Here is a 288,358-nt window from a genome sequence, read left to right as displayed (position 1 = left end):
TCCTGACTACACAGAATCAGCAGGATAGCTGGAAGAGTAAAAGAAACGTTTGCCTTGTGTGTGGTAAGCATGCAAAGTACAGCAGGGGCAAGAGAATAGACTGACAGCCTGTGAGCGCGTCACAGAACGTGGCAGTAAACCACATGGACTCATCGCTGCATTTCTATTTCTATTCTTCCTCACCCAAAAAATGTATTAATAACTCAATAGATTTCTTGACCCAGAGAAGAGACAAGATTTCACAAAATCTTACACAAAAGTAAGAAATTACTTTCTTCAGGAAATTACTTCCTGTCCAGTTAGCGCTGTGACAAGAGCACGATCAGTCTGTACCAGGTAACTGTGTGCTGTGGGGTGACGGAAGCCTGCCCTGAGCACAGCTTACTTACCTGGATTTCCCCTTCAGTGAATTCACACAAGTGAGGCTCTGTATCAGGAGAATTTCTGCCGCTGAGCTCAGTGCTTCAACTTTCTCTCCCTGCCCAGGACAAGTGCCTGTCTCCCACTCACTACTCTCAGGCCAGTTTTCCAGAACCAGGCCTTTTGCCATGTTTTCTCATTCCTGTGTACGGGATGCCATGACAATGTCTATAGTCCAGGCAGAGGCTACGCTTCCCCATCAGATGGCAGACCTTATCCAACAAACCATTTTCCCCACTCAGTTCAAGTTGGTCTCCTTAGTGGGGCACATACTCCCACTCCTATGACTTTTTCCTTCACTTGGAGTGTCAATCCTCCCTCCTGGTCTATACAGCCTTCAGATTCTTCCCATTTAAAGCCTTTCCTAATGATGTCAGCTCCCTCACTGTCCCTCCTGAGCATAATACTTTAGGCTTCATCAGAAAATTAAATGCTTGATTGCATTAAATCTTGTATTACCCTCCAGTAATTTCTGGTGTGCATGTCCAAATGGGACCTCTGTAACAGCAAGATTTGAGCCTTTTATGGTGGGGGTCCACCTAACTTACCATTCAAACTGAGAGTGAAAAGAGGGTATTAATAATTCTTCTGGGATTTCAGACAGAAACAGAGTGTGTTCCGGGCAAACCAGGAGTAATGGTCACCCTGTATCATGTGTCTTTGTCGCAGTCCCTAGCATAGAACTCAGGTAGTTGATAATTACCTCTTGATTTGAGTTGCTGTACTGTTCTCCAAAGGACAAATAGAACTTTATCTGTAGATCTTTGGAGTCAATTTTTTTGTTTGTTTGCACAAGGATTGCTGTCAGTTTTATAGAGCTGAAACACGGAAAGTAAGAGGGAGATGGAATTCCTTCCAAAAGGAAGGAATTATAAAGAGCATTGCATATTAAAGAGTTTAACTTTGTTCAGCATGTGGTGGAGTATCACCAATAGCTTTGAAGTAGTGTGGTGATTTGGGCAGCTTGTATCTGAATGTGTGTTTTTGAAGTGGTAAAGCACAAACCTGAAATGTCTGAAGATAAATTCAAGGAGACATTAGTCAATTGCTACAATAGTCTAATAACTGATGAGGGCTTGAACTTGGTCAGTGGCAATGGGAGATGACAGAGATTTCATAGATTTTTAGACTTACTGCATGGGTGTTGAAAGAGGATCAAGATGGCTAGGTTTCTGGACTTACCAGGAAAGTCAATGGATATATTCAGAATGACAACGTTTGCCTCACAGAATAACAAGCAGAATTCAGAGGAACTAGACATCTCTACTGCTCCTCCACGTGTGTCTGCTTAGCAAGCTCATTTTTGCCAGTTCCTAGTATTTGGGGGCAGGGCTAGAGATTCCTAACCCTGGTCCAAAAAAACTAGGAGCAGGAATGTGCATCTAGTATCAGGTATCTCCTAACCACTATCCACTGACAGATACCGTTCTTCTCGGGTGGGAGAAGTATATTCTCATTTCATGGTTCAGGCTCACATCATGGCTAGCTTTGCTTATCTAAGCTACGCAGAAATCTCCCTCTTTCATACCTACGCATCGTTAAGACTATCGCAGAATCATTAATGTGCTTTGTAGTGTTAAGTGGGTATTCTTTTCTAATGTCCTTAAAAGAAAGAAAGTACACACAATAGAATCCTTCTGTATGCATAGTGCCTATTTTACTGCGTGGCCATGAATGAATACATAAATGCACGCTCAGTCCCACAAAGAGCAACTAACATAGATGTCTATGCTGACTGATGCCAGTACAACTTGCCAAGGTCTCCCAGTGAGAAATAGTATCCAAAATTCAACCTGAATTTAGTTGAAATATTCAGCTTTTGGTATAATTTTGGGTCACCTGACTTCACATTTTAGAATCTTCCAGTGTTTGTAAAGCTACTTCTATAGAAGTTTTCCATATCAAATTATCATTTTAATTAGTAATTTTAAAATGAACATTGGTGTATATTCCAAGTATCATTTTGCACAGTTGCGTATTGACCTCAATTTTCTCTTCCCTCCTAAGAAAAAGGGACAACATAGATATGCCTGAGCATTTGTGAGGGAAGTCATGTACTCCTCATAATATTAGTCCTAAAGTCACTTGATCCTATTGAAATCTATGACTCCTACTTTTCCCGACCGTGGCCTCAAGACAAACACCCCTCAGCAGAAAGAGCAACCACTACATTTCAAGAGGACCCCGGCGCTGGTTCAGCAAAAGGAAAGAATTAGCTTGCCAATTTCTCCTAAGTGGAAACTATTTTTCCAATATGACTGGAGTTAATCATGTCCCTTGTCACTGGACATATTATATATTTACATATAATATATTTTATATATTACATACATTGTATATATGTACATTATACATTACCAATATATAACATCATTTTAGGAATTCTAGAAATCCTTCTGCCCAAAAACAGTGTCCCCATTCACTGCTCAGTAATGCCTGCAACGGTATGAAGTTTCTTACAACGTAAGTAAGGACAGTATTTTAAATGTGTATGAGTCTATAAAGATGATTTCCAAGAAATGCATAGCAATATAGATTTTTATATAATACTCTTTCTGGAAAGTGCACTTTGGCAAAGAGGAAAAGGGAATGGCTTTTTTTACCTAAAGAGTACTCATGCTTCAATACTCAGTACTAAGTCTAGATTCTATGTAAAGCATTCTCCTGAAAATCTGTCATTCAAATGTCCACTCTCATCATATACTTTTTGCTGCTATTGTGTGTTTATTCTTCTCTCCCCTGTAATAATATTAACTTTGAGTATTTGATGGAACATTATAATTCTTTGTATTCTCCAGAGCCCTGGATCCGTGTCTTATAGACCTAGTTAGTGCCCCATAATAAATATTCACATTAACAGAACTTTAACTGTCTGTCCAGCGGGATGCCAGTTCCATGGTCTCATTTATTTATTGCTATCAGTAACGATCTCATGAAATAGGACTATTTTTACTTTCACTTTGAGGTTCAGATGCTGAGGCTGAGGGCAGGTAAGGAACTTGTTCAGGTCACACAGCCAGCAAATGGCACAGCCAGAATCAAGCCCAGGCATTCTGACTCCAAAGTCCATGCTCATAAGTACCACACTCTCCTGCCTTTGGGAGCATTTGTGAAACCAGTGGAAGGAACACAAAAGAATGGGGTACTTACAGTCACAGAGTGTGGAAGGACAACTAATGGTGATGGAAACCAGGCCATCTCACACCAAATTTCTGATAAAAGCAGGCCCGAAGCTTTCACTCCACCCTGTGAGGTCCTCTTTCTCATTTAGGATGATGGCAGGAAGGCCATCACATGCATGTGTTGTAGAAAAAGAAATCTTGAGACAATACTTGCAAATGAGCACCTCCTCAAAGAAGAGAGAAAAATTAGTCCAGGCAGTATTTTTGGATGTGGACATATTGAAGAAATATTCATTCATCGAAATTACCTTTTTCCATTTTCCAACCATGCCACATACATTTTCTCACTCAAGCATCTGATGCCCTACCCACCCATCTGCAGACACAGAATCTGGAATACGGTGAAAACTGAGTAAATGAAACAAACCCCCAGTGACTCTGCAGGAACAGAAGAGGGAATGAGGGGGAGCTGCCTCTGGAAAGCCCACTGGATTGCTGCCAATGGATAATTTGCTAGCATTTCATAGAGGCCAAATATCAAGGAAGCATTCCTTATTGGGGGGCCCAGCTGCTTTTACCTGGATTCCAGGTAAAGGGATCCTGACTCCACAAGTTTGGTGCTGGCTGCTGAGATCAACATAAAAATGCAAGGAGTTAAGTAGTATCAATATTAGGTAACCTGATCCTGGAAGAAAGGGCATCCCCAATAAAACTCAGTTTAGTTTGAGAAACTGAAAAATCTAATGAAAAGTCCTTCCACCTCCATCCCTTTCCTGCTTCTTAATTCCTCTTTCACTTCCAAACACACAAAATATGACCTCCATTCCACCACGTTCCTTGTCTAAGCTTTCCTGGTAAAGAACAACCGCTGTGTTTAAATCCCTATTGTTTTGTTCCTTTTTATAGTCTGTTTGAAACAAATGATGGCAAGTTATATAATCGGTTTCCCTCCCCAAACATAACAAACAAAAGTCTGGGTGTTTTCCCAGCAGTTTCATGCTTTCTTTTTCCTCTTCTCCTTATTGTGCATTCATGTTTTATATTATTGAGAGGAAAATTATTCAGGAGAAGAAAAGCTTATTTTATTTAATAGTACCCTAAAGAGCCAGTTTCTGGTTTCTGCCTCCAGAATAATGATCAAATCTGAACCATGGCCTAAATCTAGTCAGACCAAAACAAAGCCACAGGGGTGAGCAACTCATCAGAAAGGGAGGTGTTATTGCCCAGAATGAATATTTGTTTGGAGAGCAGCAACACACACGAAAAAAACTACAGATAAGAAGACAGAAATGTATTAAACTGATGCAGGTGAATAATCATTTTTAAATTTAGCTAAAAGACGAAAAATAACTATAATAAGGTATGAACTTCACCAGGGAAGGTTGACATAGTCAAAGAGTAGATTTGGGGATTAGAATATCGGAAATGATATATCAGATTCTCTATACTAGTGATAACATTTTATAGGTCCAACACTGGAGCTACTCCTGGTGCCACTCTAGAGGGGAGGTAGAGCTCACTTGGTTTAGTTCCACCCTTGACTGACAGTACCGGCCTGAGAACAGGAACTTCTTCTGCTTTATTGCCACTGGATGCCCCCAAGGGAAAGGTAACTTAGGCAGCGACAGAACGAAAACTCAAATGCAGGCATTCTGACTCCAGGGCTCACCAGCTTGCTAAACTCTTAGTGTTTCCATTTCCTCAAATGTTAAATGAAAATGGTAATGATAATCCATCAGCTTCCTAAATAGACTATTATGAGGATTAAATTACTTCAAATGCAAAGAGCACTTAGAATGGTGCCAGACACATTTATGTACTCAATGAATATCAACTGCTAGTCTCTTCCCAGGACCAAGTTATCACAAAAATATGCTTTATTTGCAATCAAGGTACTCAGTCTCAGAGTCCCAGAGAGCTCTGCTGGGTCCAGGATAATTCTATTTCCTGAAAGACTTAAAACAAATGTAGGGCAAAAATTCTGTTTTGCAAATTTCCACCACAAAGCCCAAATCTACTTTTCCAATGTGAGGAATGACCACAGTAAGCAATAGACAATGTAATCCTCTAGTCCAGGACTGTTTTTGTAATTCTCACTAAAGAGCCCAGCTCTTGAAATGTGAGTCAATTAAGTAATTTCAAATTTGAACAATCCACAGATATACTCTGTTCCTTAACAACAGAAGAAGAGAGTTGGGGAGCTATTAGCTTCTGCAGGACAACATACTCCTTTTCATGGCCAGCAATGGCTTTATCATTCACACACCATCCAAACAAGAAATCACGGATTGGAGTCTTCAGTTCCTCACTCTCCCTCACTTCCCACATTTAACAGATAATACTTCTCTGGCTAATGCTGCTGCTATTCAGGCCTTTAGTATCCATTTCCTGAACATCTGACTAGTCTTCCTGGGGGAAAGAATCTCTATTCTCCAATCCAACCTCTTGAGTAACTGCACTTAATGTGTTTATTGCAAAAATGGCCACAATACTTCGCACTTCCTCCCATCAAGGGATGGAGTCTGTTTCTCCACTGTTGGATAGTTGTGTGAATCTGGGATATCCCAGTGAATTGCTCTGACCAGCAGAGAGCAGTGGAAGTGATACTGCGTGAGTTCCAAGCCTAGGCTTCAAGGAGTTTTGCAACTCTTATTGCTCTTAAAGTCCTGTGCCTACCATGTGAAGAACCCCAGGCCAGCCTGCTGCACAATGAAGGATACCCAGCCCAGTCACCCCGACACCCTGGCTGGGAGCCAGTCACCCTAGATGCTTCAGCTGCCACTCAGTCTACCAGCTGGCTGCACAATTAGGGGAGAACCCAGCAGGATTACCTCAACTGGCCCAGACAGGAAGAATCAGCCAGCGGACCCACAGCATAGAAAATTCAATAGTGGTTGTTTTGAGGCACTAGCTTTTGAGGTAATTTGCTATGAGGCAAGAGAGTACAGATAGAGATTCCATTTAATGCTTTAAAATTTGCAGATAATAATATCAATTAACATAGAAGTAACATTCATTAAGGAGAAATCATAAAGATTACAAAGATAAATAGAAACCATTATAAATAGGAGATTTTAATTTCCCCTTCTCAGTCCATGAAAGCCAAGTGGGGAAAAAAATAAGGATATAAAATATCTAAATAGCATAATTATCAGGTAGACTTGATTAACACATAGTGAACTCTCCATCTTAAAAATAGAGAATACACCTTGTTTCAAATGCAATAAAAGTAGAAACTCAATACAAAATAAAGTAATGTAAGGTTTTTCTGCTTGGAAATTTTAAAACATAGTCATAATTTCTAGAAAGCAATAATAATGAAAACACTACAAATCAAGTCTATAAATTCATCTAAAACATTGTTTAGAAGAAATTTTTGGCATCAAAAATTTGTGCCAGTGAAAAATAAATTAAAAATCTGACTCAAAAGTTCAGAAAAAGAATATCAAAATAAACAACAGAAAGCAAAAGGAAGAAATTAATAAAAATAAAGGGATTTACTCTAAGAAAACATAAAAATGACTTAAAATAATTAATCTTTTAAATATCAATAAAATAAATAAACCACTAACAAAGATAATCAGGAAAAAAGAGATGAACTGAAAATATTTTTAAATGAAATTATTACAAAGAGCTAAACCATAAAACCATTGAAAACAGAAGAAATTAAATGACTCATAAGAAGCTGCTTTACTCAACACTAGGCAAACAAATTTGGAAACTTGAATGAAATGAGTAATTTTCTAGGAAAGCATAATTTCTTCACAACTTAAGGAAAACCTAAGTAGAGTAATGTCTGTAGAACAAATAAATTTAAGAGCTATCTTCCAAACCTCCCAAATAGAGCGTCAGGCTCAAATGGTTTCCCAGGGGAATTCTAACAACTCATTAAGACCAAATAATTCTAATGACGTACAACTGTTCCAGAGCATTAAAAAGGAAGAAAATTTCAGGTTTTTTTCAATGAAGTAAATATAACATTGGTATCAAAACCTGGAAGACACTTAAAAAGACCAATCTTCCTTGTGACTGTAGTAAAATTACCTATGTAATATATTACCAACACAGTACATTTAAAAGAATGATAAACCAAGAGGCTAATTCCAATAATGCAAGAATGATCCTGAATTACAGAATCTGTTAATATAATTCACCTCTTAATATAATTCATCATTATACATAATATATCTGGGGAGAAAAAAATATCACCTCCTTAGGTGCTAAAAAGACAAAATTCAAAACTATTCAAAACTGATTTTTAATAATTAATAGCATAAGTATAGATGAGAATATATTCTTTGCCTAAACCTAGCATTATGCTTAACTGAAGCATTCCCACTAAAGACATGAGCAAGAGAAAAACAATCAGTATGTCTATTTTTTAACATTATACTTGAATTTGCAGCCAATGCAATTAGATATAAGAACAAAATTTAGAGATACAGAATTTGAAAAAGAGAAGATAAACTTACTTTTCTCAAATGATATTAGTATATACCTTAAAACACACAGAAATTAAATTTTAAAAATTATTACAAACAATAAAGAAACTGATTAAAGTCACAGGGTAAAAACTTAGTATACGGGAATCAGTGGTTTTCACATATGCAAAAGCCAGCCAATTGAATTATATAATGGGGGAAAAGACCACATTCACATTAGCAACAAAATATATAAAAGTACTTAATATAAATTTAACAAGACACAACATTGTAAAATGACTGTAACTCAATAAAAAAAAGCTTAAAAATAAATAAATAAATAAATTTAACAAGAAATTTATTAGGCCTATAGAATAAAACTAATGCACCTCCAAGGGGCACAAATAGGCGTCTCGAATCAGAACACTCAAAATCATAATGTTGTCAATTATTCTTAATTTATAAGCATAACACAACTGCAAGTAAAATATTAATAGTTTTTAATAGAAAATCAGGTTCCAAAGTATATGGGAAAATACATGTAAGAATAGACAAGAAATCATTGAAAGAGAAGAGCAATGAGTGGGTGGATTAGCCTCAAAATATATTCAACATAATACCTCAATAATTTAAATAGTGTGATAGTAGTATATAAATTGACAAAAAAAATAGAATAGTAGGTTCAAAATGGTCAAAAAAATTATGTAATTTTCATATATGATAAAGGTGTTATCTCAGTGGTAAAAAGGCTATTCAATAAGTGATCTCAAATCAGTTTCCAAGAAAAAAATCCTAAGAGATGGAAAAATTAAATGTAGACTATGAAATGCTAAAAGTAGCAGAAGAAAACATAGGATTGTTTTATAACAGTGGAGTGCAAAAGGCCTTTCTAAGAATGACTTAAAAGCCAGAAATCATAAAAGCAACGCTGATTAGTGATCATTCCAATCCTTAGTTTACAGTTTTGTGACCTCCGCTCCTCCAGATATCTTATTAACACCCTAACTTAGCCACTCACTCCATGGATACATCTCTACCTGTAACTTCCAATAGTTGTAGCCTCTCCAAAATCTCAATTTCGAGAACCTACTATCTGACCAGCAGTATCTCTACTACCCTTATCCCAACAATCCTTTGAACTCACCAGGTCCTACAAACTATTGATTCTACTATCTCTTCATTGATCCTTACCTCCCTAATATCTTCACTGTCCTCATTAACCAGCTTAAAATCTAGAATCAGTCATTATAATTGCTGCTTTATATAAACCCTCAATTTCCTTGACCTCTTTCTCATCATCATACTTAAAAAACAAAAAACACTTGTTAACTCTAGCTGTCTACCTATTCCAAGCTTGCGTCCGGGAAACTGAACCTGGCTCAGAAAATGATACAATCGTGCCATTGTTCTTATTTTAAGTCATGGTCACTAACCTCCAGTGTGAGGGACACAAGGTGAACTACTAATTCTTAGTTGATAATTTCAATATTAAGCCATGCTACATTTCTTTTCATGATGTGATATCTTTGTAAAGCAGATTTTCATAAGTTTCAACACTTGCTATAATAAAAAGCAAGTATCGCTGTAAAACCAACATGGAACAGAAAACAAGTTGTAGCAGTCTCTAATCTGATTCAAAAGTTTGAGAATTTGTGTGTGCAGATAGTGCACACATCCTGTTCATAATTGTGATTAAGAATTCTATTCTTTTTCTGTCTTCTTTTTTCTATCAATGTGCTTTAAAAAAATTCTACTAAGTTGTTAGGACATAAATACTTATCAAGGTCTTTGGCCATAACTACTTAATAAATGAAATTTTCAGGTCTTGCTTTTGGCCTAGAAGTATGATGCAAAAATTACACAGAGGATACAGTAGCCTTAAGTTAAGAGAAAAAAATTGGTGTGATTAGAAAACTGAAAAATATCAGTAAGCCTGAAGCATGGTAAGCGTCGGGGAACATGATCAAGAAACACTCCAGGGAGGCAGAAAAGGCTCAGGTCCTGCAAAACATCATAGGCTATACTGAGAAACTTAACTTTATAGTAAGAGCAATGAAAAATCTTTGAAGTTATTTGAAACAGATGAGTAATTAGATTTGCTTTACAATTTTACATGATAAAGCTGCTCCATGGGGAATGGGTTGGTAAAGGAGGAGACACGAGGAACCTGGCAGGCAGAGAGAGAAGTGCTTGGAGACCAGGAGCATTTTGTAGGTAAAATTAACAAGAATTGGTGATGGATTGAATGCAAGGATTAAAGGAGATAGAAGCATCAAAGATGGCTTTGAAATGTCTGGCTTGAACAACGAGGTGCCTGTACCTGAAATGAAGATAGAAAGGAACTATTGGAGGAGAATATTGAAACTTAGGTTTAGACATTTTAAACTTAAGATATCTACAAAGCAAGCAACAAATGACAGTAGGCTGATGTTTGGATTTGAACATGACATCAATATCCCTTTCCCTAAAAATGGCCTGATTATTCATTCCTCATTTTACTAAGATCTTAACTGCAGACACTCAATACCCTTAGCATATACAATCTCATCCAAACTCAACTCAAATGTATCCTGCCAAGGCAGGCAGCACATTAGGGTCTCCATCTGTCAGTGTGCACAAAATTTAGTTCTACTATCATAAAACCAGTATTCAGGTGCTTAGATGGAAGCAAAGACAACCATGTGCTTTTTGGTCTCCTGACTTCCTTGAAAACAAACTTGCTTCGCTTGGCTGTTGGCAGCCTTCCTAGCCTCTTCCAATTGCTTCTCCCTTAGGGTTTTGCACTGTCCTTTTTACAATAGCCAGTGTTGCAGATCGTATAGCAAACTAAGCAAACCACCATAATAGGAAGACCATTCCCTGACTTTGAATTGTACTGTAGCCTGGGTCCTTCTACTATACTGGTACAACTTACCAAATCAAACTTGGATCTCAGCAGCTTATTCTGAAGTTGTACCCTCCTCTATTGTCACTATATTTCATACTACCTACCACTTTATGGGTCCCAGTTTTCTCTGCTTTCACTTGTCATCCCACACATGGGTTTCCAGAATGCCTCAGCCAAGCCTGTTTTGTTGATCAGACTCTCCGTGTCTTTGTACCAGATTTATCCTCTTCCTCCCTGGAAGAGTTAAGCTCTGCACTAGAACTGAATATTTGCTACAAGTTGCCTTTAGTTATTTTGTGGTGTTTCTCTTGCTGTAGTAGTATGCATGCATATTTATGGATTTTTCCCTTTACCCTAGATCTTTCAGTAATTTGGTCTCTACTGACTGAATCAAACTTCCACATTTAGCCATTTGCATTGATTTATATGTATACACACCAGATTCTATTTGTATAAGCAAATAAAGCCAAGACATGTTTTAATATTAGAATTACTGAAGAATTTTCCTGTAATTGTGATAGCAACCATAAGATTATATCACAAATTATTAATCCATTCTCTTAATAATGGACATTTGGGTTAGTTCAAGTGTGGGTTATTATGAATAAGTATTTTTTAATCACATTTCTTGCTTCAGCCCTATATTCCCTAATTTAGAGTCAATTGAAATGGAAGGTTTTTAAACCTCTTCTAGTCCGTGGTCTCATGGCACTAAGGCAAGTGTTCTTCAAATGGAAAAAACTCTGTCAATATTTGTTAAATTAAGTCATTAGACATATTGAAGAAAAGGCTTACAAGCCCAAGTCTTTTAAATTAATGTAAGTATCTCTTCCATGGTAGGTCTTCAGTCCCTAAATTGATCTGTTTTTCCAGTTTTCTATTTGAGCTCTATACAGAACACACAATCAATTTAAAAAGAATGGCATAATTCAGCTGGGACATACTTGACAAAAAATTAACTCTAGGCAGACAGAACTCAAAGAGTCACTATTTATAGTGAAAATTAGCCAGCCATTCTTCTAAATTCTGATATGTTAAGGTAATAAAGTGTGTTCAGAGACAATATAACTAAAAGTCTTTTTTTTTAATCTCATCTTCTAGTTCTGCCTTAAAAGAAAGAAAACTGTCAAGTGTTGATGTTTGTTCTCAGACTTAGTAATGTTATGATTTCATGTATTTTTATTGTTCGTTTGCTGGAATAAAGAGAGGAAATTTTTATTCCCTGGGATGAAATGCTTTCTGTTGGAACAGAATTATTTTTCTTATTCAAATCTTTTAATACTTTATGAGATTTAAAAGCAATAAAATATCTGCACCTGCATTTTTGTGGGACTAAAAAATATAAGTGAAACTAAAGTGTTCATAGGGATCAAATGGGAAAAATCCATTTGACACCATTAGCTTTGGGGTCCCAAGAGAGCACATGAAACACGTATTTCCCTACCTGAAAGCATAACCAGAACCTGTCCATACGGTACCGAACATGTGGAATATGGACAACCCCATCAATCAGCCACCTGACAATCCACACGATGCCAAATATCTGGGTATTTGGACATGTCCAGATAAGTGAGTGAATTTTTCACCTTTCTTCTGAATTTTTTGGCAACATATGCACATAGCCAAGTGTGGCACTTTTGATCATGTTGTTACTTTCAGTCATGCGTTTCCCAAATGTCTTAAGAGTCCTAGCCCTTCAATTTCCAAAGAAAACCTGTTTAGAGCACCATTTTTTACGATTCATTTTGATGAAGAACTTATATTGAACACTTATAATGGCAAAACTTTGGCCCATTACATGAATCGGTATGTTTATTCAATAGATTTTAGAAAGCAGAGCAGTAATGGTCTACTTTCCAGCGGAAAATATATCTATATTGAGATAATCTGCGCTAAGCTTCCCATGTGCCCCATTTTTAACTCATCTTGTTACTGTGCCTCCTGTGATCCCTCCCTCACTGTCTGAGAGGTTTCTCCAGGAGCAACAGTGATGGGGAGAAGAAAAATGACAAAGTCTGACACCCAGAGGCCAAAATGGAATAAAGCTTTGGCAACAACCTGAGACACGGAAGGAAAATAAATGACAGCAACGTGCTGGCAGGAGATGCTCTTTAGGGGCTGTTGGGGAGGATGGAGATACCCTCCCTCAGTACAAGGACAGCATGGAAGTCATGTTGGGAAGCCCTTGGGAATCTAGATCAATTTTAAAGAAGGAAGAAGAGACTAGCATCTGTGACTAGAAATTTAAATGGCTACTCTAATTTTCTTCCTTTTCTTTTCCCTCCTTCTCCCCCTCCTTTTCTTCCTCTTTCTGTTTTCTCTCCCTTCTTCCCTCCCTTCCTCACTTTCTCTGTATATTCACATCCCCAAACTTAAAAATGCAATCCACAATTCCACAAACAGAACCTTTTTGTGCAACACTATGCCTGTTTCTAACCACCACTCCATCTCTTCTTTCTTCCCGGCTAAGTGTCTCCGAACTCTCAGGCTCCTATAAGCATTCCAGTGTCTATCCACCAGCCACTGCTTTGCTCCCTACAGGCCAGCTCTGTACCTGTTATTCAGTGTTAGATCTTCCATTAGGCTAATGACTCTTAGGGAGTAACCCTGGGAGTGGCCCTAGCAGCGTATTCATACTGACATAAGTTTTGGTAAAATTTGCAACATGGCATGAAGTTGCAGGACCAGAGGTTGTACTGCACTGTGGCACTGACACCAGAATACGTTGATATGCGGGAGAATCAAGATTTGGAAGGCACAGAGCCAGAAGCTGGCTAGTCTGTGGAAATTTACAAATGGAAGATAGAGTCAATTCTCACTGATACTTAGAATGGATGTTCTCTTTTGTCGGAAAGTTCTTGATGACTATAAGAAATACAATAAAATACACTATATATCTTTTTCCTTTTTAATGGAGGTCATAATGAATGAAGTTAATCAGAATTCCCATCTGTAGGGCACGCATCTGTAGCAGACAAATAGTCGATGTGTCTGTGTTTAAATTAATATGATTTATCTATCCCAAATTATTAGGCAGGATCTTAGCATATCTGATACATCTTTTCCTGATAAAAGACTAGATATTCCACTCAAAGCTATGAATATAATTGCCACCAGTGCAGAGAAATTGATTTAAAAACTTCCAATGACAAAACTCCTACACATGTTCATAGGGAGGTCATCCAATGGTAGCATTAGAGCAATTTATTCACAATTGTGTGACTCGATAAGATGTAGTGACAATTTAAATGCATTAAAGTCTCCTGAGCTTCCTTAATTTCAGATTAATTTTGTACATTTTTCAGAATCATTGATAATATGAAAAACCAAATACTTTTTGAAGTATACCAGTAGAAAGCCAAACATGTAAGCTGAAATAAAGAAAACAAGCAGAAACTTCCAAGTGTCTTTAAAGTTTGAGATAATTACAATATTTAAAATATGTAATTAGTTGTTTCTTTTCTTATTCTAAATAAATATCCCCTTTGTTCCTAATTTTGTATTTATAATTTTATATTCTTTTTCTTAGAGAAGGTCCCCCAAATCATATTAGTGTCACCTCTGTGCAAACTGTTCCCTACAACTCAAGAACTAATACTTTGAAATGTACCAATATCTTATTAAATTCAAATGAACCAACTCAATTCATCAAACTATCTTTCAATACACACTATTAAACAACCTCTTAAGTAGTGAATGAACATCGTACTTCTTCCTCATTTAGACCCTGGCTATCCCAGCATGGTCAGATCAAACCAGGACACTCATTGTACCCTAATGACACAGTGTGTATGTGTTACTGTGTTGTTGGGCCAACCGCTGTAAACACTGTCCTCGTTTTGCGTGTGTCCTTTGTAATGGCTTCTCAAAATTAGACTGAGTGCTGTGGTTTTGAAATGATTTGGGCACGGTCATTTACTCCTAACATAAAGCACATGAATATTTCAGTGTTATGAAATAATTTAATCTGGATTATGGATTCAATTGCCAAGATATAATCATTCATTTAAATTCACTATCTCAGTAGACAGTTTGCAATGAGTTAATAGAATTCTTTAGGAAAAATAGGAGCATAAGACATCACTATTGTGTTTATCATCTCCACTTAAAACTGTAGGGGTGTTCTCAGCTACATGTTTTCGAGGTAACAATAGCAGTTCATTTAGGGACAGTAAACAGTTAATTTTTTTTAAATAAAAATGGATGTTGTCATTTGAAGAAGAAATTATCATAATTCAAATAAGTAGTACACTACTTCCAAGGACTACAAAGGCTTTACAGATAGTCTAGTGGTAATCATTATAACATGTTTGGAAAAACAAATATTAAAAGACTGATAACTTAAGATACTTGTTTCTGATTACTGAGTTATAGTTTAGCCCAGCAGCTAAAACACTACTCAGTATCAAAGTGAATCTGAGTACTTGTGGTCATTCTCTAAACATTTTTGTAAATTACCAAGTAGCCATAAATTTCCCCTGAGTCTACTCTGGAAAAGAGACAAAATAGAAATCTCTATACAATTCCTTAAATATTCTTTGTTTAAAAAAAAAAGGTGTGTAACATATATTTACATATCTCCCTGTTTATATCAAGCAGAATATTATAACCACTTCCTTAATTATTAAATCTGTTGAAATCGATGTTTATTCTGCATTAACAAATTGGATAATGTGATAAATCGCTTGAAACAATATGACAAAATTCTAAATTGTATATTTATTTCTCTCTATACAAAGAAAGAAAGGATTTAAAAGGAAAACTGGAATTATACAAGACTGAATGGCTGAATTTTAGTTCAAAATTCAAAATGCTATGGCCTTAAATTTTGTGGTTGAATAGATGTCTCTTATAAAGCATTCTATATCTATGTAGCAATATTCCAAGCAACTGCACAGAGTTACAAGGACATTCATTGCTCCCAATATTAGAAATGGGATATTTGCACAGGTAATTAAAATGGATTGCAGACTCATCGAAGGCTGTTTTGAAATGGTCTGCGGAAAGGGCACAGTGTTCTGTCACTTACTTAGAAATTATTCCCTCAGACACTTGCCAGTTGACTTTTTTTTTTTTTTTTTGAGGCAATTCAAGAGCCAGAAAGGGGTCTTGAATGTAATTTTAAGACATAAAGAAGAATTACAGCATAAATTTACAATGAACAAACTGTCCTGGGCCCCAAAATTGTGCTATTTGTAGTTTGAACACAGAAGCAGGGGGGTAGCCATCTGGCAGAGGCCACCCTTCTCCAGTACAAAAAGTGATTAACTCTCCTGGAGTTGGCTAAAGGAAACCATAATTATTTTCCAATGGAAAAAAGCCACAAATTTCCTTTCACTCTCCTTACAGACCGCTTTCTTACCCCAAGTTACATATTTTCAACTTCATCACACATCAGAACGTTAAGTCAAACCCCCTTCCTAAGCATATTAAAATTCTTTCCAACCCCTGAACCTGTGGTACAAACAAGACTGCTATTTCAGTATCGTGATTATTTTATAATTGCCTCATGGTTTTCCTATCAGTTGTTTTTCAGTGTTGATGTGCACAGTTGAGAACAAATACACTAGTAATTATAACTCTCTCCAAGAAACAGCTAAGGCTCTGTTTCCTGTTTATATCTATTAACATTTCCACAAAACATTTTAAGTGTTTCTCTTCTATCTCTGATGAAGTGTCAGCACCATCCAAAGAAGACATTTAGAAACAAAGGGGCCAAAGTGAGTTTTTCTAGTGTGGGTCATAACCCAGTTTTCTCAATCCAGATCTTCGTTTCATTTGCCCTAAGATGTACTGCTCTGCTTCTCTGTATATGTACAATGGATACTAAGCTGTAGGGAAATCCAAAAATTGATTAAAAAAACTAACTTATGTTTCTGGCAGAGAAATTTTCTTAATTCAATGAAACCTCACTAAAACAATTTACTAGCATACAGGCTTTTTAGGGATAAGGGAAACAGCTTTACAAAAAATTCCAAAATTGACTCTTTATCAGCCAGCCCCTCCTACTCTCTCCCGGTGACAGAATTATGATGCACTTTGAGGGTTTCTTTGCATTTGCAATGCCAAAAATTGTCATTGTACTAACTAGGGAATTAGAGCATTGAAATCTATAAAAGTGTCTGTCACTGGGATGAAACAGTGAAGTCACTGGTAAAACACTAATGAGACAAGTTTAAGGATTAATCTTGGGAAAGAGATCACCTTGCTTTCTGAAGAATGTGACAGAGTAATTTCAGCACCTGTTTTTGAGAAATGCTTCGGAAGATATTTAGAGTGTGGAGAAATTTGAATTTATCTTTCCTATATATGACCCCTAAGTATAGCCCCTGTTACCCTTTATTTAGCTCATTGGAAAGAACACCATCCTTGTGAAAGCATAGAGCAGCACCAGGGCCCTCTTGCCAATGTTAAGAATCACATCACATATGTTATGGTATTTTTTGCTTGGCTATTTGTCCACTGAGCTATGAATGTTTCAGGCTATAGAACAGTGTTCGCACAGCTATAGTAATTGGCATAGCCAAATACATAGTTATCCAATAAGAAATGTGTAAAAGTGATAACTTGGAATATCTTCAAAATGTTAAGAAAATTTTGCACTGAGAAAAGAGTGAAGAATATGAGACAATTTTATATATCACTCAGAGCCTGGACTCAGGTTCATTGTGCAATGAATAAATACTCAGGGAAAACACTGATCATCATTATTTATATGCTAAGAGAATTACTGTTATTTATGCAAATCTTTTACTAAATCAGATTCTTAGAGTCACATCTTTTCATATATATTAACAATTCTGATATCAGGATGCACATTATTACTGATGGCATACTCGGTGGTATGTTTTCTAGCTTAGTTGTACCTAAAACAATGGGTTGTCTTATGGTCAGCAGAGGCCTAGTTTTGATGATGACACACCTGTTTCATTTTTAAAATGCTTTCATGCTGTTCTGTAAAAGTTGTACTTTGAATTTAAATACCATAGACTCACTTTTTTTTTAAACATTTTTTATTGATTTATAATCATTTTACAATGTTGTGTCAAATTCCAGTGTTCACTTTTTTTAATGGAGGGATTTATATAGGGTTATTTATCAATTTTCATTTAAGTGATTAAAAATACATGTACCAATATTATCTTTTCTTTTTCAAAAAGGACATTCTAAAAGCAAAAACATAGGAAGATCTTAATCTCAGAATTAAGGTAAATCTTTTACTTTTAGTAAAGTTAGCTATATAAAAAACTCACATTGTCCTTGTTTTTCCCCCTTTTACCATGTGGATTTGTATCAATCTATGATCTGGAATTTTGGAATCACTCTTCTAGGATATTGTTGCACACTCATTCACAGCCCACTCCTGTAGATGAGGAAGATTCAGAGCAAAAACATGGCAATTATGCTATCTAGAGAATGTGGAGACATTTCCAGAACCCTTTTCCTTGATTTCAAAAATTAAAAAAAAAAATTCTATCCTAGCTTCTTTATATTTATTTTATTTTTTTAAACAATTTTTGTTGAGTTACAGTCATTTTACAATGTTGTGTCAAATTCTAGTGTAGAGCACAATTTTTCAGTTATACGTGAACATACATATATTCATTGTCACTTTTTTTTTTCCCACTGTATCCTAGCTTCTTTTTATAAGGCAGAAGTGTTTGATTCAATCTGAATGGTATCTGAACTTCAGTCACATCACAGAGCACTGGCTGAGCACTGGCCTTTGGTCACGATCACTTCCATATCTGATCTCTCTATTCAAATGTATCCTGGGCTGGCAGGGAATGAGTTTGGTAACATTATCCTGTGGATCTTTACCGTCTCTAATGTCTACCATCTAAACTTAGCTTGCTTCTGGCTTTAAATCTTCACACTTTGGCTCATTCTTCTCAACCTGACCCCTGTCTTCCACAGTCAGTGGAAGCCAAACCCAAGTTATGCACACTTCTGGTCCAGTGAGTCTACTTCCATCTCTGATTCACTCACCCCCATCTTTCTTTTTCACTACTCTGACCTCCCCCAGGTAAGCACATTTGGAAAGTGTTTAGATGCATTTCTGTAGTTTATGCTTTGGCAAACCTTTTCCCTGGTCCAACTCTTATTTCTTAAAAAACAAGTTTAACCATAGGCCCAAATACCAAGTAAATATTTGTTAAATAACAGGACAAAAAACAGAATTAGCTGGTTAGCCCCAGTAATTCTTACTCACATACTATACCTAATAAATATCTTGATTCATGGGTTTGGCTATAGAAGGAATTTTCTCTTAAATCTTTAGAATACTTTCTCATGGATGTGTTTTCTTTATGTGAGTAGATAGTAAGACAGCAGTGACTGTCTACATGAGGATAACCGTAATATTTTTTATCTAACTCCTCAAATAACATCCTGGTAAGTCTGTGGAGGTAAAATTGTTTCTAGATATGTGGGACTTCCTCAACTTTTAGAAAATAATCAGACTCTATTCACCTATTGTAATGCTCTCATTTTACAGACGGGAAACTGAGAACTAAAGAGAGAAAGTGATTTGTCACAAAATATATTGAAGAGAGGAAAAAGTGGCCAATCTGGAACTAAAACATCTCTTGACTTCAATTTAGCTGGCTAGAGGAAAGTAAATACAATCTACAAACATAATTTGAAATTACCTCGACCCCCAGTGGAAAACTTAAACTATAAAGCTTCTAGAAGCAAACAAAACAAAGCAAAAATCTTTGTCACCATAGGTTAGGCAAAGATTAGTTAACACTGAACATTTTTTTAATTGCTAATTTGAACTTCATAAAAAGTTTCCACTCATCAAAAAATGTAATTAAAAATATGAAAGGCAAGCCACACATTGAAGAAAATACTTACAAACATATACCTGACAAAGAAATTAATCTAGACTGTATAAAGAATGCCTATAAATAAATAAATAGCAGACAAATTTAATTGTTAAAAGGAGCAAAGCATATGAAAAACCACTGCACATAAGATACTCAAGTGGCAAATAAGTATATTAAAAGCTACTAACAATCATTAGTCATCAGGGAAATGCCAAGTAAAACCATAATGAAGTACCATTTCTTACCTGCTAGATGGCTAAAATAAGTAAGACTAACAAAACAAAATGTCAGTGAGGATATGGAGTAAATAGAACACTCATTCACTCTGTTGGTGAGATTGTAAATTGATACAACACTTTGCAAAAGTATTAGCAGTTTCATTTTAAATACCAAGAGAAATGAAAATATGTGTCCACAAGAAAGACTTGTACTGGAATATAACATAGCAGTTCTTTTCAAGCTGGTTAAAACTTGTCCAAATGTCCATCAATAGGAAAACAGATTAGCAAATTGTGACATATTCACTTAATAAAATACCCTTTAGCAATAAAAAAAAAATAATAATGAACTACTGATACACAGAACAACTTGGGAAAACCTCAAAATTATTGTGTGGAGCAAAATAAGCCAGCCATAAGAGAAGACATACTGTATATCCACTAATGCAACATCCAAAAATAGGCAAAATAATGTGATAGTGACAAAGCAGAACAATAGTTGCTTATGAGAGATAATGACTGATTGGAAAATTTCTAGTACGAGGGACTGATTTTATACATTGGATTAGTGGTTACATTTATCAAAACTCATTGAACTGTAGTTTCAGGATCTGTGCGCTTCACTGATGTCTTACTGTTACTGTGTTACTGTCGATTTATCCTTTTATGTCTGTTAATATTTATCTTAAATACTTAGGTGCTCCTAAGTTGGGTGCATATATGTTTATAATTGCTCTATCTTCTTCCTAGCTTGATCCCTTGATCATTAAGTAGTGTCCATCTTTATCTCTGACAACAGTCTTTATTTTAAAGTCTATTTTGTCTGATATAAGCATTGCTACTCAGGCGTTCTTTTAATTCATTTGCATAGAAGACCTTTTTCCATCCCCTTCCTTTGGGTAGTTTTTAGCCACAATTTCTTCAAATACATTTTTGATCTCTTTCTCTCTCTCTTCTGCTTCTGGGACCCCTATAATGCAAATGTTGGTACACTTAATGTTATTCTAAGTTCCCTTAAACTGTTCTCATTTCTTATTTATTTTTATTTTTGTGGTTCTGATTGAATGATTTCCATTATTCTGTCTTTCAGATCACTTATGTGTTTTTCTGTATCATTCCTTCTAGTGTGTCTTTCATTTCAGTTGTATTTTTCAGTTCTGATTGGTTCTTTTTTTATATTTTCTAGTCCTTGTTAAAATTCTCACTGTGTTCATCTATTCTTTTCCCTATCTCAGTATTCTTATTACGAACGCTTTGAATTGTTTATCTTGTAAATTATTTCTGCTTCATTATTTTTTCAGAGGTTTTCTCTTGCTCTTCCAATTGAGACAAATTCCTGTCTTTTCTTTTTGCATAACTTTCTCTATCTTTATAAAGTTAGGTGAAACGGCTACCTATTGTGGTCTTAAATGGGTGTCCTTGTGTGGGAACGTCCCTATACAGTCTGCCTGCGCCCAGTGGCTTTGGTGGGAGCTAAATTTGACATGAACACAAGTCAGTTTTTCTCAGTCAAGCTTTGTTGACAGCTGTCACCTTCATAGGAGGTGAGGATGGAAATGGAGGGGTTATTGCTGGAGCCAGATATGAACCAGGGCTTGCCTTCTGCTCTGTGGCAGTCACTGCTCTGTCAGGGACAGAGGCAAGTCCCAAGCTGCTAGAGCAGATGTCCTGAGAATCAGCTCTGAGCTGGCTTCATCCCCTTTAAGTGTGTACTCTCCCCACTCCTTGACCAGCATCCTTGCCACAGAAGAACAGTGCTGGAACCAGATGGACTGCTATGGGAGCAGGGAGCAGGCTGTGGTGTTGCTGTGTGAGTCAGCAATCAAGACTGCTTCTCATGCACATTGGCACCTGTGTACGTGCCAGTAATGGCTGCCCCTGCACTGCTTAGGAGCCACTTCAGGTCTGAGCCTGCTTTTTCCCTCAAAGCTGGGGTCTGCGCTGAACCTCTGCCACACTTGCTCTGGGCTGGAGCTGCGCTGCAGAGCAGGTGGGTCCTGTATGTGCTCTTGGCATGTGCTGGGGCTGTGGTCGTCTGGCCACGGACAGACATGGGGTTGCTTCTAATGTGCTGCCTCTGCAAGCACCAGTAATGGCTGCTCCCAGCCTGCTCAGGTGCTGCTTTGGTCTGAGCTGTCTCTTTGTCTCACTATCGAGCTCCCACATGGGGCTGGAGCATTCACTTGGCTCAGACTGGGACACACACTGAAGCAAACAGAGGAAACCAACAAGCCACTTGTGCAGTTTTCAATCTTCCCTCTCCACCCTGCTTCAGAAGCAAGCAAGCAAGCATGCATGTGCTCCTCATGAGCAGAGTCCAAGTTTCCCACAGCCCTCCTGTTGGTCCCAGAGGCCCTCCAATCAGCCAAGGGGACTAGTCTTCCCTGTGTTGGAGCCCAGGTCTGGGGCACCCAATATGTGACTTGAACCACTCGCTCTCCAGGGAGGATCTCTACCCGTGTAATCTCCCTTTTCCTCTGAGTCCTCTCCCAGGGACACAAGTCCTGACCTGACTGCTTCCCGTCCCTTCTCGCCTGATTCTGTGTGGGTCTTTCTTAGAGCCTTGGTTGTACAGGAGTCTTCCTGCCAGTCTCCAGTTAGTTTTTAGTGAGAATTCTTCCACACATAGATGTATTTTTGATGAAGATTTCACTCTGACCTTTAAAGCAGGTGCTTTAATGTCAATTTCAGGAGGTTTTATGTTACAAGCTAAACTGTTTCTAAGAGAAGAGTCCTCTGAATAGTTTCTCTCAAAGGATGCTTTGTGGTCTGTACAAGTAGATACTTCATGTTCTCTGGCCTGGTCTCCAACACCCATCACAGATAATTCAGCATTTTTGTATTACAAATTCCAGATCCCAGGACATTTCTAGCAGCCAAAAAGTGCATCACAATAGGGGAAAAAAATGGATTTATTTTTCCATTGTTTTATTATTTCTCTGTTGATCATGTTACCCTAGGAAATTCTGGTGAGGGCTTTTTCCATGCTATTTCCATGTTAAAGCATAAAGAAAAAGGAATTACTTTTTTGAAAGTGTCCAAGACATTGGTGTTGCAATCATCTCTCATAATCAACAATTTGGATCACAGTCTTCCAGTAGTAACTGAGCTGTCCAGGGTGGGGACAGCAGGAGGCTTATTTCCATCATTAAAGGCGGGTGGAGGGGGGTTGCATTTTGTTGGACAGATATATTTGAAATTTGAGGTTTTCTTGAATCTAAAGACCAGCAAGTTTCCTCTAAGGGGCAACTGGTTGAAAATCTCTTTTAAAACTAACCCTAATACTTCTGTTTCACACAACGTGAATGAATGCGGCACTCCTCATATTTAGGTGCCACGCTGAGAAGACTGACAGCTCAGGACTCTCTCTGATTCAGAATAGTATCTGATCTAATGTCTTCTTAAAATGTAATCTGTAGTGACTGCAAAGTGTCTTAATCTACTGAATAATGTTCAATTTCCAGGGGTTATATCAAATGGCATATTTCCTTAGATACTTTTTTTCAGTCAATTTAGAGAAAGTGAAAATAAAAAGATAAATTCTCTAATAACTGGAATGATAGAGAAAATTTTGCTAGTGTTTTTTAAATGGTGTATAAATTAGCATGTGTGTATAGGATCAGTACCTAAAAGAAGTTATAACTGGTTTAAAGGACAGCTGGTTATGTATAGATGAGAATGTGGACTACTCCACTACAGCAATGATAGTATGTATTTTTAGGAGGCTAGTAGTGTCTCTGGCTATAATAACACTAGGACATTGTTTTGCTAATGGACTGCTAAAAAGGACCCAAGCTAAATATGTTAATTCTTACATAGACTTACACAATTTGCAAAAGAAACAAAGCAAACAGTCTCGCCTGTTTTTACTTACTGGTCTTGGTCCAGGAAAGGTTACAGGAGAAGCAACAATTAACCTGATGGTGAATATTTCAATCATCTATTCTAGATTACTTTATTTCCTTCTTTCAGATTCTACAAACAGGATAAAACATAATTCTGACATCTGGCCTGGGAATTGAGGATAGGATTTGATTATGGATGCCATACCAACTCTATGATTCTATGATTCATTGCAGCTTAATGTAGATCCCCAAAAGACTTACTTGTTGACTAAGGCATTGAACTTGACACTCCCAAAACACACAAAGAAAAACAAAGGAAATTTTGTTATGACACGGAAGAGAAATTTGCCAAAGTCAGTTTTCTGGAAACCTGGAGTCCCAGAATCAAACTATTCTAATTATTGCCTGCCTAGAAATAGCAAGTTATGCTTTCTAAAAAGAGTGAGCAATAGAAGATTTTTTTTTTAAATAGAGGATATGGAATATATATTTATCTTTTAAGGATGTTCTCAAAGATTTCCAATCCTTAGCACTAGTTTAATTTGCAGTCTAATTTAAGTATTTTCCTACTTCGAGTCCTAAAGAAGAAATGCTATTCATCTAAAATAGATTGTTTAGCACTTTTACTTTCAAAACACTTTATACAAAACCATAGCCCAATGTATGTTTTGTTTCTTGTTCTTTTTTCCCTTAAATTAGGGCTGAGTTTTTCTCACATTGTGTAGAGCTGGAAAGTTTACAAATCTTTAATTGAAATAAATGTGACCAAAATTCAAGTCTGAAGTTATTTAGTTGTATAATCATCATTCTGTAATTCTTCTGTTTAATTCTTACCCAATCAACTGAGCACAGCTATTGGTATTGGCTCTCTAAGAACTTCTGGACTTGTAATACCCTAGAACTCAAAGAGAAGTTTAAAGAGAAGTTTAATGAAAACCCCAGGGTTTTCATGTAGACTTCATCCTTAATATCAAGAAATCGTCTGGTAATTTTATGCAAGGACTGGGCTATGCTAAATGTCACACATTCTCTCTATGCTTAATGTATCTTCACTTAAAGGGGAAAATAGCCTTGTGTCAGCAGAGAGAGGAAGGATATTACTAGATGTGTAAGGGTATTAGGTAAAAATCCCTGGCTATAAATTCAAGAATGCAAGAAGCATAAATTTCTTTCTTTTTTTGTAATTAAATTTTCTTTCTTTTTTAAGGTCCCTTTACCAAGACAGAGGAAATTTAATCTTGATCAATTCAATGTCCAGTCCCCTAATGAACCCTTAAATATATGGACTTTAATCTCTCCATTGAAATACAAAAGGGTTCGACTCACTCTTAAAGGGCTCTTGTAGGTCACGTGCTCTAATAGTGTTATAGATAACCTCAGAACACTTGCTGGTGCCGAGGGCAGGGCTTTCTCCATAGACACTGCCACAGGGACTACATGGAAATGTAAAATTATCTAAAGTCACTTGACTTTTAACCTTCATTAAAATTGACTGTTTCTCACCTTGGACGTCAACAACAGTTAAGGTGAAATCAGACTTCTTCAAAACAATAGAAGCCAAAACACAAAGGAATAAATAATTTAAATCAATGAAAGAAAATCATTGGCATTCTAGAATCACATAATCAGCTGGAATGTCATTAAAGAGTAGGGGCAATATAAACATATTTTCCCAGAGACAGAAGATGGAAGTATTAACTACTCATTTATTCAGTAATCTAATTAAAGAAGAAGAAAGTCAAACCCACGAGAAAGAGGATAATGCAAAGAGAAATGACCAGGCAAAGAAATTGATAAAAATATTGGCAAGCATGTGGGTAATCCTAAAAAACTGATCAAGCAGAATTGCAATATCAACATTAATGGAAGTGTATAAAATTAGTAAACAGGTGTATAAAAGTGAAATAAGACTAAAATGCAGGGCATGAAAAACACAGGGAAGTAAAACAGGAAAGATGATCAATGTTAAAACATCTGAAGTCTTTTTTTTTTTTTAATTTGTGTAGACAGAAGAGACATTAACTTTGCTAATTCAACTATGTTTTTAAAATTTTAAGGGTAAGCTGAAAATTAACAAAAACTGAATATATAACTTCCAAAACAGAAGAGGGGCATGAAATTTTTAAAAATTTAATCAATCCAGATAAAGCCATAAAAGGACAAGGGAAAAGAAACAGAAAAAGCAGGATAAAGAGAAAGTATAGAATAAGATGATAGAAATTCAAAGAAATCAAAATCTCTACATGTAATTTAGACCTCTATCTTTTAACCTATAAATTCACTTTTTATTGTGATTAATGATAGATTGAGTGGGAAAGAGACAGTAATAGGATATTTGAAACATGCCTAAACATGAAAACAAGGAAAGATTAAAAAGAAAAGATGGAAAAAATGCTTAGCATGCACAAGGTCCTGGGTTCAATTCCCAGCACCTCATCTAAAAATAAATAAATAAATCTAATTACCTACCCATCTACCCCCAAAAATCCTAAATAAGATACTCTTCAAAACTTATGGGGTGCAGTTAAATGTCACTTTATAGCTTTAAATATTTCAAAATGTTAAGAAAAAAGTTAATGAACTAATTCAATTCAAGAAATTAGGAAAAAATCAGAACTGAACCAGATAAAGTTGGAGAGAAGAGTGCAAATTATTTTCTTTAAAGAAACAATGTACTAATAATATCACTACATCCATAAGTTGATCCTTTGAAAAGATAACTAAAAAGGAAAAACCTCTAACTATTGGCTTAGGGCAAAAAAAAAAAAAAATGAAATGGCATTAATGAATGAAAAAAAATGGATTTAAAGGTCTAGGATCCAAAATAAATTTGAAGAAATACAATGTTGCAAGGATTTGCCCTATCAGATACCAAGACCTATTACAAAATGCAGTAATTATGATACTGTAGTATTGGCTCAGAGCTAGAAAATGGGCCAATGAAACAGAATAGAAAGCACATGAATAGACATACACACATAGGAAAACCTGACGTATTCCAGAGATACCATGGAAAACCAGTGGGTAAAGGATGAAATATGAAATGGTGCTAAAATAATTGTTCTTCCACAGGATATAAGAAATGAACTTACAACTTTCCTTGTTTATGCAGATAGACAAACACAGCAAACAAAAGATTTCAAGTGGATTAAAGACCCATTTATGAAAAAGAAGCACTAAACATTTTGGAAGAAACTATTTTATGCCATTTTTTGTAGAGAATATCTTAGATCAGAAAAAAGGAAGAATCCACAAATGAAAAGACTGATAAATTTGATGACATTAAAATGTAAGATTACTGAACAAAAAATTATATATACAAAGCCATAATCAAAAGGTAAAAATAAGCTACATGTTTAAATAGCATTTTATTGACATACAGTATACATATGTAGAAAAAAAGTACGTATCAGAAATGATAAACAAGAAAATTCATCCTGGGAAGAAAAGATGTAAATAAAACTGGGAAGCCACATACAGGAGACTCAAGTATATTTGTAATGGTTTATTTTTCTTTAAAAAATTTTAAAACACAAAAATAAATAATAAATTAATAAGAATTTAAAACAAATTACAAAGTGAGTTCTAATTAAAACCAGTCAACTTAGCATGAAAAACATATAATTCACAACTAAGTAAATAAAAACACTGGACCCCTAGCTTCATTATGATTGATGGCTGTAAAGCTTTAATAAGCAAATCACTTAAAACTTTTTTAAAAAAATTCTTTCTTAAATCTGGACAATGTTGTACACTTTGATGGTACAGTAAGGGAAGATAAATAATAATTTGGATTTTAAAGTATAATTTGAACTGAAAAACATAAACTTATACTTGGATATTTCATGACTTCTTCTACTGTTAACTTGTTCACCCCTATGTTCTTGGCCATTATTGTGTCAGTGTCCAGTTTTTCCTCCATTTCAACCATATCCACCTTGTATTCTAACCTGGTTATTAGCAGAAAATCACCTCTCTTTCTGTTGTCACACCAATTATTCCCAGCCTGGGCAGACTCATCTTTTCCTGTGTTATGAGGGATATTTAAATAATCTTACTTTTTGTGAAATGGCTGAGTCCTGATTTAATCATAGTCTAACATGTAGGTTCTTTTAGTGCAAGAAACAGCAACCGATCCTGGCTGGATCCTGGAGACTAGGGGCCAGGAGAAAGACAGTTATTGGAATGACTCTTGGAATCAAAGGAAGAGAAAATTTAAAAAGGGGAACTTTCAAGGATTTCTGCGTCAAGCCATTGGCTTTCTCCCAAGAACTCTACCATTTAAAAAACTCAATTCCAAATACCTTCAGTCTTCTAGTCTCTCTTTTCCAATTCTTTAATTCCAGATACAGACTCTGATTGGTCCAGCTTGGGTCAAATATATACTATTTGTTTAACTGGTTGTGTGGACAGAGACATGTATTACAGACAAGAGCATTGGGGGTCTACCACTGAGTAGTAATGCCAGTTTCCAGAAAGCAGTCATTAGGGGTAAGAAGGCAACACCAGAAGCAGTTTCCTATGAACAGTCTGTGCCCTCGCATGAGTCAGATGCAGAGAGGGTGTCGGCCTGCTTTTCATTAACAGCTTAAAGAGTTTCACCCTGGAATCAGCACAATGGGATGCATTTTGAAAATATTTCCAAATATTTCTCCTATTCTTGACACCCTGGGGATGACTGGAACTCATTAATATTTATGTGCTCATATTAAGCCACAAGTTTAAGTATTTTCTCCCACTGGTCTCATAATACACTTGTTACTTTTAGGGTCTAGGAACATTTGACGATTACTTTAAAAGATTACAACACACTTTTAACCTTCCAGCCTAATTGGAGAAAATATGCAGTGAAATCAAAGAATTGATTTATGATATGTAGGGGAAGCAAAGTAGAAATGTTTCTAAAGGCCTCTTTTTGAGACTCAACATAGAAATCATAGCAACCAAATTTAACGTTTATATGCCACTGAAGATTTTTACTCTTCAGTTTGAAAGCTAATGAGTTTGCTTACTTTTCTAGAGTCCCAGAATTCTTCTGCTTTCATGCAACCTGCTTTAATTGTATGGTTTAAAATCCAGATGTGTTCCAGGAATTTTTACAACCATGCAAATTATACTCTTTATAATTCAAGTTCCTCATTTGAATTGGATGGAGTAAGAAGCAAAGACGGGCACAGACCATGTTGAAATGATTTCAGCCCTTTCATCACTCAGTATATTGACTCTGAATTGCCACTGAAAATACACTCCTGTGTTTTCTAATGGGTTGTTCCTTAGTTCTCTTGGGAAATAGCAGGGTCAGCTCTTGAGTATTAGTCTACCTGTGTCAAGATTCGTATTTGTAATATTTCACACATCACTCCTCTCTCCTGCTTCAACTTGTAAGCTCCTTAGGACTACAGATTATGTATTTTCCTTACTTAGTATCTCTCAGTCTTGGATTCCATACTGTATCATACCATAACACTTTGAAGGAAGAGATTTCCAAGAAATAATTTCTAATAAGTGGTGTTCCTATTTATTTTATTTCCAAGGAATTTTGACTCATATTACTTTCATGTCAGAAGAATAGGAGTTGTGTCTTATAAAAAAAAAATTGACTGCCATTTAAATTGTTTTAAAAACATCTGATTTTAGGAGAGGTTACTAATGGTTGAGAAGAAATGTAAAAGTAGAAAAAAAAAGTCTTCATTGTCTGCCAACAGCAGAATGGAAGTTTGGATATATTATAGAAAAGGTAAAAACTTGGAATATCCATGTTTAAGCTCAAACCCATTGGAAGATGAATGCTTCACAATTGTGTGAAGTCACCTTCTACTCTCTGTGTGAAGCTATCTAAGCATCGCTGGTGAAGTTAGCCATACCTTTGAAGAAATGTCATGAGATGACCAAAATTCCTTGTGGAATTAGAGATGATGAGAGCAATTGGTAAGATTCTGGTTATCACTGGGAAGGTATATGGGGAGGGCACTGTATAAGACCTGATTCCATCCATGAGCAAAGTTATCTTGAAAAGTTTTGGCCATTTTACCCATGTGCTTTAGATAAAGACCAAGGAGAATGAGAATTTGTGCCACATTTCATACCTAGACCCATTTCAAGTGCCATCTTTTCTGATATTGATCTTACTGTGTAATAACAGGACATAGTACAGTATTTCCTGTACCATACACTTGGGCACTTGATTACATTCAATTAATCTTAAAAAGGAAGAAGAAAGTTGGAGGACACACACTTCCTAATTTCAAAAATTACCAAAAAGCTACAGTGATCAAAAGAGTGTGGCACTGGCATAAGGATAGAGAAGCAGACCATTGGATAAGAACTGAGAGTCCAGAAATAAACCCATACATCTATGGCCAAGAACATTCAATGGGAAAAAAAAGTAGTCTCTTCAAGAAATGGTGCTGGAACAACTGGGCTTCCACATGCAAAAGAATGAAGTTGGCCTCCCCACCTCAGAACATAAATGAAAATTAACTGAAAATGAATTGATGACCTAAATATAAGAAATTTTTAAAAACCTTAAAATATTGGCATAAGTCTTAATAACCTTGGATTGGTAACAAATTCTTAGATATGGCACCAAAAGCACAAGCAACAAAAGAAAAATAAATTAGGACTTCATCAAATTAAAAATGTTGATGCATCCAAGGATATTACCAAGAAAGTGAAAAGACAACCAATAGAATGAGAGAAAACACGTGCAAATCATGTACTGATAAGAGGCTAGTATCCAGAATATACAAGGAACTCATAACTCTTATAAAAGATAAGCAAACCAGTTAAAATTGGGCAGGTCCCTAATCCCTGTTCTCTTCTCCATCACTATAGGTTTGTCTATTGAGAATGTCATATAAATGGAATGTAATCTTTTGAGATTGGCTTCTCTCCTTCTGAATGCCTTTGAGATCCAGCCAAGTTGTTGCATGTATCAGTAGATTATTCCTTTTGATTGCTGAGAATTATTCCATTTTATGAGTATTCCACAATTTATCATTCACTTGTTGAAAGAAACTTGGGTTATTTCTATTTAGGAGTAATAATAAAGAAAGCTGCTATGAGCATTTATATACAGGTTTTTACGTGAACACAAGTTTTTGTTTCTCTAAAGTAAATATCTAGAAGTGGAATTTTTGAGTCACGTGGGTAAGTACACGTTTAACTTCATAAGAAACTGTCAAAGAAGTTCTGAGTGGCTATACCATTTTGCATTCCCATGAGCAATTTATGAGACTTCCAGTTGTTCTGCATTGCCACACTTGGTGTGTTTAATTTTAGCCATTACAATAATGGTGTGTAGCAGTATTTCACTATGGTTTTATTTTAATTTCTCTAGTGGTTAGTGGTATAAAGCAACTATAATTTGGCTATTTTACTATCTGTATATCCTCCTTGATAAAATGCCTATTCAAGTCTTTTCTCCATTTTTGAATTGGAATGGTTTGTTTCTTATTGTTGAGTTTTGAGAGTTCTTTATATAGACTGGATTTAAGTCTTTTGTTGGATATGTGTTCATAAATATTTTTTACTGGTCTGTACCTTGTCTTTTCCTCCTTTTAGCAGTGTCATTCACAGAGCAAAAGCTTTTACTTTAGACGATGTTCAATTTATTGTTTTTCTTTTATGATCATGCTTTTGGTGTCATGTCTAAGATTTCTTTGCTTAATCCCAGGACATGAAGATTTTTTTCCTGTTTTTTTCTGAAAAGCTGTATAATTTTGTTTTTATTTACATATGTAAACTGTTTTGAATTAGCTTTTCAAAGGGCATGAGATTTAGGCTGAGTTTTTCTTTAATAAAGATTTCTAATTGTTGCTACACTATTTGTTGAAAACACTATCATGTCTCTGCTGACTTGCTTTGCAACTTTGCCAAAAATCAATTGGCCATATGTCTGTGGTTCTATTTTTGGATTCTCTATTCTGTTACATTGACCCATGTGCTTATCCCTTTGCCAATGCTGTCTTGAATACTTTAGCTTTATAGTAAGTCTTAAAATTGGGTAATATGATCTCCCCAATTTTGTTATTCTTTTTCAAAATGTTTTTGGCTGTTCTAGTCTCTTTGCTTTTCCATACAAATTGTAGAAAAGTTTATTTTTATCTATGAAAAGTCCTTCCAGGGTTTTGATTCAAGTTGCATTAAATCTATTGATCAAGTTGAGACAATTAACATCTTTACTACACTAAGTTTTTAAATTCATGGAAACAATCTCTCTCCATTTATTTTGGTCACATTTCTTTTATCAGCAATTTGTCATTTCCAATATACAGATCCAGTACTTATTTTAGTAGATTTACACCTAAATATTTCAAAGCTTTTGTAAATTGTAGTTTTAAATTTTTGGTTTGTAATTATTTATTGCTCTTATATAAAAATAGGATTGATATTTGAGTATTTATCTTATATTTTGTAACCTTGATAAACTCATTTGTAAGTTTTAGGAGTTTTTATTTACTCCTTTGGGATTTTCTATGTAGACAATCATGTCATCTCTGAATAGGAGGAGTGTTATTTTTTCATAGCCAATCAGTATACATTTCCTTTTTATTTTTTCCTTCTTACATTCATATAAACTTATGGTACAATATTAAATAGGAGTTATTGCCTTGTTCCTAATCTTGGGGAAGAAGTGTTGTCTTTCACCATTAAATGTGACATAGCTCATTAGTTTTTTTGGAGATGCCCTTCATCAGGCTGAAGAATTTCCTTTCTAAGTATGCTGAGAGTTTTGTCATGAATGGGTATTGAATTTTGTCAAATTTTTTTTCTGCATCATTTCATTTAATGATGTGGTGTTTCTTCTTTACACTGTTAGTATATTGCTTTACATTGATTGATTTTCAAATATCGAGTAGGCTTTGTAGTCACAGATTAAACCCGCTTGGTAATAGTATATGATTCTTTTCATATATTGCTAGATTTGGTTTTATTCAGATAATAACCTTTTATTCAGGAGTTTTCATCTGTATTAATGAGGGATGTTGGTCTGTGGTTTTGTTGACATTCTTGGTTTCACTTTATCTGGTTTTTGTATCAGAGTTATGCTGTCCTCAGGGAATGAGATGGGAATTGCTCCTTTCTCTTTTCTAGTTAGAGAAGTTTCTTTGACATTTCTTACAAAGCCAATTTAGTGCTGCTGAACTCTTTTAGCGTTGCTTGTCGTAAAAATCTCTCTCTCCTTCAATTCTGAAAGGTAGTCTTGCCAGGTAGAATGTTCTTGGTTGTAGGTCTGTCCCTTTCATAATTTTGACTATATTGTGCCACTCCTGTAAAGTGTCTACTGAGAAGTCAGTTGATTGTCTTATGGGAGTTCCCTTATACATAATTAGTTGCTTTTTTCTTGCTGCTTTTAAGTTTCTCTCTTTAGCTTTAACTTTTGCTATTTTAATTATAATGTCTCTGTTTGGACTTCTTTGGGTTCATCTTGTTTGAACTCTCTGTGCTTCCTATACCAGGTTAGGAAAGTTTTCAGCCATTATGCCTTGAAAGAAGTTCTCTGTCTTTTCTCTCTCTCTTATTCTGTGACTTGTGTAATGTGAATGTCAGTACGCTTACTGTTGTCCCAGAAGTCTCAAACTATCCTCATTTTTAAAATTTTTTTTCTTTTTTTTAATTAAGTTTATTTCTCTGTTTTGTTTGGGGGGAGGTACTTACGTTTTTTTTGTTTTGTTTTGTTTTTTTTACTTTTTAGAGGAGCTACTAGGGATTGAACCCAGGACCTCTTGCTTGCTAAGCATGTGCTCTACTACTTTGAGCTATACCTTCCCCCTCTAAAAATCTTTTTTCTTATTTCTATTCAGCTTGGGTGATTATCATTACTCTGTCTTCCAGATCACCAATCCATACCTCTATATCATCTAATCCTCTGATGATTCTTTCTAGTGCATTTTTTATTTCAGTTATTGTATTCCTCAGCTCTGTTTGATTGTTCTTAATATTTTCTAACTCTTTGTTGAAATCCTTGTTGTATTCATCCATTCTCCCAAATTCAGTGATTGTCTTTGTAATCATTACCTTGAACTCTTTATTGGATAGATTGCTTATCTCTACTTGGTTTAGTTCTTTTTTGAGGTTAAGTCTTGTACCTTCACTTGAAACATATTATTCTGCCTGCTTATTTTGCCCAAGTCTCTGTGTTTATTTCTATGTGTTAGTTAGGTCCATTATGTTTCCCAGTCTTGGAGAAGTGGCCTTACATAGGAGGTGTCCTCTGGGGCCCAGCAACAGGCTCCCCTCTGTAATGCTCTAGAGGTGTCCCCTGTATGGGCTGTGCGTGCCTTCTGTAGTGTCAGGGCTGACCATGGGTACACTGGTAGGTGGGGCTGGCCCCAGCCCCACTGGCTGTGAGGCCATACCTCATGCAATGGCTGTGACAACATGGATGGCCCTTGAGGCCATTATGCTAAGTGAAATAAGACAGACAGAGAAAGAAAAATACTGTGTGGTATCACTTATATGTGGAATGTTAAAAAAAAAAAAAAAAGATAAAACTCATAGAAACAGAGATTAGAAAAGTGGTTTCCAGGGGCTAGGGGTGTAGGGAAAGATTGGTATAAGGGTATAACCTTCCAGGTATGAGATGAATAAGGTCTGAGTATCTCATGTAAAACATGGTGACTATAGTTGACAACACTGTATTGTGTGTATTGCATAATTGAAATTTGCTAAGAGAGTAAAACTTAAATGTTCTTCTCCCCCACCAAAAAAAAAGAAAAAGATAAATATATGGGTTTGTTTGTTGGCCTTTTTTGTTTGTTTTATTATTGGATTTTTTAGATGTTAATTAGTCCTAAAATTTCCATTTGGTTGTTTTTTATGTCTTGCATTACTTTGCTGTGAATTTATATCTTTCATTTCATTTCTAGGATCTTTATCCTTACTTATCTGAGCATTTTCATAATATCTGCTTTAAAGTCTTTGTCAGATAATTCCAACATCTTTGTTATCTCAACCTATGCATCTGTTGATTATATTTTCCTATGTGAATTAAGATTTTCCCAGTTCTTCATCCACCAAGTAGTTTGGTTTGTATCCTAGACATTTTGAATGATACATTAGGACCCTATGGGATAATACTGAAAGTTTTATTTAGGCAGGCAGTTGACCAATTGGGTTCAGTCCACCAATTGGATTCAGATATTCAGCTGTGGCTCCAGGATCAGTTCAGTTTCCAAAGCCTTTCCAAAGCAGTGCTATTCTGATCTCTCCTGCATGTGTGTTTGCCATTGACTAGACTGGGATTTGGGTAGTGGTCTATCCCATGGTCCAGTTCTCAAAGTCTATGTATGCTGTTTTAGATCTGGGCTAGCACAACTCAAGGGTGAGCCCAGGAAATTCATAAATGACTTAAAGGGTCCCTTTCTCAATGATGTCCTTCTCTGCAATCTTCCTAGTACTTTGCTGTTCCCTAATGCTCCCCTTCTCTGGTCCTCTGGCCAGAAAACTGGGGCTTTATTTATACTGCTCTGCTGTATACTTCCCGTGACTGCACCTGCTTTGGGGCCAAATGGTGGGAGAATAGAAAGAGGGAAAAAATGCAACAAGGGTTTGTCCTACCCTCTGGAATTACCACTTCTCCAGTCTCTAATCAGGGAGGAAGAGTCCTGCCCTCGGAGCTTTAGATTTCTGTTTGTCTCTTGTTGCTGCTTAATTATAGTAGCTAATCATATCTGCTTCTAATTTTGGCTCCTACACAAGCTTCAAAATTCTTATTGCCCATCAGAATTGCCTGTGAGACCTTTTTTTTAGCTTATATTTCCTAAATTCCTGTGCTGAAGGTTAAGTAAGTCTAGGATGAAGTCCAGAAATCTTCATATTTACAAGGACCCCAGATGACTCTGATGCAAGTAGCCTGAGACCAGACATTGACCTTGAAGCTCTACAAGGGATCTTTCTCATTTCACCTGGGAAGAGCATCACAGGAATTAGGGACCAAATTTCTAGCCAAAAAGAAAAGGGTGCATTTGCTTAGTGCCTTGCTGTATATCCCTCATGATCCTACTGGAGATACCCATGGCACATTAGAAGGATTCAAGTATTTGGGGTCCAGGTTGGCCCTCTTGTTAATGATACCACTAACAAGAAAGTCCTGAAATCAATGCAAGGCAGAGAACTAAGAGAATGATGCCACATTCTACCCTTTCACCCACTTCCACCAGGAGACACCCTGAGAGAATTCCACAGCATTCAGTGGAGAGGGCATAACAAACCACCATCAAAATGTAAAATGACATTGTCCAGATGTAAAGAAGAATTCTTTTTAAGTTTATCTTCCAAGAAATGAAAGAGACAAAAACAAGAAATAACAAGGGTTGACAAGGAGGTGGAAAAAATAAGGAACCCTAGTGCACTGCTGGTGAATGTAAATGGGTGCAGCCACTATGGAAACAGTAGGAAGGTTCCCCAAAAACTAGAACTAGAACTACCATATGATCCAGCAATTCTACTTCTGGGTATTTATATAAAGAAATGAAAACACAAATTTGAAAAGATACATGCACCCCAATGTTCCTAGCAGCATTATTTACAATAGCCAAGATATGGAAGCACCCTAAGTCCATCAGCAGATAATGGATAGAGAATATGTGGTACGTGTGTGTGTGTGTGTGTGTGTATACATATACACAATGGAATATGGAATACAATAGAATATTACTCAGCCATTAAAAAAGAATGAAATTTTGCCATTTGCAACTAAATGGGTAGACCTGGAGGATATTATGCTTAGTGAAATAGGTCAGATAGAGAAAGACAAATAATATGTGTTTTCACTTATATGTGGAATCTAAAAAATAAAACAAATAAATGAATATAATAAAACAAAAACAGACTCACAGATACAAAGAACAAAATAGTGGTTACCAGAGGGGAGACAGAAAGGGTGATGGGCCAGATGTGGGTATGGGATTAAGAGGTACAAACTACTAGGTATAAAATAAATAAGATACAAGGATGTAATGTACAGCACAGGGAATATAGCCAACATTTTATAACTTTATATGGAACATAATCTATAAAAATACCAAATCACTATGTTGTACACCTGAAACTAACATACTATTGTAAGTTAATTATATTTCAATTAAAAAAAAGAGAAAGAAGTAGGTGTATTCTCTCCCTCCTCCTCTTATTTTGAAACATTACAGGCCTGTGAGTGATTTGGGTTGCTTAGAAGTGTAGAAGATTTCAAAAAATCAAAGATACGTAGCAGGCTGTGTCTGAGTGGAGGTGTAATTTGGATTCCGAGTATTTTAGTTTGGGGAACTCCATTTAATTCTGGAAAGTTGACAGAGTTGAGAAGGCTTAAGTCTTCAGGAGAAATGAGAATCTTTCGGGTGTACAATCAGATCTGATTTTAAGAAGAGAGATAAAGAGATAAGTACTTTTCTTGTTGTCTAGACCAGTTTGCCAGTAGAATAAAGGAGCAGGGAATGAGGACAGAAGTTTTTCCCGGGGATAAAGCCTGCCTCGGTCAAGGTATAACCAGTGTAGTTGCTCTAGAAAGCTGTTTCTCTCTGAGAGCCACAATTTCTCTCTGACTGATGGAACATATACACTTTTCTTTGATATTTTCTATTGTTAAAGCCTAAAAATGTGACACAAGGGGAACTGATACAGAATTTTTTTCACTTATGACAGCTGCAATGAAACATTACATCAGCAGACAAAATTTAATTATGATAAATTTTCTAAGTATAGGCAGTTAAGATATACCTGGTGGGCCTGATTTACAGCCATTATTCTAAGCCAAACTTCTCATGAGTTAACTGTACACAGCTACCAACAGGTACTTTATGAAGGCCCCACTATAGCTTTGAAATATCAATTATCTCATGTGAGTTAATTTCTGCAACTTCACTGGTACCAGTTTGAACAATTATTAGTCAAAAGTCACGGTTCACTATGGGAATCAATGGTAGAGCTAAAGGATGAAGCAGTATTGAATTATTATGCAGAGTTCTCCACCGTTTATAAGCTTCGCCAAGTAGAAAAACAATTAGGAGACAGACAACACATTCTATCTCCCATCTGCTGGTTTCAAAGTAGGAGTAATAGTTGTAAAATTTATTAAGCCATCTTAAAGTTGTCCCTGGCATAGAAGCTCTTTAAATGAGACTGCTGCTGTAAGTATGATTTTCCATGGTTTCCCGCAGTAAGAAGTGAAGGGAGCTGTTCATTTAAGGTGGAGCTGTTTCAGACCAGATTTTCTTGGTATCACAGAGTGTTATGTTAATGTCAGTCCTGTTAGAAGTGCATGTGTGTTTATAGGGCCCACTCCAAAGTAAAGTCTCAAGCACAGAAAATAAACAGTGTTGTTGAGTCACTGTTTATTTCTCATGACTAACCCAGAATTCATTAAATGGCACTGACCATCCTAAACTTTAATTTGAGCCACAAATATTCTCCATGTATTGCCATGTTGCGGAGCAGACGTGTGCTCCACACATTTTTACCCCATCTGCCTTTCAGCATCTAAGAACTGCAGCTCAGCAGTGATTAGAAACAGGATTGAAACAAAGACAGGGTCAGGTGAGTGTCTTGGAAGATCCCAGGCATGTGGGTCTGGCTGAGCAGTTAGCTTTTGTTTATGCCAAGGGCTTTATATTCCTACATTAAAGTGGCTTAAAAGCCTATGCAAGCAACTGACATTTATTGATTCCAATATATTTTTGGCTCCTTGGGAAATGTCCCACGTGGAAACTTTCACAATTCGGAGTTTCTCCTCAGATATCTATCCTTTGCCAGAACACACCATCTTGTACCCCAGCAGCTCAGCTCCCCTTAATATTCTCAATGGCATATTTGTGACTGGCCTCCAGTGCTGAAATACTGAAATTCTACTCCTTTGGGTAGATTTCACCCTTAAGAAGCTCAGTCATGTTTTAGTCCCTCAACCTCTCCCTTGCTTAATGTCAGGATTTACTAAAAGTCTGCAACTCTGTTACGTCGATAATGGTATAGCAATTTTGAAAATAATGTGAGTGACTATTTACTTAAAAGGCATATTATTTGTAAATCCGAAAAAAATGAAGTCCACCATTGCAATAGCAATCTTTGATAATGCAAGTATAGAGACGTGAAGAGGACACTAGCAAATCATAAAGGAGGGCCCCTAGGCCATCATGGGCAACAGTAAACTTTAATTTGATTCAGTTTAACAAACACTCTACACCCTCAGTATCTCAAGAATATCTTAAAAGGATGAGGGAGGAGGATGGGGAAGAGAGATAACTCTGATATAGGTTCAGAAGTCATTGAGGGAAGAACAAGTTCTCCCTGGAGATCAGTTGACAATACCAATATGCATGGACTTCAGAGGAATAGAGAGCTTTGAGAAGCACTGGAGTCAGTGGTGAAGAATGGAATCTTTGAGATTCCTTTAAAAAACTAAAAATAGAGTTACTATATGATTCAGCAATCCCTCTCTGGCATATATCTAGAGAAAGTTCTAATTCAAAAAAATACATGCCACCCCAGTGTTCATAGCAGCACTGTTTACAATAGCCAAGACATGGAAGCAACTTAAATGTCTACTGACAGATGATTGGATAAAGAAGTTGGGGTGGATAGATACAATGGAAGACTACTCAGCCATAAAAAAGAATGAAATAATGCCATTTGCAGTAACATGGATGGACTTAGAAATTATACTAAGTGAAGTAAGTCAGACAGAGAAAGACAAATATCATATGATAGCACTTATATGTTGAATCTTAAAAAAAATGATACAAATGAACTGTTTAAAAAACAGGAAGAGACAGACATAGAAAACAAACTTATGGTTACCTTTAAAGGGAAAAAGGGGGAGGGATAAATTAGGAGTTTGGAATTAGCAGGTAAAAACTACTAAATACAAAATAGAAGAACAAGGTCCTACTGTATAGCACAGGGCACTATATTCAATATCTTGTAATAATCTGTAATGAAAAAAATATATATGTATGTATAACTTATTCACTATGCTGTACATCAGAGATGAATACATTGCAAATCAACTCTACTTCAATAAGAAAATACTAATAAAAATTTCAAAAATGAAATCTCTGAAGTCAGACAGATTAGTTAGAGTCTTGCCTCAAATCTCTTAGGTGAGTGACTCCACCTCACTACGTACCAGTACGTTCACTTGTAAAAATAGGAATGACAATAATAACTTATACCTTGGAGAGGTTTTTTTCATGATTAAATATGTTAATTCATATAAACAGCCTGGCACATGGTCATTATCTAGACAATGATGGCTCCTTGCTATTGTTATTAGAGTGATGCCATCAATAAGCCTAAGAGAATTTCTTTTTAGTTAACGCACAGTGTAAATAATTCTCACTTAACAATCAAATGAGAGTATGTACATATCACTAAATGTATCTCCTAGTGCATGGTAAGCACTCAAGAAATGACCATTATCATTTGCAGCAACACAGATGGACCTAGAGAACATCACACTAAGTGAAGTAAGTCAGACAGAGAAAGACAAATATTACATTATATTGCTTATACATGGGATCCAAAAAAGAAATATAAATGCATCTGTATACAAAACAGAAACAGACTCACAGACTTAGAAAACAAACTTATATCTACCAAAGAGGAAAAGGGTAAGTTAGGAATATGGGATTAACAGATAGAAACTACTATACATAAAACAGATAAGCAACAGGGATTTAATGTAACACAGGGAATTACATTTAATATTTTAATAGCCTATAATATATAATAATCTGAATATATAAATATGAAACTGAATCTCTTTGCTCTACACTTGAGATTAATACAACATTGTAAATCAGTTATACTTCAATTTAAAAAAAAGAAATGGCCCTTATTATACATGTATTAATCAGAAATTAATGTCTCACAATCTCCTTATTATCATAGAGATTTCTTACATTCTGAGTAATTTGTGCTGTACAAACCCAAAACACTATCCTATTTTTTTAATGGTTCATTGTAAATGTAAAGATTGGTCATTGCAAATTTTTAGGAAAGAGACTAAAAACTAAAGCCTTCCAGATACCACAGCTCTTAAAATTTTGTACACAGCACCCAACTAGACCAGGTATTGAGTTTTAAATCTCAACTGAATCTAAACAAAAAAGCAGCTCCTTCAAGTTTCCCATTCAAACATAGGCAGTACAGTCAGCAGATTTCAGTCCTCCTGGCAAATCATTCTATCAAGTGGTCTCTAAAAGTTACTGAAGCATACACAACAGAGAGCTGCAACGTGAGAAACGCGCCCAAATGTCTTACCCAAATACTCCTGACCATCATCCGTACACTCTGCCTGGAAGTTCTGGTGAAATTCAGTAGATGTGCTTCATCAGCAAAAGCAACAATGTAATCATGTAAAACTTATAAATATTTGGCAGCCTTGTTTAGAAGGAAAATTCCACCATCTGGGTCCATTTGCAATTCTATCCCTCTCCTGTGTAGAATGGTAGACTAAGACAGTCACCCAAATAAAACATGTAAACATGCCCTGTGCTTTTCTCTAACGGGATGGGAAATTAAATTTTTAAACCGCTTTGTAAGGCCCTCTTCTTTTAAATGTTCTTTTAAATTTAATTTAAAATTCTTTTAAATTTTATTCAAATGAAACAATAAAATGTAGTCAATACTATCACAAAAATGGTAGGATGAAAAATTCAATACTAATAAAACATAAATAATTAAGATGAGTCATCTGTATCATTAAAAAAACACCTGAATGTAATCAAACTTAAAATATTCAAATGTTTTTAAAAAATAAAACACATCCACTAATGACTCTTTCTTCCATGATTTCAAGGTATAAACTTAACTTACATTTTAATACATTCTTTGGCCATTACAGTCAAATATGTATTTGTAATGAAATAGGTCTATTACTGTTATTATAGAGGTTTCTCTATTCATATTAGTTTCTATTAATTTCTACATATCTGTTAACTCTTTTCCATTAACTTTTCTTTTTACCAATTTATTTCTAGTTAATTTCAAAATTGTGAGCAAAGAAAGGTTTTTTTTTTTTATTATGAAACCCAAATTTTAATCTGCCTTTTTCAGCCTTAGTAGGTTTTTTTCTCAGTTGAAGTGTAGTCAGTTACAATGTGTCAATCTCTGTTGAACAGCATAATGTCGCAGTCATACATATACATACATGTATTTGCTTTCATATTCTTTTTCTGGGGAAGAGAAAGAGTGCAATTAACCTGAACACTGAGCCTGAGAAGCTGAGGACCTATGAGAAGATACACTGGAGGCGCAACTCCTAGAAGATTCTGTCCAAATGGGTTGATTACCTCACATCACATAAGGCACAGATTCACCAATTTTGGATTTTACCAAAATTTGCTATGGAAAGAGCCGGATTATAGAAGAATGGGGTGGTGGTGGGGATGGACAAGAAGGGAAAAATAGGCTTCAGAAACTATCCAATAGTGTGACCACCACTTGCTGGTTCTGCTCTCCTCACTACACCTCTCAGAAGCTAAAGAGTTATTTCGCACTTAAAAGTATTCATAAATACACGTGTCTTGTTGGCTGACATTTGCCCCCATTTCATTGCACTTACGTGTTAACAGAGAGGTTTATAGTAGTTTCTAAACTAGAGCTTATGGTGATATTTAATAATCTGCCTTTTGTTGACAGGAATTTGCATTTTTAACCAAACATGTATTTTATTTCCCAGATCAGTATGAGACACTTCAGTAGTCAAAATACATGGAATTTTTTTTTGTTTCTGCCTCCATATTTTTTTCTTTCCTTGGTATCAATAAAAAGACATAAAATAGTCCTTATCATCTTTCTAGGCTGTTCAGGATATTTTAATCGAGGGTAGCTTGCATAGTTTATGCACATTAAACAAAAATTGGGGGCCAAGCTTTTTCATCATCTAAAATTCCCTAAGGGCTTTTATTCACATCTTATGTCCATCATTCCTTATCCAAAGTTACTCAGCTCACAGCAAAAAAAGAGAAAAGCAATGTGGCAAGATTTCAAAGCCAGTGGTGGAGGAAGTGGAGAGCAGGGATTAAAAATAGGTGTTTTTCTCTTTTTTTGTCTTTAGCCAGAAATTTTCAGGTTTTCTTCTGTGTTTTTGGTTAGTCTTTTTATGAGAAAGGAACAATTATCTAAATCATTTAAATTATATAACCTCAACTAGGAAATCTAAAGATGGTTTATGTGCTATAATTCTCGAGGTTATTAAGAGTACTACCTTACATGATGCGATTCTAAGACATTCTGAATATATTAAATTTTCTTCCTGTAAATTTAAAGTTCCTTTTAATACCTTAATATTTTTTGGTATGATAAAACTAACACACAGAGACTGAGTGCAAAATGCATTCTGTATTAGTAAGAATGATGGCATTGGCAACAAATGGACGACAAAATATCCACATCTTAACCCGGTCGCTTTTTCTTGCTTTAATAAGCTCAGCATGGGTGTTCCTGATTCAGCAGCAAATTTCTTCCAGGCCTTGTAGTTCCTTCTGTCTTTTGACTCTGCCATCCTCGGAGCTTGACATCTGTGTCTGTTCCAATGGGAGGAGAAATTACACGGGAAGGATCAGGGATGATTTGTAAGGGCCAGTTCTCTTTATGGCACAAATCAGTTGGATTTGGTAATATCTAATTCCTACCTGCAGAAGAAGTTCTGTGGTTAAAAAAAAAAAAAAATCCCTAAATCCCTTTCACTTCTGTGATTCTAGGTCTCTTGGAAGCTGATAGGTTAACATTTAGCTAATTAGCCTCCCTGTCACTTGTCTTGCTAGTCTTGTCATTCAGCTCTGCTTTAGAATAGATCCACATCCATATAATGTTGTTCTTTTGTACACTGTTTTGTGTAATTTCAAGACACAAAGCCAATATTCAAATTTTACCTACAAATAAGATGTGCATAGTTGTATTTACTGCAAAACATAGCATGGACTTCATTCAAGACTTAAAGACATAAATTAGGACCAGTATACGATAGTAATTAAGCATGACATTTTGCTGGCAACAGAGATCATCTCCATCCAGGGTTGCTTGGTGCTTTTTTAATAAGGTAATATTAAATTTTTGTAGTGAAACTTGAAACCAAATGAAACTTTCTTGATGTGGGGTTTATTTCTAGAGGTTTGGGTTTGTCTATAAACTCCAAATCCATGTGTGGTTCATAGAAAATGTTGGTAAGACTCAATCAACTTTTAGAAAACCTGGATAGAATTTCAAGCAATTAGAAACAAGAGAATGAATGTGCTTTGTTTACTTTAGACCAAATTCTGTGGGTTTTGAATTTAGAATTGAACAATTGGGGTCTAAGTTCCTTTCACAGGGAAAAACATGACTTCCTAGTGGAATGACTTGAAGAAAACAACTTTTACTTTGGAAAAATATAAAAATTGTTCATGAATGGGCTCTGGAACAAAACATAGTGGTTGAAAAGAGGTCGCCTGAGAGGAATTTAAAGAAATTGTGTAATACAGTATGTTAACGCTGGTTGTTATTCCTCCTACTGAAGTGAATTCCCAGAAGCTGTAAGAGGTGTCAACGCACATAATCTTAGGCAAGAAATGTTAACGTTAAGTCATATACTAGTGGACAAAATTCAACAAGTTGCTTTTAAAATAAACAACAGAATGTTTTTAAAAAGCAAACTACTATTATCAGTGCATTTTCTGAATTCAGCGAATTGTGGCCCAAATAAGAAGTTCCTGGGAGGTTAATAAATGAAATCATTATTCTCATCATTTCAGAGGCAGGAAATCTGCAATTTGGTGTTAAGCATTGGATTCATGTGTGCTATGTGATGATAATATGAGTCTTAGAACCTTACTGCTCAGACACCACCTACAACCAAGACCAGGGTTGATTCTCAAGGTTGAAGAAAACTTGTTATATTTGTGAGCTTATGCTTTTCATTTTGGACTTTTATAGATTTTTATTGGGAAACTTCATGGAAGCAGTGAATCTGCCAGAGATATAGCTTTAAAAAATATATGGTAAATTGGAAAACTAAGAGAAAAAATAACTTCTTCCAATTATGTGGAGAGAGTGTGGAAAAGAGGTAGGAATCATGAATGTCTGAGGATGTAGTTAAAGGGGTCATTAAGCCCCAGACCTGGGGAAGATGAAGAGAGAGACTTAAAAAAGCAAAGACTTCTGTCAAGGTTTATACACAGTTTTGGATTCTCTTTTGCAAGAAAAACACATTTTTAAATTACGGATGGAAATAGTTGTAAAAATTCAAAAACAGACTATTAAATCTAAAATTTTTGAAATCAGTTCTACTCCTCAAAAGACAGCCAGATTCTTCCCTCCCAAGGGAAAAAATGAGATTGCTAGAGATAAGTTTTGGACTAACCAGGGCTGCAATTTGAGTGGGATACATTTGGAACAAGCCCAGTCAATTTTAAAGCCAATGCAATCTGGTCTTCAAATAAACCTAGACTGGTTGAAGGTTGGGATAAAAGCCATCAGAAACCTGCGAACAGGTGAAATTTATCAAAGCAAGCTAATTTGAATTGATTTTTAAGATTTCCCCTGAACCAATTTTGGAGGGACCAACATAAGTGTTGAATTGTTGTTCTGGATTTGAATTTGTTTAAATAAGTCTGTATGCAAACACCTAAGGAAACAAAGTGTCATGTTTTGTGAAACTTTGCTTAATTTGAAAGCTATATCCTGCTTTCAAAAGACCCAGAGTTAACCCAGGTTTATAAATAGCACTGGAAAATGTTACATTTTGTAAGCTGATTGATTTGTAAGCAAACTGAGGAAGAAGCTTATTTTTTGGTTTTTTGGTTTTGTTTTTTAGTTTAAATGTAATTCAGATTCCATGAATTCAGATTTTAATTCAATATTGGGGGTGAACAGCTTAGAACTGCTGGAAAGAAGAGATTCCAGAGAGTAATTGAAATAAAAGGTAAACAGAATTAATAATCCAAAAATCCTCCACTTGGTTCATTCAAACTCCCAAGCAGACACATACACAGAAGGAAAAAGAAATTCTAAACAGCAAATATTTGTTACAATTTTATCTAGATTATTGATGACACAAAAACTCCAATCTGCCGTTTTCTCCTCATTAATTATTCTTCTCAATGAACTATTTTAAGGTCCCAATCATTTACTTAGTACAATCATCTGAACCAGCACTGATAAAGAGAACTCAGAAAGTAGTATTCAACTATAGAAAAAAGGATGACAGACTCAGGACTAATTCAAAGCATATTACTCAACTTTTTTTTATTCTTAGGCATAATCAGGAAACTCCAGATAAACTGTAAACTCACCGAAGTCCAGTGACAGTATTTTCTATACTCTTTTTAAAGTACTCAAGGTGTTAGCTAGAGAGTAGGTCCTATTAGGGTTTCATGCTTTTAGAACATACTAAGTTCTATCCACTGAAATGATCTAGAAAAAATATATATTATCCCAATAGCAATAACCAACCCTCACATCAATTTCCCATTAACTGGAGTCAAGGTTCTTTGAAAAAAAAAAAAAAGCTGATTCCAAATCTGGGGCAGGAAATGTAAAACATGTACTTGAAGCACTTTATCACACCAGAAATCAAGGAAGCTGTCAAATTATGTCATGAACACAAGAACTCAGAAGCCAACTTGAATGGGCTTATAGTGGCCAAAGACAGAATAATATGAGCAACAGTAAGATAATATGGGCAATGGGTTGAAACATATGTAATATGTTTAAATACCTGCAGAATATTACCCCCAAATCCCTCACTGGTCACTCTTGGAGAATACTAGGCAACGAATCCACCATTTTGAAAAATGTAGAAAAGGACCAAGCTTTTAGTCCTTAATGTACACCCCAGCATGGTAGCCAATATTAGAGGACATGAAGGAGAAAGCACAGGATGGAGCTCTCAAAAATAAGCAAGCTATTGATGTAACATATAGAAAATAAAGTAAAAATTTCAAGTCCTCTCCTTCACGTACCCCTTCACAATTCCAAATTGCCTCTCCAGATTCAACCACCATTAAGAGCTTTAGTATTAAATCTTTCCATGTGTGCTTACGTATTACTGTACATGTATGGAATCACACATGGTAATAGACACAAATTAATCTCCAGTTTGCTCTTGATATGATTGTTTCGCTTACTCTCTTAGTAGCTACATAGTATTATGGATGTACCATAATTTATTTATTAGTTTTCTTATTGATAAACAAAATAGCCTCCAGTTTTTTTGTTCCAGACTCTGCTACCATACACATTCTTATTCACATGTCTCTGTATTCATATGCAATTGTTTTAATAAAATGAAGTCTTGAAAGTCAAATTATTGGGTCAGATGTTATATGCAACTTTTACAGCTTTATTGGGGTGTAATTAATATAAATGAACAATTGAAAATTTTTGACATATGAATCCACTTATGAAGTCATCACCACCCACACACACATGAAAAAATAGCCATCACCCCCATGTGATGTTTTCTCAAGCCCCTTCTAATCTTTCTCTCTCATACCTTCCCCAATCCCCAAGCAATCGCTATCTCCTTTCTGTCATTTGTCAAAGAAAATTGCACTGGACTGAGTTAAACAAGCTAGAAAGACTTTATTCAAGACTATTGCAATAGAGGTAAAGACTATCTCGATAGGGAAGAACTCAACTTCGCTGAAACAGAAGCCAGGAGAGTTTTAAAGCCCTGGAGTGAGTGAGTGGAAAAGTACTAGAGGAAGATGGAGGAAGTCTGGTTAATGGGATTAGGTCATCTGTGTTGGTTAATTGGTGCTTATCGAAGTTAGGCTCCTACCCTCCTATAAAGACTGGCTGGGAGATAAAAGCTCTGTCTTTCTTTCTTTTTCAACTTTTTTTTTAACTAAAGTATAGTCAGTTACAGTGTCAATTTCTGGTGTACAGCATAATGTCCCAGTCATACATATACATACACATATTTGCTTTCATATTCTTTATATAACAAGATATTGTATATACTTCACTGTGCTATACAGAAGAAATTTGGGTTTTATCTATTTTTATATATAGTAGTTAATCTTTGCAAACCTCAAACTCCCAAATTTATCCCTTCCCACCCACTTTCCTCCAGGAACCACAAGATTGTTTACTATGTCTGTGAGGCTGTTTCTGTTTTGTAGATAAGTTCATTAGTGTCTTCTTTTTTCTTTTTTTTAGATTCCACATTTAAATGATATAATATGGTATTTTTGTTTCTCTAGCTGGCTTACTTCACTTAGAATAATGATCTCCAGGTACATCCATGTTGCTGCAAATGGCATTATTTTATCATTTTAATGGCTGAGTAGTATTCCATTGTATAAATATACCACAACTTCTTTATGCAGTCATCTGTCAATGGACATTGAGGTTGCTTCCATGTCTTGGCTATTATATATAGTGCTGCTTTGAACACTGGGTGAATGTATCTTTTCAAATTAGAGTTCCCTCTGGATATATGCCCAGGAGTGGGATTCCTGGATCATATGGTAAGTTTATTTTCAGTTTTTTGAGGAATCTCCATACTGTTTTCCAAGCCCTGTCTTTCTTGATGATTACATTTCCAAAGAGATGGAAATTTGGTATTATTTAATTATATATTTTTCCTGCCTCATCCTCACTTTCTTCTCTTTCTGGGACTCCTATAACACATATATTAGACCAGTTGATATTATCCATGGGTTCCTGAAGTTCTGTTCCTTTATCTTTCCTTTATCATCTCCCATCTGCTGTGAAGCCTATCCAATGAATTTTTCACCTCGGTTACAATACTTTTCTATTTTAGATTTTCCATTTGGTTCTTTTTTTTTGGTTTTGATTTCTCTGCTGTGATTCCTTATCTGTTGACTCAATCAGACTACCTTTTCTTTTAATTCTCTTAACATACATTGTCCTTTACTTGCTTTAAAATCCTTGGTAAATCCAACATTTGAGTCCTATCACATTCTATTTCTGTTTACTATTACTTTTTTGTCTGACTATAGGCCCTATTTCCCTGCTTTTTGCATGTTTGATATAATTATTTTACTGTGCACTGGACATTGTTAGTGATGCATTATAGTGTCTGGATTCTGTTACCTTTCCTCTAAAGGACATTCTTATTCTAGAAGGCAGTTCATTTACTGGCTATATCCTTTATACTGGGTAGGTTTGGTTTTATGCTTTGTTATAGAGGACATGTGGAAACCAAAGATCTCTCCTAGGCACCTCTAACTTGGCAGGACCCAACCTCCAAAATCTGTGTCCCCTGCAGATCTTGTCCAGGCTTAGTTTTAGGCTATGTTGGGGTGAGTATAGAGCAATGATCTTTGACTGGAGATGCTTTTCTCCCCAGGTGACATTTGGCAATATCTGAAGACACTTTTGGTTGTCACAACAGGGGAGCAAAGGGGAGTTACTGGCATTTAGTGGGTAGAGGTCAGGGATGCCAATAACATCCTACAGCACAAGAAACAGCGCTACATAGCAAGAATGATCTGACCCACAGTATCAATAATGCCAAGATTGAAAGCCCCTGGTCTAACTTAGGACTTGCACCAGGGCCTGGTTCTGCCAGGGGAGGGGTGGGTTTGGTGAAGTAGGTGCTCAGGAGGCCCTCCACTCTGCCTGGAATGGACCTCCAATGACATTCATCACTACTTAATGTCAAACATTTCTGGCAAGTTCCTCTATGGTGAGCTTACTACGGTCATGCTCTAAGAAGCTCTCTCTTGAAGGGAAGATTTGTAACATCACATCTCAAGGAAATGAGTGGAGAAATGAGAAGAATTTATGGCCATTTTTACAACATAGCCACCCTTGCTTTTAGTGCTAGTAATTTCTAGTTCATGTAATTTTCTTAATGCAAACCTTTCCTTTCTTTTGAGTATTAAACTTAATAAATATAGAACCTCTGAAAGTATATCATATTACATTTTTAGTATGATATGTATCTGATGATGTGTATGTGTGACTTTGTTGAATATCAGATTCTTAAATTCAAAAGATAGCTTAATCTGATGATACAAAAAGTTATACGTACTGGCCATATGCCTGAAAAATTACCTGACCCTTTGAATTACATTTCATTAACATCTTTACATTTTCACACATAATCTTGGTTTCTCCTAGTAAGGGAGCTTAATGACAGCACATTGTAATTAAGTAGCCAATATATAAATAGAGAGTAAAGGCTTAAGATAAAAAAAATTCTAACCTTCTCAAAGGAGTTTTATGACAAGGTACTGTGGATGAGATACGCCACCTGACTTGAATCAGAGAGTATATTAGGGTGGGGTGGGGTGGGGTGTAAGGTATAGCTAAGTGGTAGAGCACTTGCTTATTAGCACAAGGTCCTGGGTTCAATCCCCAGTACGTCCTCTATAAATAAACGAACAAACAAGCAAACAAACTGAATTATATCCCCCACCACCACCAAAAAAAAGAAAGAAAGAAAAGAAAGCGTATATTAAGGCCCATCATAAGCATGAGTTGTCTCAAACTCCAAGTGGTGGTGTTGGCCTGTACCTCACAGCCTGCCCCACCCAGCTGCCTCCTGACCCACATGTCAGTGTTCCTCCTTGGACAAAATCTTAGGCTCAACTCAGGCACAAGTAATACAGAGTATTGTTTTCATCGATGCACTGCGTTTCTAACCCAGAAAGTGAGTTCTCCTTCTCTCTCCCTCTCTTCATTTTCATAATGTAAGTACATAATTAAAATAAAACTATTTTGCCTACTCTAGAAATTACACCTCTTGACTCAGTTTGGAATCTACTACTCTACCTAGTAAAACATGGGAGTTCTGGAAAATTAGAAAATCAAGATATTCTGGCATGACTAAGTAGAGAATAACAATATAAGTGGGCCAAATATTTGGCATAAAAAATATGAAGGTGATGTCTAAATACTACTTTATTCATTGTATTGATTTGACTTTTCTGTCCTTACCATGGTGCTTTTCTCTTGTATGTGCACCTGACTTTCCATGGTATTCAAACTTGTTGCCTTTTGTTTGCAAACTCAGGGGAAATGAGGTCAATTTGGTTCTTACTTAACTGGCTTTGTTCAATGTAAAACAAAAGTAGTATTCAATTTCTATTTGATGATTAGAATCATGGCTAAGTTCACCAAGGCTAGAAATATGGTTGGGAATTTGAATATTCATAATCCATGACTCAATAAAGGGAAGAGAATCAGCTCTATCAAAAATATACATAAGTATCATAAAAAGAATAATATTTGAAGCCCAATAAACATGGAACAAAAATATTTACAAAAAAAAAGTGTTTATCATTTTCATGCTGTATACCCTGTTAGGTGGCAGCCTGAGAAAGAACTCCTTTAACGATCAGAATCAGTATGCTCTTCTTTAAGCTACGATTCATTTTAACCATAAAATTATATGTATTTCAGTAAATCATAAGTCAGTAATTTTTACATTATAAGGAAAATATGATACCCTAGAGCTAAGTATTTTGAATATATAACTTCTTATTTTACTCCAATTACGACATTATGCTGTGATGTTAAATGAAAAAAATACATCTGATTTCTCAAACAAGATTACAAAATTAGTACTTTCAGGGCACATATTTATTTTCCAATTAATTTTATTGATCTTACAGGCAGAATAGTATCTTTATCTCTCTATGACATTCAACAACACCAAAATAGCTATAACTCCGGTGTCAAAATCAATAATTACTAAAACTCGAGCAAGCAATTTGTTACTATCTGCGATTAGGAAAATTGGATCCAAAAGGCATAGAATAGCGATAACAGTAAAATAGTATTTGTGATAAGACATAAATAGCCAACATAAATGTAGTACCTCAGGCATTTTTCTAACTGTGATATTTATACAAACTTTGGAAACTGAGGAGTACACTTGACAGTCCACCAATGATCGTGAAAAAGAAAATACAAAAGAAGTACCTCTCTTGCTAACAGTGTATTATGTTCAGCTCTTTAGCTTGACATTGTGTGGTACAGTTATCCCTTCCAAGCATTAGAAATCAATACTACATGTGCCTCAAGCTCTTTTACGGATGAACGATCTGATGAAGATGCCCTCATTTCAGAAACTAAGGTCATCAATGTTTATCTTCACTTGAAACATTGCAGAAGGCTTGCTGAACCTACAGAAAGCCCCATCTCAGACTACTGGATGAACAGCGACATCTTGTGGTCATTAAACCCCTAAACAAACATCTCAAAAGTACAAGCTCACGGGCACCCATGAAATAAGTGAAATTGCCAGCATGCATCACCTTTAATATGGACAGAAGCTTATTTCCAATGAAACTGTATCTGAAAATCACAAACACTTATAGTAAATTTTCTCTTAATTCAGTAATAATATAAATTTGAGGAAAATCCAGCACTGGTCTTCAAACCTTTATTCTTAATCAACAACACTTACATAGGTAAATATCCTTTGTAGATTTTTATAAAAATCCAATTTTGATTTCTTCGTGTCTGAGTTCTTGATTATAACAGGGTGATAGAAGGAACTCTGAAACACTCTGAATAATCAGTTTTGTGGCTCTTTTATGAATACATGGATTGGAATGTCCCAGCAACAAATTCAGACACTGTATACCATACAACAATGCACTGGGGTGCCAAACGAAGACAGTGTAAAAGCTGCCAGTCTGCTAATTATTGTTGGATTGAGTTTACACTGGAAATGTTATTAAATTTTTATAAACAAGGAATATCCAGTTCATCGAGATTTTCTAAAACAACTGATTTGTGAATTATAGAATTATTTTACCATCAAAAAAAATCATCGTTTAGCAGGTATGACTGTTCCCTATTCACGAAAAGGTTGGGCCATTCTTTGGCCATTTTGCAGAGCCCATCAGAGGCACTCCAAGCAAGCATTTGCTGTTCACTGGAACCTTAGCTCATCGTTCCCTATACTTACTTCCCGTCAGAGACCTAAAACTGCTCCCAAGACTTTTCCAGCCAACTCCACAGAAACCCTACCCTCCTGTCACCAGGAGAGATTCTTCCTGAACACAAACTGTATCATGCAGTGTCATGGTTGTTCACGGAACACACTGGCTGTCGGCTCCAGATGGACAGGGGCAGCCCCCCGGAGTGCTCAAAGGTGAATGAACATAGGTGGACATCACTATCTGCCGACTTCCTTCATCTCCCCTAAACTCACTGCCAAGGACTAAGACTAGGCTTTCTCTTCCCCTGTAACCCTGTAAGGTTTTGCGGATGACAGTAAACAGATACGAGGCCTAGACAACAGTCTTGTGTTAATACACCAGCCTCCCCAAATGCAAATAAGCCTATTTAATACTCCCAGGTCATCAAAACACCCACTGCCCAGCCATGTGCCACACTAGTGATGACCTCAGACATTCACCTAAAGACCACTCATGTGCACAGAAGGGCTGCAGCGGCCAAGACCCCCCGTGACTGTCCACGACAGTCCACAGGAGTGGTATCTCACAGGACCTTCAAACTGGGGCACCATGAGAAAAAGAAAGGAACTGCTTTAATATCACATAAGACTTTCATGTAAATACACTGTCAGACATGATCCAGTGTGCATCTCATGCCCAAGTACATAAGCAGTTAATCTTATTAAATTATTGACTGTGATTTCCATGCATCTAATATTAACACTAAGGTCAATAACCTTGACATTAGTGTTAATAATAATAACCATAACATTAATACTAAGTACAAAGCCCGGGGTTTTCTCTAGCCCACTCCCCATAGTAACTCCCTAGTTCTCTTTCCCAAAGGTCCTCAGTTACAGGAGAATGCGAGGGCTGTGGCCACTAGCAGTCAAAGGTGATGTTTACTAAGGGGACAGGCAGCCACAAGTGGTACTGGTGGCACCTGGAGGCTGCATTCTATTGCCCATCATTATAAAGACTTAATTCTCCCTTTGGTCCCCTGCCTTTGTCCCTCTGCCCCACCTTATTTCTGCCTGGAGCTAACAGTGGAAGTACGAAGCACCGCGGTGCCTTGCTGCTGTCAGGACCCCGTGTTGTGTAACAGAGATGAATTCTGAATGCCAGGAGACAATACTGCTAACTACTCAACACTCAACACATCCAGGTAGTCTCAGATGAAGGGTTCTGGGCAATCACAGGTTATTATTATGGTCTGCTCATAATAATAACCTTCTCCCAAAAAAGAAGCCAGAACTTGAACTGGCATTTTGAGTTAAAGTTCTGTTCTCCTCTACCTGTCAGCATTCACACGTATCTTGACCTCATCCATGTGTTAAGGATGAATTAGTTCAGGTTTGCAGATGAGTAATCTCAAAGTTAGTTCAGGCTTGCAAATAAGTAATCTCAAAGTTACCAGCCCACAAAAACATCTTCATGCCCTCCTCTCCACACATAAAGTAGCCAAAGAGTAAAGTAAGTTATGCTTTTTACTAGTTGCCCAGGGTCATTCTTCACCGGGCCTGGCAGAGTGGAGAAGTGTCTAGCTGAATGGTTGGATGAGTTGCCACCCTTAGTTCCCCACAAGCCTAGAAGTAATTTGGTCTGGGTCTAAGTGCTAACATCATGCTGCCAAGTCTCTTTCTGAAAAGCATAAATGCAAAATATCCCATTCCTGCAAGCAAACCAACCACAAGGGTGGTGCCAAGAACCTTGGGGGCCCTCTTCTTGGCCACCCGGAACGCAGTTGGCAGCACCGCGGAGATTAATATATTGTTGACATGTCCTAAAACCTTGTTAAATGTTTTTCTCTTCAAGACACGCTCGTAGTAGGTTTCCAAGTTCGGTCGCTTTCCATTTCCCCAGTTTCTCCTCGCAAACCCCAGGAACTTCAGTCGATGCAGCGTGACAGCCAGCGAGACATCCGCCAAGGTGAAGGAATCTCCGCAGAGCCACGGCTGGCGGCCCTCTTCTAATCAGAGATAGGGACATGGAGGGTTAGGAGCAAGCGCCGTACACACCCTAGTTGGCATCTTTTGTCTCAGTCTTGAGGGCAAGTGTGAGTGTAGCAAGAGACAAAGGCCGCGCTACATTTTCTTGGCAATCACACTCAGTGAGTAGTTTTATGCTTTAAAAAAAACAAAAAAACAAAAAAAACAAAAAAAAAAAAACCCTTGCAAGTGTATCCCAGGCTAAGGGAGACTTGCTTGACATCTGTCGGTACCTGAGCCCCTAGGTGCAGCTGGGGCACTTGACCACTTGAGCTCAAGGCATCTATCATTTCAAGGAGTTGGGAGCCTCCAAGCCAAAGGAGTTAACAGATATTTCCTTCTGGGTTCAGAAAACGGCAGGTGTGCTGTAGGAAAATCCCTAAAGCTGGGCCTGCAGTGTCACTCAGTGGTTGCTGCTTTTAGTTACTTCTTTAAAACGGAAGAGAGTCCCTATGGTGAAGCAAGTTTCAAGGGACATGGTCAACTTTGCTGCCAGTGAGAAGAGTGCGAATGGTCCGTGTGTGTGCAGCTGGGCAGTGGCTTCACCATGAGGCCAGGTTCACGGGCACGATGGTGGGTGCTCAGCAGTGAGCCTGTGCAGACCCAGCTGGCTCCCACTGTGCACTGCACTGCGGACTGGACGTTCTCTCCCTGCCTAAGGGAAAAACTAGACGGAGTGTTCAAGAAATTACTCAGGTTATTCAACCAAACTAACTACTGTAATTAAAACCTGTGGAACAGGCTGGGTAGGAATCGCTCAACCATAACTTAAATTGTGCAGAAAAATCCTTCACGAGTCACATTTTACACAGATGCAGATGGAGTTACAATTAGGCACCTGGATTTTGCTGAATTCAAGGTTATTGTGGCTATCATAATTTAAACTGCCCATGAGTACTAACAATTAAAAGCAGATTACAGAATGTTTTCGGTGAAATTGAAGAGAATTCCCATAAATACTCCTGGTGTCCAGGAGAAGAGAAAGAGAATACAAATGAGAACCTACCTGGAGTTTCTTCATTTCTCCTCTGCAGCTCAGTTTCAACCTGATCCAAGACTTTCTCCAATTCATCAAGAATCTTCTTCAAATACTTGACATTGTCATGGTCAAGGAGCTTTGACTAATCAACAAAAATAACTAAGTAAGTTACTCATGCCTGTAAAAACAATCGATGTAAAGGAAAGCAGATATAAGGTCTTACAGAGTTGGAGCCTGTTTATTCCAGGCAATGAGAAGAAACAGAATTACTTTGCGAAAGCAGAAGCAAAGCAGAGGGGAAATGCTGTGGCTGTGGAAACATCCCAGGGGCCAGACCCACTGCTCACGGCAACTCAGTGGGACCGGATGACCAGAGAGGGCAGAGTGTGAGGGGCACGGAGAGACTCCTGTCACACCCAGATCAGGAATGGGCTTTCAGCAGCCTTCAGTGAGTGAGTGAATAACTGAAGGGTCAGGAATGAGACAGAAATCTGAATGCAGTGTTAAAGGACAAGAAGAAAGTAAGGACCGTGGGTGTGCAGATGTTTCTTTTGAGAAGCTCATTTAGCTAACGCAAGATAAAGGGAGATGGGGCATAGAGGGGCGGTGGAGTGTTGACGTTTGCTACATTTTTAATGTGGGAGAAACTTACACGTGTTGTTGGAACACCAGGAAAGAATCAGCAGAAAGAAAAGGCTGACTTTAGCTGATAAGGCAAAGCCTTGCTCTTCAGAAGGCAGACAAAATAGATAAACTCTATATGGATTCAAGACTTGAATGTAAAACCTGAAACCATAAAACTCCTAAAAGAAAGCATAGGTGGGAAGCTCGCTGACATTAGTCTTGGCGATGATTTTTTAAATCTTAAACCAAAAGCAAAAGTAACAAAAGCAAAAATACGCAGGAGGGACGACATTAAACTAATAAGCTTCTTTACAGCAAAGGAAACCATCAACAAAATGAAAAGGCAACCTACTAAGTGGGAGAAAATATTTGCAAATCATACACCTGATAAGAGCCTAATAGCTAAAATATATAAAGAATTCACACAACTCAATAGCAAAACAAACAATACAATTAAAATATGAGCAGAAGTTCTGAACAGACGTTTTTCCAAAGAAGACATACAACGGCCAACAGGTACGTGAAAGGATGCTCAGTGCTGTCAATCACCAGGAAAAAGAAAATTAAAACCACAATAAGGTATGTTGCCCCTGTTAGAATGGCTCTTATCAGAAAGATAAGAAATCACAAGTGTTGACAAGGATGTGGAGAAAAGGGCACCCTTGTGTTCTGTTGGTGGGAATGTAAACTGGTGTAGCCACTAGGCAAAACAGTATGGAGGGTCCTCAGAAAACTAAAAATAGAACTGCCATACAATCCAGCAATTCTACTTCTGGGTGTTTATCCAGAGAAAACAAAAACACAAATTCAAAAAGATACCTGCATTCCCATGTTCACTGGGGCATTATTCATGACAGCCAAGACATGGAAACAGCTTGTGTCCATTAACAGATGAATCAATCAAGAAATTGTGATGTATATATAGAGAGAGTGGAATATTATTAAACTACAAAAAAAAAGAGTGAAATTTTGCCTTTTGTGACAACATGAATAGACCTTGAGGGCATTATGCTAAGTGAAATGTCAGACAGAGAAAGACAAATACTGTATAATCTCTCTTACACATGGAATCCAAAAACAAATGCCCAAAAAAGCTCATAGGTGCAGAGAATGGACTGGTGGCTACCAGAGGCAGGAGGTGAGGAAGTGGAGAAATGGATGAAGATGGTCAAAAGGTAAAAAGGAAAAAAATTGAGAAGAGCCAAGAGAGTATATATCAAAAAAGCAAACTAACCAATTACCTTACTGGTATAAAACAAAAGTCACAGACAGAGGTCTAGCTGCCTTAAAGGGGCAAAATACCTGAAATGACAGGTTCCTAGAATATTTTATTAACTTGCTTTTACATTTTATAACTTTCCTTGACAACAAGCCTGAGCGATACCTGCTTTTTAAACAACAGTCATTTGGCCTGAATAGCAAATCTAATAAAGAAAAATTCTTTCTAAAAGCAGAGCATAAGCCAAAGGTCACATGAGTACTGGTGACTTGCAATATTTAATAGAAGATGTTCTAAGAAACAGTGATACTTTACAAAAAGTAGTGCATTTAATACAAACAGCAGATGTCAGTGGAGGATAGCCCAGTTTACTTACTTTAAGTCGCTTCTGCTTTGCAATGTACGCTTCTTGTAAATCTGGGTTTTCTTCAGCAAGTTTTTTCAGTTCCGACTCTGTGTTACCGATTTGGCCTGATAATAAAATCATTTTGGAATTAGAAAATTATTTCCTCCCTTCCACACAAGAAACAAGGAGAAGCAGGGAAACTGGATGGTGAGAGTCTGAGCCCTGCAGGCCACACCCTGGGTCTGCCTCAGACTTGCCCTCTCTGTGCCTTAGTGTCCTCAGTTTTTTTTTTTTTTTAACTTTTTTATTGATTTATAATCATTTTAAAATGCTGTGTCAAATTCTAGTGTAGAGCACGATTTTTCAGTTATACGTGAACATGTATATATTCACTGTCACATTATTGTCTCTGTGAGCTCAGTTTTAAAATGCAGCCATCAGAGTATCTGCCGCACAGGCGGAGGATGAAATGGGAAGCATTTAGGGCAAAGCCCAGCCCAGCGCATCGGAAATGCTCAGCGCAGAGCAGTCATTCTACCTTCCAGTACCTTTCATGCTTTCTGTAATGAACTTTTACGTGAAGGGGAGGGAAAAGCCTTATTTAAAGAAATATTTACTCTAGGTGATAGAAGTATAGTCACAATACTTGTGTCAAGTCATATAATGAGTATGGATGGGGAGAAGGTGGAGGAGCAAGAGGAAGGTGAGAAGCTGGAAGAGCAGGGAGGAAAGCGGAGAGGAGAGGAGCAGCGACGGGAAGGAGGAGGCGAGGGGAGGGGAGCGGAGTATCAGAAATGAGGTAAACAGCCTAAGTCAGAGAACCACACAGGTGAGGCTTGGTGTGACGGAAAGGACGCACTTTGTGGGATTAGGAGACTTGGGTGTGAGTGTTCTGGTCAAACAGCCACAGGGTCTGACCACAGGTACCTCCCTTCCTTCCCAGCCTCCTGGGCCACAGTGCACACTGCCTCCGGCTCCTCATCCCTTGCACTGACCCTTCTCTGTCCACGGGACAGGAGGACAGGACAGCTGGAGATCACAACTCAACCTTAGTGAATCTCTAGTCACTGAGTTTAGAGGTGGAGTAACGGTGAGACAGCCTGTAGTCCCGCTCCCTCACACAATGAAATAAAAATTAAGGACCAGAAATGTGAACCTAGTTGTCCATGACTCCCAGAAGACCCCAGCTTTCCTAACTCCTAGTCCATCTGTCCATGAGAACATGTTACGTTCTTTACTTTTCTACAGGCCACTCTTCTGAGCTTTATCTAAGCTTGGCCTTCAAGGCCAAGAGCTGGAAAAATCAGGTCCTGTAGACAACAGATGTCCAGGTGAACAGCTGAAACACACATTAGTCTGACTGGTGCATGGATCAATGTATAACGTGCCTGTCCATGAAGCAAACTCAACAACCCTGTCCCAAGTCTTCATGAGATGTGCTAGATCTCAAAAATAAATTAAAAGAAGCTCTAGACAGCATTCTAGGTCTTTAAGATCTTTACATACTGCGAATCCTTGTTGTTGCATAAGCTGGGATCATGGAGTCCACAGTTAGCTCAGGATGTAGGATGCAGCCGTGTGTGTAGGCATCCATTGGCAAGGAGTCAAGTAGTTCTCGATAATGTTGTACCCGTGGGTAATACATGCTTCCTTTATCAGGCATTAACCTGGGTGTTTTTTCTAAAACACACACACAAACATTAGAGAAAAAAGTTACCAATGAGATAGTATATCCAAAGGTGAAAAAACAAAAACCCTAACCTCATCACTAACACTTTCAATATTATACGAAGGCATGTAAAGGATGCTCTCTCCCCAGCCCAGATTCTGAAAGTTTGAAGTGGACTGATGTACTAGACCAGATGCCAAACCACGATCACACTTTTCCACTCTGCAAATCACTACTCAGCCTCAAGGTTGTTACTTATGCCAACTCCTCTGTGGAACCCTCCCCAAACTCCTACAACTACTGACATCTGACCAGGTCAAGGGTGCCTTCTTCTTCTGTACATACAAAATACTCTGTACATACTTCATTATAGCCCTTATCACTTTAATTAGCTATTTGTATCTTTTTGCCCCACGAACCTCTTCGGGGCAAGGAAACTATGATCCAGGGTCTAGCATAGTGTCTCATACACGTTAGGCCCTTGGTAAACGTTGGTTAAGTGAATGAACACTCATTATGAGAAGTTGAGCAGGGACCTCTCCTTCCTAGGTTCCAATTAATGCCAAGAGTGAGCCTGAATGTGCACTGACCGTCTTCATGGAATTCACCAGGAATTCCTAACATTCTATCTGTGGAAAGTGAGTTCTGCATAATCCTCATTTGCTGGTTAAACTCTAGACTATAGACTTGTTAAGGGCAGGGGCCATGTACTGTTCTTTGTGAATCCTAAGTGCCTGATACAATGTTTGGCTCATCGTAGGTGTTTGGTAAATTCCAATTAATGAGTGAATTAATGAATATAGTCTCAAAGTGCTAGTTATTAGAGAATATTTGAGCTCTGCAGTAGTGAATGAGGACATTGAGACATTCTTCCAAGATCCCACAGCTAATTAGAGGCAGAACAAGGACCAAAGTCATTAAGTCCTAATGCAGTGCTCTGTTTCATTACATCACCCTAACATCTTCAAAGGGTTCATATTTTGAGACCATCCAAGAAGAATAAAGATGAACTAGGTGATCCAAAGGTTCCTACAAAATCAGTTCCCACTTCTGACTCCCAAACTGCCCCTGAGAAATGCCAACGAACTTGCTGATCCAACAGGTGAAAAGAACAGCCTTAACTTGATTCATTTATGTGTGCTTATTAATTTATTCATTCAGCTTGGGTTATTTATTTAATTTGGAATCCTTTTAAGCATCCCACACTCACTCATAAGCATTGACAATTCAAAGCTGGTTGCAGAGAATTTCAGGCAAAATCTCCTAATGCCAGACCAACAAGCTTTTTAAGCCAATGGGCTATTTTTGACTCTCTAATTAAAAAGATGGATTACTCCTCAAACCAGAGGGCAAATATCTAATTCCCTGCTGGGGAGTCCAATTCTGAGACCTGCATTAGAATAACCAAGAATGAAATGTCAGCTACACACTGTTCATCAACAGTGGGTCTGCCCAAGTACAGCACACCTCCTTGCTGAACTTCCAGGATCTCAGAATATTACCAGGTTCCTAACCAATGCATGCTAGGCATTTCCATGAGGATAACAGACTGGAGGCATTCTAAGGTCCCAGATATTCTAAAGAATTCTTAACCTTTGGTGTGACACTGGCCTCTTCTCAGTATAATGTCCTTAAATGTGTAAAACACAAGACATAAGTTTGCAAAGGAAAATTTATTATATTAAAAATATGTTATCAAAGTAATTTTAAACTATAAAATACTAAGATGGGTGCCTTTTATTAATACATTAACAATATCTAGAAGCAGATGTAATAGCGAGCATAAGTTCAAAGTAGTGATGGCCATAAGTGATATTTTAAGATATCTGCAATACCTTGGTATGCTGTGAACACATCACCATCACATGAACACATGAGCAAAGTCACAGGCACTGCTGAGATGGTGGTGGATTATGGCTACATTCAAAATGAAAGGAAATGATAGATTTCTATTGGAAATGAGTGAAAATAAGGATGTAATTTTTCCCCTCTAAGATATCAAATCTCCTGAACTCTATTCACAGACCACGATGGGCAACAGTTCTGAAAGTATAGTCTGAGAATCCCAGGGCTTCTCAAAGACACACTCAGGGAGTCCACAAGCCAAAGCTACTTTTATACTCATCCCAAGATGTTAATTGCTTTTTCACCCTCATTCTCTCGAGTGTCCGCTGGTATTTTCCGGAGGCTACACGACACATGATCACTCCATCACTCTGACAGTTAATGGAATGGGGGCTTGACTATTCTTCTGTTTTCAACTTTTCTCAGTTTTAATTTCTCATTTGATAAATATTGATAGGTAGCCCACATAAACAAAAGCTCTCAAATGTCCTCATTAATTTTTAAGAGAAAGGGGCCCTGAAACCAAAAAGTTTAAGAACTGCTGCTCTGGAGGTCCAAGAACCACAGGTTAACAACCATCAATGATACAGCATTTTAAAATGCTTCCCAAGTGGTTAAATTTATGGCTACTGGCTCAGGCTGCTTTCTGGTGCCAGGCCTGGGGCTTGCCTTCAGAAGACCACACCACTTCCTTCCTGGAAAAGTAAATGAGAGTGGGAAAAACAACGTCTAATTGCTTCCTGGGGAAGGTGCATCTGGCCAAGTCTGAATCCAAATGTTTAAATGCATGAAAAGGATCTTCTTCTACTCAAGGCATCATTAGTATATAACTGTCTCCTAAAACACTTTGTCAGACACAGCTTAATGTACCCACTGAACCCATGTTCTTTTCCAAGCTGACTCTCCCCCTTCAAGGACACCCTGTCCAGGGTCACACATCCAAGTGCTGCCAGCATCCTCCTGACAGCAGCGCACAACACTGTCCACTGCCTCTAGAGAGAGAGCTTTTCAAAAGACAATTGGGAATTTCCTTTGAATTATACAGAAAATCTTCCCTCTCATGCTTATCTTATTTTCTAATCCTTCCATAAAGCATTTTTGTTATGATACTGAAGAAGGAAAACCTTTTCTCGGTGTTCTACCTCAGTCAGGGGTGGGAAAGCACTAGGAGGCTTACGGGGGCAGGACAAGGAATCAGAGGACTTTTAAGAAGCAGGCAGTGAGAGGCGTTCCCAGCACTGGGGAGCAGGGTTACAGGAGTGGAAGCCAGGACTAGTGACTAAGCTGGAAGAATAAACAAGAATAAATGAATACATTGGCATAAGACCTGATTTCATTGAGGAACTGAGTAGAGACAAAGGCAGGTCATGTGTTGAACCTAAACTGAGGCAGCAAATTAGAAACAGACATAAAGCAGAAAAATATGATAAAGAACATCCAGAGAAAACGAAAGAAAAAAATTTTTTTTAATCAGAAAGAAACAATAAAAGCATTCTGCAACCATTTAATGAGGACAAGTAGTTCCATATAGTCTCAAATCCCTGTATTGCTGGGTAGAATAACAGTGGCCCTGAGCCATCAAAAAAAAAAAAAAAAATCACATTCCATGTCCCCAAGAGCAAAAAATGAAAAGATGATAATTTTATAATTTTCCTAAATTAACTGCTTACACTCCCCAGTGATGGCAGATAAAGGAGACATTATTATGCCTGTTTTCAAGAAAGACTCCCCATAGTTCTATTTGAGTAATTTTCAGGTCTCCCTTATTAGCTCAATGATAACAGATTAGACTTCAGTCCTATCTCTAGCCCTTTGCCGATTTTTTATTTTACTTAGATCACTCAGTGATGACGTTGGAATAGAAGATAATATGTAGCATGAAGCTGAACAAAATTGTACCTTTCAACTAGTCATACACCAGGCTATTACAATATAATAATAATGATAAGCAATTAAGTTACCTAAAGCAAAAGATATGGTTACAAACTGACTACAATTCAAGGTTGTCATAACTTTAGAACTAGAAAGAACATATCTAAATGCAGATGAGAAAAAACACATGGTGTCAAATTATATGTTTAGCATATGCATCCAGAATTTTCTGAGACAGCAAATTTATAGCATTATATTCAATAAATTTTATACCTTAGATGTTTAACTACTTTTTATTGAATCGGTACTATATTTAAGACTTTTACAGAAACATTTATAATTGGGGGGCAAAAACTCCTTTATCAGACAGTTTGTTTCAATTATTGTATACACATCCTGTATAATCAGGACTTCTGCATTTTAACACCCCCTCCTTCCACTAAAATTTAACAAATCACAGAAAGTTTTTTTGAAAGTTACTTTTTAAAACCACTTTTATTGGCACAATCATGAGTCTTAAAGACTCATTTTCTTTTCCTTACCATATACCATATTTTCTCTGCACTCAAGTTACAATCTTTGTGCTAATCTGCAATTTCAGTAGATGTACTAAAAAGCAGGTAATGTTATTCAACTATATATGAAAGCCTTTTATTAATAGACACAAAATTGATTATTCTACGACCTTAACAATAATCAGAAATTCCTTCCATAAATAACTGTATGTATTTTAATATAACAGTAATTTTAGAATTAATGTTCTTTTTAAAATCTGAGTTGATTTTCTATATATATATTGATAAAATTGTATCTATAAAATAACTTTATATTTCCTAATCAGACTTACATATGTTACATTAATATACCAGATAACCTGGATTACTTCCAAACAACATTCTATTTCCTAAGAATACTTAAAATGATATATATAGATATAAGACATGGGACATGAGCTTCAGAGAACTGTTACAGAATGTTTTAAATTACCGAAGTTCAACATTCACCATATGACATCCTTGATTCTAGGTCATCACTGAGTTATTTGGCAGTAATAAATAGTATGTATTCTAGTATTTTATAGTTATTTCATGCTCATTTTTTTTATTATCTAGCAGCCAAATTAAAGTTCACTAAAAGAGACTGTGATATCCCAAAAGCATAAGGATGTAAATATGTAAATCCTGATCAAATAGAAAGTTTGAGAAAGAAGAACAGGTCAGCAAGCATCATTTTTAGTACAATCCCTAATCAATAGGCTAATAAAGGATAGCAAATAACAGCAAAGGAGATGCCAGTTGACTGCACTCTGGTCTTTAGATGAATGGATACACTTAAAGCCTCTTATTATAACCATGGGCCACTATACACCTCATAAATCCATTCATTTATTATCATTCTAATTTGTCAACTTTCCTGAAAGTTCCATGCATTATTGGACAAAATGCTGCATGTTCCAAACATTTCAAATGTAGCAGGTCACAGTTTGTCATGTTCTAGATAGAACCTATACTTTTGAAGCAACTTGAGATCACACTCATTTTTTATTTCATTATTGGCTTTTGTTGGTAACTTACTAACAAGCCAGGTCTCCCATCCTTCATTAATGCAAAAGTCATATACTACTTTTAGCTTTGTTAAATTTAATCGTGTTTTTTTTTCCATTTTATTGCTCCATGAGAAGCATTTCATAAGCTAGTCATCACTTTATCTATCACAGCTTGACATCCACAAGTGTAATAGTATTTCTACTGTCTTTATTCAAATCATTTATAGAATTGTTAGGCTCAAGTCAGAAAATAGAAGCCTAAAGGGATGCTAGTAGAGATCCCTGTCCAGGCAGACATCTATTTCAATAACTCATTCATCTTAATCATTCGGAAGTATTTATTAACTCCTGTTAGAGAACATTCACACATGAGGCATTGGGAATACAGTTGGTAATGAGACAGATACTGTCTCTAACCTCACTGTGCTTACTGTGGTCTACAATTGAAATAATTAAAGTGTCATAAAATTATCATTGGATAAGTAAATGAGAGTCCATGGCTAAACAAGCAAACTGGCATAAGAAATTAATTCATGAATATTCTTCAACATGTTGTTTATTCATTGGAAAATGTGCATTACTCTCATCTAGCCACATTTGCTCCTTCATTCCACAGGAGTATTATATGAAATAATCTCAAATGCTCTCATTAAACCAAGATACACAATATCTAGAACCCTGCCCAGCACATAATGCTCATTTTTTAAGTGTTACAGACATTCTCCAGTAATGTAAAATTTAGGCCAGTTCCTTTTAATTGAGATACTCAAAATATTTTTTTTTAATTTTTAACAATCCATTCTACAACTCTGCCACACTTATGAAAGACAGTATTTTATAAATGCTTAAAGTTTAAGCAAATACTTAATGCACAGTAATTTGTAGTAGTGATTCTCAAACTTTAGTGCATATATGATTTGCTTGGGAATCTTGTTAAAATGCAGATTCTGATTCAAGAGATCTGCAGGAGAGTTTAGGAGCCTGTAGTTCTGACAAGCTCCTAATGCTGCTGATCACTAGAATACAGATTAAGTAAGAAAGTAGAATTCACCTTTCCCCTTCTCTGACAATTGGGATAACATTTGTCGATTTCTTGTCTGGCTCTTTTCCTAATCTCCATGAGTTCTTAATGATAAATATAAATTATCATAATAATAATTTTGATAATGCTCACATTTGAGGGAAACTTTGGAGACTAGACTAACCTTCATTTATATAATTGTTTTCTTGCTGTCTTCATATCTACTATGGGTTTTAGTTCTCTTAATCTCTTAACTCTTTCTGACTGAATGATTACTCTCCTTGGGAAACAGGAAGAGTGAAATAAGAGTTGACTGAACTTGCTTTATCTCTGCAACTGATAAAATGCTATCACCTAGTCCAAGAAGACAAACAAAAAAGTCGTTACCAAGGATGTGCAACAGTTTCAGACTTAGAGCTCAGATTCTTGATTATTTACTTATTCTATTGGTACAACTAGAATTAAAGTCCTTAGTTTCCCTATTTTAATCTTAACGTTTAGCCCACAGTGCCTTCTCCTCTGATTCAATAAATAGTAATAAGAACTTAGTATTTGCCTTGAACACAACTCAGAATGCATTTCAGTCTTGTGTAGTATATAGTCAAAGCAAAAGAAGCTTAAAGAAAAATGTAATAAAGCCTAATATTCACTAACATTATTATTATGATTGTTACATTGTAAAGTAACATTTTATGTTATTGAACAACTTGGAGGAGAAACAAAGCAAGGAAGAGGAGGAGGAGGAGAATGGTGGTAGCAGTAGTAGTTCAAGAGATGCTAACAAAACATTTAAATATGATTTCCCACTTACTGTATCTTTTTAAAGTTTTGATTACTTAAAGTAGAATTCTTATGCAATTACTTTGTCTTATTCACAGTATTATAATCACTTCTCCCAAGAAATACAAATTATTATTTAACAGATTTGTCCATTTCCAAAAAGCTCAAGATTGAGAAAAATTGTCTTAAGTCAATTAGCCACCATTTTCTGTACAGTCCCCAGAATTTAGACTTATCAGGAATTGCAAGTAATGACAGATGTAAAAGCAGTTCATTAAACTCTTTGGTTTAGATTGATGGCCACCTCCAGTAAGAATCCTAGGGAACTAAACACTTGGATTAAGAACAAGGGTAGCCCACTGCTGATCCAGTTCCCTAGTGTAAACCACCACCACCCCCATCCCACTATTTAGGTCTTATACCTATTTTCCTTCTAAGTCTCAGACTTTTCTGGGAGGGAACCTCATAATTTCCTTTCTCAGCTTCCAATAACTGGGGGTCACATTCTGGCTTTATCCTGCTCAGTTAACATCAACATAACTGGTGGCAGATGAAGAGTAACTGGATCTCGTACAGCCTCTTTTTCAGAGCAGCACTTAGCTGAAAGCTAGGAGTCTCTGTTCTGCTCTCAATTCTGCCAGTGATCAGCTGTGTAATCTTGGGCAAATATTGAAGCTGCAGCTCATCTCAAAGCCTTGTTGTTAGGAAGAAGTGAGACAAGGTATAAGCAGCAATGACTGTGGGAGACAGTCAATGTTACATGAAGGTTTCGATTTGAAAGGCTTGCATTCCAGCCCCATTCTGCCATAAAACTGCAACATTTACCTTAGGCAACCCCTCTGTTTCTCTTTCCTCATGTACAAAATGGGAATAACTCGTCTACCATGCTATCTCAGGTGGGATTTTTTGAAGGTGGACTAAAACAGATTATAAAATACCTGACATAAAACAGGCTGTCAATAAATAGTTATTACTTAAAAGCATTGTACAAATTTAAGCCCTGTAATTCCTCACAAAGGATATAAAATTCAAACAATACAGAAGTAACCAAGGGCAAAGATCTCTGAGTGTACCAACATTCTAATCTCCCTTGCCTAGAATTTATTCCTCTTTTTCCCTCCTACTGTTTTTTAAGGTGGAACCATTTGATAGACTAGATGAAACTGATCTTCACATTATACCTTTAGAATCAACATTATGAATTTGACTTCAAGGCTAATAGATCACCCCCACAAGCCATACACCTGCAGGGTTTATTGCAAGTGAATTTAAAAGGGAGTTTCCAACATTAAAATTGGTAGTTTACATTAAATCTTTTAAATAGAGTTATACTGGCTTATACAAAATTTACGCAATTTTTTCCATTTTATATTTGTGTGCTTATGGAAATGGAAAAGGTTTTTGGCACTAAACCATCATCATGAAACCAAAAAGAAGGAAGGAAGGAAGGGAGGAAAAAGGAAGGAAGGGAAGGAGGGAAGGAAGGTGGGGGAGGAAATACATATATTTGTGTTGAAAGTAAATCCAAGAAATCACAAATAGCCTTAACATTACCATCCAGGAAAGTCTGTTCAAGATAATCAATGATCTGAGTGGCCTCACAAATAATGTTTTCCCCGTGGATAAGGACAGGCACTTCTCCAGTTGAGTTCAAACGCATAAACCAAGGCTCATTGTGCTCACTCAGGGGCAGACTTACATCATGTTCCTCGCACTTCAATGCCTTTTCAGCAATTACCAAGCGCACCTGGAAGAGTTCACACTGGTTACCACAACATGTGCAGGCTTTTAATTGAATGGCATCCCTGGATACCACTAAGCAGTTTTTTTGGTGCTACCCTGAGTTATTAATATTTTCAACATTCTTTTTAATTATTCCTATACCTGGTATTGACAAGTGAAACGTATTCTAGGATCTTGCTTTTATATGTTAGAAAAGATAATAAAATAAGTAATGAAAATGATTCTGGCTATATTCATTCCACAGTCATCCTCTCCATCACTACTACTTTCTTTGTGTCCTAAACCTTATTTATGTGCCTTCTCCTGACAAGGCCTTGAAACAGATACGCCAGGCCTGTGGAAGAGAGCGAATGCGACCCAGAGCAAAAGAAGGAACTGTAGATTATGCGGCTGCAGGAAGGCGCTTCCCTCCCTGCCTCCCTCTTCCAAGGCCCCGAGACAAGGCCTCCAGCCCAAATACCGAAAGTGATGGGGAGTTTTGTCGCATTTCATGAGTGGCAGTGCCTGACTCATCCCTTGCCAGCTCAGCCTGGTTCTCCTTTCTCCTGCACAAGGCGCATCCTTGCCCCACAAGGGAGCGCCCCCCGGGCTTAGGGCGTGGAGGCCGGTTTCTAGGTGCTCTGGCTTACCCGGGCGACACCCAGAGGGAGCTGTCCCGGTGCTGAAACCTGATCTGCGCCGCCTGCCGGGCCGAGGCCTTTACCTTTTGAGAGCTGAAGGAATGCGTCCAGTGGTACAGAATGAGCTTAACCTCTGCGTCCGACTTGCCTTCCGCCATCAAAGGCGTGCCCCCTTTCTGCTCGTCCTGCCTCCGAGCCATTTCGGGCTGCGTGAGCGCGGGAGGGCCTCGATTGTCCGCCCTTTACTTCCCCCACCCACACTGCCCTGCAGAGTATCCTTAGCTTTCCCGCGATGCCACCCGGAGCTGGGAAAGTTCGCGCGGACGAATGGAACACTGGGAAATGTAGTTTCGCGGGGGAGAAAGCGCCGGGGCCGAGTCTGCAAAGACGCGGGGGCGTCTGCGTTCCAGAAAGCCTCTGGGGTACGCAAGTCCCCTGGAAGGTGCAAGTGGACGTTTGTTAGGGAAAACAATCTAAAATATGAGTCCCTGATTATTAAAGTGAATAATGAATAATGCTGATTGCAAATTACTCATCGGTTTTGCAGGTAGAGGTTGCTTAGGTACAAAAGCATCACTTTCCCAGGATATTTAGAGCCTGTGCCTTTGGCGAAAGGGAAAGTCCGGTTGATAGACAAACAGGTTAAGGATTTAAGAGTTTTCATTAGAAGATGCTACTATGGCGTCATGTAATAATAATAGTAGTAGTAGTAGTAGTAATTATTATTATTAATAATTAATAATAATAAATCTCATTAACAATGCTGAGTTAAAATAGCCTAGGTTTGTTTTTTTTTTTTATTGAAGTACTGTCAATTTCTGGTGTACAGCACAACGTCCCAGTCATGCATATACATACATATATTCATTTTCATATTTTTTTCATTAAAGGTTATTACAAGATACTGAACATAGTTCCCTGTGCTATACAGCAGAAACTTTTTAAATCTATTTTTACCTATAGTGGCTAACATTTATAAATCTCAAACTCCTTTTCCCGAGTAACCATAAGAGTGTTTACTAAGTCTGCAAGTCTGTTTCTGTTTTGCAGATGAGGTCATAGTGTCCTTTTTTTTTTAGATTCTACATATGAGTGATATCATATGGTATTTTTCTTTCTCTTTCTGACTTACTTCATTTGGAATGATGATCTCTAGGTCCATCCATGTTGTTGCAAACAGCATTATTTTATTCTTTTTTATGGCTGAGTAGTATTCCATTGTATAAATATACCACAGCTTCTTTATGCAGTCGTCTGTCGATGGATATTTGGGTTGTTTACATGTCTTGGCTATTGCATATAGTGCTGCTATGAACATTGGGGTGCATGTATCTTTTTGAATTAGCATTCCCTCTGAATATATACCCAGAAATGGGATTGCTGGATCATAATATAAGTCTATTTTTAATCTTTTGAGGAATCTCCATACTGTTTTCCATAATGACTGCACCAAACTACATTCCCACCAGCAGTGCAGGAGGGTTCCCTTTTCTCCACAGCCCCTCCAGCATTTATTGTCCATGGACTTTTGAATGATGGCCATTCTGACTGGTGTGAGGTGATACCTCATTATAGTTTTGATTTGCACTTCTCTGATAATTAGTAATATTGAACATTTTTTCATGTGCCTACTGGCCACTCGTATGTCTTCATTAGAGAATTGCTTATTTAGGTCTTCTGCCCATTTTTGGATTGGGTTGTTTTTTTTGTTGTTGTTATTAAGTTGTATAAGTTGTTCATATATTCTGGAAATTAAGCCTTTGTCAGTCGCATCATTTGCAAATACTTTCTTCCATTCCATAGGCTGTCATTTCATTTTGCTTATGGTTTCTTTTGCTGTGCAAATGCTTATGAGTTTAATTAGGCCTCATTTGTTTATTTTTTGCTCTTATTTCTATTGCCTGGGTAGACTGCCCTAGGAGAACATTGCTAAGATTTGTGTCAGAGAATGTTTTGCCTATGTTTTCTTCTAGGAGATATATCATGTCTTGTCTTATATTTAAGTCTTCAAGCCACTTTGACTTTATTTTTGTGTATGGTGTAAGGGAGTGTTCTAACTTCATTGATTTACATGCTGCTATCCAGTTTTCCCAACACCATTTGCTGAAGAGATTCTCTTTTCTCCACTGTATATTCTTACTTCCTTTGTTGAAGATTAATTGACCATAGGTCTGTGAGTATATTTCTGGGCTCTCTATTCTGTTCCATTGAACCATATGTCTGTTTTTATGCCAATACCATGCTGTTTTGATTACCGTGGCTCTGTAGTATTGTCTGAAATCTGAGAGGGTTATGCCTCCAGCTTCATTCTTTTTCTTCAATATTGCTTTGGCAATTCTGGGTCTTTAGTGATTCCATATAAATTTTAGGATTGTTTGTTCTAGTTCTGTGAAAAGTGCCCTGAGTAATTTGATAGGGATTGAATTAAATCTGTAAATTGCCTTGGGCAGTATAGCCATAAAATAGCTTAGTTGTTAAACACAGAATTTTTAGAGCAGAACTACCTGGGTTCATTTCCTGGTTTTTCAATTTTCCCAATTTTTGAGGTGGAGATAATTCTATTTCCTTCCTAAGGTTTTTTTGTGAGAAATAAGTAACTAAATACAGTATTAAACACTCAAAACAACCTAAAATGTTCTAGACACTAAATATTATGTACAAGTTCAGTTGCCTTACAAACATTCTTTTTATAACCATAGTCAAGATCATAATTTTATGCTAATCTAGTTATTATTGTACACCTCTCAAACTTAGCATAAATAGTAAATAAATAAAATTTCTCTTTCAGGAAATATGTATTAATATGACCATGAAATGACTGCTTGTATAATTCATTCAGCAAATATTTATTGAGTACCTACCATGTTCCAAGCATTGTACTGGGCCCCACCAATATGAAGATGTATAAGACCTGATACCTGGCACCCAAGATATGTCTGGTGGCAGAGACAACAAAATAAGTAGGCAACCAAGTGGAGATGAGAACTGTCAATCTTAGGGTGAACACAGGTACTCAGAGAAAAGAGAGGCAGGTACCCAACTCAGGTCAAAATGTGCCCCCCGGAAGAAACAAAATCTCATGAGGTCCTTCCTGCCCTTTATAACACTTCGTTTGTTGTTCTCTATGATTCTTTTATAATTTTTCAGGATTTTTATATCTTTTTATACCCTTCAATGAATTCAAATGCTACAGCAAAAGTGATCCTTACCAAATTTGTTTTTTATCAATTCACTCTTCAGAGAAATAAAGGAAAAAGCAAAATTTTGACATCAGACAGAGTGGGGTTTAGATTCTAGCTCCACCCTTAACCTGACCTCTCTTGAACCTTCACTTCATTGTGTGCAAAATATGGGTGTATAAGAATATATGACTGCACAGGAATTCAATGAGAGGCTGTGCACAAGGCACTTAGCACAGTGCCTGTGCAATAGCAGTTGATGAAAGCATGCGTGGAAAAGCCCCTCTGTGATGTTAAGAGGACGTCATATGACTCTTGCTTGTCTCTCTTTGGGCCTTAAAATGTTTACTACTGCTGTATAATCCTCCTCTCCCATTCCTCTTCAGAAGATTCATTTTTAATTCTCCAACTTCAGACTCTAATGTATACTGTCGGTTCCCCTTCCTTAATGTGCCCAAGTCCCCTCAATATCTGAATAAACAACATTCTTGTTAAGTCCTTTGTCACTTGCAGCTGAAAGAGTCCTGACATTAAAGCCCCAGTCTGTCAAACACTGAGCACTTTCTCTGTCACATATTCCCAGCAGCAAAGCCACATGTTAATCAGTGGATTGACTGATTACCGTGTTGGTGTTAAATATTAAGTATTGAATATGTCCTTGGAAGTGTAAGTGTATATAGAGCTTCTGAAAGGAAATTTATCAGTCCACATCAATAACCTTGAAAGCGGGTGTAACTTCCAACAGTTCCTCTATTTGCAATTTAACCAAGGAAATAACTGGAGCAAATTCTGGTCCTAAAAATCTATTTCCCCCTTCTTTGATGATGGTAGAAATTCTAGCTAAGCACATGACTGCTGAGAAGAAAAACTGCATTTCCCAGGCTCCACTGCAGATAAACGTGGCATGTGACTAGTTTCTAACAAATGGGATATAATAGACATGCCAAAGGGCCAGTTCTGGGAATCCTCCTAAAGGAGATGGTTGGTCCTGTGCCTCTTCTTCATCCCATCCCTCCCTCCTGCTACCAGGAGAGTGAATACTGGCTGGAACCATGAAGAATGGGGCCATACCCTATGGATGGCGAGCCCTGAGCTGACCTTGAGAATCTTAGGGCATTGGGAAGCAGAATGACCACGTGAACCTGTCTGCAAACCTCCAAACGGGAGAGATAAAGCATCTTGTTTAAGACACTGTTATTTGGTCCTTTTTCTGGGTGCTATTGTCTTAACCTACCCTCACTACTACATCAACCTTGTGAAATATAAGTGGCTTTTATTTCTTTGTGCATCGATATACTGTAATTTTTCTATACTAAATATGTGCTACTTTTACTTCTTAAAGACTTGAATATTACAAGAATGTCATTAAACAGATGAGGTAAGGAAGCATGATGGTTTGATTTGGTTTGGTTTCGAAATCACGATAGGGGTAGAAAAAGAACTGTTCCATCTACTTCCATTGATCCATAATCTCTGTTATTTTCCATCCTCATAAAAGCCACTCTGAGGTAATATAAAAACCTTATTGTCTATTCACATCATTATTCAGAGCTTCTACTAAACTGTGTGTGTGTGTTCTGCAGCTATGAGTTTTTGTACATCATTACATTAGATTGTGGGCTCCAGGCAAACAGGAGCCAGATCCAGGTTAATGTACTTCTTCAATATGCATTTGTTGAGCTCTACCTGTCCTGGGAACAGTGCCAGATTTAGAAGATATGAAGTTAAAAGTCACAGTCACTGGGACTCAAGTGTGGAGAGAGAAAAATGAAACTTCAACACAGTGCCGTAATTGCTCTGATATCTGAGAGATTATGATGGGAATATAGAGAAAGGCACCTAATATAGACAGGTTTTCCAGAAGAGGTGATGCTCTTTATTCCAACTGGTACCACTAATGCAATTACCAGTCTTCCCAGTGCTGTGCTTTCACCTGTTCATACCGCCTCGACAGAGCTGATTGTTTAATTTTCAGGAATTTGGCAAGCTGGATGTTCAACACAGCCAGTATTAAAGATTAAATAAGATTAAATTGTATTTAAGTAAATTATTTTTAAAATAAAGCTAGCAAATACTCAAAACAGCCTTTCAAATTATTTTGCTGTGTTTATCATTATCTATAATATACTCTAGAGTTTATTTTTTTATGTCTATTATGTTTGGGTGATGGAAATCATAATAGGGGTGGGCTGTGTGCCTCTCTTTTAACTCCCTGTTCAGCCACATCATATTAGTAGCTTAAAACTGGCCGTGGTAGGAGTATTTACACTACAGAAATCTGTAAGTGCTATCTGCCATGTGTTTGGGGTTTTTTTCCTGGAGAGTTGGTTGTTAAATATTTACCAGCACACCACGAATGCATGTATTTTATTTAGTATTTAATAGATGGTTTTGATGACAATGATGATCAGGAGAACTGTGGGTCAATTTGTGAATGAGTATGTTTGTATGTTCATCTGCTTTGGGCACCTTTTCTTGTCCCACCCAGCTTTAGTTCTGCTTCCTTCTCCATTTCTCAGACCCCACTATCCTTATTTCCTTTTCAGCCTCTACATTCTTTTTAGGAAGAAAATAAATGTGCACACATTTGTCTGCCCACCGTTAAACACCGAGCACTTTCTCTAGCACATCTCCCCAGCAACAAAACCATGAACCAGTAAACACTGAAAGAACTGATCATTGCATTGGTGTTTAACATTAATAATACCTTATAAACAAAAGGAATAGTGTGGAATTTTGGTGTATGAAAATCACAGACCACTTTCTTACACTCTCATCTCATCCTCATGATAGCCTGTAAGGTAGCTACCATCCATAATACCTGAGCAATTGGTCCAAAGTCCCAGAGCTGGTCAGCAAAAGAGCTATAACTCCAACACGACTTTTCTAACTCTTGGTCGAGTATTATTTTCTACAACACTACACTAGTTTTAAACCAAAAACAGAAAGTTGTGGACTTTCAAGCTTTATACAGACTGGGGTACACTTTAGGAAAAATATAGCCACCCTCTTGAAAAGCAGTCCACATGGATATGTATACTTCTATCAGAACACAAACTACCGTAACAAACTACTGTTTATATGTCTTTCTTGTGAATTAGACTCTGAGCCTCTTAAGGTCGAAGACCTAATACTGTTCATTTTAGTATCCCCGAGAATCCAAAATAGTGCTTGGTACGTAAAAGATGCTCCAAAACTGCTTATTAATAATGGAGAAAAAAGGGTAGATAACCGCCACCAACAGCAGCGACAACAAAAAGTGACAGAAAAACAACAATAATAACAAATTATAGCCTATTTCATCTACTGCTCTAGAAATTCAATGTGTAAAGGCAATTTCATTTGACAAATTAAATACTTACAAATCTGGACTGTGTATCATGGCTTAGTAAATTGATTATTTTTATCTTAATTTTTTTGAAATTCTTTATTCATTTGAATATTTGTGAGTGAATGAAGTTAAAATGGATCTGATTGATGCTAAAATAATAGATCAGCCTGGATCAGTTTACCTACAGTTATGATAAAAATCTACCAGATATGCTGGATACACAGGTATATCCAGTTTGGGAAAATACCTTGAGCTAAACAATTATAATTTGTGCACTTTTCTTTATGTCTTATGCTTCAGTCAACTTTTAATTTATCATATAGAACTTTTATAGCTGAATGATGTATATATTTATAAAAATTATCATTGTCTAAAGTTCTATTACTGATATTACCTATTTTGATGAGTAATGGGTAATTCATATATATATGTACATATATATAATATTTTTTAATGTATGTCAGCTAACCCAGAGATCTTGAAAACTTTTGACAAATTGAAATACTCGGCTTTTGTTTTTTTAAGTACTTTTACAAATGACCACAAGAGGTCCCTATTTTTTTAAGAATAAGAAATCCCCTGCGATTTTTTTTTTCCTTTGACAAATTAGAAAACAGAAATGGTAATGTGCTCCAGAGAATGTATTTAACTAATTAAGCTATCTGGTTAAAAAATCAAATTTTCCAAAATTAGGGGAAAAAATCTTTTATGCATATGTAAAAAAAAATAGAATCTGCTAATAACAGCAACATTAATACTAAGCACCAAGAAGCTGTCTTGCCTGCTTTACCTGACCCAGGCCAGTTATCTGACCCATGTGAATTGCATAAGATTTGTAACTGGTATACACATAAGAGAAAAGGGTGGGGGAAGGTCCTTATTTAGAAATCATTTTTGAGAATTTTTATCTCAAATGTTAAAAATTCCTGTTCTCTAATATTCTCAGACATCTACAAAACTAATTATCTAATTAATGAGATGAAAGATGGCTCCTCAAATACATTGATTTGATGAAGTAATTTCCATGGTTCCAACTGCTTTACCAGCGCTCTGATCATCTTGACTCCTATATTTATCACCACGGTTCTCGAAGTGTAATCCCCTAACAGACCATCATCACCTGGGAACTTGTTTAAAATGCACAGTTTACTTAATCAGGAACTCTAAGGTGGAACCCAGCAATGATGTTTTTAAAAACCCTCCAGGTTTTTCCGAAGCACATTAAGTCTGAGAACAACCAATTTAGTGTATAACTAATGAGCCATCTCAATTCCCAGTCCCCAGTCCGCCCCATCTGTAAAATTTGTAGAGCAGAACAGTGCATGAAAGTCAAAGGCTAACTCATGGTATCTGGAAGAAAAGGCTACATAACTTGGAACCACTTCCACAAAACAGCCTGGTAAAAACCCCCTGGTGCCAAGCCACCAGTCAGAGTTTACAGGCTCAGGACACCAAAACTCCTTCACTTCCCCCTCAAAAAATGTAGATTACCCACGGCGGGCTTCTAGGCAAAAGCCTCAACAACCTTAGAATAATAGCCCAGATTTGCTTTTGAAATTCTAAAATCTTTCTTCTGGTCTTTCTTGCATCCCAGAGCAAAGAGTCATGTTTAATACTAAATGCAATTTATTAATTCAGGAGGCTCTTGCTGTGAGGTTATTGTATACTTACATATCAAATTATTAAATTATTATATTTGGTTAATTTCCTAGTTTCTCAAAGGATCACTACTAATGTTAACAGTACACTGAATTCTTTATTTTTTTGGTAGAGAATTCACTTTGAGCCGTATTTCTGGTGCAAAGGATTTGACATATCTGTCCATCCTCTCTCACCCGTCTCTATTTTGATGAATGGTACAGATTTTAGAATAAATACATGAATATGGACCAGTATTCAATTAAAACAAAGATTCATTTGCACTACGTGGTTGCTAATATTTTTTGAAGGGTTTACTGTGCACCAGGAACTATTTTGAAGACTTTGTAAGTGAATTGTATTTAACACTTGCAAAATCCCTAAGTCAGGAAGAAATATCATCTCTGTTTTATAGGTGAGGATACTGAAGCACAGAAAGGTCAGGAAATTTCCCAAACTCACACTATTAGTAACTGTCGAAACTAGGACTTAACCCCACAGGTTCATTTCGGGACTTCACACTGTACTCACTGGAGTAGTTCATTAAAAGAACACTTTGGTGATTACATTAATGTGCAAATATCACTTATAATATGAGAGTAAGAGAAATCAAAGAAGAAAGAAAAGGAGTCACTTCCCAGCCCTACTTGTATTTGAATAGTATCACTAACATTTCTTTCCTTAACGGTACAATAATAAAAAGATCTACTTATAAATGTTTGCAACTATGAAACCCCTAGGATATTTATATATGAAAAAAGCACCCAGGATATTTATTGCTTATGTCTGAAATTGAAGCTTTTTATTAGTTAACATTTCCTAAGGTTAATATAGTCTTACTAATTTACAATGTACATATGTACCTACCATTCAGCCTTTATCGTAACCACAGAATTGCCATCCTCTCAGCAGAAGATACCTTTTTCTTCCTTTTTCCCAGTAGATGACTCAAGTAGTCTTCCAGGACACCATCTTTTATCACTTTTGTTTTAGTTTTAAAGGACTCTTTCCAGGGGTTTAAGATCATTTGGCATTTATCCTGGTAATTCAAATTAGAATATTTAGTAATATATTGGAATTTATTTTTCCAATGTCCTTGCTTTTGCATTCTTTTAGTCACTAAATAATAAGCAGAGAAGTTAATTTATGCCTGCATTGTCCCTGGCCACATGAGAAAAATGGCATTAAAACTCAGAGGCATAAGCTTTAACAAAAGAAAATGTTAATGTTGCAAGGATTGCTCTAAGTAAGAGTTTGCTTTGTGAATGTATAAATAGGACAAGATAAGGTTCTGGGCAGCAGCGGATCCCAAGCACCAAATAGTCATCTATGTTCCTTTGGCACCAACTTCAACACACTGGCATAGTCTTTTTTCTTAACCACCCAACGTCAGCAGGGACATTGAGAGAACAAACATAAGAGCTAGGGCTATAAAAACTACTTCATTTATCTTGCTGGTCTTAGTACTATTCTGAAGAAGCATAAGATAATAATGACATGGAAACACAGTGCTGAATTTTACACTGAGGTCTCAAAGCCTAAAGCATTTCTTACATGCTGTACTGTCCAAATGAAAGCAATATCGTAATGCATGGAGGAAAGATTCATTTAAATCCTAAGTACGTAACCGAAAACAGATGAAAGCATGGAATTGAATCTGTGCCTGTTAAAGCCATGTGAGGGAGACAGGTGACATGTGGCCACAGTGAACCTGTTTCCAGTGACTCCCTCCGTGACATTGGGGACTGATCAGAGAGACCAAGTGAACCACAAAGATCCAGAGAGAAGGAGCTGGGCTTTGTAAGAAATGATCCTTTTAGAGCAGGGAGGTTTAACAGAAAAAGAAAAACTGGTCAAATTCAGGTGATGCTTTGGTTTTCAAAACACACGGGAAAAATCAGGCACATCTATTAACCGAACATGTTTTCAGCCTAAAAAACTACTGCTGTATGCAAGTTATGAAAATGCAAAAGCCCAGCTTTGCCAGTTGAATGGCAAAAGAATGTAAAGATTGGAGAAATCACAACCCCACCCAGAGACACAGCCATACATTATAGGAAATTGAAATATATGTGAAAAGGGGCACAGTTAGATGAAGCACCAGGAGTCATGGTCTGCAAAGGGAGACGTCAGGAATTCTGAAGAAGCCGCTTCCTCCAAGACCTCCCAGAGTAAAGGTGCTGATTCTGTGCAATGAGGTAGCTGAAATCCGATGGGTCCACTTTAAATAACTGGTGACCAACGAGAGCCCTTTTTTTCACCTTCCTCATTACGCATGTGCCTTGATGGCCGTGGCAGCTGCAGACAGCAGCAAGTTCTCAGGCAGACATGCAGGGAAGTTCTGGGCTCAGCTCTCATGAGCCCCGAGCCAGCTGTCCGGAAAGCCGATTTAGAACGGACTCCCCGTGGCCAGAAGGGTGCCGAGTCCCCGCTAGCTCTGCGGTGGGGTCTCTGCCCCCTTTCTCTGTGTGCTGAGTCACAGCTCCAAAATCCAGCCTCTCCATCCATATCAGCTCTGATGCATGCTTCCTCCAAACCCCCGAGCCAGCCCCATGTAGCCAGGAGGCCTGTTGGGTGCTGCAAATGTGATCCTCTCTGTCGTTTCGGTCTCAGCAGAAGAGCAACATGACCATATTTATTGCTGTTGCTATTCTGGGGGCTGGATGACGTTTCTTCTCCCCTTGTGGCTGAGCACTGCCCGTTCATCTTTCACCACTCCCTCCAAGTCTGCAAGACTGAAACCGATGATACAAATAGATGCCATCAGGAGGAAAGTTAAAATGAGAAGTTCTGAAGTATTCCCAAATCTATCTGCTGTATGGCATGAGAAGCTATAAATTCTGCAGCCCTACATTTTCTGGGTACTGGGTGGCATTCCACTATTCTCACCCACTGCTATTGGTGGTGACTTTGCTAAGGAAAGAAAACATGGGGAAAGGGTGGCGGGACAATCTGGCTGATAAACACGGCTTGGAAATTTGGCAAATATTGAGTTTTCCACTGTTGAGTGTTGGGCATGTCCAAATGTTACCAGGACACTTGAAGCTTTTCACTTGCCTCAGACTCTCCTTACTGAGACACTCCTCTTCAGTGACGCGAAAGGGACTAACTGACAAGCTCAGAAACTCCTATTAAGGATACAATGGTGCAGGGCACAGGTGACCCGGCTCCTAGAAAGTAACTATATACAGACTTTCTAAATGAAGAACTTAGATACATATAAATAACTAATTACCGCATGCAGGTCACGACGCACTGAATGAGAGTGGTTCTGACTTTACCACTGACCCCTATTCATTACCAATTGGTCAAATCCTCCACCTTGGCTTATCACTCCTCCGCGTTCGGGCTCACCTGGCTGATCGTCTGCACTTGGCAATAGTTGTGTTTCTAGCTTTGCTAAAATGACTCTTCAGATGTCCTGGAACCTGCTGCAGATCCTCTTTGTAACATACAAGACAGCAGGACATTTTAGGGGAGGCGGTGGGTTACAGAGGTGGCGTGCATGGGCCCTGAGCCAGCTGCCTGAGTTTGAATACTGAGAGCCAGTGAACCTCATTCAGCCTCCATTTCTTCTGTGAAATTAGGATGATAATGGTAACTTCTTCATAGACCTGTTGTGAGAATTCAGTGGAAAAAAATATGTGTAAAGACAGACAAACTAAGAGGCTGAGAACAGGAGCCTTGTTGTCATTTTAGAGCAGGGGAATTAGCCTGTTTCCTTTGGATCAGCTGTAGTTCATCTTCAAGCTGTCTGTTCATTCTCAAAATGACAATATGCAATTGTGTTCCAGATTCGGAGCTTTCTGGCTGCCTGCCTGGGAAATACCTTTCCAATATCCAGGGTAGTATTTAAAGTGCACTATCCACTGGCAGCTCGGCTAATTTTCACCTGAAATGTCCGTAAACCAAAGAAGTATTTCAGTAAAAGCACTTACAACAAGGTCTGGTTCTTCGTGTTAAGACAGTGATATATAAAAAAATACATATCACATATATGGCTTTTTGCCTTGATTTTGTTTTCATCTTTCTTCTCTCTTTTTATTCACGTGTTTCTGCACATTCCACCTCAGATGTATAAAAATGGAACTGTTTTATTTCTCTAGGACCACAATTAACAGCTCTAGAGACCCATTTCCATTGATGATGGAAAAACTCTTAATTTTGTCCCTCTCAGGATAACTCAGCTACACTAATCGAATACAAATCTCTTTAGGGAAATAGTCACTCTTCTCCCTCCCTCTGGGGGTGGCAGGGAGGGTGGGGAATGGATCTGATTTTCTGGTGGCTTCAGTTCACCTGACCTCAAGAGAGGGGCACCCGGTTTGAAAACAACCCCCTGGTCCTCATTGGCCTCCCTGCAGTGTCTTGTCCAGCTGAATCTTTGAAGCTTGACCTCTGGCTTTGCTGCATGTGCTGAAGGGTTCCTGCCTGGCCAGTCCCTCCAGCACTGTCAGGCACAGGCAGGGGGTGGCCATCCACCCCCATCCCAGTAATGCTGACTCAATCTTTGCTCTAACTTATCCTTTGAAATTCATGCACATCTTCCATCCAGTCCCTGTCTTGGTGACATCCAGCCAAAGCCTTAACTCTCACCACACCACAGAAACCCACAAGCAGCCAACCTGCTCATGATTCTCATCAATATCAACTTAGGGGAACTTATCTCTGGTTTCCTCCATATTTCAACCCCCCAAGTGCCTGAGAACTAGGAGACCTGTTGCAGCTAGTGTTCCCCAGGAAACAGACTTTGAGATTTGCCTATAAAAGGTTTATTGGCAAATGCTCTCCTGAACAACGCTTGTAAAGAAGTGAGGGCAGCTGGGTTGAGGAGAGAGAAGTTAGAACAGCCAGGCAGTTGCAGAGAAGCTGACTGGGCAGGGTGGGTTTGGGGGTGCATTTTAGAGTTGTTCCAGTTGAGGCACTTTTATATTCCCTAGAAAGGACCCATCACTGGACATGTGCTGCCCCAGGACTTCACACAACCTTGGGCTAGGAGGCCTTCCTTGGCTCAAGGCAGTACTTGGAGAAGGACTCAGCCGCAAGGCATCAGCTGGCAGCACTCACAGCAGCCAGGACAAGTTCCTGGTCCAGGAGGGGGATCCAGGCAGTGCTTCAGGTCCACTGCCCAGCCATCTCAGGCTGTCTGCCTCAGTCCCCACCCCATCCCCTCTGTCCTAACATGGCTGTCCTGTGTTGGTTCCAACTATTGGATGAGGCACTGCCACCCCTCTCCCCAGATGCCCAGGAGGGAAGTAGACTGTGCAACCCTTCCGCCCTCAGATTCTCTGTATACCTAGGAATACGTCGGGGAATTTTTGTTCCCACTCATCCTCTCCCAGACCTCTTCAGACTGCTAGTATAATTTCCTATATCCTCTCGAATCCATCTTCCACAGTAAGACCCCTGTGTCCAAGTCTCCAGCTGATGCTTTTCGGGAAACCCACAAATCATTTCTTTCTCTTAGCAAAAACTGAATCTTACAAATATTGGCCTTCGCATCTCATATATCTTTTCTTCTAAAGTTAAAACTTGTTTTTGAGCCAAAAGTCTCAAGTTTAGTCGTTTGTACCTTGCCCACCCCTCTCCCTGAAGTAATGGACTTTATTGATGGATGGAAGACTTGTGACACCTTGGAACAGTAAAACTTAACTTTATATACAAATCAACCTGATCAACTTAACAATTGTAGACTGCGCCATTTTCTACCTTATCAGAAAATACACGTTTCTTTTACTGGCTACTCTTTGCATTTAATAAATTAAACAAACTGTTGAGAGCTCTCAGTTTGATAGAGCCACCACTCAAATTTCTTTGAGAGCTGCTCTCCATACGCCTGAGAGTGAGGCTCACATTTCCCAGGGCTCTTAATATTTTCTTCCCAGACTCCAATGGATAGGTTTGCGCACCTGACTTGGGAGGCTAGTGCTGTAAGCCTTTTTCAGCCAACTGGCCAGGAAAGCAGGGACATCTCAGTCGCCTCTTTCTAATCTTGTCTGTCCTGAGTACCCCAAGTAGGAACCACAGGGACTTGTGACCACACCCAAGTTGGTCTCTCCTTACACTCAAATCTTACTGCTCTCTCTTGACCCTACCGAACCTTGGATTCCAGCAATCCCTTTTTAGAATGTTGGAAGGAACAATTTATCCTGTCTCCATGGCTCTGTGTGAGAAGGAACATTTCCCTTTTTTCCTCTAGGAAGTCTCTGGGAATAATCCACTCTCCGCATTTAGAACTGTTTCCCAAACAAAAGTCCTCACACCTAAGGGAGTTCACCCATGTACTCTAAGAGGTCTGGTAATTTTCTCTGGATTTTTCATCTCTGCAGACTGTTGCTTGGTTTCAGTGGCTCATCTTGTGTTTCTGTTTAGGCAGACTTTGCCACTGAGTCTTTCTACTTTCATTGTTTCTGACTAATGAGAAGAGAGGCAGACCGAATATGTAAATGATGTACGTTCACCAAGCAACAGCCCAGTGATACGCTCACACACTTCTTTGTACTCCACACAGAGAAAGACTTCCTATGAAATCCCTCAGAGGCGTCCTCAACAGCATGAAGCAGGACGCATGTGCCGAATTGGGAGAAGCTGTGCCTCTGTGGACAGTGTAGTGCTGTAACTTTAAAAAATTCAGGCAGTGGTTTTTATTTCATCATCTGTCACATTAAATGCAGCTTGTTAATTTCAAAATTACTTGTTTCCAATTATTAAAGTTTTGGGTTTTATATTGTAAATAAACTACAAGCATGCAGAGGTATGCCTTACCTTAGGGCTTATGTATATAGGTACATATATATATATACAACAGTTGTATACTTAAAGAGAAATGAAATTATTGAAACCACCATGGGCAAGAGGTCTGAATAAATTTTTGTTTTCCTTCAAATACTATTTGTGCATTTCTCTAGTTTGAAAAACACTGTTTTGTAGTAGGGGGGTGGGGTTGCATCTTGCTTCAGGGTATGTATTCGAATCAGGAAGGACGGGCTGGTCTTTAACACCTTTTTCATAGTTTCTTTCCAGTGCTACCCTTCTTCCTCTTTTCCTTTCTCTGCCCGACCCCCAGCTATGGGGGAAGTGATTGGACAGTCAGCCTTTCTTACTGAGCTCTTAGAATAAGATCACAACCAGGCCCTGGTGCCTGCCTCTCTCCCTGCCGATCAGCTCTTACCAAAATCCTCCTCCTTGTTCAATGAATCCAAGCACAGTGTCCTGTTTACAGTTACTTCTATGTGCCAAGCTCTTTCTACCTCAGAGTTGTTCCCTCTTCTCCAGCTGATATCCTACTTACAGTCCAGACCAGCTACTACTCATCCTTCAGAACTTAGCTTAAATTTTTCTGGAAATAATTCTAAAATTTGTACGGAACCGTGAAAGACTCCAAATTGCCAAAGCAATCCTGAGAAAAAAGAGCAAACCTAGACGTCTCACTCTCCCTGACTTCAGACTATATGCCAAAGCTACAGTAATTAAAACAGCATGGCACTGGCACAAAAACAGACACATAGATCAATGCACGAGAATAGAGAGCCAGAGAGAAACCCACACACCTATGGTCAATTATTCTATGACAAAGGAGGCAAGAATATACAATGGAGAAAAGACAGTCTCAAATAAGTGGCACTGTGAAAACTGGACAGCTGCATGTAGAAGAATGAGATTAGAACATTTCCTCACACCATTTACAAAAATAAACTCAAAATGGGTTAAATACCTAAATGTAAGACCTGCAACCATAAAACTTCTAGAAGAGAACAAAGTGGGCAGAAGACTTGAAGAGACCTTTTTCCAAAGAAGACATGCAGATGGCTAAGAGGCACGTGAAAAGATGCTCAACATGGCTAACCACTAGAGAAATGCAAATCAAAACCACAATAAGAAGCCACCTCACACCTGTCAGAATTGCTATTAACAAAAAGACCACAAATAAATTCTGCTGACCAAAGAGAACCCTCCTATACTGTTGATGGGAATGTAAATTGGTGCAGCCACTATGGAAAACAGTATGGAGGTTTCTCAAAAAACTAAAAGTAGAACTACCATGTGACCCAGCAATTCTACTCCTAGGTATATATCCAAAGAAAATGAGAACATTAATTCTAAAAGATATATGCACCCTAGTGTTCATAGCAGCATTATTTAGAATAGCAAAGACATGGAAGCAAGAAACCTAAGTGTCCGTCAACAGATGAAAGGATAAAGCGTCTTACACACACACACACACACACACACAAACACACACACACACACACACTGGAATCTTACTCAGCCATAAAAAAGAGTGGAATTCTGCCATTTGCAACAATATGGATGGACCTAGAGCTTATTATGCTTAGTATAAAATAAGTCAAACAGAGATACTATATGTTATCACTTATATGTGGAACCTAAAAAAATAAAACGAATTAAAATAACAAAACACAAACAGACTCACAGATATAGAGAACAAACTAGTGGTTACCAGTGCGGAGAGGGAATAGGGGAGGGGCAAGATAGGGGAATGAGATTAAGAGATACAAATTACTATGTATAAAATAGATAAGCAACAAGGATATATTGTACAGCACAGGGAAATATAGCCATTGTTTTGTAATAATGTTGAATGATGTATAATCTATAAAAATATTGAATCACTATGTTATATACCTGAAACTAATATAATATTGAAAATCAACTACAGTTTAATTTTTTAAAATGTCACATTGTTGGAGAAGCTTCTGAGCAATATCTGCTGTAGTGATGGATGGATGGATGGATGGATGGATGGGGAGGTCTTTCCTGACCTTGCAATCTAAATGAAAATGTCCATTGACATTCTTTATTAATAGCACTAATTTTTCTTCTATAGCACAGCAAATTGCAATTACATATTGATGTAATATCTACCCCCCACAATAGACTATACATTCCTTGAGGGCAGGCCATTCATGACTTCATACTCACTATAGGACATTCCAGTTAGAAGACACTCATTGTATATATGTTCAGTAAAAGGACAAAAGGAAATGCTGAAGACTACATTCATGTCACTGAGATAGCTATAAAGAGGGAAAAGACCTTTCCTAACATTTTAAAGTCTTTTCATTAATGGATTACATTAACCTGGTACATTCTAAAGGAATGATACATTTCAGGAAAAGTAATGTGGCCTTTGAGATGAAAGAGAATCATGAAATGAAAATGCACTTGCATATAGTTTCCTCAGACACTAATCAAAGACAAAATATGTCATTATCAATATGAAAGTGACTCTAAAGTCTACAGATTTTTAAGCAAAATTTAGTTACTTCTTGGACAGAATAGCTCTTAACAAATGTATGATTCAGCAGTCAATGAACCATTTGCTCATAAAGATAGAAAAGAAAGATGTATTTTTTTCATTTATCTGACATTATTTTTTAAAATCTGAAAGAGAGAGCCCCAGGATTTCTTGGACACAATCTCCTGCTGTGTGTTCAACTCTAAGCCCCTCTTATCTCAACACTGCTCTAAATGCCCAGGAGTGATGGACAGGAAAACCAGCTGATCCAGGTGCCCCTAATCAGGAGCAAGGGGCAGGCCAGTGTGCCCAGCTACCACGGTGCTCGACTAGTCCAGGATCATGCAAAACCTGCCAGCAGGATCAAGGCTACAATTCAAAACTACTGGAAACCTCAGGAGCTGGGGCTAGGGGTACCTTGCTGCATAGTGACCCCAGTCTCTTCCCGGCTTAGTCCAGGCCCTATGCTCTGCCACTTCTCCAAGATGAGTGAGGGAGACAGACCTCTCAAGGCTAGTATTCCCTGAAGACAGCACAGCTCCCTGAGTCCACACTCCAGAGACAATGGGCAGGGAATGGAGATTTTACAAGTCTGCCAAGTGATCTGGTCTAGAGTTATCAGACTTTTGTTAAGTTCTGGGTTTCCAGTCCACCTCATGAATGGCTTCTGTTATTGCATTTTATTTTTTATTATTCTTATGTCTATTATGCATATTATTCTTTTATGGAAGTTTTCACTGTCTGTTGCGCATTTATCCTAAGGTAGCATGCCCTTACATGGTACTTTTGAATTTTGCCTTTTAAATGATGAGGAGGATTTTTTTTATAATCATCAAAGCACTTTGAGAGAGAATTTATGCAAGAAAGATGGACTAACATTAGGATCACTAGTATCAGGAACCTTTGGATTTATTTCGTCAGTTTATGGCATCTAATGGAGCCCACACGAGGGGATGACACTACAGTAATGTTTCCCTGAAGACCCAGAACGTTTATTAAAAACACAGATTTCTGAGCCCCAACTCAAACTCACTGAATCAGAATTCACCAAGGAAGAGACCTGGGCATGCGTATATTTAACATGTCCCCTGGTGATTGTCAACAGGGGAGTTTTGGCAATTGCCCTACAGAGATGATTTTTCATCAGCAATGCATTAGGATCACTGGGAAAGCTCTCAGAAGGTATGCGATGGGGCTTCTGTCAGAGATTTTGCCAGGGGAGGGTGGAGGCTGGACCAACATCTTTTGGAAATGCTCGCCAAGGGATTGCTACCTGCACTTGGATGGAGTATCTATACTAAAGGAATATTTAATGTGGACTGAGGTGTTGAAATGAGGCATAATTTAGCCTAGGCTGTAACATTCAAGGAGGAAGTGGTGATGCATACTTCTTTCTAAAAGTTGCAAAACTTTGAGACCAGCAAACTCAGCAGGACTGGCACAACAGTACACAGCTGGAAGCTTCTAAATGTCCGCTCCGTCACACTCAGGCAGACAGTCTATGTATTATTCAATCAGTTGAGTCAGAAATCACTCATGCCATCTGGATTACCCAAGCAGTCTTTTTCCATTTGGGAGACTAAGTTTGAGGGTCCCTAAGTTTACCAGGTCCACTCACCGCTTTACACATGTTACTATATCATATGCCAACTGGCAGCTCTATTCCATCACATAGAAAGGATTGATCTTTTAAGTAATGATATGCAAAGATGCTGAAGATTTAATTATTAATAGGTAGCACAATTTCAATGTGCAAAATAAAAACAAATCAAAATGTTCTTTAGTGAGCATTACCACCCCAACCCTCTTTACTTTCCTTTGTATCTTTACAGGTTTTTAATGTACATACAAGTACAGAAACATTCAGCATATTACATACACTATTCTATACATTGCTTTTTTCCCACCTAATAGATCTTGGGGATCAGTACACAGAGAGCTTCTTCCTTCTTTCTTAAGGACCACAAAATCTGATTTTCAATTCAATTTTATTAAGTCTCAAAGCAGACTTTTATCTCTCTTTGACCATGGCCCCATGGCTGTGTCAGTTCAGGGCCTCCAACAAGCAGATGTCAGGACAGAATTAGACATACAAGAGATTTACTGGGATGAACACATGTGAGGGATAAAGGCCAAAGGAAGCAGGAGTAGGTGGGCAGAGCTTTTGGTTCACAATGAAGGTCTGAAACCTGTGAAAGGAAGGAGGGAAGGAAGGAGGACTGGGAAATTTATACTGCAGTGTAACCCTAAGAAAGTTGCAGCCAGGTCACTGGGGAGAATTTGAGCCTGTCACAGGAAGCCTGTGTTGAGAATGGATGGTCCAGCTCTAACAGCCCCATGGTGCTCAGCCATTGGCGGGAGACAGTCTAGGGAGAGTGAGACCTCAACACAAACCACCCTGCCAGCATCCAAAGCCTGAGGCTCTTGGCCAGTCTGCCTGCTTGCAGCAAGCTCTCCTGCAGGAATTGCTGAGCCATGCATAGCCCCGGCCGACACAGTCTCCCCTTACATTACAAAGATCGTCTTCACACATGCTCGGGGAGCAGCTCCCAGGGGTCTCTCTTCTTGAGGGAAAGCTTAGAAAAGGAAAATTCATGGGACAAATAGGATCTGTCTCTGCAGTTGGTTTGGGGGCTAACAATGGTTCTCACCTCTCTCTCTGTCCATTCTAAGTTCCCTTCACCCTGAGCTAGCATAGTAGCAGCTTCTGGTGGTTCACCTAGTGGTGTGACCCAAACTTTCCTTCGTGGAGGGTCTGAATCCTTGGTCAGTCAGGCCGTTCTCAGACCGGTGTTGCTGCACACGTGAATTTGTTGCTGCCAGGGTTTCAGTGGAGTACCAGGAAGCACCTGGGTTCTGTACATATTCCTGTCTGTCCCTGCTGTCTAAAAGCCTGTTTCTGCTCATCTGGGTCAATTGTCCCTGCAGGAACCTGAAGATTCCCATAGGGAAGCTGGGGAAGGGGTACTGGTGCATCACTAGGGGACATGGGGCCCTGGGGAACCTGCTCTTCCAGCTGACTTCTGTCCTCTGGTTCTGCTCAGCTTGGTCCAGCTTTACTTCTTAGAATAGACTGCTTCTGGGTCTGTCTGACTTGGTTTGGGCAGGTTCAACAGGACCCGGCTCATCACGGGAAATTCTAAAGTAACGGTCATTTGGTGTCCCACAGTCAAGCATTCCTTTTCTGCCAAGGTCAAGTAACTTACCAGGAACTGTTTCCCAAAAGATCTGTAATTCTCTTCTGCAGACGCTATGGCCTTCTTCAGCTCCTGGTAGATCTGCACTGGGATTCTTCCCCTGGGGCTTGCCGTAACCTTCATTCTATGTATCTTTTCTCACCAATGACACCAAATACCAACACCAAAGGATCTGTCCGATCATGTGGCCCAAGAGGCAGGGCTGCTTGCACCACAGCCTGGGCCGCTGCAAAACTCTTTCTTGCTCTGAACCTTCTAAAAGCTAGCAGCCTTCCTTCCATGTCACTCAGCACATAGGCTGGAGCAGTTTCCAAGTGTGGTATGTGTTGCTTCCAAAACCCAAGATGCCTACCAGGTGCTCTGATTTTTTTTTCTTCTTTTTCTTTTCTCACTTTGATATCAGAGGCCACAGGATGCAGTGATTTGTTTTTTATTCCAGGGTGGAGGGGTGGTGCAGGGGATGTCCTGGGCAGGGCACGACCTTGATGTGAACACCCCAACACATATGAAGTAGCGGCAGCTGGAGGCTGTCTGTCCAGCACCCTCCTCACTGCAGGTTCCCTGGGGGAATTCCGAGCAGAGCACTTCCCCGGCCATGCCATGGAGTGTTCCTCCTTCTCAGTAAGCTTTAAAAAGTGCTTGCATGTGAAAGTAATAAGTGAAATGCAAGAGATGACAAACATTCTAGAGCATGTGTAAGGAAAGGAAGAGGAATGTAAGCTTTATTTTCAATGCAATCAGTATCTGAAGAATCCAACAAGGCCCCTGAGGTGTGCATGTTGAGGTGACATGTGGTGTGGGACTGCAGCACTTGGCAAGGACACAACATTCCCCAGTGTCACTCAGAGGGGAACCTTTTCTGTTACTGGTCATTGTTTCAGTCCCATTCCAGAGCTCTTGGAACTGTTCATTCCCCAATTATAATTTACATGTTTTTCTTGCCTAATCATTGATCTCTTTTTCTCTACTTCAGCGATCAGCCATTCAGCAACCACTCACTCTTTAATTGTGCTTTCAGCAACACTGGCCACCTCTTTTTATTCAGCCTCTTTAGGAAAGGGTTATCCCATGAATTTTCACAACTTTTACCATCTTAATAACAACAGTCTCAGGTGTGTTTTTATAGTCCCTTGCCACCCTCAATTTGTGCTCCTTCAAATTCTGAGTTGCCTTTCAGCCATGTCTTCAGAATAAAGTGTATGATTTTCATCATAGCATGAGAGAGATGGATTCATCCTTCTTGTCTCCTCCAATTCCAGGGACCTGTTCTTTTCCAGAAGGTCTCCTCTGCTCTCCCAGTCACAGGCATGGACTCCCCCTGGCTCCTTCCCTCTTGTGCAGTATCTCAACGTGAGAAGATCATCGCTTTAGAGAGATCTGGAAGGACAGATGCCTGTTCCACTTTATCGATGAAGTTACACAGTGTGCCCACGATTCCTGGGAATCACTTCAACCACAGCAGCCCACGAACCGTCCTGCCCTCTGAACCCTCATCGCACTCGGTGCTTGTTTGCTACTTGTAGTCATCTTCCTTGCACTTTTATTATTTTTAAGTTTTTATCTCCTACCTCCTAGATATGTTTTATACCCTTAAAAGCAAGGTCTGAGCTTTATTTCTGTCTCCAAACCTAACCCAGTAATCATGTATATATATATAAGTACATATATATACATGTACACACACATACATATATATTTTATGGTTTGCTTTGGGTATGAGGTCTTCAACGCACAGACCTAGTACCTAAAGCAATTCACTCTGTGTCTTACTACCTCTTTTAAATCTCCCTTTTATATGGCATTCCCTTTTTCATTGTTAGAACTTTCCTGAAACCCCTTGTGAGCCTCATCATTGGACACATAAGCTGTCTAAGACTAGCAGACCTCTGCCCATTAAGAGGAGGAGGCAGAGAGCCACAAGGGGCGAGTCATGAGAAGAAATCAAACAAATCAAACTGCACCTGAGACTTAAATAAGGCTCAGCTGGTGTTCGTACATCAGAATTAGACTATTTCTCAATCAGACTCTCAGCCCCTAGGGCAGGATTGTCTAGTTGTATACAATAAGCCAACAAGTATCCAGTAATTAGCACAAAATGTGGACACCATGAAGCCAATGTTTTGGGAACAAAAGGATAGCCTAAATCGAGGAGCCTAGAAAGGTATAAGAAGGAAAATACATAAGAAATGAGACAGCTGGAGCGGTGGGAGAGGAAGAGGGAGAGGAGAGGCGAGAGGCGCAGGTTTTACAGAAGCTGAGGGAGGTGTAAGTGTTCACAAGTATCAAATTCGCAGCTGCCACTCCCAGCAGGATAGGAACTGAAGAGATGCCATTGTATCTGTCAACCAGGAGGTCCCTAGTAGCCAAACAACTTCACTAGACTGGTGAGGACAGAACCCAAACCGAGTGGTATGAGAATGAGAGGTGGTGGGGGAAGATGTGAACGTAACACACTCTTTCTGGGGGCTCTGCAGCTCCAAGAACAGACAGAAGACTTGAGGTGAAAGCAGGACCCAGAAATGAGGACTGCTTTCACACAGAGGACACATGAGCAGATCTGTTGGGTGGAAGAAAAGAAATCAAAACATATTCAAGAGAGGGAACTGGCTCAGAACTTGGAGAGGAAAAAAGACATCTTTTCCTTTGGGATGAGGTGGTAGGGAGAGGAAGAACGTGGGAACAAATGGGAAGTTCTGGAGAGAAGAGAGAAGCGGTGTTCTCCTGGGGTAGCTCCTTTCCTCCACAAGGGAGAAGACAAGTAGGAAAGAACTGGGGCTGAGAGGGACTCGGGGACAGTCATAGGCTTCTGGAAGCTGCCTGGAAAGAGATCTGCTGGGCAGTGTGGAGGGATTAGCTTGCGGGTTTCCACCCATGATTTGCAATGGCAACTGGTAAATGTGATTATCTCCAAAAGTAGCTTCTTAGGAGCAGGGGATGAGAAATTGTGGCTTAGGACGGGGGACTGGGCAAGCAGATGAACAAGGAGGTCAGTATGGAAAGGACCATGTGGTGCAGAGGATGCATTAGACCAGGGAAGGGCCAGGAGGACATGAGTGGCATCAAAGGAGTGAAGACTTTGATGAGTTGACGGCTTGTCCAGTGAATGGGAAAGACTAGCAAGTGTTGTCAAAAAGTGAGACTGAAAAGTTCCAGTTTTCAGAGTTGGCCTACATATGGGTCAAAGTAAGAGCCAGGACTTTAAGAAAAGGCAATGGCCTGTGAGGCCAGGATGAACTGCCTGGGACAACAGCAGATGACAGTGGGTGGGGAAAAAGAAGATAAGCCATTAGTCCTGGATGAACAAGGGCAGTAACCTAGAGAAGATGCATTTCCTGAAATACACAGCACAGAGCAAGTTTCTGGGTTCCTAAAGAGTGGGCCACTGATGGCCTGAAGCATTCAAGTCTCAAAAGGAGGGGCTACCAAAAAAACGGCTGTCAGAGTTGAAACTCAATGATTAAGGGGGCCCCTCCACGCTCGGATTCAACATCCACCGATTCAACCAACCGCAGATCGAAAATAGTTGGGAAAAAAACAATTCCAAAAAGTTTCAAAAAGCAAAGCTTGACATTGCCACATGTTGGCAACTATTTACACAGCATTTGCATTGTGTTAGTTATTATGAGTAATCTAGATAGGATTTAAAGAGTATGGGAGGAGGTACGTAGGTTACGTGCAAATACGATGCCATTTTATATAAGGCACTTGAACATCCGTGGATTTGGGTATTGGAAGAGGCGGTCCTGGAACCAATCTTCTACAGATAACAAGGTCAACTGTATTTATTTATTTGTCAACTGAGTTATTTTTAGTTCTTGCTCTGCATTACCAGCTGCCTACTGAACACCTTCTCTGGGACATATTTCTGTATCACCTTTTCCTATAAGAATCTATCCTCCCAACCTCTATAATTTCTTCTTCTTCTTCTTCTGTTTCTTTAGTTCCAGACAGTGGCATCACCATCATCTGTGTGCAGCTATTCTAAAAAATAATAAAAGTCATCCTCTTGCTCCCCATCCAGCCTGCTTCCTTCCCCCATTTGAAAGGTCTCGCCTTCACTCTCATAAAGAGTGGTAATGAGGAGAGTCAGGCAGCCTTGGTTTAAATCCCAGTTCAACCATTTCCACCTTAAATGATCTTGGGCACATAAATGTCTTAAATCTTATTTTCTCCTTCTGTAAAATGGATACAGTACCAGTACTAATCACATGTGTTATTACAAGATCTGAATGAATTAATGCATGTAGAGAACTTAGCACACAACCTGGCATACCGTAATTTCCTTCAAAGTTTTGAAGGCCATTAGTTCTGTAATTCACTTCCTCTTCTGACTTTATGTTGTCTGCAAGGCTTCTGACCATATTTCTTAACTTTTGCATTTAATGAGGATAAATTTCTTAAATTATGAATGCTTTATTACAAATGTGCTAGTAAAACTTGTTTTGACTTAAATAGTCAATCAAGTAATTTTAACTCTATTTGCTCTCTTACACACTTTGAATCAATAAACACACTTTAGACAATAAACACCCCCAGATTAGATTTTTGTCATTTGTAGATATTTTTATTAAAAACCCTCAATAACTAATTCTTTTTTTTAACTTTATTGAGTTATAGTCATTTTACAATGTTGTGTCAAATTCCAGTGTAGAGCACAATTTTTCAGTTATACATGAACATACATATATTCATTGTCACATTTTTTTTTCGCTATGAGTTACCACAAGATCTTGTATATATTTCCCTGTGCTATACAGTATAATCTTGTTTATCTATTCTACATATGCCTGTCAGTTTCTACAAATTTTGAATTCCCAGTCTATCCCTTCCTACCCTCCTCCCCCTTGGCAACCACAAGTTTGTATTCTATGTCTGAGTCTGTTTCTGTCTCCATAACTAATTCTAACATGTAAATAAAAGTGAAATCATCAGTAATTTTTTAAACACACCTTCATTAAAGAAAAAAAGATAAAATTCTAAGCTAAATAGCCTCTCCAGCATGTTGTTACCAGACATTCATGCTCAAATGGCTTATCTTTTGTTACAGATTTTTTCAGAATGCAAATCTATAAGTGCCTGGTTTTGAACGTGGAGGAAAACCAAGTGCTTGCATGGCTGTTGGCCCCTGGGCTTTAATGGCCTCCTCAACCCCACCTGTCAAACCAACATTCACATTCTCTTCTTACTAATCCCTTCTTAAAGCTTAATTCAACTCCCCCTTATCCAGGGCAAATGTTCAGAGTAAGAGGGAAAATAAGGACATTACTAACCCCAACTAGTGAACTGCAGCATTATTCCACTGCCTCCCACCTCCTGTGCCATCATTCTCAGCACCTCGTACTCTTCCGAGTTCTCCTGCCCTGTCTTCTCCAAGCTTACCGTTAAACCTGAACGCTTACGTCAATAAACACATCAGTGACTGGGGAAACATTCCACAATGATGACAGCAGGTAAATGGAAGCATGGCTTGTATGGTTACTTTGCCAAAACTTGCTCAGTGAACTACCAAAAATTCAATACTAACTTCCATCCTTGAAGAAAGTCAGTGGCAGAGTCGGGTTAGGATGGGTGAGCTGCAATTTCATAGTAGGTGGTGGTGGATCATTTCTTTCACTGAAGGGTCCTTCCAAGAAAGACAGCTACTAGGGATAGAAAGAGGAAAAGATTAAGAGATAAACTACCATTATCTTTTATCCTCCCCAAATCTCCATATTCTACTCAGATGTGTGCGCACCTCCACCCTTGGTCCATCTATCACAGACAGACTACACATCCATTACAGACACCGGAAACTTGCTCTGTGCTGTGCATTTCAGAAAATCTATCATTTGCCTAATTAGAAAAAGTAAAAAGCTTTAAATGTTTCCACTATGCTTGCAAACAAAAGCTTAGCCCTTAAATGTTCTTATCTATGGATCCTAACCCATAGGGGTGGGTCAAAAAAAAAAAAAAAACAGCAAAGAAAACAGAGGTTATTCTGTAAAGAAAGCTAGTTCAAAATGAGAAAAAAATGTTAGCCTGAGCAACCACACTTTCTCGTATCAAACAGAACCCTAAATTAGATGGAAATGTGTCTAGCTACACTAGCTCCTGATCTTGCTGTATCTCGTACCAGAAAAATGGAATTATGGTTCAGCGGCAAAATCCTGGGCCCTCATTTTCCCAGTGGCCTAAATCAATCCCCAGTCCAGGACAAGATGCTGAGCAAGGTGTGTAATTATTTCAGGCCACTAGGGTAAGCACTATTCCTGGCCACTCTGCGGGCAGCGCCATGGATGAGGGTTTCTAATTCTCTTTGGTGATTTGGTTCTGTGTAAACTGAGATTTTTCTTTCAGTATTTCAGCCAGATAAGCAGAGCCAATCAAGAGCCAATGAAAGTCAGTTTCAGTTCTTTTTCTGTGCAGTTTAGTCTACTTTTTGCCTGCTGCCTTCCCTGATACCTGTCCACATATATTTTCTCTGATTTTCCAAACCCAGTGAGAGACCCTTTGGCAGCCTCTGGTGCACACTCTCAGCCAAAAGCCTCTTAGCCTAAGGAATGCAGTGAGTACCTTGCAAAGCAGTGTCCTTAAGAGGCCAACCTAAGACCCCTGGCTATGAACCACAGAGAAGGGTCTCCCATGGGTATTTTAAGGGCGAAATTGAGACTGATGCCTGCTTTCACCAGAGGCAATACTGACTTTTCAACTTGCCTGTTAACAAATCTCTAATGGTGGGCTTTCTACTGCACTCCCAGTGTACTCAGTTGTTACTTAATATAGAAAGTGAAAGGTAAATCTTGTTATTCCCATTTGGAAGATGGTGAAAAAGAGGTTCAAACATTTAAAAGAGTTATCTAAAGTGAATTCAGCAAAGCAGTGTGGTAGCTGGAAAGCAGATCAGCTGACACCTGTCGCCGGTTTTGTAGGTCACGGACTCTGTAAGTTTAGAGCAGTGTTTTACTTACCATGTTCCTCCTTGAAAGCGTCTATTTACTTTCTTAAACTGTGGATGCCAGTGGAGAGGTACCAGGTGTACATTCCAGACACTTACACAATATACACAGACGGAGCCGTCTGCCTGTTGGGTACACAGCTCTGGGCTGAAGAATTTCTAGGGTTGTTAGAACAAATGAGGCATTGGAGGGAGCAAGCTCTGATGTAAAAGCAATATCCTATATTCCTGCAAACGTAGATTAAAAACATCCTCTTCATTATCACAAACAAAAAACTACCCAATTTATCCTGTGCTTTTTTTCAAACTGCATTTCTCTCCCCTGTATCTTCACTAAATAAATGCAAACACATGTGCTTCGAAATGGGTAGGTGTAAAAGAACATTCTGCACAATTCTATCTAGGCTGCCGCAGATTTATATCACATGCATACATATATCTGGGGGACATGAATTCACGATGACAGCTGATCATGGCAAACCCAACGGTACACAAGTTGGAATGCCGGGAAAAAAATGCAACCGCAAACACGCAAATGAGTTTTTCCTCCACACACACACGTGGCCACACTTACAAGACGCTTCACCACAGTGATAAACCCCAAACACAAACACCGGAGCCTCCGCCGCCCGCGAGCTGCCCCCACACGTGCAGCCGCGCCTTCACGTCCAGGCGGGGCCTCGCGCGCGTCCCTGGGCGCACTCGCTCTCCCACCCGCCTCCCGCTGCGCGAACACTCGCGCGCCGGCCGCTCCCGCGCCCGCCTGCCGCCCGCCGCCCGCCGCCCGCCGCAGAAGCGGCGGCTCCCGAGGAGGGGGGCAGGGCCCGGTGGGGCGGGAGCGCCGCGGGGCCGGGCCTCGGCGCCTGGGGAGGGGACGAGGGGCGGGCGCGGGGCGGCGCCCAGCTCACGTGGGCGGGCGGGAGCAGCTGAAGGTCCGCTCCGGAGCCTGGGCTGTCCTCTCGCGCGCGGCGCTGGCCGGGGCGGCGGCGGCGAAGGAGGAGGAGGAGGAGGAGGAGGAGGAGGAGGAGGAGGAGGAGGAGGAGGAGGAGGAGGAGGAGGAGGAGGAGGAGGAGGAGGAAGGCGGCGGCGGCGGCGGCGGCGGCGGCGGCGGCGGCGGCGGTGGCGGCGGCGGCAGCGGCGGCGGCGAAAGAAGAGGGGAGGACGGGGGCGGCGTCGGACTGGAGCCGAGCGGCGGCGCGAGCTGCCCGGGGCGCTGTCGTGAGCTCGCCCGCCGGGCCCCCACCCCCGAGCTACACCCTGCCGTGCCCAGCTTTGCCCGCGTCCGTGCCCCCGCGGGGAGCGCGCCGGGGCTGCCCCCCGAATGACGGGCGGAAGGTTCGACTTCGACGATGGCGGCACCTACTGCGGCGGCTGGGAGGAGGGCAAGGCGCACGGGCATGGCATCTGCACGGGGCCCAAGGGCCAGGGCGAGTACTCGGGCTCCTGGTCGCACGGCTTCGAGGTGGTCGGAGGCTACACCTGGCCCAGCGGCAACACCTACCAGGGCTACTGGGCGCAGGGCAAGCGGCACGGGCTGGGGGTGGAGACGAAGGGCAAGTGGATGTACCGGGGGGAGTGGTCACATGGTTTCAAGGGGCGCTACGGGGTCCGGCAGAGCCTGTGCACCCCTGCTCGCTACGAGGGTACCTGGAGTAACGGGCTGCAGGACGGGTACGGCGTGGAGACCTACGGGGACGGAGGTGAGCGGCGTCGCAGGCGGCTCGGCTGCTCCGCGAGCTGGTGCTGTGGGCTTTGCCCAGATTGCGGGGAAGCGGGGAGGACGCGAGGCGCACGTGTCCGGAAACCCGCCAAAACACCTGGGGAAGCCTCCCACCCACCTCCCGCGCCCGCCCTCCCCCGGACGATGCGCTGGGCCGCGACTGGGGCGCGAGGGTTTGATCTGACCCGGTTCTCGGAGAGGGCGGTGTGTCTACACCCGAGGGAACCAGGCGTGACTATACCTGGCCGGCGCCAGCGCCGCACTGCCACCGGGAGGGTTGGGCTGGAGAGAGGGCGCTGTCACTTGAGCCTGTCACATTACGTTCCTGATCCCTCCCTCTCCAGGTCGGGTTTGCAATCGCCACTCCCGTGGAGTTAGAGCGAGCGCCCTGGGCTTGTGAGGCTGGCGGTCGCTGCCTACCGCTCCCCGGATTGGTTTCACGTGGAGTCGTATTTCGCCTCTGGTCCTCTAGTAGCCTAAAGATAGAAGCCAGAACCCTATAACTAGGATGTTGGAGAATTGTTACTTACTTGAGGTGCTTTTTGGAAACATCCTAGTTAGAGGCGTGGAGAGGCCACCTGATGCAGGTGGGGTTCAGAGAATGTGGGGGTTTCTTACTATTTTTCATTAGATTTCTTAATGTATTGGTTTTCTATCCAAAGAAGGTAGCCATGGTTGATCTGGAAGTCTTTGGACTAATTATTAGGAAACATTTTAGAAGTGAACAATGAAGTTTGCTTTTTAAAAAATACAATTGAAAGCTATATTCTTATAGTTGCTAAGTTAACAGCTACTTTACTCCTGAGAATGGCGCTACGGATTCACTGGTTTGCTCTAAGGTGTATGACCTAAACATTGTGCTGTCTGCGAGCAAAATTCACCTTATTTTAATATTTAACAATATTTGCAAAAGAAACTGTGTATATGATAGGGCAGAGTTCCCCTTCTTTTTCAATCGGGAGAAGTATATATTACTGAAACAGGTGTCAAAACCTGATGAATTTCCGTGTGTAATAAACTGAGAAGGATGAATGGCTAATGCTTTGGCAAAATACATTTTCTGATAAGAAAGATAATCATAGTTAATTGAAAAGGGTTGTAGGAAGCAATGTCACATTTCAGAATTAATGCATCTCAGAGTTGGAGGATATTAAAGGGATCCAATTAAAAGTTTCGGCAGCCCACTGCAACCCTGTCAGGCCATTGCTTATGTAAAAGCCTGTACACTTCACTTACTCAGAACACTTGGGCCATGTTTCAAATGCAAAACAGCAGAATGGTAGGATTTGCTAAAAAGACATCTTTTCGTCTTACAGTATAAATAAAGGATATGGTTCTCATGGATTAAAAGGGGGGAACAAAACTTTAATACTTGTATATAGGCTGTAGGAGTTTCAAGTTCCACAGTCGTTAATTAGGGCCCTTAAATGTTCTGAACGGGCATAGAGTGCCTGGGATGACAGCCCTATAAACATGTTAGCCTGTGATTGGATTTTATGGAGGCCCCAGGTCTACAGTATAATTAATTCCATGCTCAAAAGTGGAATCAAAATTTATTTTTCAAATGTGTGCATTATTTTATAAACTTTTAAGCAGGCCATTGGGTAGTTCTTTGACTTCAGTATTTGGAAGGCTAAAAATAAATTAGTCTTCTTTCCACTTCTTACTACTCATTAAACAAAATCTCTTGGTTTAGAGTATTCATTATATCTAGCAATCAAAAAATATATATAGCACAGTAAAGGGCGTCTATGTGTTGTAGAAGCTCCACTAAGTGTCCAGGATGACTTTATGGATATTCTGCCTTATGCTTTAAAAGTAACTTTTAAAAGAATTTTTTTAAAAACCTCAAAATTTGGCATCACCATAGGACTGTGGTTTTCTTTTTCTACCAAAATAAACAAACAAAAAAACCCTAATATGCTACCAACTAGGAAGGGAAAAAAAAAAAAAAAAAACTCTTAAAAATCACTTTTGAATTCCTGCTGTTATTTTCTGCTTTCCTTCATATGTCAATCAGTTAATTAGAAAGTCCTTAATCATAAAATGGGCATCTCAGTGGAAGTATATTGCTATAACTTATTTCATACAAAGATTTCGGCCAAGATAAGAAATATCACTTCCCCTATTTTTCCTTTTTGCCTCTGCACCCCCACATGTCCATCCCTATCCACCTTCTGTCGGACTTAAGGAACATCTGATTCGATGTATTTTGTGGTGATATTAGAGACTAGAGGAGAAAAAAAGTCGTAATATTCATTGAGAAGTATCACTTGGTTTATTTTATTAGGGATTTGTACATGAAGTGTTGCTGAAATAGAAACCCCCGAATATTAAGAATACATTAGTACTGAACTCAGGAAACCCAGATTTTGTGCAAATTCTGATGGGTGCTGTAGTCCCTTTTTTCACCTGTCATGAAACTATTGAAAATATCTAGGAAGACACATTGTTTTGTTAACTATCTGAAGACCTGCATTCATAGCATGTAGATATGTTTGACATAATGAAGTCTAAATTTGACTAGAATTCTTTCTGAACTGGATGCCTTCTGCTACAAGATTGTGTAGTGAAAATGGCTGTATCTAGAAAATCAGCTCCCAAATGAAAAATCACGGCACATAACTTAAGATCTGTAAACATAGTGTTTAAACTTGTGAACTAGGCATCCATATTTCAGGCATTGAGAGGAACTAATAAGAACTTTACTTGAGCAGCAGGGAGAAGGTGGAACCCACCTGCTTCATAAAGAAATAGAGGCCCTTTTTTCTAGGTTCATTGACTACACTAAACTTATTTTAAATTTCAGATGAACTACTAACACTTTGTAAATTGGTTTCTAGCAATTCTCTGGAGGAATTCTTCTATAGACTGTTCCTTAACAAAATAGAATGGGAATTTAGCCAATGCCATTGTTCTGCCTTCGTTACTCAACAGTTAAACAACAACTTAAACTTTCTAATTATTGCTGTTGCCTTAAACCACTTAGATTTTCAAGCAATACATCTTTGGAAGTTCTAAATACTCGTCTTACTTTTGGAGATAGCAGTTTAAGGAAACTAGCTGTTGATTTCCCCTCAGTGTTAAACAGTTCCTAAGACAGGATGGTTGTGTTTTAAATGTGTAAATACTTACTGATATCAAACAGTATGCTTGGGAATTGTTCTAGCAAAATTAATTTGTCATTATGTAGAAACGCTAGAAGGATATGATTACAGCATTCCTTGTTTCTATCAACAAACAAAATATTTAAAAATAAGGTGGTTTGTTTTAGTGCACATTAGTCGGTTTGTATAACTTTGAGACTTATATTTTTATCTGTCCAGGCAAAGGGAAAGTCAGTTGCAATTTCCTAATAATTCAGTTTCCTTCCCTGTTAAAATGGTGGTTTTTGGAGATGGCTAATATTCAGCAGAATGCTTCTTGATCTGAAATGTTTTATTTGACCATCTTATCCTTTTGGGTTTATCCTTTTCAGAAAGCCATGACCCACCCACTTCCTCAGAAGTTCATAAATGTCAGGTTAAGATGTTAAAAGCTACCCAGAATCTGACATTCACAATACCAGACCTACTTAGTATTTTGTTGGTTCCCTGCTACTGTCTATTTATATACCGTAAATATATCAGGATGAATAGAAAGAGATGGTAGTCTTGAAACTAGTCTAAACTTTTGATTTTGGACCCATTATGGTTTTTAACTTTTAAGTGAATGAAATAATCAGTCGTTAATTCAGTGATAGACATAAACCATGAGCAAAATTGCTCAGTATTTTAAAAAATTAATGTATGCCATGCAATGGAAATCTTTTCGTGGTAATATAAAATGAAATGTGACTGCAGGGTAGCTCTATATAATCAGAAACTGAAAGAAGTCAAGACAGATTGTAATCATGATTTATTTTCTATGATATTGTGAGTTAAGAATAATAGAGAAGTAATTACATCTTAAAATTTCCACATAGCTTCTTTAGGGGAATATTTTAATTTAAAATTTTGCCTTTCATCAAAAGGAAGTGGATTTGATTTAAAAAGAAAATCTAAATTCCCTAATCTTAACCTTCAGTTCCCCCTAAGATTATTTAGAAAGCTGCTCCAGGTTTTTTTTCTTAAACATTTTGCTAATTTATTGAGTAGAAAAGCTTACTGAAAACAAATGCTTTAGATTAGAGATGATTAGAGATTATCCTATCCCTGACAAGACATAATATTCGTTGAAAAAGTGATCAGGTGTCAACAAAGTTTTAACGGATACTGTCAAACACACCTTTGCTCTGAAATGAATTCCATAATGTTTAGAGTGGAAGTTTTCCTTTGGCTCTATCTCAGTTTTCCTGAAAGTAAATAAGACACACTTCTTAGCCACCACAGCTGTTTACTATAAAGTCATCAAACACCTACAGACCACAGGACACACAGACAGGAGTCTGGAAATGTGTTCTCTTGTGAGGTTGTGCCTGCCTTCAGGGTGCTTTTAGTTCATAATTCCCAGTGCAGTGGCAGAAGCTATGGAAACCATGAAGAGAATGGCCAGGATGCAGAAATTTAGCAAGTGATATGGGGCAGATCTTGACCTTTTCATTTGAAGTACAAAATGTTAAAGCAGATTGCCCATTTTTTTTTCATAATGGTTCACTATATTCAGAATATATATTCAGCTTAATCCCTCTTAGCTCAAAAAGTTTCACCCAAATCTAAATAATAATCTTAAATATTAAACAGTTTTTCCTGCCTTAAAAGAAGATGGTGAACGTGGTAGAAAGAAAGTGGAAGATAATTTGTTTGCCAACCCATGTCGCAAGTATTCAGAGCGCTAATAATTTTAAGTCTTTGAGCTTCTTAGAATGTTGTAGTTCCAGACTTAGTCTTTGGTTTTTCAGCCGAATTGGTAAAATTAAAATGCAATTCACAAATAGAACTCATTTCATCCTGTGGCACTGCCTTCCCCTAGAGGGGTTTTTGATAGGTGCATTTCATTAAAGAAGTCATTTTCTAATGATCACTCTCTCTGTACTAGAAAGTCAGTCGTATCAGTTTTTAAGTGAAAATTGCCAGACTATTGGTAAAGCCTATCTAGTTCCATAAAAGGCAGAGACAGGACATTTCAGGGTGGGAATTCACAAATGGATGGAAAGCATCCCTTAGAGTGGGCTAGGAAATGTGTGGGGTTGGACCCTGGGGTGCCGCCCGGCCTGCGCCCCCTGCGTTCCCGGACTCACGCTGTGCTCTCTTGCGGTCTCTCGAAGGTACCTACCAGGGGCAGTGGGCCGGCGGCATGCGGCACGGCTACGGCGTGCGCCAGAGCGTGCCCTACGGCATGGCCACGGTGATCCGCTCGCCGCTGCGCACGTCGCTGGCCTCGCTGCGCAGCGAGCAGAGCAACGGCAGCGTGCTCCACGACGCCGCGGCCGCCGCCGACAGCCCGGCCGGCACCCGCGGCGGCTTCGTGCTCAACTTCCACGCCGACGCCGAGCTGGTGGGCAAGAAGAAGGGCGGCCTCTTCCGCCGGGGCTCCCTCCTGGGGAGCATGAAGTTGCGCAAGTCCGAATCCAAGTCTTCCATCTCCAGCAAGCGCAGCTCGGTCCGCAGCGACGCAGCCATGAGCAGAATTAGTTCCAGCGACGCCAACTCCACCATCAGCTTCGGCGACGTCGACTGCGACTTTTGCCCCGTGGAAGACCACGTGGACGCCACCACCACGGAGACCTACATGGGCGAGTGGAAGAACGACAAGCGCACCGGCTTCGGCATCAGCGAGCGCTCCAATGGCATGAAGTACGAAGGCGAGTGGGCAAATAACAAGAGGCACGGATACGGCTGCACCGTGTTTCCCGACGGCTCCAAGGAAGAGGGAAAATACAAAAATAATATTCTGGTCCGTGGAATAAGGAAGCAGCTTATACCAATAAGAAATACAAAAACTAGGGAGAAGGTGGACAGAGCGATTGAAGGCGCGCAACGGGCAGCCGCCATGGCCAGAACCAAAGTGGAAATAGCCAATTCAAGGTATGTAAATACAGGCTGGGTGGCGGTTCTGCCCGGGTCCGTCGGAACGGTGGAATATCGGATGTTTATCGGTCCTTTGGTGACGTCATCCAAATAGGTTTTACAATTTACGGAATCGAAGGTGGAAAACGATTAAGACCACTAGAATGAGTCAGAAACATACCTGTAGCCTTCTGAAACTGTCCATCATCAAAAAATGTTGAAGGCACACTGAGGTCTCATTCCTCTTATAAATTACTTCCCTAATACGAAACGTGATGTTGTTCACCCAGACCCTGTGTACATTTTGCAGAGTCCAGAAAGTTACCTTCTTTTTAAAAGTACCTCTGAAAAACTGCCCCAGAAAGCATGGTGCTTTGTGTGCGGGGAAAAAAAATAGCCTATCCACAGGGAAACCTACCTAGTGTGGATGAGACCCTTTATTCTAATGCTAAAGTTAGAGATATTCACAAACTCCTGCTAGAAAATTATCCTAATTTATAAAATTCACAATCTGTTTGGTGATGCCTTATAGGTAAAGTTGGTTTTAAGTCAAGATCTAGATATGGCAGAAGTGGTAAGGTTCACGGCAGAATCTACCATGCATTCTTTAAACAATGGAGCTCATCTACATGGGAAAGGCAGAGGGTCCTAGGCTCAGGAGAACCCTCCCCACTACATTCTGTGCAGGAAAGATTAGATGACTGGTGTATTAAAAGGAAAGTGGTGGGGAGAACCTGCCACGGACAGATGGGACTGTCAGGGTGCCAAGGTTGAAAGAGAAGGGCTGGAGTGAGTAGGAGAAAGCAGTGAATAATAGATTGAGAAGTGGGGTGTATGTGGGCCCAGAGGACTACAGGCCTGAAGTTTTACCACTGTAGCTGGGTTCCAGCATCTAGCCAGGGGACCAGTGAAATCTGCTAGGAATAGAATTTTACTAGGGGTAGTTGTCATATGAGAGACAAAAAAGAAAAAGGGATGGTTGTACATGGAAGATTTTATTCTTAGGCTTTATTTATTTTTTTCAATTTTTTAATATGAAATACGTATTATTTATTTTATTTAAGCAGGTACTAACTGGCCCCAGTTTTGTGTGATTTGAGGCATATGTTTAGCATAGAATATTAAAAATCCTTTTCCTGTTTCAGTAATGTCCCATTGAAATATTTTTGAATATTTCAAAATACTTTTCAAACCACAAAGATGAGCGTGTCTTCAGGTTTTTATCCTTAGCATTGAATTACTGAGCCCTTCCTTGTCTTTGGTGGAACCATGTGAAATTTCTGCTCTTTGAACTTTTTTGAGGTACAAAAAAATGGCGATTGCATGTGGTTCAACTTAATACTTACAGGTTTCTGAAATTTCTTTTTTAAAAACTGCCCCTATTTTATGCCTGCTGTTTACTTCTGAGTGTCTGAAACACTAATTGGAAAATGGAAGCAGTCTTGGTTTTCACATTATTTTTGGACACAGAAGTCTTCAGGATTTCCATCCCTATCCCAAACTAACCCTGTTTTAAAGTTAATGTTTTTGTTAATTGGCACAAACTTTCAAGAAGGGTCTCCCCTCTCTTCTCTACTGAGCACCTTTTATTTTAAGTCATGATGTTCTCTGATCACCAAGAGTTGCAACTGCTTGCTTTTCACTCTACTTGTAGATAGGATCTGTGGCACGTCCAGTCTTGCCAGCGTCCTGGCCCTCAGTGAACTTTTAGAGCTAATGAGCTACTTTTCCTTAGGCCCCTAGCCTCTAACTTGAAATGCACTCTTGAATACTTCCGCTTTATTTTCACCTGGTGATATACTAGAGGTAATTCATTCTTGGCAGATGGAAAATAAGCCTATGTGTGGGACATTCTAGCAAATGACTTTCTTCCTCTTGCTTTAATTATTGACTTTTATGATTACTTTGAATTGGACGAACTCCATGATGAAAGGGAAGTGCTTGTGATGCCAAGATCTCTGATTATACTAGCATTGTAAAGCTCTTCTCCCAGTCCTAGCCACCTCCTCTCTGTCAAAATCCTTTTGGGGTAGTGTTAGGTAGTTTGGCACTACTCTGTTATAAGAGTTTATAATCAACAAATATTTAACTTAGAGGCTTGTTATTTTTAGCTTGTTAGCTACCTCATAAAGATTTCTCATAGCTATTTGAAAAATGTCCGGTTCGTTATGCTAAATAAAAGAAGCCAGCCATAGGGCAAATACTGCAGGATTCCACGTATAGGAGATATTTATATCTATCAAACTCCTAGAAACAGAAAGTAACATAGTGTTTGCCAGGGGCTGGAGGGAGCGAGAAATTGTAAGTTGCTGTTCAACAGGTATAAAGTTTCTGTTAAGCAAGATGAGTAAGTTGTAGAGATCTGCTCACTGACATTGTGCCTGTAGTTACCAGGGCTGTACTGTGCACTTAACAGGGTAGATCTCACATTGTGTTCATAGCACAATAAAAAAAAAAAATACTGTTTAGATGACACAGTAGGCAAAAAAATGTTTCAGTTCTCAATTCTCCTTATATATTTTACTTCCACTTCATTGGTCTCTTTCCAGATTTCCCTGCTTCAGTGACTTCAGATAGTTTTGCAACTAGTTTCTGTAGACAGTAGCTGAAGGATGGACTTACAACAGCTCTGAGTTTAGAGTTCAACATGCTTTTTAAAACTTTTAAAAAATAAAGAGAAAAAAAGATGCTAGTAAGGTTTTGGAGATTGGTGTCTGAGGGTGCGGGGAGCTTCTGGCTCTATCAGTATCTTAAAGCATGGCTCTTATAATGCCTATCTGCTCCATCCTCCCTGGCCCCTCTAGTGGTTGTTATTAATGTTTTGGTTTTTAAAAGTATCAGAAGTTTGAGAACATAAAATGACACTCTTCCCCACCTCCTGCCCCTGTAATGGCAGAATAAGAACTAAAGAGTAAGACTCCTGGCAGTGGCCACTGTTGAAATCACCCTTAGCAACAAAGGGAGTTAATAGTTATTGACCATTTCAGTTCACTTCCCTGATAATGTGCATTATTGTTCTATCACTATTTGTGATGCTACAGAGATTTTTGTTTCTAAAGTCCCAGGGGAATGGGTCTGCTTTTACTTTATCTTGAAGCAAAGCTTCAAGTTAGCTTTGAGGGAAAATATTGTATTCTCCAATAATGGCGCCTCAGGAAAATCAGGTAACAGGGAACCAACCATCTTCAGCCCAAGGATTGAGGAAAGCATGTTAGATCTGTGGATTTTTCCTTTGCTTCTTTGAACACGGAGTGTGGTGTATCTTACCAGTAAACACAGGAGGCTTATTTCTGAAAGCTTATTATGGGGCCCTGCTTAATTCTTACAGATCAAGGAAGATGAGGATGTTATAACAGTAGGTAGATGGTAGAAATAACACAGCAGACTCGGTAGATACTGCCAGTTTACTAGCCAGTCAGTACATAATGAGTTAAAACTTTAAGGGAAGTTAATAATTTGCCAACCCATAAAGCTTTTCTTTAGGTGTCTGTCCTAATTCCAGAAGTACCACGTTTATAAGATTTAACAAAACATATGGTTCCCCTCTTGTCTTAGTCCTGAGGGTGAAAATCATCCCATGGAATTGAGAAAGTGTCTCAACCTTGTTTTTTAAGAATTGTTCAAGAGAAAAAGGGGCGCAGCTCTGAACATTTCAAGATCCTCATTTTCAGAAGCAGGGGCTTAGGCTCTGCCCAGGGTCACCCCGCTGTCCCTGTTGTTTTAGGGGCTTTTCTCACTTGGTCACTTTTTACTTCATTAACTCTTGTCTCCCATAATTCCTTGAGAGAGATGTTTAACTGTTCCTTGAGAAAACTATTTTAGGGAAGAATTTTAAGGTGAGGCATTTGGTTGAGACAGCAAATAAGTGGCCCTCAGAGAACCATACTTCCATAGATACAAATGGACAATTCAGGTAGGAGTGCAGGCAAAGGAAGAGCTTTGTCAAATCTGGGCCTCAGAGGAAGTGGTTGTCATGCTAAAGGATGGAAGAGGTCTGGGGAAAAGGACAGGAGACCTCTGGCTGAAAGCAGTTGTGAGCACCTGGGGCATTTGCTTTTGCCGGTTTTGTTGTATCAGACAGATTAGAAGAAAGCAAGCTGGGAAGGGAAGATGGCATGGAGGTGGGTGGTGATCACTGCTGCCTGACTCTGTGGCCAGCCTCGCTGCAGCCAGGAGGGTGCTTGGCTGGGCGGGCTCCTGGTACCACTGCGAAGGGTCAGTGATGGGATGGGACGGGCCAGCCAGTGGTGTTGGGCTGCTGTCTCCCAGGCTCTCCCCAGCCCTCAGTGCTGCCTCAGGTGGTAACAGCAGCCCCTGGACAGGGCGTGTCAGGAGGGAGCCCCATGCTGTCCCCGACCCAGCCCCGCTTTGCTGTACTTGTCACAGGGATAGCCAGACCGGGTGGGGGAGCAGCCTGGTAGCCTGGGGAGGACCTCAGGGTCAAGGGATCTGGTGAGCTTGCTATGTCCGTTTGCACAACTAGAGAGTGGAGGCCATGTTTGCCAGTTTGGGACTTACATATTGAAAGTGACATCATTTTTTTAAAAATCGTACAGGAAAAATCTATTTCCCAGACTTTTCTTTCAAAAGGATATATTACAGTTTCATACCACACTCCCTCTTTCTTCCGTGTCCAGCATGACTCAGCCAGGACAGCTTTCCTTTGGGAAAGTCTTTGTTCTTCCCTCCCCCGCAGGCGGCTGCCCCCTCTGGTTTAGGCATAACGTCTCTTCTTCACAGAGGGCTTCCCTGACCTCACCGCCTCCTGCCCCACTGCCACCCCCTCAGCGCAGACGCCCCCATTAGTGTACGTTGTCGTTGTCTTGCAGTGTATTTGTTTAACATCTTCAACCTGTTCGGAGCACCAGGCCCTGATGGCAGCTGTGCTCACTTTTGTGTTCCCAGCAGCTCGTTTAGATCAGGGCACTTTCTTAAGAGCTCTAGTAAATATTTGATGAATGAGTGAATTAAATCCTCACTACTTTGGGTATGAACACTGCCAGTGCTTCTAATTCTGTTTGGCCGGACCTTTTTAAACCACAGTTCTCAGGCAGGAAACATAGCTCTCGCAATTCATCATCCTGTAATCCGGCCAATAGTCAAGGAAGTACAGAAAATGCCAGAGGATGGGTTACAGGTACCCTTTCCCCTGATTAAGTCAGCATCATTAAAGTGTCAGAACTTAAAGCACAGCCAGGGAAGAAGAGCTTCTGGTTAAGGCGAACTGTTAATTCCGTTCTTCAGAGGCCTGAGCTGGTCCAGTGGTACGTGTGAGTGCTCCCAGATGTGGAATCTCCAGGAAGTCACTTTTACTGACTGTGATAACATTGGCTCCTCCTTTATATTTGACATCACCAAAATCTGTAATAAGGCATAACATAAGAGCTTACTATCTTTTAAAAAAAAAATCTAAGTTTGCTCAACAGTCAGCTGTCTATTTCCTTTTGAAAGTTTTTCTTGTCCAGCCTTTTTTTTGGGGGGGAGGGGGTCATTTTCCTTTGGTTCAAATAATATTCAGTAGAACAGTTCCTCACAAGATTGATTGACTTGATTCACACTTCACTTATTAGTGATCAAAGCCCAAAGTCAACCGTGAGTGAGGGCACATGGTGGATCCCAACTAAACCTATTACCACCAGTTTTAGGAAGAAGCTCATTCTCTGCCAAGGAATTGTGGAGGGCAGGGAATTTGAGATTCTTAAATTCTCCTGGACAAAAGGGTTCTCTTTCTCTTTTGAAAGTCAATATCATTATAGTTTATATTCTATCTGTATTTCTTTAATGTTAGTGGCCGTATCATATCTTTAAAAACAATTTTAGGTTACCTTTTCCATGAATTTTTATTTTGTTCTACTGGGGTTCTGGTTAATTTTCAACTATTAGTTTGGTATAAGTGATTTTTCACAGGAGGGTGACTTCCTTGTAATGTCTTGTAAGTCATTTTCATGAAAAGGCTGTTATATAAGAAATGTTGGGGGAAATCACCTAAAATGTGGGAATTTACGGCTGAGAAGAGCATTAGTTATACGCTTTCATTTTGCCCTCTGTGTTCTCCACATCTGCCTTTGCTGCCTGTCACCGGCCCTTCTATGAACAGATTCCAGAGGCTCAGTGCAAATACTGTGGCCCTGAGGTGCAGAAAATTTACTATGAATGGAGACTGATATTTGCTTTTTTCTTCATAGGAAGGTTGTTTTAGGGGTTGGAGAGAGTGGTTGTCATGAGACTTTAAAATGTAAATCACCATGTAGAGTTAATGTTTTAGAAAATATGTCCATCTTACAAGTACTGTGCCCAAGATGCCAGACAGGGATGGAGGTACAGATGGAGGGAGGAAGGGAAGGCAGGCAGGCTTGGGAAGCAGAAATGGGGTAAACAAAGGGAAAGGAGTTAAGTCCACCGAGCTTGACCACCTGTGTGCCGACATGGTTGTGTGTCCAGGCCTCAGCCTCAGTCTGTATGGAGTCATTGTACTGTCAGCGGGCAGTTACGGAGCAAGGAAGTGGCACCTGTGTTGACATTAAGCTTGGCTGGGGTGTGATCTTGGGGACAATATAAGATAGTAAAACTTCATATTGTTTGGATATATTAGTGCAGGTCACCACTATCCTTTACGTATGCTACAGTTTTTGTATTGCACACAACAGTTCTAAATGCACATCCCTCCTCTTTACCAAAGGATGCCCATTTCCCGTGGGGGAAAGTGAGACACCTGTTTCCTCATGTTCTTCTCCAGGATGATGAAAGAAAGACTCGCTTCTTCATATCATGAGGCCCAGGACTTCTTAATGGGCCGAGCAATCACTGAGAATCCTGTGGGTGTGTGGAGGGAGCAGCTAACACCACAGAGATGACCTAGGTGTCAGCTCTGTCCTGCCCACAAGCATGGGGCATGGCTTGGGTAGAAGGTGGCTCCCGAGGCTAGACCAGGGAGCCCTCATCACACTCTGCTGTTCCGTCCCCTCCTGGTTGAACAGGTCATTAGACACAACATGGGAACACGTTGTATATTGACAACCTTGTAAAAGGTTCTTAGGCTGTATCGTTTCTAAAGATCTTCCTGTAAAAAAATTCTTCCCCCAGCCTTCCCAAGAAACCAGGAGGCATGGAGGTGAGCCTGTGTTTTAATGATTAACCGGTAGGTCCAAGCCATGCAGATTTAATGAACCCCAAGTCTTAGGCCGGAGTCATGGAAGGGCCACACGGTTACCCAGACTCTTGGGCCGCTGAGAACATTCCTCTGTAACCTTGCGTCGTGGAGGCCTGGCTCTCCGCTTTGAACAACGAGGGCAAGGAGAAGGTGCGTGCGGGACAAGGGGGTTCATTAAGTCCTGCAGAGACCCATGTGGTGGACACTAGCCGCAAAGACTGGAGGGAAGGAACAACCCAGGGTGACGATGAGCTAGGTTTTGGGGATGCACGTTGGCCTTGCTCTTCCCTGTAGAAGTCTGAGTTGGCTTTAGACAGTGCGGCTTTCAGCAGATTCCATCTCATTTAGCTGTGGCCTTTTCCTCATTCTGTGGATATGCGGAGTTAAGGCAGCCGTTATGCATTTTTCAGTATAGCTGCATTGTAACGAAAACCACCCTCCCTGTCATGTTTTCCGGGAAACCAAAGCTGTGGTTGCACTGGAGTTCCCTCCCCTGTGCCACGTGTGAACCTTCGCCCTGCCCCGAGGAAGCTGCTTCTGGGCAGGTGGCCGAGCGCTGTGTGCTTGCTGGGGAGCGGGGAGGCGCCCCAGTGCAGCTGCCCGGCTGCCCCGGCACCCCGCTCGCAACTTTCCATTATGGATTAAGCTGACTCTGCCAATCTCACTTTACTCAAGACACCGAACTGGACGCTCGCAAGACTGGTGCCTTGCAAATCTTTGAGATGCTTTTCTTATTATAGATGAAATATGAACATTGTGTTTAGGAACAGGATCCAACAAATGCCAAAGGTATTTATGTAAGTCACTCAGCTTGCGTACAACAGCCTGTCAAGAATAAAACCAAATGAGCGTTTAATAATTCTGCCCTTCTGTTTCAGTGGGTGTTCCACATTTATTTGTATAATATGCTCGATTCAGAATAAGCTGCTTTATCAGAAATTTAATTAATGTGGAAGGAATCAAGATTGCCTCCAAAGTGGTGCAGCTCTTGGAAGTCAGATTGTCTTAGGATTTCCCTGAGCACCAGCAGAAACTGATTCAAGCCAAGTAAAATACAATTAATTCACCTTCCAGCTTTTTTTTCTTTTTACAATAATCAGTTATGCCCGCGATTAACAAATAACTTTTAGTATTTAGTTTTTAAAAACTTCTAAATGATTTTTTAAATTTTTGCTGATTTTTACAATATCAAGTCAAATTTTTCATCTAAATTGCTTAATCCAGATGCCCCTGTCTGATTTTTTTATATTGGTGTAGGAGCTTTTTTGAATTAATACTTCAAGATTTCATAATTTACTTCCATCTGTTAAGGGAAAAGTTTGAAATTCACATGAGGGAGCCTTTAGTCAAAACACATTGAGGAGATACCCCACAGAAGCTAGAACTCACGATTCAAGAGCGAGGATGGCGAGGTGTCCCGGAATGGGGCTTCACCCCCCCTCTACCAGCCCTAGGCACTTGTTCCCACCCACTCTCGCTCATCCTGGGATTTGCAAGTCCATTGAGCTGTGAACTGACAGGTTTCCTTGCTAAGATGCCAGTGCCCCAAAGAGTGGTACCTTTAACCCTTATTCGTCATCAGTTAACACTCTGGCCTGGATTCTCAGAAAAAAACACTTGGTTACCAGCCCAATTTAATAAGATTTGATTCTTACATCTGTGAAATGTTAATTTTAATCACTCTTTGTAATGTTAGTTAATTGCATACTATGAAAATGTAAAATTATGATTGGGACCCAATTCTTTCCATCAGCATCTGGTTGGGGCAGATAAAAAAGCAGTGACCTATCGGATGAGTGGCACCTTGCTGTGAGCTTACGTACCGCATAGGAGATGTTTAGTCATATTCTGGGGCTGGAGGAGAGATTCTGCAGGCGGTATCCAGCTGGGATCCAAAGGATGTGTAGATGTTTTCCAGAAGAAGGTGGAGAAGGGTGCAAAAAACAATGGCCCATGTGTATTTGGGGCACTGCAGAATGTTTGGGTTGGTTGGAAAAGAGAGTGCTAGGCAGGGGTTGTTGAGAGATGAGGTGGAGAAGCAGGCAGGGGCTCACAGACCAAAACGGGGAATTTGGACATTTTCCTGCAGACAGGGAAGAGCTATTGAGAGTTTTAGGCATGATACTTATATGATTAAATTTTAGAAAGATCACTCTATTTGCAGGTGGTATAAAGAATGGCAAGTGGAAGGGGCAGGCCACAGGACTGGAGACAGATTAGTAGGAATTGGCTAACCTGTAATCTAGGTAAGAGCCCATGGACTGAGCTGAGCTGCGGCAGGGGACGTGGGAAGCAGTAAGTGTAGGGGTGAGAGCCCCCAGCTAGACTCCGTAGGACCTGATGGATGGTTGATGGTGCTGTGAACCTGGGAAGGGAAGCGTCAGAGTGACTCGAGTTTCTGGCTTGGCCAACCGGATGGATGCGGGCCTGTTTATCCAGACAGGGACAGGGGAGGAAGATACAGGTTTAGAGAGGAAGGTGAGTTTGGACTTCTGACTTGTTGAATTTTGAGATACTGGCCTAAAAGACAAAAGGGACCATAGGCCTGGAAATCAGAAAGATTTGTACCATATGTCAAGAGGGGTTAGACACAGACTCCGAGGAGCAGAGACATTGATGAGGCATGCCACAAAAGAGGAATTATATGTACGTGATACTGGACGCAGCTGTTTTTTAATGACAAACAAAGCAATTCTCACCTTAAGTGCCTGGGAATCTGTTGCCTTATGAAAATGTATCAGAATGTCTGCTCTCGAAATTGTGAAAATATGCTAAGGTTTGTGGGACCTACCCTGGTGAGTAGGCTCAGTCAGCCCGTTTTCTTTCTTGGCAACACACTGGAACAAAATATCACTCTCACAAATTATTGTGCTAAAGAAACGTCATTTGGCAAACATTTACCTAGTGCCAACTCTGTCCAAACATGGCACTAGGCCCCGGGAGTACAGAGATGCATAAGAAACGAAACCTGTCGTTAAGATCAGATGGGCTGCAGGTCCTGTGCAACAGGACCAGTGCGGTGAGTGGGGCGGGGCTGTTGCCGATGATTTCCTGTGCTCTTTGCACAGGCAGCTCCCTCTGCCTGGAACGCCCTCCTTCCCGGGCCCCTTTCCTTTGCCTGATACGGTTAGTCTTTTGTGATCACTCCCAAGATCCATAGCAGGCCCAGACTAAATTAAGAAAACTTAAATAAAATGTCTCGTTAAATATGTAATTTTACCCCTGACAATAGGAATGCTAACAATAAAATGTCAAGTGCATAAGAATTTCATAATGCTGAAGGGAAGATGACTATGCTTTCATTAAAAAAAATTTTTTTAATACTTAAATAATTTGAATTTAAATTGTTTTCTAATTCTAATTAAAATTTCTGCATAGAGTCTGTAAGATAGGATTTTTGTTGGTAGCGGGAATCTCAGCACCATTTGGGAACAGAGACAGCAAAGTTGGCTGTTTGGCTATTGTTTAATTTTTTGGCGCTGTTTGCAGATATGGAAGCAGGGTGGACCCTGCTAAAGGTTTCCCTCATGTTGATTATGCATTAGTGCAAGCGCCCTTCTTTCATCCTGAGGATAGAATTGGGGCGCTACCTTTGGATCCAATGCAAACAGAGCTGACACGTCTTGAAGGGTTACCGGTGCCTGAACGTGTGCTGTGAACTTGTCATCTGCCGTGCAAGGTGAATTGCAACCATCAGGGCTCAAGTGTTTAACCTCCACTAGATTCTGAGGTTTGGGGTAGGACTTTTTTCCTTTAACCTGCATACACAGGCTCCTTTAGGAAGATCTGTCTGGGAGCAGGATTACTGAGTCATATGCTGCATTTTGCCACTGATTCATTTAACAGACATTATTCATTCAGCAGCCACAAGTCTTGCACAAGAGACAAACATAAACAGATAATCTCAGTTTAATATCATAAATTCTGAGTAGACACGCAAGAGAAGGAGAAACACCAAATGCAGGTGAGCTGTGGAGAGTGAGTCGAGATTAGGCAGGAGACAAACAGTGGCAGGGAGGTTCCAGATGAAAGGGACATCCTGAAGAAGACAGGGTGGGGTAAAAGTGCCCGGGTGGTTTCCTACAGGTGGTCATATGGAAGAGCAGTGCTCCTCCAGGTGTGCCCATCTGCCCCCACAGCAGATCGCAAGGGATGCTGAACAATTCCTGGTCCTCCACCCAATGTTGAACTGACACATCTTTGTTAATTCAAAGGCCTGGAAGTCTGCACTTTGCAAACTTCCCAGGTTACTCTCAGGCTCACTAAAGTTTAGTACATTGAGATATAATAGGACACAGATTGTGAAGGCTTGGGGGCTGGATTTCCTACTGTTGGCCTTGGGGGTCTTTGAAGGAATTTGAGCAAGGAACCTTCTACCTTTGGGATGGATTTGAATGGGGCCAAGACTGGCCGCCAGGTCTTTGGGGATGACAAAGACCCAGTCTAGGGCCAGAGTAGGAAAGAAACAGAGGATAAACCTAGCAGGAATTGATGGGCTGGACATGGTAGGTGAGGAACCAAAAATCTAAGATGTTTGTGTGTCTGATGTTCTGATGCCCCTCGGTAAGGTTAGCAGCAAGGTTCGTTCATTCCCGGAATATGGGTGACTTATTTCAAACTTACTAAAGTCAGTCTCTCTTTCTTATCAATAAAATGGGAGCAAGGAAGTGGGAAACTGGACACAGATGGTCACAGAAAGCCCCAATCTGGGTCTCTGCTGTCATGTGAATTCACTTCCTTTGCCTGTTTTTGAGTCTTGCCTTCACATAAGTGGACCAACGATGTTTCTTGTGGAAATTACCCCGTGAAGAAACGTCACTGACGTTTTGTTTTTCCAACTCCAGACTTGTCCTCAATCAGAAGGTGGTGGGCCGGGAGGGAGAACATCCTACCAGTGTTCACTGTTAGGAACGTCTCACCAGGATCGAAGCTGCCTTGAAGCTCCCTGCGCATTCCAGAAGCACAGGTCGCACACTGGTCATGCTTGATCATCTTAGACGCACTGTGAGATGCTTGTGCACTTAGCACAGCGCTCGACCTATAGGGAAGAGAAGAGGCGTGAGTCTGGCCCTCCTCCAGCTTCGGGTTGGTGGGTGGTAACATGTACTCATAGGAAGTAGTTAAATAAAGCACAGAGTAACTCATCCAGCCCAGTGTTAGCACTCATTCTATACAGGCTTTGAAGTAGTTTAAAATGTCTAAATGGTCAGTCTTACAGGTATTAAAAAGGAGTAAATTGATTCTTCAAAAGCAGTTACAAGGACTTTTTACTTGGCCACACATATCCTACTAATGTGTTGGGTTTTTTTTTTTTTTTAATGTTACTGTATAAGCTTGACAGTGAAAATATTTTTCAAAATTGTTGTTCCTCTTACTCCTCATTAGATCAGAATGACTTTCAACTCATTGTTGGAATGATTAAAATATGATTATACCATGAGCAGAAACTGATGTTTATTTTCATAAATGAAAAGAGAAGAAAGTTTTCCTTTTTTTCCTTGCTTTGGAATCTTCAGTAATGTGTTAATTTTGTGGTATTGAGGTTCAGTTACTAAACTTCACCGTTTAAAAGTTTTCTTCAAATTACAGTTGCTATATTTGTAATCTTTACTGAGCTCCTCTGTATTTGGCGCCCAGTATTAAGACCTTAAAGATATTTCAAGAGAAGCAGAAGGCGTAAGCCAACAAAGGAAAGAAAATAAAATGTCTGAAGCGTCCCCCCTCATAAACAGTGACTGTGTAAACGTGTATGCATATGAATGCTGGCCCTAAAGAAATGCCCAGTAATGAAAAAAAGGAGAAAATTAGATGGCATGAATAAAGAGGGGTTCTTGGTGTAACTGGCGTGTCTGGTGCCAGGTGGAAGGGTTCTGGGGTGATTTCATAAAGAATTAGAGCCTTGAGCCACATTTTAAATGGAAGCAAAAGCATGAATTGTCCCAGAGGCAAACGGAGATTTTGCCAGGTGGGGGAAGAGTAGTGTATCTGATGACTCACAGCCCAAAGAGGAAATAAAAATGCTTAATGGCAGTAAGGGTCACTAGTGACCTTTACCTGTGGGCAGTGCTGTCCTTGTGGTTTGCTGGAGTAGATCTTGCTTTTAGTTTCACATCCTTATTAATCATCGGATGTTCTGTATGGATGTTCCCTAATGACTCCATTGCCAACAAAACCTGAAAACAAGGCTCTTTCATGGGCAGACGCCTCCCTTTCAGTCTCGTCCTACCGCCAGGACACATGATCCAGAAAGACAGTAAATTTGAGGGGGACAGTCATGGTGCTGCTCTGAAATTCCTGAAAATTAATGCCGTTGGTCTGTAGGAAAGAATAAAAACAATAGGAAAGAGGGAGGCTAGAGACGCTGGTTAGACCCCCTGCTGTCAGACTCAGATTCCAGAGCTTCATCCCCTTTGAGAAATCCTACAAATGTGTGTACAAAAATATACTCGCACCCCTTCTGGATTTTGCACCCCGCTCTGGTATGTATGAATCTAAGACTCAGTGTTTTGCTTCGCAGTGGTTTGGAGCACAGCTGCATCATGGTGTGGGAAGAGGACAGTTAGATAATGGGTGCCGACTATTAAAGGGTCTTAAAAGTACTAATCAGGTGTGAGGCAACAGCACACAAGTGGAAACTGTTTCAGAGTTCTGAGGAGTTACTGGCATGAGCAAAACAACATCTGAGGAGAATGTTTGTAGCTGCCATTCACAAGGTGGATTGCAAGCAGCAGAAGTTGGGACAGAACCATCAGGTCGTGAATAAATCATTCCAGGCATGAAGAATTAGATCCTCAAAATTTGTGGAGGAGAACTCATCTTGTGTACAAGTGGTTGTGCACAAGGAAGTTAAAGCTCTAAGGGTCTGAGCATAGTTAGCTAAGAGCACAAGCGGACCGTGAAGGATGATGGAGATACTTTGGGGAGGAGCTTTCAAATCATGGACATTAGAGGAGGAACAAAACAAAGCCGATGAGATTCCTGTAAGAAGGGCACTTTGAAGCCTTGTGCATTTAAGAGCCTCCAGAGGAAATGTAAACATCAAAATCAAAGATTTGCATTGCCATTTATAATAAAGAGTTGTTAGAAAAAAGACTAGAGAGGGCTGGGATAGAGAAATTTCTGAGTCAGAGACAGCCACATGTAGGAAGAAGCAGGGAATTATTTTATACAAAGATACGATAAACTAAGACAAGGTGCTGAACAAGGTTTGATTGTGGTTATAGCTGACATCTCTATTTGCACAATTCCACTGTCTAAAATCAAATTAGCAAATCCTTTTTATTTATTTATTTATTACTCTACTAAGAGAATAGTCATCACAGTATCTGGGTGATGAGCCATAGTCATAGCTTTCATGACCTCTTCATGCCGCCTGGCATCTTTGACTGAGTCCATGTAAAAGAATGAAATTAGCATCCATGACTTTCTTTGTCTAAGTTGCTTAGAAAAGGAATCTTTCACTTTTTATTCATGATCATGTGTACAGAATGAAGAGAATAAGCCCATGACTGTCATGAAGATATGTCCCACTTACTAGTTAAAGAGAGTGGAAATGTCACAGTGGCTCCTTTCAGGCCCCCAAATTCATCGTCCCAGGGGGGCCTCTGGAAGAACATGAGTAGGCATCTTACCCACGTGGAGTAGGTAGGACACAGAACAGTGAGTGAGTTAGCTGTCCCGGGAGGAGCACTTGGGTTCACATTAGGATCAGAACCTAAGGTTTTTGATTCTGGGGGTCTGCTTTGAGTTTATGGTGTTCCATGATACCATCTACATCCTTTCCTTCTCTGGTCCCTACTCTGACTCGTTGCAGGTTTGTTTTGTTTGATCTCCTCTCTGACTTGTAGTAGAGAATCCGTCTGCTCTCCAAGAGCGAGCGTGTCCGAGAGCAACGTCCAAGCTTCCTGCACATCCTTCACAGTGGCAAGTCCCTGCTTGAAAGGGCCTTCTGCTCAGCGGGGTCTGACCAACCACTTGAGAAGTGACCCTTCCTGATAGAACACCAGCAGGTGTGCGGGTGCTTGAGGTACAGGGGTCTCTTGAACAGTCTGATTTTTCCATTAAGAAGAAACTGGTTACTGGTTCTCTTCCGTCATCAGGTTTTCTTACTGCTCTTAAACAGGAAAGTGTGAAAAGAATAAATATTTTTAACTAAATGATAAGTACTTCTTAGGTGAATCAAAGTATAAAGTTGTTTATATCATCAACTCTTCAGGTATAAGTAAATCGTGGATCACGTTGAATCACGCATGATCAGTTTGTCTCTATGAGGACTCTGAATTAGCCAGAGATGTGAAAGTTTAAGCTTTCAAGCCATGGAGGTTAAGAAGGGATCTCTTTGTAGGATAAAAATAAAATTTTTAGGCAAATTGATATATTTACAATCCCTACACTAAGTAGGTGTAAAGACCTTTAGGAACTTGAGATAGTCTGTGCGGAACTGAATTTTCTCATGACATTTTTGGGATTTTTTTCTCTGAATTTTTCTGTTCCTCCTGTCTCCTATCCATTGTATCTCTAATGAGTATACAGTTTTGCTCACTTAAATTCTAAATAATCTTTAGAAGTCTGAGTTAATAAACACTGAACTAATGAGCTCGAAAGCCACACAGGACTACTGAAAGTTTTTTCTACTAATTAAGCACCAATCTAAAGCTAGCTAAACTTATTTACAGAACAGAAAGGGACTGACAGACATGGAAAACAAACTTACGGTTACCAAAGGGGAAAGGAGCAGGGAGGAATAAATTGGGAGTTTGGGATTAGCAGATACAAACTACTATGTATAAAATAGATAAACAGCAAGGTCCTACCATATAGCACAGGGAATTATATTCAGTAATTTGTAATAACCTATAATGAAAAAGAATATGTATGTAACTGAATCGCTATGCTGTATACCAGAAACTAACAAAACATTGTAAATTAGCTAAAACTTCAGTTGAAAAAAGAAAAAAGCTAGCTAGAGCCATTTTCAATAAGAATTCTGAGTGTTGTTCCAGAATAAAATGTTTACTTATACTACACACCTGGAAAGAAAATGACCATCATGAGTAAGTCCTTTTTGGACTTCAGTGGCCTACTTCATACTTACTAATATATACTATATAACAAATTCTATTTTTATACCTTGCATGGAACCTAGCACAGGTGCCAAGACATTGTAGGCACTTGAAATACTTGATTTTGATTGATTTGTCATCTTTGGGTTGGTGTTCTTCCTTGAAGGTTTAGAATCCGCAGTACAAGGCTAAGAGCTAGTCAGATTTCTGACAGTTCCTAAATCAGCTAACGACTACGTGTATTACATGTATTTTTTTAAATCCCTGTACTGAGATTACTGCATAAAAGTAGTTCCATTTAATGGAAATGACCGTTTGTTACTAAGAGTCCTTCATGGTCAGTGACACTGATTTCCTGGGACCCAGCTGAATGAACTGACACAGCCAACAGCTGTCGAATGTGCCCATGGTGGGTGTTTTGAAAAGATCTTGTTCTCAGAGAGCTCATGGGCTGGGGCAGGAGCTTGAGAAAACCTGCAGGTGGTCATGCTGTGACAGTACGTGTAAGAGCCCGACAGAGGGTCCTCGGACCCTGGGAGGGAACCCAGAGAGACTTCAAGGGGCAGCTCTTGAGAAGACTGGCTGGAGTCTCCAGGAATAGAAAGGGGGAGAAAGGCTTTCTAAGCAGAGGGAACAGCATGGGCGAAGGCGTGGAGAATTAAGAGCTCTCGTTTCTTCCCTGAAAAAACACTGTCATCACTTATATCATGTGGTTCCAGGGCGCAGTGGGGCAGTCCAGGCTGTTCGTGGCTAAGGACACACACTGCAGCCCCAGTCCAGTGCTGTGTCCCGGGTGAGTGGCTTGACCTGTCCACGCCTCGGGCTCCTTCAGCTGCATGTCGGGAATGTCCTAGTGCCTCACTGGGTTGTTGGGAGGGTTTGACGAGGTAATTGGAAAGTGAATGAGAACTGTTTCATGTTAGAGTCAGTGTTGTAATCATTTTGACCATCTCCCGAAAACGTGCTCTGTGTAAAGCAAGGAGAGTTGGTTCCCTCAGAGAAATCAAAGTGAGAACGATATGGCTCCATCCTCCCGGAAATTTGTAACCGAGTGACAGAGATGGCTGTGTAAACAACCAGCAGTGCAGCCGGAAATTAACTAGGAGCTACGTGGAGGCTGAGGCAGTGTGTGGGAGCGTCACCAGCAGGGAGGTTAGGGGCAGGGAGGGGTGTCGAGCTCAGTGGTAGAGTCCATGCTTAGCATGCACGAGGTCCTGGGTTCAATCCCCAGTACCTCCATTAAATAATTTTTTTAAAAAGTCTCCTTTTAAAGAGGTTTGTTCCAACAAAGAAGACAAATTCTTGGGAGAAGAGAGGTTGGTGTAGAATTTTTGACCACTGCTTATTTTGGCTTACTTGGGCTCAGTCGTGTGTGAATCAGGGCAGGTCAGTCCAGGCCCACTCTTGGTCCGATTTCCTTTCCTGTGGCCGACTTCACCTTGGCTCCTCTCCCGTCCACCTGGACGGCGTTCAGATGCTCCCCTTAGAACCGAAGCGGGAGAGTTGCATAAGGCAGGTTTCTGTGATCAGCCTGAAAGGGGTACAGAAAGAGCCAGGGCCGAGGACTTGATCTTCCAAGGGGAGAAGCCGGGTTACAGGTGAGCCCCAGGCCCTGGGCTCTCGCGCCCATTCATGGAATCCTCATCCCAGCCCTTCAGCTGCACCTGTTCTGTTGTTCTTGTTCTGGTGGCTCCACTGACTCCCACATTCGAAGGAGATCTGTCAGATTTGCAGGTTGCCGCCCCCAGTGCTCCCCCAGTCAGACCAGAGTGAGGCCTACATTGTGGGAAGCCTGATCTGAGAAGGCAGAGGGGTAGGTGCAGCCCTGCCTGTGGTGGGGGACCTCTCTGTTCTCTGCAAGAGTCCCGGTGTCTCTCGGGGGCTGCCATCACCGGTGGGGGTAGGTGTCTCCTGGCCCCCCAGTGTCTTCCAGCAAATTCTATTTCTGGCAGAAATATCTTGTGGCTGGTGGCGTGAGCCTGGCTCTGTCCCACAGTTAGAGCTCAGAGAAAGTGCTGTCTCCTCTTTTTGGTCAGTCTGGTTCTGGAAAGAGAGGCTTGTGAGTCAACTAATTCAATTCTCCTTGGTGGAAAGTCCAAGAAGAGGTGAATGTGAGCTGGCCACATCGCAGAGAATTTCAGAAGGCAAGAAAGGGGGAAGCACTTCCCATAAATCTTTAACACGACATCCTGAGTTTTTATTGTTCTGAAATTGTTCTGTCATGTGGAACAGTAGGTAAGAGCCCAGACATCAGAGCCAAAGCAACTGCAGGTCTTGGCTTTTTTGCTTTTCAGCTGAGTGGCCTCAAGCAAATACTTTACCTCTCAGCCTCAGTTCCCTCATCTGTGAAATGGGTGTGATGACCAGTAGTGCCTCCTCACAGGAATGGAACAGGTGCTCCCAGGAGCTGCTGTGCGTTAAGCTCTGGGAACAGTGCCCGGCCCCAGCAGGCCCTGTGCAGGAGTGAGTTCTTACCCTTTTTTCTTTTTTTTTTTTTTTTTCTAGTGGAGGTGCTGGGGATTGAACCCAGGACCTTGTGCATGCTAAGCATGTGCTCTACCACTGAGCTACGACTCTTTATGGGCTCATAGAGAGGTTTTTGGTAGAGTTGTTCTCTTGCTGCCCTGTGGGGCATATCTGAGGATATGATGCCTTTGAGGCACTATCCAAGGTCTTAGTGAAGTTCAGGTAGTAGGCATATTCAGTTATTGGGTTTATGGAAGCTCATTGGCAGTCCTAGGTCTCTGAGAAAGAGGACTGTGGAGATGTTCACCCAAATTCTAGCACAGGATGAGTGATTTTCTCCTCATACATCAGTACAAAGAACTGTGGAGAGAAACGCCAGCCTGTGGGGAATGTGGCCAGGCCTCTGCGTGAGGCGCCTGGAGGCCGCCCCAGGGTGTGTGCAAACTGTGGCTGTAAAAACAGATTTTTGTGAGGCAGGTTTCTTTTTTGAGACTCAGACCAGCCTGATTCCCCATTGTGTTTTGTCTGCTGTGGAAGTTTAAACAGCTTTGAGCTGAACACCTGTGTCTTTGTCCTGGGCTTGCCTTGCTAAGCAGGATTCGATTGGACTTCTCTGTTCAATGCAGTTGCCCACCTACGTGCCTGCATTTCTGCATTCCTGCCTCGTGCTGTCCCAGTCACCTGCTTCAGAAGAAACAGCGAGGCTTGAAAGGATGAGAAAGTAACATTACAGTTAGATAGAAAATTCTCCCTATATGACTTACCTGTTTAATCAGGGGGAAAAAAGAATATGAAAACGTCTATCCTAAGATTATTAAGACATCTTCATCAAATCCTTTCCTAAGTGTGTCTGCTTAGTCTTTAGGGAAACGACCAAAACCAGCTTTCTCCCTGTATAAAGTTGGGTAGATTTGCCATTTGCAAAATGACATCAGAAGAAAAGTAGGGAGAAGTCAGTACAGACCCATGTGCCACTCGTACTGTGACAATTGGTGGAAGACCTCTTTGTCTCAGAGAAGACTGCTGATGCTTCCACGAGTAAGGGGCTCAGAAGTGAACATGAGATAATCCCGGCGCTGAGGCCGCTGATGCTGCAGGAGGTGGAGCAGAACAGATCCCTGCGCTGCAGGGCGGAGGGGGAGGGCCCTGTTAGAGTCTGTTGCTTTCAGAATCTTTTCAGCTCTGTATAAAGTTTGAAAGAGCGGAGGGATTTACCCTTCTGGGATCATCAGGAAGGGCCTGATGGGGAGGGGGTTAGAGTTGGGTCTTGAACCTTGAGAAGGATTTGGGCAGTAGAAATGGGAGTGGGCAAGGTGTCCTAAGCAGAGCACAGAGCAAGAGAAAAGGGCACAGAAGCAGACGTGGCACGATGATGAACATCCTGGAACATACCCAGTGCCTGGTGTGCTATTGAAGGTTTGTGATTGTTGTGCATTTTTCAGTTAAATACCTTTGAGGTTATATCCTTTTAAAAAAAAAATCAAAGCTTTAATTACCTTATAAATCTGCTAGGTTGTCTGATTGTTCTTGTAAGCAGAGGTGTGTGAGCATCTTTCTCTAAAGAGGACCGTGCTGTGCCTGGCGCCATGTTTATGCTGGAGTCAGACACCCATTGCCATGACTGCAGTGATGTTAGTCCCTGATGGTCACTTATTTCCTTTCAATCCTGGAAAGAAATGAAAATCAGATTTAACTGAACTGTTGCACCATCTTCTCAAATACGGTTTCTATAGAAAATGTATGTCCCCTTTATTGCCGGTGTCTTCATTTAGTGGGCCCTGTGGTCTTAGTGTAGGTGGATTTCTTTGGGTTGGTTTGTTGGTATCTTTCAGAGTTTCAGCAGCCTCCTTTCCGGGAGCTCATCCACTCCCGCCACATATGAGTGAGTCAGTGTTTGCCAAGCAGCAGACTTTTAGGTAACATCCTCATTCCATGTACAAAAGAAGTGCATAGTTTGAAAGTCAGTTTTAAGGCCGAGCCAGCTGTACACAGTTAAAATATTTACTAGCTCTTCATCAGAAATGTGGGAACAAAAGACTATTGAAATAACCAAGACGTCTTTCCTTTCATGACCTGATTATTTAGTATTGGCTGCAAATGGCACACATTCACCTGTGTTGAGAAATTGTCCACGAGCTTAACTTTCCTTCTGCTTCACCTTCCCCAGAAAGCATCTCCTTGGGTGCTCATGGGCCCCTTACCTCTCTTGCCTTCTGCCTCTTGCTTTTTTCTTGCCATCTGCTCAGATCTGCCTTCCCCTCTCCCCCGCTTTTTCTGCTTTCCCACTAAAAGACTTACCATCCACTGCCTTTCTGGATTAGCCCGTTTTTACCCTAAAGTCCTTTGTCGATCTAGTTCATCTGGTGGATGCTAACTGAGCGCCTGTTCCATGCCAGCCTTATGCACAACTGAGAAATGGGTCTTCCAAAGCAGCCCTCACCCTCTGGGTGAGACAAACAAGTAAACAGCTGATTACAGGGCAGAAGTGCGGGTGCAGCTGAAATTCTGCCCAGAAGGTCGCAGGAGGCTTAGCGACCCACAAAGGAGGCGGGGGGCGGGGGGTAATGAAACCTGTTCTTAGCGAAGCTCCCCCCCCAGCCCAAGCTGCCTTCTCCAGCTCCTTCTGTCTGCCTCTCTCCTCCCTTGGCCTTGGGTCCAGACCTCTGTTTCAGAACTTAATAGGCTGTAAGGATGTACTTGTTTCTTTAAGTAAGTCCAGCCAGTTCTTCTTAATAATTGCACACCTCACAGTGCATAGCAGTTAGAACACATCCAATGAACTGTGACTTCTCTGGACTTGATTTTTTTCATGTGTAATCTGAGAACAGTGACTTAGAATTCTTACCATGGTTTTCTGGCTTAAAAGAAATTGGTGATTGTCAGTTAAGTACATATTTGGATGGACATTCTGACTTTATTTTCTGATTACACAGACATGGTTTAGAAGTGAATTTATTAAAAATTTTAAAATGTGAATTTCTTCAGTAGGATTAATTTCTGAGGATGAAAAATAAAAGAAAATATAGGTTTTATTTTGGATGGGTTTATTTTTTAATGGTTTTGAATGCAAAGGTTTGTTACTGATGCCAAACAGTGGACTTGGATGAAATGTATTAGAGGGAAATCTTACTCCGCTGGGTGGAATTTTGTCCTTCTTCAAAAGTCTATGCTTTTCATTTAAAAAAAGAGAAACTGGACAAATTGTTGAATTGTATATGTGTACTAATGCAGTGTATTGACCTTTTCGAAAATCATTTTGAAGTGATTTCAAGGAGTCTGAGAAAGATAAGGATTTGGTTTGTTTCTAAATTTGGTAGCCCGTTGTTTTTAAAGATTTTGACTCTTGGGTCCTCAGGACTCATCCTGGTCAAAGAAACTTTTTTTCTTTGATGTTACAGGAAACAAACACAATTTTTAACTCACGTTGAAATATTCTTATTAGACCATTTCTTACATCTGCAAGAGCCACCAAAACGTAACTGAGTTTCTCCTCCATCAGCATGTGTTATCAGCGCTTAGAAACTGTAAATTCAGAATAGCTCCCTGTCAGCCCGGGGCTCTGCCTCTGATTGTCAGTGCAGGTGGTATTTGAGTCTTCAGAAGCCTTCCTTGATTGCTTTTCCCATTTCATTTTCATTACGAAGCTTTCCTGGAAAACAATTTTTGTTTTCTTGGCTTAATTCAGTTTAGCTAATATTTATCGCTTACTATTTGGCCAGGGCCCGGAAGGCTCGTTAGGAAGACCCGATACACACACAATGTAATTAACCATCCATGTAAGAAAAACTGTGCCAAGTAAAATTCTTAAAGCTAGATGTTTTATCCCTCCTTTCGTGAGATTCCAGTGCCATAGAAAAGTTAGGACAAATAAGTAGGCATCGGGCCAACTACATGAGTTTGAGAGAGTTACAGATGTAACTTAAGTAACCACAGGTGGGTTGGGGAGACAAAAGCACCAGTTAAGAAATAGATTGCAAACGGTATTTTGAAGGAAGAGAGGAGAGCATTGGGAAGGCCTGGGCATGCTTAAGATGAGAGTCAAAAGAAGCCAGCATTCACGGTGACAGAGGAAGTTTGGTCAAAGGGACCCACTGACCGTGGGTGTAAAACATTGCTTTCCAAGGACTTGTTAACAGGATGTGTTTTAAATAGATCAGGGTCTTGCTGTACGCTTATAATTGGTGATTGTAAATTTTTTAAATTTTCTTTATTTTTTGAATACATGATACATGTTCATGGTTCAAACTCTTAAAGTTAGAAAATTGTATTGACTGAGTGATGTCTCCCTCTCACTCCTGGCTCCAGCTAATCAGCTCCTCTGCCTGGAGACAGCCAGTGTGATTCGTACATTATAAATTTTCTCTGATACTTATACATGTAGATATGCGTTTAATTCTCTTTGATGCAGATGGCTACATACCACAAGTTCATAACTGCTTTCCCAGACCTTTTGGGTCCAGATTTGTTTTAGAAATTAGCATTGATTGGATTTTAGAAAAGCAATCTGGTGCATATAGCATAAACTACATAATACCTCCAGGGGGTCTGAGCAACACTGAGTAAGAAAAGAAATTAATTCTCCAGGGAAACTGAATGTTCACACCAAGTAGGATAAATAAGAACCATAAATAGCTTCCTGTCAGTTGCATTCAGGTGTTACTATCAGATAAGTTTTGGTACTAAACTTAACAAAAGGAAAATTATGAGTTTTAAAGGTTTTTAGGTCTTGGAATTGACAATAATTGTAAGTGGGATCCACGCTATTCTGTCAGTTCCCTGTGCTTTTTAAAAATTAACAGTATGTATTGAAATTCATTCCATATTAGTACAGAAAGAGCTCCCTCATCCTATAAGCAATGAAAAGTACTCATAAGCTAGACTTCTTGCAGAAAATAATTTAAATACTTAACAGTGGTTTCTGTACATATACATAAGGGTGTGTGTATATAGATATACAAGATTCATATATATTGATATGGTAAGAGCAGAATCGGGTCTAGATCAAATTGACATCTAATCTAAGGCTTTTTACAATACTATGCCTGTAAAATTTAAAATCTAATATAGTTAAAAATAGAAATAATACTGGTTTATGAAAAAACACGCAGTTTGGCCAAGCAGAGTAACAGATGGCACTAGAAAAAACTAAGCAGTTTAGCCAATAGAGTATTAATGTACAGCAGTGTAACTTGTTCAGTGTTGGGGGAGGTGTGGGGAGCCTTAAGAATTAGAATTTAACTTTCAGTGCTCTTTATGGGAGTTCTTTGCCAAGTAAACATGGTCAGGTGTATTTGTAACATCATTACCATTTTTCTTTGTAGAAGGTGGCTACTGGGAAAGGCAAGAGGCTGTTTTAAATAATGGAGACACTTTTTGTATTTGGTGTGTCAGCACCAATGCCTGAGGGGAGAGGCTGGTGGCAGCATGCGCAGTTGTCACCGTGCACCGGTGCTCGGGCAGAGAAGTCTGACTAAATAAGGCAATGCCCAAGTGAACCTTATCAGCGTCCGCCCGGAATGCGGACGGACGAGCGGCTGATACACGCTGCCCGTCCGCTCTCCGCGATTCCTTCCCGTCTTGGCAGATGTGCACGGATCACAGACATCAGAAGTTCCTCCCGACTGCTCTCAGACTTGCTGCACCTGCGTTTTATTTCCTATAAAGCTGAGTGGAAGACGTTAAGTCTCTAGAGAGGAGAAAAGAGAGTTCAGTGTGCTGTTCCAGAAATGTGTTATGCATGTAAGCATACTTATTTTTAGTGATGTGTCAGTGGAGAGTTTGTTTAGGAGTTCATTCACCACTCTTGGCTCCCGAAGGCTTTTTCCCCCACCACCCCTGCGCCTCCCCAGCCGGCCTGAGGCTAGGAGACAGGTGGACTCCCCGGGGCTGGGGCCCCAGGGAAGAAGAGGTGCGGTCACTGCCAACCTTGGATTCAATGGGCACAGGTGGAGGGGAGAGAAGGGAGCTTTTCATCATGTCCAGTCACGAGCTCACATCTCTTTTCATTTCCTTGGTCTCTGTGTTCTGTGGTGTTTAGACTCTGCCAGTCTGTGTATTTATAAAAAGAAAGTGGAGCAGTTTTTATATGAATCAATCCAAGGGTTCAGGTCTGATGCCAACAAATGCCATTTTCAGTTTACGTTCGTAGTCAAGCCTACAGTCTGATCCAGGCTTGGTTGTACAGGGGGCGGGGTGGATGACTGCACATGTGCACATTAGAGGCCCCCAAAACTGGTGGTGGAGTTTATACCACTATGAAATAGGACTGCAAGGTTAAATGAGCATGGAGACAAAGCCCTGAGCTGGGTTCATGACTCTTGCCCATCCTCTGACTTCTTCTCTGCCCTCCCTCCTTCCCCCACCTGCCCTCCCTCCCTCTCCCCCTCTCACCTTTTCTAACCGCTTAGTGTGGAAGGTTGAAGTAGCTGCATTCCTCAGGGCCTGGCCTGTATGTGCAAGGCCCGCTCTCCTCTTTGCCTCTTCCCCTTTCTGTTTTCCCAGGCCTAGCCCCTTCCCGCTAGAAGCACTCAGTAATAGATGTTTATTATATGTCACTGATTCTGTATAAATGAAGTGTCATTTTCTTTCTCTTTTTAGTTTATATGCATGGCACCAAGTTGCACAGCTCATTTTTTTTAAAATTTTTTTGGGGGAGGGGAGCAGGAGGTAATTAAGTTTATTTATTTACTGGAGGTACTGGGGATTAAACCCAGGACCTCGTGCATGCTAAGCATGCGCTCTACCACTGAGCTACACCCTCCCCCCACAGCTCATTTTCTTTTATTTAGAATTATACTTAATAGATTGGTAACAGTTCTATGTAATTTTTTTAGTTGTGTGTACATTGTTTGCCCCTCAGGGCAGCGTGTGAAGACTTATCCAGGCTACTGTATGTGCCCCTGGTCTGTTGGCTTTCAGGGGTGCACAGTATTCCAAGGGGTGCATGCCCCCCATTTTACTTACCATTCTCTTAGTGATGGACACTTAGGTTGCCTATAACACCCCACATCACCCGTGGCACTGTAATCAACATTGTGTTCAACTGTCTTTTAAAAACCAAGATGCAGTTCAGTTAAGTGCCCTTAGTAAATGCTTGTGGTACCTGTTTAAATTCCAATGTTGTATACGTTCTAAAGTTTTTCATTCCAGATGGTTTCCTACAGTTTAGAATACTGTCGGTACCCACCACAGCATGAATACTCTTGGTGTCTGCATCCTCTTGGCACAAAAAAAGTGAGACTTTCTGATAGAGAGTGAAGTACAGTCTGTGGCTGGCTGGGCAGGTGGCCTCTGGGTCTTCTGTTTTAGAATCAGATATTCACACATCTTCCCCAATAATAGCTTGGGTCTTTGACTGACGAAACTTGGAGGAAGGTTCTAGACTAGTAAGAGGGGCCCGATCTTATTTACTCTGTAATCTGAGGTCGTGCCATGTGGGAAGAGCACGTGCTTTGGAGTCAGGCAAAGTCTCTACTCCACCTTGAGCAAGTTATTTACCCTCTCTTAGCCTTGGTTTCTTCATCAGGAAAAACGGGGTTAATTATGGAGACCTCCCCAGCAGGAACGCACAAGAATTAAGTGATCTGATGTATGAGAAGGAGCTTGTGTGATGCCTGACAGAGTGAGCCTTCTGTGAGGGAGAACTGGGGACACCAGGAAAGTGTCCTCACCTCTGCTTGGGTTAGACAGCTTCGCAGACATGTTTCTGAGGGTTCCTGAGAGCCTGGTCATTTCTGTGTAGCCTCTTCTGTCTTCCAGGCCGTTGTCGTGTCAGAGATGGCTACTGCCCCTGGACACTCCTGGTAGGCTGAGGCCGCCAGGGGCAGCATCAGGGGTTGTAAGAAAAGGGCAGGGTGTAGGAGGGAGAAATCTGACTGTGTTTAAGATTTATCCCATGACCGAAGATCATCGAAGTATGAATGTGAGGGGATAATTGTGGGCTGTGTTAAGTCAGGGTTGGGGTGGCTCCCGCTGACCACACGGGACAGAAGAAAGCGGATCTTGGCTGGACACTTGGATTCTGGCGACCAGAAGAACGCTGAGCATCCTATGCAAAGTCTCTTGAAAATAGAATGTTCTTATTAAACTTCAGTTAGAAACTTGTCCATAGACAATTGTATCCAAAGAAGAATGGGGTTATTTCAGTGTGTTGGAGACTAAGGCTGGGTCTGTTGGCCTGAAATAATTGGGTAAACACATCTGTCCACTTAGTATTTTCGACTCTCTTAACCAGATTGGCTCACTGAGGGATCAGTAGGGTTTTGCTCCTACTATATTAAGGCAAGACTTAACTGCCCACGTGGCCACTGGTAACATTCTGCTCTGGGGAGGACGGCGGTAGGCAGAGTGGGTTTAGGGTTGCTACTTCGTTTGCAGTTTTAGTTTTATCTGTAGCCCACAGATTTGGTAAGAATCTTCATGTGAATGATCAACTTAGTGAAAGTTCATTTTATCAGGATTATGTGTGACTTAAATACAAAAACCAGTGTAACAAGCAAATAGTTACCACAAGTTCGCAGATTTCCCCCCACAACATTTTAATTATTTGCAGCATAATGTGGAGGAAAGAGCACAGGCTTTTTCATAAAACATACTCAGGGCCACTTCTGATTCTGCTGCGTACTTTGGACTGGCCACCACCTATCAGAGTATGAGTCCTTGTACGTAACAGAATAATAACCTTGAAGGGTTGTAGGGAGCACAATACAGCACAATAATTTTGTTTGTAGAGTGTTTCACCGAACTCCTGGAATATAGATGTTCAGTAGTTGCAGGGTGGTGCTGTACGTTTTTTATTTTTATTAGAATGTATTTGTGTGTGTCTATACTCACACTACAGTAGTATATAAATATTAAGATTTTAACTTTCATGTTCCTCTTAGGGACTTAAGGCAGTTCGTCCATGTTAAATGTAACCCTGGAACGTTTACTGCTTTGTCGCCCTTTGTGTGTTGCACCCACGGAGTAGTCCAGGCATCGCTGTATTTCTCCCCCTCGCTTCCCTGTCCACCCGCCTCTGTCGGGGCTGTTGCTTCCCTCCCTCTCCTTCCTCCCATACATTTCATCATTAATAGGGAAGTGAGTGCCATAGTAGTATGATTCATGAAAAAAATATATCTATATCGAGAACATCATCTGACATTCTGCTTTGCTGAAGAGTAGCCCAGTTCTCTGCAATCAGATTTAAAGCAGCCATCCAACAGGCCGCGCTCTGCCGGTCCCAGGAGGACAGCACGCCCCCCGAGTTTCACCGCCTTATGGCTGGTGACGTGATCCCTTTTGCCCAAGTCGTTAGGACTGTTAGAACTTTGCATCCTGTATGGCTCTGTTCTTGTGCCTCCCACCATGCTGTCACCATGAGTGCTGGCAGTGGGGAGGCTGGGGTCATATAATGCAGACACCACCACTGTGGACATGAGTGTGTGTGCACTTGAGCATAGATGTGCACATAAGTGTGTGCACAGGAGCGTGGGTGTGCACAGGAGTGTGTGCACAGGAGCGTGGGTGTGCACAGGAGTGTGGGTGTGCACATGAGGGTGTGCACAGGAGCGTGGGTGTGCATGCAGGTGTGGGCGTGGTGTAACCTTAACAGCTCTGGGCCTGAGCTTCCTGATCTGCATAAATTAGTTAGAAATAAATGATCTCTGAGGTCTTTCTTAGTTTCCAGATTTTGTGAAGTATGTTGATATAATGATTAATAACTCCAGGGCTAATTAGGAGATTACAGGGCATTTGAAGACTGCGGCTTGTGTTAGAGGTTCACTTATAAAAATAATCAGCCGTGAATCCTTGAGGGTGTTCGGGCTTTATATAAGCTCATGTGTGAACGTTTGTTGCTAGACTTTTTGATCTATTTGTTGCAAAAGACATACAACTTCATTTTTTACTGCCCACAGATGAAGGGATTGCTGTGTGCAGACCACTACTCAGGGTTATCATTCAAGTTATAGGAAAGTTTGTTAGAAGGTGTTTTCACCTCTCTTGCTTGAACCTGATACCTCTAACTTTATTTACCAAAGGAAAAAATTCATCAGGTTCAATAGGAAGACTATTATCACTCTAAAATAATTAAAAATTAATCAAGAGAGGCCTGGGTTTTACTTACACATAATAAGCGGATTTCCCTTGCAGTGGAAGTGCCGCTACCACAGTTACTGAATGTTCGAGTTGAAGGGAACTTTAGGACCCGTTACTTTCCCGGGGTCTTCAGGTTAGCGTTTCAGACCTGGAGGTCTCAGGTTTTAGGACAGACAAGAGGCAGGAGAAAGCAGAGGAGGTGGAGAGAGGTCTGATTTGATAGGAGTGGGGGTAGGTATGCTCAGTTTTGTTAGAAGAGTGGATCAGAATTCTCCTCCTAATCCATTGTAAGGATGAGGAAGCCAGACTGCCCCTGGGAGGTGGGAGGCCTCCGGGTACCAGCAGTGAGGAATCAGCAGTAGAAGCCACAGCCCTGAAACCCTGGGCAGGGCTTCTCCTCGACCGGGGCCCAGACCCCTGGGGAGGGACGGGACCGGCTGCAGCCCGTGTTGGGAGCACAGAGGGACAGGCCTGTCACCGTGCTTCTAGAGGACTGAGCGCGTTTGGCTGCTACTGAGGATGTGGGAACCACTGGAGTCTTCAGTATCACCTTCCATTGTCCTTCCTGGTTTACCTCTCAACGATTTGCAGACCTTAGGCCTAGTGTCAGGTAAAAACATATTGTTGACATAATTTTAGAACAGCTCTCAAAGAAGCCAGATCCAGGTGGGGCAAGTTGGACCAGGTAGATCTACGGCCCAGAGCACACCCCATACCAGCTCTGTGTTCCTCCAGGAAAAGTTGGCCTTTGTGACCCGAGACAAGGAACGTCCTCTGGCTGGCCAGGTACCAGGTCAGAAATAGAGATGCCATATTCTCCGTGTCTACCTGCTGGTCTTTCCGGAGTAGAAGGAGAGGCCTTTGTGGGCTGTGGTAGCTTCTAATTGGTCGTCACACCATGTGTGTGTCTCCAAACCTTCACATCCCATTTCAGCTCCCCCAACAAACATGCTGACCACCAATTCCATGCCTCCAAGACTTTGAAGTAAGCTGCTCAGGGTTGCACAGCCTACAAGTGCTGGGACCAGGACACAAATATAGGTCTTCTGAGTGGAACCCCCAGCAACTCTCTGCTGCCCCTGCATCACCTGGGTAGCGACACTCAACTGTCATCTCCCACAAAGGTCAGGAGGTGCAAGAGTTTGGCGCAATATGATGCCCAGTGCTTTGTCTGGTCACTGTTACCTGGTTGCCTTTCTTGAAGGTACAGAAATCGTGTCCGTATGGCTGCCTTTTGTGTAGAAGAGGAGAAAACCGGAACTTACATTCCTGTTATATCCTTAAAGAAATTCTGGAAAAAAATCTTTTTAAAAACCAGCAACACTGGTTAGCTGTGCTGGGTTAGTACCAGGGTGAGTGAGAGACAAGGGAAGAGGGAGACGTTCCTTGCTTTTTTTTTTATATTTTATTGAACCATTTGAATAGATTGCTTATTTAGAAACAATATATTTTTAAATTATTCAGTTAATTAAATGGATAGATATTATCTGTAGTGATGCTGGGTATTCTGTGCGCAGCTTTGTCTGCATTATCTGCTCTTAGGGCTTTCCATGTATCACCTGTAACCCTCATAATAACTCTGCAAGGCAGGTTCCACCGCTGGTCTGGATTTACATGTGAAGAAACCGAGGTGTCACGAGGCTCGGTAACTTGCCCTGGGTTACAGGCTGGCGCGCAGCGAGAGCTAGTTCACGTCCAGGCGCTCTGATTCTAGAACTCATGCTGGTAACCGCTATAGGAAGGGATTAGACAAACAGCAAGAAGCTCAACTTTGAGTGTGTTCCAGTGTGATGTCAGAGATATTTTTAGTTTGGCACTTTCGAAGTCTGTGAATCCTGAATAATGTGTCTACGTTTATAGAGCACGTCCAGGGAGACCAGGCAGTTTCCATTATGCCAGCCTAATCCAAGGATTACATTTATGCTGTGGTTGTAACAATACGTTGTAGATTGAAGTATCAGGTTTTCAGAGCCAACAAATGTCACAAATGCTGGGACACCTAAGGACATGTCGAGGGCAGTGGTAGGGAGGGAACAGTCTGAGCCCCCAGATGGCTGGAGACAGCAGAGACCAAGATGGGTGGCAAGGTGGCCTCAGGGGGGCCCGCCCGGCAGAGGGCTTCCCGTGCCACCACCACAGGCATGAAGCGTCCACTTTACAGGGTTTGGTGTGTGTCACTGAAACCCCAGTGAAAGACAGCAACACCTCCATGTCTTACCAAGGTCTAAGGGAGATGTTGCAACCCGATTAAAAAAAAAAATCCATTATCTTGGAGTAAAATCATGGGGAAAGCTAGGGCAGCTGAAAATCACATGACTTGATAGTGTCGATTATACTTTTATTTAAACCAAGAATTGTTTATCCCTAAAACGTTACTGTATACAAGAATCAACTCATGCAAAAGAGAAACGTATGTGTTAACATAAGTCATATCTGGAAGAGAACGTTCATTTTTCGGTAATGCAGATGACGAGGAACACCAGGAATTCCCGGAGAGAATGAACTGAAAGCCCGCCAGAGGAGCAGCCCACAGCCTGGCGAGGACCTGGGGGCGGGTGTGCGTGCACAGTTCTTGCCGTCAGTTCACATCAGCTCCCACCACTCACTAGCTGGTGACTCAGTCTGGATGATGGAGGTGCTGCATGTCATGTTCTTGGAACAGATCATGCAGGTTGAACCTGACATGTAAAAAATCACTTAGTAAATGTTAAGAGCAATTATCATCATCATTATCATCAGTACTTGCTAGCTTAACTGAGGAAGTAAGTATATCCCAGATGTTTATATTGCCCAGTGGTGATGCTCTGTAGACTGAGTCATTGAATCGACTAGGAGGAGCCTGCACCCCTCCTTTGTATGTTGTCCTGTCAAGCCATGGAATGACCAGAGGCAGGGGCTGACCTCTAGGCCACAGAGGGCAGAGTTCACAGGTCACCTCCCTGCTCACCCCTTCCCAGCCTCAGTGTTTCAGCTTGTTGCTCAGGCTGTGTGAAGCATGCCCAGGGCCTGTCAGCTCTGGGATGGACTGTCCCATGCAGTCACCCCTCTTTATCCCCCAAAACCCAGATGTTGGGCCTCTGCCCCTTTACCTCCAGCTTGTACCACCTGTGGTTTTACTTGTCTGTTTAATGTTAGTTCCTCTCCCAGGCTCCTTAAGAAATGTGATATAGTTTTCCTTCACTTCTTTACTCTGTCATTCCTAGAAATAATGACACTTAAGCCCTTGGGTTTTTTGTAATCTCGGAGTGTGGGTGATTTATATGTGTGTTTTAGTTGGTAATAATCACACAGAAGCACATGATATAATGTTGAACTAATAATCAGCAAGTTATTAAAAATAGGTCTTCAAAACAGCTGATAATCAAATTTTTTTAAGGCCAGAATTGGTCTCTCCTGCCTTGATTCTGACCTAAGAAGATGCATCTCATAAGGACCCTTCTGTCCCTCTGTTCTCAGAGCAGGGGGTGCAGAAGAGCCCCTTCATCTCCTTGCTATGTGAGGACAGTCCTGAGGACTGTGAGAGCAGTCGCATTAAAGGATTTGAAGTTCCTTTAGGGACGCTGTGCTCTGGTTATCTGTTGTGATGTAGCCAAAATTATACTCCATTGGCAGCATTTCCACGGCAGGTTCTTGACTTGTAAATGCATGATTTAGTCCAAATGGTTGTGCGTAGTTTTTGTGGAAAAGTCCCTCACATTTTTTTCATCGCCATGTTGTCTTTAAGAATGAGCGTGGACAGTATTTTAGGAAAAGAAAAACTGAGAAGATCATAGGTGATTTTCCTGCCTAAAAGAATACCAGGGAGCCTGGGGGAATTGTATTTGGGAAAGAAAATGGCATTTTATCTGTTGAAATTTGGAATTAGCTCTCCAAAAGTTTAGAGCACTAAGGATAAAATGGGATTTATTTTGAGTTGTGTTTTCAAGATAGTCAGAGCATAATAATGATATTCAGTAACACTTGTGTGCCTTCTAGTAAAAACAGGCATCTCTGTTTTGATCCATTTTCTTCGTCTCCGTTTCACTACTGTGTAGATAATCTTGAAAGCTTGTAGCCTTGACTACACGTAACCAAATAGTCTGCTACAGCCCCTCCTTTGTTAGGGACGTTTTAAAATGGTTTCATATTAATTCACGAGTCCGTGCGGGTGAACACCTTTTCTAAGATGGTTTTCTTGCTCGTTGCAGAAAACAAAAGCCCAGTCTGTTATTTGCTCCCTGCTTGGGTGGTCAGGTTTATTCACCAGAAAATCAAGTAGAATCCTGGCCGACCACAGGTAAAGTCTAATGGCCCAAGTAGTCAAAGTAAATATCTCAAAAGTAAATAGGCAGAAATCCTGGTGTCTGTGCTTCAGCTCCCTAGACCGGCTAGACGAAGAGGATCATGTAACTGGTCTGGGTTTTAATTCCACTGCCAGCAAAACGAGCGCGTCCTTACCAGCATTTGTGTATTAGGGTCTCAAGGCAAAAGTCCTGGACTTGTACAATTATTTTCTTAAAAGTCAACTGTCTTTAGAGTCTTCATAGTAGATTCTGGCTTTCGGCTAGCTTTGAACTGTTAGCGTTCACAAGACCTCAGCAGCAGTTCTCCAGAAAGGTGGTCTTTACATTCCATTTAGCTCTGAGTGATTTTAGGGGGCATTTCCGGCCTGTTCTTATTCTCTGAAGCAGTAGCGTGACCCCAGCAAGCACGTGTAGTTCTGTCTGGCACAGGAGTGTGTAAACGGATGGTGGTGCACAGGGGTGGAGCCAGTCGGGAAGGACAGATTAGATCTGGGTGTTTCTGCGAATGTCCTCTTCTCAAAGCTCAGAAACTGGACAGAGCTGGCCCTTTATGGGCATGCAGTTTCTCGTAAGGCTCTCTTAGGAGATGCATCCTGCTTTACGAAAATTCCTATCTGCAGATCAGCCCTTGAGAAAAGATTCTGTGAATATCCCAGTCGCACACAGCCTGGAGCTAGAGGCGGCTTTCCTTTTCCTTTCATTATTGTTCCTGTGTCTCCATTAGAATTTTCGGTGACTGCTCCTTGGGTCCCTGCCCTGGCTCATCCCTCCCAGAAGCCCACCCCCACCCACCTTCTGGGTGGCAAACACCTGGGGAGCCGGGAGTGGGAGCTAAGCCAGTGTGTGTGATGTAGAAACCCAGGCAGCTTGTTCAGAGCCAAAGCACAGTTGGATTATGTCGAAAAGGGAAAAGGTGCCACATGAATTTGCCGTGTTTCTTCACAGGGCAGGCCAATTTAAATATAGCCTACTACCACAGCTTGTCCAGAATTAAAATAGCCCAGAACAAGTGGCAAATGGCGGGGAGCAGGGCTCACTGCCAACAGATGGCTAAGGGATGGGAAAATGGGCTTTTGAGATGGATTGTCCCGGCTCAGATAGCAGCGGCAGGTAGGACACCCTGGGATCCTGCTTCATAACTTAGATTTCAGGCCAACGTGAATGCCCAGAGTGCAAAAGAGAAGACTGGTTTAAAACGCACAGCCGCTTAGAAGGTGACTTCAGATGCGCTCGATTAATATTTTAAAATTAAAGTCCAGTCACTGAGTTACACTTCTGTGACTTCTCATCGGAAGGACAATAGCATTGCCATTAGGTTTTCCAGGCACAGGAGACATTTTTAACCCGTGAATTGAATTACATAATATCCCTGTAGTAAAGCCATATTTGAGCCTGGTGCCACACCTAATGAAATTATAATTTAAAATACGAGCGGCCCTGACTTACCTAATTGCCAGTGCAGTGATCAATATCAGTGCAAGAGTTTCAGCTAATATTTCAGTTAAATTATTCATTCCTGAAATCTTTTTATTTGATTGATTTTTGGTTTTTCGTAATTCTGTCATGTTCCCTTGGATTCAACAAAACTAAAAAACATTTTATTCTAGGCTAGTAAGTATAGTTATGTATTTGCCCCAAACTAGAACACCAACAAAAAAAAACCTTTGGACACTCATAACAGTGGTTAATGTTTGTTGGTGCAGATAAATATTTCAGTCACATATAATTACACATACTAAAATGTGTGGATATTATATATTTATGTATTCCCTCCAAATTCACTGTTATATTAGACCTACAAACAAACATTTAATATTACTTTAGAAAATTTGAATACAATGTGAGGGATTCATCATCTTATAGCGTTTAAATTTCAGACTCTGAGACCCAGAGTCGATCAGCTGTTTTGTAGAATTATGCCGGCACCACGAAAAAGATATTTTAACAATTAAATTGCAAGACGTTATTTATCATATTAAAATATGTCACTTCTGGTGACTTTAATTGCAGTGTTTCAGAGCTCAGGGTATGACAGAGGCCTCTCTTAGACCAGCATGGGAACCTTTTTCATTTCACTTCGCCGTGCAGGCTCACGATTCTGAGCTGCTGTCCCTGCAACATCTCAGAAGCACGTTGCAGAGAAGTTCCGTATTTACAGTTAACTCTTGCCAACAGTGATCCTCTGCCAGAGAGAAATTCAAGGGGAAAGAAGCTTTAATTTCACCACCAGAATTGCAGAGGGGTCAGAGCAGAATGGTGATGTGGGCAAGACAAATAATAGTCAGTAGGGGAAGAAAAATGAGCATGGCATTTAGAATTAAGGAGGATTATGTGTCCTGCCCAAAGTAGTAAACAATTTGAAAGCATTTCTAGATATTTGTGAATCACTCCGCACGTTGAGGTTTGGTTGGAGGCAGCAGACATTAGTTGATCATGAAATGAGGATTTGGACAGCAATGAAAGGGGATGGGCCAGGGGAGGTTATTTTAGAACAAACTCAAGTGGTCTGAAACCTGGAGACGTGTCAGTAGAAAGACAAGGGACAGATAGCAGGATGTGAGTAATGTTTGTAAACGCTCCTTGCAGCAGAGTTGTGCCTTGTCTTGCTTGGAAAGAGGCTTAAGTCTCCTTAACGCTGAGGAACAGATGTCATCTTCCAGGGCGTTCCAGTTCCTCCTTGGGAGGAGCCTGATCTGCAGGAGTCCCCACGTCCTCCCAGAGGAATGGTGGCCTCTTCAGGCTAGGCTCGTTCTGGATGCGATGACTGGCTGTCACAGGCCTCTCCTTTCCTGGATGCCCCTGCCGACTTCAGGGTGGCTGGTCCACCCACAGGGACTCCCCATGAAGCTTATGAGAGGGCTGTCTGTGCCCCACCTCATGCATGCAGAGCAGGGGAAGAGTGTGAAGTTTCATACTCCAGTGTGTCCACCGCAGCGTTATTTGGGTCCAGAATTATGCATACATTTCCCAGGTGTCCACCAGAACCTGCCAGAGCCTCTCATGGCTCCGGGATTCTCTACCCTAAGCGCAAGTGGATTTTTCACATTCTTCTTTCCAAGTAGCCTTACGGTGAGGGCACGTCCTTTTGGTCACCAAGCCTATTGTCATTCCAGTGGATATTATGATTCTATTGAAAGGGAAAAAAGACCTATTTCCAGTACTCCTCCCACTGTCTAAAAACTTAGCATGTTCAGGCAGGCTAACTCGGAAAGTACAGCCCAGGCTGCGAGGTCAACCCGGAGGCCTGCAGAGCAGCTGTGAGGGGCCAGCCAGCACCAGGTGAGGCCCTGGGCCTTTATGCCGACAGCGGACAGCTCTCAGCCAGGGGGCAGTGGGCTTTGGGGTTTGGCAGGTAACTCTTCCCACTTCTCCAGAGTTGAGTCTGATGCCCGGTGACACAGTGACGGTCAGCAGACTTTGAATTCTTGGATCTCAAAGGCAATCCCTCCCTGAGTGCCCATCACAACCTAAAAATTTCCACCTTGTTCCTGGGATGTGCGGCACGCCCTCTGTGGCTGGAATGCTTCTTGACATTCCTTGGACTCAGTCTGAATCTCAGATGGGTGAGGGTAGTTCCGTCCGGGTCAGTGCATCTGTCACTGAGGAATGGAGTCCGGGAAGGCCTACCCCGCGTTCCCCAGGGGCTGGTGCGGGAGTCCATCCATCACACAACAGCAGTGGCATCCCAGGCCCCGAGTCAGTTAATCCCACCAAGAAGAAAAAGCTTAAAAGCTCATCAAAGTGTGTCTAGAGTAGTCACCCAGGCTGGCAGCAGCCTCCCGGTCAAGAATATCCTGAGTATTGTAAGTCCCACAAGGATGCAGTATTGAAGCAGATCGTTGCCCACCTATCAGGACTGAGAGGAGACAAACGTATTATTATTTAAGCCAGAATTTAACATGAGTCTTTGACTTATTTCATCTCTCATGAAAGAGGGGCACACATTTTCATCTCAGCCTACGTGTATTCATCTTGAAACTGCCTTTGCTCACTCCCCACCCCAGACTGTACCAAGTGTTACTTTTATTCAAAGGTACTAAACAGAAAGCCAGTCATCTGTTTCTGCCTCTGTTTTTCTCAGTGTCCTTGGGCAAGCTATTGTTGTATCCATTGAGGACTGGAATGAAAAATTTCTGTTCTCAAGCTTAACATAGCAAATGCGTAAAACAGGTAAAATCACAACAAATTTTTTAAGATCCTCATGAGGAAAAAAGAAAACTTTTTAAGAATTCAGGAAGAACTGGATAATCTTCTGATATTTCCTTTTAAACTTGGAGGCGTTAATTACTAATTTGGTGATTTGGGGACGGCAACTATGAGCTAGATGAATCTGCAGTATTTTTAACACCACCTAAAATGTTCCTAGTAAAGAATAACCTTGATAAAAATCACATCTTTCCCATAGTCTTTAGTGAGATGTTTTCTAAGCTGGATTTCATTTGAAAGTCAGCCAAAACTGGTTTAAAAAATACATAGGGAAAGAGCTCAAAATTTGCATTTTTTCAGTGGAAATTGAAAGTCTATTAATATTAAAGATAATTGAATAGAAAAATAAGGAAGGCAACAGTCTCAAAGAGAAAGCATGAATATAGGAGGATAGGACTGTGGGTATGAAAGAATATTTATAGCAGAAAGAAAAATTTAACTAGAAAAATAATAAAGAAAAATAACTAGAAGATGAAATAAATAACAGCATGTTTGCTAAAACAAAATCTAGAAGACAGTGGTACAGAAATCTCTTTCCACAGCACAGCCATCTAGCTTTGCCCTAAAGCTTAGGAGACCTGGGCTTTGCCTGTTTGCACCACTGAATTGCTGTGTGACTTGGAATATGTTCATTGGTCTCTCTGAGTCTTAAATCCCTACAGAAGGGAGACTACATATTTGACCACAGAGGACAGACCCTGTGGTCTCTCAGAGGCCCTTCCAGTTCTAATTGTGGCTTTGAATCTGTCTGGTAAAGCAGAACTTTTCAGGAGCTACTTCCTCAGAACCAGAAGGTTAACGTAAATCAGAGAAAATCCTTTGTGCTGTTGTAGCAAAAGACTAAAGATTTAAAGTAAAAATAGTCAGGGACTTCTTAATTGAACTCTTGAATGACTCCTTGTCATGGACCAGGTGTGAAGCAGTTGGGAAAACGGAGTTACAGGAAACGTGAAGCGAGTGAGTGAAGCTGGTCTGCTGGGAGAATGACTGTTTCCCTCCTGTTCTGGCATTTCTTGCGAAGCAGTCCTGTTGAAAACTCCCCCACTCCACAAGCTCCGCTGACTGTAACAGAGCTTAAGACACAGAATGGTTTTGCAGGGCCAGTCCCCAGCAAGATCTCGTTCGTACTGTTCAGTATCAAATGCCCAGTAGAGGAATGGACGCCTTCATTGTTCACTGTCGTGGCAGGTCTGGATCACTAGATTTGGGATTTGTAGAGAGCCTCTTTAGGTAATACACAAAAATTCACAAAGTGGATCTTTTACTACCCAAGAGACTGTGTTTCAACTGTGAGTTCAAGAAGGAGTTCTGAATAGTTTACACCACTTTAAGGGCATGAATAACGTTTGCTTCGTTTTTTAATGTCCGAGCGTTTATGAAATGGAATCGCTTCAGCACCACCGAGCGCACATCCAGTGGGCACTTGCCGCCGTCAGCGAAGGCAGGCCTGCCTGTGTCCCAGGCCCTGGGCCACTTTGTCACTCAGCTGGACCCTGCTAGCTGCCACTTGTGTCTCGACCATTAGATTGTCTTCAGTTGCTCTAACTCTTACTCATACTTGAATCTATACCCACAGTGGCCACTGGCAAAGGACAAGAAGCGTAACCACATTAGTGTGGAAATAAAAACAGCATTGACATGACAGATCTCATGACTACCCAGAGGGTCTTCCCAGATCCTGAAGGTTGCAAAGTGTTTTTAGGATACACCCAGATGGTTCTATTACAGCACGAGAAAGAAATGTAGTCATGATTAGATGTGGTTTCATTTTATAGAATATGCATCCATTTTAAAATAATCTGTCTGGGAACCAGAACTAAAGATACATCTTTTAGTACACCCTTTAGTAGTAAGCCACGTTTAATCAGAATAAGGCAGTTTCTATGAAATTTGCTGTAGGAAAGACAAACGCCTTATTCCAGTTAAAAAGCACATGAAACTCATAATAGTCTGCATTTATATGACTTTACAGTTATCAGATTGCCTCCACATTGTTCCCTGGGTCCTGACCTTTTTGTATTTCATCCGGTCCAATGCCCACCACTGGCTGTGTGCCCTCCCTCCCTCCCCAAAGCTCTGTGATGGGTACATCTCCATCCTTCTTGGCTGAGTCTCTATCCTGCTTCAAGGCCCCCTTCTTTCTTCTCTACTTCTCCCAGAAAAGAGATCCCTGCCAGATGAAGATGCAGAATCATGCTGACCTAAAATCAGGTTCTCCCGGTCCAGTCCTGTTCAGCAATTCCAGTTTTCCTTTCTTCCATTCCTTAGAGCTTTTGTACAGTGCTGATTCCAAATCTTCACCTCTTTAAGCCCCTAGATTTTCCCTGCCAGCCCTAAATCTCAGCAGAAGACTAATATTGGCCATTTATCAACTAAATACCCTCTTTACATTAGTACTAAGTACTTCGTATTCAGTTCTGATCCAGAACATCTCCACAAGGTAATGTCACCCCCATTTTACATGTAAAGAAACTGAAGCTAAAGTGACAGCCAGGATGTTTAAACCCAGGTCTGTCTGGTTCCAGAGCTCACAGAACTGCCTGTCTCTTTCAAGCTGAGGAGCCTTCAAATTGAAAACATTGGAGCAGCCCGGCACTGGTTCTCAGGTTTTTTCCCGTTTCCTTTATTTTGCTTTATCTAGAATATGGCACCTTCTCAAAGCTTCTTCCTTCTCTTCTGTTCTCTGAGCATCTTTCTTCCCACCTTCCAAAAGGATCAGCTCTCACTGATACAAGTAAAACATCTTTTCCCTTGGCGCAGCTGATCCCTCTGGTTACTGTCCAAATTTCCTCCTTCCTTTCTGGGTCACAAGTCACCAGCATGTGGCCCACACCTGCTTCCTCTACTTCCTGTGCTCCTTCCTCACCGACCCCTTTCGGTCTGGCTTCCACAGTGGCCTTCTTGTTGATTCTTATCAAATTCAGCCGCCTCCCCTCAACCCTCACCCTCGTCCCTTTCTCAGATGCTAACTGAGCTTGTTCCTTCTCACTGACCAAAACTCAGCCAATCAGTACAGCTGCCCCAGAGAAGCGATACATTCAGCTCCGACCCACCTGACTCCTAAGAGGCGCGTGGAAGTCATCCAAGAACAAGAACTTTGAGCAGTTCTGTTGCAAGTTCACCTTCCACCTGCACGCGCCTGCCTCTCGCTTTACTGCCTTCCTTCTGCAGGTCCCTGGGACGTTTTTGTCTCCATCCTTAGTTCTTTGCTTTTTCAACTCACGTACTTGATGGGTTCATCCACCTTCTGTGAACTCATCATCTGTGATCAAGTTGCCCCTGTTCCTGATGTGGACCTTGACCCTGACCTACACTGCAGCCCTATAAGTCCAACTAGAAACGCCCGTGTCATGTAAAATCCTACTTTCCTAAGACTGAACTTGTCATCACTTTCAAACCGTCTCCCTTCCCACCTGCACAGTCTCCCTCTGTAGAAAAGTCATTCATCTGGATACCATGTTGGAAACCTTGCGGTTATCTTTTATGTTTCTCTCCTTCTTTCCTATGTACTTATCCCACCACTAGTATCTGTCAAGGACAGTCTCTGTGCTAGGCTGCAGGTTAAGGGCTGGCAGAACAGATTTGGAAGCTGCCCTCAGGTTTCAAAGTCCTGACACTTCTCCCTTAAAATGTCCCTCAGGCGGTCCTTTTCTTACCGCCTTTCCCCTCCTCAGACTTGGCTTGCCCTGGCTGGGGTTAGTGAAGCAGCTTCTCCTCTCAGAGCCCAACCTGTGGTTTTCTCCTCACTTCCTCTGGACACGAGATGTTCTAGAATTACTTGTTCATGGGTGATTTTTTTTTAGAAGTTTAATTGAGTTTAATTAATTAATTAAGTTTAATTAATTTACCATCCTAACCATCTTTAGCATACAGTCCAGTAGTGTTAAGTGATTTCACATTGCTCTGCAGCCAGTCTCCAGAATTTTCTTATCTTGCAGAACTAAAACTCTATACCCATCGAATAACAGCTCCCCATTCTCCCTCCTCCCAGCCGCTGGTAACCACCCCTCTGCTTTCTGACTCTATGAATATGACTGTTCTATAGGACCCGCCTATGAATGGAGTTATAGGAAACTTGTCCTTCTGTGACAGGCTTGTTTCACTTGGCATAAGGTCCTCCAAGTTCATCCATGATGTAGCATGTGTCAGAATTTCCTCCCTTGTTAGGGTTGAATAATATTCCATGTATGTATGTGCCACATTTTCTTTTTCCATTCATTCACTGATGGACACTTGGGTGGTTTCTACCTTCTGGCTATTGCGAATGATGCTGCTGTGAACATGGGTGTACAGGTATCTCTTGAGATTCTGTTTCAATTTTTTGGTTACATACCCTAGAGTTGAATTGGTGGATCATGTGGTAATTCTGTTTTTAATTTTGGAGGGAACAACCATACTGTTTTCTACAGCAGCTGCACCATTTTGCATTCCCACCAACAGTGCACAAGGTTTGTAATTTTTCCACATCCTTGTCAACGCTTGTGCTTTTCTGGGTTTTGTTTTGTTTTGTTTAATAGTAGCCATCCTAATGAGTGTGAGGTAGCATCTCATTGTGATTTTTTTTTTTTTTTTGAGTGAAGGTAGATTTATTCAGAGAGATACATTGAAAAGCAAGAGAAAGGCCACTAAGTGTGGGGGTTGGGTGCTCAGATTAAAACTAGGTACACACTCCATAGACAGAGTGCAGGCCGTCCGTCTCCGAAGAGGGAGAGAAAGAGGTGGCTGATCTCATTGTGATTTTGATTTGTATTTCCCTTACGATGAGTGATGTTGAACACTTTTTCATGTGCTTATTGGCCATTTGTATATCTTCTTTGCAGAACTGTCTATTCAAGTCCTTTTCCCATTTTTTCAGTTCTTATTTTTGTTCTTATTGAGTTGTAAGAGTTCTTTATATATTCTGGATACCATTATCAGATACATGATCAGCAAATAATTTCTCCCATTCAGTGAGTTGCAGGTGATATTTCAAAGTAAAGTTTTGATCGTACTTAGTGGTCATGTTTTTGAACTGTAGAAGAGCCCTCATTAAAAAGGCCTTTTCTCTAAAAATTATTTCAAGAATAAGACATCCCTTAAATTTGTTTTTTATGTCAGATTGTTCTCAATGCATAAATTACATAAGAAGGTAAATTTTAGATAAATTTTATAAAATTCAGAATAAAGTAGAAGGTAGCCAATGATTTAGTGTACTCCTGCCAAGGATTAGAAGTGTGCTTTTGACCTGGCCTGTCCAGAGAACACAGCCTTTAAGCTTATTAAGTTTGACCAAATATTAGGGAATAAAGCCTGTAAAGTACTTGAGAACAAGGACTTATTTTCCAAGCTTGAAAATGTTCTGGATGTAGGGGAAAAAAAATTCTATAAAAGATGCTCAGTCATCTCTGCTGTCCCCAGGATGTCACATACGTCCCTAAGCATCACACACTGTCAAGGGGCTAACGTTCAGAAAACTCAGTGTAACAAGAGCTTATTGTTGCGGCCTTTTTTTTTTCCCCCAATATCCTGCCAGTTTCCAAACAGGCTTTACAGGGCATCATAAGTCACATACATAATAGCATTCCTGACACCAGGGAACGTTAAAGCCATGTCGTTAGAGGATCAGCACACACATAGATGGAGGGTAATTTACTTGTTTTCCGGGTAGCTGTGACATAGAGACAGCAGACAATGCAGGTCTCATTGTATGATGCAAGGAAGCACACCAGTGTGTCATCCGAGGCCAAATTTTTCCTGGCACTAAACTTTTCAGAGGAACGTATCACCTAGATCTTCAATGGACAGCACTTCATAAAAGGGAAGGAAACATTCTTTGTACGAGTCCTGGTTCCTCCTACCTCCCCTCTGATAAAAAGCCAAGGGTATGCTAGGAATTATGAGTCCAAGAAGGCATCTCTAAGACAGCTAAAGTGACAGGGTTAGCCTTCTGATCTCAGGGACGGGGTCACCTGTGACTAGACTGGCCTCAGCCTGGTCTCTGGCCACCTGTACTTTCAGACTGTGTATCATCCTACCTCGGCAAAGCCTGGGCCCTTGAACGAGCACATACCGAAGTTTCATGGGGATACCATACCCCTTAGTTTACACTTTATATCTGGATAACTTGCTCATGCTTTTCGGAAAGGAAGCAAAGAACTGCTCTGGCAAAAAAAGACAACTGTTTGCTGATGATGTAACTTGTTTTAGCCAGGACCTAAGAATGCAGTCTCAAAGTTACTATTCCAAGTTCTGTCTTTTAAACAACAAAAGCAGCAACTTAGGAAGGAAATTAACATTCAAGAACTAATCAATGTAAAGCTTGGACCCATAAGAAGCAGTCTTCCCAAACCAAATCACTGCCCGTTGCAGATTAAAATCTTTGTCAGCTATGGCAGTGAACAGACGTATAAAAGATGGAAAGTTAGAAGCTGGGAGAGACATCTCAGGGGCCCACACGTACCTAAGCAGGAGGGGTATATATGCTGAGCCTTGTCGAGTTGGTCTTACCAGAGAACCAAATCAGTATTGAAAGACCCGGTTTCTTACAGGTACAGTGACTTGGAAATCATGCCTTTGCTTCTTGGCTGAGACCTGGGGAGCTACCTGGTTCTTGTTCCTGCCAAGAATAGTGTTCACTTAACAGACTGATTTCTTCTCCAAAAGGGCTACAACTGTATGCACGAGATAAGTGGGTTTTGCATAGCTAGGTCTCTCATAAGTGAATAGTGTCATCGTCCAAAAGGGAGGCTAACAGGTCTTTTTTGCATTTTCTTACACGTTGCCATAACGCAGGGAAGTTTTGGTTATTGTCAGGCAATTTCAAGAGAACCGAAAGGGAAATAGAATGGTCATCTTGTGAGGATAAAAGCAGGGAGGTCAGTTCTGTTGCAGTAACCCCGTGAGAGGTGACGAGGTGTGACCAGGGCAGGCGCGGTGATGAGAACGGGACGTGTTTGGGTTGCAGGTGTATTTTGAAGGTGGTGTCAGCTGCCTTTGCTGCCCATGGATGTGGCGTGTGAAAGAGAGGGGAGGGATTAAGGATGACTTAAAGTGTTTCGGCTTCAGCAGCTGGAAGCAGGGGGTTGCCATTGACAGAGATTTGGATTCTTATGGACAATTGCTCTTACTTTTAAATGTTGCTTTTTTTTTTTTTTTTTGCATACTTGGATGTCAAAGTAAATCACATGTCCAACTCCTGAACCAATTAGGTGATAGCCTCTACCATCCAATTTTCAGAGTCACATCAGTAAACTGACTGACTTGATATATAACAAATTTTGAGACATCAGAATTAGCATGTTTCTTGAAGCAGTTTATCGTTGGGAAGAAAATCTCTAAAAAGTAGAAATAGAAAATTATAAATATTGTAAACAGTCTTACCTTTAGCAAAGTTTCTGTCCACTCTAGAGTAAAATCTTTATCAGCTATGTGAGTGAGTAAGTGTATAAAAGAAGTTAGAAGTTGGGACAGATATCTAAGGGGCCAGCATGTACCTTAGTAGTATATGCTGGGCATGTTCAGTGTGGACTGTTCATATGCTTTTTTGGTAAAAGCATTATTATGTTTAAGAAAAATTGAGAAAGCCAGATTGTTACATTCTGAGTAAGGTGATTTGAGAGTTCATGAAACACTATTTTTAGTCGCTAAGGAAAACAAAAATCTCAGATTCTCATCAAACTACTGATTGGAAAAAGATGTCGTAATTAAGTTCTTAAGTACAGGTGATGCTTTACATTCAGAAATTCCACATTGTTTCGACTCCTCATGAGTGATCTTTGCAGGGCTTCTTTGCCAGAGGGCGTCGCTGGCTGCTGGGTGAGCTCTGCCAGCTGCCTGGGTCTCTCTGCGTCTCTTCACCCACGTGTAGTAACTCTTTCGAGTCAAAACTTGGGTTTATTTGTAAAAAAAAAAAAAAAAAAAAAGACCCTAAAAGAAAGTGAACAGCTGGTGCCTAACTGAAAGATGTTTTTCATTAGTTTTTTTCTACATTTTGTGGGAGAAAGTATAGGTGATAATAATGGCATTTGGAGATTCATGAGGGTCTGAAGATTATGGAAGTCAGCAGTCTTCTGAATAAATGAAAGGCTTCTCAGGCGCGCATGCTCCTTGCACGGATGTAGGTCCTCCATGTGACCAGCCACCGCAGCGGGGCATCCACTCTTAGTTGTTTCCGCCAATCTCCCGAGAACGCCTAGCCCGAGCCCCCATCCGCCCAACCCATGAACAGTGTCATGTCTTACCAGTTGGCTGATGAAAGGGGTCGTGTGTTGCTCTAGAACCGAGCCTGGGATTTGAACACACAAATAACAAAATCTGGGTCAAGCCCAGATTTTTCCCTGGGCAAAATCGAGATGTGTCAGTGGCTGGGCTGCACAGAGCTTGTGACAGCAAACTCAGATGGGTCCTCTTCTACTCCCTGTTGTCAGGACCAGGGCTCCTGAGCAGACACCTGGCTTCAGGTTTGAATGTGGTTTGGACTCATCTTGCCCGCCGTGCAGGAGCATCAACACAGGGAAGGGATCTAGACAGAAAGCTGCCCCCCTTATATGGTCTTACAGGAAGGAGCAAGTGAAAAAGCAAAGAGTTAAGGCTTCACTGATGCTGTGCTTCCAAAATACATTTGCAGAAAGGTCAAGCTGTCTTTGGTCTCCAGTTGAGCATGCTGTAAAAGTGGTGGAAATCCTACTACCGTTTTATTTGACTCTGGGGTGGTGGGTTCTGATGGTGTCAGAATAAATGGTATTTTGAGTTTTGTAAATTTATCATTGAAGGGCTAGCAGATCTTATTAGAAGGCAAGATAACTGTTCTCTTGTGGCTTCATTAATTATGGTACCCCTACATAATTAGGCTCTAGCTAAGAATAGCAGGTAAAATGGAAAACAGTTCTGGGAAAAAGAGTTGAGATTCTGAGAAACTGAAAGAACATATCGGAGGGCATCCATTGAGTTGCAGGTACAACACGTGGGACTAGAGCACCATCAGTGATGGCCCCCTGCGGGGGGTTGGGGGGGCTTGCTACAGCTGAGTCTTTAGGAATATGTTCTTACCCTCTTGATTTTGTCTCCATACCCTATAGACAGAGATCATCTAAAACATCCTCCATGATTCAGAAACAACAAATTTGATTATTGGAATTTGATTCATTTATTGTTAATTAATAGACTTTTTAGTGCAGTTTTAAGTTTATGGTAAATTGAGCAGAAAGTACAGAGTCTCAGTACACCTCTTCCCCCGCCCCCACGCGCAGTTTCCCCCGTTACTAACATCTGCATCAGTGGGTACATTTGGTACAACTGGTGAACCAGCGTGGATACAGTGGTGTTAACTGAAGTCCATACTTTACATTAGGGTTCACTCTTTGCATTGTAAAGTTCAGTGGGTTTTGACAAATGTATGATGCCACGTATCCCCCCATTGAAGGACTGTACAGAATAGTTTCGCTTCCCTAAGCATTCCCGGTGACCTGCCTGTTCGTCCCTCACCACTTTCACCCCAAACCCTCGGCAATCACTGGTCGTCTCTCTCTAGTTTTGTCAATCTGTTCATTTTTAAGTAACTACACAGCTGTTGACTAAGGAAGTTATCACTCATTCCTTTATTTATAAAGTAGGTCCTCAACAAATATTATGTGCCAGGCAGTGTCCTTTGCCTTGGGAATACAGTAGAGGATAAGAAGTTAAAAATCCCAAGAATAAAAAAAAAAAAACTCCATGACATTCACATTCCAGTACATTAAGCCGCCAGGCTCAGCTGGGTCCTCAGTAGGAGTGAAGTGGGCCCCAGAGAGCACAGGATGAGAGGAGGTAGCTGGAGAATGTAATTTGAGAATGGAGCCTCCTACCAGTTAGCTGTGGTCTCAGGCCAGACCCCATCCTCCCCATTTTTCCTTCGTGCAGTCTGGTCCCAGGAATCCCATCTGCTGGCCGCCTCTAGGTGCCACCTGGGTTTTCTCTCCTGAGTCCAGCTGCGGTGTAATGCCATTTTGCACCTTTTCGTCTCCTGCTGACTCTGAAATTTATGCCAGCACCTCTTAAGACTTTTCTTAAGCTTTTACTACTAGTTATCTGTAGCCCTGCCTAGTGGTACAAAAAGAAAATAAAAAGTTCACAGAATTACAAGAAATACGTGCCCAAGATCATCATCTAAATACTAACTGGACAAGATCTTTGGAAGTGGATGACCCAGGGTCTTACTCTCCAATCCCCTCTCCTTGGGCAGACAGACATCGGTTCCCCTGTCTTCCCATGAGAAGCCCCATTCTTAACCCTGCCGCTTTCTCCCTGGCCTTGGTCCCCTAGAAAGGTAGGTGGTTTCAGTGAGTGAGGAGGGGTCAGGGAGAAGAGAACCATTTCCTCCTCTCCAGCCTTGCCCCCTTTTTGTTTCCCAACAGAAACGTGCTTACAGAGCAACTCCGTAGATTCCTTGGAACCCTCTTCTGCACATTCTCCAAGCAGACCCAGTGGTCTGCCCCTGCAGGCTGGGGAGAGCCCACCGCGGGCATCTCGTCCCAGCGACACATTCTGCAGTGTCACGCTGGTAGTTTGAATTGGCCTTGACGGGACTGTATATACACCATGGAAACCAGTCAGTGCTACAGATCAGTTTTACTGTTTCCCCCAGACAGCTACTTTACCAGCACACCAGGGCAGAGCTTTCTTATTCAAATTCTTGTACTGACTCCACCATAGGAATTAAACCCATGAACTCTGTATTAATTCACAGGCTCTAATTCTACTCTCCATGGTTGTGGTAGGCAAGGGGGAATGCCAACCAAAGTAAACAGGGAATTTGATCCGAAGTTTTGAACACCAAGCTTTGCAGTAAGCCGCACCGAACTTACTTTCACTTTCATGAACCTGGAGAGAACGGTTGAGTCAATTCACAGGTGGTTTCATCTGTGTGATTATCACTGATGTCTCACAGCTGTGAGGCTGTTAACACTTCCTGCTGCAGGTGTGGGGCCAGGATCACAATTAGCATTTCTCTCCCCGCCCCCCGCCCGCCGGGGAGACTGTTCGCTGGGCCTGCGTAATTAGCAAGGAGCCCCGCGTGCTGACCACCCTTTGTGCCCCTGCAGGACCGCGCACGCCAGAGCCAAGGCCGACGCCGCCGACCAGGCTGCGCTGGCGGCCCGCCAGGAGTGCGACATCGCGAGAGCCGTGGCCCGGGAGCTGTCGCCTGACTTCTACCAGCCAGGTAGGGCCGTTGTCCTGTGATGGGGGAGGTGGGATCGTTGCCTCCGGTTCCCGCTCTCCTTTGTTTAACCCCAAGGCCTGTGCCTGGTGAATTTCAGGAACACTACAAAACAAGTGGGAGCATAGAGTCATCACATCTTAAGTGATATTTGGCTGGTTCCCCAGTGACCTTCTTTTCCCTTCCCACCTCCCCCTACTCCCCCCAACCCCCAATCCTTCCCAACTCCCCAGCCCCCGCCTCCTCCACTCCCCCAACCCTTCCCAACTCCCCAGCCCCCACCTCCTCCACTCCCCCCAACCCTCTCCAACCCCCACCTCCCCCACTCTCCCAACCGTCCTCAAACCTCTCACCCCTCAACCAGTCACCACAGCAGCAACTGTGATAGCAGTAAAGGAGACGAGAATCTAAAAGTATCTCAGAAATCGTATTGGAGTGTCGGGGAACCACTGCAGATGCTAAAACAAATACCTCAAAATCAGAGGCACCTGTAAACAACCCCATTAGCAGTAAAAGAAGAGCCAATTAGTGCTCTGACCTTCCTTTAAATATATCTCAAAGGGATGTGGTTGTGTTGCCCGAGAGTAGGTTCTTGGCTTGAAAAGGAGAGAATTCAGGAGTGAGGCACAGCAAAGTGGAAGCAAGTTTAGAGAAATAACACACTCCATAGAGTGCGGGGGTCTCAGGAGGCAAGAGAACAAGTGACCACAGGTGCAGGGCTGTTTGTTTTTAGGGGCTGGGTAAGTTCATACGCTAATGAGTAAGAGGATTACTCCAGCTATGTTGGGGAAGGGGCAGGGATTTCCAGGAACTGGGCCTCCTCACCCACTTTTGGACCTTTTATGGTCAGCCCAGGAGCTGTCCTGGTGCCTGTGGGTGTGCCATGAGGCTCAAGGTCTACTGGAAGTTGGTTTTAACTAGTTTGTCCTGTCTTCAGTTGCCCTGTTATTCCTTCAGTGGCTATGCCCTGCCCCTTCCCTCCTGTCTCGGTTAGGATGTAAGGAAGTATATACCACTTAAACAACAGGTGAGCCTGCACAGATCGAAAATGTATGTCATGATAAAAGAAATGAAAGTAACAACCAATACACACAAAATCAGTCCAGATCATCTGCCTCTCTAATGTTATAAAACAGCGACAAACAAATATTTACAGTAAGTTTAAATATTTAACTCACTTCTTAGTGATTTCCTAGTAGACTGTTTCCATCCCTCTCTATAATATACTGGTGTTAATGAAATGGCAGTCCCTACCTTTTTATGTATGTTTCTCTGTTGTTTTAGAAACAACATCTTCCCATTGATTGAGGGATCAACAGATTTTTAGGCAGAGGCCAAAAGAAATGTTCTAAATTTATAAATATAGAAATTTACATTTTCTTGGTAAAGAGTTTTCCCACATTGGTTTCTATTAAATCAAGCTGGATAGCCAGCTCCCTGCATAACGTATGTATCCAATACCTGTTGGGTCCCAGTGGTGGAGGTATATTTGGGCATTAGTGTGACTACATGAACAGGGTAAGTCAAGGTGAACAGAAGAGCAAGAATCCGTGTAAAGCTAGAAACTTGGTGAGATAAAGGATAGGAGAATGAGAAGGAAATGATACGGGTTGTTCGGTTTTGTTGTCGTCTTTCCTGCAGAGAATGAAGACAGTAAAAGGTCATGTTAACAAGACTCAGTTTTATGAGAGTCTGGGGAGGGGCCCAGTCTAGTTGCTGAGTTGTCACAGAGTGACTGCTCTAATAGTTCAAGGGAGGTAACCAGCGTGATGAACGGTGGGTTGTGTGTGTGTGTGCGCGGGCACGCACATCTCTCTTTTAAACCTCTAGGAGGGATTAAATCATTGACTACATACGTGTATTTTCTCAGGAAAGGGGAAATTTCCAGTTTTTGCAGTAGAAATAAACGGTCTCCTGGAAACCCATGCTTCCCTGGACGTAAGTCTAGGGCAACTACGTGTTCTAGGGGGTGAGAGCTGGGGAGAGGGTTCAGCCAGCGGGGAGGGATGTCTCCCCAGTAGCACTGCCGCTGGGGGCAGCTCAGTGGTCAGGAGACAGTGCGCAGCTTCACCGAGCAGCCCTGGGCCAGAGCTGATTTGGAAGCAGACAAATTTACTATTGTCTGCAGATGGTATTTCCTTGATTCTGTTGTTAATTCTGTTGGGATATAGGGTCCCCCGGGAGATTTCCATTAGGTGTTAACGAGAGGTAAATGATACGGGAGGTCATCTCAATTTTCCAGACTAAATGGTTTTAAAAGCCTTTTATGGTGCGAAAGCATTTGAGGGGGGGAAAGTATTGTGGGAAAATGTAATTCCACCCTTTCCTAGCTAAGACAGTTTCACATAAGCAAGTTGTCCATCTGTAATGAATACATCACAGTTGCAGGAGATGACAAGGGATCTATTTGAGACAAGAGCTAAGAGGGACGGCTGCAGTCCCCTTTGACCCACAGCCAACAATTCCTTCAGCAACAGTATAGAAAGCCCTTTCTGTACAGAGTATTATTGATCTTCTCAAGGGAGCATAACTCATGCTTTCCACTCTGCATTTACAGGGTGATCAAATCAGAGAGACATTTCTAAAAGGGCTTTCAAGTACTTTTTCCGAGTCAGGCTGCTTGTTTAATTTACGTATCTCAGATATCAATGTTGCCTTTGTTTGTAATGGATGTGCCGTGCATAGAAGTTGTTAATCCTGGGAAAAGGGATGTCTGTCACAGTTTACCATGAAAGTGCTCAAAGTATAAGTTATCTCTGTTCCGGAGCTGGCAGAATTTTCAGATATTTACCATCTTAGTTCAGTCTTACACTTTTGGTTTAAAACTGTATTATTCTACAGTTCAATTAAAAACTAAGGGGAAAAATACGTGTGATGGCTTTATCAGTCAAAGGGCCGAGTTCTAATATAATAAAAAGCAGACAAATGGATGTATGTGAATGCACGTAGGTAACTGTATACGTACACCGAAACCTGAATTGCCAAGAGTATGAGTGACACAGTGCGTTGTCCCCCAGGAAATATTCTGAGTTAAACTTTAAAATGAGAGTTAAACTTTAAAAAGAGCCCATGAGACTGCACCAAGGTGTAGCAAGTGATCATAAGTGACAGCAGAGCTGTAGTACAGCAAGATCTCCTTGTGACCTGATTGCGTGTATTAAAACTTCTAAAGACTTGGTCACCCAAAGCAGTATAGAAAAAAGTCACAGACGAACAACTTGGCAGTGCCCATCCACCCACTCTGCAGAGGAGGGTGAAGCTATGGCCAAAACCTTGGAGTGGTGCAGTAGCACTGGCAAGGGCATTTCTGTTATGGAGAAGGGTGCAGGGAGCCGTAGCCAGCCATGTATGGCTTTATTGGCAGGATCACCCGACTGAGGCAATGGACTCATCAGGCTTGCTCAGCCCGATGCCATCAGATACTTGATTCATCTCGTGCTCCTGTCCCGATTCCACATTGGCCAGTAACCTTCTAATTTTGGTTGAGCTCCTCGTGGAGGTCTGCCAGCTGGGAAAGCATGCAGTGGTGGTATCAGGGCAAGTCTCTGGCCTCGGTGACATTTACATTGCCCATTGTAAGCCAATGACTTGGCCTTCTGGTGTCATACATCAGTCTTGTGAGTGTGGGTGATGTGCGTCTGCCCTGAGGGATGGCTGTGCTTCAAAGTGCTGATGCAATTGGGTGTCTGAGCCAGGGAGGATGAGGTGAGACTGGATGATCACTAAGGAGGTAGGGGGAGTGGGACGTGGGGGGAAGAGGATTGGGAAACCATATGTATGGCTCTTTGCTCCACTGTTTTGGGTTTCCTTTCCATCGAGACGCTTTTGTTTTTAATTCCAAGTGCTGCTCCACTGTTTTGAGTTTCCTTTCCATCGAGATGCTTTTGTTTTTAATTCCAAGTGCTACTTATCAGTTGTGGGGATGACTGGTCCATGGGTTTAAAAAGACTGAGAATGTGGTAAGTGTATCATTTGGAGCCCTCTGGGGAGACAACCACCACCCCCCCAACAAGCTTGTCTTCCTGTGTTGCAGTATGTGTGTATTAGTCAGCACTGGCTGCTATAACAAAGTACTTTAAACTGGTTGGCTTACACAGTAGCTGTTTATTTCTCCCAGTTCTGAAGGCTGGAGGTCCAAGATCAGGGTGCCAGCATGGTAGGGTTCTGGTCATGTCCATCTTTCTGGCTCACAGATGGCTGTCTCACCATGTTCTCACGTGGTATCTCCCCAGTACATGTACCCGAAGAGTGAGAATTCTCGTGTCTCTTCCTCTTTTTGTAAGAGCATTAAGCCCATCATGAACTAATGTAAATTATCTCCCAAAGGCCTCACCTGCAAATAACATCACCTTGGGGTTGGGGCTTCAGCACATGAATGTGATCCCACCCTGCCAGCACCAGACACTCAGTGTGTAACAGCATGTATGTCCATACACACAGTATGTCGATTACTTGAAGTCTTAGTATAGGTTATTTTGAGTCGGTAGATGACTAAGCTCACACTTCTGGTATGAACTAGACATCTTAAGAATTTATATTTTCATTTTCATTATATAATTGTGCTAACCATTACTATGTAATATTTTTGGTTAAGAAAAGACAAGCATCCTGTCAATAGATGATTTTCTAAACTCACTTTCCAAACCCAAAATTCTGAGTAAATTTTTTTCATAGAAAAAGGGAAATGGAATAATCCACCAGTTGACATGAAATCAGTAATTCATAGGTTTGCTGGTTATCCCTGCCACTTACTCATTCCGGTGGATTCAGTTCCGCACACATGTGGATTGAACGTCTGCCGTGGGTAGTGCTCTGGGTGGCCGTCCCCATGGCTTGCAGACGAGAGTGCTATGGCTGTGTTCACAGAAGTTGCAGTATTATTACAGACAGGACTCTAAAGTCCTACAGGAAAGTGGCATTCTTTCCACATAGCATATGAAAGTGATCCTGCAACTATACACAAAAACTTTCAGTCTGGTCCTCTTTTACTGATTGGCAGGCTCCCTCAAAAATATCTAATTTCTATGTAATGACTTCTGGTATTGCTACAAGGCATTTGCTAGCAGCACTGCCCTTGTAGACATTTGTCCTGGGGTGTCCCCCTGGTGTTCCTTCTGGGTCCAGCCATGTCACTGAGGCTCACCTATGAAGAACTAGCTGGATACCCGGCTGTTACCATCTGCTGTCTCTGTTCAGAGCCTTCGTGCCAACTGGAACGAGTAACCTTTCCGTGTGGGTGGATGACATGTGCTGAATGTTGTTGTTCCGTGTTGTGTGGCATGTCAGTGAGCAGCTGACCTGTATCTGACTTCTTCCCAATATGAATCCCCAGAGGGGAAGAAAAATCCCTTAGGATTCATAAATACTGTCTACAAAACAGTGAAAAATGCTGACTGCAACAACTATCAACACTTGTCATAATTTCCCTCCCTGGCAACATCCTGACTCGCCTTTTTAATGAACTGCTGCGTCGCATCAAGCCTCTGCTGCTGGCATTGCGGTGCTGACACGCGTTACTACACAGAACAAGTAGCAGGCACAACGTGTGCCTTCCAGGAATGTTGTCCAGGAAAAACTTCTGTCCTCTGCATTATATTAAATATCTTGTTTAAAAAGCACTTTATCTTCCCCTGGAAAATCTGTCTTCGTTTAACTGGCCAGTCCTCAGCCAACTCCGCCATGGTGGAACCATTTCCCACTGGACGCAGCTGGGCAGGGCCGGAGTTCGGTCTGCCTCTAGGCAGCATGCTTTCTGGCGTGCTGTTCAGTGTCTGTACTGGGTACACCAGCGTTACACCTGGAGCAACTGTTACCCATCAGTATTTCTAGACTTCCATGCCTACTTACTGAAGTCTCTGGGACTTGCACCCCAGGTGCCTCTGCTAGGCAGCAAATACAGAGCCACTGCTTTGGAAGTACGTTTATTCCCTTATCCAGCCAGTCTTTATAATAAAGCTAGGAATTTTCTTTTTGTAATCTGAAAGGTGGTGCTGGAATATGCTTCCACTGTTCTGGTAAATGCTTTGACCTCAACAGATTTCAAATATCATCAGAAGCTCTGTAGATAAATCTGAACCATTATGCCTGAAAATCTGGTCTTCGGAGGCGGGCACAAGTACTCATGTAAGAAATGCCTTTCCTAGGACACTTAGGACAGGAAAACTGTCCAGAAGAGCAATACATGAGGTTTCTAAAGATCTAAAAGGAGTGATTAGAGGAGTATTTGAGAGTTAATAAACATAATGAATACATTCATTGGAATACAAAGTAGCTTCATGAAAGTCCATTAATAAAAATTCCTCCAGTGGCTACATCGTTCTCTGCTTAGCCTGATCACGACCGTATAAATGAAGAGGTAGGAAGAGCTTTGTCCTTTACAAAAAGTGTTTGAAACTGTGCTTTGTGTCCAAGTACTATAGGGGTTTCCAGTGATAACTAAAGCCTATCACTTTTTTAAAAATTCTTTTTCTTGGCCCCACTATTACTGAATTGCCTGGAGTCTCCTCCCAAATCAACGCTCTTTCGTAGCTATGCAGTGTCAGCCTTTGCTGGCCGCTGTCACTTCTGGGATCTGTCAGAGCAGCTCCCGTTTCAGCTTCTAATCTGCTTTCTGCAGGAAATGCAGGTGAGACCAGCAGTCACCCGGATAAATCCTAAACTTGTAAGCGTCACTGTTAGGGTCTCACTTTTTCAAAATGAAGCGCTTGGGCTGTGTGACAGCTTTATTTCTCATGGTTCAGTGACTGTCATTTCCTTCTAACTTTAAGAATGTAGAACTGGTCCTGTTTGCCAGAGTCTGTTCTCCCATTCGTTTCTGTGCATGTGCTTAAGTTAAACGTTAGTTTTTAATATGCCTTAATCCTAAAATAGAAAGATTCGCAAAATACCTTTTGCACTTACCCCATAGATTGAAGACATTAAAAGTTCTTGTAACTTGTGTTTCAGAGCTATGTTGCTTAGGTTAAAAAATCCATTGGCTCTTGACTGTTACCTTTGCACAGAACATTTACTCCCATGCCTAGACAGGTGTTTCAGTGATGATGGAACACTGGATACAGTAAAGCACAAATAAAACCAAGGCTGAGGAAATTTGGGGTAGAGGGGAGAGAGAAAAATATGTAAACAAGGCACGGCAGAGTTGGGGTTGTATAAAAACATACTTGCAGTAGATGAGGGGCTTCTCCATGCAAGACCAGTGTAAATGTCCATAAATGGGTTTTTACAGGCAGGGGCACGCCTGCCGATGAGGAGCATCGCTCTCCTGCGCTCCTGCTGATGCGTCTTTGGGCGGTGTGGTCCCGTCAGCGCACCAAGAAAGAATTCAGAAGCAGAAAGCAGCTTTTGAATAATTGCCATTTCCTCTTTTTCGCTACTCAAGTGAGATCCTTCTGTTCCAAGAATTCATACTGCCATTTTTGATGGAGCATTTAAAAGAAAATTGCCAACCATTTAAAAGGCAGCACTTCACCAAGACCGGAAAGGAAATCTCACTTGTTAGCATGCAATCTTGACCTGTTGGGGAAGTCGGAACCCCGAGAGGTGGATGTGGCTTTTGGAGGATGGCATGGGAGATAATGCTGCTATGCTTTGGCTATTACGCTTCTGGCCCCGAGTACAACCTACAAATGTGGGTTCTCGGGAATTCTTATTTCTAGGCTTACTATATTACATGTCACGTTCTGTTTTATCTTAAGGATACACAGGAGCTATGTGACTTTTGGTTTTTTTCAGCTGCTCCAGCTATTCCCACATCAACGCAAACTAGAAAATGCCTGCGTCCTAAGATTTTGGTGAGGCTTTAAATTTTGGAAAATATGTTTTGTGATAAATAGCAGGCTCACAGCAGTGACTGCTCCATCGCTCAGACCACCCCAGGAAGAGCAATTACAAGCAGGCAGTTTACATTTTAAACAGTTAAGGATAATTGCTCTCCAGCCCCTCTGAGCTAGGGCTTGGAGGCGGGGCAGGAAGGGAAGTCAGCGGATGCGATGCCATGGAGTTGACCAAAGGTGCAGCCTCCTGTAAGGCAGTTAGTGGGTGATTTCTGCTCCAGAGATGACGTTTCAGCTGCTGCCCATTTGCAGAGAAGAGCGCCAACTGGACTGTGTAACTTTGACTTCACCTTCCTGAGATGAAAAGTGGCTGATGGGTGGAGTGATAGCTGAAGCTGGTGCAGGACCTGGTTCCTGGGGAGGGGCTGGGAGGCAGTGCCAAGCGGGGAGGGCACTGCCGGGGAGCATGTGTCAGAGCCCTGGAGAGGCCCTCCTTAAGCTGTCACTGCCAATACCAGCTTGTGGTGCACATTCTCTTTACACCTCATTCCTCCCAAAATCTGCCCATAAAATAACTGCACCAAGGTCCTGGTTTTTAAATGAATTTTTTTCCGTTTATAAAAATAACATATGATTGTTATACAATTCTAAAGTATTCAGAAAAGGGGGGAAAATCCTGAGACTACAGAGCCAAAGACAACTGCCTTGGCTTGACTTTGAGGCCCTCAGAAACACTGCTGATGCAAATCCAGGCGGTGAAGGGAGTCCGAGTAAATTACTCTGTAAAGTGTAACCTAAGTGTCAGAGGTTATTCCTAACTAGGAAGTTTAAATGATCCTTTGATGAATTGTCATTAAAAATGTTATCTGTCCCACCAAAAAAGTTATCTGCACATCCTCTTACAGTGTAGATACTTTACTAAACATTGATTTAATACACTTAAATGTTCTAATATATTAAACATCAAATATACGAGTCAGTTTTTTTGTATATGAGTGTATACATTATGTGTTTATGTTATACCATGCAATTTAAACGTGCAGATTAATTACAGTGTTGTCACCAGCACTCCATCCATGTGAATTCTGCTGGCAGGAAGAAACAGTGTAATTATCAGGGAAGTCAGAACTGTAACTTTTACAGCTACCAAAATAGTATAAGTAATGGCATATATTAACGTACAACTTTTTCAGCAATAAATAATCTTTTCTCCCGGGGAAGGAAACGCCCTGGTGCTTAGTCAAAGCCTCGTAAATACATTTAAGAGAGAAAGAGGAAAGGCTAAGCTGATTGAGCAAAAATATGTCAGTAGCGACCACGAGGAACAAGCCTTTGTGCCTTATTTTTGTTTTGTCACCTCCCCTTCTGTGTCCATCTTCTCCCCAGGCCCAGATTATATCAAACAGAGATCACAGGAAGGTGTGGATGCTAAAGAGAAGCCTGAAGAAAAGGTACCGGAAAAGCCACCCACGCCAAAGGAGTCGCCTCACTTTTATCGCAAAGGCACAACACCGCCAGGGTCCCCAGAGCCGAGCCCCAGACAAGGCCGCCCTCCCTCCCCCAAGCCAGCAAGGAAGCAGAACCCCAGCTCGGGGGCCAGACTCAACCTGGACGGCAGGAGCACGGTCAATGAGCAGGTGACGGCCGTCGTCAACCAGCCCTTGGCATCCAAGGCTCCCTCCAGGGAGGTGGGGGCAGTCGTGCCCCACTCCAAGTACTCTGGCCGCCACCACGTCCCCAACCCCAGTAACGGGGAGCTGCACTCTCAGTACCACGGCTACTACGTGAAACTGAACGCCCCACAGCACCCGCCCGTGGAGGACGACGAGGGGCCCGGCCACCCTCCTGCCGTGCTGGCGCACAAGCCATCGCCCAACAAGTGGAGCCCCCCGAAATCTGTGACAAAACCAGTTGCCAAAGAAAGCAAAGCTGAGCCCAAATCTAAGACGTCTGAACTTGCCATACCAAAGAACCCAGCGAGCAACGACCCGTGTCCTCCTTTGGAAAAAGAAGCCAATTCAGTAAGTTGTGCACGATGCGCCCGCCCTCCCCTTCCTGGGGTTGGGCTTTGGGGTGGCTGCTCAGGTGACCTGCACCGGGGTGGCACCCAGGCTAGCAGAGTCCTGCTGAGCACGGGCTAGAGCAGCGCTTAGCCCTTGCAGCTTGGCCAGCACAGGGCCCTCGGGGCAGAAGTTCCTCCCTACTGGCTTCATGCAGGCAGGCTGACCTGACCTGTAGGTTACAGCATCACACTGAGCATGGCTTTACCAGCACCTGGGGCTGAGCTTCATCGTGGCTGTCTTAGCTCTGATGGCTGTAACAAAAATTCCACAGACTGGGTGGCTTAAACAGCAAACGTGTATTTCTCACAGTTTTAGAGACTGAAGATTCCCAAGATCAGGGCACCAGCAGATTTGGTGTCTGATGAGAACCCACTCCATGGTTCCTAGAATGCAGGCCCCCTTCCCACTGTGGCCACACAGGGCGGATAGAGGAAAGCAGCAGGCTGTCTCCTCCCAAGGGCGGTAATGCCATCATGGGGGCTCCATCCTCATGACCTCATTACCTCCCAGAGGCCCCTCCTCCAAATACCATGGCATCTGGTGTCGGGGCTTCAGTGTGTGAAGGTGGGAGCAGGGGACACACACACGCAGCCCACAGAAGTAGCTGACTGATGGCTAGAAAGGAATCTCGGCCCCTGTGGAGGGCCAGCCACTCTCTGAGGTCTTGCTGGGGAGACAGCGCGGCTGCTGCTTGCTCAGTTCTTAACCTGTCCTTTGACTCCACCCCAACAACAGCCAGCATCTTTAGACCAAAGAACATCTTTTCTAGCTATTGTGAATTACTCTCATAAATATTTAGTTTGGATTTTACTTGATAGCCAGATTTTACAGCCAGAACATTTTTCTTTCCCAAAAGAGAACTGAAATTTTTCAACTGCTTAAGAAAATTCCCTTGGTCTTCTAACTCCTCAGGGTATAAATGCTCCTAAAATTTCAGTTTTCTGGTAGATGCTGGTTTTTATTATCAGTCTTGAGCATTTAAGGTTTTTAGTAGTCAACCAGAAAGTTTTCAGTTATTGGTAAATGTCTACGTCCTCATTCAGTGATACTTGTTAGTGATCTACAGAATTTGATAAAGTACTAATTCCGTATAATTTATAAAATCTGAAGCTACCTAGTTTTTTATTTAAAAAAAAATGACTTGTCTCTTGACCTGGAACAGACTGTAAGGAAGCCAGAGCCAGCCCAAATATTTACTAGTAATTTCAGAGACATATTTGCATAAAGGTGTGGACTAGTATTTCTAGCCAACAAGAATATAATACAACCAGTTTCTTTTATTTTTTAACTGACATTATCGTCAGTTTAAGATGTGTTAATTTCTGGTGCACAGATTAGTGACTTGGCATCAGTTTCTTCTGTCTGTTCAAACTACACGTAGGCTAAGCATTGAAATTCATTTTGTGGATTAAATTATGTTTGAAATTTAGATAAATCTAACACTGGTTCCCACCTTTTTAAAAAATTCTCATCTTTTTAATTATCTAAATATAAATTAATCAGATTAGCATGATTAACTGTTTGACAGTTAATGGTTTTCAAAGCAGAACATGAGGCTGTTCAGTAAGCATTCTTTTAAAAAAAATTAACATTGATCTATCAGCATCCTGATATTATAACTGTAATATATATGATGATAATATCACTATTGAATTTGTTAAATGTAGTAACTCACTTCTCATTTGGCTTTCAGCATTTATATCCATAGGTTAATGAAACTTCACATAAATATTAGTATTAGTTTGCCTGACTTACAAGGGGGACCTTCAAACAATGCAAGGCCATGTTGTGTATACCTTTGGGTACCCAGTAGTGGGGTTCAGTTGACTTCCAGTACTCCCCAGGGGAAAGTGCATGCCCCATGTCCCACATATTAGGTGTTACCGAGCTCTTTTCTGTAATAGGTATTCTTGGTAAGTTCACAGCCTTCGTGTTTAGCAACAGCATCTGTCTCACTGATGTGCACAACCGCTGGCTTCTTAGAATTAGCCCAGCATCCTCCAGCTCGGTAGGTTGGTCTCTCGGGTTCCCTTACACACCCCGAGGGAGAAGGGAGGCCAGGCAGCTCTGTACCTCTGTCAGGAACTGGGAGTCGAGGCTGAGTGGGCACCTCAGTTAGTTTAACAACTAAGTTAAACTAAGTCGAGGCTGAGTTAGTTTAACAATTAACCTCCTCTTCCTAAGAGTAACAGAAAGCTGCCTTTCACACCCCTGGTAACTGTTTTCTTTAGAGTTAGGACGTGACAGAATCATTATAAAGGCAGCGAATGACCTTTCAAACAAACAAAAGCGCACTACATACAATTTTGAAATAAAAAGACACTGTAAGTTAGAGGTGTACCAACAGCAACCTGGAAGGTCACAGAAACATTCCCACCAAAGCAGGTATTAGAGGGAACACCAGACTGAATCTGTGAGTGCTCTCGGTGGGCAGCTGTGAGAGATCTACTTTTGAGTCAGAATCACCACTTGTAGGGTGGCTGGCCCAGTCATCTGCAGTTTTAGTCGGCCAGCTCATTGGGACAGTAGAGGCTAATGACCTCTGACACCAGATTTAGGTTCAAATCCCAGCTGTGGTGTTCACCAGCTGTGTGACCTTGGGCAGGTTTCCTGACTGCTCTGGGCCTTGGTTTCTTCATCTGTACCTGTAGGGTAAGATTGTTGGGAGTTGATACTTAGAAAGTTCTTAGCACAGTGCCTGGCCCAGAGTAAGTCTTCCAGAAACATTGGCTGTTACTAAGTTTAAGTTCAACACTGAATATTCCAGGAGGTTCTGACCTATCCTCAGGATCACCCTGGATACTGATCTCCTAGAAACACAGAGAGTCTTCTGGGACATAAGTGGACACTACAGCAAGTTAATTACCTGTATTCAAGAGGTGGGGGAAGGGAAGCGACAGCAAGGATTATCCTGCAGCCTTCCTCAAATCTCGGGCTCCTGCGGGCAGTGGTTGCACGTGGGCTCATGTTCCAGGAGACGCGCATTCTGTGAGATACCAACATTTCTGCAGGATTTTGCGATAGGGCAGCTTGGGTGGTGGCAGTAGAGGTATCCTAGAACCTTATCAACAAATAGCAACAAATAGACCAGCGAGCGGTCTTCTGTTTCAGCATCACAACTCCTGAAAACCACCTGCGCTTTTTTCTTAGCCATTATTGTGATCACCTGCCAAGTTTACTTGGAGACGTACCCTACCTTTCTTCTGAATCACTGTAAGACCTAAGGCAGCCCTGCTAGATCAGGTTTGAACCCCATGCACACATACAATAAGTACCCATAATTATACTTTGCTCTTTTCATGTCTTTGGAGAAGTTTTAGGTTTAACATAAAGAAACTGTACTAACTTTTCAGCAAATTCTTCACAGGTTTAAATGAGTGCTAGATCTTTTTCTTGAAGAAAAAAAAAATCTACAACTTGTTCTGTATGTGTACTTCCTGCACCTTTATTTTCTCACTGCCGGGAAGCTTCTTCCCATCAAGACCTGCACTTCGCCATGCACAGCTTCTTTTATGACACCTGTCCCAGTCAGTCTTGAAAAGCAAGACTGAATTTTTTTCATTTTGCTATTTTAAGCTACAACTGGCCACCACAGTCATATTTATGAGACTTCATCTTAAAGCTCTCCACCCTGTACCCAGCCTAGGTATCTGAAGAACACAGAGGTCACGTCTTGCTCTCTGCCTTATTAAACATAGTGTCCCAGAATTTATTTTTTACCTGGTTGCTGTTTGAGCCTTTTTTTTTTTTTGCTGGTTTACCCTCATCTTCACTGGGTTAGTCTCAAAAACAGCTTTATAAATGGAGCTGTACTGGTAGGATAAATATACATAAGTGTGTATATTAGTGTATATATATAGGCTAAATGTGCATTCAATAGAAAGTATATGTATTTATATATAAAACACATACACACTCATCAACACACAAACCTCAAATACTAACCAATTCAAAAAGGTTGGATAAATTCATGGAACCTTACAAGGACTTATGAAATGGGAGTTAAAGGTCCAGCCACACCGTGTTTTTGAAGGAAACTTTACTGAAGGAACTTTATCAGTCTGCATTCCCAGGGTCCAATGCAAGTCACTGAAAGCTACACCATGTGGTTCTGACCCTGTTGTTACCTTTTCTCATCTTTCATATTGCTGGCTTTGGGACTTATGAATGAAATTCACTGACCTGAAAGAGTTCATGACCCCCAGAATTCTTAACACATTTATGCGCAAAATCTAATCAAAGTTTGTATATTAATAGCACTTCCTTAATTTCTGTGCTGAATAATAATAATGTTGGAAGATCATCTCAATTCTCTTCTGAGTTATAAGAGTTTCCTACATTATTTGTATGTTCTAAGTTAACCATGGTTGGAGTTACATAGGTTACTACTTGGTAATTTAGAACAGAACTGTTGTAAAAGAACCATTGGTCGTTATCATGATTTGATGTTGTCTTGTTACTACAGAAGCATAGGATACAGATGAAAAACACCATTTTAAAGAAGTTGTTGGGAAATGATTAAACTAAGGCCTGTGGCTTTAACAGAGAAACAGAAGCAAGAATATGGGGCTCTGAAGTGAACAGACTGAGGTTTAATCCCAGTTCTGATTTGTTCAAACTAGCTGAGTAACCTTGGGCGAGACACTTACCCTCTCAGGGCTCTGGAGAACGGAACCAGTCATCACTGTGAAGAATTATGTATGTGTTTTCCTCCCGTTTACTTGGGGTTTTCTTCTTCCTAATGGTCACTATGTCAAGGGCACCCATTTTTATTCCTCCTCTCCTGCACCCTGATTTGATTAATCACCCTGTTCTTTGTCTAACACAGTAAATATATCCGTTCAACCACGACCTCCCATAGCACCGGGAAAAGTGCCAGGAGATAGGTTTTCATTAACTCTTGGTTGCCTGAATGAATTGGGCAACCCTTATATGTGGGTACACAGTGGTGAGCAAGGCAGGGCCCCGGGGTGGGGCGGGGAGGAAGGATGAGATGACAGTTAACAAGAAATGACAACCAAGTGTGAAGTATTAGCCTAGAGAAAGAACAGGACACTGACCTCTACCAGGGGGTGCTGGCCTCATCCAGAAAGGAGACCTCCTTGAAGAATGTGGGACCCAAGCCCTAGACCCTGCGAGATGAGAACTGGACCAACAGTGGCTCCAATCTCCCTGTTCACTTACCACTCACCACCAAAATCACACCAGTACAGCATTTGAGTACTCGGTGACACATTGTCACTGTAGTCTCACTGGACAGTCAGGTATCATCCAGCTGTTTCCTCATCTGTAAAATGAGACCTACCCTCCCTCCCTCATAAGGCAAGGTTTAGAACACTTTTAATGCCACTTAAGAATTAGATACTGTTGGTCACTCTCTCTTGCCTTCTTAAACAGCCTGCACTCTGTCTACGGAGTGTGTACCTTTACTTTAACCACCACCATCTCCCTCCCAACCCCATGTACATCTAAATAAATCTACTTTTACTCAAAAAAACAAGAAAAGAATTAGACACTATTTTAATAGTAAATACCAAGGTCGCATCTTTGTAGTAATAAAGATGGCCAAGTATGGGCAGGTCTGAAAAGATGGGTCATATAAGGTTCTTTTTCTCTGGGTTTTTTTTAAACAAGAAAGTTTGGGTACGTTGGACTACATGGTATTTACTGTAGTGGTATTCATCAAAATAGGATTCTGTGATTTGTTAAAATGTAACTTGATATCTGAAATGTCACGGCTGTGAGCAGGGAAATTAAAGAGTAGACCCGCACGATAATTTCTTAAAAGGTTCAGTTTCCTACTTGTGGTCCTTATTTTAGGGGAGGAGTGGTATCCATAAAGAAGACCAGGAAAAGCAAGTCAGAGAACCTCGCTTTGAGTTTTTCCTAAACTTTTCCTGAGCAGCCTCATTATCCTAAAGACACTGTTCTAACAGCCTTTATGAAGAAGCGATTCTTGCTCATCCAAACTACACCTTAACAAAAAATGCCTATCAAATTCCCGTTTGCTTTTACACCCATTACGGCGAGATGTGTCTCACCCGGACTGTTGCCCAGTGTTCTGAGGTGAAGGAAGGAAGTTATTTTTTAAGTCATCTTTTAGGTTTGATCAAGACCGGGTTCATTTTTAAGTGAAAGTTCAGAGGCAGCGCCATCTAAATACAGCACAGCTATTTTTAGTTCATACCTTTTGGAACTGCTGTCGTCATTCATGCCTTATTTACTGCGACTGTGTTGGGGTTTTTTTTTTTTTTTTTAATATTTTTGGTAATTGGTTTTGTGAGCTAATGTATCTGTTGATATTAACATGGAAAAGTGACACTCGTTCCGTTCCGTCTCCTTTCCAGGGCCCTAATTCAGTCATGATTGTCCTTGTCATGCTGTTGAATATCGGGTTGGCCATTCTTTTTGTTCACTTTCTAACTTGATCGGAATTAAGAAAGGTAAGAACAGCCTTAATTCCTCTATAGAATCACCATCTATAACGTTCTTTTCCCATGTCCAAATTTACGTTTTTTTTTTTTTTTCTCCTAACAACTCCGTATTGTCCTTCACTTTCACTTTGGCTGTGCCTGAATGTGATTCAACATAGTTACTTAATGAGATAACTGTTTTGACCCTTCGGTGCAGTCATGACCGCTAGTGGTGTTGGCCCACAGTTCTCTGCAGTGGTGTCGTCAGCCCTTTAAATGGTGCGCCCCAGGCAGACTCAGACACGGGGAAGGAGGCTTGGAATTAGGATGGGATCGTTGAGAGAGATGAAACTTGGAAAACCCAGCCAGAGGACCTGTGCGGTCCCCCCTGGGGATGCTTTGTGGCTTTGGGGTCCTCTGGGAGCTGAAGCACGCGGCCGTGTTGGAGAGCAAAACTTAATAATCATTCTTTTTTAAAATCTGCTGAAGCAGCCCCATCCGGCGAAGCTCTTGGCATTGGCTACTCCATCTGTCCTAGCAGAGTGTGACTAAACTGGAAATGTATGGAGCTGCATTTTTTTTTTTTTTTCTTGATGGAAGTCAACAGCTGCCTTACTATTTTACCATCTGACGTTTTTAGTAGGGAGCTGGGGAAACAAACGACTGCCCAAGGAATGCAGTCGGAGGATTGTGTTGCTGTGGCCGTGGTTCCAACAGTCACTCCTGTCTCGTTAGAAGAAACAGGTAGCAGCATCACTCACCAGTCTTATGCCACGACCTGCTGCTCTCACATCTCCTGGGATGTCCCAGGAGAGAACGTTTCGTTTGCTTGTGCACGACTGTTCATTTTTGCTGTTTATTTAAATACGACGTATAGTCGTCTATGGCGTGCCGTCCTGGCTGGATGAAGCACACACGTTGCATCTCGAGGAAAAGAAGTAACAAAATTCTAGAGGAAAATGTGTTTATTTTGATAGCAATACATCATTCTTCATGTTGTTTAGTCTTCCTAAACCTGTAAAAGGCTATTTATCTTTACAATTTAGCAGTGCGAAGGCATTATACCTTCCTAAGAAATCGTTTGATTTTGAACATTTTTAACACTACTGAGATGAATTATTTATGCACTTAGGAGGTGCTAAATTTTAAAAGCTGAAAGACAACAGAATTCTAAGAAGTGTAGTCAAAACGTTGCATGGATTGCAGTAATCGGTGTTTAAAGGATTCAGTTTCATTGCTGACGTACTTCACCAACCAAATAAAATCTTGTCAGTGGCTATGTTAATTCCCATGAAAGTTAAGCAAGATGCTATTAATAACTGCTCTTCTCTTTTTTTTTTTTCCAACTTAAATTTTTGTTGAATACATTCAGGTAGAGCATAAAGCTTTGTTAAATCAGTGCTTCTCGATTTAATGCCTTTCATGTTTTTCAAAGTCCTTTTGTAATTTTATTTCACATTTTAAAGGCTTAGACATTTTTGTTTTAAGTACCCGTCTTTTGCAGTCCTTTGTTTTTCTGACACAATCTGATTTTTTTGCTGTTTTGTAACTTATTATTATGCAGAAGCATGCTAATTTAGAGAAACTACATAGTCTTTATGAAAATAATTATTTAAAAAGGAAATCAGGGGAGGAACGGTATCTGTTAAATCTCTGTAAAACATTACATTGAGGAGAGGGAGCTATTCCTAAATATTTCCACTATCTGCATGGTTTAATCAGGTTCTTTTTATCTTATTTGCTACCCTTTCAATGCGGAAGAGACACCTCACATGTTAGCACAGGTGTGGACTCTGTCTTCTCACCTGCAGGGGAGTAACCCAGTGGTGTTTTTTGCAGAAGTACAATATGTTGAGAATCCTGGGTGTGACCAATATGGAATGAAGAAAGAGAGCAAATGAAAATTACAACTTGTATATTTATTTATTTTTTACATTTTGCTTTGACTTTTAAATTTAGGAAGTACGTTTTTACCCAAGAAATGTTTAAGTTCCTGTGTCAGCCCCAGTACTCCCACTGCTCCTTCCTAACCCCGTAGCTCTTTATGCTGGGAAAGCTGATTTTTTTAAAAAATAAAATAAAATAAAATATTTAATCTCAAGTGTTTATTTCAAATGTGTAACGCTTTGGAAATAATGGGTAACAGATAATAAAAGGATATGTTTATAAAGTGAGCATGTTGGTTCCATTTATAAATATATGTATGATTTATAAGCTTTTTTAAAACAAAGCTCAAATTGTTGGTATTTTTCTAAAATGTGCACAGCTGTATTTTACATGAAAGGCTCTTTCTAATGGGTTGTTATACTGTACTCTACATTTTGGACAGCACATGAAGTCTGCCAATGTACTTAATAAAACATGACTTTGTTTATTTAAAGTTTCTTGCTGTGAAAAAGAACTCCTACCTGTGAGTTCCTTTATTTATAATCCTTGAAACCAAAATGTATAATGTACAGTTTTCACAACTGTATCTGCTCTAATAAAAAAGTTGGTTATTAATAAAGCTGGTGTGTTTTGTTTTTTGGTTTTTTTTTTTAGAGTAAATTACTGTCTTGAGTTCTGTGGAATTTTTTTTTGGTGGTGATGGTGTTGAAAGCTCTGCTGAAAAATTAACAGTAGAAATTGGGGGGATGTACTCAAAGAATCTGCATGGCAGAAGGTCATATTAATATCACACCATTATTTTTTTCTACATTTCTTTCATCCTGGGCCTTTCGAATCATTTTGCAAAATAGGATGCATTGCTCTGCTTAGTTGCTTCCTTAACTGTATTAGTGCTGTATCCAGGGTTTTAAGTCTTGCTCCTGTTTTTAAGGAAAACTTAAAGTTGGAGTAGGTCTCTCTCCTGCCCGGGTACATTTTTGACCCTAGTGTTCCACAGAAATGCATATGCTGCCGTGGCCTCTGCGGCTTAGGCTCAACGTGCAGCTGAATAAACCTGCTTCCACTGGAACTTCCAGCCTTTGGAGCCATCCTCAGCGCTGGCCTCAGCTAGCAAGCAGCCCACGAGGTGTAATAAAAGGACCTTCTCCAAAACAGCTTCCCAGGGAGCTGCCACGGTGCTTTTAAATTTCCGAAGTATTCAGTCCTGTTGGAGCTAAGGTACTGGAGACCCCCACGTAAATAACGCACAAAGTGATGGCCACTAGGTATTAACAGATTTATCGACTTGAATGATGAACCCCCCAGCAAATCCTAATGGAACAGAACCCAGAACAGGCTATTTTGGAGCCGGCGGGAAAAGCACAGGGTGCTAGAAAGATTATTGACTCCAGATTCGTGTCCAAACCACACGTTTTAATGGCTGAAGCCAGAGCTAGGGTGAAGACCGTGTGGCTGAGAAATCTGGAAAATATTCTACGTGCCCTTTTAATGCAAAAACTGTTTCAAGAGTTGTGGTAAAAAGCTCCCCAGGAGTACTCCCCCTGCCCCCCCGTGCGCTTGCAGCCCTCGCCCCAGCTGCGGAAGGCGGTGTAGCCGCCTCTTTCCAACTGACTAGGCAGCTGTGGATGTGGTACATTCTGCCAGTGCAGTGTGACGACTCATCCGGCTGTGTTTCATTGCCCAGGTTTATGAATTATCTGTGTCCAACATTTCCTCATCCCAGAGCACTGGAAAGCACTTTACTTTGTTGTAGTTGCTTTAGGGGTCTGATTCATGGGAGCCAAAGTAAAGAGCAGAATGGATAGAATGCAGTGAATACAGATGAGATTCTGGCCATGGTCCTGACTGACTGTGGAGTCTTCTCTAATCTGTGCCTCCTGGTCTCCTCATCTGTAAAATGGGCGTGCCCAGAGCGCTGATCTCACAGGGCAGTTCTGAGGGCGAAATGAGCTTATTTATACAAAGTGCTCAGTACAGTACCTGGTGCACTGGGACTGCCTAGTATGTGTTAGTCTTCACTAATTGGAGGAACTAGGGGAAAAATTGTAATTCCTATAAGTGTTCTCAAACATTAACAAGTATAGTAATAAGATCCCACTAAAAGCCTCTTTAATAAAGGTTAATTACACCATAGATCATGCGATGTTCCTTCTGCAGTGGTAATCAGCCTCTCTCGCTGAGAAAGTCAAAGGCCACGCTCACAGACCTCCTTCCCTGCACTAAAATACGATTTTGTAGTGTAGAATTTGAGACATTTGGTTTACAAAGAACTTTCTCATCTTATTAGTCTTACAAGATCCCTATGAAAGATTCCCTGCCTTTAAATGACTTGCCCACGGCCATGTAGCCAAAAAGTTATAAATATTTGTATCAGAGCCCCAGAGCTGGCTAAATGTTACACTTTTTCAGTTCAGATTGTGGCTAGCATTATTCCACACTGTCACACTCATCAGCCATGAAAAGGCAGAAAATAAGATGAAATTCAAGGTAACAGTGTGGATTGAACTCAATTGTCACTAGGCTCCTCAGTTGATGTAACTGTAGCAGAATCTATCCAGAACGTCTAATCATGTACTTAAAATCCCAAATTTTAAATGTATTTAAAAGTCTCATGGCTTTTGGTAAGGTGTTTTTATGTATGGCATTTATTTTTGAACCTTAAAAAATGCTAAATATTACTAACAAAAGTTTAGCTTTTAAGTGCTGTCTTGATTGGTACTGGAGTAAGAGGCACTTTGTGAAGGAACTTGGAGGTGTGTGTGTATGTGTGTCTTTGAACCTGACCACTAGGATTAACCCAGAAATTACATAGTGCCTAGAAAGCCTAAATCTTTTAGGTCTACATCGTGATGTTCTTTTGATACTTTATCTCAGTGTTCCATAAAGCTTCCTTACTATTCTCTTGAATCCCAAGTCTGATTTAGGTAAACTATTAGTAGAACTAACACAAAAAGTGAGGGCCTGAGATTTGGTCAGCTAGTGATTGAAAAGAATTTTGAAGAAAAGGTTTGAAGGCAGAGATAAATTCAGTGGAAGATGATTATAATGTTGACATACAAGTCTTTCCTTATCCCCATCCTCTCCCCAAGCAAACTCATCTGTGAATATCAAGACCAACATTGAACATTCTAGTGGAATTTCATGGTGACATTTGCTTAAGGGAAAGCAGTGGAGGGGAGGGCTTTAGTTTCAAGACCATATCACATTCCTGCCACCTGTGGCACATATTTGGAAAAAAATCTGATAGTTAAGTATCATGTCCCTAGCAGTAAAAGCAGAAGCAAAGGTGAGAAGAAGCCAAAAGCCATCTAATTTTTTCATGTTCAATCACTTCTGACCACCAGAGCAAGTACCTAGAGGTCAGGTAACTGCTTCTGAAGCTGATAAAGGCCAAGAAGATGCTCAAATATAGCACTGTTGTGAAACTAACAGGTTCCCACCACCTGAGAACTAGACCTGGCATTTTAAGAGCAGTTTTACATCAGATAATTGGGCCAAGTACAAGTTAGGAAAGGTCAGAAACCTCCAAATCCATACAACAGTCAAAAGGATAAACAAGGATTACTTAAGTTTCTTGTTACCTATTAGTCCACTAAACCCAAGCAAGAATTTGGGAAATAATCTCAACCCAAGAAAGCACCCAGGAATGAAATGTATTTGTGCTTAAAAGGTTTGGTGTTATCTACATCCAGTTGGTTTGTCATGAGACAGTAAGTAATGGGAGGAATTCATAATTTTTTTTGATTTCTCAGAATATTTCCCAATATTTCCTTTACAATTTGGTTTTCTTCTATTAGAATTCTTGTGCATAGAAATGAAATCTAGTGCATAGAAATCTTTCCATTTTTTTCTAATAATCATGTCCATCTTTTTCCCTTTTACAAAAAAGTATTATTTGCAGAAAAGATCCTAGCAGACTGTATTTTTTAGTTTTCATAGGTTCACTCAAACTTTACGATTTACCTATATTTGTGTTGATATCCTAAAGACGACCTGACTAAGTTATAAAGGAGGCACTCAAAAGGAGGCATCTATTTGCCACCCTGTCCAAGCTTTCAGGAACTGTACCATTGCCTTTGTGTTCAGTACACTCCTGAATGCCCAGCGCCCTGGAGAACCCCAAGCTCTCCATCACACCCAACCAGAGCTTGGTGCCTTGTCTGTCTCCGCACACCAGGAGCAGACTTAGACACACAGAGTGCACCAGTGCAGTTTGACTAATGTATCAGCTTCACTGAGGATAGTAATTCAAGTAGAGGAGCATAAGGCAGCCTTCATACAGGCATGACCCTTTCTCGGAAGCTGTTTTATGAAACTCGCCACCCACTTCCTTTTGAGTCATCCCCATATGCATTGGCTCAGCCAGCACCAAACATCACCTGTCCATTTCCGTACCCTCTAAGGATAGTTCTGGTGTCTATAAAATGGGAAGACTGATATCTGCCTCATAGTATTCTTGTAAGAATCAAAGTAGGCAACTTCAGTGAACTATCTGGCACCTGGGAGAGTCTGAACGTATGGTAAGTACTACTACACTTAATAGTCTCACTTTTATTAGCAATTTTGGTTATCCCTTCATCAGTAAATTTTGAGGCCCAAGATGGAGCCTCTGCTGCCAGGGGTGCCAGTTTAGCAAAACCAAACCATAGATAACTTTCTGGTATCTGCAAAGGACTCCTGGCTCTGCTTGGCCAGAAATGCGATGTACACCCTCTTGCCCCGAACAAGGCTGATGGTAGCCCCAGCCTAGTAGACCTTTTCTATTTATCTTGTCCTTGTTCTTTATTCTTTATCCTATAAAAGCTTCCTGCCTTCTGCTTGTTTTGCAAATCTCCAAAAGGATACTGTCTACTTCATAAAGTGTAAACGAAAGTTTGTATCACCTCAATTGTCTCCTCTCATTATTCTTAATGAATTCACTGAAATGAAATTTCTTTTAATTAAGTATTAGTACGCATCAGGTCCTGCCCTAAGGAATGTATTTTGCATACAGAATCAGTTCTACTTTAAACAATTAAATGAATCGCTTCTCAAAAGCAAAGGGCAATTAAAAACCAAAGATCAGAATGATCATCAGAAGGTACACTGGTGAGTACTGATGCATTTCTCATAAGCAGGTTGAAAATATTTAATAATACAGAACACTCATTATATACACTAGGTACAACTATTAATTAATGTCTATTACTCACCAAAAAAAACTATATAATAAAGAGAGAGAATTAAGTGTATGAGAAACGAGCCTGACAGAGGCTTGCCACGATGATCACACTCTTGGTGATAGGAGCGAACTTCCTGATGCTTGTAGAGCCTCAGGACTCCCACTGATGTGCAGAGGTGTGCTGATGGGCCTGGCTATTATGTTTAGTCACTGTGGTCATGAACACAGGCAGATGGCTCTGGCTTTAAATTAAAATACATTTAATCAGAAATAATAGCATGGCAAAATATCATCACATCAGACCTGCCAGAGCTGCACAGTTAATGCAGCAGCCATTTATTTATAAGTTCTGTCATTACAGGGGGAAAAAAACACCGGAAAAGAAGGTAAGAAGTTATCTGCTCCAATTCAGTGGATCTCCACGTCCAGAGAGCTTATCTCAAGTCCTGCATTAAGCTCAACTTGGGTGGCTTGTCTTCAGAGGGTAACAGGAAACAATTCTCCTGGTTTGAATCATCTCATTCACTATTTTAAGGGAAACCTGACATTAGATGAAAGTCACCTTCTGGGACTTTAAATAGCTTTCTATATCATTAAAACAAACACATTCTTTTTTTCCCATCTCACCAAATCTCTTTCTGTATTGACCACAACAGGAAGGAGACTCTTCCAGCGGTTCTTAAACTTTAAGGAGCATTTAGAACCACCTGGAAGTAAAACACTGCTGAGCCCCAGAGCAGTTTCTGATTGAGTAGGTCCGAGTTTTTCTGTTTCTCACATGTTCCCAAGCAACACTCATGCCGGGGACCATACTTTGAGAACCACTGCTGTCTGCAGTCAAGCAGTACACAAGGGGCAAGCACCAACCACAGTCAAGGCCTTTCACTTCGCTGTGTGTGCAATGTGGTAAAGAGAAGAAAGAAGAGTGAAAAAGAATACACACATACCTAACACGTGTATCACAAGCATGTTTTTTGATCCTTAAAATAACAGTGAACTAGGAAGCACTTTCCCCATTTTGCACATGAGAAAACCAAGGCCAAGAGGGGTGGAGAGAATTGTTAAAACACAGCTGATGAAGAGCAGAGCCAAGACTCCCACCCAGGTGCCTCTGGCTCCAAGTCCCAGATACTCCTTCCCGTACCTCTCAGCAGCTCTGTCCTCTGGCCCCAAGAGGTTAGAGCACAGGCACAGCTGGGGGGTCCTGGCTGCCAGCAGGTAAAACATGAAGGCTCAGTCCTCAGGGTTAACTGATATCTGAGGTTGCGGGCAATGCATTTTCCATTACATGACTGGGAGTCATTCTCAAATCCATGTAGTAGTTTATGTATAGATATTGCTCTCAAACCAGATATGAAATTGGACCTTGTTAAGATCTGCACGCTCAATTACTTCTGTTTCATCAGACAGTGCCCACATTTGCAAGCCTACACATAACTCCCTCTGTCCATCTGTGTAGACTTTTTCCTCTAGTTTTGACAGAACAAAACTGCAGTTATAGATGACATCAGTGTCTGCACATACAGATTCCATCCCATCCAGCTGACCTTCCTCAGTGACTACCAGGCTAGAAGAGGAAGCCAATTACCAGACCGAAGGCACATACTGATAGGAAGTTGGGAGGGGAGAGGGGTGGTTAGGAAAACATCCTGATCCTTATTTTCATCAGGAGATGTGTGTAGGACTTAGGAAACCAGTCCTACAAACAGCATCAGGCAAGTCCCCAACATGTCTCAGCGTTTACTGTCAACATTAAGATTTTCTACAAGTGGCAAAAACAGACAATACACAGAAAATACAGTCAATAAACATAACAAGATGCTCAACCTGACTGGTAGCCAGGGAAATGCAAATTATATAAGGAGATTTTTTTTTTTAATCCAGTGCCTGTCACACCAATGACATTCTCAGCTGAAATGGAAAAATGGCTTGATTTGGAGTCAGCACTGGATCTCAGATCCAAAGCTCCTTTCCAGCTCTGGGAAGCTCTCCCGGGCTCCATGGAATGTCCCTCCTCAGTGACTCCAGACCACCTTGCTTGATTCTTAACACCTCACTGTAAAAATCATCTGTTTTTCAAATCTGTGTCTCCTGCTAGGCTGTGCACTCCTCATAGGCAGGGAATTTGTCCCACATCTCTTCCCTAACAATGCCTGGTACACACATACGTCCAGTAAGACTGATGAGCCCGTTAATAAAACTGAAACAACCTTGTCCACTTGGGCAGCTCACACACTGATGTAAGGCAGCTGGCTTCCGCAACTTGCCCTGCGGACATGACCCCCAACCCAATTAACTGTCTTACAGTGTTAATATTACTAGGCTAATGGCAGGGGAGGTGGGGGGGGGTGTTGGTGGCTATTCTGTGGAAGAGTAAGAAGTGTTAGGCATATGTAGAAATCCTGTTCTGACAGCACTTGTTTCCATTTGGCAAAAATTATGGCTGAGTGCCTTTGTAAAATTTACTAAGCAATTTGATAATGTATTCAAGATAGCCAACAGATCGTCCATCTTGGTTAAGAAAATGATTTCTAATTAACAGGTATAAAGTTTCAGTAAAGCAAGATGAACAAGTTTCAGAGCTCTGCTGTACAACACTGTACTGTAGATAACAATACTGTACACTCAAAATCTATTAAGGGGCAGATCTTATGTTAAATGGTCTTCCCATAAGAAATAATTTTTTAAAACATTTGTTTTAACACTGAGTATTTTTCAGGCATTTAGGATGAGTGGGTGAAGAATGGATGCGAGGAACTCATTTGTAGATAAGAGTTCCTGACTCCTTATTACCTTAAGTGTGGAGGTGAAGAGAAGTGGGCAGATTAGGGTAACACTGAGAAGACAGAATTAACTTGAAGTGGTGTTTGATTTGGGGTGGAGGGTAAGGGAAAAGTAAGATTCAAGAATGACACTTGGGGTTCAGGCTTGAGCAATTAACTGGGTGCTTTTTAGGGCCCTTAACTAAGACCAGGGAAGGTGGTAGGAGGAGCAGGTATGCACAGGTGAAGACACAGAATTCTGTTTGAGACCTGAGGTGCTAGAGACACGGGCCAAATGGAGAGAATGCCATCAGGTATACAGGCCCAAAGTTCAAGAGAGCACTTCGTGATCAAGATACACACAGGAGCTCATGGTCACCAGGGGAAAGGGGGTGGGAGGGTATAAATTTGGGAGTTTGAGATTTGGGAGTTTGAGATTTAGAAATGTTAAACACTATATATACAAAATAGATTAAAAAACACTTATTCTCTATAGCACAGGAAACTATATTCAATATCTTGTAATAACCTTTAATGAAAAAATATGAAAATGAATATATGTATATATATGACTGAGACCTTATGCTGTGCACCAGAAATTGACACATTATAACTGACTATACTTAAATTAAAAAAAAATATGCACAGGGAACTATATTCAATACCATATAATAGCCTATAAGGAAAAATACAAAAGGAAATTTATATATGTATGTGTGTAACTGACTCAGCATGCAGTACACCAGAAATTAACACAACATTGTAAACTGACTATACTTCAATTTAAAAAGATATGTACTTAGCGTAAAGAAAACACTCACTGATATGAAATGATTGGCTCTTCTCTTTACAAATTATTCTACCTATTCACTAGAGCAGGTCCCTCAACAAGACAACATTCAGATTTTTTTTTTTATTGTGGTAAAGGATACATAATATAACTTCACCATTTTAACCATTTTAAAGCATGGAATTTACTGGTATTCAGAACATTCACATTGTTGTAAATCCATCACCACTATCCATCTTCAGATTTTTTTAAATTGAGATATTTAAAATTAGCACCTCTTCAAAAAACAATACTTTAGGTGGAAGGTATAGCTCAGTGGTAGAGTACATGCTTAGCATGCACAAGGTCCTGGGTTCAATCCCCAGTACTTCCATTAAAAATAAATGATAAATAAATAAACCCAATTACCCCCCCAAATAGCTATTTTGTAATTAATTTTACTAATTTCAGGTTTTTTATACAGAGGTGTTTGAAGTTAGTATAATAACTTGTTTTATCACTGAGTCTGAGGTCCCTGAATATCATCAAATGTACAATTTTTAAATTCATTTTATAACAAGGAATTAGATGACTAAACTACTGCGAATGTCTGTGAATGCTCAAGGTATCTCCCATGAAGAGTCAAGAAAAGTTTTTCTTCACAAGGAGGAGCGTGGGCCCTGCCATCAGGCCCGAGGGCAGCGAAGGGGCAGCTGCTAATCACTATTGCACAAGCCCTTTCCTGCACGAGGTGGCCCTGGCTTCTTTGTCCTCCTTCCTGTTGTTTCAGCTTCCTGAGCAATTAAGCCCACTGCTGCACTCACAGATAAATTTAAAAAGTAACAAAAAACTTTAATCTTGAAGTCCACCAGTCATTTTTCATCATTATCTAATTGGAGAGGTCTACTATTTATTGAAATTTTAAAAGAGAGCGAAAAAAGGAATGAAAAGAAAAGGAATTAAGGCTTCTGTAGGCCCTAGGATACCAAAATGGCCAAAACATCTCTTCTTCTCAAATGGTCTTTCCGTTCTCTTACCCCTGAGAAAACAGAGACTACCTACTGATCTACAGTTAAATGATAAGTCACTGGATAAACTAGAATTCTCAGTTGCCAAAAATTCCAAAATCTCAGCTGCTTAAAAAGTTCCCACTAGGGTAGAGAATGATTATCAGGAGATCTTGCTCCTCTTTGCTGAATTTTTGCTTTCTTGGCCTTTTTTAAATCCCTGGAGGCGACTATGTGATCCTATTCTGGTCAGTGAAACTTTGCTGAGTCTTCTGGAAAACTTTTTGCTTTCCTGATAAAGATCCCTAGCAAAGAACTCAGTGGTGCTACAACATGCCCCTTTGTTCTGTCTTGAGTGTAGATGTGATGCTTTATGCTATGGCAACCATTTTGCAACCATGAGGCAACAAGTATAAGAGAAAAAACCAACAAGATTAGGGGAGCAGAAAGTTGGAAAGAGCTTGGATCCTTAACATTGTTGAACTTTTCTTGTTGAGTGAACAGTAAGTGTTATTATCATTTAATGCCCATTTAAAAAATACCCATTTAAAAATCTCGGCTACTACTAAAATGGTAACAAAAATAATTTCAACTGTATGTATATGAAAAGATAAACAAGCTTGACAAACCTTTAAGCAAAGACTCATCAAGAAAGAGGACTCAAAATCAGAAATGAAAAGAGACCAACCAATACCACAAACATAGAAATTATTGTAAGAGATGCAATTTATGTGCCAACTATGAAAATTTTATACGAACAAATTTGGCATCATAGAAGAAATGGATAAATTCCTTAAACATACAACCTACCAAGACTGAATCATGTAGAATGAGAAAATCTGAATAGACTGGTTACTAGTACTGAATCAGCAACCAAAAAACTTTCCAAGAAACCAAAGTCCAGGATCAGGCAGCTTCACAGGGGAATTCTATCAAACATCCAAAGAAGAATTAATACCAAGCCTTCTCAAAAAAATAAAAGTAGAGAAGAGAAACCCTTCCAAATTCATTTTAGGAGGCCAGAATTACCCTGATACCAAAACCAGACAAGGATACCAGAAGAAAAAAAAATTATAGGCCAGTATCTCTGAACATAGACACAAAAGTATTCAAAATATTAGCAAACAGAATTCAGTGACACATTGAAAAGATAATACACCATGATCAAGTGAGATTTATTCCAGGGATGCAAGGATGATTCAACATCCATAAATCAATCAATGTGATACACCACATTAACCAAGTGCAGAATAAAAACTATGTTTCATCTCAATAGATGCAGAAAAGGCTTATGACAAAATTCAACACCCACCTATGATAAAACTCTCAACCAAGTGGGTATGGAGGGAATGTATGTCACAGTTAATGAAAGGCCATACGTGACAAGCCCACAGCTAACATCATACTCAATGGTGGAAAGATGAAACTCTTTCCTCTAAGATCAAGGGACAAGAATGCCCACTTTTGCCACTTTTATTCAACATAGTATTGCAAGTTCTAGCCGAGCAATCAATCAGGCAAGAAAAAGAAATAAAAGGTATCCAAATTGGAAAGGAAGAAGTAAAACTTGTCACTGTTTGCAGATGACATAATATTATACACAGAAAATCCCAAAGACTCTACCAAAAAACTGTTAGAATAAATTCAGTAAAGGTGCAGGATACAAAAATCAATATACAAAAACCTATTGCATTTTTATACACTAATAATGAACTCTCAGAAAAAGAAATTAAGAAAATAATCTCATTTACAATTACATGAAAAAGAATAAATTTAACCAAGGGGGTGAAAGAACTGTACACTGAAAACTATAAAACACTGATGAAAGAAACTGAAGATGCAAATACATGGAAAGACATTCTGTGTTTATGAATCGGGAGAATTAATGTTAAAATGGCCACACTAATCAAAGCAATCTACAGATTCAATGCAATCTCTATCAAAATTACAATGGCATTTTTTTTTTTTTTTACAGAAATAGAACAAGCAATCCTAAAATTTGCATGGAACAATACCCCAAATAGCCAAAGCAATCTTAAGAAAAACAAAGCTGTAGGCATCATGCTCCCCAATTTTCAACTATATTACAAAGCCATAGCAATTAAAGTATAATTTTATGGCATAAAAACAGATACATAGATCAATGTAACAGAACAGAGAGCCCAGAAATAAACCCATGCATATATGGTCAATTAATTTGAGACAAAGCAGTCAAGAACACACAATGAGCAAAGAACAGTTTCTTCAATAAATGGTATTGGAAAAACCGGACAGCCACATGCAAATGCATGAAACGACCACTATCTTACACCATACACAAAAATTAACTTAAAATGGATTAAAGACTTGAATGTAAGACCTGAAACCATGAAACTCCCGGGAGAAAACATAAGTGGTAAGCTCCCTGACATCAGTCTTGGCAATAGTCTTTTGATTTGGCACCAAAAGCAAAGGCAACAGAAAAAAATCTCAAATAAACAGCCTAACATTATACCTAAAGCAATGAGAGAAAGAAAAAAACAAAACCCAAAGTGAGTAGGCAAAGTTAGTAGAAGGAAAGAAATCATAAACATCAGAGCACAAATAAGTGAAACAGAGACTGAAAAAACAATAGAAAAGATCAATGAAACTAAAAGCTGGTTATTTGAAAAGAAAAAAATTGATAAACCTTTAGTCAGACTCAAGAAAAAAAGGCAGTGGGCCCACATCAATAAAATCAGAAATGAAAAAGGTTACAACTGACACCACAGAAACACACAGGGTCCTAAGAGGCTACTATGGGCAACTATACACCAATAAAATGGACAACGTATAAGAAATGGACAAATTCTTTAAAAAAGTACACTCTCCCAAGATTGAATGAGAAAGAAATAGATAATACCACAATAGACCAATCACCAGTACCGAAATTCAATCAGTAATTTTAAAACTCCCAACAAAAGTCCAGAACCAGGTGGCTTTACAGGAAAATTCTACCAAACATTTAAAGAACAGCAGCAAAAATCTGACTCCTTCAGGTGACATGTCTATGAAATGGCACCCACACAGCAAGTAGTAACAGAGCGAGAATCTGAAACCAGATCTATTTTTGAAGACTGTCCCAAAGGGTTGATGAGAACCGACTTCCTAGTGTCTTTTCACGGCATTATCAGCCACCATTCCCCCAGGGCTGAAACCGGCCTTCTCACCGCTGGAGCCATTGTTACCTCCCACACAGCTGCCTCCAGGGTGTCTCAAGTGATTCCCTCCTTCCCAGTCCCCCTGCCGCCCTCCCAGCTCGCCTCCTCATGACCACTGCTTGGTCAGATGCATCACAGGAGGATCCAAACCGGTCTCCCTGCCCCCCGTCCGCCTTTTCCAGCGCGCTGCTAGGACTTGCCAGAGATACAAAGCCAAGTCTAAAACTTTGCTCTGAGCCTATGACCTCCTTATTAAAAGAATGTATACCAGCTTCTTCACAGCTCTAAAAACTACAAGAAACAGGCCCCCACACATTCACAGGACCCTTTCCAATACAAGATTCTCAGTGTCTGAAGGTGGGTATACCCCTCAGTGGGAGCCAGCCCCCTGGCTGGGTCTTGGCTTGCCAACTGGCTAGCACTTGGCCATGAGAACTCAGCCAGGGAAGGGGCAGAGAGCCAATCAGAAAACTCACTGGAAACTTAAGCGCTGTGTTTGAATAGCCACAGGCCAGCCAGGCAGCCCGGAGAGATTTTGTCAGGCGTGCACCCTCCTGTTAATTGGTGGGCAAGAGGGTTCCTGGGGCCCCCGAGTTCCAGGAGCTGCTCAGCATGAAAGGGGCACCCAGAGCCCTGGCGGACCAGATTTTCCAGGTTCCCTTGGACACAGCCTTACACAAAGACAGGGCATCTCAGTATTACAATTTATAATTTTATATGCATAAAGCTGCTTGCATCATCTAAACTACAGAAAATAAATCCCCATGGAACTCCCCTGGTGGTGTGCAGACACTGGGCTCTCTGTTCTCCGTATCAGTGATCCTTCAGAGCCAAGTATTTATTTTTATAGCCATCGAAAGTGGGCACAGGTGAGAAAGATTGAGACCACTTAAGCATCCTTCCTAGGCTGGGATTCTCCTTCCCACTCAGTGCTAAACCTCATTCCCAGCCAGTCCCTCCTAACTTCCCATTCCGTGCTCTGCTCCTCTCTCCACACAACAGAGCAGCTGCAAAGGCATTTAGAAGATGGTGCCCCCTCTCCCAAAACTCCTCCCACCCTGACCACCACCGCCACCCACACACAGACATGTACACACACTCAGCTCCGTCCCACCAGGCATTAGAGAATGCGTCCCTTCCAGACAAGAATGTTAAGGGAGTAGGTAGAAGGCAGGGGGACAGGGACAGGCCACAGGTCCTATAAGAGAACACACTGGGGGGAGGGCTCTTGGGTACCCAGCAACCTTCTGTGTTGCTCTCTTGCCCCCCACCACCATACAGCACCCCAGGAATGGTCTGAATCAGATAGACTCAGCTGCAGCCCAAAGCAACAAGTCATTGTGTGAACCCAGCGGTGACAGGTGGGGTTCTCCAAGAAGCCAATAGAGACGAGGATTAGCATGCAGACGTCTGTTAGGGAGAGCTCCTGGGTCAGGACCCAGGGAAGGGCGAGAGGAGGAGGAGGAGCAGGAGAGGGGAGGCTCAGCTGTGATGCAGCCCTGAGAAGGACCTCAGCTGACCTTGGGGAGAGACCAAGGGTTGACATAACCTTCCGAGTTGTCCCAAGCTGGGGAGGAGAACCACGTCTATCACCCGACCTTGGTCAGTCACCGGGCGTGGACTTCCTCTAGCAGTTTCTGGGACCTTGAATGAGATAGTTCTCCTCAGCTGAGGCAATCCCCAAAGGGTCGTGACAACTGAGGGCCATCTTCCTACAGTGGGGGGTAGGAAGTCCCTCATTCCTGAACAGCGTTCTGGGCAGCACCTCCCAGCATCCACCAGCCTGGAATTCCCTCTCTCCAGCCAAGTCCATGGGGAAGTCTGCTTCCTCCAGGAAGCCCCCCATGACCACAGCCTCTCTCAGGAACTGCTCTTCCTCTGATTTTACTAGCACCACAGCCCTGCAGCAGCTTTGGCTTTTCGAAGGCCAACTTCCTGTGTTAAAGAAGCCAGATGGTAAACTCCTTGAAGGCACCGGTTACACAACCCTCTCTGTGTTGGCTTCTCTCTCCATGGAGCAGTGAATTTCAAGGGGAAGAATGTGGGCTCTGGGCTCAAATCAGGACTAAAATTCCTGCTGGCTCAGGCAGCTTAGAGAAGCCACTTTCAGCAGCCAAGTACCTCGACTATAAACTGACTCTAGCGTAGCCAAGCCTTTCCTCTCAGTTGTTGACTCAGGCAGCAGATCTACACCGAGAGGCGCTGACACGCCGAACACATGTGTATCTTACTCCTGTTCCTTAGGACATTTCTCTTCTTACATAAGCAACACCAGCACAGGAGGGCCACCAGTGAGATGCCTCCTGGGGCACATGCCTTTAAACCTGAGAGGGCCTGAGGCTGAAGTCCGGGTCCTTCCCACGGCTTCTCCTGCTCCAGAACCCCTCAGGGTAGCTAAATTTTGCTTTGTTCATCCACCGTCATGGCCCTCAAATTTCATACCATGGCAGCCAAGGCCCTGACTTGACTGCTCACCACCTTCCAACCTCATCTCCACAACATCGCTCCGGCCTCAACACCCCGCGCCCCATCGGTCCAGCGGCCTCCCCAGCGGAGACCCTCCCCGCAGCCCGGCTGGAAGCGCGCTCCCTTGTGAAACTCATCTGCTGGTGAGAATGAACGGCTCCTTCTATGTGCAAAAACACCAGATTCCTCTCTCATATGAGCTCTTACATCACCCTGCTTTGCACCATCTCATTTAAGTATAGCTGTCTTTTCTTTAATAGAGCGTAAAGGCCTTGGGCAAAGGGACACTCTCAGCCATCACTGTATTCCTCGCAGCACTCAGCATAAGGTCATTTTAACAGTAATAAGTGCTCCAAATGTACCTATTGATTGAATTTCTTTAAAAAAAAAAAAAAAACCATAATTCTTTAGTTCCAGAAAGACTTTAAAAGCTCTCATTTCATCTCCTTAAGAATTTTCATGTTTTTTTTGTTTAAAGTTCTTTCTTACCTTGTCTGCAGAAAGAGCTTTGCTTTGGAGTCACCTGGGCCAGTCACATTGGCTTTTTGTGTCCAGTGGCTGTGGTTCTTACTCTCCTGTTGGGGATTTCGGGTCCCGTGCCCCCACCCCAGCTCTGCAAGCCGACTGGTCAGGCTGCGGTGGGCTCCGGCACCCGAGCAAACCAATACTGGGTTGAAGGTGAGCCTCTGATGAGCAAACCAGCAAATCAGTACCACCTGCCTGTGGCTCGGGGAAGGGGTGTTCCCTCTGACGTCCTCAGGAATTCCAGGTGAGAGTCCTGTAGGCAAGAGTTCTGGAACTTCAGCCTCGCGGGCAGCTATACAATGTCAGTGTCTGTCCCAGGACCCAGGGAGAGGCAGGCTCTCTGTCTTCAGCTGCACCCCTGCCCTCCCCAGAGACCAAGGGGAAGGCAGTCCTGTGTCGGCTCTCTCTAGAGATCCTGGGACAGCAGTGGCCCACAGGTCTGCTCCAAGCCCCGTGAGCTCACCTGAGAGTGAATGATTTGAACTACCTTTGCTCCTGGAAGAACGCTGCTAGGGGCCATGGGAAATACAAAATTAAATTCCACTCCCCTGGCCTCAGACAGACATGCGCTGACTCTCCGCTCCCCTGGATTGCCTGAGCTTGAGGAGGTACACGTGCCCACTATCTGGCTGTTGGAAAAGCGGGGTCACAGCAAAGCAAAAGGCTGGCACCCTGACAGCCCCGCCGATTGAACTGTCGGACGACAGAGGCAACTGGGCTGTTTTTAGCCATCAGCTCTTACAGCTCAGATCAACATGTTTCTAATTCCCAAAGAACAGACTCTGCATGCTGGGAGCCACAGCTGCACGGAGGCAAAGCTGAGCTCCGTGGAGGCTTGTTTTCAGGGCAGCGTTGGCAGATGAAGGAGGCACGCCAATTATCCACATTTCCTATTCTAACAACAGCTTTTCCTCCTTATGAAACATCTGCTTGTTTCAAACAGTGCTCTTACCAAGGGAACCAGCAGGAAAGCAAATTCCTTTACATCCACTGGGATCTGGTGAGCCCTCCAACATACAGAGGGACCATGACACAGAAAGCAAAAGAGCAGTGCTGGGAAGTCCTGGGTTTTTGCCCACCCCCACCCCACCCCTACTCACCCCAGCCTGCAGTGGGCTAGTTTAACACAAATTTGCAAGAGTATTGGAAAAGGAAAGAGACAATGGATGGAGAGAAGGAGGGAGGGAAAGGAACACGGGCTTAATCCAGTAATGTGTCAGCACTAATACAAGAAACTCCTCATTTAAGAACTCAAATGGAAGAAACTGAATCAGGCTTTGCAGAAAGAGTAGAACACTTCAACCAGCTTCTTTGACGCTTTCTGGAAGCTTTGAACCTGGTCCAAGTTTACTTAAAATGTAGTAGTTATTTACAGACCATATTTAGGTCCCTAAATGAATTCATCATTTCAGTGAACTAATAACTGCACCCCTGTCCCCAAAGGTCCCCAAAGCTATAATCCTAGGCACCTCGTTCTTTTCACTGGCCAAATCTAATCCATCGACTCCCATCAATTCAACCTCCTGAAATATTCTTTGAATCTACTTCTCGCTTCATTTCCATCACCTCTAATTTAGTTGAGCCTCTAATAATTTCTTATCTATGTGATAGCAAAGGCCTCCAGGAGCAAGGTCTACTCACATTTGTTCTTTGCTGCCAGAACTATAATAGAGACCTCCAGTATGGTACTTCACACAATAACCTCACGGTTACGTCTGCACGTGCACCACAGTTCCTCATGGGCGCCATGACTTTCTTTACATTTGCTTTCACCCTACCTGGAATGTCATCTCTCTCCCACTGCACTTCTTCATCCAACAAACTTGACTTCATCATTCGATGCTCAAGTCAGTCATTATTTTTCCAGAGAAGCATTCCCTGGACCTCCTCGGGATAGATTAAGTGCCCCTTCTATCACTGTAGCATCCACTAATTGTTGATTGCCTTGTTTGTGTTCCTTCTCCACTGCTGGCTCATTGGAAATAGACTATCCCTTTGTCCCCTGTGCATTCTTCTATGCTGGAGCCTGGCACAAAGCAATTGCTCAGTAAATACTTGTTGAATAGGTGAGTGAATGAAGAAATCTCTACTGAAGGAAAATGAGCTAAAACTGAGGGAGGTTGTATACCACGTAAGTGTAATGAAAAACTTGTTTTATAAAAATGGTTTTAAAGACATTTCACCCCAACTTCACATCATATATATAAAAATTAACTCAAAATGAATTAAAGGCCTAAAAATAAAAGCTAAGACTAGACAATTTTTAGAATAAAACATGGAAATAAGTTTTAATAATCTTGGACTAAGCAATGGTTTCTTACACATGACACCAAAAACACAAGCAACAAACTTGCACGTCATCAAAATTAAAAACTTTGTGCTTCAAGGACACCATCTAGAAAGTGGAAAAACAACCACAGGACGGAAGAAAATATTTGCAAGTCATACATCTTGCAAGTGACTTCTACCTAGAAAGATAAAGAATGCTTACAACCCAACAAGAAAAGGACAAACCAATTTTTAAAATGTGCAACAGATTTGAAAACTCACGTCTCCAAAGAAGACATACAAGTGACCAATAAGCACATGAAAAGATGCTCACCGTCATTAGTTATTAGGCAAATGCACACCTCACCTGTACCCACTAGGATGGCTAAAGGTTTTTTTAGAAAGCGGACAAGTGTTGGTGAGAATGTGAAGTCAGAACCTTCATGCATTGCTGAAGGGAATGGAAAACGATGTGGCCCCTGTGGGAAACAGTCTGCAGTTTCTGAGAAAGTCAAACACAGAACTACTTTATAACCTAGCAGTTCCACTCCTGGGTATATACCCAAAAGAACTGAAGGCAGGAACTCCAACAGACATCTGTTTACCATGTTCATGACAGCATTATTCACAAGAGCCGAAAAGCGGAAATAATCTAAGTGCCTGTCAACAGATTCATGGATAAAGAAAATATGTTCTGTACATACATGGGACACTATTCAGCCATAGAAATGAGTCAAATTTTAACATATGCTATGAAACGGATGAGCCTTGAAAAATCATGCTTAGGGAAATAAGCTAGACACAAAGGGACAACTACTGCATGATTCCACTCATATGGGGCACCGAAAATGAGCAATTCACAGACACAGAAAGTAGCATAGAGGTTACTGGGGGTTGGAGGAGGCAGAAAGGGGAGTTACTGTTTAATGGGCATAGAATTGACATTGGGGATGATGAAAAAGCCCTGGGTATATATAGACAGTGGTGATGAGTAACCAACATTATAAATGTATTTAATGCCACTTAACTGTACACTTACAAATGATCAAAATGATAAATATTATGTTATATATATTTTACCAAAAATAGAATAAAGAATGAAGTACTGATACATACTACATCATGGATACGCTTTGAGAATATTATGCTGAGTGAAAGTATCCAGTCACAAAACCCCAAGTATTGCATGATTCCATGAATATGAAATGTCCAGAATAGACAAACAGGCAGAGCCACAGAAACAGAAAGTAGATTAGTGACTGTGGGGAGGAGAGAATGAGGAGTGACTGCTAATGGGTCCCGAGTTTCTTTTCAGGGTGAAGAAAATATTCTGATATAATAGTGATGGTCGCACAATTCTGTGACTATACTAAAACCCATTGAATTGTGCACTTTAAAAGGGTGCATTTTATGGTATGTGAATTATGTATCAATAAATATGTTTTTTTTAATGTTTAAAAAATTTTCATCCACTAGAATGGACTACAAATTAAAAGTTTAAATCTTTGTTTCTGAATCTTGAAGAGTAATATAAATACCCATTGATCTAAACTTGTTTAGGGCCAGGAAATAAGTAGAACTGACAACTTCTATGACTGCTCAAAAAGTTAATGACACGATTAATAAAATTCAAATTGACAGGGTACCATTTTTACCCATCAAGCTGGGGGAAGTCATAAAGGTTAATAGTACACAGTGTTACCTGTATTTTTTTCACAGTACTTATCTGGATGGCAATAAGGACTCATACACTGTTGGGTAGAATAGAAATTAATGCTAACACTTTGGAAAGCTATTTGACAATATATGGTAAAATATAAAATACAGTTACCCTTTTAACCCAGGCATTCCTTATTTGTAAATGTATTCTGGAGACATATACTCAAATAATGAGCGAATACATATGTATAAGAATGTTAACGGTAGCACTGTTTATAACAGCCAAAATACTGAAAGTAATTTAAATATCTACCCACAGAGGACATGTTAGGTAAATGTTAGTATTTCCACACAATCGAATGCAATGCAGGTAGTCAAATTAATAAAGTAAGTTTCCATGCCTTACTTTGGAGCAATATCCAAGATGCATGAAACTTTTACAAGCATGGTGTTGAATCTATGTAAAATGAAGCTGCTAGTTGCCTACCCAGTATTCATTCTTTCCCTCATCCTTACTCAGTGAACCCCGATTTTATTCCGGGCTGCAGAGTACCTGCCAATAAGGCCTTACTTCCCAGCCTCCTTTGCAGCTAGGGATGGCCAATGAGACATAAGTGGAAATTGTCAGGCAGAGACTCTGAGAAAACTGCCTAAATGAGGGTAACTCAGCTAGGAGAGCACACCCTTTTGGCCTTTCTGTTTTCTCTTGGCCTGGTACTGGCTAGAGCTCCAGTATCTATTTTGAAAACATAGAGCTACTTTGAGGATAGAAGTCATGCTACTGTGATGGAACAGAATGATAACCAGGAAGCTACCTTTCCTCTGCCTTCCTCTGACTTCTGTACGATAGAGAACAATAAATCTCTTAACTTGTTTAAGGCATATATTTGGGGGTTTTGCTACAAGCAGCAAAGCTTATCCTAACTGATACAATCATATAAACATAGATGAAAATTTGATACGTGAGGGAAGTTGTGGCAAACTACAGACAGCGACTTAAAGGCCTGCAATGGAAAGGAAACTTATTTATTGCGTATTCTCTGCTATTGCTTCAATGTTTACCATGTCTGTATCGACACATCTTAGGGGCTGCCTTCAACTCTCCAGCTTCAGCTGTCCTTACCCTCTGATGCTTGCTCCTCTCATTTGCTGCCTCTGTGACACACTGGTTCCACCAGGTGAAGTTAATGGCCAGCATCTCTGACTCCTCCCACTGCTTCAGATGAAGGACCACACCCTGGGGTCTGACTTTTCAGCAGCTGCTAAGAGGTCAGGTAATGCAACCTGGCAGTGCAGGGGAAATAATGTTCTGTGGGGTGAACTTCACTGGATGGGAGGACAGGAGATGGGAGAGAGCCAACACGTATATTTATTCCTCATTCAGCCCCCAAGGGACTGCCCCAGGGCATGGTGTTTCTGCACATCTTGTCCAGAGCTACCACTCGGGGGTGAGAAACTGGCCAGATCCAGTGGTGAAGCAGCAGCCACCTTCACATCACTTAACACATCACCTTATTATCTGCTTCCTGTTCCTCTCAACCTCCGTGATTCCGCTTCCCTCACAGTAGTCGCCTCGTCACTGAACCTCCCAATTATCCAGTAGCACTTAAGCTTTTCTCCAAGCTCTGCTTCCAAGGCTCAGGCAATAGGCATATATTTCTTTTTCAATTAAAAGAGTAAGAGAAACATGAGAGAGGCAAGTGGGGAGGGGCAATACAGGGGTAGGGGATTAAGAGGTGCAAACTATTAGGGATAAAATAAGCTACAGGTATATATTGCACAACATGGGGAATATAGAAGATACTTTATAATAACTATAAATGGAGCATAACCTTTAAAAATTGTGAATCACTATATTGTACATCAATTAAAATTGAATAAAAAAGAAGAGAGTGAACTAGTTAATTTTTTAGAAACCCAGCAAGCGAAACAAGTAAGGGGACCAGAGCCCAGGCGCTGGGTTTGGAGGCATATTAGTCCATAAACTCTTGTATTTCTACAGTCAACCAAAAAATGAAATTTAAGTCCCTTTTTTTCTAACAGCCCAACATCCTTATTTTTCTTAGTGTATCTTATTAGGATTTTTACACAGTCTAGCAAGCAGTAAACACCGTAAGTTTAAAACCACAACACATAAAAGGAGCTGCATTTTTACTGAATGATTGAAACCCAAAGGGACAGATCCCAAAACCAAGGACATATGAGAACACCTGCCTGTACTGTCCTCATCTGACTCTGTCTGAGACTTAGAGACATTCAAAATCCCAACACCCTGGAATCTGATCTCACGCAGACCACAGGATCAACAGAGCGACTCCAGGGCCGCGCAGCGCTTTTTCTGTTGACACGGATTCTAAAAGTCACTGGCAGCCCGTATAAAACCTGCAGGTCTGGGAAGCTGTGTCTTTGGAGCTGGATGACCTAGAGTCCTCCTGTTTGCATTTCTCAGAAGTCGGAGGAATGGCCACATTGCCTAGGCACTCCTCTGCCACAGCACAGCTTCAGAGCCATAGGCTTCTGCTTCTGCAGCAGGGAGCCAACAACCAAAGGATTATCAGCCAAACACACAGCACGTACGGGACCAGGGTATAGAAGCTTGACCTCTAGCTCCAAGTCGCCAACCTCAGACCCTTCAGCAAACTGAGGTACCCCCTTCATCCAGCTGGCCAAGATCAGCTTAGACATGTCATATCCAGGAATGGACAAGGAGAAATTCACTTGCACAAACCCACGTTGGGCCCATACACGCCAATGTCACCCTCCCTGTGTTCTCTCTGTCCCTTAGTGTCTTTCCGTGCAAAGTGAGAAGATGGCAGCACATTCTTACAGCTATGCCAGGGACTGGACGTTGTGTCTAGGCATCCACGAGACATTTCCAATATTCCAAGCATGCCTGCGACAGAAACACAGGAGCCAGGTCCCAGTGCTGCACAGAGAAACACAGGTGTCCACTCCAGATGTGAGGTCAAATCTGTTGCTTTAACATCAGATTAAGACGTGTACACTCAGGTTCGCAGCAGCATTACTGACAACAGCCAAGTGATGGAAGCCACCCAAGTGTCCATCGGTGTATGAACGGATAAACAAACTGTGCTATATACATGCAAAAGAGCACTATTCAGCTTTAAAAAGGAATGAAATCCTGACACATGCTATAACATGGATGAACTTTGAAAATACTATGCTGAGTGAAATAAGCCAGACACAAAAGGACAAATGCTATGTAATTCCACTTATTGGGGTGCCAAGAATAGGCAGTATCATGGAGACAGAAAGTGAAACAGTTTACTAGGGGCTTGAAGGAGGGAGAAAGTGAGGAGTCATTGTTTAGTGGGTGTGGGTTTCTATTTAGAATGCTGGAAATAGGTAACAGCGATTACACAGTGTGAATGTACTTAACACCATTGAATTGCACCCTTGTAAGTTATTACAATGGTACATTTTGTTACTTATTTAACAATTAAAATGTTTTAGATCAAGAGAAAATGTCATTCTTGTGACTAGAAGTATCCCACTTAGAAATAAGCCATGCCTTCAACACGTATGCATTAAGCATCTATTAAGTGCTCAGTTTTAAACTGGGTCCTTTGGGGGATTTGAAGCCGCAGAAATGGTCACTGCCAAATAGCAGTTGAAGTAAATAAGTAATCAGTATGGGAAAAAAAATCAAATAATAATAATGCTTATATACATATAGCAAATGCTCATGTAACAAATAACTAATGTTTGTATTATGTTTACTTAAGACTCTCCTGTTTCACTTAACCCAAACAATGTGTGGCGCTGGAACCAAGTGATGTGCTCAATAAAACCATTGTGTCTGTCATTATTATGATTTTACAGATGAGGAAACAGACTCATAGAGGTTAATAACCCAACAATTACTATGTGGCAATGCCAAAACAGTCTTTCAATATCAACATCTGAGCCCATTCCACTAAATAAAAGCTACCTCATCAAACAGTTCCCACAGTGTATGCAGGTGTCCATCCTTTCTCATGGGATTGCTTAAGAGACCGCTGCTGGGGGGAGGGTGTAGCTCAGCGGTAGAGTGCTTGCTTAGCATGCACAAGGTCCTGGGTTCAATTCCCAGTACCTCCCTTAAAATTAAATAAATGAACTTAATCACCACCACCACCCCCACACACACACAAAGAGACCACTGCTATAACAAATGCCAAAGTAACAGAGGCTTAAACAAGATGGCACATGTTTCTCCCTTGTGTCACACGAAGTGCAAGCATTACTCCATTACTGATCATGGTGTCCCTGTGGTGTTGGGAACACTGGCTCTGTCGATCTTGGTGTCCTGCCATTCTCAGCAGGCAGCTTCCATCTCATAGTCCAAGTTCACTGTTACAGCTGCAGCCATGATGCCAACAGTCCAGGGAAGAGGACTGAGGAAAGCCCTTGTCCCTTTAAGGCCACAACCCGGAAGTTGCACGCGTCACTTCTGCTCACATCACAGAACTTAGCGGCACAGCCACACCCAGGTGCAACAGAGCTTGACGGTCACCTGCTCCATTCAGACTGAAGGCTCTCTGGACAACAGAAGGAGGGCAGTTGTTATGAATGCACAAGGGGCAAGTCTCCACTACACGCACCTTACATCTGGGCAAAGCTAGTCACGGTCCCTGGCTTCTCGTCTCCGCTGGGCCAGGCCCCTTGGAGGGGACATCTCCTCCCCTCAGCAGCCCACGCCAGCATCCTCTCTGCTTGTGCTTCAGTCACTGACAAATCAACGCTGCTGTCAGGAAAATCTACACTAGGAGACTGGAGTTCTGCACGAGAGGAAAGAAGATACTCCCTTAAGGAAACTCGGTCTGCTCTTTGAGTAACATTAACCCAGGGAGGTGGGAGAAACGGGAACCTGTGTGACCTGCGGCAACTAGAACGCGTGTGTCAAAGGCAGCCTGGCCGCCCCCACCAGAGCTTCAAGAAAAAGCATCTTACAGACCAAGACTACATCCTCTTTATCCTTATAGTCCTAGCAACCAGGATAACACAACGTCCACCACAGTAACTAACGTTTGGCACTTTGCCATTTACAAAGTGTTTCCATAGATATTACCTAATTTTTTCTGAAACCCGGGAGATAGTATTATTCTGCCCATTTTATAGGTATTAAAATACAGGTCAGTGAGCTAAATGAACCCCTGCCCAAGAACACACGATTAGGAAAGAGATGAGAGTAACTTTAGGGGGAAAAGTTGAATGTAGAGAATTTCCTTTTGTGGCCAAGTCTTCTTTTTCTAAATCTACCAGTGCATAGCTTAACCTTTAAATCCTAATACTGCTCATACTTACATAATGATTTGACGGGTCAAGGGCTGAAGAACGGTGCGGGGTGAGCTGTGGTGACTGCAGACAGCACTGAACGTGGACTCAGGTCTAACGGGTCTAATCCTGGCTCTGACACTAATTTGCTAAGTGACTTTGGACAAGTAGTTCAACTGCTCTGGCTTCCGTTTCCTCATCAATAAACCAAGGACGTCACCAGTGCCACAGAGAATTAAACGAGAAACTCTAATGAGATATCACAGAGGTGCCTGGCACATAGCAGACCCCCAGTAAATGTATCCAAAGAATTCTACACCTGAAGGCCATCTGTCCCAACCCGTTTCATAAATGAAGAAACTGAGACTCAGAAAGGTGAAGTATAGTTCCCTAGGTGACCCAGCTGGGCCCTACAGAGCCAAGAAAGCATACCAGCTCTTTCCACGCATGGCCTCATGCTGTTCCATACACAACGCTGCTCTGATGTGTGGAAGGAGTGGATGTGGATGTCCAGAGGAGAAAGTATGCTTCGGGAGCAGATTAGAGAGCTGCAAATCTCAGGGCTGGATATACGCAGAGAGGCATGCTCACACCCACACACATCAGAATTCTTCTTGAGGGCAGGGGCTTTCTCATCTCTCTCACTGCTGCATTCCCAGGGCCTAGAATACTGCTTCCAAGATAGTATTTTTGACTAGCCAATGTTTTTGACTGACTGAAACACACACACACACACACTTCTGCAAAGCAGAGCACTCATTAGAACTCTACCACCTAGTCCAGTAGACAGAGTCAGTTCTAGATTTAAGCCAGACTAGTTGTGCCTTAGAACTTCGCCTCAGCTGTTAGAAGCCTCTCTGTCCAGTGCCCAGTACCTTCAAGATTCTGAAAGCTTTTAGGCTCCAGTTTCACTACGACAAAAGCTTAGTCTTCTCTCTCAGCATTGCTTCTGGGCCCTGACCCCTCAACAATTTATATGGCAACAAGCGGGGTCTGGCCAATTAAATAAGCCAATGGACAGATTAAAAGAATTAATAAAAATCTTCATTAATCTAAATAGTGTGAGATACAGCAAAAAGTCAGTGGGAAGCTGACCATGGACCTTCCCAAGAGAATAAAAAAAATATTTCACCACTGTTTCCCCTGAGACCCAGAAAGGAACACTAATTAAGACAACTTAAGGGAACCTGGATCTAAATGAGACCTGCTGTGTTCTCTTTCCTTGAGGCTCTTGACAATTATGCGTTGTTACAGATGCAGGCAGAGCCCCAGGCTTGAGAACAAGGGCTTGAAGAACATCTCTGTAAACTCTGGCTGGTTAACTGCCAGGAAGTACGATTCTTAGGATGGAAAAAGTAACTCAAGGAGGTGAGAAAGAAAGAGATTCCATAGGACAGAATGGAATTGGAAGTGTCCCAAAGCTGATAAATAGAAAAGGAAGTAAAAGAAACGGTTATCATCTACAGCTTCACTCATTCCTTTGTTGATGGATTTGTTTACTCAACTAGTGTGGACTGAATCCTGACCACCTACAAGCCCTGTGCTTGGAACATGGAAACCTTGTGAGAAAACAAAGACGCAGGTCCTTCGTAAAAAGAGATGATGCTCCAATGGAAGAGAAGGATTTCAGTCAAATAATCACGCGTGTAAACATAAAAGTTCTATTTGGGCAAGTTCAGTGAAGAGGAGGTTCTGTAGTACCCACGGCTGGCAACCCACCCAGACTTCTGAGATGCCTTTTACCTGTTTGGTTGGTGAGTCCACCCCCACCGTCTTCACCTAAAGCCTCGACGTGGAACCTTCTCCTGAGGATTGCCCATGGGCATCTCCTGCAGGAAGTGGTTGGGAGTTAACCCACCCCTGCAGCCCACGACCAGTCCCTGCCAGTCAGTACAGCAGTGGGGGGGAGTACCGGAGCTCCCGACATCTTCCTAAAGGCAGGACAGACTCTGCAGTTCAGTTTACCCTCCAGAGCTCCCCTCCAGATCAGGCCAAAGCAGGAACACATTCCTGGGCAGCAACTTCTCCTTCCCTGTCTTGCTTCCCTCACTCCCCTCCTTCCCGCCCTCGATAAATCATGGGTACACACATCCCTGCCTCAGGCTCTGCTTTTGGGGAGCCTCATCTAAGACAATGATACTCTAATAGTATATAACTGGGAGACTTGACCAAGTCAGAGGGGCTTTCCTACAGGAATGATTGCGCTAAAGAGAAAGGAAGAGTCTAAATTAACAAGACGAACTGGAAGAGAGGTGAAAGCCCCCCGGCAGAGGACACAGCACGAGCAAAGGACCTGTAGCAGCAGAGAGCAAGGAAGGCTTTCTCAACTGCCTGAGAGAAAGCTGGTTGTCAAGAGCCCACACGTTGAGGGGAGCCGGGTGTGAGATGAGACACAGAGTCGGGCTCAGGAACAGAGGAGCCCAAACTGTCTGGCTCCAAGGGGGTACAGACAGAAGTTACAGAGCTGCAGACTCCAGTTCATTAATTTGGCAACAGATAGGTTTCAAAAGAGGGATTCTTGGACCGCTTCTCCGAGAGGGTCTTTCTAGGGTCATTTAAGGACTGCATTTTTCCTCATGACATTCACAAAGGATTGGTTGTCTTGAGGAGCAATGAGCTCCTGTGAATGAGAATATACAAGCAGAAAGAGAGTTGGTATTGATCAGAAAATGTATGTATGGCACGAGGTGAGATGTTGGGATGGAAGATCCTTAACTGTTCTGATTTTAAAGTTTAATGATAGATACAGGTAGCCAATAGGCACGTGTAAAGATGTTCAACATCGCTAATTATCAGAGAAGTGCAAATAAAAAACTACAATGAGGTATTACCATCATTAAAAAGTCCACAAACAATAAATGCTGGAGAGGGTGTAGAGAAAAAGGAACCCTCCTACACTGCTGGTGGGAATGCAGGTTGGTGCAACCACTATGGAAAACAATATGGAGGTTTCTTAAAAAAATAAGCAATCCCACTCCTCGGCATACATCCACAGGGCACTCTAATTTGAAAAGATACATGCACCCCAATATTCATAGCAGCACTATTTACAATATCCAAGATATGGAAGCAACCTAAATGTCCATCAACAGATGAATGGATAAAGAAGATGTATATTTATACAATGGAATACTACTCAACTGTAAAAAAGTAATGAAATAGTATCATTTGCAGCAACATGGATGGACCTAGAGATAATCATACTAAGTGAAGTCAGACAGAAAAAGATAAATACCACATGGTATCACTTATATGTGGAATCTAAAAAATGATACAAATGAACTTATTTATAAAACAGAAACAAACTCAAAGACATAAAAAACAAACTTAGGGCTACCAAAGGGGAGCAGGAGGGATAAATTGGGAGTTTGGGATTACCGGATACAAACTACTACATATAAAATAGGTAAACCACAAGGACCTACTGTAGAGCACAGGGAACTACACTCAATATCTTGTAATAACCTATAATGAGAAAGAACATGAAAAAGAATATATATATATGTGTGTGTATAACTGAATCACTATGCCATATACCAAAAACTAACACAACACTAAATCAGCTATACTTCAATTTTTTAAATTAATTATTTTAAAGTTTAATGATAGAAAGTTTGGCCCATTAAGTACAGTTTTAGTAAATAAAATTATTCCTCCAAATTCTCAGCTGGGCAGAGGGCAGGTCAGCCCCAGGTGCAACTGAGGACGGAGAGAGGTGGGTTCCACCCAGCCCCACATCCCGCTCTCCCCAGCAACGCTGCAGGCTCCTCAAACTGGCCTTCTGCACAGGGCCAGCTCTCCTTCCTAGAAAACGTTCCTACTGGGCCTTCTTCTTGCTAGGTGTCTGCTCCCACACAGCTGTACTTCATAGTCTGGTGTGCTGTTGGACACATGGGTTTTGGATTTCAACTGACTGATTTTAAGTCCGGGCTCCGTATTTCCTGGTTCCATACTGTTTACGTGACCTCAAGTTGAGTCTTTATTTTCCTTACCAGTAAATGGTCATAATAATGGTACCTACCCTATTGGGTTTTCTTAACAATAAAAGAATAATAAACAAAAATCACTTAGCTTGGTGCCCGGAACACCATAAATACTTACTGAATATAAGCCAATGTCATTAAATTAAAGAATTAACTGCTAATAAGGTTCAGTGCTGCTCTTTCTAGAGTAACATAGTGATTCATAGCATGAATTTGGAGCCAGTCTATCTGGATTCAAAACTCACCTCTACCACTTTCTAGTTATGGGACCTGCTTTGGACAAGTTACCTAATAGCTCTGTGCGTCCATTCCCTCAGATGTAAAACAGGGAAAATAAAAATACCTACCTCATTAGGTTGTGGTGAGAATTACCTACATTAATAGTTGTAAAGCACTTAAACCAGAGTCTCATGGAGGAAATGTCAGTAGGTGTGAGCTATCAATAGTATTTGCAGAATTATTCACTTTTCAAATGCTCCTCAATTGTCTGAAGGAATGAATCTGTAATGGTGAAAAGTCCAATGATACGGGCTTCGGGGGAAGTTATCTGTAAGTGGGAGGGCCTTCGGCGTCTATCAGATTGAACCATCTGTGTGGGCAGTAATTCTCTTGGGCTGCCTGAAGCTCCAACCACACTCGTGGCTCTGCCTTCGAGCCTCTAGGCAGCAGCCAGACCACTCTGGTGTAGAGATGGGAGAATGATGTCCTGTCACCCTCACAGTTATTGGGAAGGGGCTGCTGGAGCAGGTGTCAAGCCTGGCTTCCTCACACATCCTAACCCAGGGCAGACTTCATCCCTGATCTCTGCAGAGCTCAGTGCTGTTCAGCTACTAAGGAAAGGACCATACCTCCTTGGGGCGTTCCTCTCCTACAGACCCTGCCAAACCCCTTCACCCGCCTCCTCCACTACAGGCACAAGCCATTTCCTATTCCTCTTTGTATTCCCAGAGCCTGACACATACCAGGTGCTCACTAAGTCTTTTCATACAGACTGGTTTATCCACAGACAGGCTCCATCCCTACTCTGGTCCCCTGCCCACCTGTCCACTTCTGGAGCTGTTACACCAGACAGCTTCTGGGGCCCTATGTTTGGAAAATTCTTTGGGGGCTTCCAGGATTTCTAAATCACAGCAGAGACACCTTCATCTGTGACTGTCAGTGGTCTCAGAAGAGGACATCAGCAGAATGTTCCAGGGCGATGCCCTGAACTCAGCCAGCACAGGACTCTCAGAGACCCAGCAAGGCGGACACACCCCGCCCCAGGAATTCCATCTCAGCTTGTCCAGGTTTCAAAAGCGGGATTCTTAGACCACTTCTCTGAGAGAGTCTTCTGGTATGTTCTGAATGCTCTCTCTGGGTTATTTAAGGACTCCACATTATTTCCTCACGACTTCACCCACAATTTTTGATTCAGCCTCTCCTGATTCAAAATAGCAAGACCAGGCATCCACATAGCACGTGTCCCCCTTTATTTCAAGCTGGTATAAAATGTAGAAATGTGCGGCACAGCCCCCTAAAGCAAGTGCCTTGAGCTGGATGACTGCGGTACCTTTCATTGTCACAAATATTTAGAAGACTCTCCTTCCATTTTACAGGAGAGCAGACGGGGGCTGAAGGAAGCTCAGTGACTTGGACAAGCTTCTTAGTGACGAGCTGGGACACGGCTCGGGGACTCCTAGCTTCTATTTGCACTGGAGGTGACTGTGACATCAGGATTGGAGAGAAACTTACAGATGAACTAGTCCAGTGTACTCCTTCAAATTTGATTCAGGAGAAAAATCGAGCTAGTTCTAAAAAAAGATTTTTTTTTAAACCAGAAACAAAAACTGAAGCCTAAAGTAAGTAGAAACGGTTCACATGCAGCAGGAAGTAGGGAGACAATGATGAAATAAGGCAAAGCCAAACTCATCAGCAGCTTTAATACTGTACAGGGTGAGCCAGCGCCCACAAATGTCAGGTCATTACGTAGCACGCCTGAAACTAACGTAACAGTGCACATCAACCATATTTCAATGTTTAAAATAAATAAATATATAATAAGTTTAAATAGATAAAGGATGAACCAGTGTACTGTACTAACCCAACTATTATTTACTGAGGACGGGGCACTGTACTAAATGCCAGGGAATCAGACATGAAAGCCTCCACCACATTCCAGTCTGTAGGATGGCACGAGAAACAGGAAAATCAATGAGTTACCGTGAAGAGTGGTACATCTTACAAGAACGGTATCTGTGCAGCGTAAGGGACTCCAGAGGCTGGTACTTCTCCCAACTCAGAAAGGTCAACAAAGCTTCAAAGGGGAGGTGGTGTTCAACTGAATACTGCAAAGCTAAGCAGGGTTTACCCGATGGACAAGGGGAAGATGAGGGTGTTCCTAGCAAAGGGAAGAGCTTGAGCAAAGGCGGGGGGGCTTGTAGTAACACAGCATTGTGGGGACACTGCAAGTGTAGCTGAGAATGGGCCAGTGCATGACAAGTCTCTGCTCTCGTGCCAAAGACTTTGAACTTGAACCTGAAGGTAACAGGTAACCGACCAAGGATTTTGTTTTTCATTGGACATAATGCGATCACATTCCTATTTTAGGAAAGTTCCCACTGGAAGATTATTTAGAAAATAGAGGACTCTGAAGGGGGCGGGGAGGGGACAGTCGAAAACATGACAGTCCAAAGCAGGTGAGAGATGATGAGAGTTGGAATTTCAGAGGCCGCAGGGGGCACAAAAATGTGTAAAGGATATTTCAGAATTAGAAATGATAGAGCTTAATGATTCAGGACATAGGAGAGAGAAAAGTAAAAACTGACTCACAAATTTCCCGTGAGCAGCTGGGAAGAAGGTACCATTGTCTAAGACAGAGGAGGAGAGGCTGGGGGAGCAGAGAAGTTCATTGGTTGAGCTGATAAATGTTGAGTTAGAGATGCCAGCAGGCCAGGTGAGGGGAGAGGTCAGCAGGCAGTGGGAAATATGAGTTTGGGCCCAGGAACAAGGACTGGAACGGGTCTGAAGTCTTTGAAATCATCAATATACCGATGGCAGCTGGGGTCATGGATGTGGCTGTGATTACCCAGGGGACACACAGTATCAGAAAAACAGAACGAGGCTCAGGACAGCCTTGGGGAGCAACAGTAGTTCCAGGGATGGAGAGAAGGATGAAGACACGTGTGTAAGGGACACAGAGAAGTGACTAGAGATGAGAATAAGGAAGAAAGTGGAGTCACAGAAGTGTGAAGGGGAGGGAAGACAGCAATGGAGCTCACACTGCTTGAGCTCTGATGATGCCCCCAGCCCTAGCCCAGGAGTCTCACACATGTTCTCTCACTTACCGCTCCTGGAAACAGCCCACGAGTGAGGTATTAGTATCCTAATTTAACTAAAATGGAAATTGTGGCCCAGAGAAGTGCAGTAACTTGCCCAGGATTACACTGCTACCAAGTAGGGAAACAGGGTTAAAGCCAAACCTATCTGGCTCCAAAGTCCGTAAGACTCTTTTTATAGCATAAATTGCTTCAGAAAGTCAAATAGGGCTGAAAAGGGCTGAATGAATGTCAGTCATCACTCAGCTAAGGGTGCGGCTTCCCTGTGGTGAGGTGCCGTGAATAGAAGGTGGGGTGAGAACGCAGACACAGGGAAGGGACAGTAGCTTTTTTGAGAAAACTGCCCTCCGCCATTCAACAAACACTCCAAAATATTTTTGACTGTCCCTATAATGTGCCACACACTGTTCTAGGCGCTGGGGGTCACGAGCAACTGTTCTCAGGGAGCTTGTGTTCAGGCAATGGGAGAAAGTTACTTAGCACATCACATCAAACACACAGCATATGTCAGACAGCAGGAAGTGCAAGGAAAAGAGATGAAGCTGGGAGGTGGCAGCGAGTAAGAGGCAAAGCAGGAGGAGGGAAGGTCGTCTGGCGAGCAAGGTGGTCTCAGAGAAGACTTTGAGCAGACACTTGAATAAAGCACTTGAACGAGGGAGACTGGCCAACAATCCAAGGGAGAGGAAGAACAAAAGCACATGCCTAGAGGTGGGATTACTCCTGCCTCCATCCAGGATCCACAACTGACAAAGAAGCCAGCTGGGCTGCCATGATTTAAGCAGCGGAGGGAGTGACAGAAGGGAGACCCACAGGGGCTGCAGCGCATAGGACCCCGGAGGCCACGGCAAGAAATCTGGGTTTTATTCCCAGATGGGAACCTCTGGAGGGAAGAGGTGCTGTCCTGCAACATCCATCCCAAAGGCATAGGTTACTGGGTCAGGGCTCCCTGGAAAATGGGGCTCCTATCCTCACCGCCTTCCTGGCTGGTGTGGTGGCCCAGCAGTGATGAGCAGAACGGCTGGAGGACCAGAGGCAGGCCCGGAGCAGGACACTAAGAGGGCTTCCCAGCCCCAGCTTCAGTCATCAAGGGCCCTGGCATTGGTAGTGTGTGACATTCATCAAAACCGCCAGATGTAGAATAACCCTGGGTACCCTGTGTATTCCTGATGGAAGTCTGTATCTCCGCCCACCCCCACCACCCAGAACTCCTCCTAACACAGAAACCAAAACAGAAATGGAACTTTTAAACATCCACCACCTTGAACAACCTCAGAGAGATGTGACATCCAAAAGCACCTTCAGAGAATTAAAGCTGATGCTCTGGTCAGTGAGTTCCAGCCCAGCCCCGCCCCATCAACTCCTAATGCAGGGAGTGAATCACAGCTGTGCAGATGACACACACGGCCCAGTGCAGGGCTTGCCAAGGGCATCCCGCAACGGGGTCCCGACGCTGACCACACTCAGCCGGCTCCACACCCCAGGAGGGTTCATGTGAGGGAAGAAACAGACAGGGGGCGGCCTTAGCCCAGGAGGCATGTTAGCCCTAGGGAAGAGTTTTGGAGCTAGTCTTCCAGCAGGAGAGCATTTATCACTCTTTATCTTCTTCTAAGCCCATTTGATAGGATAGGAATGTCAACTGAGGCCAACAGTATTGGGTGTAGTCTCCCTGCCATCTCTTTAGGGATAACAGAGGCCAGATGGCAAAGGAAGCTGCTCACTCCAGGGGATTTCACTGACCAGCTTTAGGAGAAGGGCTTTGGCACCCACTGAGGGCCTCATAACTGTTGTGTCCCTGTGTCTCAGTCTGCTGTCACAAAATGCAACAGACTGGATGGCTTATAAACACTGAAATGTATCTCTCACAGTTCTGGGGGCTGGAAGTCCACAATCAAGGCATAGTCACATTCTGGTGAGGGTCCTCTTCCTGGTTCATAGCCTTCCCACGTGTCCTGACATGAGGGAGGGGTGAGGGAACTCTCAGGAGCCTCTGTGATAACGGCACAAACCCCTTTCATGAAGTCTCCACCCTCATGACCTAAGCAACTCCCAAAGGCCTCACCTCCTAATACCATCATCTTTGGAGGTTTGGATATCATGACTCTGGGGGAGACACAAGCAGACCATAGCACCCTGGCTATTAGCATCCACTGACATGGCCCTCTTTCCCCCTTTAATTATGTCCTGAATTGAACATCTGATTTTTTTCCCTTAATTCCTGAGCACCCTCAGGATGGGATCAGCGTCCTTATGAGAAGAGGAGGAGACATCAAAGCTCGCTCTCTCTCTGCCAGGTGAGAACATAGAATGAAGGAGACCATTTGCCAGCCAGGAGGAGAAGCCTCGCCAGGAACTGAACCGGCTGGCACGCTGATCCGGGTCTTCCAGCCTCCAGAACTGTGAGAAATAAATGTCTGCTATTGGAGTCACCCAGTCTGTGGCATTTTATGACAGCAGCCCAAACTATGACAGTCTTCATTTGTTGTTCTCTCTCTCTCTACTCCACCGGACTATAAACTTCTCAAGACAGGAAATGTAACTTTTTTCTTTATGTTTCAGCACCTTCACATTTCTAGAACAATCCATCAGTCATAGGAAATATTGAATCCATGCACTGAATGGATGAATCTGTTGTCACACCCAGGATGGGGTCCTTCCCCAGAGAGAGACTTAATTTGACTGTGTGGCTCTTGTTGGTGGAATTTCAGGAATGGGGCAAGTGAGAATCTCGGGGCTCCTTTTATATTCTGGAAAGGCAGCTGCTTCTTTGGCTTTGCCTGGATGAGCCCTAAAAATCATGGTTCTCCCCCCTCGTACCCACCTTAATGAGGCCTTAAACTGAGCCCCTGGTTTCTGTTCCCTCCAAATCCGTGCGCTTGAGATGTTTTGTACATGTCACGATTCTGTTTCACCATTCACCATTCTATTCTGGACTTCACGCTTGCTAGCCATGATGTGCAGTTTGGAGGCAACACTCAACACACTGACCTGGAGGCAAAGATCGTCCATAATACAATGATCTGGAGCACCCGAAGATTTTCTCCTCTAAACTCCTCAAATCATCTAAGCCACAAGGAACTGCAAAATTCCATTATGTAGAAAGCCTCCTTAAAGCGAGATGGCACCTCCCTAAAGCAGTTACAAATTTTGTTTCCTTTCCCTTCTACGTTTGCTTTTCCAAGAGAAACATTTGCTCACTTTTTTAGCTACCTGCTAGAGTCATGCTGGAAAGTGAGATGATTCATCAAGTTTCCAGGGCAGCTATAGGGAACCCGAGCCAGGCAACTGGACACTTGTGTATAGAGGGCGGGTAACACCCTTTCTACCCAGATGGAGCTCACTTATTTTCCATAGCATTTAAAAACTGGGCCTGGCACCATTATTCACCCTATTTATAGCTTAACGTGCAACATAATATTTACTCCAGGCTCCAATAGGAATGCTTCTTTTAAATGTCAGGGGATTATTTACTATGGTAAACTAATTAGCTGCATAAATGCTTCCCTTTTCAAGGGTGGGTGAGGAGGAGACTGCTAATGCTTCTTGGATTAACCTAGCATTATTGTCGTTTGAAGTTCTTTTACATTTAAGAGAGTTACTGCCAGACTGCCCGACTTTGCACTCAGAGTACATCTGTTGCTTAAGTGATGGGAAGTTACTTTAACTCATGGGGTGAAATGCAACAGAATATGAATGCCATGCATCCTGAATTAAGAGAGAATCATGCAATTTGAACATGGGGGGCAAAGTCAACATTCCAAGTTCTTGATTGGCTGTTTTAATTCACACTACTATGACAAGTAGATCAACATGCAAAATGGTTACAAATGTAAGAAGTGCTGAAGGTTGATGGTCCCTAAGGAATGATTACAGTGGTTGAAAGCAGTCTTCTTGGATTTTTCAGGAATTCAATTCAATGATGCTAGTAAATAGCAAATGAGATCTAGATCTGTGGAATTGTCATATAGGGACATATTTCATCTTGGGGAGTGGGGGACATGCTCACAAAGGGATTATTAATATGAAAAACTATTTAATGGAACTTAGAATGTAGGGAGAGAGAAATCCTTTTCAAAAAAGAAAACAGCCATGTGTGAGTTTTTAATACATCTCACCCCTGTGCCTTATTTTTCCATAACAAGAAGATTTTAAGTAGGGGGTGGGTTTCTGACCAAGGAAGTAGCATAAAATGCAATCCTATATATGAACAACATCACAGATCAGAAACAGTCATAATTAACTGTATTTAACAATCATACTACTGACTACTGAGCTTTCTCGGCACAGGCATGGCTCTGAGTGCGTCACAGGAATTGTCACTGGATCCCCAGGGAGATATGCACTGTTATTCCATTTTCAAGATGAAGAAATTCAGGCAAAAAAAGTTAAAGGACTCGTCCAAGGTGAAGTGAGGAGGTTGGAAATATAAGGGGAAAGTTCTCAAACTGTGATTTGGGGACCCTTGGAGGTAATTGTGACCCTTTGCAGAGGTCCAAGAGGTAAAAACTCTTTTGTAATAAAGCTAAACTACTATTTGCCTTTTTCTCTCTCACCCTCTCAGAGGTATACAGCAGAGTCTTCCAGATGCTACATGATGCATGACATTGCAACAGACTGCATCCGGACATGTGGACATGCCAGCTTCTACCAAGCCAGACATTCAAGAGGTATGCAAAAATGCAGCAGCACCACTCTTCTCACTAACTTTTGGGTTTGTTTTGAAAAACAGAATTATTTTCACAAAAAAAATTACATTGTTTATGTTAATATTTAATGGGTTTATTATTCTTATTTTTAAATGAATTAATAAATATGTTTATATCTTCTTGAATTTAATTTGTAATGTAGTAAATACCTCTAGCTGTAGCCCATATATACAAAAGCACTATGGGGTCCCCAACAATTTGTAAGAATGTGTAAGAGTCCTCAGATCAAAAAGCTTAAGAGCAACTGAAGCACCATCTTTCACGTCATATAAAATAAGCATCCACAGATCACATACATTTAAAAAAAATCATCACGTACACTGATGACAGAAGAGGTGATGACGACATAGCAGGATCTGTGTGTTGTCAAAAATATTGATGGAAAAATAAACAAATAAATAAAAATCAGTCTATGGTCCAATAATTTTCAACATCTGAATATTTAGATACCTGACTCTGGAGCTGAGATTTAACATTTTAATCTAAATGTGTCCTTTGGCTTTTAAGAGAACCACTGCCTAGTCCCAACAGCCAGTCTCACTTTTTCACATCACTCCAATCTCCACTTAGAAGACCTGTCCATCCTATCTAAACCAGCAACCTTCCCCATCCCCTCCATTACTCCCCACCCCTTAATTTGCCTTATTTCCCTTTATAACAGTTACCACATCTAACATACACATATTTTTTCTGTGCCCTTCACCTTCACATGAATTGTAAGCTGCATGAAGGTAGGAATATTTACCTTTTTGTTCACATTGCAACCCTAGTACTCAGAACAGTGCCAGAAAAGTAGTAGGTACTTGACAAATAAGTATTTGAATAAACAAACAAATGTTTTACATAAAAAATACAATGGAAGAGCAAAAACGAAAATAAAATAGGTGCTTTAAGCATAAATTATCCAAACAAATCACCAATTCTGAGTAAATAGATGAGTGCGTGGTTGTCCTAGATGAGTGCAATATGTTGACAACGTTATGTCCTCTCCCCGAGCTCACATTTCCAGCTTCTCTTGCAGTTGCGGGTGTTGGACTGAGCTCTAGCCAGTGCTTCTCAAACTTGAATGTCCCTTCAAATCACCTGGCATTCTTGTTAAGCTGCAGATGTGAATTCAGTAGGTCTAGGGCCTGCAATTGTGTATTTCTAACAAGCTCTCAAATGAGGATAATGCTTCTAGTCTCTGGACCCACCTATGAAGTCTCTTCAGTATCAACCCTTTAAAACCTGTGCATGTAAAAGCAATGACACCCCAGTAGCCATGAGCAAACCTAACACCCAAATCTTGGTTTCTTCAATAAAAGGAACCCTGGCTCCTTGGGGAAATGGCTGATTCTAAGACTGGGGCAGAAAATATGAGCCTGAAGGGCACTGTTGTACCAGAAATGAAGGAAGTTCTTACATATGTCACAGGGACACAAGAGCCAACTGAGAGAGTCCCAATGGCCAAAGCTGGATCAATTCGAGCCACAAAATAAGTAAGGCAGAATTGATCATATAAAATAAACATGTGAGAGTCCATACTTACATAAATGAATTAGTGAATAAATTAACAAACAGGAGAGAAGAGATGCCTCCCCTGCAGAACTCCAAATCATTTATGTAGATGCTCCGCCCCCAGGGAGGAGGAGCAGACCCCACCCTTAGGTGTGAGCTGTACGTTGTGACTCCAAAGTGCAGCATGAAAAAAGGGGGGGGGGGGAGAGTAACTTCATAGTCGAGACACCTGACAAACACACCTCAGCTAAGTGATCAAAGTCACATCAACAGTGGTAAGTCATGTGGAGTGTGATATGATGTGATGACAATGACCCTTGACCACTGTGGTTTTTCCTCCCCAACACACATAAGCCCAGTCTAACCGTAAGAAAAACACCAGACAAATCCAATATACGGGCACTGTACAAAATACGTGACCAGTACTCCTCAAAACTATCAAGGTCATCAGAAAAAGGAAAAGCCTGAGAAATTGTTACAACCCCAGAGGAGCCTAAAGAGACATGAAAACTAAATATAACGTGGGATCCTGAAATTCTTTGGTAAAAGGATATTAGGTTAAAAACTAAGGAAATCTGACTATAGACTTCAGTTGACGAACTATCACTATTCATTCATTAATTGTAATAAACGTACCATACTCATGTAAGATACCGGTAACAGGGAAAACTGGGTGCAGGGTTTATGGGAACTATGTAGCATCTCAATTTTTCTGCAAATCTAAAACTGTTCCAAAAAATAACATCTTTTTAAAAATTTTTTTCATGATTCCCCCAGCTCTCCTTTTTCCTTCCAAGACAGACCCATACGAACCTGAGAGTGACGGCCTCTTAACATCTGTCCCCCAGGGACCTTACCTGCCTCATCCCAGTGCCAGCCCTGTTCTGAGGGAACTCTGAGGATGGCTGATGATATAAAATGGAGGAGGGTCAGCTGCCCTAGGTAAGGGTGAAATAAATATTAAATGTGTTAAGCCACTGAGATTTTTGAGTTTGAGTTGTTACTGTAGCACAGCCCAACCCACCCTCACTAAATGTAATAATCTATACCAGGGGTTGTAAACAATGACCCATTGGTCGAATTCACTCTGCAGACTATTTTTGTATGATCTTGTTGCTAAGAAAGATTTGTACATTTTTAATTGGAAAAAGGTGGGGTGTATGTGGAAGTGGGGGGAAAGGGGAGAAAAAGAGACCACAGGAGGCCCGAAAAGCCTAAAATATTTACGATCTAGCCCTTCATAGAAAAACTGTGCCAATTCCAGATCTACATCATACAGACTATCCTATTATAGAAAAAGTTAAATCTACACAGAGTTCATCACACTAACCCTCCCAAAAGGGCATCTGAACCCACAGGGCTCCTCTCATTGCTGACAGGAGCAATTCAGAAAGGAGCTGGACTGTAAGAGGTTTCCAGTGATGACAAATGCACATCAGTTACATCTCTATTTAAGAAATGCCTTGAAAAAATGAAACATATTATTAAACATCTAAAAACACACTTGTTAACTGAACCACATATATTTAATTCTTTTCACACTGCAGCCAAAAGATACTTCCCTTACACTGTAGAAATGGGCCCTTTACAAATGACATACTCTACTAATTTCAAAAGATGAAATTTTAATCCCCGTAAAATATAAGAAAGGAGGTGCTTCATAGGTGAGTGTGGTTATTTGTCTGACAAATTTTCCAGTTAAACATAACTAGTTCAGCCAGAGCCCTCTACTATGACTCACTCTTGAATTCTTTCCTGCCTGAAGCCAAGGACCCTCACTTGGTGGGGTGCATGACAGGGACTTGACCGAGATGTGGGACACAGCCATCCTCTCACCCATTTTTCCTGTATCACACAGATTAATCTTGTATAATCTTTGAAGTTTGTGGGCCAGTATGTGGAATACCGGGTGGGCTCTCTGCCTGGACTTCTCTGCCTCACACCAAACCCTAAAACTTTGAGGAAGGGACCGCCTGTGCGGCAACCCTCGACCAAATGAGGATGCGGGACGAAGGCTGGTAAATCAATCCTCTCCACTTGCTTGTCTCAGGCAGAGGATCCTGCGTTAAACATAATGTCTTCACACACACTTCTCAAGTTGTGCCCTAATGGCATGGGAATTCTGATAACCTATTTGTTGTTTCTTTTCTTCAAAAAGAAAAAGGTAAGTGGTGTGTTTATAATTCTATCTGTTGTATCATCAAATACATGCCTGAACAAAAGTGAACTTTCATTTTTGACCAAACATCTATGAAAACTGAAGTCCCCACTTCTAATTATATGCATCTGGTGATTGAAGAATTTTCCATAGACTAGCTCTTGACTCCCTGTGGAGCTCTGGCCCCACCTTAAACTTTGTTTCCCTCTTGCTGGGCTGCACCCCACAGGCCCAGGAGGCCTGTCCCCACTCACCTTCAGGACCGAAGAAAGAGCCCCAGAGTCAGTGACAGAGACCTCAGTGGTTTAACAAATGGAGGGGCTTCCATGTCTGAAGTAAGGTCCTGGGCGACTCCCTACCATGGGCGGTGGAAGGCAGGCAGGATAGCAGCAGTCTTCGCTCCCTGGGGGAAGAGAACGTTGCCACTTAAGGGGGGAATTACTTCAGGCTGGCTCACAGTTACCAGGAAAACCAGCAGAGGGGGCACGCCCCTCACTGCCCTTTTGACAGCAGTCACTAGCTGGGGCCGGGGGCAAGTACATAGGAAGAGCCTGTGAGGAGAGTATAGGGGAAGCAGGCACTGGTCCAGCAGGGGATGTACAGAGAGCGGGAGAACAGCCACCCAGAGTGGCCTGACCGCATACCTCTACAGCGCATATGCTTCCTGTTTTGGGGTCTGCAGTGCACGTTCATAGGTTCAGAGCATCTGGCCCTAAGGCTTACAACCAGGACAGTGGTGTCAGTTTCACTATACCAGGTAGTCAGCAAAGCATCTGTAAACCACAGAAACATGTCCCAGTAAACTTACCTGCATGAATCCCCAACTCTACTTTCCCTTAGCTGGATCTCAAAAATGCACACAGCCCCTCCAAAGTCACCTGACAGCTGGGGATGCGAGATCCAGAAGTCAGAGTAAAAAGACAGCAGCCGTAACAAACTGCAGTTACTCTTGCAAATTTTACAACATACGACCATGTGAGCACATCCCTCCGGCCCTCCCAGGGCCTGGGGGCGGAGGGGGGCATGCAGAAGAGGGTCCTTGAGGGTTAAGCTTCAATAGCTTCAGGGCAAATCCACCTCTGGGCATAGCTGGCCTCCAAGCGATGGACTATAGCAGGGAGTCTGGAGCCAAACTGCCCTGGGACATCATCCTAGCTCCGCAACATGAGTTCTTCCCATCTCTCTGACCATCTGATGTCTGCATCGCACTCCTCACTACTAGTTTCTCTATCAATTGATTTCAAGGAAAAATGAAAATAAAACAAAACAAAAAAAACGCAAAAAAAAAAACCCACGAAGAAACAAAACTCTGGATGACTTAACACAAAAATAAATAAATATTAGAAAATACTTGGTGCCTGCCACGCTAGAGGACATTGGTAAATAGGCTGAAACCAAATGCAGTTTCTGGATTCCACGCCAAGGTTACCACTTGAAAAACATTTCTCAATAGTCTCTGTGTCTTTATCTCTTTTCATTAGAATTCAAAATCCTAGGCAGGAGCATTGGATTGGCTGAGCACAGTCATGTGAATGAAAAATATTGCCAGCTGTATCAGTAAACAAAGGACGCTGCAGCCATCAGGTCATCAGCCCTTACTGCCGCCCCGAAAGGAGAGAGGGAACTCAGGATGGAGACAAGCAGGCAGCCCGGGCTCTGCAGCCACCCCCAACGGTGCACCCAGAAGGAACTCAGGATGGGAAAGAACAAGATACTGGCCCTAGACAGCTAAGGTACATATCAAAGGAATGATTTCAATGAGCCCAGACTTTTGCACCTCCCCAAACAGAAAAGCACTAAATTCCTTAACTTGAGATATCTGATTTTCTTTAATTAACAGTAATCTCTGATGTTCCAACTGCCTGGTCTTTGTTGCAAAAACTCCTATATATCCCGGCTCCTCCCTTGCCTCTTTCGAGCAGCCTCTTAAAGCGATCTGAGAGGCCGCCTCCCGGGCTCGAGTCCTCGGAAAGTCTACTGAATAAAACACACCTCTCAACTTGTAGGTTGTACCTTTTTTTTTCAGTCTACAGTCACATGCGTGCATCTTTATTCTAGGGGACATGAAAGAATTCATATGGGCATGAAGATGCATCTTTGGCAGATTCTCAAGAATAGGGAGGAGGTCTGGATGTTGGGTATCAAAAAAAAAAAAAAAGAGTCAAATGTCTGCCAAAACTTTTGCCCCACTCCTTTGCAACTATGTGGGGTTTTGTCCCTCTTTCTCACTAAGCTGTGAGCTACTCTAGCAATTATCTTGCTTTTCTTTGTATGCCCTACGCCATGCAGCACAGCGCCTGGGTTAAAGTAGGTAATCAAGAAAAGTGTTGAGTTGTTGTGTTTGTTTTGTTTTGAATAAGAAAACTCATAGAGCTCTTGAGAAACACAGACCAAAATCAAGCTGAGGGATGAAACAAACAAAAAAACAAAATCAAGAATAGTTAAATCTCTGGACCCAGCCGCAGGGTCACCTGGAATCCATAAGGGCTAAAAAGTCAGGTATCAAAGACTAGCATCCACCCCAGGCCGGGATGGACAAAGGAAAAGGATCCAGGAAGAAGTGCCCAGAAATTCTGCCAACCAAGCAATTCTGTGGTTAAGTCGGGATGAAAATCTAGAATGTAGAAACTCAGTGATTTCTTAAAACCTTTTCCTCTTTATCATTTTTAAAGTAAAAACGCCCTCTGAATTACTGCACTTTTTCAACTGCACCAAAAGGGGTCTAGACCAGTGTCGCTACCAACATGAGGCTCCCTGAGAGATCAGCAAAGCTGCATGGCTCCAGGGAGACCCCAGGAAGGACCAGCTGAGCCAGAATGATGGGGCAGTCAGTGAGGGCTGATGGGGAGGGAGCCCGGCACAAGTAACTAGAGGATCCTTTTCCCCTTGGGATCACTCACCTGGGGGCTGTGGGGAGGAGGAAGAAGAGCCAGGGAGAGGCAAGAGAGTGAAATCAGTGGGGGGTCACAGTCAGAGACGGACTAGGGGGAAAGGTGCCTGAAAGCCATCGCCAGGAGAAAGAAATGTGCCTCAGGTGAAGGCCATGTTCTAAACTGCACTGAGGGAAACAGACAAAAAAAAAAACAGGCAGCACAGTGAAACTGTAGGACAGACAATCCGCTGCTGGGATGCTTAGCTCCTAAAGGACAGGCGTCTGCAAATTCTTTCGTGTGGTTAAACATTCATGGTCCCTTTTCGGTATGTCAGAATTAGGCTCACTGATAATTAGAACACTTCTTTGTCTCATCACCTCTGGGTTCTGGATGTTCCTCGGAGCTGGATGATCCTCTGAGTATAGTTATTTCAGAGAGAAATGGTGGGATGCTGAGAAGGCAGCCTGGCCAGTCACACTGCAAACCCTCAGGGCTTCCAAGTTTAGAACTCAGGCTGCGGCTGTGGCTTCCTGGTTTGTTGATTAAGATACATGAATGATAGCTTTTTATAGATTTTATGACTCCTTCGTAAGTAGCAGTCATTCTAAATTCAAAGAACCTTTCTAATTTTGGGAAGCAACTGGACGCCTTGAACATTCTTGCTGGAGAATGAGTATCTCGTGGTGGATGGCCGTCACACCAGACTATTACATCTATAAATAGTCATTCGTGGATCTTTTTCTGGCCAGAAGAAAGCAAATGTTCCAGGTTTAACTTGCAATATGCAGAGATGGGTGCCTGTTCGTTTGGAAACTTAAATATTTTCAGCATTTTATGTCTCAAACTTTCACCCAAATAAGACAATTTTGACTATCTCCAGAGACCACTACTTCTCATCCTTTATGTTTCATTACAATTTTATTGAGTCTAGAAAAGCCAGATGGCTAGAGATATCAGAGTATGAGTTAACATCAAAGATATTTTGACCTGCAGAAGAGCAGATACTGTATTGAGACAAGCAGAAAAATGACTTCAAGGGAGTACAGTGAACAGTGTTAGTGCTGCATTTTTCTAAAATATTTCTAAGACCCTCACAACCAGGGAAAGATAAATAAAACATTTTTTAATCAAATATTTTTTCCTTAATCCAAATCTGATCTCCTAAGTATGCTTCTAGTTTGTTTTTGAGCATCCTTTCTGGTTATTTTTGTTGACTTAGAGGGACTTCAAATTTGAAATTAGTCCTCAAACCTGCTTTTTCCCTATCATTCTCTCAGCCCAGACTAATGGACAACTCCCATGTGTTTTCAGCACAATGCTGTGGATGAAGAAAGTCACCTGCCATGTCAGTAAACAAAGGATGTTGTGGTCATCAAGCCATCAGCCACTGCAGCCTCCCTGACTGTGCATCCTGAGGGAATCCGGATGGGAAAGAACAAGATACTGGCCCTAGACAGCTAAGGTGCACATCAAAGGAATGGTTTCAATGAGCCTAGACGCTGGCATCTTCCTATACAGAGAAAAGCACTGAATTCCTTAACCTGAGATGTCTGGCTTTCTTTAACTAACAGTAACATTTCAACGTTCCAACTACCTGGTTTATGTTGCAGAAACTCCTATGTATCCTGGCTCCTCCCTTACCCCTTAGGGACAGTCCCTCAGGGCTCTCTGAGAGGCTGTCTTCCAGGCTTAAGTCCTCAGTATGTCCACTGAATAAAACGTAATTCTCAACTTTTAGGTCTTTTTTTTTCTTTTTATCTTTTTCAATCAACAGCAGGAAACGAGTGTTTCTTTCTTATTTCACTTATTCCTGTTTAATCTTTATTTTAAAAATATCCACCATGTTTTCCCATATTTCTAGAGAAAATGTAAGTGGGAGGGGAGTCTCCATCATCTCTAAGTGTCTATTGCTCCTCCCACAGCCTTCTAAGCTACTTGAAATATGCATGTTTTTCATTCCCCGGGTTAGTGCCTTCTTCCTCCTCACTGGCCTCACAGTATTTCTCCCAAACTCCTCAGATACTGTACAACAGTATTTACAAGCATCTACAAAACCTCTTTTTCTTTTTTTCTTGCAGATCAATCCTATTTTTTCCCACTGATTTGGATCACTGTGGGCCCAAAGAAACTCCAGGCTAAGAACTCCAGTAGCCAGTATTTCTATAGCAATTAAGAAAAGCTATGAACTCTGACTACTCAGCAATAAAAAAGAATGAAATAATGCCATTTGCAGCAACACAGACAGACCTAGAGATTATCATACGAAGTAAGTCAGAGAAAGACAAATATCATATGATATCACTTGTATGTGGGCATCTAAAAAATAACACAAATGAATTTATTTACAAAACAGAAAAAGACTCAGAGACATATAAAACAAACTTACGGTGTCCAAAGGGAAAAAGGGAGGGGGAGGGATAAATTGGGAGTTTGGGATTTGCAGATATACACTACTATAAGAAAAACAGAAAAACAACAAGGTCCCACTGTACAGCACAGGGAACTATATTCAATAGCTTATAATAACCTATTACAAAAAAGAATAGATAAATATATGTGTAACTGAATCACTGTGCTGTACACCAGAAACTAACACAACATTATAGATCAACTATACTTCAATTGAAAAAAGAGAGAGAAGCTGTGAATTCTGGATTTGTTGCTTTGTTTTGGTTGTTAACGTTTGCCAAGCCAACGCACAAAGGCAGGTGAAAATGGTTTGCTTACGGAGTTCCTGCCTTAAGGGAACAAGCCTCACTGGCACATTGCTCATGGTTTCATCTGCGTCATAACCTTAGAAAGTGTCTTAGACGTCAAATTTCTACCAAGAGTTGTCACCCCATTCCTTTATTGCCCATTGGGATATTTATTGGTGATAAATCTCCAGGACTTCTCCTTTCAAAAAATCCTTATCTATCTTCTCTTCTCTCCTCTTCTCCTGATAAATCACAAGCACAGACATACGGATGTGTAGATAAATACCTACTCTCTTCACGTGCACAGGTAACTCCACTGTTAATCATCGTTCTCTGTAGATGAGACCCCCTTAACCCCAGTCAAGAAAAACTGGGAACTCCAGTTTCCTGCAAAGCTCTTCTTCCCTGTAGTTATTTCTGTGTCTTGGAGTTTTCAAGAACAACTCACAGCCATTTCCCCTTTCCCTGCTCAGGCAACATGACCCCTCCGCTTTTGAGGTGTGTGTCCCACTTAGCCAAGAGAGTGGACACCAGCTGGCCAGGCATCAGTGCTGATGGGATGGACCCGAAGGACAGCAGAATATGCCACCAAAAGCATGAGCAGAGGAGATCAGGACACACCACCCCAAAATACAGTGCTCTCGTATACTGATTATTTTGGACTATAGACACTTGAAAACCAGCAGATGCAGAGAAAGGCTTTCTCTGAATTCCCTTTATCTGCCCAAAGACAGAGCCTCTAAGAGAAACTCAGGTGTCATAAAGCCCCTCCACAGGAGTTTCATCAACCAGGGGAGACTGATCTCTATCACGGGGGAGGAGACCAGAAATTGACACCACACCCAGGCAAACTCTATCACAAACTGTCATGCCTGCCACCTATTCTTTTCAGGGCCCTTTCATCTTTCCTAAAAATCACTGTCTCTCCCAGAAGAGGCCTACACCCCTGCCGCCTTCCCCTGTTAACATGGTGCTGATTCTGTGGTCATCATTTCACAGTATGTGCACATCCAACCATCATGCTGCCCCCTTCAACTGAGACAGGGTTGTATGTCAATTACCTCTCAAGAAATCCTTTGGAAGAAGAAATCACAACTAAAACATAAAATAAAAAAAAAATTTAAAGATGGCGTTGAATCCTGAATTCTAATCCACCTCACAAGTTACTCATCTTCCCCTGAGTATCTGCCATGTATACAGGAGGTATCCATGCCAATAAACTTCCGTTTGGTTTTCTCTGGTTAATCTCTCTTTTATTACAGGGGTATCAGCTAAGCACTCCGAAGGATACAGGAGAAATGAGCTTTCCTCCTCTATGGACCAAAGCCATGGAACTGGGTCAGGTCACCAACATAGCTGACGTTGGATGCTACTTCTGCCCCTACCTGAGGGCAAAGTCACTGGTGCCTGGGCCAAGGGTACCATCTCCCATTGCTTCCAAAGCTTTCGATGCCCTTCCTCGACACTGGTGAGGTTTTCCCCTCCTCTCCCTACTCCTCCTGCTACTGTGGAAGAAGTCAGTGGCACTGGGGGCCACCCTCAGAGCTGGAGGCCCTGCTGGTGTGCCGGATCCCCCAAAGTACCACAGCTCCGACCCCCAGGTCACTCTGCAGGTGCTCGTGGTGCCCAGGTGCGGATGCCTCTCCCACTTTGTTACTCTGTTGCCTGGCTCTCAAAACAATGCTGCCTTGTACTCCCAATGTTTCAAAGAGAGTTTGTGCAGAAACAGCTCTTCTTTTGTTATTTAAATCGATCTCCCCACCCCCACCCCCACCCCCACCCCGGAATTAAGGCACAAGTCCTTTGGGGGCTGAATGAGGAGACTCTGAGGGGTAGAAACCCAGCTTGAAGCCTCCCCTTCTTTTCGGCACCTGAGGCACAGTCAGCAGACCACAGCCTGGGCCTGAACGATTCTCTCCTCCCTCAGATGATGTATTTCCAAAGGGGCTCAGCTCCTCAGTCTGACAGACACCTTCCAATGTGCCCCGACATTTCTGAATTCTGAGGAAAGGTCCTCCTCATCTCAAGCTGCTCTCTGTGCCTCCCAAGCCCCTTCACCCCCAAGACAAGGGAAGGGGATCCAGGGAAATCACCCATAAAGTCGTGGGTGCCTGCAAGAAGGGGAAAGTGGTTTTTCATTCTCTGGGTGAGCATCAGCTGACCTGGACAATCAGCAGGACCACTTACTGCTTCCATCAAAGGGAAACAGAGCACCATAAATTTGGAGAAGAGCATCACATGAGGTCTTTAGCATTTCAAAACACACCCAAACTTCACAAAGTCTGCTTTCATCCAGAGACTTCTGGAGATGAGAGGTTTGGAGGTGTTACCTACAAGAGGATGACGTGGAATTGTAGTGAGTTAGTGAGCCTGCAAAAAAGAAGAGGGGCCCTACACCCCATCCCAGATCCCTGCAGCCTTCAAATAAAGAGGAAGAGAGAGCACAAGCCACAGAATGTGCCCAAGGACGTGGATGAAGGGATGTCCCACCTGGAAATATGCTTACGAGTGTGGACCACTGTCAGGGACCAAAGAGAGACACAGCTGGCCCCCTAGCATTGGAGGGGAGTGGGATGCAACTGACCGTGGCACACACCACCCTAGTTGACTGAAGCCACCAGCAGCACAGGAAGGCAACTGAGCAGACAAGATCAGGGCAGCCTCCCTCCTCACATGGGCTCCTGCTGTGGAAGCTGAGCCCAGCCATCACTCCATTCCTCCTCCCCAATACAAGGGAGTAGGCAGACCCTAGAACAGAGCAGGGAGAGGGGGAGGCACTAGAACCAGACCCATGGCTCATACACACACACACACACACACACACACACACACACACACACACACACACACACACACACACACACACACCCCTCCAAAGTACAGGATTCAGAGGAAGAATGGAAAATGACCCACCCCTCACCCTCTCCAAGTCCTGAACCAAACCCTGGATGGGGCAGGCAGAGATTTAAATTGACTGTAAGATGTAGCTTTAAATTAGATTAGGCTGCCCTGAGTTTAAATAACCGAAAATGACTGGGAAGACATCTAATCTGCCCAAGATGTTTCTATGGGTTCCGGACCAGGCAGAAGCAGAGACTGCACGGTGGGGCAGTGACTGGAGGGGAAGAAAACTGCTCCCCACCCAGTTCACAGTGATGAAGAAGTAAGCTACATTTGCGATACTCTCCCTTAAACACACCTCAGACTTAACCCCTTTCTTCAGAACTCCTTTCCAGGGCTTCAAGTTGCTGTACAAGGCTAAGATTAGAAGGAAATACAGTAACACTTTAATAAGAAATTTCTTTAAAAGTCCCAAATTGATTTGGCCACCTTTTATATCCACAAATTACCCCCGAAGTGGTACTTTGCCTTTGTCTTCATCTCTGTACCTTCTAAGTTGAAGCTGTGACTGTGCTGGGATAAAAACCATGAATATGGAGAAAATATAAATAGTCCAAATTATTCCTTCCTCCTCCCACTTGAACCACTGCTCCTGCCTCTGCCTAAAAAAGACACTTGGAACATCTAGTCAGCAGTGAACAGACCTCTCTCTGTTCATTGAAATATTCTCCTGCAGCAAGTACGATCTGCTTGATCAACTTAAGATACAAATGTAATCACACTTGTTTATTACTCTAACTCCTCAAAGCCCCATTTATCTCCCCCTTCCCACCCCCCGGGAACTCTAAGATTTCCCTCTTCACTGAGATTCCCAAGAATCCAAGGATTTACGTCATCCCAAGGGAGTGAGTCCAGGCGGAAAGTGAGAAGTGTGGTCCCCACTGGTCCCAGGCTCCCGCCCGCCACACGGTGTCTCTGCTGAATGCTGGCTCCGCGCAGTGCGGTGCACACAACAGTTTGCCACTGCAGAGTTGCTCTGACTCAACTGGTCCCCTATAACCCTGCTTTATAACCAGCCCCCTTGCTTCAGACTCACACATTAAGGCACAGTTCTCCAGAGCCAGAATCAAGCCAGTGGGCGTCCAGCCTCAGCCACGCATTGTGCTCCAACTTCTCCCTGTGAGCCTCTGTGATGAGTCCAGAGTGCCTAATGCAAACTGGCCCACCAGACTCCGTGAGCTTCCCTGACAAGGCTGCCTTGTTAAGCCAAACAAAAGGTTCTGTTCCACCCTTCAAAAAGAACTTGCATTAAGCATACTAGACAGTTTCACTCAAATGACTCTTTTCTGAACAAAGATCTATTCCACGGTTGTTTGCCACATCCACCTACAGAGTGAATTACTGAGGATTTCTCTTGCTAAAAATAATTGTATCAAACACCCTGTTTTGCATTTCAACTCTTAAGATTAATAAATTTGGTACCGCTAAGGACCTTCTGGAAGGGCGCTGAGCTTTAAGTCTGCAATGACAATCACATTCTTCCTGAACCGAACAAAATGGTAATTTGGTGCCATATTGTTGGGTTGTCACCTGATCTGCCGAATGCCACCTAGACCCACTCTCCCCCTTTGTTTTGTGCTTGGAAATCCTCTTTCTCAGTTCACAGTGGGATTTGGCCAATGAGACACACCTGAGAGAGGTGAGAGGCAAGTGTTGACCTCCACAGACCCCTTCTCCAGCTGGCTGGGCCCTCCCTGGCCCCTTCCCAGCTTCTAGCTGCTCTTGCTACCCCCAGGGCACTGCACTAGTCTTTGGTGGTCTCCCTAATCCTGCCCAGGCCTTGAAAAATGCCCCTTTTCTAGACTATCTTCACATTTCCAAGTTCACAGCTGCCATCTGTTTCCTGCTGGAACCATGACTGATAGAACAGGAGTAAGACTAAAACAAAGTCTCTGTTATTTAAGCAAACCAAGCTTTCGCTCACTGCAACGCTGTACACAGAACACGCTCCCACGGACAGGTGCTCCCCACCATCTCCGCCGTGACTCTATCCCTAGGCCTGAACATAAAAGGGGCCCCTCTCCTAATACCGAGGTTGTACTTGCAGAACCTTAGGGTGAATTATTTCTGCGAAGCAATACTCCACAGCTTGCGGCCAATGGCAAATTGATTTTCAATCAATCGGCCTTTCAGCATATTGGTCATTTGCTACAATAATTTTGGCAAGTTGGTTTTTGGTAAAGTGATCTTCCACCCTCAGTACTCCCCCTCCCATGCGCATTTCCTTGCTGTTTTGGTTTGAATTGAATGTCTGTCCCACTACAGTGTAGGATCATCTACCGGGAAGAATCACATGCTTCTTTCTCATCTTTGCGTTTTCCCCAGCCCTCTGCCAGGGCCCAACACAGTGTTTTGCACAAACAGCTACTCAGTAAATGTTTGTGAAAGAAAGTGGAATGAAAAAAAAAGATACAATGAAACACTGAAGCAAAGACAGACTGAATCCATCAGGAATATACTGTTATACAGAGACAGTCAGGGTTTCTCTCTCCTGGTGATACAGTCACTGAGAAAGGAAGAAAGGGAGGAAGGAAGGAAGGAGGTGGAAGGAAGCTTTCAGAAGAGGAAGGAAAGAAAACAAGAAGGGAAAATTAAGAAGCAAAGGAAGAGAAAGAGGAAAATATCCTTTCATAAATCTATCTTAAGTAAAAGAAATTATATATCTATATACTCACTGACAGTACGTGGGCAAGTCACACCTGAAAGGGTTTTGTCACTAAGACATCTTGATTATTTGCAACAAAGCCCCTCTTAAAAATCGCTAGTAATTACATAAATAATGCCCAACATGTACCTTAACAGGATTTTCAAATTTTAATTCTCAGACTACAGTTTTAATTCTCCCCAGAAAAAAAAATCTTGAAATTTAAAACTCAAACCAGAAGTCTGACCAGGATCCAAACATGAATATGGTAGATCTGTCTCTGATTTCTAAAATAGGACCAGAGAAATTACTTTCCCGGCAGTATTTTTAGCAGTGTGAGGGAAGGCGCTCCCTGTGCTGCTTCTTGGCAGGCTCACAGTCTGCCACTCCCGAGCCTGTCCCCTGAATCCTCCTGTCACTCCATCTCCTGCACCAGTCATCATCTGCACCCCTGCCTTGGAACCGATGAAGGGGTCCTCACGGCTTACTGGGGTTCCTTTGCCTGATGTGGGGATATTTAACACAGCAAGAGCTCAGCGCCTTGACAACCATGCTGAGAAAAGAATTCATTTATCACCTAGTTACAAAGTTCCAGGAACAGCCCAATTTAAAGAGATACTAATTCATGCTTATTTAGGTGTTCTATATATTGCACTCATCCTTGGAGGAGCAGATACAATTTCCCTCTTTCTCTTTCTACAGATTAAAGGGGGGGACAGGTTCAGAGAGGTGAAATAACTTGCCCAATTCCCCAGCTAGTTAATAGTCAAAGCAATACTTAATGAATAACCAACATTTGTATAACGTGAAACTGTTTATCTTGCCCTTCTGCTCCTTGACCCTTGTAACAAACCCAAAAGATAAACTGGAATAGGTATTATTATTCCCATACCACAGAATGGAACACTGAGGTTCAGAGAAGAAAAGTAAATTCTCTAACCTAGCACATCTGGAAAGGCACAGTGTCAGGGGTGAGCCTGTGACTTCTGACTTCCCAGAGCCAGCGCTGCCTGCTGCCCAGGGGCTCTGACTCCGAAGGTAGCACCGTATTGTGTGTCAAAGAAGTAAAAGCCAGGACAGCTTTGCGAGGATGTCAAGTTAGTAAAACAGTGAGTGGTATTTCTGTGTCTAGATGGTCCCTGGGTAACTGTGTGGCTCATCTGGGGAAAAAGAAAGCGGGTGGGAGGAGAATCACTGACAACACATGGCATGCGGCTTATAGAAACCTCTTCCTTGCAAAGCATGACTCAGAAAAGCTGGGTGAACATATGTCCCATTTCTCTGGGACAGTCGTAATCTAGGCTGTTGTCCTGGTACAACTAGGCATGGTGCCCTCTTTTACTCTCAAATGCATCCTGGCTTGCACAATAAATCATATAGTTACCCTCCATACAGAAATTTGTACACATAATATTCTAAACCAAGTGCTTCTCCCACATTCTATGACACCCCAACACCTCACTGCAGCAGCAATTTTGATCAAACAGGTGCATCACGATACACTAATGTCAGGAACTCACAAGGGCAGAGGCCAGACTACCAGTGGAATTTGCACTTTCTCAGTATTTTCAAGTTGGTGAACAAAACAGCAAATCATCTTTCCCCAGGTGCACTGTAATCAGGGCTCCCTAGGAATTTTCCCAAAGCAATGTCCCTGGGAAGAGACAGAAAGAAAATATCTTACTGCTAGAGCTCTTGGTTGCTATCATAATGAGACTAAATTTGGAGAAGAAGCCACTTCACTTTTGAAAAATCACACATACACAAGACATAACCCATGATAATACTGTAAGTTTTTGAATCCTAGAAAAAAGAAAAAATACTGTGTCATTTTTTTCTAGCATGACAACTGCATGAGAAGAAGGAGCTGACCAGAGGGGCTAAATTACATTATGTCTCCTTTCAGACACAGCAGTTCGACCTTGGACATTTTAAACTCAGTGCATGAGTTTATAATTTCCTAAGCAGTCCTTCTGTCTTCTAATTGCCTTTAAAGGGACCAACAGTAAAAGCCAAGTCTTTCCAAACCCCTGGGCTTCACCCCAGGACAGCACATCGCACACTTTCCTGCATCAGCAGATCAGGTTACACGTGGTGCGAGAGAGCCCTGCCCGTCCTTCAAGGATCCATTACTGTGTTTTCCAGGCACCTATGGGACTCGGCCCTCCAATTTCTCACTTACTGGCTTCAGAGGCCACTCTCAATGTCATCAAGATTAAACCAGATCTCAGGGAGGCAACATAATGCTGGAGTTAAGAGCTTGTCTTTGGCGCTCAAGACCCAGGTCCAAATCCCCACTCTGCATTTATAAGCCTTGTGACTATGGCCAAGTTATTTACCTCCTCATCTGAAAGACGGGGATGGTGATGGTGCATAACTCACAGAGTGGGTGTGGGGACTCCACAAAATAATCCAGGTCAAGCACACACTGCCAGGCACATGGTATGTGCTCAAAACATATCCATTATCCATTCCCAGAAACTGAACATGACCTAAAACTTTCGATTACTTCAAATTATCCTGGCAAGGGAGAGGGTGATTTTCATAGAAAGAAGGAAGGATTTGGAATCAGAAAACCTGAATTCCAGTCCTGGTTTCTTTACTCACCAGCTTATATGGTTTAGGATGTTTAATTTCTTTAAATCTCAATTATTTTCTCCAACGCACCCCCAAAATTATAAATATCTCCTAGAGTCATTGAGAGGATCTGATGAAATAACGTAAGAAAAAAGGTTCATAAACCCAACAAATATTTTTATTACTATTATTATTAATCATCAAAATGAGACTAAGAGGAGAGACAAGCAAGATGGCAGAGTAGAAAGACACTTGTAGCTCACCCTCTCCCACAAATACACCAAAACTCACATCTACGGACCTACTCAGCCAACCAGAGCACCTGCTGAACTCTGACAGAACATCGCCCTCTTCAAAAGACAAAAACACCAAAAATCTGGTAGGAGTAAAGGAAAAAAGAAACAAGAAAAAGCAAAACAGTGTGGGACTGGTCTCGCCGGGAGGGAGCAGCAAAGGAGGACTGGCACTCATTCGCTGGGTCTCCCCCCTCCAACAGAGAGGCCAGTGGGATGGAGAGGGAGCCTCCGAGGCTCAGATCTTCCCTGAGCACCCCTTGACCAACAGAACTGAGTTAAATGGGCACAAAGGGTGCCCACGACACCCAGCCTGAGACGCGAGCCAGCAGCTGGGGGCCGGGATGGGCTGCCCAAGCCGGGAGGAGGACTGGGGCAGCTGCACTGAGGCAGCCCCGGGGACTGCAGGGGGCTGCATGCTGTGGCTGGAAGGGGATACGGAGTAGAACCACCTCGGTCCCCCATAAATTGCAAAAAAAACAAAGCAACATGGCTGGTGTTGCCCTAGGGGGAGGGGCACCGTAGCCTCTGCTCCTCAGACGCAAAGCCGCCATTACTGGCGCTTCTCGTGAGAAGAGAGGCAGGGCGAAGCCACAGCTGCCATCTCCTCCCGTGTGCAGCGCCCGGGTGGGGGTGGGGCCAAGACCTGAATCCGCACTGAGGGTTCCACAACCTCCTAGGCAGGACTGAGACTTGTTTACAGCCCGAGGCAGATAGGATCTTTCTGCCCTGGCACCTCAGAGAACTGCCACCAACACAAACAAGGAGCTGAGATTTGGCACAGAGCAGGGGTGGGGCCATTCCACGGTTTTCCCCGAGCCCGCCTTTGGAGCACCGACCCAAGGAGGAGCAGGCAGCAGCCCAGAGCAGCGGAGCGACCTGTGCCAAGAGAGGGCGGTGGCCACCCACCTTCCTGGCAGGAATGCAGCACCTGACCACAGTGCTGGGAGGGAGCACGATATGCCCACCTGCCTCACCCGAGTGCAACATCTGACTGCAGCATCGGGAGGGGGAGTGACCTGCCCACCCACCAGGTAAGAACTCAGCACCTGACCCAGTGGTGGGAGGGAGCACGATCTGCTAGCCAACAGCCACTGGGAGCAACACAGACAAGGGTACCAACAGAGGGCCTCTGGAAACAGCAAGCTGAGTTTGCAAAACAGGGCGAAGACACAAAGACCTCTCAATAAAATCATTAAGAGCACACCGTCTCCAGGAGAACTAGGTAACTGATACTCCTTAAGCCACAGTGCCAGAGAGATATCAGCAACATGAAGAAGCAGAGGAACCACTCGCAATTAAAAGATCAAGAGAAATCCCCTGAAAGCACGATCAAGGAAATAGACACTGATGGCCTACTAGATCAAGATTTCAAAAAAGGAGTGATCAAAGTACTGAAGGAACTAAAAGAAATAGTGTTTAGAGATATAAAATATGTCAAAAATGAAATAGAAGCTATAAAGAAGAACCAAGTAGAATTAGTAAACTCATTTGCTGAGATGAGAGCTGACCTAAAGGCTGTACAAAGCAGCTAGATCATGCAGAGGAACGAATAAGTGACCTAGAAGACAGGACAACAGAAAGCACCCAATCAGAACAGCTGAGAGAAAAACAAATAAAAATCAATGAAAACAATATAAGGGACCTATGGGATAATATAAAGTGTGCCAAGCTACACATAATAGGGGTTCCAGAAGGGGAAGAAAGAATAAAGGGGATTGAAAAGGTATTTGAAGAAATCATGACTGAAAACTTCCCAAACCTAAAGAAGGAATCAGATATCCAAGTACAAGAGGCTCAGAGGGTCTCAGACAGGAAGAACCCAAACAGACCCATACCAAGACACATCATAATCAAGATGGCCAGAGTCAAGGATAAAGAAATGATCCTAAAGGCAGCAAGAGAACAACAAAGAGTGAGTTACAAGGGAACCCCCATAAGGCTCTCAGCTGATTTCTCTACACAAACACTACAGGCCAGAAGGGAGTTGGCAAGATATATTCAAAGTCCTGAATAAAAAAAGATGCAGCCTAGGATACTCTATCCAGCAAGGCTATCCTTTAGAATAGGAGGAGAGAGAAGAACTTCACAGACAAGCAAAAACTAAAAAGAGTTTAGCAACACTAAACCCATGCTAAAAGAAATATTGACAGGTCTACTCTAAATAGAAAAGAAGCAGGATGCTACAAAAATGAGAAACTCGTAACTGGAAAGGAGATAACTGCCATGAATTACAAAAAGAATAAACACAAAATCGTAAAAGAAGACATCTAGATCATTAAGAGTGGGAGAGGGAAGCAAGGAAAGCCACTGTGGAAAACAGTATGGAGATTCCTCAAAAGACTAGGAATAGACTTACCACATGACCCAGGAATCCCACTCCTGAGCATATATCCAGAAGGAACCCTACTTCAAAATGACACCTGCACCCCAATGTTCATATAGCAGCACTATTTACAATAGCCAAGACATGGAAACAGCCTAAATGTCCATCAACAGATGACTGGATAAAGAAGATGTGGTATATTTATACAATGGAATACTATTCAGCCATAAAAACCGACAACATAACGCCATTTGCAGCAACATGGATGTCTCTGGAGAATGTCATTCTAAGTGAAGTAAGCCAGAAAGAGAAAGAAAAATACCATATGAGATTGCTCATATGCAGAATCTAAAATAAGTAAATAAATAAATACAAAACAGAAACAGACTCATAGACGTAGAATACAAACTTGTGGTTGCCAAGGGGGCAGGGGGTGGGAAGGGACAGGCTGGGACTTTAAAATGCAGAATAGATAAACAAGATTATACCGTCTCGGTGTGATCAACAAAATGGCATGTGAACAGCATAGCTGTAAAGAGCTGTGTCGATTTCAGTTTACCTGCATTCTCCAGACGGTTGGCTTTGGGGGATGTGTCAGTTCTCAACACTCACTCTTCTGCAGTGTCCCTGGGAATAGCTAAAATATCTACAACCTTACTACATAGTTTTGGGAAATAAATGCAATAAGAATTTAGAAATTACAGTTAAAAACTCAGTATTTTCAAAGGGAACCCCAAATTCCCCAGGTAACGAATCTGTATCTGTCCTCTACCTCACGCGCAAGGCAGAAGAATTCAAACATCTTCTTGGGGCATCTTCCTCGGGATCTAAGTTGGATCATCATCTCCAGGCCAGGCCATCTAGGACCACAGGATCTTTTTGTTAACGGCCTGTCCTCCACTGGACATTTGGTACGTGGTCTTACTTTTAAAACTTTCGCTTGTACCTCCACAGTTTTCAATAATTGGAAAGGAGGGAAAAAAAGTGATACGACTTTTCTCTAGCAAAGCAATAGTTTTGGGCCATTGCACCTTCCTATCTATTGTCATAACTTTTTATGTAACACTGAGGGTCACTTCTGGACCTCCTCGGGGAAGACATCAAAAAGCCTTGCTGCCCTGAGCCTCCCAGTGTTTGTTCCTCAGTCATTCATTCATGTGCATTTTATTGTATCTGTAATCACATCCCTATTTGATTGTACATGTCCACATTTATATAAAACTTGGCTTGGGGTTAGCAAAGACCTTGTTTCCCACAGCTCACCTCCTTTTAGCCCCCCCTGAGAAGGACGTCAACTGCACTAACAGTTCTCTTCACCCACCCCACCCAGCCCATACCCTGGAGAAGAAGTGAAGTGTGTCTGGTGAGTTTGGAGAAATGAACTGGGCATGCTCCACTCAACCCACTTTGGGTTCTCATTCGGAGCCAGCCTGGCCGCAGACAGGTGTGCTTGAAGCTGCTCTCTTGGGGGCATGGCAAGGAGCCTAAGTAGCAGGTGAGGCCAGCCCTGTCCTGCTGGTCCAGTGGCTGGTGAAGGTGCCTGTCTAATTCAAGGGTGGCTCTTGGGATCTGCCTTTCTCTTAGTTCCATCCTTCACTCAATTTGGAACTGGCACAGGGGGTGAAAAAGAGTCTTAAATTGTAATGTCTTAAAACTCGAATTCCTGGAATTTTATTAGCCCCCGCATCCACTCTCACTGTGTTCTCCATCCAAACCCATTTGTCTCACATGCCTGTCTCATCTCACATTGTACCTTTGTGAGTTCATCCTCTTCCTGTGACGCAGAAGGAATTGAGCTTAAGGGGGTCTCACTTGACTGCTCAATTTGGGAATTAGGAGATCCACACAAAGATAAAGTCAACCCTCCCTCCTCTCATTGAGCAAATCATGTGAGCTGCTTTTCCAGTAATGGAGATGGAGTCATTCAAACCATCCGCACCCTCTCACTCGGGCTCTCGGGGTGAGAAGACATCCAGCATTAACAATGCACTCAACGGCTATGGAAAAGCAGGACAGACACACAGGAGGATTATCCCCATGACCTCGGCATCTTTAGCTCAGTGCCAGAACAACATGAGCAAAGAGTTTCAGGCAAAGTCAGCAAAAGGGATGCTTGTCAGCTAGAGGGTGGCTGTGCTCTCGTGGTGGAGTATGGAAACCCTTGGAGCTGGCAGCTTGCGTTCAGATCCCAGCTTCCCTGCTTACTGATCGGTTGCCTGGCTTCAGGAATGTTATTTAGCACTCTGCCCCAGCTTCTGTGAAATGAGGTTAGTAACAGTATCTCTCTCTCAGATTTGGTATAGGACTAAACGAACACTTGTAAAACACTTAGCCAGTGCCAAGTGTATAGTAAACAGTCAGTACATGTTGGCTATCATTTGAGCATGAAGGTGATGGTACACATGGAAACAGAAACATTGCGTGAGATTCAATTTTGGCATCCATGATGGTAACAGAGCAAAACATCTGGCTGTCTTATAACAGCCCAACGTAACTCCATCCATCATGACAGTTCAACAGAGCTCTTTTTGAGGTTAGTTATGCACTCAGCGCCTTTCATCTTAAATAATTATGTACATGTAACTTATACTTTAATTAACTGGTGAATTGCGAGCTAAATGTTATTTGAGCTGCCAGCTACAAGTGTGACAGCACTGACATTCCCAGATAACTTAGAAGCCATTGAGATTTCCATCGCTGTTGGTCTCAGAGAATCGCCTGCTCCATAATCTACTCATTCACATCCACATCACACCGGCTCTGCACGCAACATCTCGAGCCCGTAGCTTTGGGTAGCAGTCTCCGTGTGGGACAGCACAGAGGCTAGCCAGAAATAAAAGCGGCAAGTAGAATAAAGGGGACTGGGTAAGAGGGCATAAATTCAAAGGCATCTCCTCAAATTCTCTGAAGGCACAGAAAAGCAGCCCTGTAAGCAGTGATCAATTTCCTCAAAGAGGATCCTTGCAAGGAAATGAGCTGAGTTCCCATAGAGTCCATCAGAATTCAGGTTTCACACTTTCTTTGAGCTCTGCACACAATGGAGCCCATCCCCTAATTGCTATATATTGCTTCAAATGTGAGAAACACAGGATGTTCTGTTTTTATGGTAATTGATGGTCTTGTTCCGAAAATGTAAAACACCAGTTGCTGAAACAACTGTTCAATTAAGTTGTAGCTGCATTTCCCCGGGCAGGGTGGTTCAGCTGTACTACAGGCAGCATTCTTGCTCTCACAGTAGGGGCTTATTTTTGCTTCCTCTCATGCTGTGACTGAAGACGCCATGCCACCGCTGGAGGAAGAATATGCCTTCCAGTTCGTGTAGTCCTGCAGAACAGGACTCTGCAGTGAATCACAAATCTCACACTTAATAGAGACCAAATAGAATTAACTTTTTAATAAATGCATCTGCATATTAAACTAAGCAGCTGCTTTCAACTCGAGGTTTAGTGGAAAGCTGAAAGGCATTTGAAAATGCTAGGAAATGTGTGCATGTAAAGTGGACTTTGCGGTTGTAAGGCTAAGAAGCAGTTGCAAGTTTTGATTGACCCAGCAGCTCCTGCCCAGAGGTCTCTCTGCTGGGAATCCATGCTGCACAGTAGAAACGTCTCTCTTGGCCCCAAGGTGGTAGCTCAGAGAGAACACTTCAAATTTCAGGTCGGAGGCGGCTGAAAGAACTTGGCAAAACTCCACCTCTGACTCCCAACCCTCTCAAAAGAGTTGGAGGATCTCAGTGTCACAACAGAGACCCCCACCAGCAGGGCACACGGGGCAGTTTTCCAGCTCCCATAAATAAAGGGCAATATAAGACATTTATCTGAGTTTGCCACCCCGTGAATAAAAGGATGTAAGTTTCCCAGAAGGAATGTGTGAGCCCAGAAGAGACTTTTAAAAATTGTATGTATATATTTATATATTTGTATATATTTACATATGACTTACATTTTTTAATTTATAAAGATATAGTAATCATGGCATAGAAATAAAATTTCCAAATGGGGACACTTTTAAACTCAGAGACAAAGTCAGTAGACCTTGGTCTGAAATGAACTGACGGTGGTGACTGTCTATGGAAAAGATGAGGTCACCACGTGACGCAGCTACTCATTTTCAGCCGGAACAACTGAGCTGTCAACGCATTAGTCTGTGAGGTGTGAGCTCCCTGATGAGTGCACACTATGATTCGATGCAATCAGTTAAGGAGAGACTTTGGGTCTTGATTACAGCATCACGGATAGTGTATGAACTGGTCACCTGCCCATCAAAGAAAGCCCAACTACTTTCTAAAAGCAGCAGAGGCCTGTATCAGGGAGGGAAGGACGTTCTTTCCTTATATAAACTGCATGTCTAGTACATTTCCACAGCCCAAGATCATTTTTACTATAAACATCATCTTGTTATGGAACTCCCTGTGCTTTCAAAGTTCTTTAAATCACTAATTAGTTATGCCACATTAATAGCAACTTCCAAGTTCTGTATCTTTCCATACTGATAGTTCTGTTGGGGAAAAAAAAAAGTTCTGGGTCCTTGCATACCACTCTCTACCCCGCGGGACGGCTTCAGCCACACCTCCATTCCAGAAACACAAGAGCTCACAGTTGAAATAAACCACCCCCAGGCCTCAGTCTGGGACTTTGACCACAGGGAAGAATGAGATAGTGTCTTGAAAGTGATCACAGGTAGGATCCATTTAGCTCTAGCTCTGTGTCCTGAGGCTGGGGCCGGAGAGGTTCAGAATATAAATAGAGCTCATCACTGCTCATTTCCAGCCATTCTGCCTCAAAGGGCTGCCCAGTGTACGTGTGCCACAGCAAACCCAAACCTTGGATGAAAGCATATCTGGAAATAGCCTTCATGTCAAAAAACAAGTTCAAGGACAGAAGGATTAAAGGGTGAAGTAGGATAGAGACATGCTTTCTTGTTACAGAACTGGCTTGCGATAAAATGCTGTAACATAAAGGCGGATTCTCGGAAAGCCACAGGAGAAAGCATCTCTACTCCTTCCAGACCAGGACAGAACTTCAGACCTTAAAGGAACAGGGCGCTAGTGAGGAAGAAGCCTAATTCTCATGAACTGTGGAAACCCAAGGTCCCAGGGGAGCCCCAGTTCCGCCTAAAGAAAGCGACTCCATGATGAAAGTACACCTCTTTGGGGGAATTGTCCTCTTCTATGTCCTTTCGTTGTTTTCAACATAACCAAAAGGGGGAAAAAGTAATTTTTAAATAAGAATCTATATAAATACATCCACTCATAAGAAAAGAATGCTTTGCCAGACCATCTGTCCTGATTTTCTGTTTAGGAAATACTACCATTTTATCCTGATTTATACAGTCAGCATTTATTGAGCACGTACTACATGCAGGGGGCTAACCTAGATCCTAGGAAAACCACATCAAGAAAGCCAGTGCCCAGCCCTCAAAGGTTTACTAGCTACACATGAAACAAATAACTCAATATAAAAGCTGCACTGATCAGTTTGCTTGGCATTTGATGGAAACTCAGTATTTTTTTTAAGTAAAATTTAAATAGATGAATGATAAAGAGTTGTAAAAAAGAGAATGCCTAAGTCCGAACTGGGTCAGGGGAGACATCACAGAGGAGGTGATATATGAACTAAGAACTCATGGATACATTAAAATTCCCCAGGAGGATGGACAAGGATGGAGGCAAAGGCACAGTCATGGAACTGCAGACAGATCAGCACTGCAGCTGGGACTCGCAATGGGAGGTGGCAAAAGACAAGGCTTGGAGTGTAGGTCAAATCCAGATCCCGAGAAGCAGCCTGAGGTTAGCACTTCTGCTAGAAGCCATGAGGGGGTCGTTGTAGTCGTACATTGAAATCATCTCCTTAGCTCCATCTGGAAAAAGGAACTGAGTCCATCAAGAATGGCTACAAGGATGAGACCCAAAATCAGGCACGGAAAAGAGGAGGGTTTCAGAAACTCTTGGGGAAAAGATGGAATTGGCAGGGAGGCCTTGGTGACTAATGGAATCTGGGAAGAAAGGGAGAGGAAGGAAGACACGAAGGATAGCTCTAGAGATTCCAAGCTGAGTGACTCGGAAAGACATGGAGAGTCTGATTTGAGAGACGGTGAGTGTGGAAAGCCAGGGGTTAGGAAAGAGACACGGGTCATCAGTTCTGTTTGGGGACACTGACTTTCAGACTAGCTGGAATCAGATGGGAAAACCCACTAGGCAAAGAGAACAAGTTGTGAGGCCAGGAGGGGTGGCCGATAAGATTAAAACTTGAGGGTCACAGAGTCATCAACACCAGGAACTTTGGGATAATCTGAAAGTAACAACCAGTATCATAACTACTATAAAAGCAAATAACATGTCTTGTTATTGCTAGCAATATGCCTGGCACTGCATAGTGTTTTATATGGATTACATGTAATTCTCATAACAAATCTTTGAAGTAGGTGTAATTTTTATCCTCATTTTTTCAGATGAGTCAACTGGCACAATATGGAGATTGTCTTGTCCTAGGTCCTGCAACCAGCAAGTGCTGGAGCTGGGACACTGCCTGTCTCTGGAGCAGAGAGGTTCTAAACAAGAGGACAAGTCTACAATCTACCCGAAAAATGTGTTTTGCTTAACCAGCATGATACTTTCATAAATTAAATTTGAATGGCTTTGGCCATAATCCAGACCCCACTCCACAAGTTCACCACCCTCCCCTGGCACACCATTTTGTCTTAATTCCACCTACATAAGGTGATGGACACTGAGATGAACTGTCCAGCTCCCAAAGGACAGCTCCTTCAGGGTTTGCCTCAGCTGCAGAGAGCTGCCTCCCCCAAGATCACACCTCTTCCGGGGCTGCTCACATTCAGTGACTCAGGGAGTAAGAAGGGGACAGGCCATCTTGGCCCAACACAGGATAACTAAGGGGCCATCCCAACCTCAGAGCCCTAGTGAGCATCAATGAGGCAGTCAGCACGCATCACAACTCACCACCTTCTTCCCAATCCTGCTTCCTTCCCTCCCTTCCACGGGTGTGACTGTCTGGAGGGCTTCCCAATCAATGTTTTGCTCACTAAACTCCAACCCCGAGTCTGCTTCCTGGAGGACCCAGCCTGTGCTACATAACCTGCCTGTTCCTTGAACACAGTGAATTGTGACGTCTACAAAAGGCTCAAGCATTGTCTTAAGGGTTTCTGGATCTTTAAGACTTAGACACCTTAGTATACAAACAAAAGCAAATTCGGAGGGCCTCAGTTGCCAGCTGAACAGAATTTAACTCGGGTTCCTTTCCAGGCAAGAAAACCTACTGGGAGCCCAGGCTGGAGTTGCTCCAACCTTAGCTCCCACCTGCCTTCCCTACATCTTTATTTTGCAATGCCTGCTTTCTGAGGCTCGGAGCCAAAAACCTAACCTGTCTAAGGCTGAGGCCTAGGGGGTACAGTCACTGTTGCCTGGCTCACTCCGGCTCCACTCAGTGACAGAGTCGATGGAAGCAGAGGGGTTAACACAGATCTCACTGGCACTCATTCAGTCCTTTGGCTGAGAACTTTGCCTGCTCCCTCAGCATCCTCTGTTAAAATGCAAGTAAACTGGTATACATCTTGGGATATATATATCTTCAATATTTACCTATTGATTAAAAAGATGAGAACTCACACCAAAATGTGAACAGTGGTTTTCTCTGGGTTGTAGAATTGTTGGTGTTTCTTTTCTTTCTTTTCCTACGTACGTATTTTCTAAAATAAGCCTGAGGTGTTTTTATAACAAGCAAGAAAATGTTTAAATGATTTTTCAGAGATAAAGGACCTGTACCCATCTCCTCCACAAATAACCTCGGGAAAGGGAGCCCACTAAGCTATGGGCGCGAGACGAAGGGATTAATACTCTATTGTTAATTAGCTAGAAAGCCAGCCAGCAGACCTCGGAGCCCCATGGAAAGGAGATGTGGGAAGGGTTCTAAAATCAGGTGAAGCGGGCCATGGTCAAGGAGCCAGAGTTTTACAATCAAGGCATCCAAGGTCAACAGGAGGAGGAAGGCTTTGCAAAAATGGACACGAGAGGCAATGCACTAACCTCATTCCTCACCGCCCTGGCCGCCAGCCCCCAAGGCGTGCAGGAGACGCAGCCTACAGCTCTTTCACCCTTTGTGCGCAGCTGGGCATCTGCCTGCCCCTCCTCCTCTGACGATTTCTGAAGCCCCATTCACCTCTCACCTTGAATTTCAAGTCTAGAACTAGCACTTGATTCCCTGTCTCACCTCCTCCAGGCCCTGCCCTGGAGCTTGTCACCGCCCAGGGAAGAGAGGAGTCTTTCAAACAGCAGCCCAAACAAGAACAGCAGGAGAACAGGAAAGGGACCCCTCCAGCTGGCCTTGTCTATACTCCGCTGATGCCTTCCACCCAAGACCAACTTCACCGGCATCTCACACCCCTGGCCTGATGACCTGGCTGGCTCCTTTGCTTCAGCATGGCTCCCCTAGGAACCATGCTGCACCATGGGGTCTGCTGCCCCCCCAGTCGGCCCTGACCCACTGCAGTCCACCTGCACGTGGGGATGTGCAGACATCTCTCCCGCTCTATAGAAGACAAAGAAGGCTCAGGACTGAACCCTAGCACTGACTCTGCCCTGCAGGTCTCTCTCATCTCCAGATGTTACTAGAGCCCCCGCCTCCCACTGAAGCGTGGCCCAGGGAGGGAGGAAGCAGGGAGAAAGTACAGGCGCCCCAGTACCTTTCCTTTCCTTCTCCAGAGGGGACAAGGTCAGCGCTTGTGCCCAGGTCCCCTTGGGTCCCTTTCTATCATTTTGTGCATAAGCCAGGTCCCTGGCTTTTCCTTTCAACAGCCAGCAACGAAGGGTCTTTTCTGAAAGTGCTACCAGAGCCCGCTTTGCTCGCATACCTGGAAAGTGGAAGTGTCCGAGAATTTCTGTCCCCCACGCCCAGCCCCCTCCCCCTCGTGGTCCTTATCAATAGCTAATAGGGCTGGAGCATGAAAGCCTCAGCAGCCTTGCTCTGGGTTGGGAGAACTCTGGAACGCAACCTGTACCCTAGAGCTCCCTCTAGGTCAGGGGGTGGGGGGAGGCTATTCTCCGGGCTCCCTCCATGTACTGATGCCCCACCTCCTCGCCCGTCTCCCTGGCTGCTAACTTCACTACATCACTTGCACGTTAACTTTCTCTCCAGGTCCGCTTCTGGGTACATGACTTAAGTCACTCTCCCTCTGCCTCTCTTCTTTCTTTTCCTGGAAGGGGTGAATTCGAACCCCTTCTATAATCTACATTCTTTCTACTGCAGTTCAGCAAATTTCATTTCTTATAGTGGAGAGACCACTGGGTTGTTTTTTTGTTTTTTTAATGTTTTTCTAAAGAAGTACCAAGAAGAGTGATTCGGCACAATCTTCTTTTAACAAGAGAGATACACTCTGGGGGAAAAAAAAAAGGAAACCCAGGAACCTTCTCAGACGTGGCATTAATAGACAACTGACAAGAGCCCTGGGCCATTTATCTCAGAATTTTGAACTTAGAATATTCCTGACCCCTTTTATTGAATTTCACATTAAACTTGTTCAATTAAGTTCAACCAAATTGCAAGTTATCCTCCAGATACTGAATTTGACCTGCTTTTTAAAAATGGGTTAAATATTCGGTCTGCGCCCTCTGACATCAGACAGCATTCCATAATTAACATAAGCTTAAAAATCAGAGCCAGATCTCTTGGCAACAAACTGTCAATAAGATGCAGTCTGCAGAGACCTGACTAGGTCTGCTTCTGATTGGTTTTAAGGTTTAATCTGGTGCAGGAAGCTCCTGATTTCTTCTTCAAATCCATGCTGCTTACATCAGCGCATAAGGAAGCACTGTTAAGCTCGGGCAAGGTATCAATCAGGACAAGCCTAAACGAAAGCATTTACCGTAAAATAAAAGGTCACCCACAATGTCAATCTAGAGTCTAGGGTCCCAGTTTCAGGGCAGAGGGAAGGTTTGATGCTTGTCTTTCCACCAATATTCTAGACTGACTTTAGGAACATCATTTTATAACCTCTAAGTGAATATGTTCCAAAGAACGCTGATAACAAAAGGGAACAGATTCCATGAAATTAATTTTCATCCTCCTGTGAACCTCCTCAGGGTCTGCCAAACAGAACAGAGCAAAGCAAAGAATTACTACCAAAGTTGTGTGTAATTCAGGAACACAATTAAACCAAAGGTTGCTACTAAGTTATTCTCCTCTTTGTAGCCAAATTAATAGTAATACCTGGACAAGAAACAGCCAGCAACTCCTGGAAAGCAGGAAATTACACGTGGTGTAGAAAGGAGGCTGCACGTGGTATAAAAAGGACCAAGTAAATAATACCAGCTAAGGTTTCTGAGTGCTTACTATATAAACAGACACTGTTTTCAAAGCTTTGTCACATTAAACCACTTAATCCTCACAGCAACCCAGTGAGCTAAGTACTATTACTATCCCCACTTTCCAGAAAAGGAAACAGAGACACAAAGAGCAGGCCGTTTGTCCCTGTTACACAGTTTTAAGTGGTGGTCAGGATTTAAACTCACAGGTTTGCTCCTAAGCCCATATACTTCCGAACTGCAGAATCCTGCTGCTTCTGAGAAGACTGGCCCTGTTCAAAAAATACTTCCTTCACAATCAGCCAGGAAACCTAAAACCCCTTCTGTGGGACCAATTCCGTGGAAAAGGCCTAAGTGAACGTGCAAGTAAGAGAGGAAAGCAACCCCTAGGGCCCAGGGGCCCCGGCACCCCCCCCCCCCCCGGGTGCACAGACCAGCACCACTCCCAGGGACTCCAGTGTGAGCAGTGCCCCCGGAGCTGGGCAACCCCGAAGCAGGAGCAAAGTGATCAAGTCAGTGATGCACTGGGGATATTCTGGATGGGACTGAGGTCAGAAAGAGAAAAGTAGGGGACGCCTGGGGGTGGGCCTCTAGGCCAGCTGAGCAGTAGTGTGAAGGCTGTTGGCATTTGGTATCAAGAAAAAACCTTAACCAAATAAGAGCTGGGAGGTGACTGAAGAAATTCTTGGGCTACTCAGAATTCTGACAGATTAGATCAGCACTTAAATTTGCTTTGCATTCCTAACTGCCCATTGGCTTCCTCTCAAATCAATCCCAACAGGACTCACTCTGGGTTAAAGAGTAAAATGACCATGTGGAAACTTAGAAGCCGAGATAAAGAGCAGGGGCATGATGACCAATAAGTAAGGGAGGAGTGGATTGCTAGGGGTCCTAAAAATCAGGAAGAAGAATGAAGTCTTAGCACAAGAGAGGACAAGAGACTGTCACATGATTTTGGAGGGAAGAATGTCAGGATAGAAACGTTTAACCACTCGATCCAAATGTGTTTATGAGATTCATCCCATAGGGATTCATGTCTGTGCCCAATACAATGTTACCCTCTCTTCAGTCAAACCCTTAGATCATCTACGTTTACTTGGAGGATTCTAAATAGGAAACTTTACAGAAGATACACCGAAGTGAAGCAGCGGAGTAACAGAGTAACATTGTGAAATTTCACAATGCCAGGTATCATTACAGTAAATCACTCTGCCCGACAAGTATCTCCACATTCTGCAGATGGTACATAATAGTGGTGTTTTGTTGAGCAGCTTATACTGTGCCTTCTGTAGAGAGATATCCTGTTTAACACAAGCTTTCCTTTGTCCTCAACCACCTGGGTTCACTTTCTATGACGACTCTGAAATATTCGTGAGTTACTGGGTAGCACATAAATTTCTAGGAGGTCTGGAGAATGAGATGCAAGGCTCACCTTTTAAAAACAAAGCCCAACTTCAAACCACAGACCAGGCCAAATGAGGAAATCAGCATGCGCTAAGCACTGGCAGGAAATGCTGCCACAACCACCAGGGCCACCAAAAATCAAGGCTCCACTCCCAGCATGTTTTCTCATGTTTTTCACATATGAACTGCAGACTCATGCAGATGCATCTGACTGCAGAGTCTGGGTCCTGTACTTTCATCCTCCCTGCAAAAAGATTTGAAATTTGCATCTTCTATTTTGGGGAGGTAAAAAGTCATTATAAGAGAGGTTTCCCTAAACAGAGAAAGGCCACGCAAAAGAGCATGAACAGTCATGAAGGTGACACACGCTCACTACTTTGGAACTTCAAATTTTAGGCACAGCATCATCTACATGAGTCCTGTCCCATCTGGACCAAAGCCCCGAAGAAGGCAACAACTGACTCTGATGTCCCTCAGAGATGGCTCTTCCGGCTCTTCTCCTTTGGTCTGCCCTGACATCGGCCACAGAGGCTGGTCTTGGGGCAGGGAGGAAACCAGAAAGCGGAGTGAGAAGAGTGTGTGTGTTTGATTTAAGAAACTTGTCTCAGCGGGGAGGGTATAGCTCAAGTGGTAGAGCACATGTTTAGCATGCACAAGGTCCTGGATTCAATCCCCAGTACCTCCTCTAAAAATAAACCTAATTACACCACCACCACCACCCCCCACAAACAAAACAAAACAAACAAAAAAAGAAACTTGTCTCAAACAATTGGTTGAAGGTGAATGCTAAAGAATTTGCATCTTTAACTCACAGCCTTGGGAGGTAGGTCACATTTTACTACACTCCACATCAAGGAAACCAAACAGCAAAGAAAGTTGTTCCACTGGGTCTCAATACCACTGTCCACCCAGCTCCTGATGGACCTCACTGCACTCCGACAACATTTTTATTTTTCAGTCTTCTGGCACTTATGTCTTTAAAACTTCTCAGCTAAAATACAAGGTTTTGTGGGGAGGGTATAGCTCAGTGGTAGAGGACATGTTTGGCATGCACAAGGTTCAACGCCTAGTGCCTCCATTTTTTAAAAAAATAATTAATTAATTAATTTATTTAAAAACCTAATTACTTCCCCTGTCCCACACAAAACTAAAATCTAAAATACTAAGTATTTTTTATTTCTGTATCTATCTTTTAATTTCCCAAATGTTTATTATCGTAGATTCTCCAAAAATGCCTCTTGAACAATACAACATAGACTTAAAAAAGCTTAAATCGTCTACAGTCTCTGCCTTTATTGACCTGAACCCTGTGTATCACAACTGCTGAGAAAGACTTCTTGCTTCCTGTGAAATAAATAATTACAGCCTGCCACACAATACATATAATGCTCTTTAACCAGCATAACTACATTTACCCTCGCAGGCACTCATTCTTTGTAATTACTGCTTATATGAAAATAAACCTCAGCTGAAAGCTACGAGAAATATCAATACGAAATAGCACCTCTAACTTGCCAACACTGTGGAGATGTTTACCGATATGTGCACCCCGTTTATGTGCGCTGCCCACTGAAATAGCGCCAGCAGTTCACAAATTCCTCTAAGATTAAATCTTATTGACAAGGCAACAAAATGGAATGGAAAAATGCTGTCAGCTCAGTGATCTGTTGACAAGTTATCCATGATAATCAATAATTCTTGATTTCAGGATTTCTAACAGAACCCACTCTAATGAGTGCTAATTACGTTTCGTTGGCATCCCCCCCAGTGAGGACATCCTTCATTATTCTTACCTTTTGTCTTTAATGGAAGGAAGCTGTCATCATGACAAGACACAGGTATGAATCCTGCCTCTGTCTCTTGCTATCTGGCAGACTCTGGGTAAGTTATTTCACCTCTCTGAGCCTCCATTTTCCTATCTTAGAACTGGTATTTCTCAGGATTTTTTTTAGAGGGCCATACTAAAGGTATTAACAAGCAGGAAATTAATGTTAATATACTTTACATAAACTCACAGCATAATTTCCACTAGTATTCAGAGGTAGAAATGTAACTGAGCAGGACTGTATGGGGCCCTCCTAGGAAAGACCACTCCACCATATCCCCTGCTCCTCTCTGAAATACCTAGATATCTTTTTTTTTTAAATTGAAGTATAGTCAGTTTACAATGTGTCAATCTCTGGTGTACAGCACAATGCCTCAGTCATACATATATTCATTTTCATATGCTTTTTCATTATAGGTTACTACAAGATATTGAATATCACTCCCTGTGCTGTACAGTATAAACTTGTTTATTTTATATATAGTAGTCAGTATCTGCAAATCTCGAACTCCCAATTCATCCCTTCCCACCCACTTCCCCCGCCCTGTAACAACAAGTTTATTTTCTATGTCTGTGAGTCTGTGAAATACCTAGATATCTGATGGACACTTCCTGAGTTGTTCTGCAGATGCTAAAACACCCACCAAATGGAAGAAATTAACTATTTGATGACCACGAGCCCCCAAAACTACTGGCACCTAAGGATTGATAATGTTAACTCCTGTGACACTGCCCTGTTACCTCACCATCAACCCATCAGAGAACTATGCACAAGCTGATCCACATACCCTGAGACACCAGTCCGTCCTCTGGCTTCTAAAATTGCTTTGCTGAAACCCTTCAAGGAGGTCAAGGTTTTGAGCACGGGCCACCCCTTCTCTTTGTATTGGCGCCTTTATGATAAATGCTTCATTTTCCTTCACCACAACCCAGTGTCAGTACATCAGCTTTACTGTGCCCACGGGCAAGCGGATCCAAGATTGGTTTGGTAACAGAAATGAACATCACTTGCCAGATACACGGGTGTATTTCCTTTAAACTGGGTTAACATGCTTTACAATAGACCAGGAGGAGATCAGATCAAGACTGCAAACTAAGAGCACCCTAAAACCTTTTTCTCATCTCAAATCCCCATAAATGACAAGAAAAAAATATTTAATTGAAAACAGTACTGGAAAATAAGATGCGGTGCCCTCAACAGAACAGAAATTATTAAAATTCCTAAAAAATTAAAGGCAGATGAGTTTATATTGAAGGAAGAAGTAATAGCCAAAAGAGACAAAAGAGAGAACTGATGGAATGAGAACTGATGAGAGTATCTTTGGGCTCCAAGTTGAGAGACAATAGATGAAAAGAACAAGAGAGGATCCAGGGTCAACCAGAAGGGTGACTGGCTGAGGTACTCTGAACCCTTTGTCCATCTGCTTGTACCAGGTAGGTTCAGGAGAGGCTTCTGTCCCAAGACAGGAGCAATGTACAACCAGGAAGATGTCACTCCTGATAGTCAGGACTTGGGACAGTATTCACTGCCACCCAGAAGGAATGGGAATTCTCCATCACCAAGGAGGCCACGGCCACATCTCTGCCTGGAATCCTGGAAACAGGCCAGGTAATCAGATAAGGCAGAGACAGACAAACCTAGGAGCTCAGATTCCAATGAGCATGAAAACCTGGCAAATATTTAAGGAAAAATAATCCTCTGAATGAAAAGGACCATGGTCACCATACAGATAAACTAATATCCAAAGAAACAAAGATAACAAATGAGACTGTAAAAGAAGTATGTGGGGTACCTGCAGTTAACATCCTCGGAGGAGCAAGAAGGTGATGTCTCCTTTTAACAAAAGCACATTATTATAAACAAAGATGAGGGGCCTTGGAAAGGAAGATTGCAATTACTGAAAAATTTTTAAAAACTCAATAAATGTGCTGAATAGCAGAAAAGATGTAACTGAAGGATGATTACTTAGCTAGAAGATACAACTGAGGATCCTCCCAGAACACAGCTCAAAGAGGACAAACAAAAGGTGAATATGAAAAAAAAAAAAAAGATTCAAGAGTTCCAACATCTGCCTATAGGAATTCCAAAAAGAGAAAACAGAGAGAAGAAATACTCATAGAAATAAAAAGATTCCCAGAAAAGATAAAAATATCTTCAGAGTAAACAGGTTCAACAAATGTCCAGCAGCTCACAGATACAAAGAAACCAGTGGTTACCAGTAGGGAGAGAGGAGGGGGTGAGGCAGGACAGGGCCAGGGGATTAAGAGGTATAAACTATTCAGTATAAAATAAGCTACAAGGACATACTGTACAACACAGGGAATATAGTCAATGCTTTATAATAACTATAAATGGAGCATAACCTTTAAAAATTGTGAACCACTATATTGTACACCTGTAACTTATTTTGTACAGCAACTATACTTCAACAACAACAACAACAACAACAACAGACACTAAAAAATAAAATAAAAATAAAGAACAAATGTCAGGGATGAATGAAAGTATACAAATACACCAAGTTCAATGCCTGGAGGTGGAGAGTATCTACAAAGAAATAACAATCAGATTGTCATAAAAATAGATTTTAAAAAAAGTCAATAGAATTCGAATTTACTACTACAAGCGGACTGTTTAGCAATTTCACATACTCAAATGCTGTATTATGCAGAATATACTCAAGTTGTTTTTTAATTATCAAGATGGAGAAAAAACTACATTAAAATATTCTTATTGAGCAAAAAAAATCAGATTATAGTTTTCTCATAGACAATAATGAATGCAAAACTAATGAAGTATTTTCAGTTTTATGTGATAAAATAATCATGATTTTGAAATTCTACATCTGGTCACAGTATCATTAAGAAACAACAAACTTGCAAACATGCAAGGATTCAGGAAGTTTTCCATCCACATTTTATGATCTGAAAGAATACAGGAAAATCAGCCCCGAGCAAAACCAAATAAACAAATCTAACCCAAGAGAAAGAAGTAATACATCTAAAATGGTGAAGAAAAGCTAAAAAACTTTACTGCTAAGTGACAATTCCAGATGATGTTGACGTGGAAAACAGTGGCTAGGGAAGTGGAGGAAAGTGGGACTGTGACAGGAATGTTTGGGAAAGGATGGTGGACGTAAAAGTGGGCTCTATTCTTATCTGGTTTAGGGAAAGGATGCAGATATTAACTAATTACAGATGTCGATTCCAAAATATGCTTATATATAAATGATAACAATCTTAATTTAATTGCTTACCCAGGTTTAAAGCATTATTGCTGTTTAAAAAAAAAACAATAAATCAATAAAGGTGAAAATCTGTGTTAAATGCAAAGCAAAGATTGAAAATAACTCAATAGAAAAACAACTGACTGGGCAGCTTCTTTGAGGAGATAGTCAGAAAAGGTTTCTCTGGGAAGGGACAGTCATTTAAGCCACTGCCTGACTTAAAAAAGAAGAAAGCTGGACATTTAAATCAGAAAGAAAAACATCCAAAGAGAAGACTGATACTAAGCTAAACTCCCTAAAGCAGGGGTAACTTGGTGTGTTTCAGGAACTGAAAATAGGCCGGCGCACAGTAGGGAAAAGGGAGAGTGGAGGGTGAGGTCAACAAGGTCGGTATGAGCCGCATCCTCCAGGGTTTTGTAAGCAGAAGTAAGGGGTTTGGATTATATTCTCAGCGAGACAGGAAGTAATCAGAAGATTTTAAGCAGAGGACAGTTGAATTTACATATTTTAAAGGTGACTCTGGCTGAAGCAGCCTTCTTTTGCTTCCTTTGTGTTGCTTAGGACGTAGAAAGCTGCAAAGGACATTACTCCTCCTCCTCTAACAAGGAGAAAAGGCCAAGAAACCTACAAAACCCGTTTCTTGAGTTCATCACAAGCTGAGAACACAAGACAAGCAAGTAAACCAAACGCGAAAGAGAAACAATCCCGTCCGAGGAAAAACGGTTTCATGAACTGTCTCACCTCTGGCAAAGTGTAGGAGGAAGAGGTGACCATCATGCCGATAGGTGAGAAAAATCAGGTAGACTTTAATGAACTCCTAAAGGCCAAATGTGGGCTAGTGTGGCAGTTTGCAATAGCTGGGGCCCACCACACTAAAAGGGAGTTTGCACTTAACTCTCAAGTTCTTCTCCACGGGTCCCACCAAGGGCTCACAGAAAGATTAGGGGCGGGGCAGGAGATGAGTCTCCCTGCAGGTGTGAGAGGACCGGCAGCAGCTGCATGGACGTCAAGCACAAAGACCCAACCATTCATCCACAAATGCACGTGCACCCACAGCTAGACAAGCCGCAAACTTCTCACAGCAAAAGATAAAGAGGAGGAGTGGGTATAACTCAGCGGTAGAGCGCACGCCAGGGGTTCCTGGGTTCAGTCTCCAGTACCTCCGTAAGAAAAAAAAAAAATTTTTTTAAGATAAAGGGGAAAACTTGAAATCAGCCAGAGAAAAGAAATGACACTAATAGTGAAACAAAGATAAAAGACAAACACAAACAAAAAAAAAAAACCCAAAATCACAACAGACTTCTCATCAGAAATGATACAAGCCAGAAGGAAAAGTGACATTTTAAAAAAACGAAAAGTGAAACTGTTGGCCCAGATGTCTATAGTCAGCAAGAATGTTGTTTAAAAAAAAAAAAAAAGAAAAGAAAGGAAGATATTTTTGCATGAAAAAAACATAGTGTCAGAAATTTGTTTTAAAACATTCCCAAAAAACCCAGGGGATAGTTGAAAGAAATTGGCAAAACATTGGTAATTGTTAAAGCCAACAAATGGATACATGGTGATTCATTATGTTTTCTCTACTCTTGATATAAAACTTCTATAACCAAAAAGCTTTTCAAGAGTTAAAGTAGGGGAGAAAAGAGTAAAAAGATACATCATATAATATTTGGAAACGAGAGGAAATACTGTCAACAAGTTGTAATATATCCTTTTAGTCTGATACATATGCATTCATTTCTTTTTTTCCAAAACTGAGAATAGACAGCTTGTACCATACAGTAATATAGCATTTTCATTTAGTAATATAACATGTTTATTAATCCCATATCCTTAAAAATGCTCTAGAATGCAGTTTTCAATGGCTGCATTGCATCCCATCTTATGCTGAATGATAATTTATTTAAAAAATGCAATTCCAGAAATTCTTAATTAATCCATCATTAATCAGTATTATGGATTAATCATTAATTAATTGGTTTTAGAAAAATGTTTAAATAGCATCAGTTCATCGATCAATATGCATAAGACACTGCTGAGTACTCAATGAAAATCCAGAAATAATATCAGCTTATGATTTACTTGCCACGCTTAATGGAGTGAGTCTCTCATGTGATAGGAAACTGATTTCTTTACAGCATGGAGATAGATTTTTAGGTGAAAAAATAAAACGGGACTTGATGACGTACCTAGAGAGGTTTCTTATTCCTCTAGAGACAGAATCGCACAGAATAATTTCATTACTATTTTGTAGTAAATTTTGAGACCAAGAAGCCTACCCCATACATGATCAGATACAAAAGGGAAAGTCTAATAGAAAACTGTGAATTTGGTGTACGTCATGGATGGACTTGGAGGGCATTATGCTAAGTGAAATAAGTCACACAGAGAAAGACAAATACTGTAAGATATCACATGTGGAGTCTAAAAAAAAAGAACAAACTAATGAATATCACAGAAAAGAAACAGGCAGATGTAGAGAAGGAGCTAGTGGTTATCAGTGGGGAGAGGGAAGAGGGAGGGGCAAGATGTAGGGGGAGGATTAAGAGGTACAAACTACCAGATATAAAACAAGCTATAAAGATGTATTGTACAGCATGGGGAATGTAGCCAATGTTTTATAATAACTAAAATGGAGTATAATCTTTAAAAATTGTGAATCATAGAGAGAAGCAAGATGGCAGAGTAGAAGGACACTGGTAGCTCACCCTCTCCCACAAATACACCAAAACTCACGTCTACAGACCTACTCAGCCAACCAGAGCACCTGCCGAACTCCGAAAGACAAAGACGCCAAAAATCTGGTAGGAGAAAAGGAAAAAAGAAACAAGAAAAAGCAAAACAGTGCAGGACCGATCCCGCCGGGAGGGAGCGGCAAAGGATGACTGGCACTTGTTTGCTGGGTCTCCCCACTCCAATGGAGAGGCCAACGGGACGGAGGGGGAGCCTCCGAGGCTCAGATTGGCCCCAAGCACCCCCTGACCGACAGAACTGAGTTAAACAGGCACAAAGGGTCCCACGACACCCAGCCCCAAGACATGAGCCGGCAGCTGGGGGCCGGGACAGGCCAGCCAAGCCAGAAAGAGGACTGGGGTGGCTGCACTGAGGCAGCCCCAGGGGACTGCAGGGTGCTGTGGGCCGTGGCTGGGAGGGGATATGGAATAGAACCACCTCTGTCCCCCATAAATTGCGAAAAAAGCAAAGCAACACAGCTGGTGTGCCCTGGGGGAGAGGGGCGCCATAGCTTTTGTCTCCACAGACACGCGGCGTCATTACTAGCACTTCTCATGAGAAGAGGGGCAGGACGCAGCCACAGCTGCCATCTCCTCCTGAATCTGCGGGCTCCGCAACCTCCTAGGCAGGACTGAGACTTGTTTATAGCCCGAGGCAGATAGGATCTTTCTGCCCTGGCACCTCAAAGAACTTGTGCCATCAAGACAAACAAGGAGCTGAGATTTGGCACAGAGCAGGGGTGGGGAGTTCCGTGGTCTTCTCCGAGCCTGCCATTGGAGCGCCGATCCGAGGCGGAGCGGGCAGAGGCACAGAGCAGCTGAGTGGCCGGTGCCGGTACCAGGAGAGGGCAGGCAGCCACCCGCCTTCCTGGCAGGAATGCAGCACCTGACCACAGTGCTGGGAGGGGGCACGATATGCCCACCTGCTTCGTCCAAGCTTGCAGCATCCAACTGCGGCATCGGGAGGGGGAGTGACCCGCTGGCCCACCCACCAGGTAAGAACTCAGCACCTGACCCAGTGGTGGGAGGGAGCACGATCTGCTAGCCAACAGCCACTGGGAGCAACACAGACAAGGGTACCAACAGAGGGCCTCTGGAAACAGCAAGCTGAGTTTGCAAAACAGGGCGAAGACACAAAGACCTCTCAATAAAATCATTAAGAGCACACCGTCTCCAGGAGAACTAGGTAACTGATACTCCTTAAGCCACAGTGCCAGAGAGATATCAGCAACATGAAGAAGCAGAGGAACCACTCGCAATTAAAAGATCAAGAGAAATCCCCTGAAAGCACGATCAAGGAAATAGACACTGATGGCCTACTAGATCAAGATTTCAAAAAAGGAGTGATCAAAGTACTGAAGGAACTAAAAGAAATAGTGTTTAGAGATATAAAATATGTCAAAAATGAAATAGAAGCTATAAAGAAGAACCAAGTAGAATTAGTAAACTCATTTGCTGAGATGAGAGCTGACCTAAAGGCTGTACAAAGCAGCTAGATCATGCAGAGGAACGAATAAGTGACCTAGAAGACAGGACAACAGAAAGCACCCAATCAGAACAGCTGAGAGAAAAACAAATAAAAATCAATGAAAACAATATAAGGGACCTATGGGATAATATAAAGTGTGCCAAGCTACACATAATAGGGGTTCCAGAAGGGGAAGAAAGAATAAAGGGGATTGAAAAGGTATTTGAAGAAATCATGACTGAAAACTTCCCAAACCTAAAGAAGGAATCAGATATCCAAGTACAAGAGGCTCAGAGGGTCTCAGACAGGAAGAACCCAAACAGACCCATACCAAGACACATCATAATCAAGATGGCCAGAGTCAAGGATAAAGAAATGATCCTAAAGGCAGCAAGAGAACAACAAAGAGTGAGTTACAAGGGAACCCCCATAAGGCTCTCAGCTGATTTCTCTACACAAACACTACAGGCCAGAAGGGAGTTGGCAAGATATATTCAAAGTCCTGAATAAAAAAAGATGCAGCCTAGGATACTCTATCCAGCAAGGCTATCCTTTAGAATAGGAGGAGAGAGAAGAACTTCACAGACAAGCAAAAACTAAAAAGAGTTTAGCAACACTAAACCCATGCTAAAAGAAATATTGACAGGTCTACTCTAAATAGAAAAGAAGCAGGATGCTACAAAAATGAGAAACTCGTAACTGGAAAGGAGATAACTGCCATGAATTACAAAAAGAATAAACACAAAATCGTAAAAGAAGACATCTAGATCATTAAGAGTGGGAGAGGGAAGCAAGGAAAGCCACTGTGGAAAACAGTATGGAGATTCCTCAAAAGACTAGGAATAGACTTACCACATGACCCAGGAATCCCACTCCTGAGCATATATCCAGAAGGAACCCTACTTCAAAATGACACCTGCACCCCAATGTTCATATAGCAGCACTATTTACAATAGCCAAGACATGGAAACAGCCTAAATGTCCATCAACAGATGACTGGATAAAGAAGATGTGGTATATTTATACAATGGAATACTATTCAGCCATAAAAACCGACAACATAACGCCATTTGCAGCAACATGGATGTCTCTGGAGAATGTCATTCTAAGTGAAGTAAGCCAGAAAGAGAAAGAAAAATACCATATGAGATTGCTCATATGCAGAATCTAAAATAAGTAAATAAATAAATACAAAACAGAAACAGACTCATAGACGTAGAATACAAACTTGTGGTTGCCAAGGGGGCAGGGGGTGGGAAGGGACAGGCTGGGATTTCAAAACGTAGAACAGATAAACAAGATTATACTGTATAGCACAGGGAAATATATACAAGATCTTGTGGTAGCTCATAGAGAATAAAAAATGTGACAATGAATATATATATTTTCATGTATAACTGAAAAATTGTGCTCTACACTAGAATTTGACACAACACTGTAAAATGACTATTACTCAATAAAAAAAGTAAAAGAAATTGTGCATCACTATATTATATACCTATAACATAATATTGTACATCAACTATAATTTTAAAAATATGATATTGTAAGATAAGTATATAAATAAATAATTAAAATTTTAAAAAGTAAGTATGTGTGTGTGTGTATATATATATATATATATTTTTTTTTAAGTTGTGAATTGTTTCACATTTTTCACTTCTCAGGGCCCCTAGTAACTTCCAGTGGTACTTAATTGACAGTGGTCTACTGTCGATGTGCACACAAAGCATTCAACTAAAAACTTTCAAGTTGCATTTATTGCTGTAAAAAAAAAAAAAAAGTAACTAAAGAAACAAAAATTTCACCAGTTTTAAAGAAGGTCCTCATAACATGGTAAACTGACTATAACTCAATAAAACAAAATTTAAAAAAAAAAAGATCTTACTGTATAGCACAGGGAACTATATACAATGGCTTGTAGTAACCTGTAATGGAAAAGAATATGAAAAAGAGTGTGTTTATGTATACGTAAAACTGAATCACTATGCTGTACACCAGAAACTAACACATTACAAATCAAAAAATTAAAATTTAAAAAATTTCAACAGTTTTAGCACCAATCATGCAATGCCCTGTTCAGAGCCCCGTCTCCCCGTCTACACGCATGGGCCTCAACAATCTTTTCCCAGTTCAAGCATATAGCGTTATTTCATAAATGCCAGGAGTAAATGATCTAAAATAAATTGTATTGTTACCTATAGATTTAATTTTAAGTACTTATAAGCGCTAGATTCATTAGCTGAATTGACTCAAAGATAAATGTATTATTCTTTACCTGTGAAAAAGTCAATAGAGTCTTCAGAGATTTAAATTTTGGTTTCTTAATTACTTATGGCTCAGATATTAAATATTTAGCATCTAAATTGTTGGAAAGGTGGAGTAGGCTCAACACATTTTCTTCAATTCACGTGACAAACTAAAATTTACTCTCCCAGACACCTGAGTTTTCTAGTGTACATTGTAGTTATTGGATAAAAGCACAGAAAAACAGTCTTGAGCAAATCTTGCTACAAACCATACATAGAAACATTCTTGCTGTTAAGGGGCAGGAGGGGTGGGAAGGGACAGACTGGAATTTCAAAATGTAGAACAGATAAACAAGATTATACTGTAAAGCACAGGGAAATATATACAAGATCTTATGGTAGCTCACAGAGAAAAAAATGTGACAATGAATATATGTATGTTCATGTATAACTGAAAAATTGTGCTCTACACTGGAATTTCACAGAACATTGTAAAATGATTATAAATCAATAAAAAAAAAGTTAAAAAAATTAAATTAAATTTTAAAATTTAAAAAAAGAAACATTCTAGCTGTTTATTCCACTAATTGTTATAGGCACCTGGAGTCATTCAAGAAGTTAAAAACTATATATCGAATAATGTGCAGTGTCTGGAAGCTATAAATGACAGTAAGATGCCTTTTGCTCATTCCTACACAGGGGTCTCACAATTTCTTCTCTGGGACTTCATCTTTCTTTTCATCCTAAAAGCACTCTTAGTCCAGACATGTAAGCACCTTAATGTAAAATCAAGTTTTTATTTAGTTATAGCTATATGCAGCTTTGTAATCTCCAAATGTAACCCTTGAAAAACAGTTTAAAACTTTAAAAATCTATAGCTAGATAATAAATTGATACAGTAACAAAAACCACATTTCTATTGGGTACAGTAAAAATAAAAGTATTGTAGCGGGATGAATGACAATGATGAATTCTGTTATTCCATCGGGGATAGCCGTCCTGACGGTCTTGACCAAGACAGCTATATCTTTAATTCAAGATTATTATTTTCTTTCCCTCTTTATTCTGTAACTAAGTATTCACAGCAAACTAGTGGTGTAAGATACTAGAAGGGAGGGGCTTATTCTGTGGCGATTTCTTTGCATACCACCTATTTAAGAGACTTTGTAATTTTAGGCTTGCTAAATATTTCTAGATGATACTTGAAGAAAATGACGCATGTTTGATCACTATCACGACCCCATTTAGTTTTCAAAACAGAAATTCTAATGTATGTCCCTTGTGGGATACTAAAATTTCTTAATTAACATCTTGTTTTAAACATAAAAGTGCGGTCATTACGTTGATATTTTCAGGAATGATACCAACATTTGGACAACCTCAGTGGGGCTGAGAGTCATTTTAGAGCCATGCCATTCTCTAAAGGGTGAAGGGATAAAATAAAGGTGAAAAGAATTCAATTTTCACCTTCTTCTTTAGAGACAATATTATCAACCCCCAGCTCTCCAGAGACTCAACTCCAATGCCACAAAATTAGAAGCCCTGCTCAATGACTGAATGTCATCTGTGCGTTTTCAGAATGCTTGCTGAAGGGAGTTCAAATCCTGGTATACCAGTTAATGCTTACTTTATTCTTCCTTTGCAGACCTGATCTCTGTCTTCTCTTTTATTACCCAGTGTTCCGTGTGTTCCCTTAAGGCCAGTTATCATCATGTTCCACAGTCCACAAAACTTATCCAGGCACGGAATTGCCTTTGAAATCAAAGGCACATCATGCCCAGACCGACTCTAATTGCTGCATGAGTTTCTCATCCAAACTTTGGATCTGCCATTTGTTCTCTCTTCCCTCTCTCCTGGGATCCTGGTCCAAATGGCACTTTTCATTGGTGCCATGCCCCACTGCCGTCAGAGAACAACAAAGGTTTTAATTTCCAAATATGGAAGCAATGTTTCACAATTGATGGTATTCCTCTATGTAAGGTAATATACTTCTCAAAATATTTCCAAGATTTGGATGTCTGTTACAACTGATCATTCTTCAAGTTTGTGTATGTTCACTAAACTATAAATATTTTAGCAATGGATTCACTCATGTTTTAAACACTATGCACTTAGGAAAACACAAGGCTCATTATCCATAGAATATTTCATGTAGCTTAGGCAAAATACTTTTACATGCAGGAAGGGAATACAAAAAGGTTAACAGATGGGATATATCTGCATGAGCATCTTACTCACAGAAGTGAGGAGGTGAAACCTTTTTTCTTAGGAAGTTACTTGGTAAAGAACCTAAAAAAATTAGAAATTGTAATGAGACTCCAACAGCAGAATAGGAGCCAATTCTCATTTAAGTGCCTCCATGCTGTCTCATTTACATGGAGAGCAAGAGGGAGGAGATAGAGAGCGAGCACGTGCTAAGTCACATGTGAAATTAACTGATTTAAGAGGATGCCAGGATTAAGAAAAAATTTTAGTTTGGGGGTAGCGATTTAGAGGCCTAGTAGAAAAAAAGTTGTGAACTTAACTGTAATAATTGATATAATACATAACTAACTATATTTCCAATTAAAATTCAAAACAATCTGTATGATCAATGATTGTAAGGGACTGTACAAGGCACCAGAATAGGTACAAAGGATAGTCCATTTTCTTAAAGAGATAACTCCTCTGCTTAAAAGAGTTCAGTAACTTTCTCTGCAGAATTCAATGAGCCTCCATGACCAGGACCCTGAGCATGCCTCCTTATACCCCATGACCCCGGAATACCGAGCTGCATTGGTATTCTGTTATTTCACTCTTTCATATCTTCGTATATGCTGTTCAATAGCTTTTCTACCCACCCAGTATTAGTCATCCTTCACAACTTGACTCAGGTACCTCCTCTTCTGTAAAAGAATTTGCAGGTGGTTCTCTAGTTGGTGCCACAAATGTGCCTTCATCAAGCTATGTCTTTTTTTGCCAGCAATGATTTTCCATCTGAAATGCAGCTTCTAGCTTATTCCCAAGCCCTGGTAGAGAGTGAAAGGCCAGACCATGGGGCATCAAGTGGTATGATAATCTGAATTATCTATCATGGACTGGGTATTTATCTGATCCACCAAATCATAAAATTATGCACAGCAGTGTTTCATTACACATTAGAAATGCTACAGTATTGATCAGCCTCAGCATGTTTGGAAGGGACATCTCTCCCCCGACCCACCTGTGGGGTCATCGGGAGTTTCCTGTGATCAGGTAAGAGAGTAAGAAAATGTTTGGTCCTGGTAACAGAGGAGTCTACACTGTATGTCTTTCAGGCCATCCCTGAAAGATAGTGGTTAGTGTAAAGATAGCAGGCAGAACTTTGGGAAGTACATCTGGTTGTCTGCTTCATGAGAAGGGAAAAGCCGTTGAGGTCTAGCTCTACAATGACTCAGGGGCAGGGGTAACAGTGTTGGCTGACTGGTCAGAGACTAGAAAATAAATTGGGAAATTGGTGGCAAGGGTGAACTGGGAAGAGATATGCAAATGGACTCTCAGGATGGGCATGAAGTATGAAGATATTCACCAAAAGGATCACTCTGAGGGAGGCTCTCAATTAGATGAACAAAAGGGCCTGTTCAGTTTCTGACAGGCAGCCTCCTTCCTTGGCATCCTCAGTGCTTGCTCATGTAAAAAGTAGCCATGGTAACAGGGATAAAGGCCATGTGGACTCACCAAAGTTCATCCAGCTACCACATCTGCTGAGTGCCCAACTGACCAACAGCAGGAGCCAACACTGAACCCCTGATATAAATTGATTTCCCAGGGTCCAGCCATCACCGGAAGTTACACTGGTCTTCCTCCACGATGGAAGGAGTGAAAATTTGCTCTCACATGTTAGACTCATATTCTGGGTACTGATTTGTCTTCCCTGCTTGAAGTGCTTTTTCCAGCACCTCCATACATGGACTATCAGAATGCTTTAATCACTGCCATTGGTGTTCCACACACACGCTCCATCCAGAGGAAATATTTTAAGGCAAAGGAAAAAGAGCAATGATTTTGCATATGTATCATTGATTGGTCTTTCTATCCAAAGGTGACTGGCTTGACAGATGGTAGAATGGGCTGCTTAAAGGTCATCTGCTGCACCAGCTGGGAGACCACTGGGAAACACTGTGAGGCTAGGGCGCCATCCTACAGGAGGCAGTATATGCCTTAAGCCAGTTTCCACTAGGTGGTTCTATGTCTTCCAGAATGAGAATTCATGGGTCCAGGAACCAGAGGGAGGAGGTAAAAGTACTTCCTCTCACTACTATATCTAGTGAATCTTTTCATCCTGTCCCTGAGTCTCAAAGAAATTTTGTGTCCTGTTCACGTGACTTTGAGCTCAGTGGATTTAGATGTCTCAGAGCCTAAGGAAAGCATGCTTTTACTAAGAAACACATGTACTCTTCTGAGGAATTCTGAGGCTGTCCTCTCATCTTTTCAAAATTCGCATGCCTCTGAGTCAACAGAGAGAGGAAGACGGTTGCTCTACTGGCCAGGGTGACTGATCCCAACTACCAGGAAGAAATTGGATTGTTGCTTCGTAACGGAGGTAAGAAGTATTATGTTTGAAACACAGAGACCCACTAGAGGATCTCTTGGTACTCTTTGCCCAGTTGCCCTGGTCAATGGAAAATTGTGGCAACTAATGAAGGCAGACATCCAAGGATGTAGATCTCACAGGAATGAAGGTTTGGATCACCTCACTAGGTCATCCTAATGCCATACAGGTGAGATGTCAGCAGAGGAAACACGGAATGGCTGCTGAACAAGGCAACAGTGATTACCAGCTAAGTCTTGTGATGAGCTGTAGAAGCAGAAAACATAGCAGCTATACTTTATTTCCCCTCTTCCTCCCCACATCTTCATGACTTTATGTAAAGAACTCTGGTGATTGCTAACATTTTAGTTTTCAGCTGGGAGTATGACCAGGTTGATGACATTAGTATCAATGACGAACTGATGGTGCCAATGGGATTACATTCCCTGCGCTGGGACACATTCACCAGAGTGAAGGACAAGAGTGGATCGAGGGAGGGGAGAGGAATGGACCATGCTGACCATCTTCTGTTCCTCCAGGTCTATTCTTCCCTCTTCTTCACTCCATTCTCTGCCCTCAGAAAGCCGATCTTTAAGGACTGTATCAGTGAACTCCCTTGCCTCCGGACCTCTGGTTGAGGAACCTCAGAAGATCAGAGGACAGAAGTAGAGTGAGATGGGGTATTTATTCTCTTGACCTGTTTCCCACTGTAGAGCCCCCAGTCCCTCCAAGATTTCAGCTCCAGCCGGGACCCTGGCTCTTTCTCTGTCTCTGTCTTGTCTGTCTATCTCTAGGTTCCAGGAACTGCTTCCTCCCATCAACCCTTCCGAAGCCCTGCATGATGAAATTCTAGATCCTACACTGTCTCTAATAAGTGCCCTACACCCCCCTGACCTGTGAATATCTCATTACTAGATCCTCTTGAGTTTATCCAGTGGATATGCCACCTGCTTGCTGCTGTCACACTGACACAAGCATCTTTCTCTCCCACTAAAATATGAGTTCCTTAGGGGCAGAGTCTTATTCACTGTCATATTCTCCAGAGCTTAACAATTGCCTGGTTCATAATAGATGCCCATTAAACATTTGTTGATTGAGTGAATGATAAAATGTAAGTATCTAATACAGGACAGACTTTACATTGCCTAAGAATAGGCCACCATACACAAGGGAAGACAAGTGGGGCTGAGATCTAGTCTACACAGAGTCGGCACTGAGCTGCCTCAGCCTGATCCAGAGCAAGTGATACCTTTATGGAATTAGTCCAACCAACGTGGTAACTTTTGGTAATGTGCATGAAGAAATGCTATGTCCCAGCAGGTAGTCTTGAGTAAGAAAAAGATTATGACCTAAGCAATCTGGACAGTAAGAGAAAAAGTTTGTATCAGTAAAGAAAGGGGACAGTAAGGAAAGACTTCAGCTAGGGGATGTCTCATGATTACATGTACCGTGAGATAAATGCATTGCCATTCAGTTATTTACCTATATGATACTTACAATGTTTTAATAAGGGTGAAACGGAGTATTTTTAGCCAAGGCTACGTAACCTCAGACAAATCATAATAGGATTTTTTTTTAACTCTGGTCCAATTAGTTGAGAGCTAGTTAGTAGTGGGAGACGCTTCCAAACACTTAACACACGACTCAGCCCTGTGAGTAAGTGCTGGCAAATGGAGCCACCACGCCTCTCACGTGTTCTGATTTGGCCACAGGTGTACAGACAAGGATTTACACAAAACTTGAGTTCTCTCTGTAAAAAGAAAAGAAAAAAGTCCAAGACCAAACACTTTTTTTCAGGTTGCTAAACCAGTATCTAAATACTGTGAGATAAATAATTGAAATACGTAAGTAACAATGCTATGCTTCGGCACCATCGTTTAACCTTTAACAACAGTGCAGATTAACAATGCCAAAGGTTCAACTCAATTGCTATCAGTAAGACAGATGAGAGACTAACTTCACTAAAATACTTTTCTTTATTTGGCGTATCTAGATTCATTTCAAATAGTTGTAGGAAATACCAAATCTGATTTTATGGTGATAATTTACATAAAATCTATGTGAAAGACTAAAATGTTCCAGTGTTAGCATTTGTGAGACTAGGCACTTAGTAAAAATTATGGGGCGTGGGGATTAGTGAAAGGAGAATTGGTGAGCCTTCCCATTCATTAAAAAAAAATAATTTATTTTAAGATTTCCATGGCAAAAGTGCATTACTCAGTAGAGAACTCACATATTTAAGTGGGTATATCTGACCAGTCCTTTTAGCAAACAAATTAGGCAGCTTTTGTTACTCTGCTACACTGGGTTAATTTAAACCACACCTGTTTAGAAGGGCATCTACAGAACTTCTGCAAGTTTAGACCTGCATCTCATTTACAGTTAACGGGAGTGTGTTTCTATATCATGATAGTTTATGTCTCAGGTTTCAGAACCCTATCAAGAGGAGTAAAATAAGTTTGCTATTTTGTGGGCCACTTCCTGGAGCAATTATCTCCTTTGACCTTCTCCTTCCCCCATATAATGGAAATAATATTGTTTTAAGTCATGCTGACTTCAATTCAAATTCTAATATACCCATTTTTTTAATACTGTGTGGACTCTAAGATGCTCAGTTTCCCTATTTCTAAAATTGTGCTAATAACTGTTTTATAGGGTTGTTATCAAGTATATTAAAAATGCATATAAAAGTATCCATTTCTTAAAGTCACAGACATAGAAAACAGACTGTGGTTACTGGCAGGAAGAAAGGGGAGGGATAGATCAGGAGTTTGGGATTAATAGATACACATTACTATACATAAAATAGATAAACAATCAGGACCTACTGTAGAGCACAGGGAACTATATTCAATTTTTTGTAATGAGTTGTAATGGAAAAGAATCTGAAAAAAATATATATATATGCATGTATAACTGAACTGCTTTGCTGTACATATGAAATCAACATTGTAAATCGACTACTCTTCAGTAAAAAAATAAGAATTTTTCAAAAGTATCCATTTCAGTATCAGGCATTGAATAAATGGGAGCAGCAGAGCAGTCATCATTATCCATGTTGTTATTATAATTACCCCATCAGGACTTCTAAGATACCAATTCGACTTCAAGAACCTGCAGTGCTCAGGGGAGAAATGATACAAAAGATCATTCAGGAAAGCAGGGTGAGTCAGTAGGAAGTCAGCTGCATTGTAGTCAATGATATGTACCTAGTGATGGTAAGACAGGCTTCTCCCAGCCTTTCTACTATAGAAAACATACGTATAATCAAACAGAATCTTTTTTCAACTGCAGTCAGAGAACCAGTGCAGGTGAAAACTGAGGTGAGGTCTGCAAAGCCTAAGTCCCTCCCAGAGCACTCAGAACTCAGAAATGAGTTCTTCTTTTGTCAGTGTTAGTCGGGATTTCAGCATCCTCTGAGCAATCGACAGATTTTGCTATCTCCTAAAATGCAAAATCTCCACAAAGTGATTTTTGCCATTTTTATTGCTATAATTGTTGCCATTGTTCATTTAGACATCATGACATCATCTGTATCTCCTCTGTCTAATAAACAAACAAAATGTCCACATCGCTGGAAACAGCCAACCATGTATATATCTTGTATAAACAGAATGAAAACAGACATGGTTTAAGGGGCCTATTCAGTAGAACTGTAAATCCCAAAATTCCAGCCATATTCTATCAGTGTTGAAATTTTTCACATTAGAAAAACTTTTACAGTGTGATTAATACATCACATTACTTAATACCCACCTTTCTTCTTTCCCTGACCCCTTCTGAGACTAACAACACATAGTTTGCCCCATTCTTTCAAGATGTTAAATGTCTTTTTTCCTTATTTGAATGATTTGATCCAAGAGAAGCGGCTTGGAAAAGCATTAGGAGTGTCAGGTTTTATAACAAACCATGTGGGTGGAGGGTTTTGTTGAGCTGATTTTTTTTTTTCTGGCTGACAGCAAACAAGTCTATCTGAAAACACACTAAGCTCCAGCAGGTGCCCAGAGCTAATTTGGTTTGAAACTATTTTTAAAAAGCACTAGCTACATTTTATAACAAGTCATACCAAATGGCTATATTGTTTTCCTGCCTTCCTGCAATCCAGGGGCCCAGTTTTAAAATGTGACTTTAAACGTTAAGGCCACAAATCAAAAACACCCAGCTTCGTAAACCTCCTCAGAGATCCCCAGAAACAAAACATTCAGAGGTTTACACTTGAGTTTCCTCTTCACACATTCCTCCACAAAATCTCTGCATGTCCTGTCCGTGGTTTTCATTTAAATCTGGCGATTTTTAGCTCTGGCCAGCAAGCATGATGGGAAACGCTTGCCAGCAGTCACATTCAGTTGGATTTGTCAATTCAACCACCTGCAGACAGCATGTGTTTTGGCTTCAGGAAATCACAATGGATACACACTCTCCCTGTGGGATCTCATGACAGTCCCTTCAATCGGCCTTCTCCTCCGAATACGCCCAGATTAAACGCCCACTTAGGTGTGGTGTTTGAAGAACCCTCAGCTTTTAATCTCTCTAATACATGCAGTTAGCCTGGCCTTTCCTTTCTCAAATACAAAAGTCCTAGTAGGATTAAGATACAAACACTGGATTCTTCTGATTGGTTTTTTACCTCTGTATATCCAAGCACAGAAACCATCAAGTACTGCCCAGGGTCAAAATATACATTTGTTCTGCTACTGAGGTAGCAGGTGTCACACGAAGAACAATCCCTTTGAAGTCAGCCTAACCTGGCTCTGAATTCCAGTAAGTCCACTTGGCAGTGTGTGATCTTGGGCAAGTTACTTAACCTCTGACAAAAATGGAGCTAATAATACCTATGTCACAGGATTGTTACAAAGATTAAATGTGATTGTATGTGTAAAATGCCTAACATTGTCATGTTCATAATAAATGTTCAGTAAAGTTTAGTTTCCTCCCAATTGATTTCCTTGCTTTCACAGCAAAACCACCCAGTCTGCTTTGGGTTCCTTCTGCCACAGGAGACAGCGCAGTCGGCGGCAGGACACGCCCACCTGACTCTGGAACATGACCACCTCTCTCTGCAGGTTGGGGACCTAAGGTGCAAAAAGATGAAGGAACTTTCCCAAAACCTTTACAAGACTTAAGTAGAGAGCCCACACTAGAAGCTGGATCTCCTCACCCTAAACCCGGTTCTTTTCCTCTAAGTTTATCACTTGCCAGTTGATTTTACTCAACAAGCTGTGAATTATTTAGTGAACCTACTCTCAGTAGTCTCCATCCTTGGCAGGCTCGGTAAACAGAACTGTGAGCCTACAATGGGGAGAGGCGTGAGCTGTCAGAGCCGCGTCCACTCTGGCCCTGGGTCTGTCCCTGCTGGTGCAGCCAAGGATCAAACCGGGGGAGGACATGGCTGTCTTCTGTGCCATCAACTTCAAAAGGCTGGGGTATTAGGACCAGAGAAGACCGGGAAGGGCAAGGGGTGGCCTCAAGCCAAGGTAAAGATGTGATGAGTTCAATGCTGACATTTTGAGGTTGAAGAGACAACAGGCCAGCGAGCTTGCTCCCTGGCCCCTCCACCCTCGTTCAAAGGGTTCGCTCTGTAACACGCAGTCCTCTCAGCAGCCCTGGGAAGTGCAGAGCAGAGCTACCATCTGGGTGCCTGTTAGACTTGGACCCCACACTCCCCAAAATGTAATTCCCATCTATGTGGTCTCAAAAAAGCTGCCTTGGGTCTTGGTACAAAAAAAAAGTTTAGGGGTGGGGATATAGCTCAGTGGTAAAAGCACACGCTTAGCATATATGAGGTCCTGGGTTCAGTCCCCAGTACCTCCACTTAAAAAAAATAAAAATAAATAATTTTTTTAAATGCTTTAAATCTTACTTGGAATTTTCTCATTTCACTTGACCATCACAATCACACAGGACGTGGGCAATATGGGTATTTTTTAAGGAGTCTAAGGTTCAGACACATTAGCTGGTAAGAGGCAGCACCAGAAGGAGAAGCTAAGCCATCTAACTCCTCATCCCGAATTCTTTGCACCACCTCCCTGCCTCCTATTGTAGCTATGGGAACCCAGCCACTCTCCCTCGTGATCTCCCATGACGAAGCATACAGGGAATTCTGTAAACAATTGCTGAATGGCTGGTACAACAAAGGGATAAATGAGGAGCTACGTGTTCCAGTTTTCTACACATTCTGCCTCTCTTGTATCATGAATGAAGCTCCCAGCAAATACAGCTGAAATAATCGACTCCCTTTTGTCCTGTCATGTTACTTTGTCATGCTGCCACAAGCCAAAGAAGTAACCACCCGGACCAACACACCCGGAACACCCCCAGGGAAGAAGATTCTCAATAGGGAAGGTTGCATAAGACAATCAGCAAGAACAAAGAGAAAGCCACAAAGTTTAAAAACCCATCGCCACTTGGTAGGCACTTCCAGCTTCTCTCTGACCTATGAAAACGTGTCCATGTGATTTCAGAGCGTGAAGGTCATGAAACCATTTGGTCACCTCAGTTAGACATCAGACTCAAGCCTGAAAAGCTGAAACATGAAAGCGTTAAAGAAAGCAAATCATGGGAGGTCTGAGAAAGCAAAAGAGATAGAAAGATGGAGAGAGAGTGCAAACGGACTCATGTGCTACTCCAGTGATGACAAATAATGACATGGTACATTCTTGTTAATATGTCCGTCCAAACTTGGTCAACAAAAACCCCTCGGATCAAACAGAATTCTCTGTAAGATTCCTTTCACTAGTTTACACTACTGCTGTTTATAACAGTCATTAATCAGGTGGTTCAGGCTCTCCTTGGTCAGAACATTCTCAATTACTTAGAAGATTAGGGACAGGCTGGTTCCCCATGATTGGACTGCTGGTCACTCAAGCACTTGTTTGTAACGCTGCTTGTTCCAACATGGCAAGAGTCTTCTAAAACCAGACCCTCCTGTTATCTAATCACTGTTCTGTTCCAGATGTTAATCTACAATCAGGAACACTGAGGGGCAATAACTTCTCTAGTGAAGTTAAAGATACCCGCAGAATGTGAGAGGGAGAAATGTGTGGAATGTTTGGAGACTTGGTTTGAGTTCTCGAAGTGTCTCTTGTCTCTCTGGTCTTAACTGAAGGGGATGTTAATCTGTGTATTCATCCCCCCAAAGTGGTCAGTTGCATAGATGGTGCTATTTGATATTCTTCTCCAAAATCTCGTATCAACTCATTATGCATCTGCAGAAACAGTCTTGTGTTTCCAAGACCTAGAAGATGCAATGGAGAAGTCTAGAGCAAACAGGTGAGGGATGAGAAAGTGCTACAGAATGCCAAGAGAAAAATTAATCTATGTGCTGATTCTTTTCATTCTTCTTTTTTTTTTGAAGCGGGGGTGGGCAGCAATTTGTGCTTATGAGAAACCTTAAAACAGTGCTTCTCAAGCAATGTTACCACTTCCAGGGGACATTTTGATTGTCTGTGGGGGTTATTTGATTGTCTCAATGGTGAGAGATGCCAGAGACAGCCAGTGGGTGCAGGCCAGAGATGGCAGATGTCCTGAGGTGGGCGGGCTGGTCTTTCCCAGCACCCATGTAGGGGAAAACCCTATTTCTTTGGGTCTAAATCCTCAGCATATGTTTTAGATATAAACTCAACTTTTGCACTATTTTAATGTGTTTTGGGGATTTGGGGGGATTACTACTTCGGCATAAATTGAGGGAACATTTTGCCCTATTTTCTTCCAAATTTCATCAAAGTTGTTCACTATTCTCAAAAACCATGTTCCTAACCAAATGCCACGGATTGAACGTAAGCATCGGTGAGCCACCTCTGCATGTGTAGCTGCCCCATCACCACGATTTCTCACATCCGACTCCTTCAACATGTCCTCTCTTGCAGAAGTGCCCACACCGTCACCTACTGAAATACATACTAATTTTTACTACAAATCATTGTCCTTTAACTTCTCCTGCATATTACAGTGGAAGTTAGGTGTCCATAGGTCCTGTCATCTACAAAACACATTGCAGAATGGTAAAATGAGTATTGCAGATTATCTTTTACAAAAACAGTTTTGATTTTCCATCTCCATCATTTCTTCTACATGTATTACTTGGCATGATGGAGGCAGGAAATTATCAGTGGACACTAACACGAGTGGGTGAAAATGTCACAGGAAACAGGATCTTTATGGAGTCATGAAGTATCGCCTCACAAGCTGTGTCAGTGCAAAGAGGGAAAAATAGTACTTTACAGTGGAGAAGCCTAGCAAACACCCCCTTAAATCAATGACCAAGGTTTAGAAGAATATTATATATAATATTTATATGTGTGTGGATATAGATTTATAGATATATCAAGAGAAAGAACGAGGGGGAGCAGTAAGAAGAGGAGGAGGGGAGAAAGCAAAATAAAGATGAAATAAAAGGTAAGAATTGAAGTAACAATTTAAAAATCATCTTTCATGTGTAAGTCTTTGGGGGATTCCTGTTATACAAGTAATTAGTGTTAATTCTCTATTTCATAGGTGTAGACAGACTCATGGAAATATCTAAGAAGAAATATCTTCTCAATGGCAGAAAGTGATGTGAAAGAAGAAAGAACAGTACAAATTGAATAAGAGTCATAATTTTTAAAACCAAATGTGAGTGTGGACAAATATTAATATATGCCTTTTATCCTGGTTTACAAAACTTTTATGAATTCAGTGGGAGATATGAATATAAGAAAAAGGTTTTTTTAATACCAAATAAACAAAACCAAACCAAACACCTCCCTCTAACCCTGTTCAGTCCTACGTGGGGATTCTCCCAGGTTCCTGACCACAGCTCTGTGTACGTCCCTAAACTGCAGTGCAGAGTTTTCTCTGAGAAGAAACTGAGCATGTTCCATCCCCATAATCGCAAGCTCCCAAGTACAAGACATCAAGTTAATGATTAACCCACCAAAGCATTTATTTGGAAAGACAGGCAGGGAGACTAATGACTTCACAAATTTCAAAGACTTTCACGAGCCCCCTGGACTTGCCCACATTCTGGAAAAGAGGGATACGAGCTGGGGCATTTCCCTTGGCAAGAGCCCGGAACCACTGCATGGCCCAGCTGTCCATCCCAGCGAGGGGTGTCGGTTCCAAGCACGGAGCACGCAGGAAAGGGTTTTCTCCTTCGCAAGCAGTTGTCTTTTTTCCTGGCAAACGAGCCAGGTGCCAGAAACTTTACCCAGATGGAGAGGCAAAGAGATGAGAGGAAGCAGAAGAGGGAGGGGGGCGAACGAAGAAAATAGAATCATCAGAAAAAATGAAAGATGGAGTCAAAATGGTTACGATTTAAAACCATTTTAGAAAAATAACATATTTTTCACAGCATTTAAAGCCCCTCAGACCTCAGAAAAGGCACAAGCCTACAGGGAGGGGTTTTCCCCCAGCCTTGAGGCTCCTCACCCAGCCGCAGAAAAACAATAAAGGGATTTCAAACTCAGAAGTTATAAAAGTACACGTGCTTGCGTGAGCCCTGTTGCTGGCTGGGTTTCATTTCTTCGTCTAAGCAGAAACTGCTCTCATAAGTTACCACCAACCCCAGGGACTCCCCACCAGCATGCTCCCCGGGGCTTACGTCATTTTGTGCCTTCCTTACACCTGCTTCCTTCAGTTTGTCACACCTCCCTCTCCCTTTAACCTTAACAATGGAGGCACCTTTCCCTGATTCCTTAATTAAATCTTATTTTCCCTTGCAACTATCAGGAAAAAAAAACAAAGTCATTTGGGGTCATCTCTTCAAAGTTGAGAAGCCTGAGCCACCCATCTGCTCCTGCTCGTCAAAATTCAATCTGCCAAGTGCTGAGTTGCTTGAAAATGTCCTGTTAAGTCATTTAAAGACGTAGCTCTTCATACATCTAGCAAAGCATAACCTTAATTTGGGACCTATGCCTTGCCACAGTCACAGAACCTCTGCACAGAATGTTTTCTTTAAAAAATAAAATAAGCTCCCCTCTGAGTATGTTCTCATCACCCATGTTTCACCTTCATATTTATTTCCTTAACAAATAAAGCATTCTTTCACCTCATGAGCCATGGAATCTTCTGCAACAGTAAAGGGTTGTTTTTTTTTTAATAATTGACATAACATTATATAGTTTCAAATGTACAACATGATTCAATACTCCTACAGATTATAGAAGGATCACAATAAATCCAGTTAACATCCACCATCATACGTAGTTACAAAATATTTTTTCTTGTGATGAGAACTTTCAAGCTTCACTCCCTAGCTACTCTCAAACATGCAATATAGTATTAACTATAGTTCTCATGCTCTACGTCATATCCCCACAACTTATTCATTTTATAACTGGAAGTTTGTACCTTTTTGACCCCCACCCGCACACCACCTCACTCCCTGCCTCAGGCAATCACCAACTTGTTCTCTATATCCATGAGCTGATTTTTGTTCTTTTGTTTGTTTGTTTTATTGTTTTTTCAGATTCCACACGTGAGATCATAAGGTATTATCTTTTTCTGTCTTCACTGTCACTCAGCATAATGCCCTCAGGGTCCATTCATGTCTATGCAAATAGCGGGATTTCACTTTTTTTAATGACTGAATATTCTATTACGTGCCTATGTATGTATAAGTGTGTGTAGAGATATATATATTCATTCATGATGAGGGCTATTTCCATATCTTAGCAATTGTAAATGTTACAATGAACACAGGGATGCACTTATCTTTTCAAGTGTTTTCATTTTCTTCAGAGAAATAACCAGATATAGTATTGCTGAGCCATACAGTAGTTCCACTTTTTTTTATGAACTTCCAATATTTCCCATAATGGCTGTATCAATTTGCATTCCTACCAGCAGTGAGGACATAAAGGTTGCCTCTTCTCCACATTCTCACACTCATTATTTGTCATTTGGGTAACAACCAACATTCTAACAGATGTGAGATGATATCTCATTGTGATTTTGATGTGCATTTCCCCGATGATCAGTAATGTAGAACATCTTTTCATGTACTTGTTGGTCATCTGTATGTCTTTTTTGGAAAAATATTTATATCCTCTGCTCATTTTTTAATCAAATTGTCTGGTTTTGCTATTAAGTTGTATGAGTTACATATGTTGATTATTAGCCCCCTACCTGATAAGATTTGTAAATATTTTCTCCCACTCTGTAGGTTGCCTTTTCTTTTACTGACGGTTTCCTGTGCTGTGCAAAAGCTTTTTAGTTTGATGTAGCCCCATTTGTTTTTGCTTTTGCTGACTTTGGTTTTGGTGTGAAATCCAAAAATTCATTACAAAAAATCAATGTCAAGGAGATTACCACCTATGTTTTCTTCTAGGAGTTCTATGGTTTAAGGTTTTAAGTTCAGGTCTTTAACCCATTTTGAGTTAATTTTTGTGTACGATGTAAGACAGTGGTCCAATTTCAGGCATTTACATGTGGCTGTCAGTTCTCCCAACACCATTTATTGAAAAAACTGTTCTTTCCTCATTCTGTATTCTTGGCTGCTTTGTCTCAAATTAATTGACTATATATGCATTTATTTCTGAGTTCTCTATTCTGTTCCATTGATCCATGTACCTCTTTTTATGCCAATACCATGTTGTTTTACTAGAGCTTTGCAATATAGTTTGAAATCACGAAGCATGTCGCCAGCTTTGTTCTTTCTCAAAATTGCTTTGGCTATTTAGGATCTTTTGTGTTTCCATACAAATTTTACAACTGTTTGTTCTATTTCTGCAAAATACAGATTTTATAGGGATTGCATTGAATCTGTAGATTGCTTTGGGTAGTATGGATATTTTAACAACATTAATTCTTCCAATCCATGAGCATGGAATTTCTTTTCCATTGATGCATATCTTCTTCAATTTCTTTCATCAGTCTTTTAATTTTCAGTGGTTAAAGTTATTCCTGGATATCTTATTCTTTTTGATACAACTGTAAATGGCATTGTGTTCTTAATTTCTGATAGTCTGTTATTAGTATATAGAAACCCACAGATTTTTGCATGTTGGTTTTGTATCCTGAAAATATACTTATTTATTAGTCCTAAGTTTTTTGATGGCATCTTTAGGGTTTTCTATATATAATATCACATCATCTGCAAATAGTGACAGTTTTACTTTTCCCTTTCCAATGTGGATGCCTTTTATTTCTTTTTCTTGCCTTACTGCTCAGCTAGGGCTTCCAATATTATATTGAATAAAAGCGTGGACATCCCTGTCTTGTTCCTTAGAGGAAAATGTTTCTCACCATTGAATATGAAGTTAGCTGTGGCTTAACCTGTATGGTCCTCATTGTGCTCAGATATGTTCCCTCTATACCCACTTTGCTGAGGGTTTTTATCATAAATGGATAGCGAATTTTGTCAAAAGCTTTCTCCGCATCTATTGAAATGGTATGATTTTAATCTTTCACTTTGTTAATGTGTATCACATTGATCGATTTGCAGATGTTGAGCCATCCTTACCTCCCCGGGATAAAGCCCACTTGGTGGTGCATGGTACCTTTAAATGTATTGTTGAATTCAGTTTGCTAATATTGTGTTGAGGATTTTTGCAGCTATGTTCATCAGAATATTGGCCTATATTATTATTTTCTTATGGCATCCTTGACTGATCTTGGTGTCAAGGTAATACTGGCCTCATAAAATGGGTTTTGAAGTGTTCCTTCCTCTTTTTTACTTTATATATTTTGAATGTTTGGGAGAATTCACCAGTGAAGCCACCTGGTACTGGACTTTTGCTTGTTCAGAGATTTTGACTACTGACTATCTTCTTACTAGTAACCCGTCTGTTCTGATTTTCTACTTCTTTATGATTCAGTCTTGGTAGGTTGTATGTTTCTAGAAATTTATCCATTTCTTCTAGGTTGTCAAATTTGTTGGTGTATGACTGTCTGCAGTATTCTCTTATTATTGTTTATATTTCTGTAGTATCTGTTGTATTATTTCCTCTTTCATTTGTTTTATTTGTGTCCTTTTTTTCTTGGTGATTCTAACTAAAGGTCTGCCAATTTTGTTTACCTTTTCAAAAGACCAGCTCTTAGTTTCATTCATCTTTTCATCTCTGTTTCATTTATTTATGCTCTGATCTTTGTTATTTCCTTCCCACAGTAAAAGATATTTTAAAGTTAACAGATCACTTGCAACTACAGTGCCTTATAGCATGTTTCTATCCTTCCTCGGCAAGCATGTAGGATTACCAGAATTAGCATTTTAAGTGTCAGGTCCAAGAATTAGACTGTCAATCTCTACGTCACATCTTTGACACAATCATTCATTTTCCTCTTTTGTTGAGAGCTGCTGACTTGACAGTGTCTTCTTTGGGCATCTCCATCTAATCCACTTGCTTTAGAAATCCACACCCTTGTCTGTCAAATAATCTAGTACACAACATTACCCTACAACCTAGGCCCTGAATAAATGCCATTGTAAAGCGTGCCCTTACCAGATGGTGACTGCTAAAATTTTTATCACATTCTTCAAAATGACTTTCAAAGAATCATTTTGTGAAACAAGTTGAACATTATCTACAAAGTTTTCATTGTGTTTCTGGGAACTGTGTACTTGTTCTCACTAACCATTCTGTCAGGTGAGCTCAGCTGGGTTAGTTTCTGCAAAGGCAAAAGTTTTGCAGGTTTCCTCTCACTGTGGCCGTTGGTTCTGTACACACAGCTTCTCAGCTTAGTGAGGAGGGGCACAGGTTCCCACTGTGTATCCCCTTGATTCAAACCAGACAGAAAAGTCAGTTTCTCAGGCATCAATTTCCTCGTGGCAAATGAGGGAGTTCACTACACGGTCCCTTACTTCCTTCATGGGTCTAAATCCTGCATCTCTGTGATTGTGACCATGACTCCAAAAGGACACCTTGATAATCATCAACCCAGCTCATGATCTTAGAGGCTCCGCAGCTTCCAGAGCCTTCTCTTACAACCTACCTCATAGAAGCTTCATAACACCCCCATGAGGCAGGCAGCACTGGCAATTTTATCCTCACTTTGCTAATATTGGCCCTGAGCCTCAGAGAGTGACTTGCCCAAGGCATCACAGCCATGAATAAGCAAGACCTTGACTCAAAAACCAACCTAGAGGGGGAAATGGGGTAGGAAGGAATAAATTTGGGAGTATATTTGCAAACGGTAGCCACTATATATAAAAATGGATTTAAAAATTCTTCTATATAGCACAGGGAACTATATTCAATATCTCATAATAACCTTTAATGGAAAAGAACGTGAAAATGAATATATGTACGTATATGTATGACTGGGACATTGTGCTGTACACCAGAAATTGTCACACTGTAACTGACTATACTTCAATTTAAAAAAAAAAAAAAAAAAAACCCTAGTTTTAAAGTCCCAGTCTGGTGCCCTTTCTACTACACAGTAATGTTCCTCATAAAGTTTCTATAAACTGCCACTAAATTAATTGTTAAGAAATTCTCATTCTCTACTATACACTTCTCTATAAACTAATCTGGATAGTATCACATGCAGGTGTCATCATTCTGAGATTTGTGTCCTGGAAAGTTAACATTATTTCCCTTAGGAAAGCTGACAGTCCAGTACTGACATTTTTGTGGACCACAAAGGCTGCAATATCCGAGGCTCTGTCATGAGCATTTTCTTGCTCAAAGGCTCCAGAAGCCAGTCTTTGTGAAACCAAGGGATGCACTTAAATAGCTGATACCAGAAGGTAGAGGGTCTAGAAAAGAAGTACAGGGCCGCTGGGAACTCCTCCCTGGGAGTATCAGAAAAGGCGTATTAGCTTCCCGGGGGTGCCGGAACAAAATTCCACAGACTCGGGGGTTTCAAATAACAAAAACTTCCCCGCTCAGTTTTGAAGGCCAAAGGCTAAAATTGGTGTCAGCAGGGCTGTGCTCCCTCTGAAGGTTCCAGAGAAGACGACTTCCTTGCCTGTTCCCTCTCCTGGTGGCTCCGGGCTCTCCTTGGTTCATGGCAGCACAACTCCAATCTCCGCCTCTATCTTCACATGGCCTTTTCTCCTGCATGATTTCATTTCAAGACCCTTAACTGTTTAAGATTTGCAGATACTAACTACCATATACAAAATAGATAAACGACAAGTTTCCAGTGTATACAGGAAACTATATTCAGTATCTTGCAATAGGTTACAATGAAAAAGAATATGAAAAGGAATATACATATGTACATGTATGATTGAAACATTATGTTGTACACCAGAAATTGACACATTGTAAGCTGAATACGCTTCAATTTAAAAAACAAACCTTAACTAATATATCTGCAAAGACTCTATTTAACTAAATTACATATGCAAAGACCCCCTGTTAAGATTTTGACATCTACAACAGAGAGGAAAGATATCCTAAGAGGATTCAGGATCAAAGATATGGAAGAAGGCAAGTCCTGGGTATCCAAGAGGAGAGAGACACCCAAGTGGAGCTGTAAGGAAGTTGGAAGGATGCTGTGTTGGTCTGCTCAGGCTGCCCTAATAAAATGCCAGACTAGTGACTTCAACAAGGGACATTTATTTTCTCAGAGTTCTGTAATCTAGACATCCAAGATTAAGGGGCCATCAGGGTTGGCTTCTGGTGAGACTGCTCTTCCTGGCTCGCAGACAGCCACCCTCTCGAGGTATCCTCACATGGCCTCTCTTCTGTGTGTGCACAGAGCTCTCTGGTGTCTCTTCCTCTTCTTATAAGGACAAGAGTTCTCTTGGATTAGGGCCCCATCTGTATGACCTCACTTAACCTTAATTATCCCCCTAAAGGCCCTGTCAACCAAAGACAAATACACTGAGGGTTAAGGCTTTAACATATGAATCTAGGGGAACACAATTCAGCCCACAACAGATGATCTGAGGCCAAATCAAGATGAATCAGGACTACTAACAAGCCCAAGGGATTTGACCTCTGTGCCGACGATGGTAGGAAGACGCTGTATCTTGAAAGTGGTTATGGAAAACGTTTTCAAGAGAGGCACCATCCTTTTTCATTTTCCTGGTCCATAAACTAAGAGCTATTTTCTAGGAGCCCTTCCAGACTAATAGACGGTGATTACTGACTGCATTTTAGAAGATTAGTCTCTTAGAATGTCTTGCTCTCTCTCATATATGGCCTATGAAGCAATTATGTCACCAAAAAATAGATAATTTTAAGGACCACTGTTTTCTATTCTTAAAAGGTTAATGATTGAGTAGCTTCCACCAAGAGCTCCAAGATCCTGGTAGTTCTTAATGTCAATCAGACATTAAGACAGAGTAAGACGTACCTGGGAGATAAAAAAAGACGACCAATAACTCTGGTATGGTTGGCTTGCACCACAAGAATATCTGGGAACATTTTTCCAAGGCCTTACTCTTATCTAGTTTCCAAAAGAAATCGTGGTCTTTTTAAACTCCCTGCTCAGTAAAACATGAACTGATGAGGAACACTGAATTCCATAGGGCCGGAGCTGGCAAGGTGCTTCTAAAATCACTCATTTTTGACTCTTTCACATCACAGACAAGGACACTAAAGCCCTGAGATGTGCAGTGAGGGGCCTGAGCTCCCAGAGGCACTTATTTGAGATGCTACTTGACACAGACAAGACACAAGTTTCAGAGGTCCGACCTGTGAAAATTGAAACTACTCTAAAATTCAGCCGGAGGGGTGCAAGAGGGGTGTAGCTCAGTGGTAGAGCACATGCTTATTTAGCATGCCCAAGGTCCTGGGTTCAATTCCCAGTACCCTATTTAAAAAAAAAATACACAAATTAATTATTTAAATTAAAAAGTAATAATAATAAAAAAAAAACTTAGCCAACATCACATAGTGTGGGGTATGTCCCAGCCATTGTTTGAAGTCACTGTTGCACACTGAGGGGGCACAGGAAGCACCTGGGGGGCTTGTCAGAATGCAGAATCGGATTCGGCAGGTCTGGGCTGGGGCCTGCATTACTGACCAGCCCCCCAGGCCCTGCTGATCATGCTGGTCTGAATATGACACAGAGCAGCAAGGTTCCAAGTGCTCTGTAAACATGAACTCTCATTTCCCAAAATAAGCCCGTTACTGTCACAGGTCCAGGTACCGTACAGGTACTGCTACCACTGCGATTCGACAGAGGAGGAAACTAAGACGCAGTTAAATGACTTGCCTTGAGTCAGATGGTGGGGAAGGGCCACAGCCAGGATCTGCACCCAGAGGGCCAAACTCTAGCCTGTGCCCTTAACTACTCCCTCACCCTGAGGTTCTCAAAAGCAACCCAAGATCATCCCCGGGCTTATACAGGTTGACCTTGAGGGCTGAGTCATTAGGACTGTATTTTATTTTACTTTATTATTTTTTAATTGAAGTATAGTCAGTTACAATGTGTCAATTTCTAGTGTGCAGCATAATGTCTTAGTCATGCATATATATACATATATTCATTTTCATATTCATTTTCATTAAAGGTTATTACAAGATATTCAATATAGTTCCCTAGGACTGTATTTTAAATATGTAGCCATTAAAATAATAATCACAAAAACTAGGAGAGAAAAAGTGATGGAAGTGCTCATGATAAAACATTAAGTAAAAATATCAGAATACAAAATATATCAGCCTAGGCCAGGCCCTCTGATTACCTGGCCCCATCATTCAAGTAAGTACAAGCCAACTCATTCATGCAAGAGCAGGAAAGGTCTTCCCTTCTCTTTTGCTTCCCTCTCCCAAAAACCATCTCAAGGGAGACTTCACTCTTGCCCCGAATCCCCAAGAAGCACTAGAGAAAGTGGGGCCTTGAGGGAAAAGAGGCTTCAGAGAGAACAAGTCACAGTACGTGGGAGGAAGCCAGCCTGTGGCTCCTGGCATCCACAACTTTCTTTTATTCATTCAACACATATCTACTGAGAACTTGTGCCTCATACCATACTAGGTGTTAGGACATGAAACACAAAAGCCCCTGCCCTCAAGATTACATTCTAGTAGGAGAGGCTGACAATAAAAAAATAAGCATAATAAATAAGCGTATTATATACAGCATGTTAATAGATGAGAAGTGTTACAGAGGAAAAACGGAGCTCGGGAGTGCTGGGGGCAGCAGACTGCAGGAGTAACTAGGGTCATCAGGAAGAAGCGATACTGGAGAAAGGGCTTGAAATGAAGCCCGTTAAGTACACACAAGTCCAGGGAAGAACGTTCCAGGCAGATGAAACATCAGGTACAAAGACCCAGGTGGAAACAGATCCCACCTGGAATGTCTGAGGAAAATCAGAGGCCACGGAACTGCAGTGAAGGAGTAGTAGGAGAGGACGTCAGAGAGGTCATGGGTAGGGAAAAGGGCAGGCCTTACAGTGCCCTGTAGGCCTTGGTAAGAACTTCTGCCTTGACTTGGAGGGAAATGGGGAGTCACTGAGGGTTTGGAGCAGAGAAGTGACATGATCTGATGATGTACTGAAGAACTGAGCTGGCTGCTCTCGGGAGGGATGATTGCAGAGAACGGGGACAGAAGCCTGGAGACCAGTTACCAGGCCACCACACTACCCCACGCAAAGGGGCTGGTGGTGGATCAGACTAAAGTGGTAACAGTGAGGTCGTGAGAAGTGGTAATAAATTCTGGATCTCATGATTTCCCCAAGAGTGAGATGTAGAAGAGGAGGGGAAGAGAGGAGTCAGGGATGTTTCCTGCACTTCGAAGGATGAAGCTGTCCTTAACTGATACGCAGAAGACTCTGAGAGACATGAACTTGAAGGAAAGATCCACGGATTCAGACATGTGAAGACGTAGAGACACGGAAGAGGTGGCTGGCTGTGTGAGGCTGGAATTCAGGGACAGATGAGGACCGGAGACGTCCAGGTGGGAGCTGTCAGTGTAGAAAGCCAGGAGCCCAGATGAGGCTTCCAAGGGAGTGAGTCAAGTTGAGGAGTGAGTCAAGTCGAGAAGAACAGGGGTTCTGAGGTCCCAGCCTGCATGTGTCCACGGAGAAAGGAGGAGGCAGCAAGCGTCTGGGAAGAAGTGGCCAGGGACACAGGAGGAAAACCAGGCAACTGTGACATCCTGGAAGTCAAGAGAAGAAAGTGTTTGCTAGAAGAGAGAAGAATGAAGGGGGTCAACACTGCAGAAAGGTCAAGTAAGATGCAGGCGGAGGCTGAGCTTTAAATTTAGCAAAGTGGAGGCCACGGGCAACCTTTGCGAGCAGTTTCAGGGGAGTGAGGAGAGGAATCTCTTTATCTACCAAAAGGATAGGAAATCCTCAATGATAAGAAAAGGAAAGGGGCTCAGTGCCTGGCATGAAGCCTTCAGGGAGGGAAAGAGGAAGAAGTAAGAACCTTTGGCATTGAAGGGACCGACTCGTGTGTCAGCCAAGTAGAGCTGTTCTGTGTGTGCATAAGCCTTTATTTTCTCATGACTCAACAGATTATGCTGCTAACTTACTGACTCTTTGTTCTCCCTTCAACTTGGTCCTGAATAAAGCTTAATCTTTTAAGTGGAAGAGAAAAAAAATCAAAGGTCACCTACCAGCAATTAAGCCATCGCTCACATGAAACCTGGACTTAATTCATTACAAGAAAGGGAGGCTTGCCACATTCTCCTCCCACTTGAGAGTCATTGTTCCAACAATGGATTTTTGCTTTCACTATTGCTGCCGCACCTTTGGAACAATATTGGGAAACCCACGCTGTTCTTTCTCAACATTCAGTCCAAAGAGGCCAGAGTTCTGCGTTCAAGGCCAAACTGGCTCATCACGATCACACACTCCGTCTCCCGTACAATCATCCCCGATCCCTGTATTCCTGCCAAGGCACCCATTCAGAAGTGTCTTTTTCCTCCTCATACAAACCCGTATGGGGAAGGGAGAAGCGACGTTATACTTCAACCTATCAGAACAATGTCTTGTTGATTCAAAAATGGGAGATCGCCTCAAAAATTCCAACTCATCAGCAATGACCAAATGCTTACTTCACCAGTTGAACCAGAAGATGCAATATTTTTCTAGGAAAGTACCTCAGACATTAACATTATCCTCTGCTTAGTTTCAACTTGATGGAAAGAACTATCATTAACTTCTAGGACTAAAAAGTAAGAAAATTTCAGTGAAACCTCATTATTTCAGATCCAACTGCTTTGAAAATAACAGTAATTAAAACTTGATTGAAGATTACTTTTGTAGCAATTTGAAAAGGGAACAGTGCAAAGAAAATTAATAACATAAACAGTGTTCAGGAAAGATATCTAACCTGCTTAAGACATAATGTGTGTCAAATATTATCTAACTGTTAGAGGAGACCTATCTGTACGCTATTGGTACAAGAAGGCAGTACATACACTTACATATGATGGATATGTGGTCATGAGTTAACTACATCATTCCCACCGTTTCTGTCAACTTAAGGTTTTATCATAATTACTGATGCACATAAGCACACGGGTGTGCGCGCGCGCACACACCCCTGCAACCACGCAAGTATATACAAACAACTTACCAACCCACACATTTTATCTGCCAATGCCCACACCCCGCCAGCAAGTAGGTTTCCCAGATAAAATAAAATAACCGAACTTTTTTTTTGTCCACAGTAACAGCTCCCTCTATCCCTGAGTCTTAAATGGACTTCTCCCCAAACTGCTTTTTCACAATTATATAACTGCAATTTTAGGAGTGTAAAATTAAAAGGAAAAAAAATGTTATTTCTTGGCTAAGAAATAACCTATAAAAGAGATCTGCCTTTTCTCCATGCCTGAAGATTTCATCACAGAGCAGAAAGGATCAGATTCTGTGCTTAATACATCAAGATTCATCTACTAAACTTAAAATAAATAAGACGCTTTCTTAAAATATTATTTTTAGATGGGTTGTATAAGCAAGCGGCAAAAGATGAAAACTGAAGGCAGTCCTTCACAAGATGTAAGTCTGAGAGGCGTGTGTTAGGAATGTCATCAGCCCAAGACCAGCAGATGATGAAATCTGACAGATTGGCTGGCATGATTTCCCCAATTCTGGGTGCTTGTCTCATGCAATCTGCTCCCACGGGGCTGAGCCATTGCCTGGTTCTAAAAACACCAACCACACACTCACCACCTCCAATCCTGGAAACTGAAGAGCTCTACACTGCAGTAAACATTTGTTCTCTGAAGTTTTCTTTACTAAACTTTCAGGACTCAGACTGACCACATGTGAAGAGTGTACCAAATGCACAACATTCAGGAAATTTCCCCCGCTGCTATCCACAACAGTCCAAAACCATTTGTTCAACAAACATCTCTTGAGCACCTGCTGTGTCCCAGGCCCTGCGGCAGCTACTAACCATGGGAAGCTAAATCAGAGACCCGTTCTCCCTTAAAGGAGGTGGATGTAAATGTGAAAAAATGTCACGAGTGTGATACCAACAGTGCAACAGGAGAAAAAGAAGGTGGCACGATCCGGTTGGAGAGAAACCACACTGGAGAGATGATATCTGAGCTGGGTTCATAAGGATGAGGAGGTGGTGGCTGACGAAGGAGGGCAGAGTGAGTGTTCCCGACACAGCAAAGCCCTGAGACCTCTTTGGGGAAGCAAAGACCTAGAACAAGGGAGAGAGCCTGGAGGAGATGGGGCTGGAATGACAGGCTGGGCAGGACAGGGTCTTAATGCCTTGCTTCTATTTTATACAGAAACAACAAGGAACCATGAATGCTCTTGGGTCAAGAAAGAACAATCAATCAAGTTACCTAAAGATAATCATGGTAGTTTGGAGGATGCATTGAAATGGGGTGAGGAAATCAGGACCTGAAGTGGACCTGGGGACGTGCAAAGAGAGAGGAGGCAAGAGGTATTCCCGAGATAAGACGGGCAGGACTCAGGGACCTCTGGGTGTCAGAGATGAAGGAGGGAAGGGAGCACGGATGAATCCAGTGATCCCAATGACAGTGACAGATGAGACAGACATCAACAGATGACCCAACAGTGGGAAAGCAGGAGGAGGAGCACGTTTTGGGGAGGATGTCTGCTCAGCACTGGCTGTTCAGCGGGCTGCCTAAGCATGGTGGGTCGGGGAGGAGGCAGGGCTGAACAGGTGGTGGGGGTCAGGCAACGCTAAGGCCAGGTGTCAGTGATTCTGGTTAAGGTCAGCCAGTCTGAAAACACGTGATAGAGACAAGAGAGAGACAGTGGCCCCAAAGCAAATGGATGTGACAGAATGATCTGGATGTTGATATATTACAGCTACTTGTATGGAAGAGCTTAATCCTACTGGATAGTGTGGATCTCAGATGCAGGCATCTGCAGTTGGCTAACACAGGCGCCACTCCCAATCTTCTTCTTCCTAAAGTCAGGTCTTCATTTTCCCAGTGTCTCTTTTGGAGGTAGCAGTGCAGCAATACGGGCACTCTGCTGGGAGCCTCTGGGAAAACCCGCTCCTCTGATCAAAGAAACAGAAGTGCTTGGTGCATCCCCTTGTCTGCCTTGAGCAAGGACGTGATGCCTAGAGGTTCTTGGAGCCAGCCTGTCACCCATGGGATGACAAAAAGCCAATACATGAATGATGGGGAGGTGAAAAGACAGAACACTGTCCAGCCCTGGACTCTTAGAAAACTTTTAGGCAAGAACCAAGAACAAGCAGTATTATGAGATGGGAACGAGGCTACAGATGAGGCCAAGAAGAGGGACATGCATTCTAAGGAAAGGTTGAGGATAGAAATGGTTCCCTGCTGTTTCCCCAGCACAACGCCTGGTACACAGTGGGCACACACCACACATTTGCTGAATCTATTGCTTGGAGAGAAAACAATCGGAGCCACTCTATTGGCCTGAGCACTTTTTCCAGGTCCGCTGGCAGGAGCAGCTCTGAAGGCCTTCCGACTCAGGAGCTCTACACCCCTAACGCTGTGAAGGACAGTCTCGCTTTCAGAGACCCACAGCTCTAAAACCACCCAGGACTCTTTAGGGGACAAAAGTCATCTTGCAAGGGGATGTCTACTCAGCCTGACTCAGAGGAAAGCCATGGACCCATCAGGATCTTTGATCATCTGATCTTTCAAGCCTGACAAGACAGGAGTCTCAGAATACCTGACTAGGGGTCGGTTTTGTCTGTGATGACCAACTCCAAAGGCAGGAAAGTGGGCATCGGACAAGAAAGGACGAGCCAGCTTCACACTTCCAGGGGAAGCCATCGTGTGAGGTGGGGCTGCTTCAGCGAGCTTTCTGGGTGGAGAAAGACGGCCCAGCAGCTGGAGAAGGCCCACGGCTGGAAGAAACTTGCCACCTGAAACGTGTCCATAGAATTTCGCACAAAACCTCACAGCCTCCTAATTTTACTGCAGCTTTTTTTCCCCCTGGATCCTCCCTCCCTCCACCACCCATCCCTGCATGGCTCCTCCCTGCACAAATTCAAGAAGGAAAATAAATCTAATGACTGTATATGGTCTTTTTACAAAGAGTAGCAACCCCCCCATACATATACATATATATATACACACATATATATGAAATACACACATATAATAGAATCACATGGAGAAGAAAATAAAATTAAATTGCCATCAAGCAGTGAAGGCCTCTGCAGCAAGTGGGCCCTGCTATGTTTCCAACATTGAGACGAAATTTTCTATCATTTGAGTAACACCTAAATGTTATACCTTAAGGAAGAATGACATTTTCAAATGTTAGTTTTGTACCTGTAATTCCAAGAGGGTCCTACCAAATTATTGGAGAAGTCAAATCTACTTTTCAATAAACCAAGTATGAACTCCAGTTAAAACTGCGTTTAACACTCCAGTGGCCTCAGCACACGTGACGTAGCGGAGGAAGCCCTAACAAGATACAGCGCCACCTACTGACCACACACTAAAAATACAGTCTTACTGTCCATTTTAGCGTGTTCAGGCTGACAAGCTGTATGGCATTAAGGCGTTATAATTTATTTCATACGAATTGACCTTTAACATTTTTCCAGATTTTACTGAAGCAAAAAGGGGGATAAAAAATTATAAAACACTGGCAAGGTATTTTGCCTCATTTCATTCTTGTAATGTTCTTTCTTATCACCTCTACTGTAAGAAATTTTGTGAAATATTTACATTCACTCACTGGTTCATTAAATACCTGTTTATTGGGCACCGACATGTGTTACCATTACGTGATAAACAAGACCGACCTGGTTCCTTGTCCTCTTAAGATTATAATATTTTTAGAACCTGACCGTTTCTCATTACCTCCACCATAAGCAGCTTGGTCAAAACCACCTGGATTATTCCAAAAGCCTCCTCCCTGGTCACCCTACCTTCTCTCTTCTGCCCCCACGTCTCTTCACAACAGAGTATAGAGGGAGCCCTGAACCTGAGTCAGATGAGGAGCCTGCTTTGGTCTTAACGCCCAAAGCTTCCATCTCATCCAGTGTAAAATCCAGAGTCATTACTGCATGAGATCCAGCATCGCCTCTCTCCATCTCTAACCTCTCCAAACCCGTCAGCCACACCAGCCACACCATCCTCTCTGTTCATTCTCAAACTTGAGGCCTCAGGGCCTCTGCACTTGCTAGTCCCACTGCCTGAATGCTCTTCCCTCAGGCACTTACATGACTCACTCCCTCAATGCCTTAACTCAAATAGCCCCTCTCGACCATGTCTCATGAAACTACAAGACCCCACCCTTCCTGGTTGGCAGCCCTCATCCTCCCTGCCCCGTTTTACCTTCCTCTGAAGTACCTGTCACTGTCTGACACCCTCCCTACATGCAAGTATTTGCCCGTTTGCTGTTGTCTCCCTCAACTAGACTCTGAGCTCCAAGAGGGCAGGGCCCTTGCTTTGTTTACTGCAGAGTCTCCAGCGCCTGAAACAGCGTATGTCCTACATTTGCTGAATAAAAGCCCTCTTCTCCTGGGTCTCTCTCTCCAGGACCCCGGTTCCTGAGGATGGGGAACGCGCCAAATGTGGGATGCCTGGGATGCCCTCACACTGACCCTCAGGACCGGGACAAGGAAGAGCTTTCCCTCCGTATGTCTGGGGGTTAGGGCTGGCGTCATGTGCATAGAACTCGCGCAGTCCTGCCAGGCTTCACGCTGGGCTCTGCGCTCAGAGGGCCCTGTGCTTGGTTTAACGCTCTGTGGTTGCCAACGTGAAGTTCCTAATAGTTATTGAACAAGGAGACCTACATTTTCTTCTTGCACTGGACCTCACAAAACTATGTAGCCAGCCCTGTTTTGAGGATCTGGGGTAAGAGATGTCTCAGGAAAATAGCACACGTAGACCAGCCACTGAAAGGTGGACAGTTCTCACAATGCAGGACCCTTCCGGCAGGTAATGGCCACCAGCTCTTCCATCAGCTTGGTCCCTGAGACATACGGGATCTTCGCTCTCTTCAGACAAGGACAACTAAACCCTTCGGTGAGTCATGGGACTGTTCCCAGCAGTTCTCTCCTCAGCACCTTCCTCACCCCCAGATCCCTCTCCCACCAGGCCACAAGCTGGAATTCCCCACCACCGGGGTCAGTGTCAGCAACTGGCAAGAGAGGCCAGAGCGTGTTCACACAGATAAAATCATAAAAGCAACTCCTGCAGAGCTTATATTTAAAACAAACAGAAGAGCTCCACTCCAGGGGGGAAAGGAGATTGTTTGTGGTGTCAGCTTAGAGGCTGATGGGAGGGGAGAAAGGGTACCGAGCCCAGGAAAGAGCAGATGCTTACGGGTACCTGGTGCGAAGCAGGAGCGGGTACGTAATCATAGGGAAGGCATGTAAGATGCCTCCGAAGACTTTGTCTCAGCTCAAGAAGCCAACAAATGGCTCCTCGTGCCGTCCTGGTCCTGGCAAGAGACGTGGCCGGGCAGCCGGCGTTCCAGCTGACCCCTGCTGGCTCCCGAAGGAAACGTCTGTGTGCTCAGAGCTGGCAAAACCTAGCGGGGGTTTTTCCAGAATGACGGATGCACACACAACAAGCCAGATTCCTGGGAGTGGGGGAGGTGGTTAAGACATGGGGAGGAAACACTCTCAGACCTCTGAACAGAGTACTTACCTAGTGATCCCAGTAGAAACATAAAAAAGGAACAGAGCAGCTCACGTTTTTAGAGGGGGCTAGAATGGTACCACGGCATCATCTCTTTGGATCCCTTAAGTACTGACTAGAAGGCTGCAGTTTGCAATCGTTGAAGAGAAAAAAGAGGCACTTTTAAGATACTTTGCCTCAGTTTTCTCCTCTCCTCCCTCCCTGAGTGAAGGCAGTCATGAGAAGTAGCCAGATAAAAAAGGCTTTTACCTTCAAAGCAGTTACTAGTAAATTCTTTAACCAGCCCCTAGCCACATCAAACATAAGGTGAAAATTAGATTTCATCTTTATTAGATCCAAAGGAATTTATCTGAAAAGAATTCCGCAGAAAACTGTTTAAAACTTTTTAGTATGGAACAAGAAAATGTACGTAACCTTTTCTACAACACAGGGATTCATTTTTGTCTCCTTCCTCAAGTTTTCTAAAAAGTCTTGCCTCATTTCCATCTGAAAAACAATTTGATCAATACAAATTGGCATTTCTCACTCCAAAAAAACTTTAATAAACAAAGGCATAAAGATTTGTGTTTCTAGGACAAGACCTGTTTTTAAATATATTGGGTAGACTAGCAAGTCTATACCTACCAAAAATCCATCCTCCCATCAATAGTATAAATATACACCAGAAACTTTGTGATGTTTCCTTTTAAATTTCCCTCCTTCATGAGCTGTAGTGATTATATTCAATCTAGCTGTATCCCTTCCAATGCTTCTGCAATGCTCACTTACAGATCCAATCAATCAACCTGGCCTTATTAGGTGCTTACCAGATATTCAACAAAAGTACAATTCAGGCCTGAAACTAACACAATATTGTAAATCAACTATACTTCAACTTAAAAAAAAAGTGCCTTTCAGACTCTGTCCTTAAATTTATAATACAGAGAGAACACAATTACATAATCAACAATGTGGTACAACTACTTTGAGAATTCAAGGGAAAAAAGCCTGGGGTAGATGGAGTTTAGCGGATGAAAACAGACTTGAATTTGTTCTTGAAGGATGGAGAGGATTCAGATGAGGAAAAGGAAAAGGAAAAAAGAGAAATGAGTGGTGTGGGGGAAATCTTTCAGAGAAAGACCCATAGAGACAAAAACAAAAACACAGGAGAGAGATGTTTGAGGCCCAAACTTCGAATATTAAACCATGTTTACATCAAGGTGAAGATAAACTATGCCTTTCCTCAGGTTTAAAAAAAAAAAAAATTAAAAGCAACATCTAACAGAGCAAAAGACAAGGTCCTGGGTTCAATCCCCAGTACCTACATTTAAAAAAAATTTTTTGTTTTTAAAGAGCAAAGGAAGTTCTTGTGACAGGGGAGGCTTCTAGCAATGTTTGGAGATATCTTTTGTTAGGAAGTCTCACTTTTTGTCAGGAAGTCTCACTTTTCACACTCCTGTGAAACAGAAAGTAAGCAAGCCAGAGGCAAAAACCCCAGGGAGAACTGGTGAAGTGACAGGCGACTCACCTCGGGCTCCCTGAGATAAGCAGGCTGTGGTACAGGATAATCTCACTTCTTAGTGGTAGTGGTTCTCAAACTTTAGGGAATATAAGGTATACCTGAGTACTCTCCAAAATGCGGTCGCAGGCCCCACCCCCACCCCTCAAGACGCTGATTCAGGCGACCTGACTAGGGGATCGGGGTGGGGTTAACAATCTGCATTTTAAACACCACCACCCCCAGGCAGGTGGTTCTGATGCAGGGGATGCTAGGACCACCCGCTGTAGCACCCTGTAAACTGCCTCCCAAACCGTCAGTGAACTCCGATGCAAATCCACAAGTTTCGGGTTTAGTTCGGTAGGACAGCGGGCGCTTCTGGCATCCAGCTTTGGAACAATGTCTGACACAAATGAGCTTATTTACAAAACAAAAACACTCACAGACATAGAGAACAAAACTTATTAGGTAAAGGGGGTGGGAAGGGATAAATCGGAAGTTCAAAATTTGCAGATACTAACTACTATATACAATACTAACTACTATATATAAAATAGATAAACAAGTTTATACTGTAGAGCACAGGGGACTATATTCAATATCTTGTAATAACCTGTAATGAAAAAGACTATGAAAAGGAGTGTATGTATCTGTACGACTGAAACATTATGCTGTACTGCAGAAATGGACACAACATTGTAAACTGTACTCCAATTAAAAAAAGAATGCAAAAAACGAACAAAAAATAATGCCTGAGCTGCTTCCACTTCTGTTGTAATCTTCACCTAGAGGTATTCAATGTTCACATCAAGAAAGAAGAATGTGAGAGATGCTATTATGAACTGAATGTTTGTATACCCCCAAATTCAAACATTGAAGTCCTAACCCCTCAACATGATAGTCTTTGCAGGTGAGGTCTTTGAGAAGTAACTAGGTTTAGATGAGATCAAGAAAGCAGGACCCCCGTGATAGAATTACTTACCTTCTGAGAAGAGAAAGGGCATCCAAAGCTCTTTCCCTGTCTCTCTGCCCTGTGAGGACACAGCAAGATGGCAGCCATCTGCAAGCCAAGACAGCCCTCACCCGAAACTGAATCTGCCAGAACCTTGATCTTGGACTTGCCAGCCTCCAGAACTGTGAGCAATCAATGTCTATAATGTAAGCCACCAGTCTAGGTGTTTTGTTATAGCAGCACAAGCTAAGACAGATGCCCCATTTCAAAACTGAAGAGTTGGGGATCTGCTATGAAAAGTGGCCAACACACTCTCCTTGCTTGGCCCTGCAATAAACCTTTCTCTGCTAAAAAAAAAAAAGAAAAAGAAAAAAAGAAAAAAGTGGCCAAAAAACAGGTTCCCCCACGTCTTTCCTTTTCCCAGCACAGTCTGTGTCAGGGGAAACAGACAAAGCTTAAGCAAACAGGTTTTTGTTAAAATATGAATCATCTTGGACCTCAGCCGAATTTATAACTGGAACTAAGTCTGGCCATTTTTGTTAAGCGTTGGTTATAAATACAAAAGGCAGAAACCTTTGACTTTCTAGATGGAAGAGCAGACTGTAACAGCTATGGCAGTTCCTGTGGTTAACTGGAACCAATGATGATGGATTTGGGGTGGGGAGACAGGACGCCACATAGGATGCCACGAGCACAGGCTGCCTGAACCAACTCACTCATTTAACAAAGGCTTTCTGAGTGCCTATCATGTGCCAGGCTAGAAGGTTCCAGCTAGGGACAAAACTGGCCACGTTCTCCCCATGTTCTGATAGGGAAAGAGAGAAGATAGTTTCAAGTGGTAATAAGAGAAAAGACACTGAGAACTGGGAAAGAGAGTGACTGGGAGGTAGGGAGTAGCTACTTTAGACAGGATGGTCGAGGAAATGTCTCTGGGGGGCTGACATTTAAGCTAAGACCGAAATGTCGAGAAGAAGCCAGGCTATAAAAACCCAGGGAAAGAACAGGCGATGAATGGAGCTTGGCATGTTTGAGAAGCAGGAAAAAGGCCAGTGTGGCTGGACCACATGAACGAGAGGGAAGAGAAGCCGGGAAAGTAACCAGGATCCCAACGGGCAGAGACATCACTGCTGCTGGGAACAGTTCCACAGTTAACACCCCTGGAGGCACATCTTTGGTTTTGTGGGTGATTGCCAGGCTCTGCCTTACACACGGACCCAGTAAAGTAACAGATCTGTCAGGCTGATGATTTCAAGCTTGGGAAGCCCTCCTCTCCCCCCACCCCTCTTCTCCTATTCAAGATGCCTGACATTACATCTAAAGGCAGGCTCAAAGCTCTGGCTTTGAAGCCAGACAACCCAGGCTTTAGGTTCACCTCTGTCACTTTTTAGCTGAGCCCTGTTCTTCACATCTGTAAAATGGGGGTAAAACGAATACCTTACTCATAGGGCCGCAGGGCGCTAAACGAGACAACACATGTAAATCATTTACTATGGCAGCCGACACAGAATAGTAAGTGCATACAAATGCTAGTCTTCTCCAAGAAGCTTCATTTCATTTCTCTAATTTAAGACGTTGATGCAAGTTCAACAGAAAATCTCTCTGGAAAAGTCATGCTGTAAATTGTTATTAGTCATTTGCACTTTAGTGTGAATGAGTTTACAATTCTTTCTCCAAAGCCCACAAAGTTGGATGAAAGAGAGAGAATATGAATGAGTGAAATTCCAGATCTCAGAGGAACCAAAGGAAGGAAGAGAAAACTAGATGGGTGAGGGGGCCTACAGCCTCTGAAATCTTCAGTGTTTACATCCTTTAAAAACTATTTATAAAATAAAAGAATCAAGCCTTTACTTTGCCTTTCCAGGACAAACTGCATTTCATGGTAACCAAACGTTAATGAGAAAAGTTTCTCTTTAGTATTCTATCTAAGCCATAAGAAGTTATGATAGAATTAAATATTACCATTAGCAACCTCTTACGAGCCAGTGGGTCAAGGTAATGACCATCCAGGGCTGCTCACGTAACAGAGAAGCAAGCATTTTGCGTCTCCTGATCACAGTGTACATGCCATCACTCAGGAGGTATTTCTACCTTAAACTCAAGTCCAGACCTTTACTCTACTAGTTTTATGGAAATACAGAGAAGACCGAGGAACAGATCAAATATCAAGGGGAAGCAATCGGCAAAACCCAGGCTATGAAAAACCCTCTTGGATAAATTACTCAGTTTCTTCAACAAATAAATTGCAAGGAAAAATAAAGAACATGAGGGGAAAACTGTCGATTAAAAAGAAGATTTAAGAGGCACCTTGACATATGGACTTACCAAAAGATCCTAATTCAAACACATCAGCTGTAAAATTAAAAGCTTATGATAAAAATCAGTGAAACTTGACTGGATATGTGATAATATTAAGGAATTACTGGTCAATTTTTAGGTGTGATAATGGTACTATGGTTACTTTTTAAAGAGTCCTTATCTTTTAGAAATATATAGTGACATACTTACATGTTTGTTTATAGATATTTATAAATACATATACACATGTGAAATATGTATAGTATCTGAGATGGGAGGGTTTTTTAAGAATAACACAAAAATTACACATACTCAAAATCAGAATGATCTAAAAATAATTTTCTAATGGTCCTTAAGGTTACTGTTTCCCACACACATTTCACTGGTAACCAAGGGCTCTACGAATTAGAGGCATTCAAAAGCTTCAGACACGGGGCATACTAACTAATAATGATGATGACTAACATTTCTAGATAATCTATACATCGACTAAAACCAGTTCAGGAACATGCCCCAGCCAGGAAACTGATGCCGTCGCACTAAATGGAAAAAAAAAGACGACGAAGATAAGACAAGAGTCACTCACCATGAGTTACATTTCTGTCTCCCCCAGCTCACTGTGCGCTGAAGTTCAGGGAGCCACGTTTTATTCACTTTCCTCTTCCAGGGTCCTAGCAGGAAGCCTCGTACTTAGCAACATAACAGATGATTAAGTGAGGAAGAAGGTAAAACCCGGAGATACAGTGCGAGGGAAGCAGGGAACAGGAAGCTGAAGCCAATCAGCTTGGGCTCAATCTGGAAGAAAACCACACAAGAAAACTATGTAAGAAAATTAGCAACCAAGGGATGTGTTTTACGACTTTAAACTGGTTGACTCTTTCCTACCCCATGAGCCAGGCACCCTCTGGTGAGTCCGGAACTCAAGGACCTTGAAGGAAACCACACTTATACCCACAGGGGGCAGCAAAGAGCTACCGTCCTAAGAGAAGCGGAAACCACATCAGCAAAGTGGGGCCCCAGCACTTCCTGCTGGGAACCTCCAGCCTTTTCCAACTGTTTACCTCTTTAACTAGGCAGAGAAAAAGTCTATAAGGAGATTTTTGGAGGAATGTTGAAAAGCATGAAATCAGCAATGTGAAAGGAATAAACATAACTGCGACAGAGTGATAGGGGATAAGGTAGAGTATCCCATGTGGAAAGATTTTCGTATCAACATCCTGAAAACCTACTTACCTAAACCTCAGTTCCAGATCATACTGCAGTTTCTCTCTCAGTGCATGTGTACCGCCACGTAACTGCATTTCAAAGCCGAATTCTTAGCACCGCCCTAACTCAGCAAAATTATCTAAAAGCACTTTGTGTCAGTTTGTTACTGGTGGTCTCCTCCCTGGATTCCTTGACGCGTTCTCCAGCCAAGACCGTAAGGGGCAAACACAAAAACCTTCTGACGAGGCGCTGAGGCCTTGGGAATAAACCAGTGTGCAACAGGCTAACCACAGAGCGGCTTACGCACAGAACTTGCAGCAAGCCCTTCCGGAGTGGGACCGGTGGTGCGGGCTCCGGTTTGGAGCTGGGCACAGGGGTTGGGAGCAAGCGGCAATATCACTCCCGACGTCCTCTGCAGAAATGCACTTTCCCTTCTTCATCTCTGGTGCGCCGGCGCAATCTCTTCTTGCTTATTGTGATGTTAGTCGTGAACTTTAAGAAGCAGCTCACGCGCCTTGATTTTACTCTTTCCCTTTATTCCGCCTTCATTTTCCACAGCCTGGACGTAGAAGTGTCAGAGTCAAAGAGAAAAAAATGAGACAGCTCAACCACAAAGACGTGACAATCTTCGGAAAAACGGCGAGACGAAGCCTGCACTTACACTGGAGTTCCAGAACCTTCCAGCGGCTTGGTTATTTCTCTCCTTGGGTGGGAGCTGATTGGTGGGTTCTTATGCAAATGAGGGATACTGAGAGGTAAGTTTTGATTGGTGGGTATACTGAACGTGAAAGGGGCGTGTCTGAAAGAGAGAGGGGCAGGGATGAACGTTCTCCGCCCATAGTCCTCACTCAGGTCCGGGGGACGGCAGTTGTTATGCAGATAAGGTATGCTGAAGGATGAATGCTGATTGGTGGGTTTTGCAGAAGGCGGAACTTGTTGCTTGCGAAGGCTTGGCTTGACGGAAATAGTGGTAGGATAGGAGAAACCAGCCTCCAGTTAGCATAGCTAAGGTTGTTTGTATCTATCAATCAGCTCCTCCTCCTCCTCCTTCCCCATAAATTTTTAGGCTCTGTCTT

General features: G+C 41.7%; 2 protein-coding genes and 3 long non-coding RNA genes across 13 annotated transcripts; 1 reads left to right on the top strand and 4 right to left on the bottom strand.

The window, feature by feature from the left end:
- Positions 1 to 51,277: 51,277 nt before the first annotated feature.
- Positions 51,278 to 79,590, bottom strand: GDAP1 (ganglioside induced differentiation associated protein 1). Of its 3 annotated transcripts, none has more exons than XM_010951496.3 (6): positions 68,942 to 69,128; positions 68,050 to 68,242; positions 59,269 to 59,442; positions 57,793 to 57,887; positions 55,601 to 55,715; positions 51,278 to 54,575 (listed from the first exon to the last, which is right to left on the bottom strand). In XM_010951496.3, the coding sequence occupies exons 1-6, from the start codon at positions 69,056 to 69,058 to the stop codon at positions 54,193 to 54,195; spliced, it is 1,077 nt and encodes a 358-aa protein (XP_010949798.2). In that variant the 5' UTR covers positions 69,059 to 69,128; the 3' UTR covers positions 51,278 to 54,192. The 3 variants fall into 3 exon arrangements, with proteins under 3 accessions (XP_010949798.2, XP_045369991.2, XP_074211008.1); XM_045514035.2 differs by having other exon boundaries at positions 68,195 to 68,242; positions 68,942 to 69,021; XM_074354907.1 differs by lacking the exons at positions 68,050 to 68,242; positions 68,942 to 69,128 and adding an exon at positions 77,874 to 79,590.
- A 14,460-nt stretch (positions 79,591 to 94,050) lies between these two features.
- LOC141575539 (uncharacterized) lies at positions 94,051 to 97,426 on the bottom strand. Its single transcript, XR_012503179.1, has 2 exons — positions 96,971 to 97,426; positions 94,051 to 96,555 (listed from the first exon to the last, which is right to left on the bottom strand). It is a non-coding gene; the product is annotated as an uncharacterized LOC141575539 (long non-coding RNA).
- Positions 97,427 to 97,483: 57 nt separating this feature from the next.
- On the top strand, positions 97,484 to 171,274 carry JPH1 (junctophilin 1). Of its 6 annotated transcripts, none has more exons than XM_074355052.1 (6): positions 97,484 to 98,096; positions 103,362 to 104,121; positions 152,405 to 152,523; positions 161,679 to 162,313; positions 168,703 to 168,798; positions 168,986 to 169,251. In XM_074355052.1, exons 1-5 carry the CDS (start codon positions 97,718 to 97,720, stop codon positions 168,781 to 168,783), a joined length of 1,974 nt encoding a protein of 657 aa, XP_074211153.1. In that variant the 5' UTR covers positions 97,484 to 97,717; the 3' UTR covers positions 168,784 to 168,798; positions 168,986 to 169,251. The 6 variants fall into 6 exon arrangements, with proteins under 6 accessions (XP_074211153.1, XP_045369967.2, XP_074211152.1 ...); XM_074355051.1 differs by lacking the exon at positions 168,986 to 169,251 and adding an exon at positions 169,409 to 171,274 and having other exon boundaries at positions 97,485 to 98,096; XM_074355047.1 differs by lacking the exon at positions 168,986 to 169,251 and adding an exon at positions 169,261 to 171,274 and having other exon boundaries at positions 97,485 to 98,096.
- LOC123615773 (uncharacterized) lies at positions 152,490 to 287,950 on the bottom strand. 2 transcript variants are annotated; one of them, XR_006723458.2, is made up of 5 exons: positions 287,310 to 287,950; positions 286,663 to 286,871; positions 211,638 to 211,786; positions 210,083 to 210,163; positions 152,492 to 152,625 (listed from the first exon to the last, which is right to left on the bottom strand). It is a non-coding gene; the product is annotated as an uncharacterized LOC123615773 (long non-coding RNA). The 2 variants fall into 2 exon arrangements; XR_006723456.2 differs by lacking the exon at positions 210,083 to 210,163 and having other exon boundaries at positions 152,490 to 152,625.
- On the bottom strand, positions 264,352 to 265,195 carry LOC141575531 (uncharacterized). The gene is made up of 2 exons (XR_012503172.1): positions 265,034 to 265,195; positions 264,352 to 264,634 (listed from the first exon to the last, which is right to left on the bottom strand). It is a non-coding gene; the product is annotated as an uncharacterized LOC141575531 (long non-coding RNA).
- Positions 287,951 to 288,358: the final 408 nt, after the last annotated feature.

This window comes from Camelus bactrianus, chromosome 29 (genome assembly GCF_048773025.1).
Source record: "Camelus bactrianus isolate YW-2024 breed Bactrian camel chromosome 29, ASM4877302v1, whole genome shotgun sequence".
In the NCBI taxonomy this organism is placed as follows: Eukaryota; Metazoa; Chordata; class Mammalia; order Artiodactyla; family Camelidae; genus Camelus; species Camelus bactrianus.
This window is presented reverse-complemented; position numbering and strand designations above follow the sequence as displayed.

Coding starts and splice junctions, on each gene's coding strand:
- GDAP1 (XM_010951496.3), bottom strand. CDS start 69,058: ATGGCTCGGAGGCAGGACGAGCAGAAAGGGGGCACGCCTTTGATGGCG. Junction 68,243..68,941: donor ATTCCTTCAGCTCTCAAAAG/GTAAAGGCCTCG, acceptor GAACTCTTCCAG/GTGCGCTTGGTAATTGCTGA. Junction 54,576..55,600: donor GAGAAATGAAGAAACTCCAG/GTAGGTTCTCAT, acceptor ATCTCTGATTAG/AAGAGGGCCGCCAGCCGTGG.
- JPH1 (XM_074355051.1), top strand. CDS start 97,718: ATGACGGGCGGAAGGTTCGACTTCGACGATGGCGGCACCTACTGCGGC. Junction 98,097..103,361: donor GGAGACCTACGGGGACGGAG/GTGAGCGGCGTC, acceptor GGTCTCTCGAAG/GTACCTACCAGGGGCAGTGG. Junction 104,122..152,404: donor GTGGAAATAGCCAATTCAAG/GTATGTAAATAC, acceptor GTGCCCCTGCAG/GACCGCGCACGCCAGAGCCA.